The sequence below is a fragment of the Haemaphysalis longicornis genome, unplaced genomic scaffold (assembly GCF_048455015.1).
Source record: "Haemaphysalis longicornis isolate Haplotype H1 unplaced genomic scaffold, Haemaphysalis longicornis Haplotype H1 scaffold_12, whole genome shotgun sequence".
Lineage (NCBI taxonomy): Eukaryota > Metazoa > Arthropoda > Arachnida > Ixodida > Ixodidae > Haemaphysalis > Haemaphysalis longicornis.
Genome location: NW_027526225.1, coordinates 78,786,142 through 79,055,805, shown reverse-complemented (window position 1 = coordinate 79,055,805; position 269,664 = coordinate 78,786,142). Strand labels below are relative to the sequence as shown.

The 269,664-nt window shown below is 47.9% G+C and overlaps 5 protein-coding genes across 18 annotated transcripts in view; 3 read left to right on the top strand and 2 right to left on the bottom strand.

The window, feature by feature from the left end:
- LOC144162840 (WD repeat-containing protein 36) overlaps positions 1-22,701 on the top strand; it is a 31,027-nt gene extending 8,326 nt beyond the window's left edge. The window contains exons 7-20 of the mRNA XM_077693533.1: positions 586-761; positions 1,563-1,683; positions 2,463-2,612; positions 4,204-4,352; positions 4,980-5,094; positions 8,891-9,056; positions 11,165-11,273; positions 11,513-11,592; positions 13,628-13,839; positions 15,176-15,318; positions 16,367-16,480; positions 20,176-20,260; positions 21,268-21,458; positions 22,492-22,701. Coding sequence (XP_077549659.1) covers positions 586-761; positions 1,563-1,683; positions 2,463-2,612; positions 4,204-4,352; positions 4,980-5,094; positions 8,891-9,056; positions 11,165-11,273; positions 11,513-11,592; positions 13,628-13,839; positions 15,176-15,318; positions 16,367-16,480; positions 20,176-20,260; positions 21,268-21,458; positions 22,492-22,641 — 1,961 coding nt within the window. The 3' untranslated portion in view covers positions 22,642-22,701. The remainder of the gene's footprint in view (positions 1-585; positions 762-1,562; positions 1,684-2,462; positions 2,613-4,203; positions 4,353-4,979; positions 5,095-8,890; positions 9,057-11,164; positions 11,274-11,512; positions 11,593-13,627; positions 13,840-15,175; positions 15,319-16,366; positions 16,481-20,175; positions 20,261-21,267; positions 21,459-22,491) is intronic.
- Positions 22,702-26,251: 3,550 nt separating this feature from the next.
- Positions 26,252-60,380, bottom strand: LOC144162841 (mesoderm induction early response protein 1). 4 transcript variants are annotated; one of them, XM_077693534.1, is made up of 14 exons: positions 60,346-60,380; positions 59,591-59,615; positions 48,996-49,126; positions 46,295-46,739; positions 44,129-44,202; positions 43,795-43,854; positions 43,090-43,159; positions 42,540-42,596; positions 41,035-41,132; positions 38,038-38,119; positions 34,369-34,463; positions 33,151-33,278; positions 31,744-32,107; positions 26,252-30,222 (listed from the first exon to the last, which is right to left on the bottom strand). In XM_077693534.1, exons 1-14 carry the CDS (start codon positions 60,352-60,354, stop codon positions 30,112-30,114), a joined length of 1,749 nt encoding a protein of 582 aa, XP_077549660.1. In that variant the 5' UTR covers positions 60,355-60,380; the 3' UTR covers positions 26,252-30,111. The 4 variants fall into 4 exon arrangements, with proteins under 4 accessions (XP_077549660.1, XP_077549661.1, XP_077549662.1 ...); XM_077693535.1 differs by having other exon boundaries at positions 34,369-34,460; XM_077693536.1 differs by lacking the exon at positions 60,346-60,380 and adding an exon at positions 59,676-59,887.
- Positions 60,381-65,609: 5,229 nt separating this feature from the next.
- On the bottom strand, positions 65,610-89,879 carry LOC144162838 (S-phase kinase-associated protein 2-like). Its single transcript, XM_077693530.1, has 11 exons — positions 89,716-89,879; positions 87,436-87,730; positions 85,177-85,285; positions 83,423-83,531; positions 81,952-82,066; positions 80,052-80,107; positions 78,233-78,373; positions 77,305-77,403; positions 75,975-76,102; positions 71,383-71,545; positions 65,610-69,300 (listed from the first exon to the last, which is right to left on the bottom strand). The coding sequence occupies exons 1-11, from the start codon at positions 89,757-89,759 to the stop codon at positions 69,114-69,116; spliced, it is 1,446 nt and encodes a 481-aa protein (XP_077549656.1). The 5' UTR covers positions 89,760-89,879; the 3' UTR covers positions 65,610-69,113.
- Positions 89,880-90,157: 278 nt separating this feature from the next.
- Positions 90,158-107,281, top strand: LOC144162839 (holocytochrome c-type synthase-like). 2 transcript variants are annotated; one of them, XM_077693532.1, is made up of 5 exons: positions 90,158-90,326; positions 91,236-91,493; positions 93,838-94,112; positions 99,178-99,261; positions 105,481-107,281. In XM_077693532.1, exons 2-5 carry the CDS (start codon positions 91,245-91,247, stop codon positions 105,743-105,745), a joined length of 873 nt encoding a protein of 290 aa, XP_077549658.1. In that variant the 5' UTR covers positions 90,158-90,326; positions 91,236-91,244; the 3' UTR covers positions 105,746-107,281. The 2 variants fall into 2 exon arrangements, with proteins under 2 accessions (XP_077549658.1, XP_077549657.1); XM_077693531.1 differs by having other exon boundaries at positions 91,226-91,493.
- Positions 107,282-108,977: 1,696 nt separating this feature from the next.
- On the top strand, positions 108,978-266,471 carry Heph (polypyrimidine tract-binding protein 1 heph). 10 transcript variants are annotated; one of them, XM_077693522.1, is made up of 16 exons: positions 108,978-109,384; positions 121,455-121,479; positions 175,761-175,805; positions 228,794-228,895; positions 234,770-235,087; positions 235,665-235,818; positions 236,555-236,613; positions 237,645-237,813; positions 242,948-243,040; positions 245,859-245,986; positions 251,836-251,869; positions 256,569-256,661; positions 256,760-256,976; positions 257,065-257,142; positions 257,537-257,600; positions 259,026-266,471. In XM_077693522.1, exons 1-16 carry the CDS (start codon positions 109,359-109,361, stop codon positions 259,092-259,094), a joined length of 1,674 nt encoding a protein of 557 aa, XP_077549648.1. In that variant the 5' UTR covers positions 108,978-109,358; the 3' UTR covers positions 259,095-266,471. The 10 variants fall into 10 exon arrangements, with proteins under 10 accessions (XP_077549648.1, XP_077549647.1, XP_077549646.1 ...); XM_077693521.1 differs by having other exon boundaries at positions 235,656-235,818; positions 237,645-237,804; XM_077693520.1 differs by having other exon boundaries at positions 235,656-235,818.
- The last annotated feature ends 3,193 nt before the right edge of the window (positions 266,472-269,664 follow it).

Sequence of the window (269,664 nt, the reverse complement as noted above, 5' to 3'; positions counted from 1 at the left end):
ACCTACCCTGTTGGTGTCGGTGTGTCTACTCATTCTTTCATTGTTACCATCGAAGGGAATTTTGCCCGTTGAAAATTAGAACAGCGGCCCAGCCGGCAGAAAGCATTATACGGTATATATTTAGTTCTAATTTCACTGGGGTCGCATCTCATTAGTGACCTGAAATATTTGTTTCATATCGTGACCTCCTGTGAAATCCTGGTTTTCACAATCTTCAGTTTTGGGCGTTGCAAGCCATTTCACACGAGGGAAACGTCTACACTCCTTGATAGATGCAACTTGCACAGGGTCATCCTGACTGCCAAATGACTGAGTGCAGGGCTTTTTGTCAAAGTCGTAGTGATCTGGCGTTGTAACAAAATCTGGCCTCTTCTTTCAGGTGACGTCATGGGTGTTCATAAATGATGCTTTGCACATTGTAGGGAACCAGAATAGTGTTTTTGTGCTAGTATCTTTCCAATGCATTGCTTTGAAGGCCTCTCCCTACAAGGAAACAACTACAAACCTTGTGCTTGAGTGTCAACGGCCCCTCATTGCAATCGTGCCGAGCCCGTCTGCTTATGCGTGGACTTTCGTGGTTCGCAGATGGTCACTCGCACATGGCGACCGGCAGCCACGTCGGCCACGTGGCGGTCTGGGACCTGGAGAAGCGTGCCCTGCACAGCCAGCTGCTGGACGCCCACCGGTCAGCGGTCACGGGCTTGAGCTTTCTGCCGGACGAGCCCCTCCTCCTCACCTCCTCGCCCGACAACTCACTCAAGGTGCAGCACCCCTGGGGCCCGGACTAATATAAGGGGGAACATGGGTGTTTGGGACCGAAAAATTGCCAAAAAAAGCACTTCTTTAGGCATCACTTTTCTCTTTATTTGTACAGTTTTTTCCTCAGGAAATTCCGTACTTCAAACAGTACCCGGTACTTATAAAAGGTGTGGAGGCCCGATATCAACAACAAAATTACAATTTTTTGATAATTCTTCACTTCTTCGCCACAAGTGATATCGCAGTGATACGAAATTCTCGAGAGGTACGCCCCAGCATGTAGTGCATCTAGGAAGATCATTTCTTTTGCACTGTAAAGCTGAATCTTTAAACCATCCAATAAGGGAAGCAGATTTTGCATTTTGTGTTTCAGTAGTTGTTTAATTAGCGTTATTTTGAATAAGCAGGAGCACTTCAAACCTAGAAGTTAGAATTGCTGTAATCTTGCATGTGATTGCAAAAAAAAAAAAAAAAAACTGGTCCTTATATTTTTATTTCCACAACTACAGGTATTGGGAATTATCTTGGGAACTAATTGACTGACTCAAAATATAAAGGCATATTTGAAATCAGTGGGTGGTAAGCACCAACACTGACAAGTTTCACAGAGTTTACTTAAAAATTAAAAAGATTTTTTATGAGCAGTGTCCCCCGCCCCCCTTTACTGTAGACAGAAGCTGCATAGTTGCCGTAGCATTAGAGATGAATGTGTACTTGGAAGAAGAGATGTAAATTGAAGCTTGTATGCCTATATACCCATCATGGCCTTGTACAAAGACACTCGATGGTGGTTCCATTTTCAGATGTGGATCTTCGACCAATCGGATGGCGGTGGACGCCTGTTGAAGTTGCAGCAGGGACACAGCGGTGCCCCCTGTCGTGTCCGCTTCCACGGCGCCGCAGGGACCAACATTCTGAGTGCGGGTGGGTGAGAAGACAAAGTTGTCTGGCTACTTGCGTCGTGCCTGTTCGAAGCCAGTCAGACAATTTGCTACATTATGAACTGAGAAAGAACCTCTTTTTCCGTGTCATGTACATTCGGGATCAATCACTGTGTATTAATTTGCAGTCCAAACTTGTTTCTCTCCTCAGGACTAATCGCAGCGCGAAAGACGGGACAGACGGAAGAATAACCGCAGGACAAGCACTGACTCTCACCTGACTTCATTGCAACTTTGACACGTGTGATGTTGTTTGCCATCGGTATAAATGTTTGTGGCGTGCTTTCAATGAAATCAGTCGAAAGTCGGCACCTGTCCTGTGGTTATTCTTCTGTCTGTCCCGTCTTTCGCGCCCTGATTAGTCTTGAACACCTACCAACTCGCCCAACTTGCAACTGTCCTTGTTCCCTGCATCCACTTTTCTTGTTTTGTCCAGATTTTAGAGACAAGCAACTGTCAGATATTGTTGGTCGTTTCTCAGTAATAGTCCTTGTTCTGTCGTTGACGGTCATTTTGCATCATAGTGGCAAGGAGTGTTCGGAACTCCACATCTGATTCACAAACTCGCGCAATGCTGATTTAACAGACGTTAGTTGTTGTGGTATGCAACATGTGTAGTGTCTGCTTGGGCCAGTGCTTTGTTTGGACTGCGGGAAAACATTCGGGCTACAGAGGATGAGGCGGACCAGTACATGCCCTGCTTGCTTGCTTGTTTGCCACACTTTAATAAACTTCTTTGATTTGACTCGACTTGTGATGCAGGTTTAGACAGCACACTGCGCTCTTTCTCGACCCTTGGCGAGAACCTCAACAAGAGCCTGGGCCAGGCGTCCTTCGATCGCAAGAAGGCCAAGAAGCTCGGCATACTCAAGGACCCCGGCAAGATGCCGCCCATCTGCGAGTTCACCTCAGGTGGGAACTCTGCTGAGTTCGATGAACGGGAATTGTGTGCGGAAAGCTGTGTTGTTGAGCAAGTTGGGACTTGGCTAAACAAGACGTAACTGCGCGGAAAAGTTGGCGAAGGCTTACACAAAGTACACAGGGCAGTGCTTGTCCCGTGCGTTTTGTGTAGGTCTTTGCCAACTTTTTGTTGTAGTTCTGTCTTGTTGGTACACAGGAGACTAATCTTGTTAAAATAGGCTGGCTGCACTGTTGCATATTTTGGTGCACCAATGTTATTGCAATGCATGCTGGAATTTGGCCTCGCTGTCTTTGCTCATCAGCCTCTCAAAGAAAAAATTCCTGTACCCCTTACAGTAGAGGTTGATTGATTGTAGGGTTTAACGCGCCGACGCAACGCAGGCGATGAGGTGTGCCGTAGTGGAGGGCTCCGGATTAATTTTGACCACCTGGGGATCTTTAACGTGCGCTGAAATCTCGTACACACGGGCGTTTTTGCTTTTCGCCTCCATCAGAAAAGCGGCCGCCGCAGCCGGGAATCGAACCCGCGACCTCGTGCTCAGCAGCACAACGCCTTAGCCACTGAGCCACCGCGGCGGGTTTACAATAGAGGTTAAAAGCTGAAGTTGACACAGGGCAGCAATCCGCAACAGCAATTGAGTGCCTAGCAAGCGGACAACTGGAGTATGTTGGCAGTTCGTCTTTGCAGTTATGTCTAAGTGCTGCAATGGAAGTTACTAGGCATGTAAGGAAGCAAAACCCAGTATATGTGAAGTGCAAACATTGCTCAAAGTGCTCAAGGCATTTATGTGGATTCCGGCATTTCGAGGAAATGGGCACTGAACTGTGAGAAATCAGCGAGGACTGTATGAGAAAAAAATAAATTAGTGCAGCTTGCAGTGGAGGTGCAAGGCTGGAGAAACAGTGGATCTGAGGGTCGACCTGGCTTCTTTTGGTTTTGCAAAGTTTTGCTAGGTTTTGTTAGGTTTTGCGATGTTCTTAGCAGGCCAGGCGAAGTGTTAAGAGTTGCGGCCAAGTTTAGCTGGATTTTACAAGGCCGTTCCGGACGGTCCCCCTCACTGACAGTGGATCCCAGGAAGCAAGAAGCTAGGTTGACCCCCAGCTCGGCATTTTCCCCAGCCTTGCACCGCTAGTAAAAGCTGTGCCAAGTTTTTTTGTGTGTTAGTGGCCCAAGAAAGACTATCACCTTTAAAATGGTGCAGTAAGGGGTGCGCATATGCATATGCCCCTCCAAGCAGGCGCGAAAGCTGGCTTCACTGTTATAACACCCTATCTGCGGTAGTGCACTCTTTACAGGTAGCACAGTTTTTTTCTTGGTATTTTTTTTTGCTAACACCAGCAATCGCCTTACATTATGCTGCTTAAAGAGCAGTACAATTGCGCCTTGGCCAAGTGCATGATTTACTTGTAATTCCTGAGTGGTTAGGGGGATAGACGGTAACATCACCATACTGTAAGCTTCTGACATATCCCTTTTACTGCTGTTGTTTGGGACTAGTATTCGAGTGAGAACAAAAGCCAGTGCATGAGCACGTAGTAGACTCCACATCTCCTTCGTCTTCTCCCCTCCCCCTCCACCCAGAGACGACCCGAGAGAAGGAGTGGGACGGCATAGCGGCCTGCCACCGGGGGGTCAAGAGGGTCACGACCTGGTCCTACGACCGCTGCTGCATGGGGAAGCACCAGTTACTGCACAAACGCTTTGAGGGCATGCGAGGCGTCTCTGCACTGGTGAGTGTTGCCTCAGTCTGGTTAGACTGACTGAAATGTGCTGCTCAGAGCTGCGGCAAAAAGATTTTCTGAGACATCTTGCAGCGGCACCACACGTCACCATTCATCAGAACGCAGCTTTCGTTTGAGCATGTATAACGAGCGTTAACGTTTCCGAGTGAGTAAAATGCATGACAGGTTCATTCAAGGGGCCCAGTATTTAGTTGCTTGCTGGAGCCCAGCATTTCCTTGCAAACTTCAAGAAGTTTCACCCAAGAGCCCCACGAGCCCAGCCTCAAACCCTCCTCACACAACAGCTTCATGACAAGTTTTGGGACAGGTTTTATGACAGGTTTCATGAGGGGTTCAGTTATAAGTGAGTGAAATGCATGGCGCAGTTTAACACAAGAAGTTCACGCCAGTTTTTTTTTCTTTATAATGTTCTAACGACGTGATATTTGATGGTTCTGACATCACGGCATGTATGTGTTCATCTCCCGACTTGTTGCGGCCAGCTTACTGGGACAAAAGTCTTTTCTATTTGGCGCAGTGTTTTTCAGTTGTTGTGACTGTCATTGTTTAACTGCATGCGGGGGGTGCATTGATTTTCTTTTCTTATTCTTTTGCTTCTGCTTCTTCTTTTTCCAGTGTGTGTCCCTCAGTGCATGCGGGAACTTTGTGACCATCGGCTACAGCTCGGGCCACGTGGACCGCTTCAACATCCAGTCAGGAATCCACCGCATGACCTACGGCAAGGAGCTCGGTGAGAAAGTGGCAGACGGATATTTCGCCCCAGTGTCATGGTGCTTATTTGTGACTTCTGAAGAGAAAATGAAGAGAAATTGGGGATCTATCCACAGGCAATACCCCTGTTAGACTGGCATCTCAAACCCCCTAGAAGTACCATGTTCATTCGATTATAAGGCGGTCACAATTATAAGGGGAGGGTGCACTTTGGAGTTCAAAAAATCACCATATATATACACATGCCCACATACGCACGGACACGCTGAGCTTTGAATATAAGGCGGGGTATGACTTTGAGACTACGGATTTTGGAAAAAAAAAACCTCGCCTTATATTCGAATAAATACGGTATACCTTCTAAGTGGCTCAGTTTTAGTTTCAGTTTATTGTTGTGACTGAAGTGAAGAATGTATAACTGGAAATAAATGCTTGGTAGCTAACGCTTTGGGCTGCCAAGCCTGAGGACACGAGTTTGATCCCGGCTGTGCTGACTTTTTCTGGTGGGAGCAGAAAGTAGAAAACAGCCGTGTTTCGAGATTTTGGCACACGTCAAAGATCCCCAGGTGGCCTGAATTGTAGTAGAACTTCGTTACAAGAGACACTCAAGGGACCCGGGAAACATGTCTCTTGTAACCCAGGTCTCTTGTGTGCAGTGCTGCTACCATGGCAAGCATAAGAGAATCAACCAAACCGTCTTCATTTGAATGTCCCTTATGACCTGGTGTCTCTTGTAACGGTGTCTCTTGTAATGAGGTTTCACTGTAATTTGTACTACCCCCAATAACACGCCTCACAACCCGGGAATTTCCTGAGTGCACAGAACCCCGGAATTCGAATTTTTTGTAACTGAATTTCGTCTTTGTTGAGGAGAGGAAACAAACTGTGGAAGTGTTAAAGTGAAACGTTTTTGGGGGTTGAACTGTCTCACTGGTTCTGACATGTTCATTCTAATGGGCATGGTCACATAGTAAAGTTCATTGCAGTGCCCTGGTTGCAGTTGCAGTATTCGTGTGGTTAGGTAGTGAAACTGTGGGATATTTGCTCAAACTGTTTCGAGATTGAATGCTAGACTGTGAAATAGTATGTGTGGAAGGTTGATTGTGGAAGAATGGGGCAGAGGCTTACTTACCCAGTAATGCCGAATATGCAGACATTTTGAAAGGAGGTAAAGAGGAGTTCGCAGCCATCGTGTCTCTCTAGGCAATATGCGAATACTCGATTCCGGAACCACTAAGTACTGATTATGACGTGTTTTGCTGCAAAAAGCTGGGCTGTTTTTGTCGCAGGGAAATAATTCGCGGACTGATGCGTGTCTGGTTGGGGCCAAGTGTTGGTAAAGCGTTTAATGTGAGCCTACATCTTGCAGAGAGGCAGAGATTGGTAATGTTTAGTTTAACAGATACTCGTGCCGTCCTCGGGCTCGACCTCGTTAAAGCCTTCGATAATGTCAAACATTCGGCCATCCTAGAGAATCTCAACAGCCTGGGGATCAGAAGGAGGGTGTACAACTACATTCGCAACTTCCTCACCGATCGAACAGCAACTATCACTATTGGCGGACTTAAATCAGACAAAATTCACCTAGGCAGTAGGGGAACCCCTCAGGGTTCGGTTCTTTCCCCCTTCCCTTTCAACGTGGCAATGATCGGTCTGCCCAATCTCCTCAATAGCATAGAAGAGCTCCAGCATAGTCTTTACGCCGACGATGTAACACTGTGGGTGTGCGGCGGTAGTGATGGTCACATTGAGTACACTCTCCAGCAAGCCATAAACACAGTCGAAAAATACGTTATACCCCGGGGCCTCAGCTGCTCACCCGAAAAATCAGAGCTTCTTATCTACCGTCCCACCAGTAGAGGGAGGAAATCTACTTCCACTCCCCCTTCAATCCAACTTTTTGCCGCCAGTTCGCACCGCATTCCCATCGTCTCGAGTATTCGCGTTCTTGGGCTTCGAATACAAGCGAATGGACACAATTCCGAATCGTTGCTAGCGCTCGAAAAAGTTGTGCACCAAACAACCAGGCTAATATCCTGGATAGCTGGTCGCAACCACGGAATGAAAGAAGCCAACCTCCTATGCCTCGTGCAGGCCTTTGTAATAAGTCGGGTGACGTACGCCACTCCGTACCTCCGGCTACAGCGGGCAGAGTCAATTAAAATAGACGCTCTCCTGAGATTTGAGGCAATTAAAATAGACGCGATTTGAGGCCCTGGGCCTGACAAATAGTCTGGACGAACTGATCGAGGCTCAACGGCTAGGGCAACTCGTACGGCTGACCTACAGCACAACGGGGCGCCACATACTCGACTCGCTGGGTATAGCTCACCCCCGCAGTGCGCCTACTAGTGTCGCGATCCCGTCAACAATACAGGAAAATATTCAAGTCTCTCCGCTCCCGCGTAATATGCATCCTACACATAACAGGGAGCGGCGAGAGGCCAGAGCCCGTGCCCTGCAAAGACCCTTTGCGAAAGTCGAGAACGTTGCTTATGCGGACGCGGCTGATTACGCTGGTCGCGAGGCAATGGCCATAGCGGTGGTCAACAATCAGGGCAACACCATCGCCTCCTGCTCTATCCGAGCGAGAGACTCGGTGGTTGGAGAAGAGGTAGCCATTGCTTTAGCCATGGTTGCCTCCACAAAAATCAAGACAATCATCAGCGACTCTAAATCAGCAATTCTAAATTTCTCACGAGGACACATATCAAGGGAGGCGTCCGCAATCCTCATTTCTGGTCTCCACCTCGAAAACCGGATAGGCAAGATACACTTAATTTGGACCCCTGCCCACTCCGGCCTTGCAGGGAACGAGTCTGCGCACGAAGCCGCTCGAGGCTTTACCGACCGAGCGGACGGCCCTCCCGATGCGGAACTCGTCAGGAACAGGCTGTTATGGTACAGTGATATCATCGGTCATTACCGTTTAGGCCGGGCCCGCTTCCCACCCGCGCACCCATCCCTCAGTAATTGGCATTCGGTGGTCTGGCGACTGCTACAGACCCACTCGTACCCAAATCCCCTAGTGTATAGCTATTGCTACCCAGGGCGCTATTCCCCCCAGTGTCATAGATGTCAGGAACGAGCGGCCCTGGTGCACATGCTATGGCAGTGTCCGCAGGCGATCACAAATGGCCGCACAATCACTAACAGTGAGCAGTGGGAGACCGTGCTGCTCAGCTCCAGCCCGGAAGATCAACTCTGGGCCGTCCAGCTGGCTGAGGACGCTGCCAGAGCCCAAGGGCTCACGGCCGACGACTAAGCTACACAGCTGGCAAATTGAATAAAGTTTACTCTCTCTCTCTCTGGGTTAGTTGGTTTTCCATGGTATGTAGGCAAAAAACAGCGTGTTCAATGAAACAAAAAGTGGAGGACAAGCACACACACCCATTGAACCTGCCAACTGTTTTGACAAAAAGAGGGTTGTACTTGACCTCACTCCCGAGTGAGTCATACTTGTTACATAACTGGCTGTAGTGAAATCACAGAATGTTCTACTCTAGCTGCCTATTTCCCACAAGCCTAAAAAACCACTTTAGATTTTCAGGAGTGGAGTTGTGTGTTTGATAAGTGGGTCAGTAATGCTTGCGCGTCTTTTGCGCAAGTAGATATGGCAGTCGCGATTGAGTTGCTTGATAGGGCAAGTGTGACGTTTTAATGAATATGATAGCAGCTGTTTGCCAAGTGGAAGTCACGAAAAATGGCAGAGGAGTCGAGGCTCTCTTGTTCGCCTTGCACTTTACCGATTCACACTCCGAATGGAAGTTGTGGAAAGTGACAGCGAAGTGGACGCCCTCTCGCATGCTCTGCAGCGCATGACGGTGCGGTGCGGGGTGTCGCCTCGGACGCCCTCAACCAGGTGGTGGTGACCGGAGGGGCGGACAGCCACCTGCGGTTCTGGGCGTTCCGTGACGGTCGGCGGTTGGCGCAACTTGCGCTGAGCGCTCCTGTGGCCAAGGTTTGCCTTCACCGGGAAAGGTCTGCATTACGCACTTTGTTGCTTTGCTCACTCAGTGATGTGTACTGCCGCTACTTTGACAACTGACACATTTAATAATCTTTTGAAAATGGTTGGTAACTATAAAAACAGCACCAGTAGTACTATCAATCTTTTTTACAATAGTCAGTTATCGATAGAATTACCAGTACCCACCACGGTGGATCATGGCTAAGGCATGCATTGCGCTGCTGATCCCAAGGATGTTAGTTTATTTATTTGTTTATTTTCAATACTGCCAGTCTCTTCCTGAGACCATAGCAGCTGGGCTTGCAGATTTTACATACGCATAGTCTACACAAACAGCAGAAACAAGCAGCAAGAAAAAAAAAAGAAAAAAAACAGCAATCTTAAATGTGGATGGTCTTCAAAGTACACAAAAGCAAAAATATGAATTTCTTTTTCACTACAGTTATATATAAATATATAAAAAATAATAACAAACGATAAACACATTGAAAACGAAATATTTCGAAATCCACGTTTGTAGCCACAAATACATACAAACACACATTTTGGACCTTAGTAACGCTTGTAGAACCAGAGTGTTACATGAAATTGGATAAAACACTACAAATAACAGCACACCTCTAGCGACTTTTCCCACTCAAACGGTTCAACGGGAGGTTGTAATGCATCTGAGGATGAAGGCATGGTGTGCTAAGATATTGTATTTTCTATCTTTGAGTTACATCGGCGGCTGTTTTTCTGTTGAGGGCAGAAAGTGAAAACGCCTGCGTGTTGGAGATTTTGGCGCTCGTTAAAGGTTCCCAGGTGGTCAAAATCAATTCGGAGCCCTCCACTACGGCACACCTTGTAGTCCAGGGGTAGGCTTCAGCATGTAAAACATTAAAAAATTAAATATAAGTATAGTAGTTAATTAATCGCTGACTATAATAGAACTGTATTGTACGTACCAGTGAGGGATAGTCCTCCAGCATCCCAGCTGGCAAGCCACGTGTGACAGGAAGAAGGTGCACCACGCACCGCTTGCAAGAGAGCTAGCACGCACATGACTGCACTGCTGGCGAAGTTGGCCACCCCCACAAACCAGGCTAGACCATGTGTGCAAGCAAGCCACGGGGGCCGGAAAGATACCCAAAATTGATGATAGTGTATCAATTACTATTTCTTTTTCACCATCAGTAGTTCACTTCCAAGTCAGCCATCAGTGGCACTATCAGTCGCTAGGGGTGGGAGATTAATCAGTTAATCATCCGATTAAACGATTAATGCTTTAGTTGCGATTAATTTTTACCGGGTTATTCAATTGAAGTCATGTGAGCAAACAGAAACAAGAGTGCCAGATTGAAATTGTGCACAAGTGTATGGATGATTGTATTCGTGTTTGAATATCGTATTTTCGCGCGTATAACCCGCACCAAAAATGCGAAAATTGCAGTGGCAAAGTAGGGGTGCGGGTAATGCGCGGTTTTTCCTTTAGCGCAGCTTCATGGCAATGCGCGTTGTACCGTGAAGCTCCTACGCAGTAACACTGACTAAGCCTTCCTTGGCAGCGATTCCATAGCAACAGTGAGGACTGCATCTCAAGTGATAGCTCTAGCGAGAGCAGTGACACTGAGTGAATTGTGACTTTCGCCTTGCAGTCAGTATACTTGCTAAATATACACTTTTTCTCTCTACATAGTATGCGGTGCGTTCGTTGCTTGAGCAGTAGCGTTGGTGCAGCCTTTCCTATATCAAATGTGCGGGCAATACGCGAGGATTTTTTTTTTTTTCTTTTCCAGCGGGCTAAATGTGGGGGTGCGGATTATATGCAGGGGCGGGTTATATGCACGAAAATACGCTATACAGTTTGCTGAAGTTGGTGCCTTGCCATTTCTGCTGCTGTTTTTGTAAAACATTTTGGGATCTCTAAGGCTTTTAAAGCTCCGGAAACCGGCTAAAAATATGGTCAAATTCTGAAGCCTGGTAAATTCACGGAGCACTAGCTTCCAAAACTTTCTGGCCTACTGCTCCTATTGCACAAAAGTGCACCGGGAGTTCGTGTACAGCACGATCCTCTTTACTTGGCTGCCACTGTTACCCCTTCACATGCGAGACCTTGTCCTTGTTGCTATCCTTGCAGCGGGATGCTGGCGGTCGCCTCGGACGACTTTTCCATTTGTGTGGTGGACGTGGAGCTGAGGAGGGTGGTGCGAGCGTTTGCCAGCTACTACAGCCAAGTCACCGACATGGTAATGCATGGAAACCAGTCTTTTTATCAATTACCCAGTGCTAATCGAGCAGGGGAGATGGTAAAACGAAAAAAAGAAAAGTATTTGGGAAGTAGCTCAAACTAATTTACCAGTAATGCCATGCCAAGGGAGCACGATAACTTGAAGCAATAGCCATAAATGTGGCCACTGTGTCTGGAGCCCCAAGTTTGCCCAAGTTGGATGCTTCCCACTGTTCTCATGTATTCGCTTGCTTGCAGGCATTTAGCCCCGACGCTCGCTGGCTGGTGACTTCGTCGATGGACAAGCTGGTTCGAACATGGGACCTGCCGTCAGGCTGGTGAGTGTTTGTCTCACAAGAGTGCAGAAGGGGCCTGGGGGTTGTAGCTTTGGATTTCAAAAGGTTCCCTCGAGGAATATTTTCATGAAGTTGGTTTCGGACGGCTGTGTACAGTTTATAAATGAGTAATATACGTGTGCTTTTGGAGTGAATTCTTTTTCTTGTTGGGTAAGAGCCAGCTGTGCAAATCACTTGGACGGTGTTAAAAGGACAAGCAAATGATTTTTGTGAAGTGCATGTCGTCTTGCTCATATGAAAGCCAGCGTTTTATATACTGGGGTAACCACAAGGAATGTCCCAATAAACAGGCTGAAATCATTTTAATTTGGTTTTAAGCTTTCTGAAATCTGAAAGATGACACCATGTAGCATCTAAATGTGACACTAGCTTACGTGTCCAAACAACTCCGTCGATTTCGACGCGTGATTAATAAACCGCATGAAGTACGTAATAGGAAAGTTCACACATTACTGTTGTTTTAGCCGGGGAGCAGTTTTTAAACACCTCTTTTCATCTCGCATGCAGTTAAAAGTGTGTTGCCTGACGTCTCACCGTCATGGTAGCCAGCATTCCTTTTGGCGGGACATGTATGGCTGATAGATCTAAAAAATTCTGATTTCAAAAGTTCTAGGGCACCATCAGCAAAACCGTTTCGGGATAAGGCATTTTAAGTGATGCCCTTTTATCTGTGAGAGAGAAAATATACCCGCCAAAAATCGGTTGTCTGTCCCTTTAAGGTGTCGTACGTTAATCACTGCTTTGAAATTTTTTGGTTCTGGTGGGGCAGGCAGTCAGTAACATACAAGCATGGCCAAGAAGAGTGCACCGAATTGCTTTTCACAACACTGCTTTGCACTCATTTAGCTTTGCATGGGAGCACTTTGGGGTAAAATATTAAGCATGAATCAGTTTTAACCCTGAATCATGCTTTTTTTTCATTATCCCGGAGCTGTAAGCAGCAACCTGGACTTCTTGCTAAAGTAGCACCAACCCTGACCCTGTCACTGCCCGAACATGGCACGGCAGATTGACAGAAATACTTAATCTGTTTTGTGCACGTGGATGGGTTGCAGCTGCGGTATCTGCCAAACCAGAATGAATATTTATGTGTGCGTTTCTTTTCATTAAATTTCAGTTGGAAGTCAGCGCTTGTTTGTCGTCTCCGTCTCGTCCTTGGTCTTTTTTTGCGCTGTGTTGCTAAAAGAAATACTACTTCTAGAATACTACCACACAGGGAAGTGGCACTTAATTGGAGGATGTGCCTTTGCATTTTGCACTAACTAGCCCTAACTAAGAAGACTCTCCTTGCTCCATAGCCAGAGGACGTGCGAAGTAGGGTACGTGACAGGTGAACTACATGGGTGACAGGATAGGTTGCGTGGAATGGAGAAGGAAACAGATGAAGGCCATGAAAAGAACTACTTGATGGTGCGCGTTTTGGCGATGATGATGATCATGATTCTGGTGGTGATGCTACTTAGAGAAACAACGCCAAGAACAATACAACAGGAAGAAACGACAAGCACTGCACTGAGAAGCCAACTGAGTTTTATTTCGATGAACAACAAATACATACTAGAGTGGAAACTAAGAAAGAAGGAAAATTCTAACAAAAACAGACAAAAAGGAAGTTGATTGTGGAAATGAAAGTAGCGACCTGTAACGCCTCGATCATGATTTTAAGTATTTTATCTCCCTTTCAAACAACCTGGTAGAGGGTGTGCTCACGCACCTATCCTGCATTATGTGGATAACGAATGCCTCGTGTATCTCCCTCATGCGCTGCTGACGATACCGCTTCAAGACGATGGTGTTATCAAATGCTGGCGGGCAGAGCTGGCATTGTTCTTTGCAATTAGTGGTGATGATGATGGCGATGACAACAAACACGTGAGGAGGAGGGCAGACCTGGTTCCTTGCATGCGCGCTCTCTTCACGGTTTGGTGGGATGTGATGAAGTCGTGACGATGGTGCTGGTGATGACAATTACAACTTCAGAGGTGACCAAGCTCTCCCCCACCCCATGTGCACACAGCCTGGTGGACTGCTTCGAGGTTCCCTCGCCTGTGACGAGCCTGGACGTGTCTCCGACGGGTGAATTCCTGGCTACGGCCCACGCGGGTGACCTGGGCGTGTTTCTGTGGGCCAACGCTACGCTCTACTCACACGTGACGCTGCGGCCCCTGCCCGCCGACTACGTGCTCCAGCTCGCCGAGATGCCGGCCACCGTTGTCGATGACGGAGAGGGTAGGTGGTCTTTTCTTCCCCCATTCTTTTTTTACCCACCAGGCACAACACTTTATTCCTCCGACCGATCCTGTCTTGCGATGCCCTAGTCCATTCTTTGCCCCAAATTTCCTGATTTCATCCCTCTGAAGTGTCAGTGGCCTTCCTCTGCTTAGTTGGAAGAACATCGGAGCAGCCTTCGTCCTGCATTGGCTACAACCAGGCTGATCATGATGATGATCATGGAGATGGCAACCCTTTGTATATCATTTCACACTGTCATTATGATAATATCCTTGTCCCTATTGTACTGTCATTTTTGTTGAATCTTCCAGCTTACCTCCTCCTTTCCACACTCCTGTTGTCGCTGTGCCCAATTCCAGCTGTGGGCTGGTCCTCACTACCACCGTCGCGGATACGATGATGTATCCGCAGATGCCTGATAATTAAGGCTGAGGAGCACAGCTGCTGCGGATGCCTAGTGCCCGCAGAAAATCATCCAATGAGCCTAGTAACGTTATCATGTTTAAAAAAGCAAACAAACAAAAAAGAAGACAAAGGAAGCTCACACTAATGCGCAAGACTTCAAAGTAGCGAAGCTGTACTCAACCTTAACGACCATCGTGAAGATTTAAGTCTGCGATTGCAACCAATTTGCTTCTTCTTCGCTGCCGCAATGACCTTCACTTCGTAATTGTTGCTAAAGTGTAAGCTTCTTTCATTTTTTTTTAAAGGGATAATCATTGGACATCACCTTGGAGGGGCGTACGCTAGGGTGTGTCTTACTCGTTCCGAGCAAATGTCGCCACGATTATGGCAAACGCTGGAGCCTTTCTTGTTCCGAGCAAGTGTTGCCACGATTACGGCGTACTCTGGAGATATTTTTTTGGCCAATCTTGGCCAACCTTGCTAAGTGGGTGTGCCTGGCTTGACAAACGTGCGCCGGGAACAGTGAGTGGTCATCGCGAGGCACACACACACACGAGTGCTAGGCATTTTCTTGGTAATGTTAACTGCCTGGCAGTCGCCACGAGGCCCATGTTCATGTGCGCGCTCGGCAATTTCTTGGTATTTTTAACTGCGGACACGAAAAATTATGATTGCTAAACAGGTTCGCTTGTTAAAACAAACTACAAGAGCCAACACTCCAGTTTTGGCTACCTTCCTATGAGTCGGTCAGACTGAACATCCCCAAATGAATGAGATCCGTGCTGAGCATATACATTTTGGGCACTCACTCCATCGCGCATGTTGTTGTACGTATGCACCATGCTTGCACAAAGACTTCTGCCTTGGTGGATGACCTGCTGTGTGACCAGCCATTGACCTGACCTCTGACCCGGCTTTTGTCCCGCAGATGCTGAGGCCATCTTGGATGATGAGGAGATCATGGACCTTGGTGCGTACGAGTCACCCGAGCAGATCGCTCCTGACCTGATCACCCTGTCCAAGCTGCCCTATTCGCGCTGGCAGAATCTTCTCAACATTGAAGTCGTCAAGGTGAGACGAGTGTGAGCGTGTTGCCGTTGTATGATGATGCTGTGTGTGAACAGAGCTGGGTTTTATCTCACGTTTAGAGCCAGAAGGTGCATTTTGAAATCTTTTGTGTTTTTTGCTGGGAACTTTGCTACCCTTGATGCCGAAGCGAGTTTGAAAGAGCCCGAATGGTGTATTTTGAAATCTTTTGTGTTGTTTACTTTGTTAGCCTTGATGCCGAAGCAAGTTTGAAAGAACTTGCAGTGGCATCTTTAGTGTTTGCACATGCACAGTACTACTGCAGGAGCAGGTACCAACTATTAATTAATTTATTCATTCATATTTCATTAACTAAACCTGATGTGTGTGTGTGTACAAGAAATGGGTGATTTTCAACACATTGTGGTTTGTTTTGCGTGCCGCAAACTGTTGCTGACTTCTGATTGATTTGTGTCCAGTTATCTCTTCTGCTGGTAATAAATTCAGTTTAAATAAGCACAATAAATGAATAAAATAAATAAATAAACACAAATAAATTAATTGCGCGAATAGCTTCAAAGCATAGAGGTTAGTCGTTTTTATGCCAAAAAAACTGAAGGCTCTCGTAATTGCTTCAATAGAACATAAATTGAAGGCAATCTGATTCAGTAGTTGAAGCGGAAAGGCACAGGCATTGCTTTTAGGTACTTGTTCGATGCAAAATGACTTTAGCATGTCAGTGTTTTATAAAGTGGACTGTCTGTATAACTTCTTGATTCAGAAGCCGAAATGCCTGGCATTGAATAGAGGCTGCTGAACACGAAAAAAAAAAAAAAAATGCCTTGAAAGTTTTTCCCGCAAATTTTTCTTTTTGTTGTGGTTGATAACTGTTGAAGCCCAAAAAAAGGGGGCCAACTTTACGGGAGCAAAGTAACCGCAGCCCGCATGCTTTGAACAAGTGTTTCGCTGTTTGATAAATATATCACGCAAAGTGTGCTTGCCATTCTGTTTCAAGAAGGTCATAGTACGCCATTTCCAGAATTACTTTTCTCGCTTTGCCCGTATCTGACTGCGCGTGTTATTTTGTGCTCAGCAAAGGAACAAGCCGAAAGAGCCACCAAGTGCGCCCAAGGCTGCACCCTTCTTCCTGCCTACAACAGTGGGCCTGGACCCGCAGTTCGTCAAGCTTGACGATAAGGAGAATGTGGTAAGCGGGCAAAAATTATCTGTATTAATTAACGTCATTAATTATACAGTACAATATTATTAAAGATTATTAGCTAAATTATTATTTAAGACAATTGTTAATCAATTAAGTAATTAATGCTGTTGGTGTGCTACTGAGTAAAGTGATAGGAAGAGGGGGGCAGTTGGGTGTTGCTGCCTTAATGCAGCACACCAGTACTACTTTTAGTTACTGGCACTAGTTAAAGGGACACTGAAGTGATTTGTAAACAATGCGGGATTACGAGCGCAAATTGTAGTCCGGAGTCCTTAGGCCCTGTTTCGACCACTCTGAGCGCGTTTACGCGAATTTATTTAGTAGAAAAATCAATTCGAAAATGCTGTCCTCCTCTCTGCACTCTCGCCCATTTTCTTTGGCATTTTCGTGTGACGTCAGCAGGAGAGGAGCTGGAAATTGGCTGCGCTACTGCACGGCTCGCCGACCTTCCGCGACCGAGTCAGTCGGCCCACCGTTTAGTCCGCCGGCCGCCGACGGGTCATGGCAATTCGCTCGATCAGTTGAAACTAAGCCACAACACGTTTGTGAATGGAAGAATGTGCTTTTCTTTACTTCGTTAGTTTGTACTGTGTATCTAGCTCCAAGTCAAGGTCGCTTCACACAAGTGCTGCACAAGCGCACATGCGACGCTTCGCTGACTGGTATGCCAGAAGGAAAATATAAGGCCTCTTGAAAGGGTAGAAGAGTCAGCCAAGTCAATATAGGTACTAAGGAAATAAAATCAACTGATATTTTTACCGGACAGCGTAAACTAGGGTGCAGGAAGCACTTTTTTGCGCTGGGCGAACAAGCACAGCGGTCAGCAGCACGACTACGCATCTGCGAACGCTTTTCCATCTAAGAAATGCAATTGCTAGTCGTGAGCTATTGTGGAAACTCGGGGGACGCTTACTGCACGAGCGCACTACAACAAATAGTCACCTAAGCTGCTTGAAATGCCAAAACTAAATAAAAGTGTAAACTGGTTATACATAATATACATTATATTTCTACTGTTGGCAGCGCTTTCACCCGTGGCTCTGTGGTTTGGAGCGTTAGGTTTATCATCGCAAGTGTTTTTGCCCGTCACAAGTTCGAATCCCCGCGGGTACAATCTTTTTTTTTTTTTTTTTATGTAACTTTTTCGTTTTTCGCCGATGTTTTCCATACTGAGTTCACCTTTTTTTGGGCCGCAACCTTCACTGCTTCACGAACTAGTCCGCAGAACTCGCGCAGCCTGGCACTGGCGCGCTAGCGAGTTCTCGTTGGCGTGCTGTTGCCATAAGCACCGACTGCTTGCGGGCAGTGGGCACAGGCCATAATCAGCAGACCCTTGGCCTGGTGCGAACACGCTTTTTACGGTACAGGCATGAGTGAGGCAAGCTCCAAATATGGGGGAAAAGCGCATGACATTTGGGCGTCTGCGGGTACGCGGAGGGCGTTCAGGCACTGCGTAGGCCTCGGCTAGTGAATGCTACGATTCCAAGCCGTCCTGGGAGGCTTATCTTATGCATTTTACAGCCGACAACATGGCAGAAGCGCGGTACTACGATTACTGGAATATTGAGAATGCCCATCCAACGACGCCATCGGATGTCGAACATGTTGTTTTACAGAACCGAAACTGAACCGAAACTTGTTTGATTGCTAACCTTGGGCATCGTCCAATCACGGTGCCCCCTCCTCCCAACGTCACACCTTAGTTGGTGCGGCCGCCGCAAACCGCGCATGGTAGTTTTTCTTCTTCCGCGCTTTGTAAAATAATTACCGATTTGTCAGCCGTATAAACGATGAAAAGTGAGCTAATTTGAGCCAGTCTACGCAGTGCAAGCAAAAACGGGAGCTTGACAAATTCACTTCAGTGTCCAACCCGCCGCGGTGGCTCAGTGGCTAAGGCGTTGCGCTGCTGAGCACGAGGTCGCGGGTTCGATTCCCGGCCGCGGCGGCCGCTTTTCTGATGGAGGCGAAAAGCAAAAACGCCCGTGTGTACGAGATTTCGGCGCACGATAAAGATCCCCAGGTGGTCAAAATTAATCCGGAGCCCTCCACTACGGCGCGCCTCATCGCCTGCGTTGCGTCGGCGCGTTAAACCCCACAATCAATCACTTCAGTGTCCCTTTGAACGTAAGGTTGTTAGTGAATCCCATGAGCACTTTAGATTAAGCTTAAGACCACCTGACTAGCATTCAAGTTTTATTACAGTCGAACCCCGCTACAACGAACGCCGCTTCAACGAAATTTCCGCTTCAACGAAATATTTCCAATTCCCCGTCAGCTAGCCATAGAAGTCAATGCAACAAAGTCCTCGCCACAACGAACCATTTGTCAGGCTTGCTTTCGCTTCAACGAAATTTTCGATGATTTGGGCTGGGTTTGAACAATTATTTTACAACAAAATAAGCATAGCGCCAGCTATCTGTAACTTTTTATACATTCAGGACGCTTAGTTTCACCGAAAATGCGCGTTGCGACCACACCGCCACCCAAAACAAAACAAAAAATAACTCATAGGCGCACGCCATTGCTTGATGGTGATAACGATGTGGCTGGCCGTCTTTACACGAGGCCCGCTTCGCCAAGGCGGAGCCCCAGAGCTACAGCCAATCCGTATCCAGTTGAAACGGTTGAAATTGCATGAATGTGCTCCGCTGCTGGCGCGGTGCCGTCATGTATGCGTTGTGAGCAGCTGTCCTTGCCGTTTTCCTTCTACCATTCTTCATAGCCAAGAGCGAAAATCATGTTTGCGCGTTTGGTCTTGAAGCGCAGTCATCCTATCTTAGTCGCGAGCGCGCGGTCCTGTTAAATGCAAGCGCGCGCGTCTTGCCTGCCAAGGTCAGTAGCTGCCGTGCCCTGTTAGAGGATAAGATAACGGCACTGCTCCTGCCACAAGCGAGAGGGGGGCTTCCCACGGCCTAGCAGCTATCTGCAAGTAATCAGCTCGGTGGACACGCCTTGTTGTACAGCGATACGTTTTTGCGCCTGCATATCTTCAGCCCCCTCCGTAACGCGTTCTTTGGGTGGTGAAAAAACAGATAACCATTGGTATGTTTGTTATCCGAATAAACATGAGTTATTGCGCGTCACTCCTTTTTCTAAACATTGTATTATGCTGCCAATGTTGCGGAAACGCACAGGGCTATTTTTCTGGCCTTTCCGTGGTGTGTTGGGGCAGATTTCGCCTCAACGAATTTTCGCTTCAACGAAATTTTTCGCACGTCCCGTCAATTTCGTTGTAGCGGGATTCGACTGTAGTGCCATTCAGTAATTATTGGTGATCACCAGAACTTTCTTGTTGAAACTGTTTCGGCAGCACTAGTGGAGACGTCACTGACCACACGACTTGCAGTAGCACATAAATTTGTTAGTTCTATTGAGGTAACAGTGCTCTGGAGATTAAGAGGGCGATTTCCACCACATTTTTAAGGCATAAAGAATTTGAAGCATCTTTGGCACTTTTGCTGCCCACTCATTACAGCAATTTAAAAAAAACTTAAGCTTGTTGTTTATTCAACAAGCAGCATTTCAAATTGCAGGTTAGCTAATAGGTGGAAGCATTGTTTCCTAAGCACACTGCTTCTACCAATGACTTGATTTTGCATTTGCTTTGCTTCATTTTCTATTTATGTTTGTTGTGCGTTTAATGGACATGCCTTTCACGATTCTTTCTGCTTTTTTTGCAGGCGCCGTCAAAAATCACATCGTTTGAGCATTTCCAGCTGTCTGCATTTGCAAAGCTATTGAACTCATGCACCAAGACCAACAACTGTGAGTGTTTTTCCAGATTTTTTTCCCCTCTTTTTCTTTGCTTAATCTTTATTGTACATAGTGTCGCGTTTAAGCCTTGTTGCATTATCTAGCCTGTGCATTGGAGCTGCAGTGGGGTTTGTATCGTGTCATTGTATAGGCAAGTTTGCACTACTGTTCTTTTACAAGCAGAGAGCCTTTCTGTGTGTTGTGGTAGCTGTGTTGTAAAAAGAAAAAAAAAAGAAAGTTCTTTGAAGGTATACCAGCGGGAAGAAAAAACTGGCCGCGAATTTGTATTCTTAGCTTTTCAAAAATGACGAGACACCTTCCGACAAAAACTGATATTAAGTGTTGTGTAGAACTAATGTCAATAGATTTTGTAATTGCCATGGTTGAAAAGGTAAAAGAAAACCATGAACCTAGAACACAGCACCATGTACGGTTTATCTGGTTCAATAGAATAATAAGGTATGGAATAAACTGAAGCCGCTGCGTGGCCTTTTGTGTTGTAGCATGGTCTGTTGGCCTTACTCTGACCATATTAATGTTACATTTTTTTTGCCTGTTGATGCCCCTTCATAAGCATTTGAAAACCTTCAGGTTAAGTGTCTCTAAACTAAACACGTGAGTTTTTTTGGGAATTTCTGCAGCCAAGCATCTTTTCGTGTGTTCGCCATTCTTTTATTTCAATTTTCCACTCTAAAAGTAGCGTACCTTTGCGAAAGAAGCAGTGCAGTTGCATTTGTTTTCTGCTTCCAAGTCATACTGGTGTGTTTTGGTAAATGCTAGGTGATTAGCGTATTTGCGCGTGTGGACTAGTTCTTTAATATTTTTTTAATAGTGGTTACATGAAAGCACGTTTCAGCCAAACTGGTTAATGCAAGCTAGCACGTTTTAAAGATTACAGCAAATTAGAGAGCAAGCTGGTAACTTCCAGTTCCAGTCATGGACTGCGTTGTGAGCATGCATTTTGTTTCACTGCATCTTATTCTTGTATAATTGTTCCCCTCCTCGTTGCCCTTTTGAAGATGGCCCTGTCTTTGAGCGGCTCAAAGAACTGGGTCCGTCGAGTGTCGACTTCGAGATCCGTGGCCTTTCGCCTGAGGCTGGCGGTGGATCTGCAGAAGTCCTCCTCAACTTCCTCAAGGCGGTACGATGGGGCCTGCAGACACGGCGGGACTTTGAGCTCGTCCAATCTTATCTTGGGCTGTTCTTAAAGGTGAGAAGCGCTTAACTGGACTGTTCAGTTGGCGTGCCGAGATGGCCGAGTAGGATCGAAAAGTTGAGGGGTAATTTTCGGAGAGTTAAAACGTTCTTAGGAACAAGCTGCTAGCTCTTCTGTTTGAGCAGTGCTGTAAAGCAAGCTCCCTGAAGAAGAAAGTGCATGACAGCTGCATCTTACCGGTACTCACCTGTGGGGCAGAAACTTGGAGGCTCATTAAAAGAGTTCAGCTTAAATTGAGGGCGACTCAGTGAACAATGGAACGGAAGATGATGGGGGTAACATTGAGGGACAAGAAGTGAGCGGAGTGGGTCAGGGAACAAACGCGTGTTAAGGACATATTAGTAGAAATTAAGAAGAATGGACGTGGGCAGGGCATGTAATGTGAAGGCAAAATAACCGTTGGTCATTAAGGGTAACAGAGTGGATACCTACAGAAGGCAAGCGTGGCAGGGGGTGGCAGGAAGTTAGATTGGCAGATGAGATCTATAAGTTTGCAGGGATAAATTGGTCGCAGTTAACGCACCGGAATAATTGGAGATCTATGGGAGAGGCCTTTGCCCTGCAGTGGGTGTAGATAGGCTGGTGATGGATGGATCGTGATGGTAAAAGCAAGGGGACTCTGGTGAAAATCAGAGGAAGGACTTCAAATTGATTTTTTTTTTGTTGTATCCAAAATTAATGACTCTACGTGCTCCAATTAACAGTGGAGACTACATATGACTAACCCCCAAAACGTGCCATGATTGGTTCGATATATCTGACAGCTAAACCTGCATATAACGAGTGTATATGATAGTAATGATAGCTTCACTCGCTGCGTTTGAAGTTGTGCGTTGAGACGTATAAGGCACACTCCACCCTACCTTTGAATTGAGACTGGATTTAAAAAACTGCACACGGCTAACCTTTTTTCACGGGGTGCACAAAAGAAGAACCACTATAGAGATTGTTATTGTGCAACACGGTGTGTGTGTGAGCGAACTCAAAGACTGAGCTCCACAACTGACCCGTCTCTCGCCTGTTTCAGATTCACGCGGACACGCTGGCTTCGGAAGACGCGTTCCAAGAGGAGCTGGTGTCCATTGCGGACATCCAGCAGAGCTCCTGGACGGACCTGGAAGTGGCGTTCAACCAGTCCCTCTGCATTGTCAACTACCTGAGAAGTGCTGTTCTCTGAACGGCTGAAACGGGCGGGCTGGTGGGCTTTCACTGTAAATACATGCGCATCATCTTGCCAGCCTGTGAGTCACTCCTTTTAGCAAGGCATGCTTGTTTGAGGCCTACATACAGCGGGCCTTTTCATCATTTCCTGGATTCACAAATGGAAACAAATAACGGTAAAAATGTTGTCAATTGTGCTCCGAGATAGCCTCGGTTCGTTCTCATAATCACAGTTGTGGTAGGGCCAATCTGACTGGTGCGCAAAGTTTTTTGTTATTCCCAAAACATTGATTATGACTTCTGAATGGTATGCAATGTTTCTGAGCTGTTGATTACATCAGCTTGCAAGTTTCTTTGGAGCGCTTATTGAAAATTACATAGCTACAACTGCTGAAATTCTGTCTTTTTACGCCGAGGAATCAACAAAACTAAAGTAGAGAGTCCATTGCTTCTGTAACAAGGTGTATTCACAGGTGCTGCAGCGACGTTCTAGCTTAGCCAACATTCCAGTTTCCAACATTCCAGTTCCAGCGTAAAAACGGCACAGATCTTCGGGAACAAGTTGACGATCTTCATGAGACTGGCATGAGCCGTCTTTTCACTACAAAAACAAACAAAAAGTATTGCCTCCAGAGAGCCATGTTAAGGTTTAGGGACCTCATTTTGTTACCTTTGTGTCTGCGGAGGTAAGTGTTTTTTATAAATTTTATAATCAATACTGATGCACAGATGCCGTTTCCATATGCTGAAGATGTACTAGGTTGTTGCAGTGCGAACCAAATTTGTTTTCTCAGATGTGATACCTTTCATATAAAGCTCTTTGAAATGGCAGTAAGCAGTTAAAAGATATGGCAGACGTTTGAGCATAAGCGCGAAGTTTAGGTGATGCAACGCCACGTTTGGTTATTTTTAATTGATGTGTCCTCATTGGGTCCAGAACTACAAGGTGGGATTCTTTTTTTTTTTTTTAATCCTGAACGGGAAGTGCTCAAGGATGCAGCCACACTAAGAATTAAGGGGGCACATAAGTCTTTGGGACCAAAAAAATTGCCCGAAAAAGCATTTTTTAGGTATCAATTTTTTTCTTAGTTTGCACAGTTTTTCCTCCTAAAAGTTGGTACTTCACCAGTACCAGGTACTTACAAAAGGTGAAAAAAAATTATAATTTTTCTAATTTCCTCCTTTTTCACCACAAGCGATATTGCAGCGATGGGAAATTCTCGAGGTACGTCCCAGCATGTCGAGCAGCTAGAAAGATACATAATTTCTTTTACATCATAAAAGAATGTTGAAACCATCCAATAAGGGAACCATATTTTGCATTTGATGTTTCGGTATGCATTTAATTAGCAATGTTTTTAACTTGCTAGCAGCAGTACTTCAAACCTAGAAGTTAGAATTGATGTAAACTTGTATGCGATTGCAAAAAAAAAAGAAAAATGCTTCCCATATTTCATTCTCCACAACTTTTGGTATCTGTTCCTGCCTTGCTGGTAATTTTTTGTTGATTAGTTCTTCCCACTGCTCTCAAGAACAATCAAGATTTTTTTTAATTATCTAGGAAACTAAATGCCTTACATCAAAACTAATTGGACATTTGAAATCAGCTAAAAAAACTGTACAAGCCCATAAAGTTTCATCAAGATTGGCTGGAAAGCAAAAAAAAGTCCCCAAGACCAGTGTGCCGCTTTAACCGTTGATCAGTAGTAACAGCAAAACGCGGTTCGAGGTATGCGCACAAGAATGCGAGCTTATGATCTTGAGTGTACGTATGGATGCAGATAGTACTTGAAGGCTGCGCTCCATTGAAATGCATTAAAAAAAAAAAATTCCCATTACTGCCAGGAGATATAGTAGAGGCATTTTTTTTACCTGAACTGGCTGCACTGGTGGAAGCAGTGCTGCATATGTTCATTATTTTTACTAATTGATATCCTCAGTAGCACTCTGCACTGTTCTGCAAGACACTGCACTAATTTGCACCAGTTCAGGTTAAAAAAATGCCCCTATTATGAGCACCAGAAGAGAATCATTCTTGCGGGTTGTTGATGATGTACAGTGCGGTTCATTGTTAAAGAGAACAGCACAGCGTGTTTCAGAACGTCTGATAAGGCTTACGCGTAGGTGTGCACGAATTTGGTCCTCGGAACAACTGAAGGTCCTCAATACGCAGGCATATCTGCTTTCAAGTGCACTTTACGAGCGTAGAAAACGAATTATTCCGCTCCCTTTAACAGTGGATCACACTGTACCTCTTGTCTCCTTGCAAATGTGTAGTAGTAGTCAATGGGACTAATCCAATCTAAACATGCCAGGTTCGTTTTGTTTCTGAAGCTTAATGGTCAGCTCTTGGAGAAAGCACGTTTTCAGTCTTCCAAATGAGTCTTCTCGCATTCCAAATCAATCACTTAGGGGCCATGAAGACAGAATACAACTATGCTCAAATCTAAAATAATTTGACTCGCTCGGCTGCATTCCAACCATGAAAGACTTCCTTTTGACCGCAAAGACGCAAGAAATACCGAAGTTCCAAATGTTGGACTACAGTGACATAATATGGGCAAGAGTGATCTAACATCTGCCAACACCAAAAAGATGTCAGTCCGTATCAGCATTACAGTATAACAATCAAATAGAGCTAACGGCCCCACTACAATGACCAGTCATGTTTCTCGGTCCATTATTTGTTTGAAGTTTACAATAAAATTGGTATCACTGCTACCGGGACACAGCGGCCTTTTTTTTTTTTCTACCAGTCATGTTTCTCGGTCCATTATTTTTTTGAAGTTTACAATAAAATTGGTATCACTGCTACCGGGACACAGCGGCCTTTTTTTTTTTCTACCAGTCATGTTTCTCGGTCCATTATTTGTTTGAAGTTTACAATAAAATTGGTATCACTGCTACCGGGACACAGCGGCCTTTTTTTTTTTTCTACCAGTCATGTTTCTCGGTCCATTATTTGTTTGAAGTTTACAATAAAATTGGTATCACTGCTACCGGGACACAGCGGCCTTTTTTTTTTTCTACCAGTCATGTTTCTCGGTCCATTATTTGTTTGAAGTTTACAATAAAATTGGTATCACTGCTACCGGGACACAGCGGCCTTTTTTTTTTTTCTACCAGTCATGTTTCTCGGTCCATTATTTGTTTGAAGTTTACAATAAAATTGGTATCACTGCTACCGGGACACAGCGGCCTTTTTTTTTTTTTTCTAAGACCAAACTTCTATTTTGTCTTCATGGCTCCTTCAGCGTTGCCATTGACAGAAACAGCCTTCACAGGTTCGATGCGCAAAAGAAAGAGGGTGTCACAAAACAAAAGTGCGAGTGCACTTTTTTTTTTTTGTCATAAAATTACACTTCCCTTTATTACATCACATTCGTATTGCATACTCGCTACGAATAAATAGTGCTCGCTAGCTCTTTGCACGAATCAAATCACGCATAAACTTTGCTCCTTTCTTTTTCTTACTTTTTGATGGGCTTGGTTTTTGCCACCCGCGATACAAAAAAAGGAATAAAATGACTGCGTTTGGGAAACAAAATGAAAACGTGCAAAAAACTAGACTTCCCAAATCTACATGTGTGCAAGTGACACACACAAAATGTCAAGCAAAGCTGATGAATGAGATGTTTTGAACAAGATCTCGATTTTTTTTTTTTCCATGTTCAGTATTTACAATTAACAGGAAGGGAGCCATAGATTGTATACAATCAAATGTGACAGCAATCGTGCAGAAATTGCAAACAAATTGTTTCGGGAAATTCAGTCATTTTCAAATACGCGCAGAACTCATTTTTTTTTTTTTCGACGCCAGAAAACACCTAAGGAAGGACAAGTAATTATTTAACAGCCATTTCCAACATTTCATAAACCAAGCTACAACTGTTTCGTACAACAGGAGAGAGCTGCAGACTACGACGTGTGACAGCGCACGTCAAGCGGAAAACGGTCTCTGAAAATTCACAATTTTTTTGCCAAGCAGTCTTCACACACACACATGGAAAAAATTCCACACAACACAGGAATAGTGGACCCACTTAATGTTCGGCAATACTTCATTATGGGTGGTTTAAACTTGGTTATTGTTATTAACTATTACAGCGGTTTACACCAATGCAGCTTTAAGAAAAAAAAACTTTCCACAATGGATCACAAATTGAAGGCAAGAAGAATGGTTCACACAACATCGTAAAATAGGTGTTACCTAAGCTGTACTTGGCCCATACAGTGGGCTTCAAATCATTGACAAACATGACTGAAATGTTAAAAAAAAATTTCGAAAAATTGAAAATTTCTTGCTAGACAAAACAAAAACAAAACTTTTGCAGAACTTGCAGGCAATAAGAGGCTCTTCAACAAACAGATTCCAGTAATGTTCGTCAGTGTTTCAGGAAAGAGTGGTAGAGGCCCACAAATTGTGACAGTAGATCCCAGAAACATTACATGCGAAACAAGTTAGGCAAGCGGCATGATTTTTCAACAAAAATCTTAACAAAAATTTCCAACAAGAAAAAACAAATGCAACGCTGCAATGTTTGTAAAGGTTCTGGGGGATGTGGCATGTGGGTTCTAGAGCCATTAAAAACTGTTACAGAAAATTCACAATTTCATTCACGGTAAAACAAAAACAAATCTTAATGTTTGTAATTCAATGTTTGTACATCTTTGAATGTATAACAAATTCAATGTTTGTATATCTTCAGGGCTGTGCGTGCGGGTTGTAGTCATTAAAAAGTTTTAAAAAAATCCACAACTTCACTCACAATTCAACAAAACAAACCTCGAAACAAAAATTTGCTAAAGAACGCAGAAATATAAACAAGCAAGCATTCATAATGTTCAACATTTCTACAGGTGCTGCAATCCATAACTGGCCAGTAAACCAAAAACCAGGTCACTTCCACCGATTTTAGTTTTTTTGCCTTAGTGAGCGCAAACTTGTCAAAAAGTACTCCAAAAATATAAGCAGGACTCTACTGCGAAAATGCTGAAGCAAGCCACTACATGCTAGGGTGGTCAAGCTACATTTTAGAGCCTGAATGAAGCCAGCTCAAATTTGCTTCTTAACCAAATGCAATGCTAGTTGCTGTGCACACAGCAAGCAAACTCGTTCAAATCTTCGGTGTAAAACCTTGGACTGATACACTCCAGCACTGCTCCGTACCTGTGTAAACGAAGTTCTTAGCTAGCCCCACAAAGGTTTACGGATCTGAACTTTGTCACAGCTTTTCGACGCTTGACGACAGCAGTCACACAAGTTGTTTAAAAAAAGGGAACCTGCAACTAGACATTATTGGATCCATTTCACAAAATTTCATTACGGACTGCGTACACTGCGCAATTTTTCGCCTTGGGTGCAACGATTTTGCGAATCGTTCTGAAATTCAAATGCAATCTATACAGCTATGACCCAGCATTAAGACAGTCTCTCTCTTTCACTAGAGGGGATAAAATAGCTGTTAACAATAGTTTCCTGGCAAACGGCGGGAAGCACGTGACAAAACCCGGCAACAAGCAAAGTTGAGCTCGTGTTATGTGAAACGGTGTTGCGTAAAAAAGAAAAGAAGCTATCCTGTACGGTAAAGCTGCAAATAAAAAACGAAAGTGAGTGAGACCCTACAATATCTGCAGCTCTCTCCTCTCTCGCCACTTTTCTTAGTCTTCGTCAGTGATAGGGAGGCGGAACAAACCTAAGCTAGCCACATCAGTAACCACTGTTAGTAACCGCAACATGACCTCTTTGCATTAGCAGTACAAAAGCGCGCAAACCATCATCTACAATCCAAACTAAATGAAAACAGAAAAACACAAGGTGCGATAAAAAAGGGGGCGGTGAGAATCGCGACGCGAATGTGCCTTTGTTACATAGATGAAATGGAGCGCACACGGCTGACATCGTTGGTGGCGGAAGCGGACGATACAAACACAGAAAAGCGAACAAGACGATGCATTTTGTTCTTTGGGTAGAGTTCCCCTATACGCTACTCACTGTACACTGCACCTGCGATAAAAACAATACAAAAACAAAAGGAGCAAGTGAGAGAAATAAAAAAATCAAGTGGCGGCCCCAAAGCAAGGCGTTAACTTCACGATACGCTCACCACAGCCAACACGAAGGTGTTTTGTGCGCAGCCAACCAAAGTTCTGTTTTGATGACCCCTTCACAAAGCCCCCCGAAAAAACTTCCGAGGGGGCGAGTGGGTGGGTTCAAGAAAGGCACTTTCTGGTAAATAACTTCCTTTCCGCGCACGTCATAAAATCGGGAGCCGTGCGTCACCGCTACGACCAAGAGGTTGTGTCGCACACGTGCCGACGGAGTTTGTTGCGCTGCGAGAAGTCTCTGGCTTCGGTGACAGCTGCACTCAAGTCCACGTGTTGGGTCCACGCTGGTGCTGTCAAAGGATCGGTACATACGCCACAAGTCCATAATCCAAGCTTCTCGGAGATCAGCAGTAAAACACCGTTGAAGTCGTTTCAAACTCACAGCGTGTCTCAGCACTGCTTGGCCATAGTTCTTTTGTCGCACTTTGGAGGCAGATCGAGCGCTCGTGCAGTTTCCAACGCTATAGCATGGCAGAGCATCAAGCATGGCTCTCTACTATGACAAAACTTGCTTCTCCTCATGTTTAACCCCGTCAAACTCTCAACTGCTTTGCCTGGAAGCTTTTGAAGTCGTAATCGGCACCTCGACGCCATTTTTGTATAAATTTGCAAACTGAACCAACTACTGACACCACAAGCATCCACTTTCAAAAACATGTTTCAACCTTAAAGAAAACAATGGGCAAAGCAACAAACCCGCTTTTTAAACAGAGGGCCCTTGAAAGCATGTTATCCTTTTTGCCATTGCCTAGTCGAGCCACTACCGAGCACAATAATGCGCAACCAAGCCCAACTGTGGTGTTCTCAACGTCATGGGTGACAGCACCTCTCGTTAGCATTTCCCACCCTTAATTGGTTTGCGTGTGCCGCTCGGGATTGCACCTGCACCTGTCTGGAACAACCCCAGTAGCAACAGCTCGAACATGGGCACCCAACCTGCTTCCGAGGGATTGCACCTGCACCTGTCTGGAACAACCCCAGTGGCAACAGCTCGAACACGGTCACTCAATCTGCCTCCGAGGCATTTGCAGAAAGCCTGATACTCCATGTTGGCATCAAACATCTCTCCCTCTCTCTCCACACGACTTGCCACGGGAGGAGGGGACTGGCGATGGTGCGTGATGTGTGACTCGTTTAAGTAAAATGCGGTAAAAGGCGCAGGGGAGGCGTGGCCAGACGCCTGCCCGTGGCACACAGCACTCTGCAGCTCTTTCCTCTGCGCTCGGGTGGCGGCGCTTTGGTCCCAGTTTGGTTGTGACTTTCCCCCGTCCCGCTCTGCGTGGTGCAGCACGTGATGAGGAGGAATGGACGATGCGCGCTGATGAGGAGGGGGCAGAGATTCTGCACACACACACAGACGACGTGGTTGTCAGGCACGTCACTCGTCGGGCACTACTGCTGTGTGTGAAGGGCGATCAGTTGACCCCGAGACGGCTGACGAAGGTGGCACGGTCCCGACCAGGCTGGTAGCCGCCATTTTGTTGAGGACCTGCGTGAGATTCAGTCGCGTGGGGAGGCATTAGCAACATAAGGATTGCCCGTTCCTTACGCAGTTACGGGGGCACACTGGTCTTAAACCAAAACTTTCATTTTTATGGTCATGATGATGATGAAAATGCGGCGACGTGTAGTTTTTCATTCTGACTAGATATGAAATTTGTGTTTTGTGTGTAACACGACTACATTCAAATTTATAGAATTTTTATACTTGATTTTGTGACAGTTTCTGCACAAAAACTGCTGGAGGGATGCAGCTGAACAGGGTACCCTTGAACTGTACACTGATCAAGGAGCGCAATAAGACTAACATCATCACTTTATCTGGCCTGTAGCAGAAGTTGCGATCGTTTGAAGTTTGGGCCTGGAAGGCAAAACCGGTTTTTCTGGTTCCCACCTTCCAGGCTCAAACTTCAAACGGTCGCAACTTCTGCCTGCATCCTCTGCTTTGTCAGCAAAGGTATCAGCTGAAAATATTAAATCGGCAACTGTTGCAGCTAGCTTCCCCTTTTTTCCTCTCATGTGGTCAATATCCTCCTCAATAATGCACGCTTTCAACTGCCTTGCTTCTGCAAGCTGCTATTTTTCTGATTTCAAATTTCAAAGTACCTGTTTGCTTTGATGTACTAAGTAATCATTTGCAGACCCATCAAACATGACGACGTCAGAGCCGCATTTCTCTATCTCCTGTTGCACGGATGAAATAAATGGAAGAAAAAGAAAAAAAAAAAGCCCCAAAACCGCGGAATGCCACGTAGGCGCAGTCTTTCTCTCCGCAACAGAAGGCCTTCGCAAATTTACTATCTGGGAACATTTTATTAAAGAGGTCATTTGCGTGCGATTACGAATTTCAGCAGGGGCGAGATGTTACCCCACCAAACATGCAATGCGCAAGCGTCCATAAACTATGATAGAAGATGCAAGATGGAGAACAGAAGCTGGATTGCATTTGACTGTATAAGGGCACAGACTGAATTAAAAAGTTCCCGCTCCCAATGTTGCCCCGTACTAATGAATATCCACTAAAAACTAGCTGTAATTTTACACAATACACTCAAACTTGAATGTTACATTTCTTTTACATTAGTCAGAACTGAAAACCAATGACAAGCACTTTAAATTCTTCTGCAAAGATAGAGCCACTGATTATGACCGTGAAAAAGATCGAGGGTTTTCAAGGCCTTGAAAATGACACATAAATTCAAGCGTTTTCAAAACTACCAAGCAAAGCAAAAGCCACCAAAGTGAATCCAGGCAATGCCTGTTGATAAAATTTTTTCCTCCTTTTTTTTTTTCGTCCTCTGCAGCAAGGAAAAAAACAGTTTCAATAACGTCAAAAACCGTTCTCCACACCTCGCCAGACTACCGCATTTATTCGATTAATAAGGCAAGGGTGCAGTTTGGGGAATCAAAAAGATCTGAGCTTCGAATATAAGGCGGTTATGACGTCAAGACTACAGATTTTGGAAAAAAAAAACCCGCCTTCTATTAGCCGTCCCAAAAAGACACTGACCTGTACAACGCCGCTGCTCGGCTGTGCAACCACCGTTGTCGCCGCGACCTTGCCGAGGGTTGGCCGCACGGTTGTAGCGATGAGCGGGAGGTCGTCCTCGTCCGAGGAACTCCCCGGTGCCGCCCAGAGGCGGTCGCGACCGTTCTCGCGTGTCGTGAGATCAGACGCCCCGGTCGCCGCAGCCCCACCAGACGACTCGCGGCCGTTCTCGTGGTGGCTCGCGAGCTGGCTCGTGAGCTGCAGAGGCAGTGCGAGCCGCGGCCGCTTGGGCTCGCTCGGGCTTGTCGACCGGTCACGCGGCTGCAGCGGCGTCAGCTGCTGCTGGGAGTTCTCCTGCTCGTCCAGGAAGCGGTCCATGTAGTCTCTGCAAGTCGTCATCGTCCGGTCAGTAAGTCCCCATGTGCCCCTAAATTCAGCACAGCGCGAGGGTGGTAGTCTCTAGACCAAGGCCTCATTGGGCAGAGAAAGTACCCTCACAATAAAATGTGTCATCACCTCAACTTAACACTGACGTTTATTAAGGGGGAGGGACACTGCTCTAATTTTTAAGTAAACTCCGTGAAACTTGCCAGTCTTTCTGCCTTTATTCCCCTTATTTCAAATATGCCACTATTTTTTGAGTCACTCAATTAGTTCCTTAGATGATTAGCCACTTTTGGAGGAACAAGAGACAAAACAGTGCTAGTCGCAGAACTGTAATCTTTATATTTTCCAATATGGGTAATCTAAGTGAATGCGATAAGATAACCAGTTCTTTGATGCACCGCTTGGAACTAATTTTACAGCTCATTAAACTTCAGTTTGAAATGGGAATTAAAAATGGTTCCTCGCCACTGGTGCCACCAACGTTTAATGAGCTGTAAAATTAGTTCCAAGCGGTGCATCAAAGAACTGATTATCTTATTGCATTCACTTGGATTACTCATATTGGAAAATATAAAGATTACAGTTCTGCGACTAGCACTGTTTTGTCTCTCGTTCCTCCAAAAGTGGCTAATCATCTAAGAAACTAATTGAGTGACTCAAAAAATAGTGGCATATTTGAAATAAGGGGAATAAAAGCAGCAAGACTGGCAAGTTTCAAGGAGTTTACTTAAAAATTAAAAGGAGCTCTTTTAAGAGCAGTGTCCCTTAATGGTAACCAGGATAGGCACCGGCAGAGGATATTTCAAATACATCTTGGGCATGCTGTTTTTCATTAACCACTCCGAGCAAGCCTAATGGTACATCGCTTTATGCAATGGCCCCAAGCTATCTGAACCTCCTCCTCCATTCCCCATTTAGGCAGTTACTCTTCCTTTAAATGGCAGCCTTTGGAATTGCTCCTCGCGTAGGTGGGCTTCGGGACGGACACCCCAGCCTGTCCTCTCCAGTCAACAGATGCCGTGAAGTCTGTTCCGCACTCACGTGGTGCCTGGGTGCAGGGCGTACTTCTTCTTCTCGAGGCGGATCTTGCTGGCAAACATGTCGTGCCGTTCCGTCTTCTTCCACAGGTAGTAGAAGTGCACCAGCTCGCCCACCGATCGGGTGCGCACCTGGGAATGCAACAGAGCAACATTGTTTCGGCAGTGACCAAGCCTGCTTTTACCGGTCATCTGAAAAATGTGGCATGGAAAGTGCTCTGGTCAGGCGTAACAAGAGCTGCAGCACAACTCTATCCTTTGGAAATTACACTTTGCTTGGTGCCTGTGGCATGAAAGAGGATATCAGCAAGCACAGGAAAAGATTGGTCATGCCTTATCACAAGGCGTGACCGCTGCAATCCTAACTACCCGAGTTATCGTTACACAGACTCCGGTGCTGCCTTCAAACGAGCCATTTTTACGGGCACTGAGACTGCCTTGGCAACTTCCATGCGTGCCAACGTATTTCGCGGAAAAGAATACCCAAGGCACAATTGCGGCAAAATAAAAGTTCCTAACAGGGGGTAGCGATGTTTCATTATTTAAACGCTACATCTGAAAGACAACTTGCAATTCACGAAAGCCAATGCATCGGCAGCTTCTAGCCCTGCGGTCCAAACCGCACCGCCCAATTCAACATCTTGTGCCGTAGGGCACAGGGGTTCCTCAAATATTTTTCCGTGCACAGGGCCCAGTCAGCCCTCACTTTAACTATATAAAAATTGAATAGAAAAAATTTATCATCCCTTTCTAATGAAAGCCGAGAGAAATGCAAAAGCTTTCTCGCATCGAATCTGCGACAAGTGTGCCCAACCTTCGCTGAAAGTGCGTCCAATCAAGTGTCAAACTTTCAAAGACCCAAATCACAGACAAAGAACAATCCATGTGGCGATTTTTCGCACACTACATTTACGGACGATTTAAACGGAAACCGATACGTGGTTTATGAGGTAAAGGTATGCTATCGCACTCCTCCTTCGCGATCGGTGCGTGTATTGTCTTATCTAGAATCAACCATTCCTTGTTTGCGATTTTCAACCAACCGTTTTGACACAATGGAAGATCGGTTTCACACACGCATTGTGTGACCAGCGATCTTATCAGTGCTTTTCGGCCGAGCAACTGGTACGCAGGAAACTGCATTAGTTTTTTGACAGAACGTCACCAGTGCCACTAAGAAAGCTTTCGCTTGAAAAGAGAAACGGATAGAGCCATGTACTACCTTGTGAAGCTGTATGAGGTGGAAGTCCTTGCCGTACAACCGGAGGCCGCTCTCGAAGCTCCGGCACTCTTCTTCCGACCACAGACTCATCTCTGCTGGCCCCCAGGGCAGCCGATGGTGGCGAGGCGTTTCGGGCCATGGTCGACAAGAAATGCTCCCGTAAGCATCACCGACACAACAGTTCCGGGACGACCACACACAGTGCGCTCACGCCACACAAGCCGCACAGTAGTTCTTGCCGGGCAAACATCAGGTAAAGCAGGACTCTGCTACTGGCTTACATTTGCTGCCTCTACTCTGAATGCTGTTGAGCAACTTGCGATCTAGGTAAACTACACTATGCAGTCCACCAGACAAAGTAAGGAATACAGTAGCCGACCGATTTTTTTGGACCTAGAGGGGAACGAAAATTAGTCTAAATAAAAGAGAAGTCCGAAAAATCCGTGAGCATTACTCCTATGGGACAACTGGAAGTTCCTCGGGAAAGTCCGAATTTCCGAATTTTCGGAGACCGAAAAAAACTGTCGGCTACTGCAGTGCTAAGGAAATTAGCAAAATCAGAGAACAGTGGAATCCATTGGTTATGCTGACACAGCTTACAACATCATTTGCATGCAATACAATTTCATTCACGACTTTAGTCTGCAGGGATCGTGCAGTTTGGGCTTTTTAAAATTTCTGCAGATAATGAAACAACCATTCCGATGCCAACTTTAGCACCAAAATAAGTTTGCTGCTGGAGTTAAACGCATTAAGACCGCAATGATGGCGCATACTTTGAATTGTTGCTAAATTGCATAACAATAAGTGTTGATTTGAAACAATTCACTATTATAAAAATGTGGAGGGCAGCCAAATCTGATACGACAGCATCTTGAGATCCATGGCCCAATGCCAGCAGTAGCAGATTACCATAACAAAGCCCCAGGTGAACATATGAAATAATGATACGAAAAAAAAAATCATTGTACAAGGAGTACAACGCAAACCCCAACCTGCACAGGAAGATAAGAAACACTCGTAGGCAGTAGCCACATTTTTTGCATAAAACTACTTAACTTGAATTCCATCACCATCATCATTAGCCTGTCTACGCCCACTGCAGGGAAAAGGCCTCTCCCATGGATCTCCAATTATCCCCGTCTTCTGCCAACTGCGACCAATTTATCTCCGCAAACTTCATCTCATGTGCCCACCTAACCTTCTGCCGACCACTGCCACACTTGCCTTCTCCAGGGATCCACTCTGTTACTCTTAATGATCAACGGTTATCTTGCCTTCATGTTACATGCCGTGCCCACACCCATTTCTTCTTCTTAATTTCTACTAATATGTCTTTAACACGCGCTTGTTCCCTGACCCACTCCACTCTCTTCTTGTCCCTTAAAGGAGCCATGAAGAGAAAACACAAGTTTGGTTCATTCAAAAGATTGTCTCGTTAGAATCATACTGACACCACTTTTAACGTAAACTTCGCTCAAATAAGCTACATAATTAGGAAAAACGGGAATGGTCATGCGACCCACCAGCTCATTTCCCGCAACAGAACCTGTGATGTCACATGGGCTAAGCTCTGCGATTGGCGGAGGCTGGCAGAAGCAGACGCAAATTAGGTAGAGCTTACAAACTAGACGAACGAGCGATTTGCGCTTAAATTTAGGGCACATTCTTTACAAAGCAATAGGAATGATGGGACAAACAGTGGAAGTTACGAAAGCACATGTAAACATAGAAGTACTGATGCGTTCTGCTGTTCGTACTGCGCACAGCATGCTTTGGTTTAGCTGCACAGCACTATGGGGCTTGGGGTTGTCTCAGACGACACTGGCCGATTGACGCAAGCAACGGTGTCTTACGTGACCCCATTTGTCGAGCGAGCACTGTTTCAGGGAACGAATATTTTCTCCCAGAACAAAAACAAGCCAGGTTTAAATGCGGGCAAAAACAAACCAAACGCTTGCCACGGTATGGTGGCGCCATCTAGGTTACGGAACGTAAAGAAAAGCGGGAACAAACCAACACCGCTACAGGGTGGAGACAACCTTTGAACGGTCCCGTGCCACCGCAATCGGGCCAACGGGCTCAACGCGTTATTCTTTTCGTTTCCCACGAGACCTAGCAACGCGAAACAGACAATATGATTCAAACTTCTTCAGTAAACCGCGTTGCGGCGATAATTTTAGCGCGGTTTTGACACAATGACTTGCTTCGGCGGCGAGCGAGCAACCGAACATGGCGGCGCCAGCGTTACGTGTCTCTACCCTGTACGGCGGATGCGTGAATGAAGGTACTCTAGGCTGCAGAGTGGTCGGTTCCCGTGATGTCACTTGGGACCACGAAAACGCACGATTGAGCGGGAAAATCAAAATTTTAACCTAAATTGTCCAATTTCTCAGTGAATAAAGCACCGTTTGTATCCGGACAAGCGCTGGGGGCACTATAAAACACGAAATCTTTCGAATAAAACCAACTTGCATTTTCTCTTCATGGCTCCTTTAACGTTACACACCAATCATCTTCCATTCCATTGCTCGATGAGTTGTCCTCAATTTTAATTGAACCCTATAGTGAACCTCCAAGTTTCTGCCCCGTAGGTGAGTACCAGTAAGATGAATTAAGCTGTACATGGCACTGTCGACACAGTAACATACGTGCAACCACTGAAACATTTGATCAAAAGAACATTTGCATACAATTACTCATTCATGTTGTTAGAGCTGCTTCTTTGCCAACTGCCTTCCATGGATATTAAAATTTTCCGAAAATAAACAAGTAATAATAAAATGCTGCCAGACGTCGGCGATTAGACTGGCATGCATGCTAATAGAAAAATAAGCTCACACAGCCAATCAACCAGCTCAGGTGTTTGTGCCTTCTCCTAAGGCTCATGTTCTCACAAAGAAATTATTGAGTCGGTGTAACTTCATACTCATTTTATCCTTGTTAGTCAATCAACAAAGAAGTTGAGCACGAGAGCTACAAGTGTTTCTAACTGATCTCATTTGTCCACACCTCATAGTCACACAAATAAGGGTTTCTGAGTGATGGTGAGAAGTCTCACTTGAGTTTAGACATTGTTCAAGACAGGGGGCTGTAAAATGTGTCAGTCCCAGAACCGGAAAGGGACAAAAGCGTAGCAATGTTTTCCCATATCAGTCAAACTTGATAAACTTCACATTAAACAAGGAGTAATGTTTCACGCCTTGTTTTACAAGCTGTCGGCAAGGAGGTCGACATTCATCCGTATATTGGGCAGCAACAAAACATCGACTTCGCAGTTCACAAAATCAAAATCGGGCGCGGTGTGCAACTGTTGCCAATATGGGCACATGCTTTGCAACTTTCATAGGTCAAAACTATTGTGGTTTAGCGACCTCAGGCAAGCACCAGATGCTTGCTCCAGGACAGTATGCCTGGTGCAGTAGTACCACCCTATGGATAACCTATGGATCTGTATCCGCCACCTCCGTATCCGTTTTACGGACAGCACTGCTTTGTGCTTCCAGGCAGCATCGAGTGGTCTGTGATGGCATTCCGCTCCAAAAATCCCAAACACTGCATCGAAAGTGGATCGGTTTATTGTTCCGGAAGGGCTCTGGTGCAAAACAAGCGGAGCAGAGAAGCTTCCTGTGGGCAGTAGCAGCTACGGTAAGCCAATGTTGGCCTCACCCGTGGTCATGGTGGGGTTCATCCGCCGCCTTCGCAGCGCCTCCTCAATGTTGTGGCCACACTGCAGCAGAAGGTACAGCGCCTGTGCGTGCAGGTGCAGTGCAGGGGGGGGGAGAGAGAGGGAGAAAAAAAGAGAAAAGGGCACTCAGGAATTCAAGACGAGAGCTTTGGGCCAGGATGTGCCACCGATTCCTCAAGAAGACCTAGTGCGTGGCACTGAGCAAGAACACAGGCCTAACTAAGCCTAACTAGGCTTAGTGAAGTGTAAGTAGGCCTAGCTAAGCCTAATTAGGCCTAGTGAAGCCCTAACGGGTTTTAGTCCTAACACCAAAAGTGCAGAAGACTTTAAAGCAGTTATGAAAACAAAGTGCAACTTTGTTCAATTTGAAAGAACTAGCCTTCGGGAACTCGGCTCCATTCCATAATATTTGGAAAAACTTAAATTTCACGCTACACGAAGTCAGAAGAGATGCAATACAAGCCTGCACTAAAAGCATTGTTACCGGTGTGTTAACTGAGCATCACTACTAAAGTGATGTGATCAAACAGAACTAGAGGTCCTGCTACAGTTGCACAGGCATGTTTCTTGGCAGTGGTTTTGGCCTTCCAATCACAAACAAGATTCTGCGACGTCATAGAGACCTTGCCAGGGAGTGGCTGGGGGATAGCCACTCCTTCACCTGTTTTTTTGTAATATCTTGGTTACAAATGAAACTTAACTCAACTTAGCTTAACAAAATGTAAAAGCATGCGTGTATCAAGAAGTCCTTCAGCTTCTAACACCTGCACGTGTCTTAATGATATTCCTTTATCCTCAGTGCACTCGTATAAATATCTTGGGCTTAACATTACTAACAATTTTTCCTGGCAGAAACACATCGAATACGTCACTATTGCTGACCGCATGCTTGGCTATTTGCGACGAAACTTTTCTTCTGTACCCATGTCAGTGAAACTAAACCTTTACAAAACGTTAGTACGGTCTAAACTGGAATATGCATGCGCCATCTGGGACCCCGGTCAAGTAACCCTAACTCTCACTTTTGAAGCCGTTCAAAATCGCGCAGCCCATTTCATTTCGTGTAATTCTTCGCGTCATGCCTGTGTCACAACCATGAAAATAACTCTGAACCTAACGGACTTACCGTTTCGTCGAAAATGCTTTAGCCTTTCTCTTTTTCATAAAATTTACCACTAAAATCCATCTTTAAAAGAGCAGCTTCTCTCTTCCCCCTCCTACATTTCATTTCATCTTAATCACCGTTTTAAAGTAGGTGTGCCATTTTGCCGAACAAACCACTACACTGATTCCTTCATCCCAGAATAAGCAAACACTGGAACTGCCTTTATGCTGCCACCGTATCCCTCACCGACCCTACAATGTTCAAACTCTCCATTTTGCAACAACTGTAACATTCACTTACTTTTTTGTTGTATAACCCAACTCCTTTCTGTAAACCCTTTGGGTATGGAAAGTATTCAAATAAATATATCTATCTGGAGTTTGTGACCAACCAAATTGGTACCATTGTTATCGGGACAAATCATTCTATTTTAAAAACCAAACTGGTTTTTTTGTCTTCATGGCCCCTTTAAAATTGCTGCTACAACGGCTGGCAACTAAGCCTTTCTCATACTGGCGTGTGCAAGTGAAGAAATGCGAGGAACTGAGAAGAAACCTTTGCGGCCCATAACAGCAAAGGCAGAAGAACACTCAATGGCATGAGAACGAGCGCTAGATAGAATGCCCTGCCACCTGACACATCTGTCGGTTTGTGGGAAGAATGATGCATCTGCGCACAAGAGACAGGGTGCTCTGGAACTGGAAAGAGATTGGAAAGGCCATGGGAGTCTCGCAAGTAAGTTTTATGATCAAGACAGCGCAAGCCCCACACTTCGGCTAACTAAAAGCTGAAGGGATCGCAAAATGTATGAAATATGGTGCCTTCTGCTGGCTGAAATGTGTACCAATGAACGAAGAAACAAGGACATCAGACAGTGATGACACACACAGTTCTTTGAAACTATCCTCCCAAAACACACCTACCAAATGGCTCAACTACACTGAGTAGAATAATAGTAAAACTGACGACGCTGAAATTTCCCTCCAGTCCTGACATCTTTATGAAGCAAGTTTTTTTTGCGCCGATTTTGAACTCCCATCAAAGTGACAAGACTAATCCTCAATATGCAGTTTGAGAGGGAACCCTGTTTCAAGTCGACATAGCACAGCGAGGTTGATAGCAGCGCACTGATTACAATTGATCTAAAAAAAAAAACACCCCTGGGAGTTTTAAAGTTGACTTTCAGCCCAAAGGCAACACAAAGTTGTTTAGCAAGTAGCCATTTAACAAGTCCACAGCGCCATGTCGTACAGACCAGATTTAATGGACATAAATAAAGAAAATAAAGAAAAAACAATAATAAAGCCGTTCCATTGAATGTGAAAGCTGCCGGAAGTGCAGAGCAGTGATTCGCCATAATGGGTGGTAGCGCCGTTATCCGCTTCACCGCTACCACCCAATGTGATTGAAATTTCCCGCCTTCGCAGTGCTCACGCGCTCTCTGCTTGAAACTGTGCCAGTGGGAGTTCTGTTCTTTTTGTGCTCGCTTTTCCTCCCACACAAACCGGCATTGTACTGCCGCATGTTTTCGCTTGCTATTATAAAAGCCAACGCAGCGAGCATTCCTAACCAAACAAACGCAGGCGCTGCCAATTAGTTCCGTATATTCTGCCTCAAATGTACCTAGAGTTTTCTTTGCGCTAAACAACGGGGAGATGTATGACAAGCGCCAGCGGTTCACGAGTTACAACGCTGATGACTATACAAACCGCTTGGCTTTCAAAGCCTCCGTGGGATGCCGTGACGACAGCCGCTACGACAGAACGCTGTGTGGCTCCACTTGGGTCCAGCGAGCGAGCTACGACGACAAGGCGAGCCCCTAAGGTGCTCTGCACTTAAAAGAAAAGAGCCAAGTGCGTGCCTGAGTGCTCACCTGTTCGTCATCCCGTGTGTGGCTGCCCAAGGGAAACGAATTGATGCCCGTGCTGCTGTTGTTCAGCATCTCCTGGGCCGTGCAGAGGTAGTCCTCCACTGCAAAGTGGCCAAGCAGGCAAGTACAGCGACCGCTCAGAACAATGGTCACACACGCGGCCTCCCTATCTTTCCTCTCGTCCGCACTGGGCGGCTCGGCACATTTTCAAATCCCGAAAACTGTCACCCATTTTGGGGCCAGTGAAACGCTATATGACAGAGACGAGAAGAGATCGAACACCTGTCTCGCTTTTTACGACTGTTTTGCGTGATGCTACAGCCCAGAAGTACAGTATTTATTCGATTATAAGGCGAGGGTGCAGTTAGCAGAGTAAAAAAAAAGGCCATATATAGAGTACTTAGCTTCCAATATAAGGCAGGGTATGACTTTGAGACTACTGATTTTGAAAAAAAAAAAAAGACCTCGCCTTATATTCAAATAAAAACAGCATCCTCGGCTAGCCTAGGTAGCAGTTCTGCTGAAGCCAATCTGCTCAAACCAATTTTAATTTTTTTGAGGGTGTTGGTGTTAGAAAGCCTGAAATCACAAAAGACTGCCAACGTTTAAAAACAGAGGCTGCAACCTGTGGCTAATGTCAGCACACTAAATGAGCTTTGACAGCACCAGAGCAAAAGCTCGCTAGTGAACGCCAAACTGATTTGAAAGGAAGTGGCGCATTTTAGGGAAAAAGTTTCGAAACTAGAGCAATACAGCAGAACTGCGGGTCAAAATTCACATTTCGTAAACTGTGACATGCTCAAAATTCAATGCTGTATCTCATAAATGCCGACAGCCTTCCTACAAGACAGAACTGCTTCCCTCGGTTATTTTGAATGTCAAGCTGCTCGGCTTGCACGGGTCGCGTCAAGCTCCTCAATACAAAAACACAGCAGCAACGTACAACTGAAGAAACCAACGATTGCTATGATACCATATTCATGAGGAACGACTTCGGCAAAGCTTGTGTTTTAGATTCTTTAAAGGAGCTACGCATAATTTTAAAAAGAATTTCCTAGAATATAAACATTAGTCATAGATGATCTAAATATCGATTCTTTTGCTCCCCAAGATGGTTAAACTTTTTAAGCAAACACTACACAATCAGTGACAGCTGGTATCAATCACTTGAAATGCGTCTGTGTAAAAACTGGAGCCGACTTTTATGAAGACAGCGGACTTCTGTGGGAATGCCAGTAATGCTTTTGTTTAACAAAGAATAAGTAAACACTCCTAAATACGAGGTAAATCCAAAATCTGTTAAATCCATCCAGTAAACCAGGTTAATTTAAACAAGGAGCGTGAGAACTACTATGGCTCCATCGTGCATCTGATGCTTGGTGTTTCGTTTTCACCGTAAAACTTCCTACGTCTTCTTCTTCAAAAAAACAAAGCAAAAGGTAGATAGAGAGATTTTTCAGAATAACAACAGAGCAGTCAGCCTCCAACAAAAGATGCGGTACCCTTACCATCACTGTCTGACAGCTTGGCAGGATCCCAGAGCAGGCGGTCTTCATTCTCGTACGCTGCAAGCCAAAACAAAACAGCCCTTACACCAACGCCCGAAAAGTCGCCGAAAGCGCGAATAACAATGATGGCTAGGCATCGGCTAAAAACTGTTACACTGATTCACGACTTGTTCAAACAAGAGATGCAGATTCTTATTAAATCAAAACAAACCTAACATAGGCTAAGAACTGTAGTTCACGACTTGGTTAAACAAGGGACACAGATTCTTATTAAATCAAACAAATACAACCTAAAATGTGTTTTAAGACATTTCTCATATGTAAAAGAAACTTCCCCAAGGAGGGATTCCAACATTCCAAGAGCCAATTTCATTTTTTTTTTTCGAACACACCATTCGAACAAAGATAGCACAATCTTAACCAGTTCACATGGTGGCCAGCCTGACACATGGAGTGTTTCTTCATTTATTGCGGCTCTTTCCTTGTCGTACCAAAGTACAACACCCCCACAAAGACCAGTGTGCTAAAAAGAAACCACAAAGCCCCTTACCGGGAGCATCGTCGTATTTACACAGCCCCACTGGTATGGTCGCCTGGTACTCAGATCCCACCTGGATGGTCTGCAAAGTGTTGCGGGAAGCCACGTCAACCGTTAACACCATGGCACCACAATGGGATCTCAGCAATCGCAAGAATTTGTGATTCTCACGGGGAAGCAATTAATAAAACAGCGCTCGCTTAGAAATGGCACATCCCCTTCTCTTTCTTCCTTTCTCTTCTTCATTTTCAATTCCCCGATATTGACGCAATGTGTCAGCCACAGCGCGAGACTCGGTCCATCCATCTTGGAGACAGCACAATGGGCTCCTACGATGAGTGGATTAGTCATCGCCGCTTTAGCAGTGCTTCACCGCTTCTCCAACGTGCAAGTGACTCCTTGTGCAGAAAATTTTGCTAGTTTGTTTGGTAAAACACCTTTCTTTATCGTTTGTTCGTTTCCAACACTTGGCAACATCTGCTACAATCTTTAGAGATTTTTCCCGGCCCGAAGCAATGACAAGGGCGCCAGTGACAGGTCCAGTTATGAACGCACACCTTTTAATTAAGGCAATAATGCAACATTTCGAGACACCTATCCCCCTGTCAAGAGCAACTATCCAGCAGAAATTTGTCGATGCTCTTTCCATCACAACGTAAAAAAGACGCCTACAGACACAAGATGCGTCATGCACAGCGCACACACGACACAACTCACTTGATGAGGAACTCTCGCGTATGCCGGCCCCAGTATGTTGACATCGCTGAAGTTTTCATTCTAAAAAAAGAGAAAGGGGAAGTTGAACAAGTTGATGCTGCAATAAAACTGAGCGAAACAGAGAGCAAGTTGGAAAAGGATGTTTGGCAGGACTGGTGGCCAGGGAAGAACATGTATGAATCGACATAAAAATGAGAATAAGGCCACTAGAGTTGGGCTGTTGGTGACAAATTGGTTAATTATTTAATTGGTTATTAATTAATTGGTGGTAAATTAATTGGTTACATCATCCGTCTGCACCAAAGGCCGGGATCCACAACAAGACAGTACCCACCTTTTTCCAATATTCCTCCAGTGTGAAGTCCTCGTCTGAGTCCGAGTTTGACGACTCACTCGCATGGGAGACGGCTGCAAAAGTGCAAGGTGAAAAAACAATAAAATGAGCGTGCCAAAAAACTCTATAACATTTCCAATAGCACTGCCCAGAAAGAGAACTAGAGAGACAGAACAGCACTAAGAGAGCGAAACAATGTAGTTTACTATGCGTTTGTAGGTACTTTATACAGCAAAAAAGTGAGTACAGCCGAACCTCGTTATAAGAGACACTGATGTAAGAGACAAATGGGTATAAGAGACACTATTCCCCCACATGGTTGGCTGCCCTATCTTTCCCATTAAATCGACCTCTTTTATAACAGACATTGGATGTAGAAGATCGGTTATAAGGGACAAGTCATCCTTGAAGTTTAATCAATAATCTCGCTTGTAACAGACATTTTTACTTCAGATGCAGTGCCACCTGTCACTAATTGCAGTTGCTTCCATTGTGGAAACACAGGTGGACGACAGACACCTGCAGTCGCTATTTATTATAACTTCAGCAAACACAAAGTGGTTCAGTCAGCTATGAAATGACAATGAGAAGCCCTGCCAATGGAAATGCAACTGACAGAAGTGGTTGAAGCTTACTGCCATCCATTGGATGGAGCACGATCCCATATGCGGGCTCTCCCACTCGCGTAGCTCCCAGTCAAGAAGCACTGCAGACGTTGAGTCCTGCAAGCGTAATGAATAGCCTGAGCACACAGTGGAAGAAGCTGTGTGCTCTGGCTATTCAGCAGGCTTGTGAACTCAACATCTACGATTCATCTTCCATAAACAAGGAAAGGAAAAAAGCTTGTAGAATCGGTTGTAAAAAACAGTGTAAATACAGTCACGAAGCAAACAAGGTTTCATAAATTCTAGGACCAAACAATAATTAGAATGAATCTTTTGCAACATGCTGTGGCGTTCTTTTGAGCGTATTTTGGTCATACGGTGCCCACATTGAACTAGGGTCTGATTAGTAAGTGAAAACATGGTTCCCTGCTTATAAGAGACGTCTCGTATAAGAGACAGAAACTGCTCCCCGGTACATGTCTCTTATAAAGGGGTTCAACTGTAGATCAAAATGAGCGGAGCAACATGTGGGACGGTGAAGTGTTCATTTTACGTGTTTCGATATCGAACATTTCGTTGGCCTGACCGGAAAAAATAACACGCGTCTTTATCAGGCCCACGCATTTCTGGCTGCAGTAGAAGCATACAGGCTACCTGACGTACACTCTGCTACAAACTACTGCAAAATACCAAGGAAACCTGGGATTGGCCAAGCCTTGGCAAAATGGCTAATCAAATAAATAACACTAATCAATTAGTCACATTCAACTGACAATCTTAATCAGTTACTCAATTGATATCGATCAACCAAAGATTAGAATTAATAGCCAGTTGATCCTCATAATGAAATTTGCACAGCACACTTGCGTGATCAAGCTTCTGATACATTCGAAAAGTGGCACATACCCATAAAAAGGGATTTCACTCAGGTAATTTTTACTCTGTTAATATGTTTTCTTTTACTGTTGGACTGTTTAAATAGTTTGCTACATACTTTTATAAAATGTTTTTTTTTCTTGTAATAATTCACACAAAGCTGGGTAATAGTGCCAGTTGTTTAAACAAGTCCAACTAATCAATTGCAACAAATCAACACATTCAACCAAATTATCAATCAATTTGTCTCAATCAACCAACCACCTCAATCAGGAAATTTTCAGCTGCAACAGAAATTTGCTGCTCTCCTGTAATGTGCGTGAACAAATCCCATTTACACACTCCCCCGAAAATTATGCTAAATTTTCGGGCCAAGTTCCTATCATTTAGGAGTATACTGTTTGAAAGTGCACAGTATAGTCACAGACAAATTTAACGTAAACGCAAAAATATGAACCAGAACACACAAATACCGCGATTTTGTTCCATGCAAGTCAAATTGCCGCGCGGGTTCATTCCAGTAACAAAGTTTCAAAAACTGAAACCTGTCTTTCCTCATGTACCATTACTAGCATGCCATTATTTGATCTCCACGATCCACGTACAGTTTTGAGTGTTCTGGTTCACGTTTTTCACGACTACACATGCTAAAACCACCGCAGAGGTCTGACTAAAGGGGACTCACATCGCAACAGGTGAGCCGTCGATGTGGTCCGGTGTTCGCGCCTCGGCGGCGGGTGGGGAGGTGTGGGTGTCGCCCGGGTGACGGGGGATGGCGTCTTGGTCGGCGTCGCCTTGACCTCGGCCAATGGCTGCTGCACGGGGACGGGTGCGACGGGGGCAACAGGGGCTTGCCTCGGTACGGGTGTCGCCGCTGGCACCGCAGCCGTAGCCGTAGCCTCCTTCGTTGCGGATGAAGAGGACGGCTTGTCCGGCGCCGTCGCCTTTAGGGCGGAAGAACACTGGGCCGCTTCCTTGGAAACCTCGCCGCCTCCTCCCCCGCCTTCCTCCTCCTCCTCTTCCTCGTCTGACTCATCTTCCTCTTCCTCAGACTCTGGCTCGCTGCCCATCTTTTCGCCATCTTTGTAGCCGAACATGGCGAGCAGGTCCTCTAGGGGCATCTCACCTTCCTGCCAGTACCAGACAAAACATGGGCAATAAGTTATCAGCAAGGCATTTTGTAGCCTGTAAAAGCTGTGCAATGAGGTTAGGAGGGAAAATTAACATCTTGGATACAACAGTTGTCCCCTGTGAAGACAGAGCAAAGCCACAGGCTCGTAGTAAGGACTAACCTGTTTTGAAGTAAACTAGTTACCGTATTTTTGTGCGTATAACCCACCCCTGCATATAATCCGCACCCCCACTTTCAGCCTGCTGGAAAAGAAAAAAAAAAAAAAATCCTCGCGTATTGCCCGCACTTTTGATACAGGAAAGGCTGCACCAAAGCTACTGCTCAAGAAACACACCACATACTATGTAGACAGAAAAAGTGTATATTTAGCAAGTCGAATACACTGATGCAAGGCGAAAGTCCCAATTCACTAATAAAAATCAGTTGTTAGAGCGCACTCGCCCTTGTTTTTTCTTCCTTGTCCTGGTACGTTTTGCACAATCGCTGCCATGGAAGGCTTGGTCAGTGTTACTGCGTAGGAGCTTCACGGCACAACGCGCATTGCCGTGAAGCTGCGCTAAAGGAAAAACACGTATTATCTGCACCCCTACTTTGCCACTGCAAGTTTTGCATTTTTGGTGCGGGTTATACGCGCGAAAATACAGTATACAGCAGAGTATACAGCAGCACATTTAACTCGATCTTTTTGCAGTGCTACATCACTCACGCTGGTGACATGACACCAAAATAGCCGGAAACACTTGAAATAACTCCCCATAATTCAAATACTGCGTTATCGCAAATCGTTAACCTCGCCTTGAAGTTTTGAATCAGCCAGATTAACAGAAATGCTGATATATTAGGGAACAGTAGGTGCAGGATTTTGAAAAATCACAAACGTAGTTTCATGGTTCAAGAAAAGTTCAGCCACTGATTTCGTCGAAACTATGTGCAAAATTGCAAAATTTGAGTAATCTCATTGCTATTTAGCCATTCTAACCAGTGAATTACAGCAGATGTCAGCTCAATGAAAAATTTTACCTTACGCAAGAGAACAAAGCTGACAAAATAAACATTTCTTGCTTTTTTTTTATGTTTCAACTGTTACAGGGAAACTAATGGTGTGAAAAAAAGATGTCTTGTGTCGGTAGGCTGCAGCGCTGACAAAGTAACACTACCCACGGTAGCAGCAGCAGTTTATTGATGCAGAAAAAATCCCAAATTCCTAAATATCGGCACCGCCACCCAAACAAATTTTCCCACTATCCTTTATGACATAACAAACAGTGACCGGCAGACCGGATTGGTGAAGCGTGTTTAAGCATTTTTCTGAACAGAACAGTAACATAGAACTATGCATATGAAACACAAACTTAAAGCATAGTACCCGCTATTGCAATACAGCTTTACTGGCTTACACCTCAGACTTTGTTTCATTTTTGGTCAGAAGCTTCGTCTGGGTGTACATACAAGCATTGGCAGAAAACTTATGAAGGTGGATGAGAGCGCAACCGCCTGTTCTAACTGCCAACACATCAATATACAAAAAAAAAAAAAAAAAAAAAAAATCAGCAAAAGCAGAATTTTAGCAGAGCAGGTAAGCTGACCAGGCTTTACTGTAAGTTCTTTTTACACCCTAGTTTAGGCGGCAGCAGCTCACAGCTCAACCAACATATGGGCAGTTCTAGGTCTTCTCCGTTGGTGAAACGTTCTTTATGCCGCAGAAAAGATGAAAAAAAGAAAAAGTGGGATGGAAATGACAGCTTCAATTGCTTACCTACAAGCAAACAGAGGCCCGTTTCTCACTGAATAAAAGTTGAAAGCACGAAGGAAGCTGCGAATTTTAAGTTGAAACAAAAGGTTATTTTATTTAGCTTTTCGTGTTTTCATCATGCAGTATAGGTTACTACTTAGCATATCAATTCTGTCGCCTTAAAGTACAAAAACTAGGGAAGAAAAATCGCAACTGTAGGGCCTCACAAGATCAGACAGCACAGGGGATGAAGTCGCACGTTTTGGCATAGGTGGGTAATCCTGCTACGGACCTACTGTGTCGCTGCCATTTCACAGTTCTCTGGACTAAGAAAGAAAGAAGGAAGGAAGGCAAGGAAGGAAGAAAGAAAAGGGAAGGAAAGAGAGAGGGAAATAAATAAATAAATAAATTGCGAGTGAGACAGCGAGAGAGGGAACGGCACATTACGGACGTGACACACGCTCCTGGTCACACAGCCGCTCATCCGCGTGGTCTCTTCCAAGGCCAACAGCCTGCACCCACCTTCTGCAGTGTGTTGAGCTCGTCGTCGCTGGCGTCACTCTCCAGAGCCTCTTCCTCGTCTAGCGTCTTCTCATCATCGTACTCATCGACAAGCATCTCCGCCGAGGGGTCAAAGTCCTGGTCACTGTCCGCTGCAGGGAACACAAGGGGAGCCCAAGGGTGAAACAATCACCAAACCCTTTGCGACACGCATTAGGATGTAGCCGGCAGAAAAATTTGTAACTGCCTGTGTATGCTTTTGATAACCAAAATTTCACTTAAAAACCATAAACAACTCGATCTCATAAGTAGTTAATAAATTAGGTCGTGTCCTAATCGTGAACATGCTATGGTAAACGTGACCACCGTTTCTTACCCCTTACTACAATAGAAAATGTATACACATTATCGGGATCTGTAGCCCTTATATATTAACTTCAGTTTTGCTTTAATAAACGTTTTAACTAGACAGAAAAGGTAACCCTATGAACACCACTTGGTGCGCCGTAGAACACCAAGGCGTCTATCTTGTTCTCTTGTTCTGGTAAAGCATTGATGGATGGTAAAGGCCCGGCATTCACGAGATGGCCGCACCATTCCGTAGAGTGAGAAATGCGAACGCTGGCTGAGCGGCTCAAGTGGGGACGACAACGATTGTAACTCTTAAGAACGCTCTTAAAAGTCACGTGCACAATTGTACATGCCGTGTCACAAAGGGCTAAGCTGCAAGTCAAGCCAAGTCGAGCCAACTGGCAACATGGCCACTGAGTTACAAGCTTTGATTCACAAGAGTGAAACGCGAGAGGGGCTGAGTGAAACGCGAAATTTCCGATAACTGCTTTTCCTGCCCAGGCGAACTGAAGCCATTTCTTGCATACGCCGAACCAGCAGACAAAAAATTACTACCACAAGGCTTCTCATTGTTAAAACAGACACACAGCCAGACATTGAACTTTATTAAGTCCGGAAGGTCTAACCTAGCGGCCCAGAGGACCGTCCAGAGTAGACACGCCGATTCTCGTTAAAACAGGATATGACACAAAGGTCTAATTTAAAAAGAAGTTTTGCATAGACACCAATAAGGGGTACAGTAGCAAAAAGGAAGCTGAGGGAGGGCGGAACGAATAAAGGGACACTCAGGTCTAGAATGAGGACGGTTACGTACACGCCCCTTGCACGTGTACATTTACATTACTTTGTGTATTGTGCAGTGTGTCGCGTCTCACCTAGATGGTGCCACAGTGACCATCATCATCATCACTGTACAAGCTAGTTCACTCTAGTGTGCGCTAATAAAGCAAGCTCCCGGCTGGAGTGGGTTGTGGTGTTCTTGCCGAAAGCATCGTGTGAGTGTGTGTGCCTAACGGGGCTGTGGGTTTCAACACGTTGGGCTTCAACATGTGGGCTCCAACACACTGCCCAAAACAAGTTAGAGCATACTAGTGAGTATGTATTAGCACAGACTTTTCACACTGCCTGTCAAGCAGGCATCTTAGACAAACCGAATTATGTTGGAGCTAGCACTGACACAATCACTTTGCCAGTCTGCCTCACAAATCAGGTTGGCAGTCGAAGCACAGATGCCTAATGCGTTTCGACTAGCTCCGACCCACCGAGAATTAGCCAGTCCAGGTTAACTGACGCATTCGAGCTTTCGGCGCACGTTAAAGATCCCCAGGTGGTCAAAATTAATCCAGAGCCCTCCACTACGGTGCGCCTCATTACATGTGTAGCGTCGGCGCGTTAAAACCCCCAGTCAATCAATCAATCAAGTTAACCAAGGTGCCAAAATAAAGACATCAGAGAGAGAGAGAGAGAGAGAGAGAGAGAGAGAGAGAGAGAGAGAGAGAACAAATGGCAGGGTAACATGAAGAACAAGGAGCAAGAGGAAATTAATTTCATAGTTTCATTCTCAATCCATCTAAACATTTAGCCAGTCCCCTCAACTGCTACGTATCATCTACGAAAAGTGCACACACGACACCCATGTCACATCCCTATCCAGTACAATTAATTACACGGAGCTATTATACAACACTGGCACTTTTTCCAATCTACCTGGAAACTAAAAATGGGCGTAATTACAAGGACGGAATGTGGGAAACCAAAGAGCGCAAGACAGGACCGGTTGGATGGCTACAGGAGAGGCCTTTGTACAGTGGTGTACCTAAACAGGCTGCTGACAATAGGCGATGACAATAACTGCAGAAAATGGAGAATGGGCGGTTTCAACTAATGTCGGAATTAGTTGATACAAGAACAGGTATGGTCATACCAGAAGGTTAACCAGTCCGCCATAATGCACAGCAGCCATTCAGGAACTCAGATAAGAGAATAATACGGACACAGATATCAGAAAGCATGAATGGTAATTGGTGTTTTTGGCCCTTCTTTGTTTATAGTTTGCTACAGCTCGTGAGTTCAGTACCCCAGGAAATTATTGCATAACTAGTGCTCAAACTTATTCCACGAATATCGAGCATCCAAAGAAACCCCCTTTACAGCAAATAGAATTGTATAAGAAGGGAAAATTAAACAACACAGGGTTCTATATATAGCAGTTCGACTCAATAGCAGAAGCTCTTCTTTTACAAGAAAGAAAAAAAGAAAGAAGAGAGGGGGCTTGCTACTTTGAAATGGTGACCACTATTCACAAACTAAGTTAGGGGCATATGTAAGATTAAAATGACTCTGGATTTTTGAGTAACTAGCAGATTAATCCTCAATTACTCCTCAAGGGACTCAAATTTTGTTTGCTCATTTAAAATTCCAATTGATTTCAGAAATGCTCAAGGAGGGAAAGCTGACTCTATCGAATGAATTTAACCCAATTCATAATTTTATAACACCATAAGACACCTCATCATGATTAGTACCTTTAGCCAATACAGTAGTTGACTGTTTTTTTGGACTCCAAAAACTCGGACTAGCTGGATATTCTGGACTTGGACGAGGAACTGCCAGTTGTCCCATAGGAGTAATGAATCACAAATTTTCCGGACTGCTCTTTTATTCGGACTATTTTTCAATCCCCTCCAGGCCCCAAAAAATTGGTCGGCTACTGTATTTCCACAAATACTTGTGCAACCAGAGCCAATCTACTATTAGCTGCCACTACTGAACGTGCAGCCTTAAAAAATAAAGCACTGATATACAAGGCAGCTGACAACGCGTCAAGAAATTACGAAGCCTTACTTTTTTTAACCACAATTTCCAATTCCTCACCAACTCTTTGAATCCAGTTTTTTTTTAAATACATAAAATTTACAACATGAGACAAGAAAATAAAAAGGCAAGACAAAAAATCTATTTTCCACAGCTTACTGAACGCCATCCCTTACACAGAACAACCGACAGTACAAGCATTATTAATCGCATGCCTTTTTGGTAGACTCCTTTTCAGATTTTGTTAGTTACTCGCTACTCACAAGTTACCCACATGATGACAGACCAAATTTGTTGGTCAACTGCATCAACAGCACTTTTCGCATACGTGTATAAGGTGGGCTATAAGACCCTTCAAACTTTAAACAGGTGGTCGAAACACATATACTTTTGATGCTCGATCCAAACAACAAAATCTACCATGACTGCAGCTTACATGTAAAAGTTGAAGTTTATGCATATTTTGCTTGTTTGTGTGTAGTGTTGAGTGGCATGAAGGCAGCGGCGATCACGACAGCACTGGCAGTACGCTCACGCATTCATTGCGAGTTTGTTCACTGCTCTCGCAGCAACTACCACCACACATTCATTTATCAGCGAACATTGTCGCACCGGTAATCCTTTTGTTACCGTTGATAAGATGTATCAAACAGAGACAAAGAAACACGGAATCGTGACAGGTTCAAACAATAATGACCAACTACGGACTATCTCACTAGCAACCAAGGGCAGATAGGGCTGATAACACAGGGCGCGGAAGGGAGGTACACGAGCTTTATCTTCGGCATGGCCACTTTAGAGAATACCCTGGGGCACAACAGTCATATCAGCCTACTTTTTTATCGAAACAGCTGCTTGAACATGTTTCAGAAGATGGTCTTGTCCAATTTGAGCCTGACTAGTATTTCGCAACAGTGGGAAACTGTCTGCCCACTACATTCATTCATGAGAATTGCCAGGTAATTGGCCCATTCTAAGCTCTTCTTTGAATAGGCCCTTGGCGCAAATTTTATTGGCAATCCTCGTGGCGGGCTGTACCAGTGAGTCCCCATAAGAGATAAGCCCAACAATGGCAATAAGCTATTTTATAAAATCCACATTGTAAAAAATTTCGCTAACGCATATGAACACCCTTCTGAAAGACCAGGTACAGCGCAGGCCTCCCAAATTGCACTTTCTCGCACTTTTCATGTGCCCTTAATTTGGCTTTTTTTTTTATTTACAGAAACGAGGGGCCGCTCATATTTTGAATGAGCTTGTGCAAATCAGGGGTGCCACGGTTAATTTGCACCAAGAATTTGAAATAGGAGAAAGAAAGAACAAAAACAAAACACGCTCCAACTAATGCACCTGGAGTAAATGCTGTCGATCATTGCGCCAAGTAACATAACTTGCCCAACACTTTTTTTTGTTTTGAAAGCTGGCACTAACTAGTAAACTACACTGCATCTCAAAAGATTTCTTTCCGGTGTACCACCCCTTGCACAGATCTTTCGATAGCGATGAAGTTAGGCGCTGCCGAGAAAACCACCCTCTTAAATATAAATGCGCTGTCTTCCGGATGAAAGGAAAAAGAGGAGAAAAAACAAAAATGACAATGTGCATACTTCGACTTCTATCGGAGACGTGAGTACAATTCATTCATGATTCCAAACGACACTTGGCCGCTGCTTTAACTTTCATTTATGCGCATATTGTTAGGAAGTACCCACGTGGTCTTTGACGAATGGACCTCTTTCTGCTTATGTATATAGTAACCACCTTTTAACTGATTGATTCGCGCATGCATGTGTGCGTGCGACAAGTCGGCACGACTGAATGATTCATTATTATGGCACAACCTAAGCTGCTAACTCTAGACGCAAAATTTTTAGAGAACATTTCTTCTCTGATTTTAGAGGTTCACTAAGGCTGGATTTTTTTGTTAAATTTTCCTGCTACCAGAACGAAAATGGCCTTAACATGCTCTTCAAATCCCTTAAATCTCCAAGGCTCTCCCTCAAGGATATCAAACTGGTATTTACATCTAATGGTTCAAATACAAAGGTTTAAAAAACAAGGGTGCGAAACTGGGAAAGGTTATGCACTGTATTTAGTTCAAAAACAAACAATCTTTTTTTTTTTACATTTCACACGCAACAAGGTGAAGTGAGTAACATTTAGTTAAAACATGTTTTCGAAAATTCCAAAGCAACTCTAACGCCTGTGAGTTTTCAAATTACTTTTTGTGTTAAGTGTTACTCATAGCAGTCTAAAAAATCAGGATTTTAAAATAGCTTATTATTACAGAGGATAAATGCACAGTGACAGCATTTCACAACTATCAAAACATCTCTCAGCCCACAAAGTCATCAAATCGGCTTTTCCATCCCAAGTTGTGTCACGTGAACATCCAATAAAATTTCAGAATGTTTAAAAGTTTCATTGCTAATCATAATGAAGAATGGCACTTGGCTTACATGTGCATTTACAAGCCCAGCAATATCTCTTAAAGCACAGTTATCTAGTTGGTACTTGCATCTAAGGATGCTGACACAAATGTCGGTAAACAACTTTGATATTTTTAAAAATTTCAATGTTATCGAGGCTGGATAAATAGCAAATTTTTGGGATTAAATAAATACCATGCATTTTTACAAATCCCTCAATGCCTCTTTTGCACGCAGAAAAATGATTTTTTTTAATAGTGGCAACTACTCAACAAATGTCTAAAAAGAAGTTTAAGTATTTGCAGACAATTTTCCACCCAAAGGCCTAAAAGTATTTTCTCAAATCCCTCAGTAACTGGAGTGCCCACACAGTTATTGAGATGTTCTTTTTTTGTTTCTGAAGGTTTTCCGTAGAATGGCGTTATAAATCAAAATCAGTCTTTTTAGGAAATTATGCTTCAACGCAGTGTAAAGTGGAGAAGCCTGTTTTGCTATATTCCTTCCTAAAGGTAAGATTTTCCCCATTAGCTAAAATTCGCTTCACTTCAGTTTTCTGCACCACTTCTATATACTCTGTTTTGTTTTCAGAAATGTCTTCAGATTTACCTTAAAGGAGCCATGAAGACAAAATACAAGCTGGGTTTATTAGAAAGACTGCTTAGTCCCCATAACAATGACACCAATATCATCGCAATCTTCGAACAAATAACAGAGATATTAAAGAAAAGCTGTGAAGCAGTCGCGACCTCCTAGCCAACTTCCCGCAACTTTTCTATGACATCACGGAACCTTGTTTGTGCGATTGGCAGCCGCCTAACTGACCTGTCGCAACAACACATGACTGGACGTCTGTAATGGGGCCTCTAGTTCCATTTGACCGCATCACTTGAATGCTAACGTGCAGTTAACACACTGAAAACTGTTTTATTGTTGGCCCGTATGACGCCATTCTTGCTCATAACACGTCACTGTGGCGCAAAATTTGAAAGTTTTTAAATATTTCTTGCTTCTTTTTCGTTAAAAAAACATCTTTTGTGGCTGTAATGGAGCTGAGTGAGATACTGAATCCTAGTTCTTTCAAATTACACGAAGTTGTATTTTCTCTTCATGGCTCCTTTAAGAACAATAAATACGATTTAAAGGATCCCTTTTAAAAACCATCACGTTATCAAACAGATTTGTAAAGCCAAAGATTACCCATACAAACGCCTAAAAAAAGTGCTTGAATATTACAGGAACTTCAACAGCAAAAGAGTTTAACTGACTCACACCCACTCGAAGCAGGCTTCTAAATTGGGCAACGCATTCCTCCACTACAACGAAATTCGAGAAGGCGAGGTTTTCAAACTAACCATCTACTAAAGGCACTGAGAAGGACTAAACATTTTTCTAAGCTCCTTAACATCTCCCAAGCCTCTAAATTTAGTCTTCAGAATGGTTTCGTGTCCTTAAGGGTTATTTGCACAGATGCTAAAAATTTAAACTTTTTTTCCCTGACCAACCCCAAAAGAGAGGAGACTGACTTTACAGAACCTTGGCACTCAGCTCAAAAGTATATCACACCAAGAACTCTATTCCTTTGTGCCCTCTACACGATAGCAATTTTTTCAGCCATGTTTTCTGAAATTTCCCTTTCTCTCTCCCCCTCCCCCCATGTTTCACCACATAACAAAGCCCTTTTATCCGTCAGAATAAACGATATTTGAACACTTCAGGCGGGGACTGGGATATTTTAACAAAAACTTCAGGTAACAACAACTTCACAATTGGTGTGCATTTTTGATACGCATGATAAAGTTGGATCAAATTCTGTGCTGTCAATGATGGCAGGTAGCCTTTCCGAACTCAATAAAGTACCCTATAAAATAAAAAAGCTGATGCTGAATTATGGTTGAGGTAACAATATAAAAGTATTCTTATTCTTTAAAAAAAAGGAGCTTAATGAAAAGGCGGCACCAACTTAAGGCAGAGCCTTTTGTATTCACGAAATTCAAGTGCTTCGGCTCACACAACCAATGTTTTGCACCTCCAGAATTTTTCGTAAAGAAACATAGTCAAAACTCCAAGTATTGGTTTGACATTCACGAAGCGAAGAATCTCAAAGCCTAAAATGTGCGCAATCGTTGAGTGGAACTTCCTACCAGGTGTTCGGCAAGGTCATAAACAACTCATACCTGCTCCAGCACTCAATACCACATTTTGCGCACCATTTATTCATCCTTCTCACACGATAAATGAACCATCTGCTTTCCCTCTATTCTTTAAGAGTACGAACCAACCATGGGCGCCCGTAGACCTTTTTCCGGGGGGGGGGGGGGGGGGGCACTTATCCATACAGAGGCCCTCGGCAAATTTTTAGCAGCAGAGTCAAACTAAACAAAAGTTCGAAATTCCAGGGGGGGGGGAGCGGAAGCAACCGAACACCCAATTGAAATTTTCGTGCCAAACAGAAAGTTACTTTGTTCTCTCGTTGGTCAAAAGTATATTATGTAGTGTGCACATATTGCAGAGGAGGATGAGATTTCTTTTTTCTCATTAGTGTTGCAAGCTATGTACGATGCATTTAAACATTAAATATGGCCGTTCCTTTCGTTCATTAGAACCAACTTTATGTTAAGCCAGCAGTTCGTCTCTGAAAGTGCCTATTTTATGTCTTTTTTGACAATTTAGGTTTATGTTAGAGACTTGCCTGCCCATTCAGAACTTTCTTACGGCGTGAACTCCCAGGTCATAGTAATTACCGAAGGATAATAGCCACACCTAGATGAAAATACTTTCGGATTCGTGTTTACATCACACACCCCAATGCAACAATGCTAATTGTTCAATATTCTACTTCAAACACACTTTCAGTTTAGTGGTCTGGCTAGAATTACATTGAACTCTCCCACGTAACAGGAGCCTTGGAAATGGACAATGGTAGCTGCAACATTCTGGTTTCATTGTGTTTCACCTTTGGCGGCATATAATATGGCATTCCAAATAGTGACTAAGGCAGCATTGTATTCTAGTGGCAACCAAATATAATTTAATTGCACAGCCCACCAGATTCCCTTCTTCTACATTTGGAGTGCAGACATAAAAATGATATTATATCGTAAACTCTTCAGCGGGTTCTTCAAATGGACTCCTGCAATTTTCATTGTGTCAGAAACGGTTCAAACCGAGAAAAATGCCAACATATATGTCCATTATTCTCTGGCCTCGTACATTTATCTATGGCCTATTTTTAAGTGTACCTGTAGATTTATCTATGAGTTATTTTATAGATGTAGGTCAAATTTCTTCTGCCATTAGTTTGTCTTGAGAGTTCCTAGACAGCTACAATGGCTCAGGAGTCACAATGCTGTTAAAGGCCTAAATGTTTCAAATTTTGCTATTCTAAAATTATTTTTATCAACATTTTGACTGTAAACTGCATGAACGGCATTCGCTAATGAAGATTTTGAGACCGTACAGACTTTGGCTGGTTGGAACCTACAACTGGATATGGAACAGGGCATAGGAAGAACAGAAATAAGTGCCAACCTCAATTGCACCTGTTCAATTTGTGCGTTGTTTGTTTAGATGCAATAACACAGATTTTTTTTTTCTTTTCAATCCGGTTTTAACCACTTTCGCAACCAACAACCACGACATTCTTTCTCTACGAGAGCAGAGAGGCCCCAAGCTAAAACTACTCTCCACAGCTGCTGCCAGTCATAACATATGTGGCTCAGCTTGTACGACGCCAGGCGTAAGTAGCACACGCACGCGTGCGCGAAAACAGTGATCGTTTTCCCCTGCTTTAAATCGAATTAATTAGGGCTCTAGCATTGTTAAGCGTTTTTCTTTCCCTTAAAGCTAAAAATTGAATTTATTAGGCCTCTAGCATTGTTAAGCGTTTTTCTTTCCCTTAAAGCTAACTCCATGAAGTAAGGCGTCCCGACTATCACTGTAAAGCCCCATCTGTTTACAGCAGTTTACATACAGCTGGGTTTCATTGCCAAGCACTGAAACCTTGAGCGAGAAGTTTTTTTTTTGTTTTAACTATACCATCCAATGAGTTTTTGTCAGCAGGTATGAGAAATAGCTCCGTACTTAAAATTGGTGCTCTTGTAACAATGCAAAGGCCTTTATTTCAAATGTAAGCACTGCAACAACCACCATATTAGAGGATTTCATCCGTTATAGACACATTCCTTGTGGTGCGGTACTGTCTGCAACCTTACTTTTAAGTAATGACACGATTTTAGTCAAACACGAGTAAAGATGTGCAAATGTAGTTGACACTCTGTTTATCGCGTTTCTCAAGGCTAGTCAAATATGACGCAACAACGTAGATAAAATCATCTGCTTGAAAACTGCTTAACACTGCCTCCATTTGTGTTATCCTCTACGTGTTAACGATTGAGGCTGTCACGTTATTATCTATAATTTCGTGATTTCCTGCTCTACGTAGAACAACCTCAATGGCAACATTTCTATCGGCTGTACGGGGCTCCCAAAGGCTAGACAAGAGTACAACGTGTGCAAGGCGTGCCTGTGAGTTAATTTTATTCCCACTTTTGCTAAAAACTGTTTAGGAGCGCAACCTTCATTTTCTAAAAGAGGCATTATGTGCCTCACAAAAGCAGCAGCTCCAAAGCGAGACAGAAAAATCGCGTAATTCCTGTCTTGTGTGGGGTAAGAAGGAACAGGAACAGGATGAAGGCGCAGTGTGAAAATTGCACGCACGAGAGGACATCGATAAGTTGGGATTTGCTAAACATCGTAAGGCGTGGAGATCTGGGCGCTTATGACGCCGTCGGTTGCAAAGGAATTTAGAGCGAACTTTCCGCCCAATGAGCATTAATTTACAGAACTGCTGGCGTTATTTCACGTCCCCGCAGTATCACAACCCGCTAGATAAGACTAGCTGCTATTTGAAGGGGAACAAAGCACATAGCGGTAAACCTGGTTCCTCCAACGCGTGCGAAAACTCGTGACGTCCGAAACTTCGTTCAATCAAAACGGGAGAGGTAAGGCAAAAAGTCAGCTCACCAGCGGCTCCATCGCTCGAGTTGGCCTGAAACAGCAAGTTTCGCGATTACAATGCGTCATAGGCTGCGCCTTTCGACACGCTTACGTCACCGCTCTCAACGTCGGCGATATAAACATGCTAACATGCGACCTATGGGCGCTGTGATCGGACCTGCAGTACGGGGGGTCGGAAGGTCTGCTACATCGTCTGCTACGTTTAGTCGACAATTTCGGCACCGTTCGCCCCAGTGTTGAGCATTGCTGGCAGCGCCGAATTGGCTTATCACATCCCGCGACTGCCGCGACGGCGAAGGAAAAAAATCTCACAATGCTTAAGCTTATCGTAGACTGGTGCGACCGCGCGCTTTCCGCCGTACGAGCTGTGCGCCAAAGCGTCGGACGGCGCTCCGACGTTCGTCGTCTGCAAGCTGTCGAAACGGACTCCAGCGATGCGCGCGGAGTTGAAAAGTTTGCCGAGCTCTTTGCGGCAACGCGTAAGCCGCGTGCTTTTCTTTCACGAATTCCCGGTTGACGGAAATCGAATCTTGTCGCCACTGACAGCAGCCATGGACAGTGGAGGAAGCGACCACACAACAACAAAAAAGCGCGCGGATAACTCGAGTGCCAGTAAATACAGTCCGGGGAAGACGCGTTCTGCGGAGTCTGGGGAAGTTTCACAGCGCCCGAAATAAGGCTAAAATTACGCCGTTCGAGCACTAAAGAATGAAACAGCGTTTTTGGCGACAAGAACTGAAGGGTAAATAACGCTTACAAACCTCGGCCATTTTGCCCGCTGATGTTCGCGATACGATCGAGTGAGGTCGCCAGCGACGAATTACGTCCAGGCAGTAATAAGCAAATTTTATTTCAATTAAATGCAAAATCTTTGAAATGTTTACTTTTTTTGAAAACGGTATTTGATTTAAAACAATATTTTTATTTTAAAACAAATACATTTTACTTCGGTTGATGTTTAGCCGAAATTTTTCGCAAAGCTGGCAACGATAAACGGTTGCAGACGACAGACTTAGATTGACGCCCGATTATCCAATGTAAAAATTTGCCTCCATAACAAAAAAAAAAAAATATCGCAGATCCCTCGCTGTTTTCAGCTCATTCAAGCACGCAGATGATATTGTTTTGTATCGTCTGTTATGTTTAAATACCAAAGTCATGAACAGCATAGTAGAAAAATTGTTGCTTCTTTCGCTTTCGCTTGGGAAGCAACATTCCCGGAATGTTTATAAAGAGGCAGTTTTTAACCCGCGTTCACTCCGTCGATATTCGTCGCAGGTTGCTCTGGAAGAGGCGTCATGCATCTCGTGGCCGGCCCCATAAGGCTTCTTTCTGAAAGGCAAACGACGGGTTCTGCACGTACTTTGCCTTCTTTTTTTAAAGCGCAATTGGCTGACTGGTGTCGAGGTCTGTGGTGCTGTTGACATCGTGCGCCAAAACTCACTCATCGCCCGCAGCTGGCGGCCGGAAGCCCCCGCTCCCGCAAGTGGCACGCCAGATCATGGTCCCTTCCTTCGGAGAAGGGAAAGGGAGGTTAGCTCGCTCAACTGCGCCATGGGTAGGCCGCGCTTGGTCCGCTACGCCAAAGAGGAGGCAGCCCTGAAAGAACGACAACGGAAGCGGGCCCGTGAACGTGCGCGTGCTCGGAGAGCTAATCCTGACTTTCAGCAATTGGAAATTGTCAGGCGAAACGACAACGGCGGTCCTCTGAAGGGGTTCGGCAAGCAGGGGTTGGGCATTTCTTTTGAGAGGGACTTCACAATGGATTGGTTTATGGCTTCACATGGTTGGACTGGCTTCGCTTGCACCCTGTTCCTGTTTGAGGAGGGGTTGGTTTTTTACACGCACTGGTGCGCGCATTACGTACTGCAGTCTACCTAAGATGCTATTTGTACTTAAACTCTACGTTCAAAGGCCTCGTAACTGGAACTACACCCTTTCTTGAAATGAGCTCGAAATGAACATTTCTGAAACAGACGCAACTCAGAATTTCATATCTGCTTGGCTTCCAATCTAAGTCCGCCACCGCGAGTGTTCGAGGTATCTTTAGACGTTAGCAGGAGCAGGTGAAGCGGATCATAAATTTACCTATGCAGCCATAAAAAAAGGCCTAGAATACACTGGCAAAGCTCAAGAATCCAGTGGTAGTCTTGGTGAATCACTTAAAATCGTAACACTCCAACGATAGGGTGATCGCAAAATTAAATCTTTTTCACCTACGTAGAAAAACCACAACTTTACAGAAATCGACAGCTGAAAGAGTTGGCTGACCCTGACATAAAACTCATCTGACACGAGTACTATAGTAGTAGTTGTAGTAACAACTTTATTTTGCCGAAAAGTTGTGGTGATTGCACCACTGAGTAATAACTAGTAGTACAGTGGAACCCCACTGATACGTCCCCCGGACTTACGACGACTCACTTCTTACGGCGGATCCCTGCGGTCGTGGCAAACTCCCCATAGAAACAATGCATTGAAAACCCCCGTTGATATGATGCTCGGGTGCATGCGGTCCGCTTCATACGACGGATTCTGGCGCGGATAAACCAGCACTTCTCCCATATTTTATACCGCTTCGCCGCCTCATCCTGACCTTCTTTATTCTTAACCCCCGTTTGACGCTGCTTGATGTGCAAACGTCCGCAGGCGGGCCAGACCACTTACTGAGCACACGCAAGCAAACAGGCGGGTACTCGTGAGCGGGAGTTAACCTGCAACGGCCCACACGGTAGCAGTATGCCAACGTGCCAACCACGAGAACTCTAAGTTCAGGTGGCAGGTGGACCGTGAATTTGAAGCTCCCGTTGAGCCGCCGACAAACGCGAAAACACATGACGCAACCCCGCGGTGATGACCGGACACCCGCTTTCCCCGCCCGCTCGATCCAAGTTTCTTCCTTTCACGACGCTCTTTCTCCCGATATCTCTGCTCTCTGCTTATCAGTGTCGCCGCGTTGTCATTCCACTGTTTTTTTTGCCAGAGGGCCCAATTCATGCGCGTCTGCCGCAAGGGTGGAGCAAAATAGAGAAGGCGATGGATGGAGACACGTACCTGTTGGCACTCGCTGGCCGCCGCAGCAAGTCACTGTAGGAATACCGAGCTATAATTTTCGCCACAACATGGTTTACTCGCGAAGGTTCAACTGTCTTATCCGTCACATTGCTGGGTCTTATCTATCACATTGCTGGGTCTTGTGGGAAACAAAAACAGTTATGTGTTGAGCACTATGACCCAATAGCGACAGCACGGGACCGTTCAAAGGGTGCCTCCACCATGTACGGCAATGCCGTTTTCTGTTCATGCCCGCCTTGTACTATTGTTCATTTCGCTTGGCCTTGGCAGTTTCACACTCACCTTGCCCGACGAATTCGCTCGACCACATCGATCTTATATTGCGTTGCGCGTGGCACTTGGCTGGCGGGCTAGCTGGATGCTCCTACTCCTGTAAGGATGATATGTTATGAAGGATGGGATGATATCTTCTACGTGATGCCGGTATTACTGGGCATGACCAAATGGTGTGGTGAAGTGAGGCTCGTTCCACAGAACAGAAAGGGCAAGCGTCTTTGTATTCCGCCGGATATATGATGGACATGAGATGTGGAGTGGGAAATGATAGTGTCTGAAGCTGCCTAAGAAGGGGTGCATGCCGTCGACTGAGCGATGGATGCGATGGTGGGAAGAAGGCACGATCCTGGCGGAAATGGTTGAGGATATCGCCGAAAGTATGGAGGCGGTCCTTATAACCAAAAAGTTGTGGGCTGTCTTCAGGGGTCCTATGAGGCTTTCGGCGAACCATATCTCGAGCAGTCTCATTCGCTCCCTCATTTCCTATCAGGCCAGAATGTGCCGGTGACCAGATGATGCGGAAGGTTTGGCTATGAGGTGTGGGCCCTTGCGACAGGGTTGTCAAAATTCTAGATGATACCTGGCCGTTTAAAAAATTTGGTACGGCCGATTTGGAATTGGTTATGATGTTTAGATGTGGAGACCGACTGTGGGCTATGGCTAGATCGATTGCCATTTCCTCTGCCTATGTGAAGGACGTGCAGCTTACAGATGCGGTAGCGATGGAGCTCCCCTTGGAGTCAACCACCGCTAGTACCAATATGTTCCTGTTGTGATATGGGGTGGCATCAGTGCATACCAAAGGAAACCCTGGTGGGTGTTGTTTGGCAAGGGCCTTCGCTCTCGCCTCACGGTGTTCCTATTGTGCATGGGGTGCATTCGCCTAGGCGTAGGGAACACTGATGACCCCCCTCAGAGAAGTCGGAACAGCAACAAGTCGTGTGTAGTGTAGTGTTTGTGGTATGAGGCTCAAAGACCTCAGGATGCACCGACCAGCAGAGCTGCTGAGAGAGACTCTTTCTAGCAGTGCGGTTCGCTGTGCCTACATCAGTTCAGAGAGGGTATTGTGTATCCCGAGGTGCAGTAGGTTTGCAGTTGATGTGTGTTGGGGGAGGCCGAGCGCTCACTTGTGTGCCGTGCGGATGAGGCTATCAGCCTTCTCCTGCTCCGTCTTCGACAGGGTGAGAAAATGCAATGCGCATGTAACACGCGAGATGACAAAGGCTTGCACCATTTAATAAGGTTGGACTCCTTGATGCCCTTGTGCCTTGTCGCAACCCTGTAGATGACCCGGGTGGTTAGATATACCACCTTTACAATCTCCCTGAGTGCATCTGTATGTCGGTCATTAGCATTTAGGCGGAGTCCCAAGACCTTTATGGAGTGAACTATGGGAATGTTGGCTCCTGATGATGTGGTTACGTTTTATATCGGTCGTTTTTTATGACGTGTTTTGTAGATTAATAGCTCCGATTTTTGTGGGGAACACGATAAGCCCCGCACGGCTGCGTACTCCTCAACGGTTTGGGTTGCCCGTTGCAGGGCTTCCTGGATTTGGCTGTGGGAGCCTCGAGCCATCCGCAGGGTGATGTCGTCTGCGTAGATGGAATGATATAGGTAGGGTATGTCCCAGAGAAGAGCCGGAAGGTCCCTCATGGCGAGGTTAAACAGAAAAGGTGACAGTACCGAACCTTGGGGGTTCCTAGGCTACCCAGCTTAATGGAGTCCGAGTGAATGTTTCCGAAATGAAGGGCGAGTATACAAGACGAGAGGAACGATTTAATGTAGTTGTACGTGCGCTCTCCAAAGCCATTCTAGTTCACCATCTCTAGTGTGGCCGAGCGTCGCATAGTGTCGAAGACTTTGGAGATATCTAAACCGAGGATAACCTCAGTTGCATGCTTTGGCGCATATGCCAGATTCAAGGTGCGATGTTGCAGTCGCAACAGAAGGTCTGGAGTGCATAGACGAGGGCGAAATCCTAGCTTGGTGTGAGGAAACAGCAGAGTCTCTTCGGCGTGTTCCGTTAGTCGTGTCAAAACAATATGCTCAAGTAGTTTCCCTAGGCACGATGTTAGGGAGATGGGTCTGAGATGATCGATGTGTGGTGGCTTCCCAGGCTTTGGAATAACTATAATCTTGGCTGTTTGCCATTTTTCTGGAATTCAACCCTGGGTCCAACATTCATTAAAAAAGGCTATGACGGCAGTGATGAATGAGTCGTCCAACTGCCCAAGAATCTTATTAGTAATGTGGTCAGGGCCAGGTGCCGACCTGGTGTTTAGCTTATAAATGGCAGCCTTTACCTTAGCTTCTGTAAAAGGTGCATCTAAGGCGTTGTTGGCCTCTCCGGTGTATGGCCGGTGTTCTGTTGGAGGGCGGCCTTGTGGCATGTACGTGTGATGAGTGCATGTCGTGTCCCCGGGTAGTATCAAAAGGGACGTCGACTAAATCTGACATGAAGTTTAACCTCCTCTGGAAGACAACATAACTCCAAAATTGAATTTCTCAGGAAGTTTCGAATCCTGTATGGCTTGAAGTGACCACAACATAAGCCACCAGTCACTCAGTTCATCTAAAGCAGAAAGGCCATAACATCTCTAAAATATGTGGCTCATGAGATTGCAGGATTTTTCAGCGACGAATAATATTAACGCCTCATTGCACACCAAAATATTTGCAACCTTCTTTATTTACTTCCAACAATCTTTCACGCACTATAATATATCACATGCATAAAACGTTGTGGAAAAAAGATCATGCTGAAATGAAACACTTGGGAGAAAAAAAGGAAACACACACACCAAAAAGTAACACAAACACACACTGAATGTGGAATGCACAGAATTGTAGTGATGACAACAATGGCACTTTTGTGTTGACTTGGGTTTAGGCAATGGCAGTTTTGGGTTCCAGAAAAGAAAAGGAGGAGAGAGAGAGAAAATAGCTTCCTAAGGAGAAAGAAAAAAACAAAGCCCAGTTTATTTTGAACAAGTGCCGTTCTTCCTCAAGCTATGTCAGTGTTGACTATGGCTAGCAGCAGAAAAAAAAAAAAAAAAGGGTAATACCAGAATAACAGCAGAGTGCATTATTAATGTTACTAAATGAGCTCCGTCCAATGAAAGAAAATGACCTAACATGTCTCACTACTTATGAGCCTACTTCCATGTTAGTAACAATTACAGTGAAAAACTGTGAAGGCAGATACCGATTCCATCATGGCGCTGTCCTAGCTTTAAACCCAGAGCGCCTCAGTGAAACGTATGGCACGTAGAAACTGATAAAACCAAGTAAGTGACTGTTTGGCTTGGAGCAGATTCTGGCTTAACGATTGCCGACAGAAATTCCAAGCAAAATACAAAAAAAAAAAAAAAGAAATGTAGCTCTAGCCTGTGCACTTGACCACCTGTCCGACTAGACCGGTCAAGTCACGAGTGATTGAACACGTGATCCTTATTGCCTGTGCCAAATGAATCACTTTGCAACATTCCATACAATTTGTTGTACATTTCATGGCAATAAAAATAAAAAGATGGCTGCAGTCTAGCTCAGCTAACTGTGGATATTCAAAGCAAAAGCTTGCTTTGACCTGGTTAAGTCTTGGTTTCACTTTGTTAACCTTTGATTTAGCTGTAATTGTTATACACTTTTCAATAAGGCAGGTATGACGGCTGTGCCTATGTCGGTGGCTAGACATGGCTACGCTTAGGCTTGGGTAGACACATCGTTAGCCACACGTGAATAAACAGGCAACTTCACGTGCTTGGCATTACGGACCCTCTCCAGTAAAGTAGCTCGCTGCGCGATATCCGCGTTACCGTGTACTACAAGGTACAGGTGTGTCGTTAGGGGGAAAAAACAAAGCAGAGCACGGGTCCCTTTTGCGACGAAAAAATTGTATGGAAAGCAGGCGTTCCCCAGAGAACTCCTGTTGCCGCCAGCGCCACCTATAAGTTTTTAAATCAAACTAAAGAGTTATTTGACAAGCTTTATAAAACTTCACATCATGAAATAAAGAAATAATACTATTTAGGGCAATAAGTAAGGATTAATTTAACAACCAAAACTTCTGAAACCAACTAGTCAGCAGCGACCGCCAGGGGCGCTGCCTACAACAGGAGTTCCTCAGCAGAATTTTCATTGCAAAAGGGACCCACCTCATCAGCCCCGAACGACACACCTTTCTCTTCTAGTACACTGTATCCGCGGGGTGGTCAGACGCTGCTTGCCGACGACCTGGCGTCGCTCTCATCTATGGACAAGCTCGTGAGTGTGGCGCTTGTCTTAGCCAAACACGTGGCAAGTCACGTGGTCAGGCAGCGACCCAGCTGCGGACAGCACGTGCGCCAAGCCAGCGGCGGCGGATCTTGGCGCGGGAAGTCCCGTGATGCGTTGCCAAGGCTACACAGCGCAGCTGCGGTCAAAGGTCAATCGAAGGTCAAATTGCCGCCGACGGCAAAACTCGGCTCGACTAGGTCGGTGAAGTTTTGCTTTGAGAATTGTTTAAGCTTCCCCTAAACTTGTGTGCCACGGTAGAAACAGAAATACGAGAATGCACTTCCTTAAGTGGGTAAAACCATAGAACCACAATGGTGACCCCGAGGGTAATAAACAGCAAGAAAACTGTCTACACATGAAATAAGCTTAAAAATAATTAAAAATTTCGAGCAAACAATTACGCTTAACCTATCCCTCTTGAAAAATGTACTGAAAACTAACAGTTCACAGTTCTCAACTACTATCCTGCCAATGAGGACAACGAAACTAGCCCATCAGAGGCAATTTTTTTGTCTTCTATACTACCAGGTTTAGTAACATCCTTTTCCTAGGTAAAATTCCAGCACGCACTGACAAACATTCCTTTAATGTAGTACTAAAAATTGTATAACAACTTCCTATCAAACGAAATATAAACACACTGTTTACTACACTACCATTAAAATTAGAAGTGCTAAGGCTTTGCCACAATGGACATTGCTAACGATTGTATAGCATCCTACAAAATGAAATACGAACACATTGTTTACTACATTACAATGCTTATAGCAACCGTAAGACTTTTCCAGGGTAGGCTTCACCCAAGGCAATTTTAGGGCAACTCTTTTTGCACACATGATTATCTCTTACTCTCACTGCCTAGTCTACCTGTTACCAACACTTTCTGCCCAAGAACCTTTGTTCAAGGGCTTGTCAAACATTTTTCACGCAACAGTATAAAGAAAAACAAAAGATAACTCGTGAGGCCACTAGGAATGCATTTCATGGAACAGCATTGGCAGCATTAACAAATTCGTTGTACGAAAAATGCTCACTTGACTCAGTACAGTTGTCTCATAGCCAACAAATACAAGAATTTGCAAGAAGTCTGTATGAAGCCCCTTCAACAGAGTCACAAAAAAAAAAAAAGCTTACTTATGCTCACTCCTGCAAGGCTCCAGATGAGCCCAGCAGCAGTAGAGATATGTTAATACATTGACTAATGCTCTCTTTTCCAGTGGAACCTATAAATATAAAAAGGGGAAACTTTTAGTTTTACAAAAATGTAAATCATTACACTGTAAGCACCTTCGGATTTAACATTTGAACAAGCACAAGGGTATACAACAATCAACAACCGCCATTTGCACATTGCAAGTTCAAGGCAATAATGCATTACAAAATGAAGCCAACCTTAAAAACCACAAAAACTTGCATGCCATTTCGAAGTCCACGGGCATTTTGATGCGCCGCCAGATTTTACAACAAACTTTCACTTTGCGTCCGAAAATCTCGACTTTTGTAGTATTTCTCAAACAACGACGGTACAAAGGTGACTTGGCTCCGAAAAAGGTAAAATATCGGCCAAAAACAAACACTCGGTGTGAAAAAAGCTAAAAAGAAAAGGAAAAGGGAAAAATGGGGAGTGCAAAAAGGTTTTATTGAGCAAGGCATCTTAGTGAAACTTCATTTCTTTCTTTTAAAATCTACTCCCCAACTTTTCTTCACTTTCATATCCTTACTGCATACAAAAGGCGCACAGCTCGCATAGGGAAAGCTAGAAAAGTTTGAGCACATTTTTTTCCTATTTTTTTTTCTTTGTTATGGAGTGGCAGTGACTTGCGGTGAACGCGGGTGTGACGGTGGCACTGTGTACAGTGGGTCAAAGTCCAGGACTCGCATGACCGGTCCGTCCGGTCACTCAGTCGCGGACCCTGAGCCCCCAGATGCTACTGATGCGGACGCCAGTGGTCGGTCTTGCGATGGTTGAGAAGAGTTGCTTGTTGATGTCGACGTGCGGTAGCCGGCTGCGTAGGGACTGCAGCGCGGCGTCGGTCAGTAGACCGAACACTTCCAGGTGCTGCAGGCATTCCATCTGCGACAGGACGCTGAATACAGTGGAGGAAAAAGACAGGGTTCATTTTCATTATCATCATCACCATCCTATCTCACCTACTGGAGGGCAAAGGCCTCTCCCATGGATCTCCAATTATCCCGGACCTCTGTTAACTGTGACCAATTTATTCCCGCAAACTTCTCGATCTCATACCCATCTAACTTTCTGTAGCCCCCTGCCATGCTTGACTTCTCTAGGGATAAACTGTGCTACCCTTAATGAACAACAATTGTCTTGCCTTTGCATTACATCCCCTGCCCACACTCATTTCTTCTTAATTTCTACTACTATGTCCTTAACATGAGTTTGTTCCCTGACCCACTCCGCTCTTTTCTTGTCCCTTAAAGTTACACACCTATCATCTTCCGTTCCATTGCTCGCCGAGTCTTCCTCAATTTAAGTTGAACCCTCTTAGTGAGCCTCCACGTTTCTGCCCCGTAGGTGAGTACCGGCAAGACGCAGCTGTTATACACTTTCTTCTTCAGGGACAATGGTAGGCTGCCATTCATTATCTGAGAATGCCTGCCGAATGCACTCCATCCCATTCTTACCCTTCTAATTATCTCTGCCTCATGATTGGATCCAGGGTCACTATTTGGCCTAAGTAGATATATTTGCTTACCACTTCCACTGCCTCACCACCTATCTCAAATCGCTGTGCTGTCCCAAGATTATTGATCATTACTTTAGTTTTTTGCATATTAATTTTCAGGCCCATGCTGCTTTATGACAAAAATTCAAGGGTTTTCAAGGGCTTTCAAGGCTTTGTGTGTATTTCCAATGACCACATAGTCAGTTAAAAATCTAAATAATGCCAAGGTTTGGGGAAAGATGGAGTTATGACGAGAAACCATTGAAAAATGGGAACGTTGTTGGAGCCAACATTTCTACAAAAAGACTTGACTTCAGACAAGTCCCCTTGTAGAAGCAAATGCTCCTGCAACATTTCCTCCTTCGTAGAATTCTCATAATTGTTTGTTAGGGTTACACGAATAAGTATGGGTGTGCGAATGCCGAATAGTAACTTTCCAATATCGAATATCATTTTTTTTTTTACAGGCCTCGATTTTTTATAGGTTTTCGTGCACAAGCAGAAGAACCTTCGCATGTTCGGGATGACATCACTACTACACGCAAAGCAATCAATACAAAAGCTTCGATTGATCAGGATGGCGAAACATGCACTTAATTGCTACACTGAGGTTCGGTAGTTGGCTTAGCTAAACCGCTAAATCTCCCTGCAAACTTAGTTTCCTCCAATCAAAATATAGGACAGAAACTGCACATGACCACACAGAATTCTGGACTGTCTAACAACCTAAGCCTACTGAGCAAGCCAAGATTTGCTATACTTCCTAGAAAGTAACCTCATGCATACAGTTAGGTCACTTGACTGCTAATGCCTCGGAGCGATGGAATGACAAGTGTGGGGGGAGAAAAAGTTCGCGTTTTTGCGAACAGATCGCATCAAAATTCAAAAAAAAAAAAAAAAAAAGGGGGGGGGGGGGGGGGGGGTTGTTTTTTAATGCATGGGGCCTATGGGGAATTTTGCAACTCCTATACCACTAAACTCTGGGCACTAAAGGCTACTGGCCCTGCAGGTTTCCACCTTGCCTGCAGTGCTTCATGTCTGCTCAACAGAAAAAAATTCTGACTTCCTGTTACAGTACATGAGGAAACTTTACATTGCGTTTAAAAAGTTGCTTCTAAAAGTGCACAAGTACCGTATTAGCGCCCCTATAACTGGCCCCTGCAAGTAATTCACACCCCTATGCTATGCCTTACGACGAAAAACAAAAGATACCCCTGCAGAATTCATAGTGTCAACATAATAAACACAACAGTAGTCACCATCAAACTTCTAAAAAAATATGGATAGATTAGATATAGATGGATAGATAGAGCGAGACAGACAAACAGACAGAGAGAGAGAGAGAGAGAGAGAGAGAGAGAGAGAGAGAGAGAGAGAGAGAGAGAGAGAGAGAGAGAGAGAGAGAGAGTAGGGCCACTTTGGTTTCAACCAGCTCGCTGCCTTTGACAAGCTCACAGAGAGCGGACATCTCCACTGACTCACAGGTAGGTGGCGGGAACGATGTTGTAGCAGCGGCTGACGGCCAGCAGCTGCAGGTTGGGGAGCCCCTTGGCGATGGCGCGCAGCGCGTCGCAGCTGACCTCTGCGGCGTCGCTCAAGTCCAGCTCCACGAGGCGTGGGCACTGCTTGACCAGCTCTAGCACATCTGGAAGAAGGAGGAGAGCAAACGGCAGTGGATGAAGCAGATGAAGAAGCTGAATACATTCAGAAGCCACTCAAAGTTGGAGAAAACCGTGTATAGTATATGGGATATATGCCTTTGTATACATATACCGTAGCTGACCGTTTTTTTGGACTCCGAAAATTCGGACTTGCTGGATATTCCGGACTTCGACGAGGAACTGCCTGTTGTACCACAGGAGTAATGACTCATGGATTTTTCAGACTGCTTTTTTATTCGGACTATATTTCATTGCCCTCCAGGTCCGAAAAATTGGTCGACTACTGTACGTAGTAAACGCCTTATAAGAGAGAATTCCCAAATTTTCAGCGTTTATTGGCTGTCATACGGAGATATGGCAAACCATGCAGATCGTCAAACTGGTTTTCAAGCAGAACAATTATAGAAGCATAACAGGGTCTGGCAGAGGTACTGGAAAATATGTAAAGCAATCCGGATACTGAAATGCAAATGCTGAAAGCCTAAAATAGAGACAGTTCCGAAACTGAGGGAGTACCTAGGAGCACACAAGCAGCAAGCTATAGAAGCTGGACTAACAACCACAAATGAGATATCAAAAAAGAGAAGCAGAAAAAGAAAGAAAAAAAAAGTAAAAAACACGCCCTCACAGACAAAATACTGCTCTGCCAATATGAAATTAAACGTTAATTGGCACCCAAGCTTGAGCAGCCTCTCGAACGAACGGTTTACCTGGGAGCATTGGCACTGTCTTATCACGAGGATTGCGAGGGTGTTCCACCAGCATGAAAGCCTACATTTCCGCAAGCTAACAAATATACATCATCTTCACAACTGTACAGTGCTAGACAGTGGGAATACCTTCACTCAGCACATTGTTGCAAACTGTACAACAGAAGTGCAGGCTAGCACGATCAGTTATAAGGATGACTGCAATCAGAATGATCATCAACAGTTATGATGATGGGGCTCATTCCACTCAAATGTTCCATTGCCTCCCTTACATACGGGTACCGCAGTCTTTGTAGCTTGTCAAGTTATCAATAACAGCATATAATAGATCTTTATCCCCTCCATACCCGCTGTGCAACTGACTGTCAGGAGGACAGAATAAGGAAGATATCATGCAGACTCTCGTTTTGGTAAGAGTGGTACAAAAGTTTACAGAGCCTCAATTATTAAGTAGGTTCAACAAAACCTGTCACTGAGCTAGTTGGTACATATTTGAATAAAGAAGAAAACTTGGCACAATCTAGACGAGGACAAGGAAGAGAAGATACGACAGAAACAGACAGAAACCTGTTTCTGTCATATCTTTTCTTCCTTGTCCTGTCTAGTTTAAGGCACGTTTTCGTCTTCATTCTATTAAGGGGGCAGTTGGGTCTTTGGGGCCAAAAAACGGTCAAAAAAAGCGTTCTCTGAAAAATGGCATTTTCGGTCTTCACGGCCATTTTTCTATCAGTCTGTAAATTTCCTCATCAAAAGGAACCATATTTTGTTGTTATTATATTAGAATAGCATTTTAAAGTGCACTCTACAGCTCAGTTAGCGCAGAATTCGATGGTGAAACGGCACTTTTCTTGCAATGCAAAGCTAGCATTTCGTCCTCAGATATCTCGGCACCCAGTGCAGGTACAACTGTAATACTTTTTGCTTCTGATACCGAAATGTGTGGAGAATACAATGTTGGAAACAAATTTTTCAAATGGAGGCTTTGGAAAATTATTATTCTGTTCAATTGGCACCACCCGCGAGCCATTTCTGGCAGAGCGCGGGAGAAGCGAAGTTCACTGTGTTGTAAAACGACCAAAAATAGCTGAATCAAAAAAGTGCTTCCTACGTTATATTCTTTAGTCATTTTTCTGCCTAGCCACGTGGCAATTGCCATTCTGTATGGAGTGGTTATTTTGTAACTGTGACCCAAAATAATGGCAATTAATCATCAATTAACTCAAAATACCATCACCTTACAAAAACTCTAATGACAGATATGAAATCAGCACAAGAAACTCTATAATGCAGTGCAGTTTCATTAAAATTGGTTGGTAAATAAAAAAAAATAGCTCTAAGACCAGTCTGCCCCCTTAAGCAAGAACTTTGAGCACTGGGTACTGCAGAAATGCTTTAGTAGTAGCTACCTTAACTCTTTCGGGACCGCTCCATAGGCCATCGATCACATATGATCGATGGTTTCGCGAGCCTGCAGAATACAAATTTTTCCTCAATGGAACACCTAGTGACATCTAGGAGATAGTTTGAGAACTGGAGTTTTCTCTTTTGTGAAGTTTCTTTTTTTATCGCCAGGCGGCAACGCATCAGATATTTTATTCTGACGGGCAGTGGTTTCGAATGTAAACAAACATGGCATCATACTCGCGCCAGCGCGATAAGAAATCCGCCTCGTCTCGTCTCACATATCTTCGCCTTCTACAGTGGATTTTAACGATGAGAGTGGCAGTGAAGAGTCAGAATGCAGCTTTAGAGATCGGATTTCAGCTCGAGTGAGGATTCGGGTGTCGATCAGCGTGGAACATCAAATCGCACTCAAAGGTGGGTGTTGGTTTCGGTTTCAATTGGCTCTGGGGTAGGTATGTGCGCTCGAAATATGTTCTGCCTGGTTTATATTTGTTCGCTAGGGTGTTAACTACCTATGGTGGTGATCTCCTGCCACCAGCGTAGAAACGGATCAAGTTTTCGCCGAGACGAGAGCCCGGCGTGTACCTGGGCGACGACGTAGCCATGGCCCTAGTGCCAAAGAGATCACACACAAAACAAAAAACCACTTACACCTAGCCGCATCAAACTTTCGCAATGAAGAAACAAAGCATAGTGTTAGATTTTGTATATCCTGAAATAATTTTATTCTTTTTTAATATTTTTATATTTACGCTTCTTTCTATCTTTTTCTGTAGTTTTTTTACGAAGTTCTTACTTTCAGATTTTTTCATGGTTCTATGGTCAGTGTTGAAGTAAAACTTGGTATTGTATGTCAAAGAACATATAATTAGCTGCATTTTGGTATATGCTAAGGCAGGATGGTGCCTTTACTTTATGTAATAAAAAATTTGTACTGAGACCTCCCTTTTTCATCACTTTTTCCGGCGGTCCCGAAAGAGTTAAAGGGGCACTGACACAAAATTTTGAAGGCGAGATAACTTCGGAGATAGATTGGTGGGAACACATATACATCATCTGCAAAATATCATAGGCGAATACAGCCTAGAACATATTTAAAATCAATTTTAAAGTGTGTGAAACGCAACCGAGCAGCCAGCAGAGGACCACGCGCAATCGACATCCTGAGGATATGGTGTAAATAAACAACATCTAAACACGTCACGAGTTTGTGTTTGCCGCTTCCGCACTGCCGGCGTTTTTCGCCGGCTCGCCCGGCTCACCGCTCCAATCGGAGGGCCGGAGGGCGGAGCTTCTGCTCTCGAGAGCGAACAACCCGATCGTTGGCGGCGGAGGCGCCGTGATTTCGTCAGCTAATCGGGCAGCTGGCCGCGACCAAAGTTCTACAGCGATTCCAGGCACTCTGTTTCTATTACTGTTTATTACCATTGGATGCGAAAACGCGCCGGAGGCACGAAAAGCCCACTGAGCTAGCCGCACGGTCGCTGTGCAGGCGGCGGCCACAGCCGCGAAGTGGCCCAGGCTGGCGCAGGTAGCTCGAGTGATAGCTTGTTACCGCTGCACGAAATTGTCCTCAAGTTCCGACCATGGTGGCTTACATGAGAAAGGAGTTAATGATGCGATGGCGGGTTGCATTAAAAATTGTCATCTGCACCGCTTACGAGAGCGGCACTCGAATATCCGCCGCAGTGCTAAGCCGAACACATCTGTAGGCGGACCTGTAGGCAGACCGGCCGGCTGCTCCCAGCGCGCGTCTTGCCACCCATCGTCTCGAGCATCGCGCGTCGTCCTTTAGCCGCGGTAGCATTTGCACTCGCAGCGCCTGCGTCACATCCACGGTCGCTTTTTAATTAAGCGCCTCACAAGATCAGTACGTGGGGGCATTCGCAGAAACTGCCGTCGATGCGGATTCGACAGTGCTACGGCGGCTCTGCTCTGTGATATCCCTCCGACGGTCACGTGGTCAGCTTTGTTCACACAAAATCCACAAAATCCATCGTTTCGCGGCACTCGCTGAAACCGAAACTGCGACTGGCTGCATTGAAAATGCCTCTAATTAAACAACCGTCACACGCTGAAGCAAATGAGGTTTCTACAGGTTATAAGTAGGTCACTAGCTACTTATCACAAAAAAAAAAAAAAAAAAAAAAAAAAAAAAAAAAAAAAAAAAAACCAAGATGCAAAATTTTTGTGTCAGTGCCCCTTTAACTAACCCTTGGTGCATCAGTTTCCCGCACACCCTTTGGAAGAATGACCACACAAGGTTCAAGCGCGCTATAGAGGAACAAACAGCACCCACGGTCATTGCTCAGCTCCGTCCGGCAGCCCGAGATGTTGAGCTTGCGCAGCTTGGGGGTCACCGTCAGCACCAGGGTGTCCAGGGAAGCTGTGGTCATGCCCGACCAGGCCAGGTTCCAAGACGTCAGGCTGGCCAGCAAGCGAGAGAAGAATGGGGTTGGCAACTACTTGGCTTGTTCAAAAAACATGCTTAAAGGGGCACATGGGCCTTTGGAACTGAAAATTTACCACAAAATCAATTTTCTTACTAATTTTATTTGCAGTCTATAGGCCCCAAATGATGTACCTGCAGAATATTATAGTTGTACCATGAGAACTCATGAAGCTGTCGCTATTTGAAGTCACCTAAATTACCATTTTCCATATGGTTCCAAATTTCATGCCTTGTTTTCTCAGGACCAATTTTTTCCCATGGGGTCAATTGTCGGGTACAATATCTTTGGATGTACTGGTCAGATTCGTATCATATTTGCTGCATTTGAAAGCTTGTGAACTGGACAGTGCAAGGAAACCACAAAAATGTGGAATTTCTTTTTGCTGGCACAAGATATCATACAGTTAATTTTACAAAAACATTGGAAATTGATGACATGACATTTCATAAGTTTACAGCAATTGCAGATACAATGCCAAAATTACTACTGTGGTATAGTTGTACTCCGTGGTCCTTCTAGAGCAGAAAGGGATAAAAAGTGTTACCATTTTTCATTAGCAGATAATAATAAAAAATTGCCTGAAGTGAAATACACTTAATGTGTAAATCTCAAGCACATAAGTTAAGAAAAAAAAAAAGTCCACAAGACCAGTGTCCCCCCTTAAAGCCTCCACGCTTTGCTTTCCATTACCTGTGTATTGTTTAGACACTCGTAAGGGATAACCAAAAGACGTATGAACAGCCAGCGGTGCTTCGCAAAAAGCTGAAATTGTGGGCAACCATATCTCAAAAATGGCTGAATCCACTTTTCCAGGTATACATGTGACTGCCTCATGACCTCAGCAGAAGGCAAATATTTATGGTTTGCAACATATCTAACACCTGTGCTTTTTAGCCATTTCAAATTCCTTCCGAAGGTTTTCGAACCAAATGTCTATCGAACGCCCCCTTGTAAATACATAGGGCGAACACTGAAGTGAGCGTTCAACTGTCAACTGAAAGATGTCGCGAAGCACAGGCGCAACAGTGATGAGTTTTCTAAAGCAGGTTTGTCATAAACTTTTCGTCTAACAGGTGTACTTGTCCTGCATAAGCCGTAACAACAAGATCGTAGGTAGATAAGCTAAGCGCAAGACCTTGGGCTTGCCGCTAAGTAAAGAGGGCAGGGTAGTAGTACCTGGTACAGCCTCTGGTGATGTGCGTGATGCCAGCATGCGTGAAGCCCTTTGTCATGCACATGTTGAGGCTTTCCAGGTCCCGGTTGGCACCAATTAGCCTGCAAGATCAAGTCAGAGAGAGAGAGAGAGAAAGGGAAAAAGTAACTGTGAATACTGCACATCAGTCTCATGACAGAAGTCTGCTCTTCAGATGCCCGCATGTAACACGCACTGTCCTAGTAGAGGGTAGGCGAAGGTCACGTACCACGTGCTAAGCAAACCGGGGCAAAATGGCAGAATTTCCAACGGGGAGATACAGTCTAGTGAGAAGAAACAGCAATGGGCCAATGACGTCCATACCTCGAATTTCCCATGCTCGAGAAGAAAGAGCATTTGCGGCTGAAAAGGATTGTGTGTGTGTGTCTTTCATTGACCACAGGCACGGTCAGAGCTGGGTTGAAGTGTTACAAGGTACGGACGTTTCCCATGCACAACACAACAACCCCACTGTCTAGCACTTGCACCGCAACCAGGGTTTGATTCTCAGCCGCGGTGGCCCCTTTTCCGATGGAGGTGAAAAGCAAAAGTGCCCGTGTGTACGAGATTTCGGCGCACTTTAAAAATCCCCAGGTGGTCAAAATTAGTCCGGAGCCTTCCACTACGGAGCGCCTCATCGCCTGTGTTGCGTCGGCGCGTTAAACTCTACAAGCAATCAATCAATCAATGCACCGCAACCAGCCCAGCCCAGCTTATAGTCAAGCCGAGCCGAACCAAGAGTAGAGCAGAGAGAGAGAAGGAAAGGGGGTATAGATTAGATAGATATGTCGACAGTGTGTCAGCAGCCCCGAACAGCGAGTCAGAGAGAGAGAGAGAGAGAGAGAGAGAGAGGGGAGGGTGGAGGGTATAGATTAGATAGGTACGTAGATAGACAGTGCGAGCAGCCCCAACCTGCAGATGTGGTCGTCGAGTGGGCACTGCTCCAGGCTGAGCTTCTTGAGCTGGGTGCAGCTGCCCAGGAGCTCAGACAGTGCGGACACCTCGATGCTGGCCATGCTCAGGTCCAGGTACTGCACTTTGCTCACGCCCCAACTGCAAGAAACGTGAATAGTAAAGCCATTAGCAGTAGCCGGAAGCGAAAACAGGGCATCACAATAATCTGGCAGCAACCTGAAACTACGCAAGCACTGATCGCCCGCTGCGATCATATGCAACATGCTCTGGTCTTATGCACACGCACAACGACTTGATGCCAGGACCCGTTCCTGATGGCAATGAGGCACAGAAAATGTCAGCAAGCGCTGCTTGCCGCAGTTGGCAAACGCGCACAGAGCAAGTAGTTTGAATTGGCATCACTATTTTAGGTTGTAATGCAAAGCATTTGCTATTTCTCCAACTGCTTCTGTTGGTTACCGGTTTAGTGGACCGCTTCCTCGACATTCCCAGTTTTAGTATGGGGCCTATGAGCCATGTCACTATGTGTTAACTTGTAGGCTAGCAGTCACAGTACACGTGAATAAATGCACGTTATGTGGCACCACGCAGTGTAAACTAGGTTGCAACTTTCCGCTATAGCAAGCTATATAAGGTCTCGTTGTGGTGCATAAACACAATGCCTTTTTTTTTTTTTAATGTTCAACTTGCCTGTTTTTTCCAATACCGCACACTAATCTCTCCAACAAGCCACTAATTGACTTCACTCGCAAGTTCATGTTTCTGCTGCATGCTTGCATTTTGATTGAATTAAAAGTGCTGCAACAGTATCTTGACATTCCACTGGACAATGTTGCTCCTACAACCTACACCCATTTTCTATTATAAACAACAAACATGTTTTGTGCAAGTTTTAGAGCGCTGGAGGTAAGATGAAGGTTTGGGCCCACCTAAACTACTGTTGAGCAATGTATATTTTCATCTTTATACAGCAATAGATGCATGCTGTGCAGCAAAACAGAACATCATAAGGACACTCCCCCCCCCAACTTCTAATCTTCCCACAAATACCATGTTAGAGACTGCTCTAGAGCAGGTATTAGGTTACAGACAATGTAACTATCACACCTATAACTGCTATCAGATATAAAAATAACTATCGCCATCTGAACTCCTTCTCTTGCAGCCTCTTCACTGGGTTTCGCTCTTTTAGAACGCGAACGCTTCACTCCATTACAAAGTGCTGCCTGTGCAAACAAGCTAAAATTACCTAAATATTCAAACAAAACAAAAATTTGGTGACGTATCACATAGTCAATTCCCTATTAGCACTAGCAGCCGTTGCTCCTCAGTGACTCTGTTATTCTTGGTTTACAAAGGTCACAGTTGTGTTAAAGGTGTTCATGAATATACAAGTTAGTATACACTCACACAGCACACAATTTGTTGCAATGCAGGTTAAGACACGGAGCTTCAAATTTAAATCTGGATATACAGCAGTCAGCGGACAGCCAAATGAGGTGGCGCATTCTCCTTCCTGTTGGCGCAGCTATCCTTTTCACAAGAGGCTTCACAGACTAGATGAAATTTCCGCTCATGGCGCATTCGGTGCCCTCACAGTGGTGTAGTCAAAAATATATTTTGAGGGGTGTTATACGCCACCAAAGAGACAGAGGCTGCGCTGGACACCCATTCAATATCCTATGCCATTCTTCTGCATGCATAAGTGTCGAACAAGGGGTGCAAAACAAGGCAGCAAAACAACCCCACCTGGCTACACCCCTGTGCTTTTGTGCTAAACTAAAGCAAAGGAAGAGGTCACAAGCATTGCGGGTACCTTCGGTCAGCCGGGCAGCAGAGCAGTGGAGTGTCGCCAAAGACGGGCGCCTTGATCTGAAAGCGCGTCGAGACCTTAAGTCAGTTGTGCACAAAGCAGTTGCTGTCAAAGGAGTACAGACATAAAATTTCAAAGCTGAGATAACTATGTAAAAAGCTTCCTTTGATATTGAGATTTCTGCCAGGATGTTTCAACAAACATATTTTAAACCAATTTTAAATCTTTGCACGCTCGAGAAAGCTCAGAACGGATACCCTTTCAACATCGGCATCAGCATGACGCGATGAGCAGCTCATCCTCAAACTGCCAACGTCAGGGCTCTTGTGATGTAGCCAACACACTGACTGGTGTTGGCATGCACTGCTTCACCTTGTTTATCATGTTGCAGTTTTGGCACTGACATCATGCTGCCTGCGACCACAACCAGTCAGGATGGACACGCACACGTCTGGACCAGTCGTAGTGCGACCAGAACAAAGATGTTGTGAGCTCCCTCCTGTCATGGCAACCGCCTTGGTGTTTATTTTGTCAAAACCTGAACTAACACGAACAAACAAAGCTGTAAATAATTATTTACGCTACAACTGGCCATGTAATGTGCCATTCTATGATTACAGGGCTGGTAGGCACCCATTGCCGTGGTAAAAATTTAACACAATTTCGTGTCAGTACTCCTTTAAAGCACAGAACTGCCCAAGGGAAACAGTAAATTCTGTCAGTATTACGAAGTATGTGGGGAGGGGAGAGAGAATTGAATGATTGCAGGAGTTAATGCGCCGACGCAATGCAGGCTATGAGGCGCGCCGTAGTGTAGGTCTCCAGATTAACTTTGACCACCCGGGGATTTTAATGCGCGCCGAAATCTCGTACACACAGGCGTTTTTGCTTCTCACCGCCATCAGAAAAGCGGAGAGAGTTAGATGCCCTCAGTGTTTCAGGATTTCATGACATAGTAACGAATATAACCTGCACGTTAAAGTCATGCAATGTAACCCCATAAAACAGAGGTAAGGCAACCACCAGTCAAGCTTTTTTTTTAAATAACTGCATGTCTGGTCCTATATAGACGGGCACTGCACAGCGAACATGTAGCATGGTAGGCTCTTGCCCTTTTTGCATTGACTATGGATGTACGTATGTTTATTAATAACACATAACATCTGCATCTTTGTGCATTTATATTGACAACAAATTGAACTACTATGACATTCACGAAAAACTTCTCAGTTCACAATAAAAAAATAATAATAAAAAAGAATACATTTTACAATGCCGAGGGTACACATGGGCTGTGAGGCACGTCGTAGTGGAGGGCTCTGGGTTGATTTTGACCACCTGGAGACCTTTAACGTGCGCCAAAATCTCGAACACACGGGCATATTCCCTTTTAGCCTCTATCAGAAAGCAGCCATCATGGCCAGGATCAAACCCATGACCTTGGGTTTAGCAGCACAACGCCTTAGTAACTCAGCTACCACAATGCGTGCAGGACACAATCTCAAGCCACTTTCCCTGTTTTGCGTCACTTTGTTCTCTGAAAGGAGTGAATAAAAAAAAAAAAAGGGGGGGGGAGGGGCAAAAAAGGACGTGCTAACAATTGTGTAAATATGAAGTGTTATTTACAGCTTCTAAAATTTTGCAACTTCTCAACTCATCGTCACCAAAATAAATGTAATGTACTTTTCTTTCAGTTTCAGGGTCAACATCAGGTGTTAGGTGTGTACCGAGGAGTGAACTTCAATTTTAGGACACTTCAGCAACGAACTTTAAATTTAGGACACTTTCCTCCCTCAGTCAATTGCAAAGACGAATCCTCTTACCAAGTGTGACCGCAAGACTAGGCTTATTCGATTTGCAGTGCTCCAAGTAAAGCGAAAAGCGCCAACACGGCAACACTCACGGAAGCCATGGCTAGCCTGAGGACGACGACCCCGCGGTTGAGCACGTTTCCAAGAACGCCGGGGCTGATGTGCTTCTGAGTGAGGTCAATGCGGCGCCATAGGCTCTCGTCGAACCTGTGCACAACCACCAGCACACACGATATTCCAACTGGAAAAGAGCGCTGTCAACGCAACTCGCTGGTCACTCATCGAAAACCCAAAAATTTGAAGTATGATTTTAATGCGTAGCATGCTTTGCTGGGTACCCCCCCAACCCCAACCATGTCACAACCGGATTCGCACAAAAATGCAGAACTGGCAGAAGTGACATGCTTAATTGTTATAATCGCCCAAACTTGTCGAACGTAATTCTGGAAAACCAAAAGTACAAACTTTTTAAAAATGTATACATAAAAGTGAACTTGATTGTCACAGGACTCATATGTAGATAATGTTCCCCATGACTACCGTACTTATTCGATTATAAGCCAGTCACGATTACAAGGCAAGGGTGCACTTTGGAGAGTAAAAAAAATCGTCAAATATATATATATATATAACTTCGCATATAATGTGGGAATGCCTTTGAGACTGGATATAGGGAAAAAACCTTGCCTTATGTTCGAATAAATATGGTATGACCCAAGACGAACGACAATGACAAAGAAATGGCTGGCGCGTGTGTTCCTCGTGCTGGCTCACTCATGGTTGCAGTGTAAATAGATCAACCATCATTCTTCACCACGGTTCCTGTCACTTTTGTCTGGCTGCCACGTAACAATATGCATATGACACACCTCCCCCCCAAAACCAAAGCAAAGAAAAAAAAAAAAAGAATGACAAAAATACGAACAAAATAAGTGAAAATGGCACAACCGTGTAACGCTTTTCATTTTCACAAAGATGCAGAGTTGGCAGAGAGAAGCGGAGTAAAAAAGTGCTACACTTTACTAGACAATCCTCTGAATTTCTGCACATTTTTTTTTTACTCACATCTTTACATTACATGCACGATACAGATCTGTCGCTTGTGCTCAGGCCACACATTTAAGGTGACGGAAACGTTTTAGCAGAAAGTTAGGCCAGCCCTGACACGTTTTTTTTTTTCTGCCAGATGTGACACCCTTCCGGAAGAATTAAGTTAAACCTATTGCAATACTGATAACGATAATAACAATAATGAAACAAACAAATGTTCCCACCAATCTCCTGCACTAACGGGTGATATTATAGAACCACCTGTGCAATCACTAACTCAGCCTCAAAGTCCTGCGTTGCAACGGTGCACTGGATACTTGGCATTTGCAGTCAGAACAAGAATCCACGAAATTAATAGTCCTCCAGTCTACCTATAGTCTGGGTGGATTGCCCTGTCTCTACTACTACTTCTACCACTCCTGTAAAGATAGAAAATGCAGATTAATGAGGAAGGGACCACACTGAACATTACAGTTGGAACACATCCCCCATTTGAATCGTTAAACGACTTACGCTAGCCGCATCCACCGTTTGCAGACACGCCCGCAACTGGCCAGGACCGTCTTGGGCAGCCACTTGAAGACATCTAAGATCATCTCGTCTGATAGATCCATAAAGGGGTCTGTTGAGGGAAAAGCCAGGGAGGCAACGTTTTAAACACCTTGCGTAGAAGATTCACCCGGCTCAAGAGAAATTTTTCAAGAGAAATGTTTGTCGTATTTTTCACGTTATCTACTGTACGCGCGACTGCATTTTCTGTACCTTTTTACATCACTTTTCGCATTTACTAACAAGAGGTCCCACTACAGTGTTCACTTTGGGACCTCTTTCTGTATATTGTGTTGTATGACATTCACCAGGATCTAATAAATAAACCTTGTTTCAAATTCAAATTCAAATACTAAAGCACCAAACACATTTTCATCACTTTACTTAGATGGCTCTGTAAAATACACCTAGCAGAGCCAGAAGGCATCTAAAGACCTTACAGAGATTGAAAGGCACCCCACGTCTACCGTTGATATTTTCAACGTCACAAACGTCCACAACTTCAATAAGTGAGCTAACGACAAGTAAAAAAATGTACGTTTCAATTGTTGCCAATAAAACGAGGGGGAGCAGAAATCTGAATTTTGGTGCTTCGAAGCCTATAGACCAAAACTGTCAATGCCTAACAGCGATACTTTACCACTTACCGCATAGCGTATCATATATGATACGCATCAAACTTTGTTTTCTCGCGGAGTGCGAGTGAAAATAAGAACGATCTACCACGTTTTGCTTGAATTTATATCCTGTTCGGCAACTACACCCGCAGTGGCTCCATCTTCCGAAGCTATTTTGAACCCCATTCGTAGTCCACAACATGGGGAGGCATTGTCGCATTCTCAATGCTCCAACTGGTAGGTGAATGCAATTTTTTTTTAATTTTTGGACTGTACTATCGTTTCAGAAAAAATTATTAGCGAGTTAAATGGCTCCTTGTCTTCCTCTTGTGACAATTTGAGCGCCGAACACATTTGCAATGAGCCGCGATGACTACATTTAGAGCCGTATCACATATGATACACTATGCAGATAGTCGCCCCGACTCAAAAGCCCCAGCGCCACGTTGCAGAAAAAAATGAAAATGGTATTAGAACGGTGCCAAAAGTTCCTGCTAGATGTGCTTCAGCACCATGGGAGGCCACTGGGGCCCTGGACCCAGGGTTCCACCCATAAATTCCACTCCACCCTACCCCCTACCCCATTCCCCCCTTTTCCTATTCCTTAATAAAGTTTGTTCAGTCAGTCAGTCAGGATGCTGGAGCAGTGTAGTCATTTCAGAAACAGGGCATCATCATGTGTTGTCATCATCATCATCGTTATCAAGGAGCGTTGTCATGATCACCCTGAAATTGTCTTAGTGATGAGCTCTCAGGGAAGCTGCAGCACCTCGGTGCAATAAATGTAATTTCACGAACTCTCTACTCGTTTTTCAATCCTGCTTCCTTTTTCTCTTCATCTCCTACGTTGTTCTTCATGTGCAAAAAAATTACCCGTAACTGCATGGTGTATCATATGTGATACGCAAAGAAAAAAAAAACTGTAATAAATCTAAACCATGTGGTGATTTTAAAAACTAAGCTTAGTTTTGATGTTCGCGTTACAAATCAAGGCTACTTTCCCACGAGAAAAAAAATTCATGCAGTAAGTTCAACACCTGCACTGAAACGAGACATCAGTGGTGGAGAATCGGGCATGCGAGGGGCAGTGTCTTTGCATACCTTTTCCGTTGTTAAGTTCCTGTCTGGTGTTGCGCTTGCACAGCGCGAAGGCGGCGGTAATCGTCCTCTGCGGTGTGCCTCCTAGGGACGGTATTTCCCGTTTCTGTCCCTGCAAAAAGGGAGCGAGTGGTGTCAGCAGGTGGTCCCCCGAAGTGGCCTTCATGGTTTAAACCATAGTGTAAAATCAGGTAGCAAGCCTTCGAATATACTGTAGAACTATAATAGCTTGAAACCTACGTACGACCCACTTGCTTAAATGGTCTCTTTTCCTTCTACCCTCCTGATCAGCAAAAGCAGCCCTGGACACTTTTGTGCATTTAATATGCCAGCCCACTATTTGTCCCTCCTACTTATATCCATTAAAAAACACAGCTGTTTGCTAGACTTAGGGGGAGAAAGAGAGTCGGACGCATTAGCGAGACCTGTGCTTTGCACTACTTCAATAAATGCAAAAAAGAAAAGAAAGAAAAAGAAATCAGGTAACATATTGGTTTCTATTGTCCTTTATTCTATTCAGTGATATCATTTATCATATTCAGGTATAACTGGTGCTGTGTGCTATCTGAAGCTGTGTGTGGGAAAGTATCGAAATTTACAAATACATCATAGATTGTGGTGACTCCCCCCTCTTAGGGTCATTGGCACATTGTCCACGTGCAAGGCCCTGACTCCTGTGGAGTACCGAAGAGCATTTGCAGCCCACCAGAACTCCATTTTCGGCAGGGCCGTTTAAAATAACTCTCTCTCTCTCTCTCTCTCTCTCTCTCTCTCTCTCTCTCTCTCTCTCTCTCTCTCAATTTCGCTTGCTCAACGAGTCGACGACACCTGTTAGCATCATCAGCTCCTATTTCAAACAAAGCCAGCGCAAAATTGCAAGTGGAAGGGGGTTGTGCAAACAAGCACTGCTCATCTTTTGTTGTCTAAATCTCCAAACAGCGCTGTTGCATGCCTCGGGCATTGTAGTTCAAGTTGTCCCGCTCTGCACTTTGCAACGTCTGTTGGTTGCAAATGTGAGTTTAGCTGCCACCACTGGTGCTCCTTTACATGGTAGCTACAAGAGAGAGAGAGAGAGAGAGAGAGAGAGAGAGAGAGAGAGAGAGAGAGAGAGAGAGAGAGAGAGAGAGAGAGAGAGAGAGATGTCACAGCATGCACTAGTTGTGCAAGGCTGGAGAAAAAGCAGAGTCGGGCTTCGTTGGACATTTAGCTGTTGCACCTCGCATAGATTTCTGAAGTTGCTGAGAGTTCTCTATGACTGGCAGGCCTGGATCATTTTGTCCAGAGCCTTCCACATCTCTTCCAAAGTGGACCACGCTAGCACATGCTAGAACCCACGGCAACTGGCTTTGCGAACTCGGCGTCGGTGCACCCCACGTCAGGCACATGAACTGGCAAGGAAAACAGCAGGACAGAGATCACGCCACGATTGCTGGGCAGAGTGTTTTTGAAGGTTGAGCTGGCCAACGCCAGGTGCTCCTCACGTGGCGCACGCTCACGTGTGCTCACTATTTTTTGCAAGCTCCTCAGATGGAGCAAGCCCGGACGCCGCTACTGCACACCAGCCTTTACACCAAGCATTGTGCAGTGACATCATGGCTTGACGGGCGCCTATGAGGCTCGGCGAAGCCACGCTTAGGCTAACAAAGCGAGCGCAAAGCTATGCATAGCAGTGCCAGGGGTTGCTAGACAAGGCGACCTCATCGCTCCGCGAGTTATTTTGGTGCAATAGACAATGCTCGGATTAAAGAGCTTTGCTGTTAAAAACTAAACCCAGTGCCACCCAGTGCAAAACTTCCGAAACAGTGGAGCTGTGGTTCTTTTCTGCTCGCCCGAGAATGGCAGCATCGTCACCGCGTAATCCTAGGATTTGCGCAACGAAATTGGCAGCTAAACGTCCTGCCCCTGCGAGACCACTGTGTCCTTTTTATCAGTGGGTCTGGGAACGGGTTTCTGCAAGGCTGCTGGCGGTTCTCGAAACCTGCTCGTACTCATGTGTGACGCACGACCTACAGCAGACGGACGAAAAGGCTAGACTTACAACAACTCCACTGTTGAAAATATGATCCAGCTAGAAACGAAACATTTTAAGATTCTTACATTACGGTTCCTGCCTAAGCAGTCGTACGGCAGAAAACTAACACGAGAGAGATAGTGCAAAAAACCCAACATGAATGTTAGCTTTCATCGGCAGTCGCACAAAACCTTCATGCGAAATATCCTATGTGTTTGGACAAAATTTCGCATTGAGTTAGGATTACCTACCTTGCAGAACTTGCGCGATGCCCTTGGTGGTGACGGCGGGACGAGAGAAGTGAAACTGGTGTGTGGGGATTCATCGTCAAGGTAGCTGACACCCATGTCTTCGAGAATTTCACTCGGGACGCGGTCTTCAACGGCCCATCTGTCTTTCGGCACATTTTCAAAATCGTCATCTGAGATTGCCACGTTTTCGATGCCGTTTGCCGCCGTGGTTATGGGCGATCGCTTCACGTTTTGTCTTCGACGCTTGCTGGGAGGGTGGTTGGCCGAGATGTCTTGCAAGGGGCTACGGTTCTTGCTGTTCATCGAAAAGGAAAACAGAAAGTAGGTGGTGAACATCGATCTCACGCAGAGCTTGCCGCATAAATTAATGGGGTAACCACATGCAGTGATGGCGAAGAGCAACGCAGAAAGCGTAACTCGGTGTGTACAACAAACAAATAGTGTGGGTGACAGCAACAAGGGGAAAAAAAATTAATACTCTGCCGTCAATGCCCTCTATCACTGTCGCTCACTTGTGGGCTGCTTCTGGCTGGCCAAACGCGAGCGGCAGTTCGTCGCTGTTGCCTACACTACCTGTTTGCTGCACATTTTGAGTTACATTTTTCGCATCGTTCGTTATGGTCACTGCATGTGGTTACCTCATGATGCTGTGATGAGCAGTAAGCGTAATCAGTTCAACAGCTTAAAAATAGAAAAAAAAAGGAAGAGGGAGGGGAAAGGGCTCAATATTTCCAAGCAAGAAGACTATGCAACGGAGGAAGAATTATGTGGAATTGTAGTAAGGAAGGAATGACATTGTTTGGCCCGGCAGACACCGTAATTTCATCCCCAACCCCACCACCCTACTCCTCAAACTACTGCAAACATTTGTCATCGAGTCACTCGATTGATTGATTGTAGGGTTTAACGCGCCGACGCAACGCAGGAGATGAGGCGCGCCGTAGTGGAGGGCTCCGGATTAATTTTGACCCCCTGGGGATCTTTAACGTGCGCCGAAATCTCGTACACACGGGCGTTTTTGCTTTTCGCTTCCATCAGAAAAGCGGTCTCCGCGGCCGGGAATCGAACCCGCGACCTCGTCATCGAGTCGCTCATCTGACGGTCTCTATGACCTCCGCTCGAGGAGCACATAACCTTCAGCCGCCTCCACAACATAATAAACCAGAAACCCACAATTCGGACGTGAATTGTGTGTAATAAAGTCATCGCTCTTTCATTCAATTTACAAAAATCGCAGGGCACAGTCAAATGCCGTTTGATTCGGCTACCCCGTTCAGTTGTCGGTTAGTAGTTACGATCACCTTCATGCCGGCGAGGTAAAACTTTCTAAAAATAAAATAGAGTCTAAACACCCGAGATAAGGCAATAACGAGTTCTTATACAGACATGCAATTAACCGGATGAGCCACATCTGCGAGAGCTAATCCCACCGCTTCGAGTACTGGCCGCAGCAACACTGCCACGTTTGAACTTTTGAAACAAACGGAAGTTACGCGGCAAAAATAAAACCACGTCTTCTATTCCCCTTGTCGACAACATTGCTACAATTACGTTTTATTCCTGGTATTTCAAAAGCAACATGATTTTACGGCAAACTGGGCCAGCCTCGAATTCAGCCCTGCAAAGCGCCGGAGAAAACGGCGCTAACATTGCGCGGTTACTGCGAGTTATTTTTCGAGTATTGAATGTTCTGGCCTCACAATACGCACTTTGAAACCTGCCATATTATCTATATAATTCATTAATGTAAAGTATCGTACAAAGATTAACCAATATCCTGTAGAATACTCGGGGATAACGAATTGGCGCCCAACGTACTTGGCGCGCTAAGGCAGTTTTGGCGGGGTAGCAACCGTCACCTAAATCGCCCTACAAACAACGAAAAGGCATCATTTTGATAACAAAAACTACCCCATCTGTGCCTTCGGTTCTTCTTGCCAAAAAATATTAGGTTTGGTGATTAAAGCCACCAATCAGAGACACAAAGGGTGACTAACCGGCCAGTCACAGTTCCAACGGCAACTGCTTCGGTACTTTTTTGCAGCGATCGGCAAGAAACTTGGAAACACATTTCGATCACAAAAATTTATCATATATAGACGCTGGCTAACAAAACTACTCCATTTTCGCAAAAATTGTGCTAGATTATGTAACCGATCGCAGGCATCGGCGGCAATCCTTTGGAATGCAGCGTCCAGTGAAGCGACTGCTACGATTTGAGGACCCAAAACTTGAAAGCTAGGAATGTTTAGGCGGCAGGGTGCCTCGAAATCGACCTACCTTTCGCAACTGGAGTAAGTGAAGGGAACGACTTTTTGATCCATATTCAGGGTGCCCCGATCGGTACTTTTATGATTGCCGCCGTCCCCGCGTTGCACCCCAAGAATCACGTACCACCTCGGCGGCTGTTAGCGGCCAATGAACCAAATTGCTCGCACGAGCAACCCCGGTCAAAATCGAGCGACGCGATTGGCTGCTGGAGAGTTTACTACTGGACGTATGCAGCAAACCGTTATACCCCAAGTTTGTTTGGCAGAGTCCATAGCAGAGTCCTCTTGAGTTATTTTTTCTTAACTTTTTAAATTGTATATTTTATTTTAGCCAAATTTAGAAATAATAAAAATACTAATTGTTGTAATTATTTGCTATTTTTTTATTAACTGCTTGTATTTTTGCTTTTTGATGCAGTTTCTTGGTTTATAGCTCACTTGTTCCGGTTCCGCTTTTCACAGCGCACATGTTCGCGCACGGCGAAGTGGTGTTGTACAGGGGATAACATTCGTAGGGGTATGGTGCCGCTTTGTACTTTTTTCACGCTATAAACTCACGCTAATTGTAGCTGTATCCTTCAGTCATTTTTACGTGGACTGTATAATCAAGAAATCCAGCAGGTGAGTAATTTTTAATGGCGATGTGCGTGCCATGCGCAACATTGCTGAGGTGATGCCATGCTTGTCTGCGTTGCACGATCGAACGTTTGTTTTTTAACTACCGTATACTGCTGGTTTTAATTTTCTCGACCGATTCGCGTTAGGTTTTGAAGCCGCACTGATGCCTCACTAAACTTACCTCAGCGTAGATAGTTTTCCTGGCCGTCGCGATCGGCATGTCACCTTCACTTAACCGAGCTCTTCGCTTAGCCTGTTCGATCAACTAACCCATGTTCAACGCGGCATCTTTCACTACATAACAAGCGCAGCAGCGACCTACAATTCCACTTTGCATGTTCGACTCTGTGGTGACCACAGAAGCCAAGCTCACGGCTTATACGACGACTTTGCGAGTTCTTACAATCTGATCGCATTTAACATTTTATATCTCGTCGTCATTCTGTCTGTCCATCCACCTCTCGATTCTTTCGATACTTGAGAAAGTGTAGAAGAGGAAGTACAAAAGAGCCAGCTTGCACCTGTGTTGCGTAAAATATCGCTCGGCAAGTCTATTTACATTTCTTATAAAGTTACCCGACCAATTTGTCGACTCCTTGGTAAGGCTGCTTGCTGAAAAAGGTCAGACACGCAGAGGGGTGAGGATGCAGTTACTACATTCACCGAAATAAGCACATAAAAGTAAGGCATTGAGCTCTTGGATGTATGTGTGGAAAGCAGGTCTTAATTCGCACACGTATTCTTTGCCGGCAACAAAATCGCAGGAGCGTTACCGATCATGCCTAGGGGAGAAGGAAATCATGAAAAGTTGGCGTATTGTCCTCCCATGTGGTCATCCTGCACGTACAGCACCATGTTGGCTTGGAAGGTTGGGCTCCTCTCATGTAAAACCCTCCCCGTAGCGTCCCACAGGCATCCACGATGGGCCTGAGTGCATCACAGCCGAGGGAGGTGACCGGGCCACTGGGAACGGTCATGGTGCACACCCGGTCTGAGCCACCATCCGAGCAGCAGCAGCAGCCACCCTCTGAGTGCCCCATGCACGGTGCCTGCAAAGAGATCACGGGCGAGCCACCCAAGGGACACCCACCCGTGCAGAAGGCTTACGCCAGTGAGTGCCCCATGAGTGCTGCAGCAACCAACAAGGAAGAGATCAACCCAGCCAACATGGTAAGCCGTGCTCTGTCTATGGGTTCCGCTGAACACAGTGGGTGGAATAAAGTAGTTTCGAAAATTACATTGCCTGCCTCATCCCAGGGAGAGCAGACGACTAAAGGGCAACTGCACTCAAAATTTCGACCTCTTGAAGACACTATTTCTGTATAGTCTGCCTAAAAAGAAAGCAAGTTGAAAAATACAAAAGCTGAAATACGTGCGTGGACGCCGCAAGCGGTCAGCAAAAATCTGCGATTTTGAAACCGAAATCAAGGAGAGCGCGGCCATTAAAATGACGTTGCAGCCCCAGCGAGCGGCAGGATGGTCAGCACTCGGGAGCAAGCCTGCGCGCAAGCTCTATGCGTGCACGGGGCAGCAAATGGGTGAAGCGTTTGCAGCAGAGCTCAACCGGTTCTCCAGCTGTGTGGCTGGCCAGAGGAAGAAGCCCCCATCGGCCGGAGCGTCACAGGCGCATCATGGCTGTTTACGCGATCCGCTGTCAGGTGCAGCGGAGCTTTTTTTAAACACTTCTGACTTATTAACGAGGCGTTTCACACGGTTACCACCCGTGTCCCTGCTGATTTGGTGGTACGTACTGCATATTATAAATAAATTTGGTCGATGTGAAATCTGAGTGCAGTTGGCCTTTAAATGTGAAGGAGAAACATCGGGTCTCCTCGATTATCAGTTCCGGATAATCCGCGGACTGCCTCGGACATGATCCGGAGCTCGCTTTTCCCATGTGTTCGTATGAAACTTTCAGTCTGGGTGCAATCCTTGGGCTGCCCACAGACGGTCCAATATTAGTAAATCGGGGTGACCCATTGTCAGTGACCTCCTGTTGGCTGACACTTGCTGCAGCTGTGCCAATGCTGGAAGGTGATTTTGATGCGGAGTATAGTGCGTTGCGGGTATGTTGAACCCTAGTGCCCCTAGTGTCCCTAGTACTGCCTGAAAAGTTAACAATTCCTTTGATCCACGCCTCTAGGCCTGCGTTTGTTTCTTAATCCTCCTCCTCCCCCTCTTTTTTTTTTTTTTACTTTTTCCACTACACTTCTGTGTCATCCTGCTCCACGCAGCTTTGCTGTGCAGTTTAGCAATGTAGGAAGGGGGGGGTGAGAATTACATATAGCAGGACATGTCAGTGGTGTTCCCCATTCCAGTGTAAAGTAGGGAGAAGGCAGGGATGTTTTCGCATCAGTTTAGCTGTAGTCATAGGCGCAGATTACTTTTTTTTTTTTGAAGACAGCAGCCTTGCTTGGGCTGCCGAAACAAAAATTTTGGTCTCTCTGTCACCCAATCCAATCACCCGGCCAAAAAGCAGGTTTAAGAGTGCGTAAAGACGAAGTATAGATAAGGCCATTCCAAATTAATGAGGCTGATATCATGGCTCATAATGTCCAGATTTTTCAGCTCAAGGAAAACCTCAGAGATATGGAAGCAAAATGTGAGCAGATAACCGAGGGTACCAGCATGCTTTAAATCAATGCAAATTTGTTGGTTTTCATGACGCATTAAAGACAGTGTTGGAGAGGGGAGAAATAAAAGTAAACAATAGAATAAAAGCATTGGCTAGAGTTCCTCCAAGCACAGCAGAAACAAAAAAGTCACAAGCAGTACAATCACGGGAATATTTGATTGAATGGGGCAAAGCTCTGTTTCATTCATCAGGGGGAAAGCACGATGGGCATTATGGGGCAGACAAAAATCTGTTACACAGAGTTTTTTTTTTTTCACATTGAAGCTGTTTAGTAAATCGTAGTTTTTCGTGTCAGCAGTTAAAAATACCAAGAAATTGTCCAACGCGTGCATGTGAGTGCCAGCCTCGCAGCGTCTGCCCAGCAGTTAACAAAACCAAGAAAATGCCTAGCACTCGTATGTGCGTGCCTCGCAACGACCGCCCAGCGTCTTCGGCGCACACTTGTCATGCCGAGCATGCCCACTTAGGGAGATTGGCCAAAATTGGCAAAAAAAAAAAAAAAAAAAAAAATCTCCTGCATTCGCCATAATCATGGAAACACTTGCTCGGAACGCGGAAGACTCCAGCGATCGCTTCAATTGTGAAAACACTTGCTTGGAACTAGAAAGTCACGTCATAGTGTACGACCCTCCAGGGTGATGTGCAATGATTATCACTACCAAAAAAAATGAAGGAAGCTCACACTTATAGCAACAATGATGGAGTATAAAGGTCGTTTCGGCAGCGAAGAAGAAGCAAATCGCCTGCAATCGGGGAATTAAACCTTCGTGATGGTCAAGAAGGTTGAGTACAGCTTCGCTAACTTCATTGAGCTTCCTTCATTTTTTCTTTCCCTTCCCCTCTGTTACATCCTAATTTCCTTTCCCTTCCCCCACCCAGATGCCGAGCCCCAACCAGCAGCCCGCGCCGGACCAGCCGTTTCCGCTGCCGACGGAGCGACAGCGCTCGCGCATCCCCAAGGCCGGCGGGGCGGAGGGGGAGACGTGGGAGTACCCATCACAGCAGATGTTCTGGAACGCCATGCTGCGCAAGGGCTGGCGCTGGCGGGAGTCCGAGCTGCAGCCCGAGGACATGGCGCACATCATCCGCATCCACAACGCCAACAACGACCACGCCTGGGAGGAGGTGCTCAAGTGGGAGGCCCTGCACGCCAGGTGGGGAGGAGGAGGAGGGAGGGGGAGTCGCTCTTGTAGAGGTGCCAACAAAAAGGGCAATTTGATTATTTGATTACACATGACCATTGGGTAAGAAAATGTATTGTAGGTGAAACAGCCATTGAGCAGCCAAGCGACCAGCTAATGTCTTAATGAAAACTAATGTGGAATGTGAAGCTTTGAAGTTGGGATGGTGAAGGAGATGATAGGCAGCACTTGATGGACGAGGTGGTAGCGGCCATGCCATGTTTTGGCTGCGTAGCAGAATGGTGATAGCTGCGCCCACATAGTTTCTTCTCCTGCAGCAGGTGCTGCTAGCTTAGCGTGTGCCAAGTGCTTGTGATGTTGTCTAGCCACCTCAGGGAACAAAGTTTCCCCACCTGTCTTGTTTATTACTCCATGCGCACCGCTGAGGGCAGAAAATATAATCTCCCTTGCTTAATGAACGCTCTTCATGCATAACCTGTCACCTAGCAACAGGAATATACAAATGTACACATACAAATCTTTTTCCTGTGTTTGTGTGTTTGTGTGTGTGCCTGCTAGGGGAACTTCTGAAAGTTTCTTTCATGCCCTGCTAAGATGTTGTATCACAATCGTAGCATCGGTAAATGAAATAAATAACAATAGGCCTTGTCTACATAAGGCCTGCCTTACCATTCGCCGTAATTTTATTCTGAAGACGGCGAGAAATGCGGGCAATATGTCTCCATGCCACATTTGGCAGTGCAAATGATTCACACCCAAAGAACCTGACTTCAAGCCTTCATGACAGCAGGCATTCTTTAGTTGTTGCTGTTGTTACCTGCTCCTTACAGAGCTTGAATTTGGTTTTTTAAGTGCAGAGCGCTTTTGGGGCTCGCCTTGTCGTCGTAGCTCGCTGTAATGGTCGATGTCAAACGACTGCCAGAATCAGGAGGTGCCACGAGATAACAGACCCAAATTTTTTTTAGAGCGGTAGAGGAGAAAGGAGAGATGTCGATTGAACTTGACAGTCACTTATCAGGCATGCTGCAATGGCGCTACTGCTGGAGCAGTCCCAGTACATCATGCAATAGTGCATCACATTGCAGGTGCACTTTCAAAACATAGATCACCCTGGGAGGGAAGCATGTCCCCGCATGCATCACACTATCCAATGCTTGCTTGCTGTCTGCTTAAAATGATAGAGGAGCTTGTTTTTCAGTACCTTAAAGGGGCCATTAAGACAAAACACAAGTTTGGTTCATCTGAAAGATTGCCTCGTTAGAATCACACTGACACCACTTTTAACACACACTTCGCTCAAATAAGCTATATAATTTGGAAAAAAGGGAATGGCCATGCGACCCACTCGCTCATTTCCCGCAACAGAACCTATGATGTCATACCAGCCAGCTCTGGGATTGGCGGAGGCAGGCGAAAGCAAACACAAATTTGGCAGGGCTTATAAGCTTGCTGAGCGAGCTATTTGGGCTTAAATTTAGGGCTCATTCATCTTATAGCAGTAAGAATGGGGGTATAAACAGTGGAAGTTACGAAAGTGCATGTAAACAGAAGTACCGATGCGTACCGTTGTAGGTACTGCGCACACGATGCTTGTTTTAGCTGCACAGCAGTCTCCCACGTTCTAGTTATCTTGCACGCACTGGCCAATTGGCGTAAGCGACGTTGTCTTGCGTGACCCTGTTCGTCGAGGATATTTGATGTTTCACGAAATGATTGCTTTCTACAATAACAAAAACAAGCCAGGTGCAAATGCGGTCAAAAAACAAAGCAATGGCATACAACGGTCCATGCATGAGTATGGTAGCGCCATCTGGGAAGACTGACAGTGTTGCGACGTTGTCATCTCACCGCTGACAACCCATTGCTGCATACGGGAAGGCTGACCCGAGCCGAGCTCCGTCGCCTCCGACATACGTGTGGTAGCGTGGTGAAGTGAGCGGCCAGCCAATGTTGCAGCCGTGAAGAAGTCCAGAAGCCGTAGGCAAACGTAACTTGTTTACTTCATAGCGAGAGGTGAGCCGAAGCCAAAGAACAATGCCTCGACGGGCGAGGTTACAGTACAGGACTCAAGCAGAGTGACAGCATTGATTCACTGCTCAAACAGGAATGAACTACAGCACTTGGGGGTTCTTACTTATACCCAAAGCGCCAACGATCAAAACAGGCGTTCCCTCTAAATTGTGCACCCGACACGAACGGCACAGACACACACAACGCTCTTTCCAGAGTTTGTAAGCAGTCGGTAGTAGCGGCGCAGTCCAAGAAAGGGGAGAGAGGAGGTCTCCACAACAGCTTCTGCGTCCTTTGGACAGGTTGAAGCCTGCCTCGTCTGCCAACGCTGGTTTGAATTGCGCCAATTGATAGCGAGGCGCCTGAGATCCAGGCCTGTCGCAGCTTGTTTTCCGTCGGCTGCAAGTGTGAGTCACCGACAAGGGGGGCCTGCTTGAAAGGCGCACGTAGTGGAAGCTTCGCTGCACACCGAGGAGTGTTGAACGAAGCACAGCGGCGGGCTGAGTCGTAACACGACCAAGCAGTGCTGCAGCCGAGTCACGCAGTGCAAGTTTGTTTGTATACGCGCTTATGACTTCATTGCTGACATCCCGAAAAACAGGGTTCGGCGGGAGGATCAAAATTTTAACCTAAATTGATTAATTTCTCAGTGGATGCGGCATCATTTGCTGCCGTACAAGCACTAGGAGCTCTATAAAAGATGAAATCTTCTGAATAAAACAAACTTATATTTTGTCCTCATGGCCCCTTTGTGATCAAAAACTTTATTTTTGCAGTTATGATGATGAAAATTGGATGACATGTTTTTCATTCTTACTGTAGATATAAAATTTGTTTTTGTGTAAAACGACTACATTGAAATTCATTTGGAATTTTATACTTGATATTCTGACAGCTTTTGTAAAAATACTGCAAGAGTGATGCATCTGAACCAGGTACCAGTGAACTGTGCACAAATCAAAAGGAGTGCAATAAGACTAACATCGTCATTCCATCTGGTCTGTAGCAGAAGTTATGACCGTTTGAAATTTGGGCTTGGAAGGCAAAACTGGTTTCTCTGGTTCCCACCTTCCAAGCCCAAACTTTTGTAAGTTCTACCATAGAACAGATAGAATGATACTGTTAGTCTTATTGCACTTCTTGTGTCCTGCTGCATCACTCCAGCAGTTTTTTTGCAAAAGACGTAAAAAAATGAAATATCAAAATCCGAATAAATTTGAGTGTAGTCGTCTTACACATAAACAAATTTTATATCTACAATCAAAATGAAAAACTACATATGTCCTCCAATTTTTCTCATCATAACTGTAAAAATAAACATTTTTGGTTTAAGACCAGTAGGCCCCCAGTCTGGTGTGCAGGGAAATCTGCATTTCCCCACCGGTTCCATTCAACATTCCGATGAGTGACATTCCGATGAGTGGTGACATCAAATTTGCCAGTGAAGTGCCAGGGTGGTCCTTGTTTCTGCGATATTTTTCCCCTTCCCACATCTCTCAAAATGTGGACTTGCTCACATTTGCTGGGAGCCACTATACAGCTGTGCTGAAACTTGGTGGTGGTTACGTTGGGAATGCGAGGCTGCAGTTCTCAGAGAAGGCAGTTTCTCTACATTCAGGATTTGATATCTGTCGGCCATACGTGCTCAGATTAAATGCTTATCTAAACAGGAGTCGGGAGCTGTCTACGTGAAAAAAATTCTTGTAGTGATATTATCGGTCATCAGTAAAAGCAGCGCAGCTGACTAGGACAGATGCTTTTAGCACGAGTGCTTTACCGTAGTGCTCTAACTAATACCCATGTCACATGGCAGCTCTAATGACATTTAGAGCAAATGTCATTCGCATTAAATGTCATTGATTTCGGTGCTACACGAGGATACCAAATGACATTTAGCGGCTTGCGGAGGTTCAGGAGCTCACTCAGCAGGCAAATAAGTAGTCTCGACAGCAATGGCGCGTCACTAGAAAGGAAAATTCAGTAATAAACCAAAGAATACTTTTTCTAAAAACTGTTAGTAAACTTATATTTTGCCCTTCATGTTGTTTTTTAAATAAAGAAAGACAAACAAATACTAACAAAAAAGAACAGCTTGACCCCAATGCGCACACTACCCTAATACGGATTTTTTTGTGGACTTGTCTCGGTTTGTGATGTCTACTGATGTCACCTAAACAGGTGATTTTGTTACTTTTACACGAAAGTGTTGTATTCCCGGATACACCAAGGTTTTGATGACGTCATATCCGTCAAGGAAATGACGCCAGCCTAACGAACACCGGAGAAATGCCAGAAAAAGTTTCATTGACGCGGATGGTTGCTGCCATCTAGGAGAGGTGAAGCGAAGTAGTGCATCATGATGCTAACAAGCACCGAGAGTTGGCGGAAGCTGCGTCGTAGCGACGCCGACGGGCGAAGGGCGCGAACGCTGATTGATTTGATGCGAAGAGAAACGCCAGCGGGTAGTGGAACACGTTCGCGCGTGCACGGTTCAAGCTACGAATTCTACTTCTCGCGTTCCACAAGCTGAGCTTGTTGCAACGCAACCGCCTGCCGTGTACGCCACGGAGCAGGGCCGAAGTGGTTGCACCTTTCCCGAAGCGACCCGCTAGCAGGACGTCGCTCGCCAAGCACACTGACAAGACAGCTGCCATACCGCAAATCATGCTCCTTTCACTGCAGATTTTGCTGCACATTTCACTTTAGTGCTTTACCGATTCCTATGACAGAGGAATCAACCGCGGTTCTTTTTTATTAAAAAAAAATAATCCTTTGTCATGTTTTTAAAAAACATTGTGTGAAAACATTCTAGATGCGCTTAAAATATAATTCTGCGGTTTTGTGAGCTCTCTAATCGTCACCGCTGTCACAATCAAATGACATTTGTTTCGCCGTGTAGACCCGCATGGCCGAACCAAATTTCATTAACAGCTAATGTCGTTTACTTTGAATGATATTAGATTGGCCGTGCGACAGGGGTACTACTCTGTTGTGTGATAAAGTGGGACAACGCTATCTCTTTATTAACTCTGTTTTGTCCCGTTTCCTCCTCCCGCCTGGCTTGCAGGGAGTGCTGCACACCGAGCCTGAAGAAGTTTGGCGGCAAGGCCACCGACTACTCGCCCCGGGCACGGATACGTAGCTGGCTCGGGTGAGTAGTGGCGCTCTCTGGGGCCCGTTTCTCCATCTCTCTCGTGCAGCGCAAATGATGGAAGCATATGAAGAGATGCGGCCATATCGGTTCCCTCTGTCCGACATTAAAGGGCCGCGAAGATAAAATGCAAGTTTGGTTCACACGTAAGGTTACCTCATTAGAATAACATTGGCGCAACTTTTTAACACAAACTTCACTAAAATAACCTGCAGAACCTCTTATGAGCGGTTGCTGCGATTTCGCATCACACCAATTGTAAGCCGCGCAACCAGAAGAAAGAATCGGTGGCTGCAACGCTCACGCTCATATGGGATCTGCACATTGATGGCAACATATGGAACAGGTGGGATCATATACCTCACTTGCAGTAAAGTGTGGACTGCTCCCAGTCCTCCGGTTTATAGCAAGGATCACCGTTCCTCTGTGGCCGTCTATTTACACCCGCATTTACTAAAGGAATGTAAGCATTTTGATCGCAATAAAAATGCCGCCACATTAGGTACTTCGTTGAAAAACAGACAAAGTTGCAGTAAATAATTTGTTTCTGAAGAAATTTGCCATATACTGGTCTATTATGCCCTCTTGTTTTGTTTTTGTGCCATAGCTGTAACTTTCTTCCAAAAACACCGGCATGTGCAAAAGTTCTTTGGCCGCTTCCTTATGAAAGCAGACCAGCAAAAGTGATCGCAAAAATATTTTTTTCATGCCTTGCGGAAAATTCAGTCTAGAAGAGGATAATGGTGAAAACAACTAATGGGCATGTGACACCCCAGCTGCTTTTCTGCGCTGAACCCATGACATATTATGGGCAATTTATTGCCCTTCTGAACTCTTTGCGACGTGCGTGAGGACTTGAACCACATATTATGTGAATGTACGCTGTATAGAGTCCCTTTTAGTGTCCTTAGTACTTCCGCTTTCTTTAGGACTAACTCTAAGGGACATGTTAGGCCCTTGGTCTAACTCTAAATGAGCATCTCGAGCGACAAAAACTCTGTTTTCTTTCCTGCAAAGCACAGGACTTGATCAGACTCTCTAAACAGGACTCTATTAATGAGTGCATCATAGTCATCATCATCATCACTTCATTGATTTCATTTTTTTCCATACATCTGGTGTAGCAAGCTAGGCATCTTGGTCAGGCTAACCTCGTTAGTATGATTATAGGCTATTCTCTCTATCTCTCTTATTGCGATTGGCTGAGGCTGACAAAGTCCAGTGCAAATTAAACAGGGATTATAAGCTTTCAGAACGATCTATTGGTGCCTAAATTTAGTGCAGATTCTTTTCAAGGAGTAACAATTTTGGGCTAAGCAATGGAATTTACGAACAAGCATGTAAACATAAACGCACCAGTGAATACAGCGTGCACTATGCTGGCCTACGCTTCACAGCCGTTGAGTGCATTTGGCCTTTCTGACGTTACACTGTCCACCTGGTATAAGCGACAATGCCATATCCATGACCCTTCCTGCTGAGTCATGCACACTATTTCACGACACAGTTACGATCAATTGTAAAAATAAGCCAGGTACACCTTGTGTGGACAGTGGTTCTTCACTCGTATCATTATGCCGTCTACGCAGGGAGAGTGTAACCAGTGTAGCAAAAAATACCTTTTCGCCATGGACTGCAGCATTAGTGAACTTACTAACTGTGTTTTAACGGTGAAGCTGTTTAGTTAGTCGTTATTTTTCAAGTCCGCAGTTGAAAATACCAAGGAGATTGGCCAAGAATGTTGAGCATACCCACTTAGAAAGATTGGCCAAAAAACAAATCCAGCGTTCACCATAGTCGTGGCAACACTTGCTCGGAACGAGAAAGACACACTGTAGCATACGCCCCTCCAAGGTGATGTCCAGTGATTATCACTTCCAAAAGAAAAAATGAAGGAAGCTTACACTTATAGCAAGAATGATGGAGTAAAGGTCGTTGTGGCCGCGAAGAAGAAGCAAATCGGCTGCAATCGTGGACTTAAACCGTCGTGATGGTCATAAAGGTGTTGCGTACACCTTCGCTACCTTCAAGTCTTACGCGTTAGTGTGAGCTTTCTTCATTATTTTAAACCTGCTCTGGGTATGTCAATGTCGAAGTTACGAAACACAAGATGCAGTGGGAGAATTTAAATTTTGGCTTAAAAGTTTAATTTCTCAGTGAACAAAGCATCGCTTGCGTCCGGGAAAGTGGTGGGGGCACCATAAAGCACCTAACCTTCTGAATAAAGCAAACTTTTGTTTTGTCTTCACAGCTCCTTCACATGAATGTGCTTCGGACGTGTACGTTGGCAGTTGGTTTGCACTCATTTTGTGTTAACTCTTTCTGCAGTTTTATTTTTGGTTAGTTTGAGCTTCCTGGTGGTGAGTTCTGGGCAGTGACGTGTGTGCTAACACACACTGATGTTGTCTCTCCCACCTGAAATGTGTAATGTAAATGATAAAAGGCTAGCAGCATGTGTGTGGAGACACATGACCACGGCTTTCTGCCCGTGTCACGTAAAGCTTGAACTCGGGTTTGTCACTGCACATTAGTGGAGAGACCATGATGTGAGACAAAGGGCAGCCTTCTTGGAATTTTCTCCTTAGTGCGAATGTGTTCTTAATTTAAGAAAAAATTGCCACCCAGCTCATACTTTTGAACTCATTCAGGGTGATTTTGAGGTTGTGCGGCAAAATAACTTTTCCTAACAACTTTGTCAGTACTTTGTGCGAGATGATGAAAGAGTGGTAGAAGGAACATGATGTTCTGTCATCACAATTGAATGTGGCGATATCCTCCAGAATGAGCTGGTCCCCTGGCTTCGGGATCTCTCTGGCACGGCAGACTACTCGCAGCATGAGTCTACAAAGCATGGTTAACAAAATCCTGAATCCTGAAGAGGGATTAAAAAAAAAGTTCAATGAAGTCGCTACAAGTGAGCCAGCATTTCCCGAGGCCTGTCAACATACCTACCATATTGCCGTTATTAGTAGACGACTCCTCTTACCTAAATAACGGTTAAAGAGCTGTTGCATGGTGTTAGATGTTGTGCGTATCTAAAAGTAGTGCAAATCCTCCAATTGCATGCATGTTGCATTAGATCGAAGAAAATTATATTCAGCCTTCTGCTGTTCCAATGCATTTACATGTGCTGACTCAAGAGGGATTGTTATCAAAGTCTTATGTATTGTGCAGTTCCAACAGATCCTTTTTCTTTCTTTTTTTAGAGCACTAGCTCCTAGTTCTTAGTTTTAAGTCTTCGCATCCATTGCCTGTGATGAAATAATCCCCCACTGTCGTTCATAGCCGTTTTTGTTGGCATGGGATCGTCTACTGGTCTTGGTCGTCCCCCTGTCATGTGACCAAAAGATGGGGAGACTTGAGGAGAGAAAGTGGGGGGCGGGGAGGTGAGAGTTAGACATCAGCGGTAGGAAGTCAGCGCCTGGCCAATCGTGGTATGCCACATGTGTACAATTGCAACATGCCACGTGTCCACAAAGCAGTCGTTTGAACACCGGAAAAAGTGGCAGATGGGGCGGGTTCATCAGCACGAACAATTCACTTATCCGAGAGGGGTAGTCTGAGCAGTGGAACCATCGGGAATATGACGACTCCCCACTGACACCGGCGATTGTGGCACTAGAAACGGTCATACTCAGAATTCATATTCTTCTCGCAAAATTCCCCGATGAACTACATGACGCTCACTTCTACAAATCAAATGCTGTCAGGCTCAAGCTTGTTTATAATTAAGCGTAGAGAAAGCCGTTCTAATGTCAGCTCCCTTTCACTATGCTTGACGAGATGTAGCTTCAGCATGTAAGAAACCAATAAAAAAAGCAACCTTTGTAGCTTAGAAGCTACTGCAAGTTAGCCAGAACTTATATTAGGGCAGCATTTGTGCCACCTAGGTGCGTAAGCTCAGCTTTACGGGGTGCTCGGCTCAACCTGATGTCAAGAAGCTGCTGCTGTTCGTTGACTTGGACTTCGCTTGTCAACCTTTAATTTTATCTCTATAAAGAAGTGCTGATCGCAAGATGGGTCCTAGGAAAAGCCAATCCTAGACACGTCTTGAATATGCAGATTTTGTGACGCCTCTTTTGGGTGTTGATTGGTTTGAAGTCCAATTCATATTGGCACAGGTTTAAATCTGCGATTTTTTCCGTAGAATGTTCAAAAGGAATCTGGGGTAGTTAGAATTTATTCTGGCACAATTTTGCAATGACATTTATTTTTTTTTCATGCGCATGTTGCCAGGTCCACATTTTTGCCCTTTCTTGATCGGCTTTCAGGGTTCGCACAGGTCCTTGAAAACCTTGAAAACCCTTGAATTTAGAAGTGTCAATTTCAAGGCCTGGAAAGTCCTGGAATTTTTAAATTGTCCTTGAAAACCCTTGATTTTTCCGGAGAGAATCAATGGCCCTGTCTTTTCACAAGAATTGAAAGTGTTTGTCGTGGATTTTAGGTGCTAACAAATGCAAAGAAACATTGTAACAATCAAGATTAAGTGTACTGCGTGAAATGACAAGTTTGGTTAATTTTTTTTATTACTAGGCAACATTGGGAGCAGGCACTTGTCAATCCAATCCATGTCACTATACAATCCAGTGAAAGCCAGCTTTTGTTCTATCTTGCATCTTCCATCTAGTCTGTGGACGCTCGCTCCTTGCATGTTTGCTGTGCCTCATACGCTCCGTCAGCATTTGCTTTTACGTGCACATGGTGGACGTGCACATTTTTCATCCTGCCTTGCAGCAACACTTGAGGATTTATTTTCAACTGATACTTTGCTGGCAAAGCAGGAGATGCATGCAACATTAACGAACTTTTGAAATCAAACAGCCTGAGCAAAACACCAAGAAAAAAGAAAAACTTTTAACTACCAACCATGAAATAAAAACAGAGCTGGGGGAGCATTCACGAACCCGTTAGGGCCTATCTAAATGTGCACTAATGTGCTTAGGTATTGTGCAATAAAAAACGTTTGCATTGTGTCGAAAAAGTTATAAAATTTTCTAATGATAAAACAGTAGACGGGGACCTGGAAAATTTGTTTTCTGGTCCTTGAAAGTCCTTGAGAACCCTTGAATTTTTGCTTTTGAAGCCTGTACGAACCCTGGGCTTTGTACTGGTGTGGTTTCTTTTAATGGTCCGTGCAGACAAAACACAAGTTCAGTTCATTCGAAAAATTGCCTCGTTAGAATCATACTGACACCACTTTTAGTGCGCACTTCGCTCAATAAAGCTGTATGATTAGGAAGAAAGGGAACGGCCATGCGCCCCACTAGCTCATTTCCCACAACAGAACCTACGATGTCAAATGCCCAGATGTGCGATTGGCTGAGGCCGGCAAAAGCAAACGCAAATTTGGGGTGTCCTTATGAGCTTGCCGAAGGAGCTATTCGTGCTTAAATGTAATGCATATTCATCTTACAGCAGTAAGAATTGTGGGGTAAACAATGAAAGTTACGAAGATTCACGTAAACATAGAAGTACCAATGCGCACTACTGTTGTACTGAGCGCACTATGCTTGTTTCAGCTGCACAGCAGGCCGCCGTTTTAAAGTTGTCTTAAACGACACTGGCCGACTGGCGTAAGCGACGTTGTCCTACACGACCGTGTTTGTCGAGCATACCCCATGCTTCATGAAATGATTGCTTTCTACTGTGACAAAAACAAGCCAGGGGCAAATACGGTCAAAACAAAGCAACGACAGACAACGGTCCGCGACAAGGACCGCAACGGCCCTTGTGAGTTCATGGAAGATGCCACGAAAGCACATGATTTGGCGGGAGAGTTAAAAGGCTAACCAATATTGATTAACTTCTCGGTGAATATGGCATCATTTGCGGCACTATAAAGCACGAAATATTTCGAATAAAAATAACTTGTATATTGTCTGCATGGCCCCTTTAAGTAGATGCTTTGGAAACATTGTTGCGTTCGATGTGCGGTGAATCTGCGATTGCAGCAAAAGCATTGCTGTTCGTCGGGTGAAAAAAGCACCACTCATAAATGCGCAACTGTGTGGACAGTCCAGAGAAACCTAAAAAAAGCTTATGATGCAGTAAATTACAAAGTTTCTTAATTATCCAGCTACTTTAACCTATCCCAATTAAGCAATGTTTCCCCAAAAACTGCTTCTCGCGGCCCTTAAAAATCTTTTATGCTGAAGCGTTGTTGTTTTTGTGCACCGACATCTGGTGCCTCCTTGCTGACATTACGTTCCTTGTCTGCAGATACGAGCTGCCCTTTGACCGACACGACTGGATAGTTGACCGGTGCGGCAAGGAAGTCCGCTACGTAATTGACTACTACGACGGCGGAGCCGTCGACGAAACTTCGGCACGCTTTGCGCTCCTCGACGTCCGACCCGCCTTTGACTCCTTCGAGAACATCTGGGACCGAATGAAGGTTGCGTGGTGGCGCTGGACAGTGGCACGCGAGCGGGAATCCGGCTCCGAGCCGGCTTCTAGCCAACAGAGCGGTGCGTCTAGCCAGTAACGATGCTGAGTGTATAGACGTAGGTGGACTGTCCGATCCCTGGTTTGCTCCATTAGTGTTGGCACAAACTTTGAAGGGAGGCGTGTAGACGATTGTGTATACGGTGAGAATCCATGTGAACGAAATTAGTTGCGCTCAATAAACACCGCTCGCAGGGCTTTGGATCAGTGAATTGTGTAGAGTCTGTCTAATGAAATTGGCATGCACTGTGAAGGAAAGCTACATCTTAGTAATTGTGGGAGTGTGTTAGTTTGCTTTTTGAGGTTCCTGATTTTAAGTCTAGAATAGATGCACGAGCTGTAGTGAAGGTTTTCTTCCCTCTCCGGGTGGACACAATTTTTGTCTGCTTGTGTAGCTTTATTTGAGCTTGTTCTGGTAATTTTCAGTCGGAACACTCGCAGGTTTATTTATTAGCTCTCATTAAAGCATGCAATAAATTTGGTGTTGCTGTTCAGTATGGACTTCATAAAGCTGGTAATCGTTTCTTTAGAATACAGGTAGTAATCGTTTGCTTGGACTTCGTGCCATCTTGCAATGATCTCGAAAAATTCGGTTTTGTTGAGTTGGTTAAATGTTGAGTTTTCAATTAAGGATTGTGTAAGTGCGGGCTTCTGTCAAACACGGTGTCAAACATTTTTCACTAAAATTACACCCTTTGCAGGGCAACTTCACACAAGACCGCAGTTAAGGTGGAATATTTCTTGTAAAGCACAAAAAGATGAAATGTACAAAACCAAAGAGCATTGCACAAAATGATGTTAGCCTTTTGTTCGGAGCTCGCGTGCCTTAAAAATAGGTGTTTTATGCCTAAGCTCGGCTCTCCGCTCTGTTTTCATTACCTGCCAAGTCGACTTTTTTTTTTAGTGTCCTTGTAGGTGCTGAGATTGTGGTCACATTGTGGTCAGCTGATTTATGGAACCAGACCTTTAACGTTATTTTAGGCCCATAATCCTACCATTTGCTGAAATTATTCTATCATTGTTATTAGTGTACGGCTGTCACCGAATTCACAATCACTGCCTCTTTAGAGCAGAGGAAATGCACCTTCAGAATAAACGTTGAAAAAGCATTGAAATGTGTGCAACGGATTTGTAAATGTAATATTATTGCGAAAATGTTTGCCTTGCGTGAATTCCGATTTTATTGGTTTTGCGCAATTGTTATGTAGCTTTTTTTTAATGTTTTGCGTGAAACTTCCAGCCATGAAAATTAGTACTGTTTCAAAGCCGCAACATGATTTCGGCTTCAGATTAAGTCTCCTGCTTTGTAGTCAACGTACTAGTGATTGAAGGCATAATCTAAATGCGACTTATTTTTTAATGTCCCCTGCCATCTCTTCGCCTGTGTGTAGATTTTTCTTTTTTTTCACTGTAAAACATGTTGCCTTTGAGTGGAACGCTACTGATTGCGTTGCTTGATGTCGACCGATTCGCATTTTGAATTGGAACATTATTGAAAATCTGTTTCTAGTCAGTAAATAAGGCATTCTTTTTATTGGTCAATAGCGAGATAATAAAGAACAATAATATTTGCATACTTTTGGGTCCTGTGTTCATTTGGTTGAGTTTGTTACTAATTGGTGATTTTGGTTGAAAGTAATTAGCGAGTTTAATTGTGAGAAGGTGGGTTTGGCGTTGATGCAAGTTTGTATGAATCGTACCTGTGACATAATCTAGTTTGGTACAATGCAAGTCGTTAAAAGTGTACTTGTGTAATATTCTGGTTGACAAAAACTTCTTTCGCCACCCATATGAACATTACAGGTAAACACAGAGGCACGTGCCTTCCGTCATTCCTTTTTGCAGGTGGCACTGCTGGGAAACCTTTAAAGGTTACTCTGCTAGTTAGTTCTTCTCCGTAAAAAAGAAATTGCTGAAAGGCCTCTTGGTACGAACAAAAAACTGTTTTGAAAGGAGACTGCGCGATCTAAAGAATAGGCTTATCTTCGTGTGTGATGGGCACACGATTTAAAAGCATAAAGTGCTTTGCCAGGAACTTAAACAAAGGATTAAGTCAGTGGTGTAGTGTGAGGTATGGCCATTTGACTTTCCCATCACAGTAGGTACACCCTTTGCCGAAATTTTTCAAGGCCATGGCAAAAGTTGAAGGCCGCAAGAAATTGAAATTACCAGTTTACCTCTCGAGCGAGGCTGAAACGTTTTTTACCGGAAAGCCAGAGAAAACACCATTCTTTCTTACGGTCGTAAAGTATTTTGATCACAGACTTTAAGCTTATTTTGTGAATTCTCTGTGGCCCAGAAACCTTTGACGTGGCCTATAAAATTTTCACAAAAACACTACATTCGGATGCTTCAGGACTGGAGATTTTAAGAAGACTTAAAAGGTGAGTTATGTGCACTGACCATAAATTGTGCAGTGTATTTATTCCGTACAGAGGCATTACAGTATGGCATCTTCAGTAATCACTTTTTTGCTGGCTGAAATTTCAGTTCATAGTTAATTGACTACCCTTGAAGATTTTCAGACGTATTTTTGACACCTGAAGAATTTTCACTGCAACCAGTTGGGCAACATAACTCAGTTGAGATTGTTAATTTTGTGAATTTAAAAAAATAGCGCTATGTGTCCAAATCATGCGTAATGAAGCTCAGAATGCTCTTGCCTACTAGCAATAATATAACCCCGTACTACTTTTGGCGAGAGCAAGTTCAATGAAGTGGCGTGATGAAAACGATTCCATTTACTCTGCCCTGCATTATTCACTGCAGAAGTTTTTCCCCGCAGACGATTTGCCTACGAAAAAAGTTGTAAATATTATGACGCAATGAGTCCCAAAGTTTCAGTACGAAACGGAGATTTTAGCTGCTGTTTCTACTGGGGCCGAAAAAATTGACACAAACATGACGTAGCGCCTTTTTTTTTTTTGTTTTTGAACGGGGTTGTTAAGAACTGCCCAGAAAACGACAGGCAGTGCTTGCCCTTGTTTCAAAACGCATCAGAACGAATCAGCATTGGAACGTTTCTGAAATGCGCCGGAGCTGACGAAAAAGAAACGCAACCGATAAAGAGCCTAGTTAGCATGTGTGTACTAGTACTAGCGGGAGACAAGAGCAGCTTCCGCATCGTGAACCGTCCGACCACGGTCCGCACAGGGACCCGGAATCGACGACGCACTGCCCCGGATGATGATGGCTGGAGGTTGACCACCTGCCGCGCGCGCACAGCAGCTCGACCTGAACGCGAGGGGTCGCCACCGTTTGTTTAGTCCCGCATCGCTCTCCGGCTGCCGCTGGTGTCCGCCTCCTCTCTTGTTTTTACCGCAACGACTACGACGTGTCTGTTTCGCCGGCGACAACGCCAGTTTAGCGCCCCAAATCGACGTCCGTACACGCTGCGAACTGCTACGACTCTTTCAACGCCCGCTTCGCCCGTGCAGTCGCGCCGACAACGCAGGCAAATAGGCGTTTGGACGCGTACTGGTGTTCCGTGCGGTGGTGTCCGCCATTTTGTGTGACGGGTTGACCGACGTCGGCGGCGGCAAAAAAAAGGCAGCACAGAAGAAGGAACACTTCCCCCTCCTCTCCTGCGCTCCGCAGCAACCACTTGCTGCATGCCATCCAAGTGCGGCAGAAGACGTCGGCCAAAGTTTTAAATGAATTGTGTCGCTATTATGAACGGGTGAGTACTGGCTGCTTTTGCTCACAGTTCGTTCACGGGATGCATTGGGTCTGTCCGTGCGGAGACGGGCTCTCCGTAACTGACCGGCTGCCGTCACTCGGCCGATGTAGGGGAAAAGGCCTAGCTGGCTTCGGGGGTGCCCCAAGTCTTGCTTTTTTTGTGTGTGTGTGTCGCATTCGGGGAGAGTCAAGGGGCAACAACACCACGACGCAGCACACGCGGTCGGCGTCTTGAGTCGTGGGCGTTCTGTAATTTGCTGCCGCGACCGCTTATCTCGAAAAAGGTTACGGCGAATGCTGCTTTTAAAGATACGGGGTGAATAAGAGAAGCGCGTGCCGTTTTGTCAAATGCGCGAGCCGCTGCGTTGACCGTACGTCTGTCTGTCGTGCGGACGCAAAGCCCATCAAACGCCGTTCATTGTCTGGTCGGCCTACTTCTAGGTTTGTAGTTCCTTCGTCTCAAAGCGCGAAGGTTAATGCTTTCTTTTGGGCCTCGAGTGGGAAAAAAAAACTGCCTTGCGCCAGCGTGTGCAAAATCCGTGTCGCCGCTTCGCTCTGATTGAAGCGGCTTCGAGCCTGCCATGCCGACGACACAAACCTTTCGGCCCGTACAGACGTGGCTTAACCTTAATCGTTCAATGACGTGTCTCTACTAGCGTTTTGCGTAGATCGTGAACTGAACGGCGCAGGAAATGGACGGCTCTTTTGGCGGCTTCGTGTTGATTCGCCTTTTCACCATTTTCTTTTTCTTCGTTCTCGCCTGCGCGCGGTTTTTCCGGCTCAAACGGGCGTTTCTCTAGCGGGTTGAAGTGTTGTCGACTGTCGCTTCACGCAGCGAAGCGTTTAACTAATGAATTTCTCCCCAAATTTCGGAGTACGGAGGTGTGCGTCACGGCTGCGGGAGCGAGCTACGCGGCTTGACTCCCAACCAACAGGTGGTCGGGAACCCGGGATTGCGTTCGTTACAAAACCGAACACAAAAAAGTTAAGCCCTTGCTGTCCCGCTGGCAACGAATCCTTCTTTTTTTTTTAGTTTAATTCTCGGAATTGCTGCGCCCGCGTATGGTTTTAGGCAAACCTTTCTTTTTTTTCCGACTCCGTCGTCGTCGTCGAAAGTACCGAAGCACCCCCCACCGGACTAGCCGCCGCGTCTGACGGCGCCACCCCGAGTCAGTTCGGGCTTTCGTGCGTCGCAACTTGTGCAAGTGGCTGTCGTGACTCGGGTTGTGCGTGACGCTCGCACGCAGTCCTTGTTTTTATTGATCTTCGCCGGGTGCTCCGTCGATATGTCGTGCACGCCGAGTGGTTCCCGTCACCGACAGCATGCTCGACACTTGAGAGCCTAGCGCCGCGCGAACGACTTGCCTTGGTGGCGGCGAGCGAGTTTGGCCAGCCCGAATGCCATGTCATGTTCCCCGCCCACCCAACGCGCGAAACTTCGGAGTGACCGAGCTGATGGGCCGGTCTCACGGTACGTGTCCGGGACCCCCTTGTCAGGGCCGCCCTTCGGGGGCTGGTGCGCGTATCGGGCTCGGATAAGCCGTGGGGGGGAGTGGCCTTGTCCTTTTTCGAGGGGTGGTGTTTCTGTTACTGGGCTTTTGCTGGGAATGTTTGAACGTAGGCTTCGATTAACGCGGGGTTTGTTTCATCCTGCACTAGTGAAGCTAATTTGCGTGGGAGGGAAGCAGATGATGCTATCCGAAAGTGCGCAGTTGTTGCGAGCAGCGTGAAATTGGACTCTGGTTGGTTGAGCAGAAACAGCTGCTGCCTTGTGGCTGATGTTTGCTGATGGATGTCTATCTGGTACATGCTTTGATAAGCATTATAAACTGTGTGTGTCAGGCATATGGTAACCCGCAGGAAATTGGATGCTATGGCTATTTGTTGTGTTGTCATGATAGTCGTGGGACGTAGCTCCCTTGACAGCGGGTGGAAACTTTTGAAAACGAACAGCTGTGAGGGCGGTTGGTTTGGGCTATCTTGCGACGGCTGTGTTCAGCAGTGGATTTCATGCCCACGAACAGCTGCTGTGAAGTTAATGTCACATGTACACGAAAAATGACATTTGGGTGGGCCGTGCTACACGTCAAAATGAAAATGTGTTAGGCATGATGGTGATAATGACCAAAAAGAAATGAACTCATATTTCAGGTTTTTAGCGTAGAGAAAAACGTCTTGCATAGGTTAAAAATTTTTTTTTTGTGAAAGAAAACATTGAGAGATGGTGTTTCCTATAAAATGATGTGAGCCGTTTCTAAAAGTGGCCTCAGCAGCTTCCGTCGCCTGCCAGTGGTAGCCAAATACGAAAAATTTAGAACGATGGGTAACACAATGCCTTGCCTTTTGCCACTGTTTTAGTGAAGTTCGCGTTCTTGAGAACTTTGCCTCCAAGAGTGCACAAAAAAGTGTTATTTCGAAGTTGAGCTACGTTTCCGTGTCAGCACTCTGGTGCTGAGAGTTTTGTTGGTTTCATTTGGTGTTCATCCCATTCGAGAGTAGGCAGATTTAAGGTGTTTCGAAAGGCAAATGAGTTGTGTGGAACTCCTTAAACCAAAAATGACATTAGAGCGAATGATATTAGATTTTTTGCGTGTAGCAGCGGATTAATGGCATTAAAACTTCAGGCATTAAGCACTTAATGTTATTTTTCGTGTGCGTGTGGCACGGAGTAGTACTCTTTTTGTAACGGCACTTTCGAAAATCGGAGAATTAGCCAGGGCAGTAGTATCTGGGCAGAGTCCACAGTGCCGATACACATGTTTCAGTGCCATGGTGGTTGTTCACCCTTCGTAATGTTGGAGGTACCACATGATCAATTCGTGTAATTTTGTTGAATGTTTTGGGCGTCAAGTAACTCCTCCCTGCTGTCCAGCCTCTAGAAAAGTGTTAGATACCTCATAGAAGCTAAAATCAGATGCGAGTCCAAGGACACAGTTAAAAGATTTTAATTTTTTTTAAAATCTTGTTGGGCAAGTAGCCCAGTCTCAGGTTGGGGACAGCGCCAATCTTAGCGGTGAATTCACTGCTGACTGACCTAGCCATGCACACAAAACAAACTAACCAACCAAGCTGCAAATTTGTCGAGGCATCTTCCGCTCTTTGTGGCAGTGGTCGAGTAGGGGCAAAATAAAGTTCGGGGCAGGTTTTGTAGTTCACACAAAGTAGAGTTCGCATTAGTGCTTTTGTAATTGTGGGTGCAGACCACGTTGGGCCTGAACGTAGTCCAGAGCATAGAAATGGCAGTTGAACTGCGGGTACAAAAATGGTTTTATTGTAGGGACACTTTTACAAAAAAATGTGGTTGATGCCTCTGTCATAGGAATCGGTGAAACACGAAAGTGAAATGTGCCCTCACAGGAGCATTTATTGTGCATCCATGTGAACATGCACGTTGCTATTCATATTACGTCGGTACAGCACCGTTAGGCGCATGAACGTTAAAGACACTGGATTGCACGCGCAGCAACATTGCTCTAATCCGACTGAAACCACAGCCCCTTGAAAACCCTGTGAATGAAATGGAACCGAAGCCGATAGCAGGTGTAGGAGGGTGCCTCAATTCACCCGCGTCCCGCGTACACGAAGACTATGGCATCGAGGCGCCAACTTTCGGCGCTAGTTAGTGTCATGATGAACTACTTCACTTCACTTCTCCTAGACGGCATCTGAATGAAGAAAGTAGTGGGAAAGATATAAGGCATGTTCGTAGGCCTACTTGCGCTTGAATTCCTAGCGCAGTGGGCAGAGCGCTGTGTACCTCCCGTTGCGGCGAGAGAGTTCGTGGCGCGAATCCTGGAGCAGCTGTATCAAAACTTTTTCTTACGTTGTCATTTCTGTGACTGAAATGACGTTGGCCAGATCTTGGTGTACCCGGACATAAAACACTTTCGTGTTAAAAATTCATCGCTAGTTTTAGTTTGTTGAGCTAAGTACTCCAGTGTCGCGACGGCGATGGCCCTCAGGCGGCACGGTGGAGAGGCACACACATTGATGGGGGGGTCCAAGAGGTTGGTTCCAAGAGTACGTCGATCTGTTATAGCAGGCTCGCAGCCCCCTGGTGGTAGACCACCGAAATTGTGCGACCCGAAAACCCCGATATTACAGAAACTTCCTCAGACATCTGGCCTCCACCATTTCCTTTAGTTTCGTACCCCATTGGATGTATGATAGGTTTTTCTCCACTCCGATTAGCTAATCCCTTTCCCCATGCACCAAGATTCGCTAACGCATGACATGGCGTCTTTGTATCCCTTGTACATAAAATAAATGCGTGTTAGCACCACCACCACCATTAGACGCACCACACCACACTTTTCAGCGAAGTGGACCGGAATTCCAACCGTTGTAGCTGCTTTTCTGATGGATGCAATAAATGCATCTATATGAAGTTCTTGCCCATTGAAGGTCTACAGCAGGCGGTCCAAATTAGTCTAGCTCTTGGGGACAGTGGGCCTAAAGAGCCTGGGTGCAGCTTTGGCGCGTAAAATGCCTTTTTTTACTTTGACATCGCACCTCGTAATTCACGACAGAACACTGGAAGCACACGAACCTCTTTGTTGGGGAATGGGAAGCAAAGGTCCTGTGTCCACCGTGGGCTTGCACTAAATGTTGAGGAAAGGAAGCTTGCCGATAGTTACTCTGAGGAATCTTGCCGGCTGTGTGAGCATTTGGATGTGCACTTGGGGGGCACAGTTGACAGGAAAGAAAGTCTTCGAACGCGCATTTCTAGGGAAAAGCTAGGTGCTAGTAGCACAATATCAGCCGTTTAGTGTCGGGCGTGCCTTTTTCAAGCAAATGTGACCATGTGGGATATCCTCCCCAATTTACTCCGAAGATGAGACTCGTGTTTCTATCTATGGGTATGTCGTGTTTCTGTTGCAGCTGTGACTGTACTTTAAATGGATTGTACGATTTTTGTCGCGTATATATTCTCGAGCTCATATGAAGGCCAGCATTTCATATAGCCCGGTAACCACAAGCAATTGATGAACAAATTGGTCGAAATAATTTTAATTTGGCACCAAACTTTCCGAAATCGGAAGGGTGGCAGTTTGTAGTGTAAAAACTACACTACAATATGTGTCCCGGTCACGTGACCTGCAAACCTAGCAGCTACTGAAACAGCTGAAACATTTATTCACTTATTGAAAACCCTTTAACACAAGTTTTTGTTTAAGTTTAAATTGTATATGTATTTTGAAACATTATTTTGAAAATTTTTAAGACGCCGCCGCTGCTGGGTTGCTCTCAGTGTGGCTAACTGAGCCTCCGTGCCCAGAATGAATGGCAGCGTTCGGTAAACAGACCCAGTAAAGGAGCTTTGACAATTGTGCCTGGGTAGGGGACGTTTCTTCTGCCGAAATATTCGATTTCAGTTCCCAAATACGGAACGGCAGCTAAAAAAAAAGGCATGTCTGGGGAGAGAACTGCCGACCTCCACAACGTGAAGCCAGATTCTACTTATCGTCCATCCCAACAGATGGTGCTTTCGTGCAAAATACACTGGTGAATTTAAAAAAAACAAAGGAATAAGAAAGGCCGTGGTTTTAACTTTTTTGGCTGAGGACAAGTTTCTAAATAGCGCTTTTCATCTCGCATACAGACCAAAGGATGTTGCCGCGCTACTGTATGTCATGGTTGCCAGCATTATTTTTGGGAGGGACACGATATGGCTTGTAGATCTAAAGATTTTGATTTAAAAAGTTCTAGGGTGTTATCAGCAAAATTGTTTCTCGTTAAGGTGCTTTCAGTGATGCCCTTTCATTTGGGATAGAGAATATATACTCGACAAAAAGCGGTTGTCTGTCTCTTTATCATTGCTCTTACAGTTGCATTTTTGGGGCTCACAAAGGGAACGGGAAGGAAGCACTATATCTGGGTACAAGTTAATGGCAATATTCGGGTACAAGTTAATGGCAATAAGTGGTGTAGTGTATAGCTCTGCGAAAGCTACAAACCCGATGTCCGTGCATGTGTGCTCATTTTGAAAGATTGAATGCGTGACATGGTCTGCTTTTTGTCAAGTAGTTTGCTTGTTGTCGCTGCAGTAATTTACAAGCAGTTGAAGTCTGGAAAATTATAAAAACTTGTGTAACGCTCGGAATACTCGCCATAACGCTCTTTGCGCCGCACAGAGGAACAGCCAGCTGTGGTGGAGGCACAGGAGCAGCTTCCATGTTGTTCTGGAGTTTTGAATGAAACTTTTTGTGCCAACTTTGGCCTTTTTTATTGTTTCTTTTCTAGCTTAGTCAGTCTAAAACTGTTTGTATAAAGCTCCAGGTCAGTGACCCCTGTGCTTTTTTGGGCGGAACGAAACGTCATCTGCTAGCAGGTTGCAGTGGGGGCCTTAGTCAAGGTGTGAGCCGCGCATCCGTACGTGGGGGGGAGGGCTAGCAGTTGAATGCAGTAGGAATGTAAATGTGGTCTGTGAAGTGAAGGCTGTGGTCTCAAACAGATGGAAGTTCAAAGATGGCAGCCGTGCATCTTTCTCTGTTTTATTTTAGCATTTGCTTCAGAAGTCCGTGTATTGAGGTCAGGGTACATTTGAATGAAACGCCACGTGTCTTGCATTACACAAACGTTTCGTAGTGGCGGAGCGAGTTCAGCTACCAGCTGGACAAAAGAGGGCGCGCTCGTAAACATGCCCCCCCACTCCTTTTTTTTCCTCCCGCTGTGTGTACTGTTTGCATTTTTCTGGCAGACACAGGACGGTACTGCTGCATTCCATGTTTCGATTTGTCTGTTCTCGTGGCCTGCACTTGATTTTGGTGTTGTGAAAGGAAGCTCATTGTCATCGTCTCTCTTCCTGTGAGCGCGTGCTCTGTGCACCGGTCCCCTCGGTCGGTCGCTACCGCCTCCTGACACGTCCACATTTGGCAACACCTGTTGGCGGCGCGGTTGAGTGACTCCACTCATCCGGCATGTGGGCGCGTGGCTGCCTGGCTATGTGTGTCATCGCGTTTGATTCGCATCCTTGGGCGCCGGCGGTTGCAGTCGGTGGGGGCTGTCGTATCTTTTTCCGGAAGGAACTTGTTCCATTTTTTCAGCACGGCGACAGAATGAACACGCAGGAGCAAAAAAATGGGGCTTTTATATCCTTCGTGTACATTGTTCCTGTGTGTTGATTTACTTTTCCATGCTTTTGGAAGAGTGAAGTAATCCTTATTTGTCCTGGTTTCTCGTTTACCTGTCCTGGTCAGTTTTGCGGGAAATATTTTGCGACCCATTGTGCTGGCGAGGTGTTCAGGAGTTGGGCATTATGCATTTTTGTTTGCTTCAGAGGCGATATTTTATGAACAGTAAAGAGTATGGACATTGTAGGAGTGTTTTGCTAGGGGAAGTTTTGTGCGTACTATTTTGCTTATGAAGCCATGCATGTGCTCACCATGCATATGCATGGACGTATTCGTAGAAATTGAGAAGAAATGGACGTGGGCAGGGCATCTAATGCGAAGGCAAGATAACTGTTGGTCATTAAGGGTAGCGAAGTGGATCCCAAGAGAAGGCAAACGCAGCAGGGGTAGCAGAAAGTTAGATCGGCAGATGAGATCAGGAAGTTTGCGGGGATAAATTGGTCACAGTTAGCACAGGACCGGGATATCCCGATTGGCCTTTGCCATGCAGTGGGTGTAGACAGGCTGATGATGATGTGCTTACCTTAGTGAAGCGCATTATTCACTTTTACTGCCACATTAAAGCCGCACTTGGGATATCAATGGGAATAAAATATGTCAGTGAGTTTTGTGGCGATCCATGAACTGGTTTATCACTATTTTCTGAAGCTTTCAGTGTTTGCGTTTAAGGGGACGCGCTAAATGTCTATACCATTTGCCTTTGGCAAATGCATTACCATTCGCAAGGCCACAAAGCACTATATCTACAAGCCGTATGTGTCCTCCCAAAAATAATAATGCATTGGAGCTTCCTCAAAAGTGTAGTGCATTATGCGATAGAAATGTTGAGGTTCTGATTAATCGAGAGCCATGACGACGCAATACCTTGCCCCCCCCCCCTCTACGGGATGCTTTCTGTGTTCATACATTTTTTAACTTGGCCGTACCTGACCCGCCGTAGTGGCGCAGTGGCTAAGGCGTTGCGCTGCTGATCATGAGGACGCGGGTTTGATTCTCGGCCACGGTGACCGCTTTTCTGATGGAGCTGAAAAGCAAAAACCCCCAAGTGTTCGAAAATTTGGCACTCGTTAGAGATCCCCAGATGGTCAAAATTAATCCAGGGCCCTCCACGACGGCGCACCTCATCACCTGCGTTGCATCGGCGCTTTAAACTCTACAATCAATCAGTGAACTTGGCCCTTTCACCTACTGTCATCTTTCACATTGAATGCAATGTGGTGTAAAACAAACATTATTCTTGTAAATGTCGCTAATTTCAGTTAGCTAGACCACACAGTTGTCTCAACTTCGTAAAGGAGTACTGACACCAATTTTTGGGGTGGATATTATTTCACAGTTCGCTTCCTTCGCTCACCAGAATACCATGGCTGAAGCACAGAAGGCCTGCATCTTGCAGCACCTATTTAAATTTTATCGTATTTATCGTGCCGACGGAACAGCTGAGCCTAATTCTCCCCTGTGTAACGGAAAAGGGGACATAGGTTGGTGTCTCCGACATAAAGCAAGAAATTGTGACATCACGTGCAACGCGTCAAGCGGCGACATGGAACCAGTGATGTTCCGCGAGGGGAATTTTCCCTGTTTCAGGGAACTTTCGGCTGTAATTTTGGCCAAAAGGGAATCTTTAACACATGCAAGGAATTATGGGAGTCATGGAGTAGAAAGGAAAATGTCCGTAAACTGGACCTTGCATCAACCGCAAATGCGGAGCAGATTTTTTTGTGGGTTAACGATGTTAAGACACGTAATCGCAATAGGCTGGCTAGCGAGACTGAATTGCACCATGGTAGTGCGCTCCAGATCCAACTCCAAACAGATTTGCTGCAAGAGCTTCAAAGTTGCACCGAAGCACATCGCTCTTCACATACTGAGGACACACCCGAGTGGGCTAAATGCACAGTTGATTTAATACGGTACTACGTCAGAGTAGTACGGAATCTAAGTCAATAAAACACCTCAATTACCCAGTAATGTCTTGTTGGGGCAAAACATTGGTACCGAATGCCTAGTACAAAGTGTGAAATGGATAGTCAAATTTTGCTGAGCTGCAGACGTAGTGGAATTAAGTCCACGCTGAAACTGATTCTCTGAACGGCGTCTGTGTCCAAAAGGCTACGTAAAGTAGACGTGGGTGGTTCTCGCTAATGCCCAAAACCTACCAGGATTCCACGTAAAGATATCAGCTGCAAAAAGAGAATGCAGTGAAGTTTGTAGGGAATTCTTGAGAAACGCGTGGGGAAAAGTGCTAAAAATCGGGAATTTCTGAACTCAGAAAAGGGAATTTTTCTCCCCAGTACAGAACATCACTGCATGGCACTGACAGCAATTATGAACCGATAAAAGGAGCCACAGCTGCATCTGTCATTATCCACTAGAAAGACACTTGTTTTGAAAATAAGTTCCACATGCAGGAATTAGCTGGTAATATTGGTGAGATTTGCGGGAGGAGTCATCTGTACTGAATGTCCACTAAACCCCTCCAGGCAGCCTAGTAGGAATCCCTTGGCTACTCAATTCCCTGAAACCTCAGCCATAGGAATTTTCCAATGTTGGCAAATTCTCCTATATTTTCCTATGTTGACTTCCTAAATTTTCCTGTATTGGCTTCCTCTGTTGGTGCAGTAGGTGGGCCACATCCACGAATTGGAATTGTCGGTGTTCCATGATGATCTCCAGTGGCCTAGCGGTCAAAACGTGCCCTTTGTGTTATGTTGTATACTCCGAAATGGAATGTAGTGGTGTGCTTGTCTTTAATGCCCTTCGGGCTCGAAGCAGTGGAAGTGAAAAGGGGTTTCGTTGGGTTTTTATTTTTTTTATTGTGCACTCAAAAGTTTTTAACATTGTAAGCGCCCATCCAAGCAATACAAAAAGTGGATGGACATTTGGTGTCGGTATTCTTGTATGAGGAACCGTCCATGTTTTTCATGTTACGATAAGGCGGTTTGCCCTGTCTAGGCTGAGACCATTGCCTTGCTGGCTTCCAAATGATTTTTCCGAAATCCCTGTAATTTCGGTACATAATGCGCCCTATCATTTTGCGTAAGAACGTAGCTAAAGTGTGAGGTCCCTTTCATTTTAAAAAGTTGCAGTTTGAAATTGATAGCACCATTGTTTGGGCTTTTTTGAGGCACGACTATCAGTCCTGTGTCGTCGAAATTATTCCGTGGACTGGATGTTCTGTTTTCAGTCGCCAGTTTCGCACTTTTTTTTTGTCTGGCTTTTGTTCTTCTGGGAAACTCATAAATGCCGTGTGGGCTGAAATTATTTCTGGAAACAGTTCTCAGGCTTGTTTGTTTGTGCGAGGCTTATCGCCACTTGTACGATCTGAAGCTGGCTGGACTTCCAGCTAAGCCTACCTTTTCATTGCCTGCCATCGAGCACATCCACTTTGCCGCCCCGCATTGTTTTCCCTCTAGACACTCGGGGTTTATATTAGGCCACTTCAAGGGGCATTGCGAGCCTTACCTGACATCAGGGCAATATGGCTGGGACTACTGATAACTGTTCATTGAGTCTCGCTCATATCGATCACTCTATCAACACTTGCTCGTTCTCAGTACACCTCGCGAGCGAGTTGTGCTGTGTTGATAAACGGGCAACGGTGATGCTGAAACAGGTGGCTATATGAAAGGGATATAGATGTGAGGGACCACTTGTGTGTCGTAAATGACACAGTGCTCCCTAGCCTTCTCCGGGGTTCTCGCTGCGGAGCTGTTCAGTAAAATTTGGCGCCGTAACTCTGGGTGTGTGAAGTTCCCAACTCGTGTTTGCCCTGGGAAACACAGTTGAAACTTGCTGTTTGGGTGACTGGTGTGGTTTGGGCATTGTGTGTCCTATGCATCTGCTAGGGCACACATTATGAAATTCGTTTCACCAGACCGGTGTGCGCTACAGCGTTCATGCTTTTGTGCTTGGCCCTTATATGCACGGGGGGTAAATTGGGCCACCTTCACAGTTGAGATGCCAAAACTGAGGAAACAGCGGAGCAGGTGGTCTTTGCTAGAATTAACTTTTCTGTGGTCTGCCCCTTTCTCAAAAGGAAGGTGGTTAAAAAGCAAAGCTCTCTCCAATTAAGCTGAGCTAAATCAGTCCACAATCCACCCTACTGAAGGCCAAAATCCAAGCTACCGAAGTCTGCTTCAACTCTGCCGAAGTCCAAAGCCGACGCCCGCGCTATGAACCCAAAGGAAAGGTTGAGTGCCCCAAACGCGATGAGAGCGCAGTTGGATAGACACCGGTTTCATAACGCGAGGGACCCAGGTTTGATTCTGACCATGAGAAGTTTTTTTTTTTAATCTTTCTTTTTTTCTTTCAGATTGGCTGCACATGTTGTTGTTCCCCGCTGCTGTAACCCCATACCCCTCGGGCTGTTGGGGTGGCCCAGTGGTTAGGTGGCTGGTTTCGCAGCATAACAGTTCTGGGTTCGATTCCTGGGACCTCCCTAAGCACTTTTTTATATATATGCATGCTTGCAAACACTGTATGACATTTCAATGCTTCCGGGTGGGGTGAACTAGATTGGAAACTGCTTTCGGTCGAGGGACACACTGGCTGTGATGGCCGATATGTGGAGCAGTTGTTCAGCTTTCCGAGTTGTTTTTAGACAGTCTGACCTTAAAGCGTCCCTGCAAGAATAAATACCGCAGTTAGTGGCCTCTTGCTTTACTGGACACTAGGCAAGGGGTCTTCAAGGGTTGTGCAGCGGGAAAGCAGGCCTTTTGCCATGTTTTCTGCTGTAGAGTGAAACCTTTGCAGGCTTTTCTTTTCTCTTATTCTGTTCTTCATCGCACTGCTCTTGCACCTACCGATTCCTTTTTTTCGGTCCTATCTGCAGCGTCTACGTCTCTTGTCTGCTTGTGGTTGTTGGTGGAATATGCCATGTAGTGTGCTTGCCCTGCCTAATCTTTTGTCTTCTCTTTTTCTCTGTTCCTTCTACAGTGAAGTCAACAAGGACTTATTACGAGTGAGTAGCGTTTTTGTCCTCTTCTCGTGCATTCCGCACGTGCACGCTGTGTGCGGGAGGGTTTCTGTGGCACTCCGGTCACTTGCAAGAGCGGCTAAGAAAAATGGGCACGGTCCTGTGGGTTTCACCTTACAGGCCAACTGCACTCAAAGTTCTCCTCGACCAAATTTATTTTTAATTTGTGGTACGTACCACCAAATCGGCTGGGACACGAGTGGTAGCCCCGTGAAACGCCTCGTTAATCAGTCAGAAGCGTTTAAAAAAGCTCCGCGGCAGACCCCGCTGCACCTGCCGGCAGATCGCATAAACAGCCATGATGTGCCTGTTACACTCCGGCCGACGGGGGCCTCTTCCTCTGGACAGCCACGCAGCTGGAAAACCGGTTGAGCTCTGCTGCGAGCACTTCACCCATTTGCTGCCCCATGCGTGCATAGAGGTTGCGCGCAGGCTTGCTTCCGAGCTGCTGATCGTCCGGCCGCTCGCTGGCCGGCTGCAACGTCATTTTAATGGTCGCGCTCTCCTCGATTTCGGTTTCAAAAGCGCTAATTTTTGCTGACCGCTTGCGGTGTCCACGCGTGTTTTTCAGCTGCTGTATTTTTCGCCTTGCTTTCTTTTTCATGGTTTTGAAGGTACTTTGCGCTTGCTGTGAACACAGACTTGCACGGGAAAAAAACGTAGACTTTCACAAGAGGACGGAGGACACCAGCTAGCCCGACGTCAAGCTTTGCTGAACTTCATTTTTTTTTTCAGCAGGCAATACGGAAACAGTGTTTTCAAGAGGTCAAAATTTTGAGTGCAGTTGGCCTGTAACCATAGAGGTGCGAGAGAAAAGAACTATGCCTCACACACTGCCTGGCTTATTGCCCTAGTTAGCTGTCTCAAATTGTTGCACCGCATGTAAATGGGGTACAAAGCAGTATCGTGGCAGTATATTTCAAGAAATGTGAAATTTTCTGCGATTTGAACATGCCTGCTGCTTGTTCTGGTGTACAAATTGTCGGGGGAGGGTGGGAGCCTGCGTGGAGGCTGATCGTAAAGTCTGCACTGAACTAGCTTCCTAGGGAGGTACACCAAGTTTTGTTATTGCTGTTACAAACGTGGAAAAAGGTCTCCTTATCCGCACTTTACTCTAGTGCTTTGGCACTTACTTGCACAAAGAAGCCTACAGGGGTACTGCCTCTTCTTGCCTTGCTGAAGTTCATGCTAATCCTTGGCTAAGGACAATGCGGTCCTTGAACTTCGCTAAAGTGGAGTTTAATGCCGTTTTTTTTTTTTTTTTTTTCATGCTGATTACTTCGTCGTGTTGTTCCAGCCATCTGTGTTAATAGTACTAGCGTAATTGCCTGGGAAAGAGCGTGGATGCATATAATGGGTGCTAGATGTAAGAGGCATGCATGAAACAAGTTCAGGTGATCAATCTGATGATTACTGTGGGTGAGAGAGAGAGAGAGAAAAACATCTTTATTTGCCCTTCTATAAAGGCTTCTGCATTGCTGGGGGAAGGAGCTGCTGTTACCAGTCGCCCCCAAGAACTGCCTCAATGTGTTGGAGGAGGGCCTCCCAGTGCTCCTCTTCTGTCAGTCGTAATGAGGAGGCGGTCAATTGTCGGACTGAGAGTGCGTACCGGCCGGCGCTTTTCGTCCGCTTGCGGAGAGCGAGTTTGAGTTGTTTTTGGGGATCCTCTGGGGGGTCAAGCCACTCCGCCCAAGTGCCAGGAGTAGGGGAAAGGGAGTCTGTGTATATGTTTCTTGTCTGTATAATCTCTAAGCAGTCCCACATGTAGTGCTGGTTGTTAGGGTACCCGTGACCGCAGCGTGGGCAGCTAGGGTGGCCAGGCTTATTTTCTATGTAGTGCATGATATGTGGGGTGCGTAGGACACCTGCTTGAGCTCGGCGGATGCAACTTGTCTTCGATCGCGGCCAAGAGATGGGAGGAACGCAGTGTGTGTCTTGATCGGTGCGAAGGTCTACCAACTTTTGGTGCCTGGCTTGTCTTTCTTCGACGCGGCTGGTGTGGCGGTCGTATTCCTCCGGCAGCGCAATGGGAGGCTCAGACTCGCGGAAGAGAGTTTCGCGCGCGAGTTGGTGAGCCGCCACATTTCCTGGTATCCCTTGATGACCTGGGATCCAGCGGAGTTCAACCGAAAGCTCTGGTTGGGAGGTTAGATGCACTTCGAGAATGTTGCGAATGTGCGTGACTATTTTATTGTGGCAGAAGAGGCGGATCGCATCCTGGCTGTCAGTCAGTATAAGCAGTTTCCGTCGGCCGGTGAAGTTCGTGATGGCATCTGCTATGGCCAACGCTTCGGCATGGCCGGGATCACAAATTCCTAGGAAGCGACGAGTACTTTGTCCGTTCCCGTAGTACGCGGCGGTAGCAACTATACCGTCGTCTGATACGGCGGCGTCGGTGTAGACCGGAGTGTAACCCTGGTCTATCTTCTGCGCCACGAAATGGCGGGTGGCACGCGCTCTGTGGGCTCTGCGCTCGTGGTCGTTTTCCACACTCATGTGGCGGGGGATAGGGTGTACAGTCAGCCTCGGCAGGTGTTCCCAAGGAGGGCGTTCTGTAATGTAGCCTTCTGGTTCCTCAATTTGTGCCCCTAGGGAACGGAGTATAGCTCGTCCCTGTCTAGAGGCGCGCAGCCGAGACTCTTGCGCTTCTTTGTGGATGTCTATGCGGAGTGATATTGGAGTGTGAACTCCCATTCGTCGAATCTCATGGAGTGGGGTGTAGTTTGGGAGTCCCAAGGCAACACGAATAGGTTTGCGCAGTTGCGTTTCTAATTTGTCTATCTGAGTGCGTGTTAGCCGCATGTAAGGGGCTGCGTACATGATGCGCGGAATGATGAACGCCTCGAAAATTCGTAGTAGTTCATGTTCTTTTACCCCATGTCGCTTCCTTGAAATCCGTTTCATCATGTGCGTGATCTGATTGATCTGTGTCGTGATTTTTTTAACCCAAGTGTCCGCTTTGCCTTGTTGGTGAAGCCAAAAGCCGAGTACTCGAATTTCTTCTTTCCTTGCTATGGTTGTGCCGTCTAGTGTTAATTTGATTAAATTGCGGCTATGGTCAGAGCGGCCGGCTGGACCATCCTCCACGACGATGTATTCGGTCTTAGAGGGGGAGCAGCTGAGACCAACGTCTTTCATGTATGCCGTGACGACATCAATCGCCTCCTGTAGTTGGTGCTCCTGGTGCCCGGGGGAACCCTGACAGCACCACAAAGTCAGATCATCAGCATATATGTTGAAGTGAACGTCGGTGATGGGGTCTAGTTGGGAGGGCAGGTCTTTGAGGACTATGTTAAAAAGAGTTGGGGAAAGAATAGAGCCTTGCAGCACTCCTTTACATGGTTTGAAAGGGCCTACCAAGCGGCCGTCTACAAGGACCTCCGTTGTTCGGTCGCTTAAAAAGTTCCGTATGTAATTATATAATCGCTCACCGCATTGTATACTTTGGAGCTTTTCTAAGATGGCTTTATGACTTGCGTTGTCGAATGCCTTGTAGATATCGAGCGCTACAATTGTCCTTAGTTGTGCGCTGCTGGGGGAGTCGTAAATATCGTGCTTGAGGCGGAGCATGCAGTCTTGAGTCGACACGTGCCGCCTAAATCCTGTCATGTCTTGGTGCAGCACTGCCTTGATGTTTATCATCCACGTAAGGCGCTCTAGAATCATCATCTCCGCGAGTTTGCCACAGCATGACGTTAGTGATATTGGGCGGAGATGCTCAAGGCGATTGGGTGGTTTCCCCGGTTTCGGTATGGGTGTCATTATTGTCTCTTTCCATTCTTTGGGAAGAACGCCGGATATCCACGCTTCGTTTATGTACCGAAGTAGTTCATTTATAGCGTTTTCTGGCAAATTTTTGATAAGTTTGTATGAGATTCGGTCCTTTCCCGGTGCTGTGTTTTTCTTTATCTTACTTAAACAGTTGTCCAATTCTTGCCTGGAGAACGGTGCGTTGATACCTTCATCCAATGATTCCCCAGGACCAGAAATGTAATCGGCTAGAGTTTCTGGCTTGTAGTTGTCAGGGTGTATCGTTCGGTGGAACTCCTTAGCGAAGTCTTCGTCTGAAAGCCCCATGGCCATCTGGATCTTCTTCGTTGTGTGCCTAGGCCTGGCTTGTCCCAGCAAGCTACGCAGGATATGCCACGCTTGTTTCGTGTCTAGTGATCTGTTGATTTTAGTGTGGCAGATATCCATCCACTGTTTCGAGGCCAGTTCATTTGCGTAGCTCACCATATCCTCTGTAATGTTTTGCACGATCTTTTTGAGTTGTTTGTCTCTTTTATTCCTGCTCCACTTCTTCTTTAGTTTCCTTTGCTTTGCGAGAAGGTTTAACAAGTGCCGGTCTGGAACGGCCTCCTTGAATTCAGCAGGGCAAGTCGTAGTGTGCTTTTCTTGAGACTCTAGGACCAGTTGGGTCCAGTCGCACAAGGGAATGTTCACTGTCTGTGCGTTTCCTATGGCCTCTCGGAATTTATCCCAGTCAGTGTGTTTTATTTTGGCCGTATTCCTCTTTGCTGACGTTCCCAGGTCTAAATCCGCAAGAAGTACGCAGTGATCGCTGCCTAAAGTTTCTAAGGTGTTGCTCCATGAGATTTCTCCTTGTCCCTTGTGCCAGGTAAGATCGGGATTAGAGTCTCTCTGTACACTGTTCCCGTACCTGGTGGGCAGCATTAGGTCATTCGCAAGGGTCATTTGGTGCTGTTCCATGGCATGTTCCAAGAGTCGCCCGGATTTTGATGTTGAGGTGTAGCCCCATGCTACGTGCGGGCTGTTAAAATCTCCTGCAATGACTACGTCTTTGTCTGTATGCTTCTGTAGCAACCCTTGAAGCCAATTCTTGGGGCTGTGATGCGATCCTCCTGGGAGCCAATAAGCGTTAACTAGGATTACATGGCGATCTGAAAATCCCGGGTGTACTTCTACGGTGACATGTTCTTGTCTGTCGTTGTTGCAGTGCGTTGAGTCGTGCTGAATGGCTGCCAGTGATTTGTGGACCAGTGTGACACACATTGTGGGGGCGATTTTTTCTTCCCGATTGCCTTTCCTCGTCTTTTGTACGATACTCTTCTGGGAGAAGGTTTCGTAACCTGAGAGTCCAAATTCCCCCCTTGTTTCTTGCAGGAGTATAATCTGTGGTTTTTTCTTTAATGTATCCAAATATTTTGCCAGCAGATTCCTTTTACGTTTGAGGCCGCGACAGTTCCATTGCAGTATGGTCAGGGTTGGTCTAGGCAGGGGCTGTCGTGGTACTGCGAGATCATTCGGGCGGGAACCTGTGATTATGACCGGACTTGCTGTTGTCGTGGGCGTAGTTCCTTGCGCGCTTTGCTGTGTATCGGTGACACAGTCCTGGTCACTCATCATTGGGTGAGTGACTGGCTTCTGGCGCAGACGATTCAACGGCTCGTCTCTTAGGCATGATACCTATACGGGCCTCAATGTCACTTATGCGTACTTCGAAACGTTCGGAGAGCCTGGCGACTACAGTATCTATTACGCGCAGTGCAATGGTGTCTATTGTAGTCTCGATTAGGCGACGATGGGTTGCCTCTATAATTGCCTCGACTGTGCGCAACTGCTCCTCTTTTACAGCGTTCATTTCCGAGCGTAGTTCTTGGAGCATGGTGAAAACATCGCTTATGGGGGGGACGGGCGATCCGCTCGATGCATCAGTTTCCATTTGAATGGGTGGCGGCACACATTCGTCGGTTTCTTGGACTTGCTCATTCGTTAATAGGGGGTGCGAGTTTGTGTCTAGTCCTAATGCTTGCTTGTATGTTTTGGTGGCTGTTATTGGTGTGATGTGTGTGGTCCGCTTGTTTTGGTTGTTGCCCTGTAGGGGAGGGGAGTAAGGACGGAGTGGCTCGCTCACCTCAGATCCGGCACCCGACTCTCGCAACCTCTGCGGCGCCGTTGTCACAGTGATGGTCTGGTGGGGGGTACCCGTATTTTCTTTGGATGCTCCACAAGTGTTCGTCTCTCGGCTTGTTCCAGATGAGGCACCTCGGGGGGGTCTCACCGGTTGATCAACTGCAGTTCTTTGGAAGTTACCGCTGACTTCACCTCCTGGTGGCTGCTGCAGTTGGACACGTCGTGGCAGGCGAGGTTCTTGTGCGTCGGGCTTTGCGTTCCTGCGCGAAAGGCTAGGGCTTCTTCGCCGTGAGTCCGGGGGATGCTTGAGCCATTTTCCCAAAAATTCATGAGTCCGGGCTGGTTTATCTTCTATTTCGCGGGCATTATTAGCGGCGATAATGCGTTTTCGACGTGTGTTTGCCAGTCTTCTTGCATTCTCGTCCGCGGCAGTTCTCGCTTTGCAGTCGGGGTCTGTAGCAGGATGCTCACCGTTGCAGTTGTAGCAGCGTGTCTCGCAAGAGTGGGCCACCTCCAGCCCCGGGTTGGCTGCAAAGATGCCTCCGCAGTTGGGACAGGTGACAGTAATGCCTTTTTTGGGACATACTTCGGATTTGTGTCCGATAACCATGCAATTCAGGCATAGTATGCTTCTTGGGCGATGAGGATAGCAGCGCATGGCGGTACGGTGAAATAGCACGTAGTGGGGCACCCTTAGGCCTTCAAATGTCACAAGGATGGTGTTGGACCGACCCATGGGACGGGCGAACAGAATGCGGGTTTGTTCTGATTCCAGGTGTTGCCGAAGCTCTTGTTCGGTTGTTTCAGCGGAGATTCCATGTACGACACCCTTGCAAGAATTCTCGGGCGTGGCTGTGTAAGCCGAAAACGGATGTGAACCGTCCTCTAGAGACACTTGCTTGATGGCTAAAATTTTATCCTTGGCGGACTTGCGGTAGGTGTCGATCACCGTCAGGTTTTGTCTGGGGCGAGGTTTGAAGTGGTTGCTGCTTATGAAATGTTGAAATCTTAGCAAGAAAAAAAAAAATACGAAGTCTACGCAACTGCGGAAGCTACCCTCATTTTTATTTGCATTTATATGCAGCTGCTGTTCTCCTCAAGTGCTCTTAACGAGACATTGTTATTATCCGGCAGTGCACACGCCTTCAAAGTTCAGCATTTCAGTTTTTTGTATGCTGAATTCCGCTGTTGCTGAAGTCAAACGTATCTACTACACTTCTAGGGTCCACAAAAGCATTTCTTGAACGTCGTTTTACTAAATGAATTTTACACGGCCCTTTCCTGGCACTTTGTCTTGAAATCTCATGTGTCTTCTGCAGTTTCTGAAAGCATTTTTAAATAGCTTTTGGGCTTAGTCTTCCACGAGGAATGAAATGAATCGCTGTAGGTATTGTATTTGTAAAAACAAAAATTACGCAAGCAGGCAGAGGTAACAGGTCAGCTTCTATGACCAGAATTTTCAGGGGTCTGGAGCTAGTGCAGATCACCCTGGCTAGGCAGATTTTTGGTCCACATGGTTCTTGCCGTGTTTCGATATGGGATGAAGGAACTTGCAGTAGTGGTAGCATGAGAATATAAATATCTAGACATTTGTTTCCAGCAAGTTATGCAAACCACAAGTGAATTGTATGACAGAAAAGGTTTTTCCCAAGCATAAAAGTGGCCCATTTTTTTTATTACCAGTTTTGTTATAGACGGGCACGAAGCCATTTTATGGAAGCAACGACGAAAGGTGAAAAGCAGCTTGTCTTTAGCTTACCAATGTAGCAGGCTGGTAGCGGTTGCTTCAAAGAATATGTACCCATGTTTTGGAGGAGAAATGGTCGAGGTGAGTTTGTTGGCTCAGTGTCTTATGCACTGCAGCTCGTGGCATTGTGAATTTGGGAGCCTTGTTAACAAAGCTTGAGAAAAAGCTCACAAAGGAGACTCAACATGTGGCAAAGCTTATTATAACACAGCAGAAGCTGTATCTGAACTATCGTAAAAATGCAGATGGGGAAGGGGCGGGTGGGTGGGTGGTTGTTACTTCAACGGGATGTTGCTTCAACAAGAATTACCTAATTGGAATGGCACGTGTGCCAGTCTTATTGCAAGCTTTAAACGATTCATATAAAGAAAACAAGAATGAATGGCAACTTGCCAGCTACTTACTTTCACACTTCCATATTGTGATGCCGCAAATTTAATTTGTGCAATTAGCTGATTCTAACCAAACCGATTGAGCATTGGAATAGGTTTGTAGGCTTGGAGCCAGAGCAGTACTTCAAACGGAAAAGCGCTACCACATACGAAGTCTAAAAGAGTTGTGAACACTTTTACTGTTTCTGTAAAGGGCTGGTGGTTCACGTTAGCCCAAGTCATCCAATTCTAGCCACTCTCGTCGCTTAAATCAGGAACAGAACCCGCTGTTATGCCATTGCCTCATGTAGAGCCAGTTATTATACATTCAAATGCTTCTTAGGTTTTACTACTTCAGGCAGCAATTCCAAACTTCCGCCTTTATCACAATGGTGTGGAGTCAGCGTACTGACTGGGCATTATTGGCTGCTCCCTTCAAGTATGTCGTGGGGCTTGCTGCACCATATTAGGGCACAGTAAGTGGGTATTCTGAAATACACCCCAGAAATTACTGATTTCTCGGTGATAATATCGCCACAATCATTAGTATTCGTTGACACGGCGAGCGGTCAACCCCCACTATCATCTGTTCTCGAGCTCAGCCTCGCCATCATCATCAGTACAGCATCAGAATGATCATCAACTGACGGCCAGAGGAAGATGACGTTGTTTGCACTCGACAAGCACGTGGCCGCTGTTTTAGGACCCAACGAGTTCGTGGCAATAAAGCCAATTCCATCAACCTTAAACCACCAAGATCCATCGTCCTATCGGTGACAATATCGAGGTCTCGTGAGAATTGAACTTTTGTTGAGATACGGCGTATCCCTATCTTTTAAGTAAAGCAGAGTTGTGTGTTGTCGTCCACGTAACATCGTGGCTGTGCCAGGTTGGTCCCACTTACTGTGCTTGCGGAGCTGTACTTTCGCCAGGTAAAGTCCATCTATTTGCTAAGCCGCTTGCAATTAAATCTTCTGAGTTTAGCAGGTGGGGGAAGACTTTAGGGGATTCAACTTTTTCAGGAATAGAGACCTTAAAGGGGCCCTGCAACACTTTTCTCAAGTTTTTTTGTAAATCTCAAGTGCTTTCAGAACGTATTCAACAAGCATGTCCAGTACTTAAAATAGGGGGTCACGAAGCACCTCAGCTCAAAATGACTTCTCTATGTCCATCAGACAACTTATAAACGGGCTCAAAAGGTTTTTCTCTCTCTCTGAATCTTGGCACTCTCTGAGAACTTGAATTCGTCATTATAGGGATGCAGCGGCCATCGGCCAGCTTCCTCTCAGTTGCAGCAATGGACACACTCTGTAGCCGTTTTAGAAAAAAGCCACACTTTCCCTTTTCTTCCTCTGATTCCTTCTCGTTGCTTGCTGCTACGATCAGCAGAGTCGTCATCGTGGTTCCCGTCTCCTGCGCAGGCAACCTTTCATGCTGCTGTAGCTTCCACCTCCCATACTACACCAGCACTACCAAAGTTGGCGACAGACGAAAAGTTCATTTGTCTTAACTCGCGTACATTTATTTGTTCTACTGAGACGTCCGTGAGGTTCAAGTCCTGTAAACTGTGCCAGTATATATAACCAGTTTGTTATCGGCTATGAAGATTGTGTAAACTGTACCTCGAGGTAGAAGTTTGCTTCAACTTTTTTGGTTGTCCTTGCGCAGAAAAAGACAAACAAAAAACGGTCCTCCACAGTTGCCTCGCAGTTGACTTGCAGTATAATAATGCGGTCCACCCCTGTTTTTACTTTCGGAGGGCGCAACAGCTGTACCAATTTTACCAAACCCACAAAAATCGTTCAGATTGTGCCACGTTGGGCCAAAGGGTCCCACTAGGTGCAAAATTTTTCAGTTTCAGTAAGTTAAGCGGAGAATAAAGGCGCGCTTATAGCTCTTTGTAGCTTTGTGAAATAAAGCTGCGGCTCTTTGAAGTAAATGTGCCAAATGCCAGCAGGAAAGGTAGCAGCGCCATCTCTTTTCGAGGAAATGAAGCAGGCGTAGGTTTGGCTGCACCTGGGAGATATGCCAAATGGCCTGCTGGTGGGCCACTCCATACGTGAGCTTTGTCCAGTTTTTGAAGCCATTTAAAGGCGTGATTTTTGTCACCAAGCCAACTATAAAGCTGCGAACATTGCAGTCTTTGCGCGCTACGAATGTTTAATCTCGCTGTAATCTTTCAGAGACGTTGTTCGATCAAAAATTGGGCCTATTTTTTGTCGTCACGGTGTATTTTGTGTATGGAGTGCCATCGTTTTCTTTTTTTTCACGTGGCAGAATTTTTGTTGAGTTAGAGGATTGCCCTTGTATCATGTCGGAGGAAACAAGAAATCTGCGTGGAAGAAAAATTTTGTCATTTCATAGAGGTCGAATTAACTACAAATTACATTGCAGGAAAGGCCTGAATGAGGCGACCAGTGGTTTGTGTAGTTAGGGTGCTCTGGATTCCCGATTTTGAACTTTTATTTGCCCTTGTCGGATTATGCTTGCAGGTGTATATAGTTAGTGTTCGGATCCCTTCTTGCGTGGCTGATGAAAGAAAAGAAGCCTGCTCGGTGCATTTGTGCGTAGGCCACGTATCAACTTCGTTATTACAAGGGCATAAAAGCAAGTGGGCCTTTGTTGATATATTACAGCAGTGAAACTGAATTTTACCCCTAGCAACTGCCGGTTCTAATAACCTAGAAAAAACCGAGAGCATGAACAATGGGCCTCACTACTCCATGCTATTTCTCTGCACTAAGACGTTTATTAATGCAAACGAAAGCTGCAAGGATATTCGATGGAGTTTCAAAGCATTTAGAAAAGCAGTTGCAAATGTTAAATAAAAAAATGGGTCGGACCAAGTTTACTAACTTGTCCTCCAAAAATGCGCAGAATGCAGCTAGCCGTGTGGTCATGAAAGACTTGCCTCATGTATGTGCCTGCGATCACCGTTGTTTCGATTTTGTTAGCGGCATTTCTTGTCTTGTGCGGAAGACTTGCATACTACAGCAAACCTTATTTAGCGCAAGTGACAATAGCCGATCAGGTCAGCCTTATCGTTCACAGCGATGGCCGATTTATTAGCTTTCTGTGCCATTCGGCAAGTGGCAGCAGTGCACGGCTTCCTCCCTCACAACTTGTGACGTCACGGAAACGTTTAAAGGAAACGAGAGGGAGGCAAGGCTGGCTGCTGATTTGTTTTTAAACGAACGACGCTTTGTTGTCTGGCAGGAATTAGTTCGGACTCGTTAGTTATTCCATGCAAGATAGGCCTTCGAAGACAAGCGAGCAGAGTCAAGTTGTAAATAGTCACAAACAAGTTGGCGCCTTCCGAGTGTGCTATCAGGACGCACTTCCCCCAGGCAACGACCAGCCAGCCTTGCGGAAAGCGCGCATGCGCAGTGGTTCGCCGGAGAGGTCATACTTTTGACAGCGGAACCGTTAAAGCTTTTAGTTCCGTCGGCCAGCGTTTCCAGAAAAAAAATGGCAAGAAAAAAAGGCCGTGCGCCTCGTGAGGAGCGCGGTGCGTCGCCCAGTTCGCCCTTCAAGAACGCCCTGTCCAGTGTTGGTGGCGTTACCCCTCGCGTGCTCTCTTTTCCGCGCCAGTTCACGTGCGTTCGCGCCTGAAGTGGGGAGCACGGACGCCGAGTTCGCGAAGCCCGTTGCCAGAACGATCGTGGCTACTTTCCCCCATCCCACTAAATGCCATATCTTGCACCCCACCGTATATTCCCCGCTATGCCGCTTCTGCGGAGTCCCCGGGACGCTCTTTCATATGGTAGGGGGGCCGCGCGCACGCCCCACTACATTCGCGAAATCCCTCCATTCCGTCTCGCGAGCTTTGGGAGAGAGCTCTGACCAGCTCCGACCTCAATGACCAGCGCCTGCTGGTGTTGAGGGCTGTTGAGGCGGGGAAAGCTCAAGGCGTCTTGGACAGAGGACTCCTCCCCATTGCTTTTCGCAATAAACACGTTTACTCTCTCTCTGCCAGTCATGGAGAAACTTTTAGCGGAAAGTTCGGTAACGCAATAGAGGTGAACAGCCGAGTCTCCGACGACGGGAGAGGGGCCCGCCAGCCCTTCTGCTTCTCCATCCGTGCTGCTAGTGCAAGCTGCGCCAATTTTTTTTTTTCCTTTCTCCAGCTTTGCAACACTAGTGCAAGCTGCGCCAATTTTTTTTTCCTTTCTCCAGCCTTGCACCACTAGTGCAAGCTGGGCCAATTTTTTTTCCTTTCTCCAGCCTTGCACCACTAGTGCAAGCTGGGCCCATTTTTTTCCCCTTTCTCCAGCCTTGCACCACTAGTGCAAGCTGGGCCCATTTTTTTTCCCCTTTCTCCAGCCTTGCACCACTAGTGCAAGCTGGGCCAATTTTTTTTCCTTTCTCCAGCCTTGCACCACTAGTGCAAGCTGGGCCCATTTTTTTCCCTTTCTCCAGCCTTGCACCACTAGTGCAAGCTGGGCCCATTTTTTTCCCCTTTCTCCAGCCTTGCTGCGCCATTATTTTCCTTTCTCCAGCCTTGCACCACTAGTGCAAGCTGCGCCAATTTTTTTCCCTTTTTTTTTAGCCTTGCACGACTAGTGTAAGCTGTCCAATTTTTTTTCCATGACTCCAGCCTTGCACCACTAGTGCAAGCTGGTCAAATTTTTTTTCCCTTTCTCCAGCCTTGCACCACTATCCAGCCTTGCAACACTAGTGCAAGCTGCGCCGATTTTTTCTTTTCTCCAGTCTTGCACCACTAGTTAGTGCAAGGTGCGCCATTTGCGCCCCCCCTCCCTCCCTCCTCCCGTTCTAGTACAGGGGATCGGCGTTGAACTGATTTCCACCTTCGTGCTGCCGAGGCGCGCATTCAGCCTCGAATCAAATTACGCCGCGTGTAAAGTTTCTCTTCTACGTGAATTCATCCCTCGAAGCTGGCTTTTGTGAGCCGAGGCGCTGTGAAAACACAAAACGGAGGAAGCGCCTGCCAGCCGTCGCTCGATTGTGCGCGATGGAAAGGAGGCCGGGGGCGCTTTATGACGGCCGGCCGAAGAAAGGCTCATTTTGCATCTCTCCCCCCTACGTTGGCCGTGAATAGCAGCGGCAGTTCGCCGCCGAAAGGCATCGTATTCGGAGCGGCGGCCTTGAGCGCGAAGGTCCGTCCAATGGAGCAGAAGACGGCCGTTGAGGACAGGGACGATGCCGTTGAGGACAGGGACGATTTGTCTCGGTCGGATGGGGAAGAGGACAAGGAGGTTTGTATGCACGCGATTTACCTGGACACTGGCCGTTGTGGCTGTTTGGTTTGAGGATAACGCGCACACCTTTCTTTATTCGGCACGATAGTGTTGAAGACGTGGCACTTCGGTACTTCGGTATCTGTGGTGTCGACCCTACCTGGACTTCTGTGTCGATCGTCCGTGTTTATTTGGCATTCTGTGAAGGGTACGGATACCCTTCGGGGTCTTTTCTCCGTTTTTCATGCGCATTCATGATCCGGCGGATTCTCCTATTCTCGGACTCAGTCTCGGACGCGGACTGGCTAATGCAGAGGCATATAAAGGTTATACGGAGGTTTAATTGAGCTGGTGAACGAACTAAATTAGCGAAGGCAAATATTTCTTTAGGCGCAGAGCACTTTATTTGCTCGCCTTGTCTTCATAGCTCGCTAACGGTCGACGCGACTGCCGGAATCAAGCGACGCAGCGAAATAACGGACCCAAGTAGAGTGATGTACCGTCGTCGCGGGGTCACGCTGTAGCTTCGAAAACCGGGCGGTTCGTAACCGTTCGAAGCTCGTGAACCGCTGGCGATTGTCATACATCTCCGTTGTTTAACGAAAAAAAAAAAAAAAAACGTACATTTTCAGGCAAAATCTCTGTGTATAACCGGCAGCCCCTACGTTCATTTAGTTAGGAACACTTGTTGGCTTGGTTTTTACGACAGTAAGCGAAAAATGCGGCGGCGGAAGAATGGCGCATTCGAAATGACGCAGAAAGGCTCCCGCCGCGCAAGAAATGGCGCGTTCGAAATGCCGCAAAATGGCTCAAGTCGCGCAAGAACAACAAAATGGCGCGTTCGAAATGCCGCAGAAAGGCTACAGCATACGAAATTAAAGCTATCACAAAAGGATTACCGAGAGTGAAGGACTATAAATATTTTGGAGCGTGGATAAACGAAGGGGATAACTACTTAAGAAATCACGAGGAGCAACTTAAGGGTAAGGGAAAGCTAGACGAAGCTATAACGAAGATAGAGCTCTGTGGGTATACCAATTACGAAGTAGTGAGAGGAATGTGGAAAGGAGTAATGGTTCCTGGTCTCACATTTTCGAATGCAATGCAGTGCTCTGCTTTGCCTTGAAGTGAAGGTAGACCGAAGATAGACCGTTGAAGTGAAGCAGGCCTTGAAGTGAAGGTAGACCGTTTGGCCTTAGGAGCACATGGAAAAACAACTAACGAAGCAGTGCAGGGAGATATGGGCTGGGCGTCGTTTGAAGTTAGAGAAGCGCAGAGTAAAATGTGCTTTGAGATGAGGTTGAGGGCAATGGATCAACGAAGGTGGGCAGCTAAGGTTTTTAGGTACCTATACTTGAAAAGCGTGGACACGCAGTGGTTAAGGAAGACTAGAAGGCTAACGATGAAATACGGAAAGAACAGTGGAGAATCCAAAACAACCGAGGTATCCAAAAAGAGGCAAGGCAGATAGAAACGGATAAATGGAGGGCAAAATGGAAGCTAAAACGTCGTTAGGGGATGTACAGGGCTTAGAAATTGGGCATCAAAAAGGAAAATTTCTACGATAATTGCCAGGGCAGTGCTTTGCTTTTTTAGGCTAAAGAGGTTGCGTACGAACTAAGAGCTCTGTGGGGAAGTATTCACAAAATGATCGAGTATGCGTGGTCTGCGGAATAGAAACATGGTGTTAGAACTCGAGGGTATCCATCCAAATCTACATGAGGTAAATATTCGGCTTCCAGAAGCCCTAGGATCTGAGGGTAGCACAGAGGGAGTTAACTTCAAGGTTGTCAAAACCACGAAAAGATTTGAATGCTGGTGGACGAGAAGCAGAGAGGGGAATATTGCCTAAGACAGCTGCCACCTGGAACAGAAAAATGAGTATTTTGTGCGTAATAAGTTTTTTGTGCCTGCCCTAAGAGCAGCGCTAGTATTAAGCGAAAAGTATAAAGCACAGGTATATATATTTTTTTTTCTGGTACGATGACACGTCATCACCCCGTTACAAAGGGGATACCAACAGCAATCATCATTGGGTGGCAGCATTGAGCGGATAACGGCGCTTCGGCCCGTTATGGCGATTCACTGCTGTGCACTTCTGACAGCTTTCACATTGAGTGAAACAGCTTTAATTTTCCTTTATAAATGTTTTCACAGATTTACTGCTTTCGTTCCAGCATGGACCACAGTTGCATCTCATGTAACAGACGCGGTTACAGGCTTCGTTATTTTTTAGGCATTTACTGGGGAGCGAAATAGCTGACGAACTGATTAGACCTCGCTGGCTTGGCTTAAAGGCCAACTGAACTCAAATTTTTCTTTGTTTAAATTTGATAGCCTTTGCTCTGGAAATCACCATGGCGAAATCCTAAGCTTCGTAAGCACAGAGCACACTAGCTACCGTCGTTCTAAGTAGCTCCATGCAGACGACGTTTGCACCTGGCGGAGAGTCGCCGAAACAAGTTCCGAGCGGCCTGTGACGGAGGTTGGGGAACCTGTCCCGTGAAGCTCGCGCTTCTCCGGCGACTTGCACGGCGCTCCGCCGGGTGAAGGGACGCGTTTGCCCAACACCGCGCTGTATCGCCGTCGCCATCATATGCTTAAAACTAACCACATATGTAGCAAAATCCTCCTTTTTTTTCAGTGCAATAAAAGAGATTAGAAGTCTACACACTATTCACGCGCTCGCGAACGTTCTGGAGTGACCAAAAATTTTTTTTACTTGAAAAGGATATTTCTGCTTAAAAAATAGCGCGACACGCACACTTGGCTTACATTTGTCATTACTGTTGCATCTATCACAGGAAAGAAGGATTTTTTATAACTTCTTGACCTCGTGCACTCCCGCGTTCAACATTTGCAATATTTGGGCTGGGCCAACGCGACCTCCATCCCTTACACTTGTCCAAAATTTTGCCACCTAACTATAGTTGTTGTACACGCGGGTATAGGCATTTCTGCGAGTTTTGCCTCACTCACTAAGTGAACCAAAATCACCCTTGCTCATGGTCACAAACACATCCGCATAAATATCGGCCATCGTCTTCGCGAAGTGCGAAAACTAACGAAACTGCTTCTCTCCTAAACAAACTTGATTTTTTTTTATTCCCAAAATGAAGTATTTACTTTTGTAGAGCGCTAGATTTAGTTTACTTGAAAGTAAAATGTTTTCAACAGCACATGTCTGTGGTGAAAGTAGAAAACAGCGGCAGATAGGTAACTTTTTCGTGTTTTAGGGCATCATTCAGCTGTGGAAGCTGGCTTATGCACTCTAAGAAAAAAGGGTGTGGTAGTTTCTCCCTTAAGGAAGAAACAATAATGTATCATATATTGCTCCCTAAAAGGTAGAAAGATTCTCCCTTTAACAGGGAGGAGCGCGTTTCTCCCCCTAGGAATGGTGGAAGATTTCCCCCTTTCGTGAGCTAATGGAGGAGCGTTCCTCCCTTGGCGGCGCTACCCGAGCAATGCTTGTTATGCGAGAAAGGCCAAGCGAGCTGATCGGTTTGAGGATCGAGCAAGTACAAATAGGTAGGTACTGTGGTTGTGTGCGCTTAAAATGCGCCTAAAATACCCAAAACATTACCTACCGCGCACCAGAACTGCGGTTAGCAAGCCATGACGTCAATCGTATATGCGCGACTTGCATCCGTCCCGCTAAGTGCTCCGTCTACGCGTTCAGCGCGAACGCGCCGCTGTAAACAGTGCAGAAGTCATAACGATTGCATCCAAAATACTGCCTTTATTTCCCAACCGCTTGTAATCCTGCCGTTCACCGACTCACGAGATCCCAAACATCCAATGCGGCCGTTAGAGAACGACTATAGTTGTTGTTAGTCGCCTTACCTTGCTACAACCGATGCATCACAACGCAGATCGTCTGCAATCATGCACCTCAGCGCAAAGGCGGTGCAGGCGGGTCAAAAAACGGATCCGCCGCATCCGTCCGAGCAAAGAGATGACACTGCTCGCCATCTAGAAAGCTCGAATCGTAAACGTGTAAAAATGACCGATAGATGACGCAAAAAAAACAGCTGGGAGAAGGAGGGGCAGCTACTAAGCATCACTATCAGTGGGCGCTTACATCAAGGCGTTTCTTCTATGGCTAACGTTAGCAACATCACAGAGGCCGCAGGCTGGCGGGCACAAATTGGGAAGGAGCATAGCAGGAACACGCCAACGTAAACTTCGTTGAAGGCATTGTCAACGCACACTGCATGCAATAGACACCAGCGCAAGAATAATACACGTATACATACACATTGCACAACACATAGTACACTTTTCACGTGGCCGCAAAGCACAAAGCACAACTACACCTTAAACGGCCACAAAGTATTTATACCACTGATTGCAGAGCGTGCAAATAGGAACAATGAGCTTGTTGTTTGTTTCGAATAACCCACAGCAATGCGTGAGCCTCAGCTGTGTTTTGTTGTTTCGTCAAATGTAACTCGTGCAATTGCAACCTTTTATTAGTTTCAGGTTTTGTAAGAAGTAGTAGAATAGCTCAAAGAAGACAAAACCGTGTAACGAAACGGTACGGCGGGTATGTTTGAGTGATGACCTTCGCTCTTTTAGCGAAGAGCACACCACTGGTCTGACAACCATTCAAAGACGCCAGCCGAATTGCTACCAATGCTACTGCAGGGGTATTTTTGTTGTTGGTCACTGATACATCAATATGCTGCTGTCCGTCCTCGTTGATGAAGAAATGAGCAGTTTGGTATAATCGCTGCCCTCTTCTACCCTTGTGAGTGAGTAGAAAGCATCCACAAATGCGGTGGTAACGTTGAACTGGGCGAGTCGTACCCAGCAAGCATGCAGCGGCTACCACGGAATGTGCGCAAAACACACGGCTGGAGAAGCGCGCGTTTGCGTGGCGAGCACATGGGGATAAAAAAAATTACGCCCATCTTCCTACGAGGGAACCCTGGTGTGATGCGACGCATCAGGGGGGGGGTTCAATTTATTCACAGCGCCTGAAGGAGAGGAGACAGTGGAGGAGAGTCGCGGGAGCGGAGCGAAGCGAGCGAAGCGCGCGCACGCAGCTGTTTATGATAATGAGACGGAGTGAGAGTGTTGCACACAGCTGTCGGAGAGAAGAGCGGAGGAGAGTCGCGCATGCGCAGATGGCGTGCGGACGCCGCCGACGCCGACGCAGGAGGGACATGCCTCAGAGCAAGAGATGCGTCGCATCTAAAAACAGTGAGAGGACAAGGAAGCACCACATTGCAGGGGCGATGTTGCACAGAATAATCGCGTACGCCCGATCGGCGAAAGCCGTTGTGCAACGAAGAACGGTTTCGTTGTCGGCGTCGGCGCCAACGGCAGATCGCAGACGACAGGGGAGAATGTATGCTGCCCGTGTCCGTGTTTCGCAGAGGCCGTACAGAGGGCGCTACGTGTGATGAGCTAAAGGGATAAACTCGCTGGGCTGGGGAAGAAAATCCGCATATTTCTCCCCTTTTCTACCTTTTTTTTCTAAGAGTGTAGTTTCAGATCCCTTCTATATTTCGATTCTCGATGTGCAGCAAGGCGAAAATCTTGGGCTGATATTCACGAAGCTGTTTGCAAGTAATGTATAGTAGAAATAGTGATTGATCTCCGCCCGCATGCGGTTTGTTCCCTTCGAAGAGAGCGATGTGATAGCCGAGGCGCCGGCTAACCAAAGCTGCTTTTCGATATCGTACGAGCAAGTAGCTTTGTAAATAACGGCCCGCTTTTTTACTCACAATGCCAAGGATTGTTACAACGGCAGTTATTCTGATGTAAAAATAACTTTTGTGCGCTCTATTTCATTTCGATTGATAGCAACGCGATGTCGCATAACTCCATTATCCTGGGCAAACATAAGTGGGAGTTTGTCTGTGTAAATAACAGTGCTAAACGCGACGCTACCACGCGCATTTGAAGGCGGCCCTGAGCGGCCGCCGGTTCTATCACGACCGCTTCCGTTCCATCACGTACGTCACGTCCGGTCGCCGGTAATGGCCGCCTTTTCTATTCAGTTTCGGTTCCGAAAAAGCCAATGTCGTGAGCTGTTTGCGTCACTCGCGTTCATGTTTGAAACGTGGTATTTTGCATTTCGCACTCTTTTTGTGCGTACTATTAGGTGACATTATTTCCACGTTGTCGAAAATTTGAGTGCAGTTGGCCTTTAAGGAGCGAGGCACGGGACCGTTTACCGGCTAAATGTGAGCCAGGCAAACAAAAAATTCCCCCGCATTTCCCCGAGGGGGAGAATGTGAAAGTGCGAATGCGCGGTTGTCGGCCCGCTTGCGGCGCTTGCGCTCGGCCCCCGCAGCCCACCGCCTCGCCGCCTTCTCTTCCATCTCTTCCATCGGGTTTGTAGTATCACGTGTACACCACGCAGTTATCAAGCCGCTATAACGCCGCTGAGTCGCCAACGCACGCCGCTGACGACGTAGTTTGAATGCGTTAAAGATATAAGGCGCGTTACTCACGCTGATATCAGCGTCGCGTCCGTGGCTTGGTCGGTAGAGCGTCGCGCTGCGGCCGCGAAGTCCGCGGATCGAAACCTGGCGCCGGATGCTGTTTCTTTATAGAGGAGCACTGCGGACGCCGACGCCGCCGCCGGCGGTGGATGGTTTGGGGTCGCTTATAAAGTGCACGCGTCTGGGGGTCATTCTTACCGTAAATCATCCGTGGCATTGCCCGCTCGCGCATGTAAATGAATGACAACGCGTGTGTACAGTACTAGTATATACAATGTCAATCCAATCCGATACAATCCAATTTAAACCAATGCAATCCAATCCATTTCAATCCAATCCGATCCACTGCTCCTGCTCCCATCCACTCCTGCTCCAATCCAATCCCCAGACAGAGCGAGGTCCTAAGGAGCTTCGCCCCTAAAAGAAGGGATAATTGATTTCACGAACACCGTAGCGAGTGGCGCTGGCAGACAAGTCAGTGCCGTCTTCTCCGCTGTTCTCCCCTGCTACGTTGAGCAGGGCTGGCAGAAGCGACCGAAATTAACTGCGATATGAAGCCTAAGCTCTATTGGATTATTCGTTCGCTTTCTTTTAACGCAAAGAGCATTTCAAGAGCATTGGGATTTCGCAGAAACCGCCCGCTTTTTTTTTTTTTTAGATATTATCTCTAGATAATCTCCGCAGTTGCCGGTTGGCGGGCGCCCTTGTCTTCAACCACACAACGCCTTGCCCTCGCTCACTTTCTGAAAGCTGTGCGGGAATTCCCGTTGTACGTTCGTTCCTTCGCAAATAGGCTGCGCGCCGCAACGGCGGGCGCCGATTCTTACTGTTCCAATGACAGCTGGAGAAATGACTGCCCGTGACAATTAACTGGCCTCGCATACCGCTGGAAATCAGGCAAGGCCGCTACCATGGAGCTGCCCCGACCCCGTGAGCCGATTTTGCCCTCGAAGAGAGAGCGAAAGGGGTTTACGTCTGCGCATATCCCTTGGGACGTTTTGCAGCGAAAAGGAACTTGAGACTCCTTGCAATAATCCGGGGGACGATCAATATGAAGGAATCGCGGCGACAGAGGCATTAATCCGGAGCCGGTCGGGGAAGCGCGTCGGTCGTGGACAACCCTCGCGGAACTGCAGAAATCGCGCGCAGGCAAATACTGCGCTGAGGCGAAAAGCTTGTTCGCTTTGCAGGCTCTGGCCTTCCCCCAGGAGTGGGCTGTGCTCGTGGAGGGAGGAATTAGAGCACTACGCCGCGCCAGTTTTATTATGTCATGCCGTTATGCGCGCGTGCACCGGTTTACGCCGTCCGCGCTGTCTGCCGGTGGTAGGAGCTCGTTTTTACCTGGCTGAGGTTCATTTTTTCTGCGTACGTGTGCGCATTATTTCAGCTTTGATTCGCGTTTCTGATTCCTCCGTCGTTTCGCTTCGCGGACGTTTTGCGGGCCACGTTCAGTTTTATATCTCCCAGCGGGCCTGGTTCCGATATCGACGGTGTTGTACGGAGCCCGTTTCCAGCTGTTGTCCCAGTTGGCTGCGGAGGGGAACATTTCCTCCCGGCGTGTTTTTATTTTGCCCGTTCTCTCTCAACTGCGCCACATCCTGCGCCGCTGCTCTCGCTGCGTCGTGCACAGGGTCGTCGACGTTGCCTCTGCTCCTCCGTGCGGCCTGTCGGAGCGAGATTAAAGCGAGCGATAATGCGCCGGGTTTGTTTTTCCCAACCGGGGCGTGGCGGCGCGTCCTCACCCCTTCTTTGGTTTCTGTGCGTCGGTCAAGTGGAGAGCTTCGGTGTCAAGACTGATGGATTCTTTCCGCCTGCTTGCTGACTGTGCCGGCTTTCTACGGTCGGTGGTGTCGCGTCGGACGAAGATATTTCACACTCCGTTTGCAAGCAGCGCTTGCAAGGGTGCGATTGAAATCAATCAGTGGCGGTCGCAGAGTCCCTTCCGCGTCGAAGGAAAAAGTACTGTAGAACCTCGCTCTTGCGTTCCTCAGTGCTGCGTTTTCCTGGCTTCTACGCTGCTTTTGTCTAGTCCCGGCGGCGCTCACATAGAGTCCCAAGTATTAAAATCTTCACTGTTACGTCGTGGCTCAGAGTACGTTCCCGGACCATTCGTCGCAATCTACACTCCGAACCCTTCGGGGCCATAGAGTTTCATACTAATATATACTAGTGGGAAATCTGGCGCCACTGTCTAGGGGAACCGCGCTTCAGCGAGCGCTCCGCCACGTATAGTATAGGGCAAGCACGCTCCACTTGTCCTTGGCAATGTGGCTCATGAACAGGCTGAAAAGTTGGCTCTGGCTGCACAGAAGCACAAATATTACTGCGGAAGGTTCATGAAATTTATTTTGTTATAAAATTGAACCTCCAAAATAATTAATTTGTCAGTAATTATTTAGAAGCTTCATGTACGACTAACAAGAAAAAGTGTTACCCTTTTTTGTTGATTTTGGCTTCGCCCGCAGGGGCGCCTTGTCTATTCAAGGTGACGGTAGTGGCGACACCGCGGACCCCGAGCCCATGTGGGTTGGACCCACCCACGCCCTTGGCTGTGCGTGGCTTAGCCGTGTCCGGGGAAAAGGGCATCCTGGTGGTTGAGCCAAAGCCAGGGTTGTTTTGGACCTTTATGGCCCCCTGGCAGAGGCAACACACCACTTCGGCCCCCGCTTCCCGTAGACGGTGCCCCCAGTCTGACCCGACCTGGGGGAAATCAGCCAGTCGCCTTTTCCTGTCCTCCTCTCCATTCTTTTGCTTTCCTATTGTCCTTCCTAAACCTGTCCTGTCATCTTCTCTTTTCTTCATTTCTCCGTTTTCCCCAGGCGGCGAGGGTTAACCCTGTGCGAAGGCTTCAACCTAGATCCCGAGCATAGGGTTATAGTGGCAACGTACAGTTAGCGTGCGCTGCAAAGCCACGTTCCCTTGTTGGGCTCCGTGGTGGGTGACTGGCCTTGCCACCGAATTCATTCCATAGTTTATGGCTTCCTTCCCCATTCCATCCAAACGAACTGATCGGCCTCCGAAACGAGGCCGCACCGAAGAAATTTTCAAACCGATTTCTAACCTCGCCTTCAACAACCCTGACAACTTCCCACGCTTCCTAGTGATGCAGTCAGCTGATAAAGAAACTCCCGTTACCAGCAAATCTGTATTTTTGGTTGCAAAATTTATTGAAGGTTTGATAGGAAAAAACTATGAAGCGAAAAAGCTCAGTTCTGGAGACCTGATGATCGAAGTCAAGAGTAGAGAGCAGTCCAACACTCTTTTGAAGCAAACCAAGCTAGCCGACCTTGAGATCACAGTAACTCCCCACCGTACCCTTAACAGCTGCCAGGGTGTCATCTCCGAATCAGAACTGATCAACGAAACAGACTTTGACCTGCTCGAAGGTTTGCGCGAGCAGGGGGTAACCGCTGTGCGACGCATCACCATTAGACGGGACGGAAACGAAATTAAGACGAAGCACATAATACTGACCTTTGATCGATGCACTTTGCCAGAGTACGTAAACGCAGGGTTTCTGCGCTGTAAGACCAGAGTATACATACCAAACCCGCGACGTTGTTTCATCTGCCAGAGGTATGGGCACGGCAGCAATTCGTGCCGAGGAAAACAAACGTGTGCAAAGTGCTCTGAGCAGGACCATTATGCTGACGACTGCAAAAGCACACAACTAAAGTGCAGCAACTGTGGAGGACCCCATGGAGCATACTCTCGCTCTTGCCAGGAGTTTAAGAAAGAAAAAGAAATCATCAACCTAAAAGTGACGCAAAATCTTTCATTTCCAGAAGCCCGTAAGCGTTATGCTCTGCTTCCTTCAGGGAGCTACGCCAGCGCTGCCCGCCGGGGGGTGGGGCGGCGTCTGGTTTCTGCGGCCACTCAGTATAGTGAAACTGACGTAGTGGCGCACACACCCCTCGAGGTGCTGCCCCTGGCAGGCCAAACAACTCGTGCATCGCCAGCAGTGCCCGCAGGCGTTGCACCTGACCAGAATTGCTCTGGGAGTGGCGTTGCTGTCGCTCCTCGACAGACCCCGACCGCCGAAACTGCGGTGGCAATGGATGTGGGTACAGGAGGCGCCTCTTCTGCAGCCATGTCCAACACATCAAAAAAGGTGGTGGCTGAATCTTCTGCCATCCCATCAAACGCGTTGCGGGATGGGCGCCGTAAAACCTCCCTCCCGTCAATGCCCCAAAACCCGGACGAGGACATGGATGTCACGCCATCCCGGCCTGCATCGCAGTCATCTAAAGACCAGCGCGGTAGTTTTGGCCGCGGCAAAAAATCACAAGCTCCCCGAGTCATTGGCCCTGATTCGGGCTCAGTGACATAGGGATCTCCATCTAAACAAAACGTATGCTCAGCACCTTTCTTCTAACCTTTTATGGCAGTTCAAAGCATTATCCAATGGAACTGTAGGGGATTAATTAGAAACCTCGATGATGTCTACGAAATCCTTAATAAGTACCATCCAAATATCCTATGCCTACAAGAAACACACTTAAAACCTACACAAACCAACTTTCTCAAACAATACTCGGTATTCAGGAGAGACAGGGACTGCTACACTCACTCCTCTGGTGGTGTAGCGATTGTCTTGCAAAAGTCTGTCCCCTGCTCACCTCTTCAGTTGCTCACTGCCCTCGAAGCTGTGGCAGTCCGAGCAATCCTCTTTAATAGGTTAATAACAGTCTGCTCTCTATACGTTCCCCCGGATTACCGTCTATCGAGCTCAGAATTCGAGTCCCTCATAGATGAGCTCCCGGAACCCTTCTTATTGGTAGGCGACTTTAATGCTCACAGTGAACTCTGGGGGTCTCAACGGACAGATGCCCGGGGCCGCTTGCTAGAAAAGTTTTTATTTTCTTCCGGAGCTTGTCTACTCAATAAAAAACAGCCGACATACTACAACACTACACACAACACATACTCACACATAGACCTGGCAATCGGCTCTTCTGTCCTCTTTCCATCTGTTGAATGGGGAGTTGACAATAATCCTTATGGGAGCGACCACTTCCCAGTCATCCTGAAAAGCATTGACAAAATCCCTAACAGCTTCAACTCCTATAAAAGGTTTAGGGAATCTGCTGCAGATTGGCTGAAATTTAAACAACTATCTCAGCTTTCATACACATCTTTAAGCCATTTGGGCATTGATGAAGCCTGTGAACTGATTACGGCCCATATACTTCATGCCGCTGAGTGCTCAATTCCACAAACATCTGGTGCCACACCTAACGCTAGGAGGCCGTGGTGGAATGACGAGTGTCGGCATGCACGGAAGGCGCAAAATAAGGCATGGGGTGTCCTCCGCAGGTATCCCACTTCTGAAAATCTAATTTCCTTCAAACGCGCGAAAGCACAAGGAAGGCGCATTCGCCAGCAAGCCAAAAGGGAGAGCTGGCGCTCTTTTGTGACTTCTATCAATTCATACACAGATACAGGCAAGGTATGGAATAGAATTAAAAAGCTTAATGGACATAAAACACACAGCCTACCCTTGGTTAGCAGTGCGGGCGACACCCTGGAGGACCAGGCCAACGCACTTGCAAAACACTTTCAATATATTTCGAGTTCTACTCACTACACGAATACTTTTTTACGACACAAATCATCCATGGAGAAAAAACCGATTAGAGATAACAGAACATCCGATGAACCATACAACTCGGATTTTTCTTCAACAGAGCTTTTGGTTGCCCTAGGAACATGTAAGGCTTCAGCACCGGGGGCAGATAGGATATCCTATGCAATGATACAACATCTGCACACAGAAACTCTCCAAACACTTTTGCACTTTTTCAATAAAATTTGGGCGGCAGGATACTTTCCGAGAGCTTGGAGAGAAGCTGTTGTAGTTGCCGTACTGAAAGAAGGGAAAGATGCCTCACTACCTGCCAGTTACCGACCAATAGCTTTAACAAGTTGCTTGGGAAAGCTTTTTGAAAAAATGGTAAATAAGAGGCTAATGTATTTTCTTGAATATAACGGCATCCTGGACAGTTGTCAGGCGGGTTTTCGATCAGGTCGAAGCACAACTGACCAGCTGGTAGCCTTCGAGTCATATGTCAAAGATGCTTTCATCCACAAACAGCACTGTCTTTCTGTTTTCTTTGACATAGAAAAAGCATATGACACAACTTGGCGCCACGGCATACTGCTTGATCTCAAGGCTTTCGGTGTGTCTGGGCGTATGTTAAACACTATTGAAAGTTATTTGTCACAGCGAATGTTTAGGGTAAGAATAGGGACAGTTGTATCTAGAACGTACATACAAGAAAATGGTGTTCCCCAAGGTGGAGTATTAAGCTGTACTCTATTTGTAGTTAAAATGAATTCGCTTGGAAAATCCTTGCCACCCACAATCTCCTACTCACTGTATGTTGATGATGTTCATATTAGCTTTAGGTCTTCCAACCTGTCCATCTGTGAAAGGCAAATACAGTTAGGTGTAAACAGGCTCCGGAAATGGACAGAGGAAAATGGTTTTAAACTGAATCCTCAGAAAAGTACATGTGTTTTATTCACAAGACAGCGTGGAATCCATCCGGAACCTGACATTACGCTGAACGGAGAACGGATTCCCGTCAAAAAAGAACACAAGTTTTTAGGTGTTATACTTGACGAAAAGCTAACATTCATACGGCACATAAAAACACTCAAACAGAAATGCCTAAACACCATAAACATTTTAAAAGTTTTGTCGCATCAGTCTTACGGTGCTGATAAAGATTGCCTTTTACGCCTCTTTATCAGTCTAGTTAGGTCCCGTATAGACTACGGAAGCGTAACATACGGGTCTGCATCTAAAACTGCCCTAAAAATGTTGGACCCAGTGCTACATTTGGGCCTTCGCCTTGCCTCGGGAGCCTTCAGGACAAGTCCAATTCAAAGTCTCTATGTAGAATGTGACCACTGGTGCCTAGAGCACCAGCGTGCTTATACAGCACTGCTCTATGCTACTAGGACAATGTCTGTGAAGAATCACCCGTGCAGTTCATTTCTGAATGACGTCTCATCTGCCCATTTGTATTTAGCGCGCCCTTCGATCCTTGCCCCTTTATCCTTACGTGTCAAAGGCCTTGCAGAGGAAATAGGGGTGTCTTTCGATGAGGGCATGAAGACTTCCATCGCCGACGAAGTCCCGCCTTGGGAAATGTCAACGATTCGTTGTGACACATCCTTTAAACGCATTGATAAGCGCCGTGCACCTCGTGAGCTGATCTCCCAGCATTTTTTACAACTACAACACACATATCCATACACCTCATTTTACACGGATGCCTCGAAGTGTGCTTCCGCTGTGTCGTGTGCTGCACATGGCCCAGATTTCGCCAGCACGAGGACCTTGAACAAAAATACCAGTATCTTTACAGCAGAAGCTTATGGTATTTTAATCACAGTGGAGCACATTACACAGAACAAAATACAAGAATCAGTTATCTACACAGACTCCTTAAGTGTCGTTACGGCACTAGGTTCCTTTAAACCTACAAAAAATGTTGTCCTCAATCACCTTTTTAAAGCTCTCGTGACTGCTCATAAATTACAACTAAAAATACTTGTTTGCTGGATCCCTGGACACAGTGGCATTCTAGGCAATGAAATTGCCGACCAGAACGCCACTTTGGCAGCCCTCCATAGTGGTGTTGACGTCGCGGAAATCCCTTACCTCGATCTGAAGCCAGTGATCCGAAGGGGAATCCGTAAACGCTGGCAGGACACGTGGGACATACACACAGAAAACAAGCTCCACTCAATAAAACCCCACCTAGGAAGATACACAACAGAAAAACAAAACAGATTCATTGAAGTATCGATTTGCAGACTACGCATCGGCCACACTTGCACTACGCACGCATATCTTTTAAATGGCACACCCCCACCGGTTTGTGATAAGTGTGGGGACCGGCTCTCCGTCCTCCATGTGTTAATTGAGTGCGCATCCTGCAATGAGGCCAGAAAACGGCATTTCCCTAAAATCTATACTTTCAACATTCCGCTACACCCGTCACTGTTCTTAGATGAACCTATGTTCACAAACAAGTCCCTTTTAAGTTATCTTGCAGATGTCAAGTTTTTAAAGCTCATTTCGTACAGTGCGTGACCTCAGAGCCTACAAGCATTGAGCAAAGCCTTCATGTTTTCATTGTTCGCACGAGGGGCCCGCTGCCGTAGCGTGCTCTTCGGCTCGAGCTACAGTCGCGTTCCATTCACAATCCCTTTCATCCGCCATTATGAACATCTCCATTTTTTAGTCTACGGGCCCTCTACACCCATATATACAGTATTTTAGGATATATCATACTCATTTCATACATATTTTAAGCTCAAACCTGACTATTGACGGACCACTTAACATAGTTTTGGCGCTCTTTGGTCCTAGTTACCCTTGCGCCAATAAACACAAACATACATACATTGATTTTGGCTTCGAGACAAAAAAGAAGCCGTATGGCTATAGCTAAGCCAAGTAGGCGAGGAACGTCGCTAGCGGCAATGGCGCCGCCGACAGATTTCCCTCTAGTATATATTAGTATGAAACTCTATGGTCTCGGCAACATGCGCGGACCGCTATTTTTACGTTTGGCGAGCCGTGGCTTGGCTTCGCTACGGAACTGACTACATGAAGCCGCACGCGGATGCTATTTGTCGCCACTAGATGGCCCTGTTACTCTATGCTACCACCATCATCACTGCGCTTACAATGGAAGTTTCACTTCAGAATCCCGGAAGTGCGTGTTTGCCATAAAAGCACCACCGCAAGAATAGCGCGCGTTCTCGTCGTCATCGTGCGCTTCAAGCTTTGGGAACACACCGTTGAATTTGCTACCGCGAACTTTGCCGTGGTTTGATGGCGTCGCGAAAAAACGGGAAGTGCTTTTCCCTTCAGGAAAAACTTGACGTGCTAAACTCAGTAGACACGCAGCCAGCGCGGGAGACAGTCGGCATCGCTAGGGACCTTGCATTGCCACGCGTGGTGTTTGTTTTCCAGGGATCGCAAAAAGGAGCAATAGTACACTCTCGAAGTTTTTTTAAAGTGCGAAAGCCAAAGCTGCAGGTATACATGGTTGCAAGTCAAAGCTACACTGTTTTTGTTTATTTTCGAAGGTTTCCTCACTGCTGCGTTTTCCTGGTTTTCCCGGTCCGGTGAAAAACGTATTTTGGATTATTGTGGCGCAGCGATTTGACCAACCTCGCAGGACGCGCCGTTGGTTCTTCGAAGATTGTTTCGGAGCGCCAGCGTCTCTCTGATTGGCGTCACTGGAGGATCTATCCGCTCCCCACACAGGCGCGCTTATTATCAAAGGAAAAGTAACGGCGTTTTTACAAGCCACGGTGGGTGCCTGGTTTCGACGGGCTCTAGCAAACAGCGCCTGTATGGGGCTGCATATTCGGTGCTCTGCCGAGCTCGTTCCACGTGGCCTGGCCAGGCGGCAGAGCAGTGCCTTCGCTGCGTTGTTTCGTAATGCGTCGTCGCGCGTGTCGAAGCGGCGCAGCAGCGGCAGCGAAGTGTGATTGGAGCGTGTCCCCGCCATCTGTTCCACCTGACCTGTCGATCGGTGTCCTCTGCGACGGCGGCGTCATTGTCTCCCGCGGCCTTTCTCTGTCGTCGCCCTCGTCTGCCTTTCATTTCTCGCCTGCATTGTCGCCTGCGGGGATAGTTCCACGCAGCACCGGCCGTCCAAGATGGGACGCTTTTGGAGCATCGTTGTTGTGTTCGTCGGCCTGCGGGTAGCAGCGCAAGCAGTGTGGTGTATACCCTTGGGTGGTCTCATCTGGTATTAGTGATGCCGCGGACGAAAAATCGCGAGCGAGTTAAGCCCGTTCTACATGGAGCGAATTTCGCCTGCGAATCCGCTGGAACGAACATTCGCTCTTGCGAAGTTCGCAATGCCTGGAATTGTCGTCTACATGGGGCCTGCGAACGCCGCGATTTTCGCATTTCAGATGCGCATTGTTTGCAGACTGAATTAAGTTTGCCACCAGCAAAGGTTGTTGTGATTTTAACAAGGGTGGTTTTATTTTACTTTCTTGGCAAGTTGTTTCTGCCTGGTTTACGGTAAATATAAGTTTATTTGCGGTTTTATATAAGAATCGCCAATTCTTTATCAATATACGCACACACAGCAGAAAAGACAAACGTTTTGGTGTGCCCGCGCTTTTGTCGCGCTCATACAAGCAACGCCATCTGGTTTCCAAGCGTGCAAGTGGTGCCGAGCTGTGCTCCTATTGGCCGCAGGTCCGGCCCCTCTACGCCGCACGAGCGGCGTTTGCTCGACCGCTTCAGATGTTTCGCACTTTGCCGCAGCAACGAAAAAAGGTGGTTTTGCCGCACGAGCGGCGCCGCATCAGCGAATTCGCAGGCGAAATCGCTCCATGTAGTACGGGCTTTACTCCACTCTGACGGCGCATGGCGAGCGAAGCTTTTTAGCACTCGACAAGCAGGGTATAAATTTTCCGTGGTTGAACGCGGTTAAACCAGGTTTGTACAGCGAAAGCTAGGTTTTTTCGCGCCGATGGTGCGCACTGAGCGTGCACAGAATGGGCCTTTGTTCCATTAGCGCTCTGCGCATGCGCTACTCTCGCCCCCAGCGACCGATCTGCCATTATTGGGAGAGGTTCTTTGCAGTGCGTTCCACATGGGTCTCCTTTGCGCATGCGTGACCACGCCTGGCACCATGGGCAGCGCGCGCCTCGCCCGCCTCAGAGCGCGCGCCTCGCCCGCTTCACAATATTTCAGCGAGAGCAGTCGGTCTTGATTTTTACCTAACCGGCCAAACCGCTTCCGCTCACTGACTAGCCAGAGTCACTGTTAATTATTAATCACTGGTAATAATTAGAGGAGATCGGGCGTAACTGGCGATGGCTACGTCGGCCTTGGATCCAGCGAGCGGGAGCGGTTCGGCCGCTTGAGTAAAAAACCAAGACCGACTGCTCTCATCGCGTGAGTTGTAAAGCGGGCGCGAAGTTTTGCTATTACAAAACGCTAACACGGCCACGCACACGCACGAAAAAAAAAAAAAAAAACAGTGCGAGAATCGAACCAGGGACTACAACGTCCATAGTCAGCGCCGGAACCACTACACCAAATCCCAGAACGAGGAATGGCGGCTAATCGGCTGATTTAAAAAAAATCACTGCAGTGGTCACGCATGCGCAAAGGAGACCCATGTGGAACGTACTGCAAAGAACCTATCCCGCCATTATTGGGGGGGGTGGGGGGGGGGGGGGGGGGGGGGGCAAAATGTAAACACGACGCCATATTGGATTAGCCAGTTGCGAACGCTGAGCCAGTGAAGTACCGCTCCGTTTCCTAACCTCTGATAGCGGCCGACAGGTAGGCGCTGAGGCTGCCACCGAAAAATTTCCCTGCCACCAAAACCATGCATGACGCTTAGGGCGGCTTTCTCAATTGGGCAGCGCAGGCGGAAAAAAAGGGGGGCGCCCCGTATTCTTCTATAATCCCCCAAGTGTGGTTCGGGCGGCTCCCGATAGAGGGCTACGCTACTGGAAAAGGGTATCTGCATACCAATAGCAATGATCATCATCAGGTCCATTGCACCTCAACACAGAACGGACGTCGCTCGGCGCAGCCGCTGGTCTAGGCGGGACCGCGCAGTAGACTTCTATGCAGCCAGCGCCTCCGTGTGTCATTTTCTGGCGGGACTCGCTCCCTTACCCATGTTTTAGTTCACGCTACTCGTCTCCCCTCTCCGCGCCCCCTCCCCCCTCCCCCTCACTGGAAGGAACGAGCGATTAGGCGCTTTCACTGCGCAGCCGCACGAGGCGCTGGCTTGACCTTGGCTGGGCTGGAAAGTCAGATCGACGCTACGAGGACCGAGCCGTTTTCTGGGTTTTCCCCGGAGTAATAAGCGTCGCTAAGTGTATACTTTTGCCGTCTTGCCGATACGTTCTGGTCGTACAGACAAATCTACTTTTGCAGTACGCGCCGCGCTCAAACCGATGGTTCGGCGACTTCGCAGTCTCTGTCGTATGTCCATTTTGTGCCAGGTTGACGCCCAGAAAAGAACTTCGTGTTCATACATCGGCACGCGTTTAAAGACTGCTGCTACAGCAGCTCACAACCTGGGGGACAGACACGAACCTTGGAACCGAAAGCCAACGTGTCTCCCGAGTCGTGTGGGCTGGTCAGCACGGACGAACGGACGGGCAGGCAACGTCTGCACGCTTGCCCGTCGCGAGCTGCAAGGTGTTTTTGGCGTTTGCACCAATCTATTTTTCAGACGTTGATGAACTACTCGCGCGCCTTCAGTGTTGCTCTATTGTGCCTTTGAGCTGTTATAGTCGGCTGTAATTCGACGTCACTTCTCCCGAAAAAAAAAGCGTTCGTCTATTGCCTGGCTATACTACATCCACGCAGAAAATGTTCATAATGAGTACCGAAGTCGACAAACGCCACTTATTCACTGGGTGGTGGCATATATATCTCATGGCGTGCCTAAGCTAATGGTACAGTAAATCCTAGCTATAACGAAATCCTCGTTATAGAAAAACTGGTTTTGTTATAAGCAGCAATTAGTAAGAAAGCCTCGTGATTTGCTCTGCGTTTCAGCGAAGACCAATGAACACTTCGGGTGCATGATTTCGCTATGACGAGGCTATGCACTCTTCTTCTAGCCCAGAAGACAGCCGGCGTTGCACCTACGACGGCAGTGCACGCAACTGGAACGACGGTTTGTTTGGCCACGTGCTTCTCCCAGCGCGGTCTCATTGTGCGACGAGCGACCCTTTGTCAGGCAGCGACCGGGCGGCTCTTGTCTCGTCAGCGGAGCGCGCCATCGCCGGCAGCTCTGGCCCCCCTGGGAGCTCGGCGAAGCAGTTGCATGTAGGCGCGTGGCCTTGATTTGTCGACTGTCCACCGAATCCGGCGCGTGCGAATTCCCCGGAGTCCCGCCAGCGCGACGCCTCTCGTGGCAGCATCTGTCTCGCTCGGTTCTGCTTCCGAGAGGCGTGAACGCGTGCTGTGTGTAAAACGCTGAGGGCTTATTCAACGGCGGTAGTGGCGCCAGGGGCTGACCTGTTCCGTTTGCGTCTCCCAATGTCGCTTGTGGGCAACGTTGCGCCGTGTTCCGTCGTCTTAACCGTAGCGTCTACGAGCATCGCCTAAACTCGTTATAACGAAAGTGCTTAATTCGATTTATGGCTTTATTCGAAATGTTTTGTGGTCCCCACTGCAGTGCAGAGAGAGCAGTCGTCTTCGCTTTGAACAAATTATCGCTTATAGCGAATCCAGTTTGTGTACCCGAGAATTTTCTTCATAGCACCTGTGAACATCGCCCGCTGTCGCATTTAAAACACTTGTTATAGTGAGGTCGCATCATTCAAAGTGTTTCGTAGTCCCACTGCAGTTACAGATGGCTATATACCCGCTTTAACGAAGTATCGCTTATAACGAAGTCAGTTTTGTGTCGTGGGCAGGGGCGGATCCAGGTTTTTTCTGAGGGGGGGGGGTCAGCTTATATCAATGATGGTGGCGGTGATAAGGAGATTAGTAACCTTTTTTATTCACTGAAATTTTGGAAAACCAAAAATACAAGACAAAAAATCAACTAGACTTTTTCAGCGACATGAGGGGTCATCTTCTTGTGGGTATTATTTCCAAAATTAAACAAATGATCAAAACATCCGGACCCCGCTCTGGATCCGCCAATGGTCCCCCCGGGTAGAAGTTATAGCGGCGCTTTGCTGTCGTGCGTCAGGGTTCGCGAATATTGCTGCCCATGTTTCACAGCGGCAAGCTCAGCCCATTAGAGATGGTGCTCGTATAAATGGTGAACCATATTATCCGTTGGATGGTTTCCCCTTGTTGCCTTTCTGTGCTCTGGTCTTCGTCGCGTTCGCACTGTCGCCTCTGATTGCGCAGCCGCGTGATTTGGCGTGCCCCTTCTGAAGGCGTTCCGCAGGGTTCCGTTCTCTCTCCTGCCTCCTTCATCTCAGCTCATAACGCCGGTTTATTAACGGGCCCGACGATCCAGCTGCCACCGGCCAGGGCTCCCGCTCTGCGTGTCATGCCGGTTCGTTCCGGTCTCTCCTAGACGGCAGTTATATTATAAACTCGGCCAGTGTGCGGAGGAGACACTCTGGGCGTTCCTCGTAGGCGCCGGAGGCATATTTCACGCCGCGGGCGTATAAGCTGGACGGCCGCTCCACTTAATTACGGCGGTGACAGCTCGCTCTCTCGTGGAATGGCCTGTTGCTGGGCTGCGGAAGACGCGCTGGTCTAGTGCTGCATCAATTTCCCGGTTCTTTATTTCCATGAAGACGGACTCCGTGATACCATTACGCCTGTGGTGCCTATTTCGGCCTCTTGGATACACGTTGTGCGCTTTGAGCGTCAGCGGTATTTAGTATTTCAGTAAAGTTGGCCACAATTCAGAGCAGAACTAGAGGAAGATCCTCCTCCCCCCCCCCCCCCCCCTTTCCTCTTCCGGGCAAGCGAAGACGTACGCAACAGTTGGTAGCAGCGGGTGGGGGTCGCGCGGGGGGAGCTTGTCGGAAAATGCAATCTCTGAGGGAGGGAGGGGGTAAGTAAGCCTGTAGGAAGGAGGACGAGTCTTTTTCATAATCAGTGAGCGGGTAATAATGCGAGGCTTAATTCTGTCGCCCTCGCTTGGACCGCAGCCGTATACTTTTGCTTCTGTCACTGATCTGTCATTCCTGCGGCTCATGGCGTTCTGGGAAGCCAAGTTCGCGGGTGAGACCGGCGCCCTTAAAGGGACCCAGAAAAGCTTTGTGAAGGTGGCAATCAAATGCATTCAGGTGGTAGAACACATAACGGGGAATTTTTTAGCCTATTGTAAGCCCCATACGTTGTACTGATAATTTGTAAACAATTTTTGAAGATCGCCTTTCTCAGCCGATGAGCGCGCCGCCGCGGCGAGCCGACCGCGGCTGACGCAACGGCGAGGCGCCCCCCTGATTCGGCCGATCGTCAGTCGCCGGCAACGCCACTGCCATTGGCTTCCAGCTGCTCTTCCTCCTTCCTGCGCGATCCCGAGGCAAAGGCGGGTCTGCAGCGATTGACGCGTGCCTAGGCGCAGGAATGTAGCTAGCGGAGAACGGAAGTCGAGCGTCGCGATGTCACATGGCTATTCCGAGTGTTTCCAGCTGCTTTGAAAGAAGCAGAGAGGAAGGAGGAATCGATCGTCAAGGGGGGAGAGGTGCACTTAATTGCTTCTGGCGCAGCTAATACTGAATGTAGATCAATAATTCCAACTGCATTGCATCCCCTTATTGGTACTACGCGACAATAAAGGCCTTTTGTAACTTTCACAAAAGGCTTTTCTGGGTCCTTAACTACAAGGCTCGGAAAGCCGCAGTTTAAAATTTCTAAAATGAAAAATTGGGCAGACTGCCGCCGGGTAATGGCGCATGATACGTGCAACCTGCGGAACACGGGCCGATCACGATAGCGCATTTTGCAGAAACCGTTGTAACTTCAACGTTGTCCGGGACCTCATACCACCTGCCACATTTAAATCGAATCAAATCACGCGCCCATACACCGGCATCCAGTGCGTTTCAGCAACCATGGCGCCTGCAGCACGTAAAGCAAACTCGGCACGTAAGAAACATCCCGCTTCTGTGGCAAAGCGATTAGCGTGCTCGTTTGAAGTCTCAAAAGGTCCGTAGTTCGAAACTGGCCGGGGAAAACCAACTTTTTTTTTTCGTAGAACCACCCAGTTTGCGCAAGACATTGTCTTGCGCAAACTGGGTGGTTCGCCTATGTCACTAGGCACGTCAATGCACCCGTTATAATTAGCGAATACATCATTAATACTTCGTCAGTTTTTTTCTTATAGGACACCTCGTGAGCGAGCAGCTTCTTCCGCTCGTTCATAGGTGGCGCTGGTCCGCTTTTATGTGCACCACGCTCTGGGGTGCTCCTGAGTGCTAGATCAGCACGTAGCGTTTCCGAACACTTGCATAGCTGTCGATCGGCAGCCCTTGTGTAACGGTCGCCCTCTCCCTCCCCCCCCCCTCTCCCCCCCGACCGCTTTTCTGCCCGTTCCTAACACACCGTGCTATAACGTCGGAGGCAGTTTTGCGAATATGTACAAATTCACTGAAAGGGGAAGTAAAGGCGGTTGTGGTTCGTTTCCCCGAAGTGATCAGGAACCCAATCGCCCGGGCTCCGGTTGATTTGGCAGGAGGCTGGCAGGGCGATGGTGTTGAAGTTCTTGGAGACGGCGGTCGAATTAACGAACTCGAGGCGTTGGGGTTGATTAAGGGAAACGACGAGTTTATATACAGCTATTTACAGTAGGAAAACTAGGTACATGAATAATGAAAAGAAAAACTTCAAACTTCAGCTAGACGCTAGCTCCGAGTGCGCACAAATCACCCGAGCTCCTCAACTTCGTCTAACTCTCCTATTCTCGGAGCGTACACAAACCGCTCGAGAAGGCCGAGACCCTGTCTCGCCGCAGGATCCGTCTAGTTGCCCGGTACGGCGCTGCACCCTAAACTTCCGACGCGATCCTAACCTTTATCCTAGGGGGCTCACAAATCCCAACCTAGCTTCAACGGTCGAGACTCCTTGTCCCGCCGGGAACTGCCCGGCTCGGCGCTCAGACAAGAACGATTTCCAACGACCAAGTTCGGCCTTATGAAACCTCGAGATCACCCTCTCTCAGGAACACCCCTGTAGCGTTCGTACACGCGTAAGGGAGTGCCCAAATTCACGTAGACAGCTGTCACTCAGCACGCCACGGAATATTTAACGAGGCGCCGCCATCTTTGGGTCAACGGCACGCTCGCAGACGAGCAGGTGCGCACGACCCCGCGGGGTGAGAGCGAAAGGCGGCGACAGTGCACTGTGCCGGCCGGGGCGCGTTAACAATGGTGTCTTGCGCGGCGCGCGCCTCGACGCCGGTAATCCCACCACCTCCGCGCGTCACGCAGGCGGTTCCCGGAATCCGGCGGCTCCGTCTGCTTTCTAAATGGGGGATTAGCCCTGTGGTATACGGTGGGCCAGACAATCCGTCTCCCGTGCGCGCCGTGACGAATTGGCGACGGCTGCAGCGTAGTCTACAGTGCTGGGCCACCAGACAGTGGCGGGTTCTCACGCGCAGCCCGGGCGCGTGGCCGTTAATCTCATAAGCGGACCTTACAGCGGAGTTTCTGCAGCCACTGCGCAGCGTAGGTCCGTGTATTCGACCGCGTACAAGTTGACCTGGTCGACAGTACCTCTGGAATGCAGCCTACCCCGGTACGACAGTGACCCCTCATCGGGCTTGGTGACGCGGTAGCCAGCTGCAGCGGAAAGGAGTCGGAAATTTGGCTCGCAAGACGCGTGCCTTCGGCTTCAAAAGCATCCGGAGTAATTTCCACGGTCTGCACTGTCACCCCGCTTCCCGCCGGGCATAATTAAAGATTAGTACCGGCGGATTTTGCCCACGGATGAAGTGGGGGGTAGGTTAAAAGGGGGCAAACGACGCCATAAGCCTGATAAGCCAAGAGGTTGACTGTGTCTTTCTTGTCTTGTCCGGGCTTGTCGCTTCCGTTCCCGAAATATTGCATGCGGCTGAGAGGAAAAGGAACACGTCGACTTCGACCGGGGCTGGTAGCAAACGCCTCTGGGCGGGTGTGACGTCACAGAGCGTACGAGCCGCCGCTTCCCGGCTTCTCGAAACCGCGGCGATGACACGGATGTATACTTGGTTCCAAACGGAGCTTGACGCCTATAATCGCAGGAAGGCACCTTGCTCGGACTGGGTGCGTCGTTGGTTGGGAGCCTGCCACGTAGCCGTGTGATTCTGGCCTGGCCTGCGCCGCAGCGATCGTGTGTCGAGCGCGCGCCAGCCGGCCCCGCCGCTGTTTGGGCGTCGGCGTGCCGTTGAATGCCGTCGCCTCTTTATTTATGATGCGCGGCGTTTATTGCCCGCGACGGCTACGCCAGTCGCCACGAACGCTCGCGCGCCTGGCAGCCGGCGGCGTCGAAAAAGGCGTCCGTGCCGTAGTAGTGGCACCGTGTCGCCGCCGCTATACTATGGCGGCGGCCGGATGCACCCGTTGAATTCTGCCGATATCCTCCTTTTGTGTGAGACGAGAAGGCTGCTGCTCCGTTTGCGGGCTTCCGTTCACGCGGACGGAGACACCTCGTCTTTTTTTTCTCCCCTCCCTCCGCTCTTGTCCGCGCCACGACGGTCTCGAATTGCTCCCGCCGTCGGTTTCGTCGTCCTCATAGTCAGTCTCTGTGCAGGGCGCGGGCGAGAACCTTTGAGTAGTCTGTGCTCTTCCAGGATCGTCGGCGAGTGGGCCGTTCCCGCGCGACATGTTTCTGCCGGTCAAGTTCGCCCTGCCGGACATGCCTCTGGTCAGTCTTCTACTGCTACTGGTCTTCCTCCCGCGTTTCTGTGGGCTTCTACTGCTCTCGAAGGGAGCCTTTGCAATCTGTTCACGCGCTGAAGCCAGTGTGAGCGCTTTTTAGGCGATGGAGTCGCACCCCTCCTCCCCCCTCTTCTATGAAGGGCCGCATTGGCTCAGTATTTAACTGCTATATGCTAGCTTCATCGTCGAGTAACAGCAATACGAGTTGGAATTCTTCTACCAACCGGCCACCCAGTTCTTCGGATCATTCGGCGTTTAGCCCGAGCTCTAATAGGCTGCTCTATCGTAGCGCAAAAGCGGTCGCAGTTTGGTGATACTTGGTAAGCGCTACTACGAATTCAACATCCACCACTCGGGCGTATTGGTTCGCTGCGTCTGTTTTTATTCTTACTTTGTCTATAGGAGAAGGCCGCATATGTCCTATGACAAAATAAGGCGTCGGTGGCCTGACCGAAAGGGGGTCACACAAATTCTCCATCAATATTGCGGGTGATGATAGTGAAAAACGTTTATTTACCGATGTATTACAGAGAGGCAACTTAGGGAAGAGAGCCGAACAGAAAACAAATGCTAATATGAAGGGGACACGTGATTTGCCGCGCCTGCGCCGTAGGGGAGCGCACCGTCACCACCGCCGGCCGCGGCGGGGGCTCCTCCGGCTGAGCTTTGCTGCTACTACCCGATGCCTCACCCAGTGGCGCAGCAGTTACCAGCGATCCAGTGCGCCTTGCGCGGTGCCGCTGCTGCTTCTGCTCTCTGCGCCGTGTAAGATGGCGGCGGGGCCCACATTACCGGCAGAAACGACCTTAATACGTGTACAGCTGTATTTTTTTAAAGAAATCATTTCACCCTTAGGACTATGTAGCCTTCTGTTTTCTTCAGGCCAGGTTTGTTTCATGGGGGCGGAATTCTACACCCAATTCGTGACAGCAATGTGCATTCCGCGTCTGCTTTAGACGTGGCTCAGTTCCGGTTGCGAGCCCGTTGACCGCCATCACTGCGGTCAGGAACCGACGCCCCGCCTTGCATGACTTGTGTAGCATCCGGGTCGTCTGCCCTGAGCCAATCGGAGATTGCTTGGAGTAGGCGCCGTGAAGCGGACACAGAACCTACAAAACTGGAATCTCCGGCTCTGGACAACTTTACTGTAATGAAAACGTCCTCATTCGTTGGTCATTGGCGGGACAACCGCAATGCAATGCCCAGCTAGAGCGGGCTTTCCCGCCGTTTTTTTTTTTTTTTAACTTTCGTGCGGATGAAAATGGTCAATGACTCGGTTCCGTGGATTCTGCCCGCTGTGAAAATTCCCATTCTTTTTCCCGGTTTGTGCCACTAGAACACGGCTGTGGGTGAAGTGACGTGGAATTTAATGAGATCACAGGACCCCAGATGAAGTCGGAGGGACGTTACCTGGCTATGCTCACATTCTTTCAGGGGGGCGACGCAGGGCCTTCGCGGAAAACCTCGACTTCACGAAACTTGGGACAGCTAGCTTGAAAAGTTTTGGGTTAAAAACATCCGTTTACGTCGGACGCGCGACTCCCTTCTGATCTGTCTTTTTCTGCGAAATAGATCCGAGGCGATCGACGGTATCTAGTACGTGATGCATTAAATTCTCCTTCGATTCGCGCCCAACCCGTGCCTCCTCGGGAAACTCCGTCCGTGCGTGTGGTGGCGTCACTTCCTGCAGGCGCCCGTAGTTTCCCCCGGGAACGAACGGCGCTGAGTCGTCGTCGGCTGTCGGCTCGTGTGTGAGCGCCACGTATATATCTTGCCGCTCGCCGGCCTCTACGTACGTTCGGGGAGGTTAACCAACGCGCCCGTGGGACGCGGCGAGACGCCGCAGCGCCTGTACGCACGCTCGTAACGCGATCTACCCCCGCTCGTTCCGGAATTACCATTCGAAGCGGATATGATTTCGCGGGTTCCGACTCGTTTCGCGGAATCCCCGCTCTGCAGCGCGTCTGATTCCGGGAATCGGCCTTGTGCGCTTTCCAAACTCGGAGAAGATCACCACTCCCTCGAGAATTCGGTGACCGCGATGCTCTTTTTTGGCGTATCCTGTCGTCGTCGTAATCGTCTTGTGTAGTCACGCTACTAAAACACCGGGAAACTCGCGCTAGGACGTAACGCGTACTAAAAGAAAGCACCGGGGAACTCGTTTACGCCTCGTGCTAGGGAGCTGCGCGCTTCAGTGACAAGTCTTCTACAGTTCGCCCCTCCCCAGATTTCACGTTAGCGGAGATGGCCTCGGATTTGTGTGTGTGTGTGTGTGTGTGTGTGTGTGTGTGTGTGTGTGTGTGTGTGTGTGTGTGTGTGTGTGTGTGTGTGTGTGTGTGTAAATAGGGTAAACACCACTCTTGCGCCGCAGTGTTTTGTAGTGGTCGAAGTGTACCCAAGAACGACCTCGATCGTTCAATGAACTCCCAAAACCTTCTGCGCATGCGCGCACTCGTTGGGTACTCTACCGTTTCCGCCACTGCAGCGCATTTCAAGAACCAAGGCCATCATACGTCGCAATTAGGCCGTGTGTTCTTTTAATTTCTAATGGCCCTCTGAGAACAGAAAGGCCTAGCGCTGCAGCCATTTCTGGAACCTACTCGAAATGCCGAATCGATTGACGCCAGGCAAATCTCAGCAGAGGGCAAATTGAGCCGCGCCTTCAAGCGGCTGTGTTTTCTGGCCAAAGTCTGGTCGGTTTTTCCTCCTTCGTTCGGCATCGGCTGCGTGAAAGGTATCTCGGCTTTCGATGAACGCCAGCGATCGAACGCTAGTCGTCGTCCAGCTGGAATCTAGAGCGGCGCACTGCGTGGCAGTTTAATAAGCGACGCCTTCGAGTGGTGGAAAACTGAACAATGGACTGATTGATGCACTCATCCAATTAGAGGAGCGTAGCAGCCGTTCGGGTGCCGTCAACCCGTTTGTTTGTTGGCGGTGGCCTTGCGCCCCTCCAGTCGGTGGCGCGACGGGACGTCGTTGCAGCCTTCATTCGTCAGACGTGTCCCATTATTCTAAGCAGTCCCGTTGCGCTCCGCAGAACAGACGAGATCTCCAAGCCCCCCGAGGGTGTTTGTTCTTCTGCCTGCAGGATTGGAAAAGAGTAATCGTCAGGGGGACGTAGGAAAAATGGCTTGTATTTAGGCCGACGTTCGACTGGGAAGTTCTCGGCTTGTGCCGAAATGTCCATGGACAGCCGCCGCTGACAGTATTGGCGAGACGGCCGTCGGTCGTGTCGTTACTTTCGCCGCGCGACACCCGACCGTCTTGCGCTCGCACCAGCCTCCACCGCGCCCTGCTCGTTTGCGTTTTGGGGCGGCGTCTGCGAATTGCAGCTTGTCTAAAACGCCAGGGACATATCAACGCGCGGCCCATTAAGAGGCTGCCTTGCGTGGAAGCTGTACTATCCGACGCCGTTGGCGTTCTTTGGTGTCATTGTGCAAGGCACGGTTGCTTCCTCCGCCTCCTTCACTTACTGAACGCGCAGAGATGGCCCTGTCGGCTATACCGAGAGCTCTGGACGAGGGGATCCTTGTGAAAATAAAGTTATTGTAGCTTAAGCTACACTGGCCGAGGTTGAGCAGTTTCGCGTGGGCCGTGAAGGGCCGTACTGCGCAAGCGCGAAGAGCATGAGATAGGATTGGCTTGGCTTGGATTGGATTAGATAAAATTGTATTGTATTGAGAATCCAATCCAGTTGTAGTACGGGTGTGTAGAGAATTGGGTCTCCACATTTGCCAGTCTACAGTTCGAGAGGAGTGACGTCATAGCCGCGGCCGATGCACTGGCGCCGGCGCGTGCCCAGCTGTTGGCTCTGTTGCGCAGTAGCCAAGTCTGTCACGGCGCCGGAGCTGCTTGATAGCCGTTTCGTGTAGCTCCTGGAGAGCCGTGCTGCTCACGCGCGAGGAGCAGGGACTGGACTGGACTGGATTGGAAATCGTTTTAGCAGCAGTAAGCATGATAATGAGCTACTCATAGACAACCAGGAAACCTAAGAATAACCAGCTGAACCTTAGCTGACGCTACGTATATCATGGCATATCCGAGCTAAGAATTTTTTTTCTTATTCTTCAAACCCTGTTCATACCTCGTTTTTTTTTTTCGTTTTTTTTTTCGTGCTGAAAACGTTAGGCCGCTCTAGGTTAACGTTGGACCGATATTTAGTTGTTTTTTTTTTGGCAACGCTACGTTTGATATGTCAACGTGAACTTATTATTGACCTTCTTATTCAGCCGGGGCGCTGTCTTTTGTGGAGTTTATTTTATTTCCCTTTATGAGCGCAGCAACGTGGTTGGATGAAATGGCGGTTTTTTCTATTAACCACACGCCCTTCGGTGGTCGGACGCTTGTGTTAGGCAATGCCGCCGATGATGCGATGTTTCTCCAAACCCGATCATTCTCTCCCCCCACCCCCGGATATCGCAATGCGTTCCACCGATAACACTGCGCGCTTTGCGGCTGAAGGCAATCAAATTAGGGTCGAGGGCGCGCTTTTCAGAAGGCTTGCGAAACCGGCAGGCGCTGTTTCGGAGCGCCTGCGTGGCACTGGGCGCCGGGCGGTCTGCTCTGGTCCTTTTATGTTTCTGTCGTTTAGGCTAGGCTGATGGCACCGCAGGCGTGTGACCGTGCAGTCTGCGGCTGCACCGAAGCTTCGGCATCCTTCCCCCGCGATTGTCCCGTCTGCGCACGTCTGCGGGGTTGTACAGGTCGATGCGAGTACCCGTATCGCCTATTAAGAGTTTACCGCCACTGCAGCAGCAGCAGCAGCGTCGTTGGTCGGCCGGACCTTTCTGCTTTTTCGTTTCGTTGTCTTCTGGTTTCGGTGTGTGGTGTGTCCATTATCTCCCCGCCATTTTCTGAGCACCTGGCGTTCGGGAGGGCGGCGGTCACCGTTGGACCGGGACGACGACGGGCGCGTGCATTGTGTTCCCAATTGATTTTGCCCACGTACCGTGGGTTCCTTTTTTTTTTTTTTTTTTCTGTGGGCCTCTGTTACTCCCCTTGTTTCCCACGGCTTCTTTCTTTCCACCTTTTTGTTCTGTTCCATACATCTCCCCTCGCGTGATGCTTATAACGCTCTGAAGGCTGGGGATAGCCTATAGGGACGGGGCCTATTCATAGCCTTATTAGCGTAAACCGTCGCTTTTGTTTGTGCACTTGCGTCTGCAGCCGGCCGGCGTGTTTCATTTTGTTTCTGCTTCCGCTGTGTATTACGGCTGCATCTGGTGACGATATCACTGATGCCTTCCTGTTTGTGCTGCTCTTTATCTTATTATCTTGTTTGTAACAGCCTTAGTCTCTTTATTTTCCCCCAGCACGACATCTGCATATACGACGGGTCGTTACTATGCTATCGATAAGCGTCCCGGCAGTGCGCGCATTATCTTTTGCGTTGCTTCTTTCCCACCGCGAACGCCGGGCGCACCTGCGTCTCTCGCGGAATGCTAAAAGAGGGAATCCTTATTTGTGAGCGTGTGGGAGTGGGCGTTTTTGTTGTGTTCCCAGCGAAGCAGTGCTGCCCGGAGGCCCCGAGATAGCAGTGGGATAGACAGAGACCGGCGTCTGCGTATACGATGCTTCTCTTAGCGGTCAAGCGGAGAGGACCCTTACTTCGGCTTCTGGGCCGGACCTTGGCATGGTCCGCCGCGCGTTTACCCGCCGTAAAATATCTCGCGGAAGCCCCTCTGATACTTCGTGCGCCCGCCTTGAAGGCGAAATCGGTGGTTTTCTGTTTCGTGGAAAGCGTTGCAAGGTACCGGAAACCAGTGGTACGAACAATCGGAGCTTGCGCCCGGCAAACGGAAACAGCGGGGCGGGAAGGGAGGTGAAGGTACCCACGGGAGATTCCGAGTCACTAGATCCAACGCGTTAGTAGATCCAACGAGTCATTACATCCATTCGTGGATCTACTGACTCGGTGGATCTAGTGACGCGTTGGATCTCTTGACTCGGATGGATCTCTTGACTCGGATGGATCTATTGACGCGTTGGATCTAGTGACTCGGTTGGATCTGACTCTTTGGATCTTCTGAATCGGGCATCACGTGACGTAGTGGATCTCCTGACTCGTTGGATCTAATGACCCGTTGGATCTAGTGACCATAAGCGCTCACGGGAGGCTCCTGGCGATGGCCAGCTCATCGAACGAGCTTCCGATTGTGATGGACAGGTGGTGAGGGGGGCGGCCACAAAAGTTCACGAGCAGGTCGACGGGAGGTCCAACTCGGCTTGTGCCTTAACATTCTTAGAAACTTGCAGTCATCCTCCGTGATTTTAAGGGCCGAAGCACCTTAAGGCCGAGGCTTACCCGGCATCCGTGTTCACGGCACAGCACCGTGTAAATCGAAACGTCTTTGAACGAAAGGTTCACAAAAGGTTAACAAGAACAAAATAAAAGGTTCACGAAAGGTTAGAGAGAGGGAGAGCTCCTGGAGAGCCGTGCTGCGCATGCGCGAGGAGCATTGGATTGGATTGGATTTGATTGAAATGGAGTGGATTAAATTGGATTGGATTTGAAATCGTTTTAGCAGCAGTAAGCACTCTCACGGGTGATTTACGGTAAGAACGATCCGCAGTGCTTCGCCCACTCGTCGTGATTCACTTCGTGGAGATGCGTGAATTTTTTTTTACTCTTTTTACTCACGGCCAAGGCTCGGGCCAGTTGCCCCGTCTCCATTTTTAATTATTTCTCTACGTTATTTGCCGGTCCCGAACAGTTTTGAGCATTTCGGGAGCAGCGCGGAACTGCTCGGCAATAGAAAGTGTGTGGTCAAAGAATTAATTGGCGCCGTATCCGCTCAAACGCTGCAAACGTCGTTGAAAGACGATACAGTAGTCATCTGCCGCCGCTGCCACGTTCATGCCTCTCCTCTTTTTTCCCCGCCCGCTTCTGACGCTCTTACCCTTCCGTCTCGCTCCCTCCCACGACGAACACGGTGGTGGCTGGTGGTTTTCCCGCGATTTTCCAATTTTCGATTTTCCCGCGTTCCACTGCTCGCGCGCAATCTGTTGGAACCTTTCGTTACTGTTGGACTTCTTGGAATACCGCCACGAGGTCTAGGCTTAGGCGTGGGTTGTTTTATTTTTGGTTCAAAATGTTGTGGTGTATTTGCTATTTAAAATGTCAAGCAGCCGCGTGTTTTTGATTAAAAGGACACTGCGTGGTGCCATCTATGTATCGATGTTTTGCCTCTAATGTTTTCTTGTTGCTCAACAATCTTGACAGGCATGAGGTATGGTACCACATTTAGTGGTTTGGAAAGGTGTTGCCTCTACAAACTTTTGGCCGGGTTGCTGAATCGAGGGACACAGACCAATCATTTCTTTGTTTTAAGTAGTCCAAGAAAGACTACCGCTGTGACACAGTTCTGGTTGCCAGCGAAAAAGGACACATCGATGAGACTATCTTTTGGAGCTATGTTGGTTATTTAGCGACGCATATTGCGGGAACTTGATTATAACGCCGTTGCGTATTTTTTTCCGTTCGCCAGGTGTTCGTTGGGGCTATATTTCTCCAAATTTTTCTTTTTTTTTGGGGGGGAGGGGGGTGGGGGGAGTACGTTTGAATCAGCAGCGGATCATTTACTGCTCGTCGTGTAATATTTATTTCCGTTGGGTTGCATTTAGCAGTCCTTACCTGGAAAGCCTCTTCGCCTTACTAAATGTGCCATGTGCCAAATCTGGGCCCGTTGATGACGTCTAGCTGATCGCATGTGGGCCTTTAGTCATTAACATTTTGCATTGCGTATACGCATGGGAATGCCGCGCAGACGGCCACCACGGCGAGGTGTGGTTAGGTGACCTATGACGCCCTCCTGCTTTCGCAAAAGCCGCTTGCTGGCTCGTACACCAGAGATAGATACATACAAAAATAGACGAAGCCAAACTGCGGGGCAAGAAGCTGTCGCGCACGGCTGCTTCTGCTAATAAGGGAACGAGCTCCAATCTCTGGCAGTTCCGGAGAGCCCTCTTGGGCCTGCTGTACAAACGGGTGACCTCTCTTTCCTTTCCTCCTCTGCTCTCTGGGTTTTTCTGCGAAGTTATCGCGTCGCGTTTGTCTTCTTTTTTTTTGCTTTGCCGCGCTGTCGCACCAGAGTCCTGCTGTTTTTTTCTTGTCGTGTCGCCTAATGTTTTTTGAGTTTGCGCTAAAATTGGCCACGATTGTTTTAGCGCGCCATCTTTCGGATGAAGCAAACTTGTGTTTGACATTCGCGGTCCCTTTAAACGTGCGGTGTGCGTGTGTGTCGCGACGCTAACAGCTGTACCCCTCCGCTCCCCAGCCAAAGAGATTCCGCCAGACGGAGCGAAGAGGGGACAGCGGAATCTGTCTGGTAAAACTGTTCCTGCGCTCTGGTTGGGGGCATTTCTGCATCGCCGGACGCTGCTTTACTCCGCGGCGGGGAAAAAGGTGGCCGGGTTAAGTGCAGATCACTTTAAGGGCTCGCCTTGTCGTCGTAGCTCGCTCGTTGGACCCAAGTAGAGCCACACGGCGTTCCGTCGTAGCGGCTGTCGTCGCGGCGTCCCACAGAGGCTTCGAAAGACAAGCGGTTTATATAGCCATAAGCGTTCGAAACTCGTGAACTGCTGGCGCTTGTCATACATCTCCCCGTTGTTTGGTGCAAAGAAAACTGCAGGCACATCTGAGGCAGAATACAGTCGATCCCGGATATATCGAGCCCAGATATATCGAATTATTGCATATATAGGACAGTCCAAAATCTCCTTGAAAATCCTATTGGGAAGAAAATATTTTATATATCGAATTATCGATGTATCGAACTTATTTGCAATCCCCTTGGAGTTCGATATACCCGGGATCGACTGTATACGTAATTAACCGGGAGCGCCCGCGTTCATTTAGCTAGGAACGTTCGTTGGGTTTGTTTTCAACTGGACAGGACCTTCTCGCCCAATTGTACGGCCACCAACATTCTTTACAAAATTCGAGACCTCACTCACGAACGGTTCAAGATACGTCTGGTCTGGACTCCTGCCCACACACACGGAGCGGACGGAAACCATTCGGCGCACAATGCTGCCCTGGAGTGTTTACACAATCCTCCCATGGTTCCCGCTCCCATCCAGACGACCTGACCCCCAACAGGCATGCGAATCGGACTGGCAGCAAAAATACCGTCGAATTAAGAACCTCCGCCGGCAACGGCTTGCCGATGCCTCACCACCTGGTTTTCTTGCTACTCGGCAGTCCCTGCCAAGAACAAATTTTTGCCAATAAAGTTTACGCTGGCTCGGCCTTCACTCCGGACGTCACCTGCAAATGGAAAACGCATAGGCACCTTGCTAGTCCTCGGTGCCCCTACTGCGGCAGCAAGAATACACCGAACCTTCTCCACCTCATCTGGGCTTGTTCAGCTTACTCAACTGACCGCGACCAGCTCCTTACAACGCAAGCGCGCCCGACGACTTCTAAAGAACATGTCCAACATGTCAGAAACCACCCCAAAATTTTACAGAAAATTAAAGAATTCGGTCTCAGAACAGGTCTCAATAAAATAGTATGATGGCGGATCGTTCACCCACTCTCTAGATGCCCCCCCCCCCCTCACACACACACAAAAAAAAAAAAAAAAAGAAAACACCCTTTGTGGCTCCCGAACGGCACCTATTGGATACCCCGATGATAGTGTCCTCGCCACAACTTTAAGTTTGCATACCGTGCTAAGTGAACGCTCACAGTGCAGTGAAGACTTTATATGAACCATCTTCCCCTACCCTTTTTCCTATGTCCCACAACAGGGCCTATTGGCCTCCTCCTATAATAGTCATCCATTCCATTCCAGTACGGTAGTAAGCGAAAAATAGTGGCGGTGCAACGCCGGCACGTGCGGGAGGAAAAGCAAGCACAAAAAATTCCCCCGCATTTCCCCGAGGGGGAGAATGTGAAAGTGCGAATGCACGGTTGTCGGCCCGCTTGCGGCGCTTGCGCTCGGCCCCCGCAGCCCACCGCCTCGCCGCCTTCTCTTCCATCTCTTCCATCGGGTTTGTAGTATCACGTGTACACCACGCAGTTATCAAGCCGCTATAACGCCGCTGAGTCGCCAACGCACGCCGCTGACGACGTAGTTTGAGTGCGTTAAAGATATAAGGCGCGTTCTGACACCGATATCAGCGTCGCTGAAATGCGATGTGTACGTGTGCGTGGGTTCTTGCGGGAAGTTGTGGATGCTTTTAGGATTTTAAGGGTTAGGTTTTCCTCGGGAGTATTTGAGTAGTGTACCGCGAAAACGTTTGTACAAAGATATGATTGATGTGTGTCTGCCTGTTCCGGTTTATCGTCAGTTATATGCAGTGGGTTCAGGAAAAGATGTTCTAAAAAGAGTGAAACGAATGCCAGTACGTTCATCTGTTAAATCTTTCTTCTTTAAACTTCATAGCGGCACGCTTCCGGTAAAACCCTGGCTGCAGGAAAAAGGACTATATGTACACCCATGGACACTTAACTGTAGACTATGCCAAAAGCTGGAAACAATTGAGCACATCTTTCTGGACTGTTGGGATGCGGTGTTTCACTGGGACATCCTCCAACGAACCCTGAAAAAAGACTTACCATTAACGCCTTATGGCATTCGCTTTTTGCCCGTAAACAACGATGGAGGCGTGCCCTATGATATGTTCATGGCACTTAGTCTGCATTCTATGTGGAAAACTCGCATGGCGGTTCAAAATGCCGAAGAGGATGCTCGCACAGTGCGAGAGTACTTCATTGAAAGCGTTGCTTATATAAGAGAAGTTTATCGAGTGATGCCGGAAGAGCCTGAGTGGTTACCCATTCTGGATGTACTAGCGCAATTTAAGATGTTTTAAGCCACTCCCTTCAGCCGATTGGTGGCTGGAGCTAGTAATTTGTGTACTGAACAGTGCGTGTTGTGTTGTCGCCAAGCAGGCAATAAAGAAAAAAAGCGTCCGTGGCGTATTCGGTAGAGCGTCGGGCTGCGGCCCGCAAAGTCCTCGGATCGAAACCTGGCGCCGGATGCTGTTTCTTTCTTAAATATAGAGGAGCACTGCGGACGCCGCCGCCGGCGGTGGATGGTTTGGGGTCGCTTATAAAGAGCATTCGCTCTTAAAAGAACGCACAACTCCCGCAGCGCAGTTTCAGGCAGGGGGCGCGCGAGCACTGCGAAGGCGGGAAATTTGAAATACATTGTGTGGTATCAGTGAGCGGATAGCGGCGCTACAGCCCATTATGGCGAATCCCTTCTCTGCACTTCCGACAGCTTTCACAATAAGTAGAACGGCTGTTTTTGTTTCTGAGTACTAACTACGCGCAGCGTCTTTCCGCGGTCGCGTCCGTTCACCCGCGGAGCCATCGGTGTTGTCGTCCGTCTTGCGCAACGTGTTTTTCTTCGCCGCCGTTTCCACGTCCTGCCATTGTACTTGGGTCGTACGCGTGCCGACACGTGTCCCGTGAACCGTGGCGGGGTGCAACACCGGTCCCCCCCCCCTCTCCCGCGAGGGACCTGTTTGCATCAGCGATGCCGACTTCGGCGGCAATGATAAAGCAATGACAAACCATTAAACGTAAAGCACACGTTTAATGGGGACCGCAGTCCACAACCCCGACGCATGAATCAGGCGAGAGAGGCTTCGAATCTGTCAGTTGTGAATTTGGGATGGGATTACGCACGTGCCTTGTAAAGATTAGAGAGCTTTAGCATCGCGGCTAGCGTGCGCTACGCTAGGGTCGCCGCGGCAGGTACCGGGACCCAACTACGTGCGCGCGGCACGCCGAGGCCTGCCGGCCGTCCCTGCGGAACAAATGCCCACGTATTTATGAACCAACCGGTAATGCATGTACAGCCTCCCAAATTTTTAATAATATAAACCTTTTCATCTGTTAATCTTTCACAAGATCAGAGCATGGTCTGGGTGGGCTGTGTTGCACTTGCGCAGTTACATCTTATTGTTGACTGCGCCAATTGCAGGGTCGCTAGCACAACCCACTGATAAAATGGACGCTCCCAAGACAAAGAAAAAAAAAGGTGCATAGCGGGAGCGAGGACCGATCGTGTCAGCGCCTTATCACTGTGTTCACCGGCAAAATAGGCGACGGTACGCGCACGCGCATAGAACTATGTTGTGGGAGCGTCGTCTGCTCCCCTGTTCTTCTCAGGGCAACAAATTCACTGTTTTTCTCTTATCTTTCAAGGCCGTTTCGCTACCGCCAAAGGTAGCTAAGCAGCGTGGGGCACAGTCATTCAGATGCAGTGGCAGGGGGTGTACCACTCGCAAGAAGGCAGAGTAGCAGACGATACTCGTACAGCAGATAGCCCTATGTGCGTGCGTGTACTCTGGCCTATTTCGCTGCTGAGCACCGTGATAAGGCGCTGATATGTCGGTCGGTCCTCGCTCCCGCTATATTAGAGAGTTTTAGCAGTCCGTCTGTTCATTCGTGTACGTAGTTACCGTGTTCACCACGTCCAGACTGCGCGTGCGCGCGCGCGGAAGGGCGAGGAGGCGCCTCTCACCGTGACGAATGCGCGGACATGGGAAAGGCCGGCCCGCAGAACTAATCCCCCTTCCGCGACGAATGCACAAGTGCCCAGACGGGTCCCGATCAACACGGTAACTATTCTCTATTGTTAAAAATTGGGGAGGCTGGTGCAACGCCGAGCGTGTCACTTGCGGGCGTGATCACGTGCTTTTAGGGGCGAAGCACCTTAGCACCTCGCTTTGTCCGTGGCTTGGCGTCCGTGTACACAGCAGAGAGTTTTAGCATAGCGTGCTCCGTCCGCTAACGCTACGGCGGCGGGTAGCGGGGCGCGACTGGGGAGAGCTAATTCGTCACGGTGGGGTAGATTAGTTCCGCGCGGCCTGCCTTCGCCATACCCGCTCTTTCCCTCCGCTGAGGGGCAACCTCCTCGCACTCCCCGCGCGCGCATGCGCAGCCCGGTCCCGCTACCCGCTAACCTTAGCGTAGCGTACGGGAGCCGCTATGCTAAAACTCTCTAGTGTAGTATTGCGCATGCGCGTGGAGTATTGGAATGGTGTATACTGTACACACGCGTTGTCATTCATTTACATGCGCGAGTGGGCAGTGCCACGGGTGATTTACAGTAGGAACGATCGCCAGTGCTTCGCCCACTCGTCGTGGTTTTCACTTCATGGAGATTTTTTTGGTCACAGGGGTCTCAGTTGGGTGAGTTAATTTGTACGCTGCGTAGCTCGCTGAATGAAGCTCTTATTTACGAAGGCTCGTTTTTACCAATTTCTCGGTTCCAGGATCAGATTCGAATCCCCCCCCCCCCCCCCGCAGTTTCCCATTAACGTTAATAAGGCTTTCTCGATTTCACGAATTCCCCGTTTTAGCGACGTGATTAGTTGGTCCTTGCTTTGCGGATGTTGCGCGGGGCTGCTACATCCAGACACCGGAGGGAAGGGCGTTCTTGCAACATTTCTTCTTCTGTGTGGCTTCTAGGGAGGCAATTATTTGTTTCGGGGGTGAAAGGAGCTCTCCTTTCAATCTCACAGTACCTTCGTCCCCTTGGTACGCGGAACTAGGCAGAACTGTTCTGTCCAGTTCAACCTAGCCCCTACCCCTTCTTTTGTCTCTGTCGCGCCTGCCTTCCGTCTCCCTTTCCCTCAGACATCCTTTGTGTGTGTGTGCTCGCGAGGCGACGGCATTCCATTGCCCGGTGGGGCCACGCTTGGCCAGCCGAACCCAGCCGATCGACCTTGGCCCCGCATTCGGGGTGTTCTGTGTCGCTAATGCCTGGTCGCTTCCTTCCGCCGCGTTGCCCGCCGGCCCACTTCTTTTTGTTCCTTCCTGAGCGCGCGGGGCCGGCGGTGGTGGTGTCCACAATCGTGTTCCGGCCCGAGCCTTTTAGCATTTCCCCCCGCGTGCGTGTAGTAGCCGCGGTAGTGGGGCAGCTCGATTCCGCGTTGTCCCTTCCTTCCGCTTCCCCTTTTTCTCTACGTATCCTGAAAACACTCCGGGCGCTGAATGGTACGTCCCCGGATGCTTTGTGCGCCGATGATGTGCCTCCCCCCCCTTTCTCTGACCACTACCCCTTTTCGGAGTGAGCCCACGTGCAGGTTTTTCTCCTTAATTTTTGCTTTCCCCCCATTTTTCGTCGTACGCGAGCGGTGTCGGCCGGTGCCGTGCTTGGTAGTGCAGGTGTTTTGCGCCGACTGTTTCGTCGCTGCTTCCGAGTGCTGTTGACGACTGTTGTGCGCGCGCGTTGCTTCCGTTCGCGCACGTGATCGACGCTGGTCGACCGACGTCGTCGTGGTGTGGTGTGTTGTGGCGGGACGTTTTTGTTTCCCCCCTCCGAACGGCGCTCTCACGGTTCTGACGCGACGCTGCTGGTGACGGTGGGACGTCGTGGTACTTCAGTCGAGAGCCGTAAGGGGATCTCGGTCGGACGGAAGCCGCGTTTCGATCGGGCCTTTTCACGCGGCGTGGTTGTGGTGGTGGTGGTGGTGATGGCGACGTCGCCTGCTGTCTTCCTGGTGGTTCGTAGCAGCTTTTGCTTTTCGCTTGCCTTTTTTGTGTGCCTGTTATTTTGTTTTGTGGCAGTGTCATTGGTGGTAATTTGCGGCGGCGAAATAAAATCTCCCGCGGCGACCTTATTATCCGCCGATGGCGCGTGTAGATTCCAGCAGAAAGGAACTGGCAGGAAGTGTATAGATGCGCAGATTTTACGCCTTACGAGTTCACCCCCCTTTGAAGCAGTTTTGTTTCGTTCGCTATGTCGTGTCTCTCTCCCCGTGTTCCAATACCCCACTGGACGGGTGATTGGGTGCGGGGAGTCATCGATATGACTCGTCATCTATATCACTCGATGACGGAGGGTGTCTTCACGCCGTCATCTATATTCTTGCCACGGTCGAGTGACCAGGGGAAGATTTTTATGTCCGCGCTTTGCTTTTGGAATATCTAAAATCTAAATTTGGCATAAAAAAAAAAACCGCGTGAGGAAGGTAAGGGTCAACGTTGGCGTACGACAGCTCGTGTTGTATCGGCCTGTCGCTTTTTCACTACCCAAGTGCGCCATCCACCCTTGCCGATAACGCCTTGTCGCCCGTCGGCACGGCCGCCGCAGTTGACCTGTTCGAAACAAAACGTTGCGCGCCGCATTGTCTGAGCGTATTATCTTTCTCTCCCTCTGTCGATGTCCGATACGAAGCTCCGGCGTTACTGCTCGAACGCTCGTGACGTGGCGACTCGAACCTTCGCGGTTGTAACCTAAGCCTTCGCGAAGGACCCAACTTCCACGAAAAGAAATTGGGTAATTCGTGAGTGCTGTTTTGTGTGTGTGTGTGTGTGTGTGTGTGTGTGTTCGCGCATGTTCTTCTGTGATGGTACGGGAAAGTAGCATGGCATATGCGTTGATTCGACGTAAAAACGAAGACGGGGGCATCACGTCGGGTTCCTGGTTCTAGTAAAGCATCCGGCGTCTCCGCGCCCTGCACTTTTTGAGGGAGGGGTAGGGATCAGTGAATGCGTTGAAGACGTACGCATTGCTGTTCCCCCCCCCCCCCCCCCCCCCACACACACACACACACACGCACCCTTCATTTTATTTCAATGTACATCTTCCTGGGAACCCCGAAGTCGGCGGTACAAACGCCCTTTTTTTTTTCGTGAGTGATAGGCGCCGAGCGCTGTACTGTCGGCTTTGTAGCACGACACCCAAGCTGTGCGGGAAAGCCGGATGCCCAGAGGGCAGGGGCACATACTACTGCGAGGGGAGGGAGTGCAGCTGCGACTGCAGGCAGTAAATTTCTCCCTTCACGTCCCGTGGGGTTTATATCCCCAAAAAAGCGGTACTGCCCTGGGAATTCCCTACTTGCCTTATAATTTTTTGTATGACGAAGTATTTTCTGCACTTTTTTTTTTCCTCTCTAAACTGCGGCATCTAATAGCGGAAGCCGTAGGAGTATAAGAGCTTGCGGCAAAGGCTTCGACCCTCATGCTCTAATTAAGCGTAATCTTTTTTGCAATTCCTAGACGTAGTGCTTATCCTCTGGGGGGTGAGATACCTAAACGGCACGCTGAAAATTTCGTTTTTCCCCCGTTACTTTGCTCGCACCGACACAATGATCTTTCGCGCACGAAACTCGTCTTTTCTCGAGGAAGCGCGCGAAATTCAAAAAAAAAAAAAAAAAAGTGGGTCTTAAAACGTTTTGTTACCTTGTTTGTTGTCTCTCTTTGTTGCATTTTATTATTACCAACCCCGTTGAAGAAGCCTTGGTTCCGTTCTCCTTCGTTTCATTATGGTTTTCCCCTTTTTCTTCTCTTTTCCAGAACGAGTACAACCACGCGTTAGCACTGAAGAGAAAGCTGGACGACGTGAGTGGATCTGGGACTGAACTGAACCGTTGCTTTCTTTCTTTTTTGCTCGCTTGCTTGCCTCTTTTGTTCTGCATGCGGTTACTTTTTATTTTTGCTTGCTCGGCGTATGCCTTCCGGCTTTGTATCCGCCAGCTGTGCTGTGCGGCTGAGAGAAAAAAAAAAAGCAAGCGAGGGTGACGTATAGTACTGTGCTCCAAAGGTTGTTGCCCGCGCTTTTTAAAATACTGTAAATGTCGTATAAAAGAGAGAAAAAAAAAGTGAACGGGCACTGCTCCGTTCTACGCCAAAACGAGGGCATCAGGAGAAAATGTGCGCGTACGAGGAAAGTGTGCCGCGAGCACGCTGTACGCGCTGCGCATGCGTCGCAGCTGGTTCGCTACCTGCGCTTCCCCGTGCTGCAAAAAAAAAAAAAAAAAAAAAAAATCTGGTATCCCGTCTTTTCAAAAGGCGGTTAGGCTATGCCTTAATAGGGGCGGTCGTGTTCGGACTCTTTACGGAACCGTTACGGTTCACGAAGGAAGCCAAAGTAGGCTTCACTGATTTAGGCAGAGTGCGGTAGAAAATTCTGCTACGTATGTCTCCGTGAGGGATTGCGCGCTGCGCAGTTTTTAGCGACTTGTTTGAATGTCTAGTTTGGTCCTTTAACCGGCCCTTTAACCTACACGGAGCAGTTATTGAGGCGGAGTCGCTTTCTTTTTTTTTTTTTCTAGAGCGCAACTTTGTTAGCGTGCCCGTTGTAACGCAGCAAAGCGAAAGGACGGCGCTGTCGCACTTACAACTTTCCTAAGAAGGTACAAGGTACTATCCGTCTTTGTTGACCAATGGACGGTACTCTCCTATGGGGCAGAAACTTGGAGGCTGTGTAAAAGGGTTCAACTTAAATTGAGCACGACTCAGCCAACAATGGAACGGCAAATGATGGGTGTAACATTAAGGGACAAGAAGAGAGTGGAGTGGGTCAGGGAACAAACGCGTGTCAAGGACATATTAGTAGGGATTAAGAAGAAGAAATGGGCAGGGCATGCAATGTGAAGGCAAGATAACCGTTGGTGATTAAGGGTTACGGAGCGGGTCCCTAAGAAGACAAGCATGGCAGGGGGCGGCAGAAAGTTAGATGGGCAGATGAGATTAGGAAGTTTGCGGGGCTAAATTGGGTCGCAGTTAGCACAGGACCGGGGTAATTTGATGTATATGGTAGAGGTTTAGCCCTGCAGTGGGCGTAGATAGGCTGGCGATGAAAACAGCTTGCACTGACGTCACTGTAGCTGCCAATGTGGTGCACGGAAGGTTGCGAACATATCTGCCGCTCTTATTTTGAATATCGCCTAGAAAGCTGAGGGCAGTCGGCCAGAAGGTAGATTCCAGCATGTATATTTACCGGGTTAAAACGAAATGGTCCCGGGCTATTCAAATTACAATTAGGCAGTTAGCGTCACTCTACGGTGTTGTCAAGAGGTCCGATTGTACTTAAAAACAGGATTCTGTGTCGTGACCAAATCCGAGTGGAAAAGTCGCGTACGGTGTTTCAGGAGCCCCATCGATGCAAGGTAGCAGGCCTACGCATCCCCGTCGAGTTGATCCCCAATCGCGCTTCTTATCTCAAAGCGCATGCACCGAATTTTTTTCGGGTATCTCTAGGATGCTTGGTAAAGGTGGAATGCTACGTACTCCCCAGTGTTTACGCTCGCAGATAAGATAGCGGCGTTCGTAAAGGTAAAAGGTGTGCTTACGTTACGAGGTTGGGGAAGTGGCCGGCGTACGCTTGATAAGCCCTTATCAACGCCAAGTGATTGGTGGGATACGCCCTATACTGGCCGCAGCTCGTGTGGACGAGTTCGGAGTTAAAAGGGTCAGGCTTTTAAGGAGTTCAATGCGGGACCCGAAGAATGCTTCCTGTGAATCGCTACGCCAAACGCACGCCAACCGTGAACGCTGGAGCGGAAGGGAAATGTTGGTTTCGTGCTAGAATGAATTCGTTTTCATCGGTTAATTTGTTGGCTAACGAGTGGTTACGAAAAAAAATTGCGTATTTTTTGCGTTTTAGCAGCACTTTACATATCTACCAAAGGAAAGTAGAAAGCATTCGGGTGTGCAAAGCAGCCCAGTTTCAAACTTTCGCGCTTTTTTTCGTAGCGGCGCCCGCTCGTGGTGAACGCGGGCATCTTCCGTGATACGTCTCTCCCTGCCTCCGCCAGATGGAGGCACCGGCCAGCAGCCGGTCTTGTTCCGGTCGCCGGCGGCCGTGGCGCGCGTTGCGTATCGCCGCTTTCGGAGGGCGCTGGAATGCGCCGGCGTTTACCAGCGTTGGGAACGCGCTCGGGGTACTGGGACTTGTTGAGATTATGATCACGGGCGGAAACCGGATGCGTTGCCAGTGGATGCTTCGGTAATTTGTTGTACTAATGGTCGTGAAAAGGTTGAGACAATCGCGCCTGCGTATCACACTCGGCGGTCGGTGGCGGCGAATGTGTACGCCTCTCGGCCGCTCTGAATGGCTAGTGGAAGATTTTTTTAACTTTCCGTCTCTTTAAATGTCATCAGCGTGGACTTTAACACTTGTGTATTTGGTTCACAGGTTGCTGGCGCTTTAAAACTTTGTCCTTGTAGACCTATAGTGCGACCTGCTGGGGTGCGTCTGTCCCCACTGGCTAGTGCAAGGTGACCGGTCCCTTACTCCCGCCTCTTTCGTCTTGGGTAATCGTGGGCGGTCCAGTTCGTAGCAGTGCGGTTCCCTGGAATAACTCCCGTGCAGGTTACTCTTGCATGCGGCCAGTTATAGATTATGTGCTGTAACGGGTCGCAGTTCACGAGTAACGGAGGATAGTAATCGTAGCGGTGAGATGACATTTTGTCAAGTCTCCACTTCAAGCCAGTTGGGATTGGCTGAAAGCATACCTCGATTTGACGCGGAACGGGCAAGTTTCTATACATGGGAAAGGCCGCCGCAGCGCAGGAGGAACTAAGTTGCGATTCCGCCCCTGGAGTACAGCGTTCCTTTGTTCGCTCGTTCGGGATGGTTCGGTCGCGTGGCGTCATTACAGGAAAAGACGGCCGACAAACGGCGGGGTTTGTTTGGTTCGCGCAAATAACTATTGTTGGGTCCGTTTTGGCAGCTTGCCAGAAGGAGCCGCGTAAATGTTCCCGGACATTGTTCGTTTGCCCGCCGAGAGGAGAAACTTTGCAAAGAAGCGAGCAGGAATGCGTGTTGGTTTGTGATTCACCAGGACTCGCACCCCGCCGCGGGGGTTCTCTGCTCCCGTCGGTTTACTTACGAGATTCCGGAGCCGCTTTCGGAAGGGACGTCTGTCTTTCGTCTTCTCCCGGCTAGATGACGTCAGAGCAGTGGTTCTGTTAGGGAGCCGGGCCGGGGGTCTTTTCAAGAGCCGGGACGGAAGCGCGTATGGCCGTCGCACTTTTGCTGCTTCCGCCGAGCCAGTACAGTCGAACTTCGTCATAACGAAGTAGCATGGCTGCAGTTCATTAATTCGTTATATCCGGTATTCGTTGTAACAGTAGACGTGAGAATCTGCTCTAACAAATCGACAAATTCGTCTCACGCAAAATCTTAGATAATAAACGCATTATTGTGGCCTTCGAACCCGCTGTACACGAAGTAATTGTCTCCTTTTGGCATTTCACACTAAATGGACCGGAACATGGGAACGTGAAATCACAACAGAAAAAAGAAAGTACGTTTGACAAAACAGGCCTGCGTTCTAATTTATTTGAAGAAGGATGTTATCTTCGCCAGGCGGCTATTCAGAGCACTGCCGGATGAAGTTTTTTCGTTTGCACGCACGAGGGGTCCTTTTCTGCTTCTGTAGTTTCGCAAACTGTTATGTTCGATGTTTTATATTTTGCTTTTTAAACGAGCCATCGAGTTGAAGCCTCGCGTTAACAAAATGTTTCTTCGTTATATAGCTGATATCGCGCGCGGCTCTGGCTGTTCTGGTGTCGTTATAAAGCTGAAATAAAGCATGGCCAACCAAATTTCGTATTCAGTTCGCTATAGCCGATAATTCGCTGCCAGGTTTTCGTTATAACGAGGTTCGACTACGTTCTTTCAGTACGTTCTCACAGTGGCTCTTCCATCGCTTCGGGCTTAAACTAAGCAAAGCTGGCGCGCGTATTCGGCGCAATGTACGTGTTTCTCTCCTCCGAATCAGTGGTTGGGACCTAAGACGGAATTCCTAGCTTGTTTCTTTTCAAAAATATCTGTTTCGCGCCCGTAGAGGTCTCTGACCAATGACATGCTTGTGCTTTGTCGCGCCTGATCGTCTGCTTTCTGCCAATCAGGGCTGGCTTCGAACTGGACCACTTTAGACAGACATGAAATGTACGAAACCGTGAATTCCGCACCCAGGTGAGACACGTAGCGGGCACCTTGAAGATCTTTTTTGTTTTCTCGCGTGCTTAGGCTTGTGTACATTGTGGCGGATACCGAAGACAACACATCGTAATGGAATGTCGCAGTATCCAGCAAACTCCAAAATTCGGGAAGTGTCCACCACCATTTGAAGCGCTTGCTTTTTACCGCTGTTGGACGCCTGAACGGTGGAAAAAACAAAACGTGGGACCGTACTGGGGTGGGCGTCTGTCATGCGTATTGGCAAGTTGGAATTGAGAGAAATACAATCGATAGTTCGATATAACAGCATTTAGAGTACGCAAATGAGGGACATGTTCCTGTCACTGTTTTGTGCCTTCAAGCCCCACTTGTGCTACTGTTCTTCGCAGAGGAACACTGCGACCCATTTACTTCAGGTGTATTTCAGAGACCAGGTGTGCATCAATGTAAATTCACCGTGTGTGCGAGATTTCGGCGCACGTTATAGGTCCCCAGGTGTTCAAAATCAATCTGGAGCCCTCCACTACGGCGCGCCTCATCGCCTGCGCTACCCCTACAATCAGACTTGTACACATCAGTACATCAGGTGTACTTCGACGCATCTGACGCAAAAACAGAAAGCACTACGGCACGCCCAAACGTTTCGGCAAGCTCGGTGCCTTCTTGCATCGTCAGGGCCCATCAGCAGTGAGCGAGGTACTGAAATTTCTCGTGGGAGCCTGTAAGGCTCGGTGCCGCTTTTACGCTAATAATCTATTCACCTTCGTGTTCAGGTAAACGGCTCCATCGCTAGTTTACGGATAAAGACTTCAGCGAATGCTGGCGTGTTTCTCTAACCATGGGGTGGCAATGTTTTGTTCTCCAAAGGCAGATTTCTCTTTTTATAATCTGCGGTCTTCTCGCTTGGCCTTTCGTGACCCTTTCTCAACGTCGTCGGTCAATCTCTGCCGGGCTACGACGACCGCGGGTGTTGTCATTTGTGACCCGTGCGAGGGTTTACCATCCGTACCATGAAGGGGCTGTGAAGGCGAAATAAAGATTTGTTCAGTTCGAAAGAACTAGCCTTGGATGACTCACTAGGCTTCATTATAGCCACAAAGCACGTTTCTTTAACAGAAAAAAAAACGCACACAAGAAATAGTGACACACTTGCACTAAAAACGTGGCGTGGTAAGTGCACGCTAGCATTCAAGTGGTACGGAAAGTCCCGTTTCTCTACGAAGCCTTTTGTCGGGGGCCGCTAATTGCACTAGCAATAATCTGTAACGCCATAGGAACTTCGCCGGAAGGGGGCGGAGTAGTCGCCACTTCTTCATCGGCATTATTTGCTTGAAGCTTTCGATAAAGTTGGTGTCGCCGTTGGAACCAAGCAGTCTTTCTCACGAATTACGCTTGTGTTTTCTCTTCACAGCCCTGTTAAAAGGAATGGGAACGCTTTTTGGAGCGCTGAGTAGTCTCGCTCGGATCGGATTAGCAGCGGCCCTTGGTTATCTTGCCTGTTCTTCGTTCGGGCAGCCGCAATCAGCCGCATTGCGTACCGATGCCATCCACGGCTGTCTGCTTTATTAGCGATGGCAGATGAAGGGCGATGCGAATCACTTTCACAGACATTTTGAGGCATGTGTTGATTATACACGAGCTGCGAAAACGACGCGCGACACGCCCTATCATGGCGCGCCGAGTTTAAGAGGCGAGGAAGGATGCGGGTTGTTTGCGGATTTTTTTTTAATTTTTTGCCGCGACTTCCCATATCGGACTTGTCACCTTTTCTTATCGGCACCACTCGCGCTCCGTGTCAAATGGGCGGTGTACGTTGCAGGCGAATGTCTTCACGATACGGGGACGACTTGTCTAGCGCTGACTGCTCGGGTCGAATCAGGTCGAACTTGATAACCACGAAGCGAGAAATAGCAGGTGCGGTGAAGACGTGTCTTCATCCCGGCGCTTACAACACTAGCGCTGTTCTTCGCCAACATGAATACAATTGGACCTCGTTATAACGAACACTGGTACAGCGAATTATCGGCTATAGCGAACTAAATACTAACTTTGTTTGGTCACCCTTTTCAATGAAACTCATTCTTTTATAACGAAACTGAAATGGTGGGCCGCGTGCGATATCTGATGTAACGCAGAAATATTCGACCAGGAGGCTGAGAAGCTACTTGAAAAAACCCTCCGGCATCTGAGACTGCAGAAGTATATACAAGCCCTTTTGTTCGTCGACATTGTGGGAAACTTCATCCTGCTCAGTGCTGTGAGTAGCCATTAGATAAAGGTCACATCCGTAATCAAATAAAGACGCAGGCCTGTTTTGTCAAGTAAGCTTGTTGTAATTTTACTTACTCACGCTTGAGCTTGAGCTTGAAATGCAGCGAGGCAAAAAATAAGGGTTACCTTGTTTATAGTTGGTTGGAAGCCTTTAAAAAATGCATTTTCGTGTCAAATATTCTTGCGCGAGCCAGGTTGTCGATTTGTTAGAGCCGATTTTTACCCTTACTATTATAACGAATATCTGGTATAGCGAATGAATTTGCTGTCCATGTACTACTTCGCTATAACGAGGTTCGACTGTATGCGATGACTCGGCCAGCGTCTCTCGATTTTTCTTTCTCGCGGCGTTTTTGTTTTTCGCCCCGCTCTGCGTATCTGCGGTCGTCGACGTCGTTTTTGCGTTTTCAATAAAACCTCGCTCGCGTGGAATGCGACGCCTCGGTCATCTCAGCCTGGCCTCCTCGGTGGCCCTCGAGCCTCGGAGTAGGACCGCTCTCTTCTAGTTCCTGTTACCGCGTCTTTTGGCCGTCATCTTCGCTTCGCGGCACGTATCTCCTCGGCTTTCTGGCGCTCTTTCTTCGCCGCTCCCGCGCTGGCGTGATGGACTCCCACGGGACCCCGTCGCTCTGGTCGTCACGACGAAGGTCAGTGTCAGGGGAGGCCATTGTTCTCCAAGGGCCGCCGCTCTCCCCACCTCCTTTCCCCTTCCCTCTTTTGGACGGCGGCTTTCGTCGTCTTCTCGTTTCCTTTTAAATCGCTCCGTCCGAGACGAATACCTTTCCTCAGTTTTTGATGGCGTCGCGCACGAGGTCCCGTCTCCGCTTCGTGCCCTTCGCTCTCCCGTCCATTAGCCTCGCTTCTTTGTTTCCTTGCTCACGTGCCTGGTATCGTTTCCAGCGATTTTCTTGTGTTCCCTTTATTCGTTGCAACCTGTCTCGCGCTGGGCGTCTGCGTCGCATTGAGGTGTGGAAAAACGTGCGCGTATGCCATCATTATGCCAGTTTGTTTGTTTGTTGCCTTCCAAATTGTCGTCTCTCTGGTTTCGTTTCTGCGCCGCCGTCCTCGAGTTGTGTGCGCCCCGCATTGTTGAGCTTCTCTGCCATTCTCTCTGTGATCGTCTTCGCTTTGGTTGCCGGTGGTATAGTGAGAAACGTGGACGCCTTCGCGTCGATAGCGTCGACTCTGCGGTCTCTTTCGTCGTCCTCTTTCCAACCTCGTATCGTTGTGCAGGCTTAGTTATCGTCAACGCTAGCCAGGGTTCACAGGTAGGGCCAGGCGAGCTTGTAGACCTCGTCGAATGATCTTCGCATAACGGAGGGGCTTTTTAATGCGTATTCGAACGCGTCGCTTGCAGCCGTGCTGGGTGCGTCTGGATTGACGTGCTGTTCTGTTTCGTTCGCTGTACCGGTTTTCCATCGGTCGATGGGGACAACATCGCGGGCCTTGTCGCCTTGGGGTGGTGTTGACCACGCCGGAACCCACCTCCCTCTCTCTTTTTTTTGCTTTTGGCGGAGGAACCGAGACTCGTTCCATGGCGGTCCTGCGAACCCTAGCTGGATGGCCCTTCTTCTAGCTGGCCTTGGCTACTTTCTCTCGGCAATTCTATTGTTCTCTTCCGTTGGCGGGTGATGAGACGAAGATGTGCCGACCTCTGGCCCCCCTTGTGTGCGTTTGGGCTCCCGCGTCCAGTCGCCGGGGCCGGTATACGGCGCCTTGTTCCATACCTCCGCCTCCCGGCGGGAGTATTGGTGCTGCCGTTTTGCGAGGAGCGTTTGTTTCCCATTTCGATAAGTACCTGGCGTGGTCATTGCAGCCACGGTTACAGGGGAGCAGAGGCGGAAAGAAGACTCGTGGGAAAACACTGACCGCGGCCTGCTATTAGGCATTGTGGCTGGAATGTGCAAGGGACTCGGTGGCTCAGGTAGCACGTGGGTGGCGCTACAAAATTTAGTGTCCTCACCACTGGTGGGAAAAAAAAAAAAAAAGACGGAATAATAGGATTTCGGCACGCCCCATCCACTGTTAGTGGCTAAAGCATTGCTGAAGTGGCTGAAACCTTGTGCGAACATGTCGTTGCCCAATTGTCTGACCCAGGAGGTGTTGATGAGAGATCGGCGGCGCTTTTCAAAATCCGGGTGGGCGTAGTGTTTTCGTGTCGATGCTTTTTCACATTGTGGGTGGCTGCCACTCGGGGAACTCTCACTAGGCGTCGCGTGCCGTTCAGAAGTCGATTAGTACTAATCCCTGAGCCCTCGAATGATCCACCTTCTTGGACAAAGCACACGATGGCGGCAGTGCAGGGCTAGTTGGTACGGCTGCAGACGCGAACCAACGGCAGAGGCGTAGAAAGACACGGGACAAGCGCTAAGTGGAAAGTTTAACGAAGAACGTACACGTATATCCAACAGCGCGTGCGCATCAGCGTCGCCACTAACATGACGCCACACAGGCTTGCTTGTTCCCTTGTTCCCGTCAAGATGAACAAGTTCGGGCCTTGGAATAGTTTTAGCATAGCGGGTGGCACTGGCAGCGGTAGTGGGCTCCGGGACCCGACTGCGCATGCCCGCGCGGGCTTGACGAGGCGGGCCACCCTTCACCGGAACGAATGTGCGCGTGCCCATTCGGGACCCTGTAGCCGCCGAGGCTAGCGTACCATACGCTACCTTCCATGCTAAAACTGTCCAATAGCAAACGGATTACGATAACTACGTCTCGGGTGTTTTCCCGCGTGTTCAGTGCCCTTCCCGTAAAATTGCGGCGATCAACTAGCTTCGCGAACTGCAGTGCGCAGCAAAGTGCGTACACGAAGTTACCTTTTGAAGAACTGCTGTGCTCACGAGGCGTAATATTGGCACGTCTCCCGGCTTGGCTGGTGTTGAACCTCTCTGCGAGAATCGGGATCCTACATATGAGACGGTGGTGCAAACTGCTCCCTATCAATGCCCGAGCAACAACGGGGCCGATTTCTTAGGTGCGGAAGAACCACCAGCACACAGCTGGCCACTCTTATACCTGTGACACACGGCAGCGCTAGATCTCCTTTAAACTAAACCCCTTTCGCCACGTCAAAAGACATTTTGTGGAAAGGAGTGGCGCTCCTGACACACAGCAACCCCCGATCTTCTTTATGTAGTTCCCGTACTGACACACCATTAAAGTGGCGCTAGCAGTTCTGTGGGAAAAGCATGCACAATAACAAAAATAAAGTGCGGCTAATAGGTCTTCTTCATTATTTTAGAGAGGAACCGTGGGTTTTATGTTGTTTAGAAAAATAAATGGGTAACTTCACATATTTGTATTAAACAGCAACGATGGAGTGCTTTTTTAGCCTATGTTCTGTGCCTAATCTGGCAACAGTATGCAGATGTTTACAAAAATACATTACGATTGGGCTTGTTTAGTGCAATTTAATTTCGTTGCAGTTTAAAAAATTATGAAAGTATTATGAAATCGCATGTTTGCACTAAGTTCTGAGAAGCTTATGATTTGCAAGTGCCGGCTTACGAGGCTGCGCCGCTAGCTGCTCCTTTTCGTTCGGGAAAGGAGATAGGCGAACACCCCTTACGGGAAATGCCCGCTGCGGTGAAGGAGATTCTCCTTTGTCGTGTGTCATCGAGGCAAACGCCGTTTCGGTAGCAGTCCTTCTCTGCAAAGGCCTTTTAGGCGCCCGTGTGTCAGGGGTATTAGCCTACGAAGCAAAAACGCGGAAGCACCGCAACCTTTTCAAAATTGTCGTCGTCCCTTTTTTTTTACGGTTGCCAACTCTTATACCCCTGCTACACTAGCGTCCGAATGTCATTTGACTCAAATGCGAAGTTATACTGCTCCACTGGGTTTTGAAATGACATTCGGGCGAAAGGGGCACCCAGAGTGACATTTGGGCTCTCGAATGCCATTTCTAGTACACTCGCGCATAGCGTTCCAAGTCAGTTTGAACAAATACATTACTGGCGTACTTTAAACAAACAAAATATTCTTGATTGCGGGACTTTGTTTACTTCTCGTTCACTTCAGTCATGAGATCAAGACGTAATTATTCCATACTCTCAGCACCAGTGCGAGCAAGCGACAAACCAGTGTGGCCAGACAGCACGCACGCACACGCACACACACACAAAACTCGATTGCGATTCAAACTTAAGCAAAAACCGTGTCAAAGCGTACATTATTTATAATTTGACATCATTCTACTGCCAAACACTGCTGCTAAGTTTGATTGTGGCATTGTCGAAAAACAGAACTCGACGGCAGCGGCGCCACGCAGCACGGCGAGCGGTCGTTAAAGCTTTCAAATGCCATCGAAATTATAGTGGAGCACGGCGGATTCTGAATGGAATTCGAAGCCTCCCCCCTCCAATTTGAGTCGTTGACATTCGGACGCTAGTGTTCGGGGTATTCGTTGGCTCAAGAACCGCTCAGAACGTGAGTCATTGTGGATCTGTCTGCCTGTCTGTCTATCTCTGTCGTGTTACTGGGAGGACTGTACAGCTTCCGCGACGAATTTCTTTCAAAACTTGAGGGTTGCGGCCCAGGGTTGACCAAGGCTCCGGAATATCGTGCATCCTTTGCCCTGGGAGCGAGGCATTTCTTCGAGTTGAAAGCTGCATCCACGTTCAGATGTTACCGCGCTGTAGATGCCCGTTGTTTCTTGTCGCGGTGTAACAACCCTTTGGAGTTCATGCAAACCAGTCCGCATTCTAGTCACTCTCGACTATTTTCTTCCGCTGCTGCCGTTCTCTCTCCCTCTTCGGGGCTCTACTGGATTCCCTGCGAGGAGCGTATGCTGCTGCGTCTTCCCTCTCAGCCCTTCGTTCTTTCACCGGAGGTTACGCACCGACGACTTCGGCTACTCTGCCGTCTCTGCAGAACCGGTTTCCCTCCGTTTTCGTCCGGTGGTGTGGGCGGCCCCCCTTCTTCTCCGTCTGCTGCTCTTTCTGACCGGGCGGGCGACTGGATGGAGGAGTCCGTGCTCCGAGCCGCCGGGCCCTGCGAAAGCGGCGTGGCCGGCTGGTGGGTTTGCGGGGGCAGAGAGGGGTTGCCGAAAACTGCCCATTGTCTCGTCCTTTATAGCGAGTTTGGCGGGGGGCCCAGTTCGCGAGGCACGGAGAAGAAGAACGCGGGCGGCGGAGCTTTTCTCGTACGTACCGCATTTGCTGGGCTATAACGCCGATCCACGGGTGTGTCCACTGCTACCGCCCGGCTGAAAAGAAAGGGCGATCCCTTGCTGAGCCCGAAGTGGTGCTGGCGAGGAGATTCCTTACTGCGTGGAGCAACGGAATGTTGCTTTGTTGTACACCCCCCCCCCCCCCCCCCTTCCCCCCTCCTTCCAGAATATATCAGCGCGTTTCTACCTTCTTTACTCCCACTTTCCACGTCCCAGGCGCGGAAATGCATGCAGGGGGGTACGACGTGTTGGCTTACTCGAGCAGCCAAGTTAGGCCTAGCTGTTTTCAAGCTCTTCTTGTGCATTCCGCACCTCTCCCTTACACCGCTTGGGCAGAAGCGTATCTGCGGGCGGGCGGGCGGGCAGTGTGGTTTTCCGCGGCGACCGCCCGTCGTAGTCCAGGCTTGCGCGTGGGCTTACGCCTTCGTCGTCGTCGTCGTGTAGCACCGAAGAAGACTACGAATCTGTCAACCCATCCCTTCACAATCCACACGTAGAGACGACCTCCGGACCAGCTGACGAAGTGGAAAGGAATGGCGACGAATCCTACTTACTTAGGCACTGTACATTCTTTAATGGTCTTTGCTTTACAAGTGCCGTCCAGAACGGCTTTTCAATGCCGGGGTCCGGTTTCCCCCCTCTCTCCTGGGATCAGCTGTCAGTGTGGGGAGTAGCTAGGCGACCCCCACCCAGCTCTGCGGGTTCTACAGCCTTGCACCACCCATGCAAGCTGCGGCAATTTTTCCGATGCCCAGTAGTGCGTTAAAGATCTTTACCGCCCGTAGCATGCGAGGGCAGTGCACATTTCACCTCAGTAGTCTTTTCTTTCTATCTCTCTCTCCCATTGAGTGAACTCTCTCGGGCTTCTTCGTGTCGGCGTATGCGCGGTGACCGGAGCGCTGTTAGTTCTTTGGCACTTTAACCCTTCCTCCGCTAGCGCTAGTGACTTTTTGATGGTCGTCACAGACGTAGCCGCACCGTGCCCCTATAGATGAGCCTTCACAAAAAAAAAAGGGGGGGGGGGGGAGGAGTCTGTCGTCGTCTCGGTCGTCGTGCTCGGGCGGGATGGCCCACTCACGCTTCGGCCGTTACCCAGGAATGTCTCGAACCCAAGGGGGCGGGAGGAATACCATTACGGCCATCATGCACCGTAAAGCACGGAACGAGTGCCCATTGCTGGGGAAAAAAAAAAAAGAGAGAGAGAGAGAGAGAGAGAGAGAGAGAGAGAGAGAGAGAGAGAGAGAGAGAGAGAGAGAGAGAGAGAGAGAGAGAGAGAGAGAGAGAGAGAGAGAGAGAGAGATGGACCGGGAACGTGCTGTGGGGGAGAGCTAATAACTGATATTGCAGTTTTACATCATATGGCTGCTGCGTTGGAGGAAGCTCCCATAAACCTCGGCCTTTTTGCATGTCCGGGTGGCTGCGTGCGCGCTTGTTTTCGTGGTTGTGCAGGGGGTGTTTCGCTTGAGTATCTGCCATTCGCCAGAGCCGGTTAAACGGGCCGTGAAGGCTTAAAAAAACACAGCTTTGTTTAGTTTGACGGAACTGGCCTTTGGCAACTTCCTTAGCTCTATTGCAGCCATGGAAGGCGTTTTTAACAAAAAAAAAAAAATACGCAAGAAATATTGAAAAAACAATTAATTTTTTTTAGACGTGGTTACGTTAGCATTCAAGTGACACGATCGAGCGGAACTACAGAGTCCGCCACAATCGCCCACTCACGTTTATTGGTTATGGCTTAGGTAGGTAGGTAGAAATCATAAATACCCACAAAGAAGTGGCGGGGTTTCGTCACTGCCTCATCTGTTTACCTTAATATCTTCGTTATTTGACATTTGGGAAAAAAATTCAATATTGTCGGATGGAAGTTTTTTTTTTTTTTAATGAAACAAATTTGTCTTTTGTGTTCATGGGGCCCTTTAAAACCGCAACGAGTCCACTTAACAGATAGCGCGATATTCAGGCTGGCGAACCGAGTGCGTGCGTTGTTGCCTTTACCTCCTTCCCATCGTCGTACAGCGAGGCTTGCAAAAAAACGCGTCTTTACTGAAGCGTGCCTACTTGAAAAATACCTTCCATGTCTCGCTGCAGTTGCCCTGTGCGCGCGCGCGAGTGTGTAATGCGCCGTTTTACTGCACTTTTACGACCCCTGAATCGTCTAGTCCCTGGAACTCTGGTACGGTCCACCACCGGCCGGGCTTTAATACACTCCGCCTCTTCGGTCAACGGCGCTCGCCTTGGCCGTTCGGCCTCGTTTCCCTACCGAGTTCGAACCTGTGTCGCGTAACTTGGACCTCTTCTGTTGGTCGACGCGGGCGAGTAGTAGGGTTGTGGAGATAGCGGAGATATCGCGCGATGTCTTTTTCGACGCCGCGAAGTCAAATACAGGCTGTTGTTCATCCCACGACCCTCAAGACGGCGGCCACAGCGGAGAAGTAGCAGCAGCAAAAGTCTGGCCGCATGTATCGTGTGGTGTTTTATCGGGCCGCTTGTAACAGGCACGGGAGAGCTGAATGCGAAAACTGCCCGGCTGCGTCGGTAGCGGCTTTGAGTCCGCAGGATGACCATAACGAGTAGCCGGGTCGCTAACAATGAACTGCACCGTAGGCGTGAACGCAGTCCCCGTAAACGTCCTCTGCACGACCTTGCGGGTTCCGGACGGTAGCTCGGGTCGTATACATCGTGGGTAGCCACTGGACGCCAACGGTGATTATGAGACAACGTAAAAGGGAGGCCTATGTATATGAACGAGCTTAAATTGCGCGCGGGTAAGTTTTAGGATCCTTTGTTACAACGAAATCTCTGTGTTCGAAGTTTTGGACGCTCCAAACTGCAGTGCAAAGGAGGCAAATAAGCTCCTCTTTTAATGAATTACCGCTTATAGCTAAGGCGGTGTCATCTCCCGAGGACTTTATTATCGCGGTACCGCGTGGGTGTAGGCGGCGTTTGGTCGAACGCGTGACCTGCACGCGGACGTCGCCTGTCGGCCTTGACGAGCCGGACGGCGTGTAATACCCGACCAGGCGGCCGCCATAAGTCACGATTCGTCAGGTTGTCGCCGGTGCGAGCAGGCGTTGTCGGCTGTTGCCGCTTTCAGCGCGTATGCGAAGGCCCGTCACGGCGCTCGTGCTCCTCCGCGCACGCCTCACTAGGCGCTTTACGGTATGCAGCAGCATCAGCAGTTTGCACAGAGCCGTCGCTGCCTCGTTGCTTGCGCGAGAGCCGGTCCGCTGCGTGCTTTGTCTCCGTGCACGTTTCTCGCCGTTGCTTAACTAAAAAGCCCGAGGAGCCACGATGTGGCCCTGGCTTCTTTAACTTACTGGTGCGGCGGGTGCTCTCCCTGGGCTCGTAGTAACAGCGACTGTCCGTCCCCCTTGCATTCGTTCCCCCAGTGTAACGAGTCGTGATGTGAGCCTGACACTGCGCCTGTCGGGCCGCCCAGGGTGAAGCCGTGCGTAGAGCTCCGAGTGACGGCGCGAAAAGCCGGCCCGTCACGCTCCGTGCGACCCCCCTCCCTGCCCTGACGTCGTTCTTCTGCCGGTCCTGATGCAACCGGCGCTGCATTGCACGATGCCGCCGCTCTTCCAACGCCCGTCGTGGCAGTACTCAGTATGCAAACGGCACTCCGCTGCGGAGTCGTCAAGACCAGCGGCGGTCTTCGTGATTGCGCGCCTTCTGAGATGATCCCCGGCGCTTCTCGGGGGGGCCTCGGCGGGATTTTTGTCGGGACCAGCCTGTCCGGTCGCACATTCGTCGCGCTCGTGTCGGGAAAGTTTGAAAAGCGTTGCTACCCGTGAGGGTGGGTAATTGTTTAGCGTCCGCTGGTGTAGCCCTCTTACCGCCTGGTCGATCTGGCGGTTTCGTGACGTGTCCGTGGATAAAATCGAAAGAAAAAAAAAAAAAAACCTTTTCTTCATTCATGTTCGGAACAGCTGATTTTAAAGATCAGCGCGGAATTGATTTGCAGTAGTAGTTGGGGCAACGCTGGAGGTAAGTTGTTACCCGAATTACTGGACGGAATCAGTATTGCAGTTTTCGGGCAAAGGGAAGGGATAGCATCGCGTCAGGCGTTTGCACATCAGCAGCCCCTGAGTTGTGTGCTCCATTTGTAAAGCGAACAGGGGGTGTACTTTTTTTTATTATTGAAAGCACCTCTACCCCACATCCTTAGATGTCGGGCATGTCCGAAGAAGACTTGGCGGAGGCCTCAACGTTGCCAAAGTGTCCAGTCGAACTGCCAGCGGAGCAGCCGGAGGGGGTGACGCGGGTGCGTGCCGTCATTTGGACGTTAGGCCTAATGTTATGCACTTGGACATCTGGCGTCGACAGACAGTATCCGCAGCTTGTGGGGCAGCGAGTTTGAAGTTGCTCGGCAGGTCGTTTAGCTTGACGTCCGGGCAGCCAAACGTTAAGCCTAAAAGTAGGCCTAACAAAAGCGATTCGCCAATTCTCTTAGCCGTCGGACTGTGCCAGGTTCCCGAACGAAGCTACCTCCAGGGCATACCCGCCCGAACTTCAAAGGGCAGGGCAGTCTGCAGACAACGACACTAAACTATGGGCCGTCCAGCAGGCCCGGGGAGCGCTCGAGAAGCACGAGCCTCACGGCCCACCACAAACGGGCCGAACTGGGGTATTGCAGAGTAGGGCGTAACCCCGGGTCGACGCATGGCGAACGTCGCGACGCGTTAAACCGTCGGTTACCGGCATTTATTAAGTTATTCCTATCCTATTCATAACTAATTAAAAGGAAAAAACGCAGCGGAAGGAGGGTGGGGACGCTTTCACGCCCTCGTCTTAAGCCATACACGCGTAGATGACGACCGCAGTCTCCAGTTGCCCATACCCGGAGAGGTGTACTGGACAACCGTTTATAAAACGGCTAATCAACTCAATCATTTCAGTCATTCAAGAAGTTCGGTTAGTGCTCCAGGCACTTGAAAGCCTGTCACAAGAAATCTGTGCGCGCACCTTAAAGCGTAGCAGTGTTACACGCACGCACGAGTAGCACGCACCCGCAACACCGGCTATTGGACAACAAACACTCCGTAAGCAGGAATGTGTGTGCTGCTCTCGCACGATGTTCTTGCTGCTCGGGTGATCTGCCTCGAAGCCCCTAGAATAGGTTCCCCGGCCGGCCCCAGCGTCGTCGCCTTGTTGTTTTCCGAAGAAGTCGCCGACGCTCTTTCCTGCGCTGCTGCCGCTGCTTGACCGGACTTAACGAGCCGCGACCGCTTGTTGGAGCGTGTCGCCCATCGTCCCGCTCCCGTCGTCGTGCCCTGCTGCTGCTGCCGCCGAACCTCCTCTTTTTCTCACTGTGAGCGTGCCGCCATGCGAGGAGACCGGCAGAAGAAGCCTGCTTGGCGGCGCATCTTGACGCCAGCCGGCCGCCCAGCCAGCGCTGCTGCTGCTGCTTCTTCCTTCCTTCGTGCGCAGCGAACTGACCGACAGCCTCTCGCTTGTATGCTTTTTTTTTTTTCTTCCGCTGGACGGAAACAGCCGTGTCGCGGGAAGGGTTGTTTTTAAAGCTGTTCGGTTGAGGACACTGGCCGTCTGAAACTGCGAGAACGAGGCACGTATACGCGCACAGGCCCTGATGTTGCGGAATAATTGTGCCCTCAAGTAGCAGAAGCTGACGCCGAGTAGAGGACCCCACCAGGATGAGGTAGAGGCCCGCGTCGCGGCGCTTTAGGGCGTCGATCTGCAGGGTATCAATAAAGTTGCCTCCATCCATCCGACCCGTTTATGCTGACCGAGCGCGCGAAACGGTACATCAGAACATTCCTTGACGGCCATAGGCGCCAGATGCCGCCTACGAAGACACCTGCACTTCTGCAGCCAATAGAACCGTCTAAAGTACAGTTTCAACTACCCTTGCGTCTGGGTTACAGCAACTGCAGTTACCCGGTGCTTGGTAGCCTGATGCCTGTGCTACACGGCAACTCTTTCAATTGACAATTCAAGCTTCGCCTACGAGTCTCTCGTATGTATTTACAGTGGGGTATTCGATAGATAATAGTTCAAAGGCCGTCGGAAGTCCTTTGAAACGGCCGTGTAGCACAGGTGTAATTCGTCTGAGCTGGATGTGTTGCATGGCGTCGGGACGAACGCGACAGGCGATGAGGTTTTCTTGGAATGGCCGAGAAATGTGCGCCCCTCCCCCGCACCCCGTACTTGTGCTAAGCCTCGTTTGCCCCAGCAGATGAGTTGGCTGAATCTGAGCCAGTTTGCTGAGCTCGCGCGGCCTTATTGCGCCTCTTAAGTCGTATTTCACAATGTGTTGTAGGTTCTTGTTCGATAAAAAACTTTTTCTCTCGTTTAGGTGGAAGCATTTCGAGTGGACGTGCTATTTGGTGCGAACGGCGCACGCTATATTGGGGCCTTAGAAACGCTCTTTTAAAAGCTATACTACGGAGGTGTGCTCAACACACTGAACATCCTGTGAAGTTCCTGTGCGAAAGTGGCAGTATTTCCAAACGGTGTTATTTTCAAACGAACCTGAATCAACGGCGCTTTGTCGCGCTTGCTTCGCTACATGTCGCCACCAGTATGACGTGGACCAGAAGAACGCTTAGGCTGGTTGCGGCCTCTAAGTTGAAACGTTATCCGTTGACGTTAGCATGGGAACGCTATGCTAGATCTGTCTTGCCAGAACGCATGTGGGACCTCAATAATTGTCAGTCTTTTTGGGGAAGAAATTTCCCGTGCGGTACCGCAGTTAGCCCCGTGCTTCCATAGAGAGTGAACACAATGACGGCAACACGTGCGAGCATTGACCACTCCAAGCGCATTGAGCCACTGCTGTAATTGTAGAAGTTTTTATTTATTTATTTATTTTCACTTATTTCGGTTTTTTTTTTTGACAAACCAGCCAATCGCTCTGTCACAAAAAGTCCTCAGTGTCTTCGACCCAGTGCTGAGCAGTTTCTTTTTTCTTTTTTTTTTTCACGAGTGGCAAAACTGCACCACTCCGTGGGGTGTCCATTTTGGCGCTGACACGACGCCCGTCTTGCGACCCACGGTGGCTCAAGACCGTTCACGAATCGATGCTGCGCTAATTCGCTCGCTCCACTCTTGAGCTCACGGGCCGAAGAATGTTGTGGACCCCCGAGTGGTCGTGGAAGGCGTACTTCACGAAGGTGACGCGTGAGGAGGCAACCCCGGCGAGTCACTAGCGCGTCGTCGTCGTCTCGTGGCCCGCTGGACGACGACGACCGACTCCGCGCGATGCGTGGAAGAAAGCGAGAGGGCGACGGGGAGACCTTGGCCTCGACCGTTCACCCGATGCGCCCTCTTCCCTCCCTCTCTCTCGGCGGCAGCAGCAGCCACCCGGCGGTTGTTGCACGCTGTCGGCTTCAAAACGCGTCACGGTAATGTCCCCGCCGCGTGCTGCTACTGCTGCTTTGTTGTTGCTGTGGCTGTGCTTTCGTTTGATTTCTTCTCCGTTCCTGGGTTTATTTTTAACTCGCGGCACTCCGCTGTGGGGGCTTGACGTTGGCCGAGCGACCCTGCTGCCTTCGACTGACCGCGACGGTCCGCGTTCCCCTTTGGTGTCGTTGTTTGGTGGTGCCCTTTCTCAGTACGGCGAACACCCTTTATAGCGAAGTCCTCGGTACAGCTTCGTTAAAAGTGATACCTCGTTCAGAGAGGTGATGTCGATGTAACTAGAATTTGCTGTATCGTGTCGTTGAATTACAAGCATTACATAGTGCGACAGCCGACGTTACTTATGCTCCAGAAGCTCGGTGATACGTTTCAACTGGTCCGTCCCAACGGGCGCGGTTGTACCTTTCCTTGGCGTTTGGTGTCGCCACGTTGAAACGCCTCTCAGTCCATCTTCAGGTGCATCGTTCGTAGGGCGCCTGGCGTATCCTCCAGTAGTTAGTCGCTTGCCTCAGATGGGACTCCTGTCTGCCGCAAGGCACGTTGTTACTAAATGCGCATTCTCTGACATGCGTTACAAAGTTGTGTGGCTTGAAGCTCCGCAGCTCCACCCGGGCGATGAGGCGCGCCGTAGTGGAGGGCTCCGGAATAATTTTCACCACCTGGGGATCCTTACTATGCCACAATCTCAAACACACACGTACGTTTTCGGTTTTCGCCTCCCTCTAAAAGCAGCCACCGCGGCCGGGATCGAACCGGCATCCTCAATTCAAGCCCACCAGCATAAAGGCTTAACCAGTGAGTCACCGAGGCGCGTCTGTTACATGCATGCATGTTAGCTGTCCTGCTCCGTGTTTGTCTTCTTTCTATGCTGCGTCCTTAGCGCTAGTGCAATGTACCCAACCTTCCGTCCCCAACTCTCCCCGCCACATGCGTACCAAAGCACGCGATACATGGCCCACACTGCTTTGTGTTCAGCGCATTTCAAGATATCTGGCTGGTAGGGGTAAAACTGGGCTTAATAAGAATTTTGGAAGAGGTCGCACTGACATCGGGAAGCCTGCTTCGTGTGCCACTCGTGTGAACCGTGCCAACTGTCCGTGGGTGTTGTCGAATGTTTAGCCTCGTTCGCGCCGCTTTTTATCTATGTTGCAGCAATTCCAGTGCGGACTGCCGTGGTAGCAGTCGCTGTCTGCCAAGTGCTTCCAGCTATTGCGTTCTTCGCAACCACCTGTGCCCACAGCTCGCTCCCGACAGGCGCCATCATCGTCCCCGCACCACCACCCTGATCCTTTGAGTTCTCTCGAAAGAGCGCCCCCGTAAGCCCTATGTGGGTTCCCATCAAGTTGCACTCCCCCTGGGAAGTTTGCTTCGAGATGGCTTTCTGATGACGCTATGCGCCGCTGCATACTTGTCCGAAGTCCCAGCGCGGGGACGGTCGTCCGTGGTCTCGATGTGCCAGGAGGGCGTGCTCGCTTCTGCCGACGACACCTACCTGCTTGAAATGCCTTCGCCTCGACGCTGATGGCTGTGCGATGTTCGCTACTACTGCTTTCGCTAACTTGACCATCGAAAAAGAGAGCTTCGGGCCTATGAACGCGCAGCTACGCTATTCTTCTATCCGGCCTCGTTTATCGGGTCGCCGCTGGCTCTCTCTGCTGGACTTCTCGGCGAATATACCTGACAAAAAAAGGGGGGGGGGGGGGGGGGTCGACAGAGAAAAAGCCATTAGCGTCAGGTAAGGGTACTGAGTCAGCGTGTGGGGGTTATGATGGCGCGTCCTTCTGTAGGCTGTATCTCCACGGCTCCGCATGATTATCGCAGGCTACCCCAAACTCGCACACAGTCTGGTGGTAGTGGTTTCAACTGAACCACTCTCTCTCTCTCTCTCTCTCTCTCTCTCTCTCTCTCTCTCTCTCTCTCTCTTTGTTTTTGTCCCACGCACGCAGATTGTGCCCGAATGGCACTGCGGGAGATATCCTTGGCTGCGTTCCGCAGCAGTCTCCCGGGGTGTCTTGTGGTTCTGACACCGGGGCCCTCATTAACTCCTGCGATAGTTCCCCGATTGGCCGGGAGCGAAGCTCTTAGCATTCGCTAGGCCTAGCCGAAAATGAGATTAGGCCGCTACGTAATAACTGGGCTGTGTTTCTTTGGCGCCGAGCTGGGGCGCGATTGGCAGGTTTTTTTTTTTCGGCGCTCGCCGCGAGGATCGAGGGATCGTTGCGTGGGCCGTAATGAACACTTGCGTCATCTGTTCCCGCCATTTGGGAGAGGGGGGGGGGGGGGGGGGACGACTGGTGCAGTGCGGGAAAAGTTTTCGCAGCACTTTCGCGACTCCGGAGGTCACGGGAGGCAGGCGACGACCACAGCCCGCGTTTGGTCTCTTTCGGTTATGCGGTTTGTTCTTCACGAGCTCGCGGCGGAAGTTTCGCACTGAAAGAAGCGAGCCTTCGGGATGGCCAACTTATTCCGCAGTCCTCTTCGTCCGGTAGAGCGCGTGCTCTCTCTCGGGCCGCCGTCTGGGCACATCCGCGTGCAAGACATCGCAGTGAAAGATAAAAGAACGGGGCGTGATGTACTCGTAGTACGCACTGCCTGTTTCCTTCTGGGGCTGCTGTTCGCTGTCGAGATGCTGCCGTCTGGGGGCGAAGCAAATCGGGTGGGGTACGGCCGCTATCCGGCTTTCTCCGCTTTCTTTTTTTTTTTTTTTTTCGTAGTCTTCGTCGTTAGGGTGTTGCTGCTCCGTTATTTCGCCTCATCCTGCGTTTGTTTATGCGTTTTCCGCGCCCCCGCTTGCTTCCCGCAAATACTCCGCGGCCGACGATGAAGCGAGCACGTGCCTGCCGCAGCAGCAGCGAGCGAAGCCGTGCGTCCGTCGGTCCGATCGGGGTATTTTGGGCGCGCTGGCCAGAAGCGCCGCCCAGCCTTTCCCCCGAGTCTTCATTTTCAAAGAGGTCGTTTCTTTTTTTTTTTTTTTTTAATGCTTCTCGGATTAGTCCGGCGGTGCTGGAGCCCTGACCTCCAGATGTCCTACACCGCTCGACCCAAGTGCTGAGGACGAAGGGAGAAGGCGTGGTTCTCTTCTGGTTGCCCGGGTCGTGTCTGGACTTCGTCTTGTTCGCGGCTTCGCTGTCTCTCGCCTGTTGTGGGAGAGGCAATGGCTGGTGGGGTTCAAGCAGCGTGTCGTTTTCGACCCTGGAAGGAGGACAATGCAGCTCTTTGGTGCGGCCTGTTGTTTGGCTTCGGTCGTGTTCTCGCCGCTAGTGCGTGGAGCCGGTTCAGCTTCTGCGGGGGCAGTGTCCTCCTGTAGGGCCACGGAGGTGTGGGCTGGCGGAAATGGCGGGAAAAGATTGAGTGAGCTGGCGGAAATGACCGATGTCCTTGTGGTCTTCCAGGCTACGAACTCGGGACGCCGGTGTTGGTCGAATGATTGGTCCGCTAAAAAAAGCGCTCGCCTCGGGGTCAAATTATTGCTAATTTTGCCTGCGTCGTGTGCGTGTACCGTATATATGTGCCGTTACACAGAAACTGTTTCGCGCTACGGTCTGGATCCGTCCGCCGGCATGGTTAAAAACTATGGCAGTACACCGGCAACACAACGCAGGTGAATCGTTCGGGGCGCACTAGCGAGCTTCGAACTGAGCCCGGCTGTTTAGTTTACGAGTCTATAGTTGCGATTTTTGGCTTGCCTGTTCAAGTGCTCAAGACGTGTGCGTTAGGCCGGTTCAACTTTCTTCTCCCATCTGTGGGTGCGGCTTCTTCATTACCGTAAGTGTTCTGGCTTCTGTTTATCGTTAACTTTCAGCCACGGAAGCGTCCCGTAGCCCGAAGCGTTGCACAGCGCATGATTTAGCTCGACAGTATGGAGAGGGCGTCGTCCGTGCCAGTGGAGAGAACGACGCTTTCCCACCAGACGGCGACAGGAGCGAGCAGCGGCGCAACGTGTGGGAGATAGATCGAAGCCATTCGAAAGCGTTAAAGGGGCCATAAAGACAAACCAGAAGTTTGGTCAGATCGAACGATTGCTTTGTCCCGATAACGGTGGTGCCAATTTTATCGCAATCTTCGAAGAAAAAACGGAGATATTAAAGAAAACACGTCAACCTGTGGCGACTCCCAGCCGCTTTCCGGCAACTTTTCTATGACGTCACAGAATCTCGTTTGTGCGACTGGCGGCCGCCGAACTTAACCCATCGCTAAGACGTATGAGTGGACGGTTGTATGCTCGGGAACAAGTTAAGAACGGCAATAGCTCACGTACCATATCACTCCGCCTAAACGACGGACCCAGATGTCAACGAGCGCGCGCGTTTTGAAAGGAGATTGCTATGAGTGCGTGATATCATCTGCCTTTTCTCACGTACTAGTTATCGTCTATCGTCGCTGGAGTAGTTTATAAGCATCTTAAGTCCAAAAAATCACGAAAACGGCTCGTGTCCAGTTCAAAATATTCCCAGTAGGGCACAACGTGCGCCGCGCGGAGTATAACATCAGGCTGCGGTGATGAGGCACAGCGGCAACTTCAGTACGACGCAAAGGTCTTACTCTGACAGAAATAGTCTCTCTCTCTCTCTCTCTCTCTCTCTCTCTCTCTCTCTCTCTCTCTCTCTCTCTCTCTCTCTCTCTCTCTCTCTCTCTCTCTCTCTCTCTCTCTCTCTCTCCGTTGTCGTGCTTAAGTTGTACCTAACTATAGATGGGACTCTACTTCCGGTGGATCGCATCAATCGGAGTCTAACGTGCAGCTGACACGCTGAACATTATGCTTTTAGCGCTTCCAACATGACGTCACTCCTGCCTATTACACGTCACTGTAGCGCGAAATTTGAAAGTTTCTTTCGTGACTGGAATGGAGTTGACTGAGTTACTGCAGCTTAGTTCTTTCAAATCAAATCAGAGCTGTATTTTGTCTTCATGGTGGATAGGATTGCAAAGCAGTGTCCCAAGCGGTGCGATTACACAAGTCCGTCGACATCTCGAGGCGAAAAAGCAAGGCGTTATCGGGCCTTGAGCTGGGCATCCATGCTTTCGCATTTTTAAAGCCCATTTGAAGTGCTTAGGGGAGTGAGTTATCGGATTTTTTAAAAGGAGATTTCGCAGAACCGCTGGCTTTCCGCGACATCGACTCTTACCAGCCCTTCTGCTGCTGCTATCGGCCCGCGTGTAGGGCGTGCTTCCTTGCTCACTAAGCTGGGGGACACACTGTTTGTTTTGACGACGGCGGGGCGCTGCGTGCAATTCACCGCTGCTCGTCCATCTTCTGCGTGCGCGTTCATCGCTTTCATTTTTTTTGTTTTTGTTTTTTTTTCCCTCCTTCGGGAGCTCTTCGCCGCGTCATCTGGGACGGCCGGCTGGCATTGCGTGTTTATGTACGGAGGGACGACGGATTGTGTGCTTTTGCGGCGACGTTCGCTCATTGGCTGCCGCCACCGGCTAAACATGGCCCTGGGGAAGTCGTTTGTTTTCTCTCCGGCCGGCCCGTAGGAAAGAATGGCTTGCTCGGGCCGCGGGGAGCTCGTATAGAGGGGCAAAGAAAAAGTTTCTTTCAACTTCGCTCGGCTCTTGCTCTTGGAGGGGGCCGGTGAAGACGTGTTCAGATGGCGAGCCACTGTTGAATTGTAGATTTTTTTTTTTTCTGGGTTAGAGACAGGAGCCGTGGTTACTCCGGCCCTGAGCTCTTTTTCGTCCTCTGCACGTGGTATTTACAGCGATATCTTATGCGTTGTCAAAAGGATTCGCGGGCGTGCAGTTAGAGGCTGAACTATGAGGGGCGCGCAGCTCTCCTTGACAAGGAGTTTCATGAAAGAACGCAGTCGTAACCGCAGGATTCTACGGGTGCGTTTGGAGTGCACACACACGAGGGTCATAAACAACAAGCCTACTCCGTCCCTGCGATCAGTGCGTGCACGCCATGCTTTCGAGAGGGATTGAGATGATAGGGTTGCCTTCAAGAGCCCCTCAAAGAGCAGTGTCACACTCCGGGAGCTGGCGCGTCATGGATGGAGGAACGAACTCGCCGATCTACAAGACGTCTATAATTCGAAGTCACGAAGGAAGGAATGGAGTCCGACTATGCGTCAAGTGAGGGTTGAGAGAGGAAAGTGAGTTTGGCTGACAAGATGAATGGTTCCGGCTGACGTCGGAGGGTTATATGAAAGGGAATGGGTGAGGTTAACTGAAGGAAACCGTTGCCTTGTGGTGGCCGAAGATGGGAAGGATTACGGGATGATTACAGAGGCTGCCGGGTGCAACGAACATGATAGCAGCGTAGTCCTTTCAAGAAATAGCGCTCCCTCCCCTTCTTGGCGAATACCGCGTATTCGCCGGTAAACAAGAAGACCTATCAGTGTTTCTACGTTTGTGTATGAGTGTTTACTATATCAAAGCCAACGCGTATTGCTTCGGTGTGAACATCGTTTTGTACAACTTGGTGAAAGTTCCGAAAATTTGGCTCCGGAAATGAAACTTGTTCGACTGTTCTTGTCGAAGAAAACGTCCCCTCCGAGTGCGTGTCGTATGGTCGTCCAACTTGTGCACGGACGTCGCGCGTAATGTCATCTCTCTCTGAGTTGGGGACCTGACTGTTAGTGGTACTAATTTTTTTTTTTTTCCAACCCGGATATTCTAATGGTTATACCGGGGAACTTCCCTGATAGGACTCTGACCGGATGATGTTCAGTTTCATTTCAAAATCCCCACCCCCTTCCTTTTTTTTTTTTTTTTTTAAAGAACGAAACGAACTGACAGGGTTTGAATGCGCTTAGGATTAGCCTGGGGCGGTAAGGAATTCCCTGGTTGCATTACTCAGAGCAGTGTATACGGCCGCAGTTCTCTAAGCGGGTCGTTGGCTTGCCGCTGTGTTACAACGTTGGCGGTCAATTTCTCTCGGCGTTTTTCCTGCTTTTTTTTCTTCTCTTCGTATCACCGCGGGAGGTCTTTAAATACGCTTCCGGCAAAGAGACGCGAAATGGAAATGCTGCCGTTGTAGAGGCTTGACATGTACACGTCTAGCCAGCGCAAAAGAAGAAATACGCGGCCTGCTGCTAAAGCCTCCGACGACGACGACTTTGCGGCATTTCCCGGACGGAAGAAGAGTGGGACGCGTGTCTCGTTAAGTTTTCGTTGAGGAACTCGTTCGCTCAACCACGTCGGAAGCTGCCGCGCTCTGTTCGCCGGTCGCGTCAGCGTCCTTCTGGAAACGTGATGTAATGACGTTTGCGGGCTGATTGTTCGGTCTTGCGAAACAGCTCGTGGAAGACAGACGGCGTTTCTTGAGGGCTGACACGCGCTGAGCGGAAGTAGCTTCGACACTTATGCTCATTGCGTACCATGTGTGGAGGTTGTACGTTGCTTGGTCCACCACACCCGTAAAGGCAGGCCTGTAAAAAAAAAAAACGGTTAAAACCAAAAAGACAAGCAAGCGAGATGGCCTCTGGCGTCTCGCTTGTTTCCACCCCATAATTATCGAACTGCTTTTTTTTTTTTTTTTGACGAGTGCTTAGTGGCTTGGCGGTGCTTCGAAGTCGTGTCGACTTGGATGCTATCGCATTCGTAAGCCATCTGCGATTTGACTCATCATCTTTGGTCGTGGCGGCAATGGTAGGAAGTTTCTTCCATTCCTTTTGGTTTGTGCTCGCTCAATAAAGTGGCATCTGCTCTGGAAGTGCCGGAGGAACGTAGCCGGATTTTAATGACACCAACGTCTCACCGTGAGACCGCGTGAATTCAAACACGTCCTGCACTTGCAAGTTTCGTCTTCTACGTTCTCCTACATTCCCCTCCTTTGCCTCTCGCTCTTCCCGTGGTTATGCAGTGCCGATTTTCTCAATTACATATCCCGCGCAATTTTCCTTTTGTTATTTAACGCGTTTTCTTTTCGTCATTTGCCGTCGCAAGAACCAATTTGATGCGTATTTTTAAGCAAGGGATCGGCGAGTTTGTCGATTAATTACGGACATTTTGCTTCAAACATGCCTGAGGCTTCTTCGGCGCTGCAAGAGGTAAACATGTATGGCCCATTGTATGCTGGTGTTGTAGTTTGGAACGGTCGTGACTATCAACTTGTAGGATTGTTTCAACTTTCGACAGGACGGGGGGGTGTCGATTTTAGTGACAGTCACAGGCGTGTTTGGGTAACTCAGGACTACCATCCTTAATATGCATTTTTTTCCCCGAGCGCATCCGGTAGGAGGATGTCAGTCGGTGACGTCGTCATTCGTGACGTTCGATGTTTGGAATGCCACGGATACCAGCTGTAGCTGTCGGTCGGTAAAGGATATCTGAAGCTCGTGGCGTAGCGACCGCACAGGCTTAGCCTACGGAGTTTTTCGGAGCTTAAGCAGTACGGCGACTTCAGTAGAGTGGATTTGAAGACACGACGCGTGAGACACTTGTCTCAAACAGCGCGTGGGCCGCACTTAAGTGTCTCACGTCCGTAAGATGTACACGCCTTCCAAGAATTGAAGGCCGTGACATTTTCTTTTTTATCTATTCATTGTCGGTTTGTGCGCGAGTAACGTTTCTCGTTTCTGCCACACTTAAAATAGCGCCTGGCGGAATTTTGAAGTGTCGGATAACACGCCTCCTTCCTTATCTTGCCTGCCGGTCGGAAGGCTCCAGCGGTCGGTCGGGCACTGTCCCGAGAGATATTTTACAATCGTGCGATAAGAAGAAAAAGACGTTGGGGAAGAAGGGGCTTCTGAAAATTACTCCGGTAAACGGGGATCTTAAACAACACAAAAGAATTTCATCTTAACATCGACAGGTGAAACAAAGTTAAACCTCCTGGGCTCGGCCATCGTAGATCTTCATCGCTTGGAGGTTTGGCCGTAGGGACGAAGATGACTCCGAGCACTGTGGTCTCTAGGTTGTGTGCCGTCACACAATGCCAGGGTTTCTGCGTGCTGTGCGCATCATCGCGTCGGCGAAATGGCGGCTTCTACTGTTCTTCGTCGTCCCTGATGGAAGAATAGCCGCCGCTGCTCGCTTCGGTCGGCCGCTCCGCGCCTGCAGATGAGGCTTGCCGTCACGGGACGTGGGGAGGGGGAGTTCAGCGGCTGCAACAAGTGCCATTGAAGAAGCGCGTTTTCTCCTCGAGCCTCACGAAACAGGCTTCGCCGCGGTCCCCCTTTCATGCGGCGGCCGCTCTCTTGGCATTCCAGGGCGTTTATTTGCTTTCTGCTTGGTCTTCTCGCGAAAGCGAGCCGCCGCCGCGCAACATGGTGGAGCGGAACGGCAGAAAAAAGAAAAAGGGTGATTGCCGAGAAGGAAAGGCCGCCTGTGCAGCCGACGAGAAGGGGGGCAGAGCCGTCATTTCGCGCGGGCTTCAAGGTTGCGCGCCTCCGCTGGCAACCTTTGAATGGCGGCGGCGGCCGCCTTGGAGCGCTCTGCTGCGGCCGTCGTCCGCCTTTCGCGCAACGATAACGACGGTAGGAGAAAGAATAGGTCCTCCTCTTGCCGTCACGAAATAATCGAGACCGGCGCGCGGGCCTGCGCCGGACGCCGCTACATCGTGCCGCGCGCTTGTTGCAGCGGCGGCGGCGGCGGCGCTCCGCCATTTTGTTTTGCTTTCTTTCCGGCGCGCCGGGTCACGTGGCGCTGCGATGTGCCGGTCGTTCGTCCAATGGCGCGGCTCGCTGGAGCGTGTTCCCGGGTGCGCTGCTCAGGCGGGTAAAGCTGGCTCAAAAATGTGTCTAAACACGGATGCCGCCATGATGCCACGCTGTAGTTGCCAGATCAGTAGTTGAAGATATGGCTAACAATTTTTCTTGAAAATGAGGCACAAATTTAGGGCCCTAAGCTAAAATTAGGCTACTTTTATGGCAATAACTGAGTTTCTTTACGATTTTGTATGCTTTTTATTAGTTTTCTTGAAGTATTTATGCTTGACGAACAAAAATAAATGAAATTATAAACAAAAAGAAGACGTCGGGCTGAGGCGCCAAATTCAGTTTCGGTATATTCTGAGGAGCGTCAGTCGTGTGGGTCTAATTTACAAAAGGTTCACTCTAACACGCGTTAGTGTCTGCTGTGTCACTTTATTGCTTGCGAAGACAAGCTTGTGAAGACTGCCGACGACACGGAATAAAGCCGCCGCCGCCTATCTTCAAGGACACCTTCTCTACGTGTCCATAGTGGTTGCTGCCGATTTGAACTCGCCGTCAGCCGGTCATATCATGTTACGCCAAACATGACTGGGCAGATCGGCACCTTTTAATCGTATATGATTCGTAAATTAAAAACAAACAAATGTACGAACCATTTTACCATGCCTAGCGTATAAGTAGGCTCTTGTTTACGGGTGCTGTTATACTTTCACTGAACGGTGTTTTACTTGAGTCAGAGATAAAACAACCGCCAACTAATAATAATAATGGTAACTTTATTTGCACGATAAGGTGGTTTTCTAGAGGAGGACAAGGCGAAGCCGAAAGGTAATCCCGAATGTAGGTGCAGAAATCTCCTATATGGGTGTGTGCGATTGGTGCATGCTCCTTCGATCGCTGAAACACGCAATCTGAAATTTTCGAGAATATATTTGATGCTTTGCATGACACATTTCGTAAATTCGGCGGATCAGCGACGTTGTTTAATTACGTATACTTGCACCTCTGCTCTCATACGGCCCATGTATATACCTGTACAGAGGAGGTGGGGGAGGAGTAAACTTCGTTCATGTGAGATGGGCACCCGTGTGGTGGGGCGTTAAAAATATTATTCTGTCCTTCCCTGGGTGCCTTCGCTAATGAACAGAAACGGCCACTTCTGTTCACGCCCAATTATCAGGACCACCCCGCCTGCAGGCGGTTTTGCCTGAAATGCCTGCGGGTTCGGCCGGAAATCTGTCTGTCAACAGAAACCGCCTAGGAAGCATGTTGAGGGAACACACATATGCGCTTTCTTGGGTCGCGATGGGACCGTCATGTATTTTGTGCAAGGCGAAGTCGACGATGGATATACGTCTCCCTTGAAAAGTAAATTAATTTGAGTGCACCTATAAATTGTTATTGCCGCTCATTAGTTCAATCATAGTGGTTAATTTTGAAACAGCTGCCAAACATAACTATAGCAGGTGAATCAGACTGCCTAGCATGAGACTATCAATCGCTAATATAGAGTATTCAGACACTTAATGTGCATTGCATATGGCAGCCATTAAGAAAGCCGACAATAAATTGAACTCTCAATTTTATTATTTGCGACAGTTACATCTGCACGTATCGGTTCAGCCAGAGCCATCTGGAGACGTTCTGCAGCGTTATACACTAGATAAAGGAAGGAATGCGATATGCGAATGCGATACGCGATAGAACGAAGGAATTCGATATGTGCAGCACAGCCTTCTCATTTATGCCAATATCAAACCGGTGGCCACAAAGGTGCCACACCAGACCTTGTAGAAGTTCCACGCTTCCATTCCAGCGTGCTCACAGCAACAAAGATGATGACGAAGTTGCACTAGCGAAGCTGGGTTCCAGTAATGCTGTAGCTGATTATGAAAGTTCTGGGTAATGTTCATTCAGATTATGGTCATCAGCATTCTTATTTTCATCAAAAATAATGGGCCATCGCAATGCCATCAGTCCGTGTATCAGAAGCAAAAATAAACACAGAAAAACCAAGAGGGTCATATTACAAGCAATTCTTATCCAACAAATTTTATTTCACCACCAGTAATACCACAAGACCTCTATGGAAGTTTGTGATGGTAAGAGCAAGGCTAAGATGACCTAATGTGCGACTTCAAAGAAAGGAAGAAACTGTAGAAGAAAGCTAGGGAGGTTAACCAAGGAAAGACGAAGAAGAACTGTCCAGCTGGCTGTGCTACATGTGGAAATGGGCACAAGAAACTTGAAAGAAATGGAAAGGACTGGCATAAAATAAAGGATAAAAAATTCGGGAGAAAAAAAAAACATGGCATGGAAATGGCCAGTACAAAGACAGCACCATGGGCGAAAAAAAGATAGGCATAAAAGAAGCAGGCAAAATGACAAAATGGGCAAACGAAGGATGCTGCATGCTGGTAACACCCCTACAGCACCTGTGACTGTTTTTCTCTCTTAATCACTGCAATCTGCTTCTTCAAGGCAAGAACTGATTTTGCTACTTCAGCTCCATCTTGTCTAAAACCACTGAAATATGTCTGATTTTCTGTGTACATAATGTAAATAGGGTACATAATTTCTAATTTTTTAAAATTTCTCCGGAAGTGTCTGCTCCTTCGTGGAAGCTTTCGTGACTAACGGCCTCGTAGAATTGCATTTGCTTTGTTCATTTGTTGCTCTTTTATGCTGCCTCTGATTGTATTTGTTTATTTCGTTCTTCTTCTCTTCTCCAGTGCTTAGGTTTTTTATCACGAAATTGTTTTTTCTTCAAAAAGGTTTTTTGGCTTTTAACCCTGTCTGTTTATTGGCTTTAAACCTGCCATAGCTTTGCTGGAAATAGTTCCTCACACAATTTTCCTCTTTCTTTATTCTGGGAGAGGGGGAATGAAATTTTAAAAGGTAAAGAGCCCTGCAGCGACTAATGAACACTTGCACTACTTTCTTTGTAGTTGGAAGTACTGAAAGCTATAGTTCCACAAACCCAGAATGGAAATGCGCGTTCTACATGATATCTTCTAGTCTCTGGTTTGCTTTTGTCGAGATTTTGTTTAAGCTGCTATTAAATAGAATTATTGCGACCTAATGTAACCTGACAACATTAATCATGTACCTTGTGTGACGTCCCCAAGCATACAATCAATGACAAATCTTCTAAGCGTACCTAGAAAAACGGAAAATCTCTTGAGAGAGTTTCTTGATGCACATAACTTAGTAATATTAGGCTTGGGTATTTCGCGGTATTTCACCTAAAAGCATTTCAACTGGAGAAAAAAGTTGAGACACGTGCTGCAGGGGCCTCGTAGACAGGCACAGGAACAGGCACAGAAAGCATGTTTGTTTAGCATAAAGTGCAGTCACAAATACGATTTCCATTTACATGCATTTCTTGGAAGCGTTGTCCAGTTTGAACTTCCATTCGCTAGAACAGCAAGTAGTTGTAAAGAGCACCTCAACAGATTGCGAAAACAATCAGCTGACGCATACAGAGGGGGGGGGGGGGGGGGAGGCGTGTGAAACATGTTAAAATAGCGCTGTACAGACGGGACAACATAGAAAAGAATACACAGGACTAGCGCTGCATATCAACTGAACTCTTTTAGCACACACAAAATGATATATACGGAAACAGCGCATGCGCGAATGCAGGGGAAGCCACCAGGAAAAAAATCAGAAGAAAAAAGCAATCAGGGGGAAGTGATTTCTTTTTAAAGGAAGCAGGAAAATAAATGGACTGGGGATATTATTACTAAGCTCTCATGGGAGCTCACCTGCATTTAACACAGTCCGGAAGCGGGAATACTTTGGGAAATAGGATAGGAGAAAGAAAAGTAAAGATTAGAAAGGTGAGGAAAGACGAGAGTAGTTCCACTGTGGTCGATTCCGTCGCACACAACACACCACGAACACTGTTGGCTGGCGTAATGCTCCGTCCGGGAGACGAGAAACCTCGAAGGGAACAGTGAAGCGCGGAGGCGAGCAAGGTGCGACGAAGAGCGAAGTCTGCGGCGGTCCCGACCGCTTTGGAGACGGGTACTAGGGGGGGGGGGGGGGGGGGGGGGGGGGGGGGGGGGAGCTGGCACTCGACCGCCCACACCATCAGAGCGAAAGCCGGGCGACGTCCAACGGCCCGCGCTAGCAACAGGCCGCCGAAATGAAGCCCCTCCGAAGCACAGGAGCACGAAAAAACACGTCCGCTCAACTCCGAAGCGACGACCGAACTCCCCTGACGTACCCGCAAAAGCTAGCTCTCCGAGCGTACGAAGTACCCGCTAATCTACGCGCTACCCTTCTCAGTTGCGGATAATGCAAAACTGCATCTAACGCGGCAGCATGGCACAAAAGTTCGCTACCTACCACAGGAAAAACTTCACACAACGTTTCTGCACAGCAAAGTTTCCACGGCGCACTCACAGCAATGGTGGCTGCCATGATGGAATGCGTTGGTTACTAGGTGAATACCGACTACTGCCGCCAACTCTAGTAGGCAAAAAGGCAGCGGGCAACGCTGTGAGGGTGGCATCATGTCAGCGCCCGGGTGTAGCACGGTTTCAATGCACGGGCTGGCCGGGCAGCTTTTGCTCTAGAGTCAGTAGTATTAACTCTATGGCGCTGCTCTCTTGTGATGGAGAAAGCGTGACTCTTGGAAACGCGAGGGAAGGAGATGTGGGTGTGCAAGGGGGGAGGGCGGCACCTGTCGTCGAGGGTAGTGGCGGACTGCTCGAATTTTTTTTGCGCGACCTCTTCTTTTTTTTTCTTTTGCGGCTGCTCCGCCGCCGCTGTGCGGCGCCGGCTTTGCCACTACCCTCGAGACCGGACGCGCGCGGCGCGCACACGCACTTTCGTCTGCTCGGCTCCGTTCCTCCTAGCCGCGCGCGCCAGCCAAGCACTTAGCTGCTCTGGCCGCTCTTTTTTTCCACACCCCCTTTCTGTCGCTGTCACACTCGTTTCTTTAGGTTCTTCTTCCCCCCCAAGCAACTACGTCTGTCGGTCACAAACTCTCCGTCACCCCGGAGTGCAGAACTCTTTTCCTTCTCTGTCAGCCGGCCCTTTTCTTTCCCGCGTTTCGAGGTGCTGGCAGCATAGCGCCTTCTTCCTCAAATCCTCGCTGTCTTTTTCGAACTTGTTGGGGGAAGAAGCCCTAGAGGTGTCTGCTCAAGCACAAAGTGGTGTCTGTGGCCTCCGTCAACAGCAACGTCGCTATTTCTCGTCTGCTACTAAGGCTCGCCACCTCACTTCGCTGTCAACGCCGTTTCAAGACCTGGATTATCGACTCGACGACTCGCCTGTCACCCACCGACGTACCTCCCAGGAAAACACCACGTTTCGACTCAGACGCCGTCCCATTCCGAGTCGACCGTGCGTAATCGACGTGTAATAAGTGATCCCGGTGTTTTGTGCGTGTGCTGCGTGTCTTAATCGTCGTCGGAGTTTATTTATTGACATCTTGAGTGAGAATTGTTACAAAGTGCGTTTCTACTTACACAGTTCTTGCGGACAAACTCCCCGTAAGATCGTTCAGACTACTCGAACGCAGTTCTATTCCTTCGAGTCGACAGTAACGCCGAGAGAGGTTTGAGTGACCTTGGAACCTGCAGGTGTGGGGAGACGCTTTTTTTTATTCAAACGTACCTCGTCCCACCAAACCCCTACTGACTGTTAGTAAAGCGGCGGCGAAGACGACTTGCAGGACACGTGAGCGTTCCGAACGCGGCGTGGGTGGTTTTTATTTTGGCCCGTTCTTTCTTCTCCGAACGCCGGCGTTCCGAGACGACTACGGCAGATAGCCATCGCGGCGTGCGAGTTTGGTGTGTGCGTGAGTGTACGGTCGGCGTCGCGTTTCTGCTGAAACGAAGGAACGTACTGGGGATTAGGTTTCTGTAGCGAACTGTTCTACGAAGGAGGGTCACACAGCGGCCGCAACAAAATGGTGAGTTTTGTGCTTGCATCCCTGTGTGGGGTTGTGCTCGCCTATCTCTCTCTCCCTCTCTCTGTAGTCTCGTCCGTTTTCTTTTGCTTTTATATGGCCGCATTTGTGTGGGGCTGCGCTCTCTCTCTCTCTCTCTCTCTCTCTCTCTCTCTCTCTCTCTCTCTCTCTCTCTCTCTCTCTCTCTCGTCTTGAAAGGCGGTCATTGTGCCCTTAGAGGCCGGTGCCGGTCTTTTGAGTCGGTCTCGGACTTCCCAATGATTAGTCATGGACACTTTTGGAGGGGGGAACGTCGTTTCACGTTCTTCCAGTATTGCTCATAGCGAAAGGTACGCGTTTGGCTCAGCTGTAATTGGGAAGTTGGGGTTGCTTAACTACTCGCCGTGACGCTGTAGCCTTTTTTTTAACGGTTCTAGACACGTGCAGGAGGGGGAAATTGGGGCTCTAAACCGATTGTTTTGAACACCACTTTGGCCTCACGGAGGCTTTTTTCTTTTTTCCCCGACTGTAACTTGTTTTAAGACCTCTGGTGAGCAAATTCGACCCTTAGCTGCAGAGAGCACCTAATTTCACGTATGCATACTTTAGTTTGTTTTCGCGTCATGAGACCTTGCGGTACAGTGGGAGTTTACGGAAACGCGCTTACTCCGACAACGTCGCGGTTGTCCGTAACAACCGTAGCGTGGCAGTTGACAGCGCGCTAGTTTCCCGAGTCCTTGTTAGCTGGCGTTAATCAATCTTGTCAGTCGGAGCGGAAAGCCACCTGTCGAGTTCTCTTATTTTCGGCCGAAACGAGTGCTGCTGTTGCCAGGGTCTCTGGGGGAGTTTGCGTTCATTAGGCGCCGTTTGTGGCGCGTGGGATTATTGCGCGCTGCCGACAACTCCGTGGGAGAGAGAGAGACTGACCGGTCGGTATTTGACCTGCTGGCCTTGGGATTATTTTTGCGCGCCAGTCCGTTTGAGGCCGAATCGGCGCGGACGGGGCAACTCGTTACCGGCTGTGGTCCGTGTAGGCCTGCAACGCACCCGGAAGTGTGGTCTCGAGAATGCGCAATACTTAACTGCACGAGACGCCCGCGAGGTTTGAAAGGTGGTGTAGCCCCTTCCTTGTAGTAGCCTCTCGTCGGCGCGTAGGGTGGGTGTGAACGAAGACAGCGACTTTGCTGTAGCTAACATATACTAGGGTCAGCGAATGGCAGTTTGTTTGCCATCAGAGCGCCTCTCGATACTTGTGTGAGCTTTAATCCTTGTGCGCAGAGGCTTCCACGTAAGTTGGTGGGCGTCGCACGTTTTTAATCAGAGCCCCTTTCTGAATTGCAAGATCGGTACAACGGGAACCTTTGTGCCATGCAACTTGAGTCAAAGCCAGAGTCCGAAACCCGCTCTCCCAAAGTCCAAAACGGAAGTCCACTTCAACTCAGCCAATGTCCAACCCCGCACCAGCAGCGTCCAAGCCCAAGTGCAGCCCTGTTCAGAGAGCGCATTTCATCATCACCGCGAACTGCGTGTATGCTAAACTATATTGTGTATTACAAGCGGTGCGTTAGGTGTGCAAGGACATCGTATTATGTGGAGTATGATGTAGTGCTGTACCCATTATGTGAAGTTGGCTTCCCTGCAGTGTGTTTTACTCGGACGTCAGCGACATCACTGAGGAATAGAAAGCTTCGCTTTAAAACTTCCTGCCTTCGAACACATGTCTAAAGCATGAATGTGGTCAGTATTATGTAGTTGCCAAGAATGGTCAGTTTTCTTACCGCATGGAACCGTGCATCGTAGAATCTAAACCTGTGCCCAGCATAGGCAGCGAAACCGATGCTAACCTTAGCGGCAAAACGTAAGTAGTGTTTTGGCGGGATTCCGTTGCGGAAAGGTTGTCGTTGTCTGGCGACTGCCAGGTTATTTAGGATAGATAAAATGACGAATAAAAAAATTGAAAATAAGAGGCCCAAGTACGGAGCCTTGCGGTGCACTGGAAACTCCACATGGGCTCAACCAAGGGTTGGTTACGTCTGTGTAGGTCGCGTTCATGTGTGAACAGTGGGCGCACCGAATGCGAATGGGTACGCAACTTTCTCGGCTTATTTGATCGGCAATCCATGCGCCCTGACATTGAACGCGAGCGCCGTTGTTTCGGAAAACATGGTGGACGCCCGTTAATGTCTCCTTTTATTGTGCGGGCGCGTGTTTTGTTCGTAACCGTACGACGTCGGTTAGTAGGGGAAGTGGCGGTTGTTTGCCTCCTAACGCCGTCGGCCGGGGCGATCAGGCATGGTCGCTCACGCGTGCCCTGGCCGTCGCCTCGCCACGCTGCCTGGATGCCGCCATCTTGAGCCGACGCCAGAACGCGTTCTTTCTCTCTCTCTGCCCGATTCGGAGAATCCCGCCAGGCCGTGGTGGAGAAGGGAGGCCGTGTGGCTGCTAGGCGGCGGCGGTTTTTTGTGAAGTGCGCTCTGGCGGGCGAGGAGGGCAGTGCAGAGGGAGGGTTCGGAGGGGGTGACGTTGAGTGGCCTTGGCCGAGGTTAAAGTGCTTTCCTGTCTGCTGTTTCGACGGCGCGCGCGCCCAGCGAACGAGCGCGGGAAGAGGCAGGCGCGCTGTCCCGTCTTCGTCTGCTGCCGCCCCGCGTCCTCTGTTGTTGTTGCCCCCAGCGGTCCTCAGACCGCGTTTCTTTCTCCATCGTTCCCTCACCCATTTCTTTTTTCGGGTATGGAAGCGGCGAGCAACCTGCCGCCGATTCCAGCATACCACGTGCGCGCCACCGACCCCGTCGGCTGCTCCTCTTCTCCTATTTTGCCTCTGCAATTCCTAATTTGTTTTTCTCTCGCCCCGACCCTCCTTCCCCGGACCTTTCCCCGCTGCGTGGAAGGACTGCCGGGGCGGGAGCAGCTGGCACGACACTTCCCCCCATGCTGGTAGCGAGCGCCCGTGTTGTCTGGAAATCCGTTCTTCGGGCGTCGGCGATGTGTGGGTACGGCGGCGCCAACATGAGTCCTCTGTAGCGCGTACACGTGTCTTGGGTAAACAGACACCTGGTGACCCGTCAAATCACTGAGAAGCGTGATGGACGCATCGTTTCGCACCGTTCGTAAGCGGCTGATGTCAGTGCGCGGTCATGTTCAGGAATTCCGTTCTGTTGCATGTATGTCCAGTCGTAGTGTCGTTTGTGATGAAACTTGGTCGATAGCCGGTGTCTCGCATTACGATCGCAGTGAACGCCGCCTGTGAGCTCGAACTCGGCCACCTAACTTTGCCTGTATGACGAAGTGCAAATTGCGGGCTTAAGCACTCGGGAGGAATTGTCGATTGCTAGTGATGGTGCGCACAGCCAAAGACATGCCTGCCAAAGCTACGCCGATTTCGTCACAGCGGGTGGCTAGATTTGTGCAGACCTGTGGAGACGACCTCGCGCATTTAGTAGTAGCAGCAGCAGCAGCGGTGGGTGCTCAAGAGAGGGCTTTCCGGATTCCGGGGACGTGCGTCATGGGATCCTTCATTGCAGCCGAGCATCGTTCGCGTTCTGCCGGGTCTTTGCGTCGCCTCGGGAGAAGGAATCGGCCACTTCTGATAGTGCGAAAGTAATGTAGGATCTATCACTAGGGAAGACAACTTGTTTTACATCACGTTTCTCGAGAATCTCGCTTTGTGGGTATAATCAAATAAGTACCCTCTGGGGAAAGATGACTTTGCCTTGGTCGTGGCCGCGCTCTCGGGCCAGTTCCTCAGTACCGTTTGGCCGCGTCGCGTTCGGATGCTGTCCGGCTGTAGCCGTCACCGCGAGCTTACCGGCATCATCGTCGGGTCGCCGACGATCATGCTAATGGTGCGTGTGCGTGTTTTCCCGTGTGCGAGCAGCGCTTCGTCTCCCGTCTCGTCCCGCGGTATCTGTGCACGTGACGGCGTCATTTTACTGAAGGAACCACTGGCAGTAGTGGTAGCTAGCTGTCTGTGGCGGTATCTCTCCCTCCCTCGTCCTGCCGCGGTTGCCGTCCGGTCGGGCGCGCGCGAATGACCACCGAACGACTCCGGTGACACCGATTCCGGCGCCTCGCTTACGCACCTCTCCTCTCTATCGCTTTCCTCCACAACTGTTGTATGTGGCAGCCGAAGCGTGCGTTTTTTCCTCCCCTTTCTTCCTTCGCCCTTTCACTTCCCGAGCTCTGTATCTGGGGCTGTTGCCGCCTGTGCTCTGAGGAATTTGGCCTCTCTCTTTTTGCGTGCATTTTTGTTTTTGTGATCTCGCTGTCGCGGCATTTCCCCTGCGCCAAAGTGCCTGTTGCGCACGCAGTGACAACGCTGCTCGCGTAACGCGAAACGACCCGGTCCTTCCGTGCTTGCCTGTTCTCTCTCTCTCTCTCTCTCTCTCTCTCTCTCTCTCTCTCTCTCTCTCTCTCTCTCTCTCTGTGTGTGGTGCGCTGTTTGATTTGGCACACTGAGCAGCTTTTACCTCTGCTGTTAAGAAATACCCTTATCGCCACAAGTCATCACTCATGCATAGTATCATATTTGCGGGGTCTTCATCTCATTCTCTAAATTGTCAAATAATGTGGATTTCTTTCAGTGTTCATTTTGCCTGCAAGCCTCGCGTCGAGCCACCTTTTTTCTCGGCTGAAAGTTTCACTCTCGGCGCTTCTGTTCTCGGCTGTTGGGAGGAAGGGCAAGAGACAAAAAAAAAAAAAAAAAAAAAACTAACCTCTGGTTCGTTCCGATCGAATGCGGAATCCGGATTAAGTTACTCGGCTTAGCCGTCCGCATGTCGTTGGTTCGGCGAACTTGGCGTGCAAGCCCTAAATTCGTCAATTAGCGCCCACTTGGCGCTTCTCAACCACGCTGGTCACCACGACGACGAGTTGGCGTCGGTATATCCCGCACGTTCAATTGCCGACAGAAGCAGGTTTTGCGGCGCGCAGCTTCGGTATCCTGTTGCGGCTGCGTTAGGGAACCTCCGTTGACATGGCACAGCCCCGTGGTCTGGTTACTTCGGTAGATAAGTTTGCTTTAAGCGCTGTACTGCCGAGGTCGGGGACCAGAATGCCTGTCTCGGAATGCAATCGCTCGCGGCTCTGTGTCATTGCTGTTTGGCAGTGGCGCGCAAGCTAGCCAACTCGAGATATTGGATTGCAGCACCGCGTATTTGGAACGCTCGTGCCCTCCTTTATCTCAAGGACAAGGCGGGTTCGATTCCCGGCCGCTTTCTTTTCAGATGGAGGCGAAAAGGTCGGGGTGTTCGAGATTTCGGCGCACGTTAGAAGATCCCCAGGTGGTGGAGCCCTCCGAAGCCCTCCACTATGGCGCGTTAACACCGTAATCGACCATCAAGCCTTCCTGTGCCCGGTGCTTAATGCAGTCGTATTCGAAGACAGTCCTTGAAAAAGTTCGACAAATAGGCAACGCAGAACTTTCCCGTACAATTTGGCATAGGTTGGCATAATTGCCTCAGAATGGGCGTTTAATGTATTATTCGGCGCGTAGTGGATTGTGCGGTGCGGACATTGAGTGAGTGATTTGAATAAAAAGCGCAAAAGAAGTGGAGCGGGTATATTTTGAACTCATCTCGAAGTTCACCAGCGTACAATCCAGTCCGGGGGGAGGGCAGAGGGGGTGCTGAAAGGGTATGGGCGAGCGCAGGCGCTGTTTAGCGCGTCGAACTGCACGCGGGCCGCTTGCCTCATCGGCTTCGCTTCTTGGGAGTGGTGGCGCGGGCCGGCTGCAGGGGCGCGGCTCGCACATGCGATGATCTGACGACGACAGGGAGAAGAAGAAAGGGCGTTTCTCTCTGGTCGGAAGATGCACCCGGATGCTCCCCCGCTCTTTCTCCTTCTCATCTGGGAGTGGCGACTGAACCGCGGGGCTGAAAACAAAGGGAGAAAAAAAACAAGGCTTGGAACTTTGAACGGGCACCTGTGGTGCCTATTCTTCCTTCGCACTTCACGATTGAGAAGGCAGTAAAAGGGCGGTAAAAAGCACGCTGGCCGCTATTTGGCGCAGTTCCAGCTGTACTACGGCGCACCCTTGTCCACCTACTCTGACGGGGTTGCCGACTCGGATGACGAACCCGGTCTAGCGTTGCAGGGAAGCCAGACACGACGGCAGTGGTTTCATTCCAGTCGTTTGTGCCGTATCTCAACTAACGCTCTCGTCCCCGACTGGCCTGGCTTTGGAAACTCCCGCGAGGAATCCTCCTGTGAAAGCGGTCGCAGTTACGCGGAGCCTACCTGTGCCTGCTTTGGTGGCTCATTTACTGTCGTGAGGTGCCCGCCGCGGTGGCTCAGTGGCTAAGGCGTTGTGCTGCTGAGCAAGAAAGAGGACGCGGGTTCGATTCCCGGCCGCGGCAGCCGCGTTTCTGATGGAGGCGGAAAGCAAAAACGCCCGTGCGCACGGGATTTCGGCGCACGTTACAGATCTCCAGGTTGTCAAATCCGGAGCCCTCCACTACGACGCGCCTCGTCGCCTGCGTTGCGTCGGCGCGTTAAACCCTACAGTCAATACTGTCGTGAGGTTAGTCCACTTTTACGGGTCTTTGACGCCGTGTTTACGAATGCAGCGTCGTGTTCTTCGAGTATACTTCACAGCAATACCCGGAAGCTATGGAAGAAAGCCAACTTTACGAAGAGCAAGTCGCTGTACAGTGGGATTGGCTGCTACAGAGAAAGCCAATTTAAATTATGCCGAACACAGGTGAATTGCCGAGATGGCAATATTCCATGGGGAATATAAACAGTCTTATGTTGACATACACACGTTCTAAGGCCTTGTATATACAACCCCGTGTGGCGCCATGCCTTACGTTAACTCAAAACCTTTCGCCCCCGTTCGTAGGAATCGCCCATTTCGCGGGTGGCCATTCCGTTTGATCTCCTGGCTGCACAACTGCCGTGGCGCTCGTCTTGCGCGCCGTCACCTTGGCCTTTAATCTCGTCCGCTCCGCGCACCCGATCCCCTCTCGCACCAGCGCGGCGGCGTCTCTTGGCTGAACCTCCTGACCTCCACCCGGTCCTCCCTGGAGGCTATCCCTTGACCCGACCTGGATCGTGGACACGCTCCCGTGTGACGACCCAGCGGCGAGCGAGGATCGGCCCCGTTTCCCTCCTCACCCCTCGCTAGACGGGCATTCCTTTCGCCGGGGCAGCCGCGTTTTTTGGAGAAGCTCTCGGAGCGAGATTAATGGGGGCCCGGTCGTCGTCTTCTGGGTCGACGACGCCGCCGCGCGTGCCCGCAGGGCGCTTAGCGCGATCAGTCGCCATGCTCGGCTCCAGGTGACGTCGTCGTCGCCGCCTTCCCCGGCCCTGTTTGCGTAGGGGCGGTTGGCGATCAGCCGTCTTCCCCCTATTTAGTCGCAGTCTCGCCTGGTGTGTATTAGGGCGGCTCTTTCGACTGGGCTTGGGAGTTCTAATAACCCCGCGCCGAACAGCAGCCGTCGTGGGTTGGCCGCGCTTGCTGTCAGGTAACTAAGCGCAGGATACATTGTCTCCGCTGTGTGGGAGACAAAAAGAAAAAAAAAAACACCAGATTCCCTGGAATCGTCGATTAACGCGGAAGCGTTGTTCGACAGCGAGACCCATTTGATGTGTCTGATTAGAATGCACAAATGTGTTGCGCAACAGATGGGGCGTTTTATCATGTGCAGTATGAGTTGTCCCATTAACGGTATGAAGGCATTTTCTTTATTAATGGTTTTTACATGCGCGGCGAAAGTGTGACGCATCATGCGGTACAGACGGGCAGTGAAATATCTAAATGTTTTGACTCGGTAAGGATGCGTGAAAAACCAGGTAATAATTCATCGTGGACATTTGTTGGTTTATTTATTTATTCCAAAGTTTTACAGCGCCCGGCGGGAATATTTGTATGGGTGTTAATTAGTAATCGTACAAGAGCAAGCTAGAGAAGGGGAATACAGGTTTTTCTTTATACAGTTCAGAACAGAGCAACAAATATGGCCAACCGCAACAAAATCAAACGTTAGCACTCGGGAAACACTTTCAATAGCAGTCAAAACATTCGGTGAGCGTACTATTTCATGTGGGAGCACGTTTCAATCGTTAATTGTGTTGGGAAAGAAGGAATACACATTGGTGCGGCACTGCTACAGTGATTTTTCCTGAATTGTCTTCGCGCCGACACGTAATTCGGCGTTTGTAAACGTGGATTGTGGCTAAGCGAACAAAAATTGTTTCGTTGGGATGCGATATTGATAGGGGGACGGGGGGGGGGGGGGGGGTGATCCGATCGATTTGTGTATCTTGTCTGTAGGATGGGAGCATTCGCGGACTCGTTGAATCAGCCTAGTGGGAGACCGACTGTTCGAGTGGTTTCTTTAATGCGTTAGCACTTTAACGGGCCACTCAACGCGGAACCGTCCTCGTCTGTAACGCCTTATGCGTCGCACTTTCGCCACACTGGGAAAGTCTGTCGATAGAGGACGCTAGGGCCTTCGTGTTTTCATGTAAGACCTCTTATATCGCCGCTGAAAAAAAAAAAAAAAAAAAAAAAAAACTCTTCCCAGTAATCCATTTGTGCATAGCCCTCCATAATTGTTCCAAGACGACAGGGCCTTCATTCTTTGGTATACGGATACTGTTATTGCCACTGGAAAAGCGTCTTTCCGCCATTCAATGCGCGTGCGTAGCAGTGGATCCGCCTTTAAATAGGTTCGGTATAAAACAGTGGCCTAAGCATTTTCCCACAAAACCCCACTTTCGAGTTCGTGCCATTTCTTTCTTTCCCTGCTTTAATTACGTTTTTTCTTCCCCTTTTAATCTCGACGAGTTCCGTGCGGCTCTACGGGAGTTCTTTTGCCCTTGCCGTGTTGGTTGTGATGTGGCCTTTTTTTTGTTTGTTTTTCCCGCCTTGTCGCCTCGGAAGACGGACGGGTTCGCGTCACCGCGGTGGTCGCGCGTATTACGGTGCGGCCAGCAGCGAGGGAGTTTATTGTCGCTTTGGCCCGTTGCCATGGCAACCCTTTCCCGTCGTCGTCGTCTACCTTCGTCCGTCGCCGTCTCGGCCGTAATAATTATTTTTCTTGGCCCTCCCCCCGTGCGCGACATCGATTTTCCTGCCTCCAGAATGTGCTTCCGTGCGAGACTCCCCGAGCGAGTCCCTTCCTTTTCTTTTTGCTTTTTTCTCGTTTTGGGCTTGTTTTCGTCCGAGTTGGTCTAACCAGAGGAAGTCTCTCTCTCTCTCTCTCTCTCTCTCTCTCTCTCTCTCTCTCTCTCTCTCTCTCTCTCTCTCTCTCTCTCTCTCTCTCTCTCTCTCTCTCTCTCTCTCTCTCTCTCTCTCATACAATACCATACTTCGTTACGCATCGCGTTATGTGATGCAGAACAGCTTGAAGTGACGCTGTCATCGAATGTGGAAAGAAAGGAAGAAAATACATTACGTAATTGTGACGACGTGTGCACGACCGGCGATTTGCGCGAAGGTAGAAACGTGTGAGGCTCGAATTTCCACGCGCAGGTGCGGTCAAACGTTTAAAGGGGCCATGAAGTAGGGTTCATTAGAAAGACTGCTTTGTCCTGGTAACAGGGGTGTGTTTTATAGCGAACTGGGCGCAAATAATGGAGAGATTACGGAAAGCACGTGAAGCAGTGGGGGCTCCCGAGTCACTTTCCGGCGGCGTAGGGAGTGTTGAGATTTGCGTCGTGGCCTCCGCGGTCGGCTACCGGCGGCGCGCCGCCGCCAGCAAATCGCGGAGGCCGCGTTTGCGTACTATAGTTTCGCACCAATGTACCCTAGGTGTAAATGTGGCGCTGCAGTCGCGGGCCGTCGTGGGCGACGCCATTGCAGCTGGCGACGTTCCTCGCTTACTTGGCTTGGCTAGCCACGTGGCTTCTTTTCCGTCTCGAAGTCAAAATAAACAAAAAAGGGCAACAATTTTCTTCATCTTGCACGAAGCTTCTCAATAATTCCTGAGAACTAAACCTTTCTGCAGCTGCAACTTTATAATGACAAAACAAATTTGAGATCTTTTTCGGTAATACTGTCGCTTTTTGGCAACCGGATGCAACTTTCTAGCCTGTTGATGAGCCAATCCCAAGGACAAGTGGAACGTGCCTGCCCGGTACATGACGGAAGGCTCGCTGACAGTGGCGGTGATTTCTCTGCCAGGAAGCATGACTTCACGATTGTAGCGTTGGCTCTCTAGCTCCGTCTGAGCGCATCACTTGAATGAACTTATCGTGCGGTTGACACGCTGATTGATAACTGTGTTCTCGGTGTTCCCCTCTGTTGCGCCGTTGCTGTCGTCGCGTAGCGGGAAACTCGAGAGGTTTTTAATGTTTCCTGTGCACTTCCAGTCAGCAAACTTATTTCGTGGCTGGAATGGAAGAGTGTTACGAAACGTTACTTCAGATTGAGCAAAGATCCGTTTGACGGCGCAAAATGAGCTGGCGCATTTCAAAACTCGCGACGGTAACACATGGCATACTTCTTTTTTTTTTCCGGGTTGCAGCGCGTTTTAATAATTCCGGCGGCTGGGTGTGCAAACCGCCGTCGTGTTTTCTGTGGGCCGTGACGAACGCTTGTGCGGCGTCCTTTAGTATTAAGCTAAGGGTTAGGCAACAGAGAACGCGGGCGCATTGTGCGCGGTGACAGCCGTGAATACTTCATGCGTGGAGAAAACTTCACTCGACGGGGTGCAGCGCCGTAATTCAATCATGCCGACAGCCGTCCGCTCTGCTTTAACTACCGCCGCAAGCAGGTTTATGTTCAAAGTTGTCGCTGTAAACAGCAGTGTAAACTCGCGATTCGCGAGAAACGTTTTGTACCGTGAACTGTATGGACAGCTGATTACCGTAATGTGTGCGAAAGAACCCTTTTGAGGCGGAAGCCTCCGATCTCCGTATTTCAAACATGCGCGTCGCGAGGTACAGAAAACCGGTGGTTAAATGGTTCCAAGGATTCCCCGTATTTTTCTTCTTCACCAGAAGGACTGCGTATTCGCAACGCTAGCTTGATACATTCTCGTGCAATGGCAGATATGTGCGATCATGAACAAATGAAACACGATGAAAAAAACGAGCCGGAACACACAAATAGCCCGATTTCTTTCCAGGGAGGGTACGTTGACGCGTCGCTTGATGACAGTAATAAAGTTGGGAAATGTACAGATATGGGCGCTGTGTTTTTGCCGCCATGAACACTTTTTTTTTCGATTTCAGGTGTTTGATTCATATTTTCGTGTTCGCATTTCATTTGACCGTAGCTGTACGCGTACGACGTAGCTTGTACGGGTTTCAAAAAGCCTTGAGAGTTGATAAAAGCAAGCCTCTTGGCGCTAACTGCGCGCATTTGAAAGAAGTGGTCCGTTCTGCCGAGAGAGATGTCGCGAGCCCGCCGTGTATGTCCCGTGTTTGCGCCGACCATGCCCGTCGAAGTTCGATCGGCGGTGATCGATTCCCGCGCGTGAAACGCCCCTCGCCTGCGCTGTTCCTATCCGCGACATTTAAAGCGCAGTTGCACGTGTGCCCCTCCCTATCTATGGCGCGCTAAAACGCGTTTGAGTGTCGGAACCGAGAATTTGGGGGGGGGGGGGGGGGGGGGGTGTCGGGATTCTATGCTGGATAACGTTTCCTGGGTGAACGAATGCGTTTGCATTGGAAAAACCGCGCCTTTTAGATCGAAGTTGTGTCGTTTCGAAAATGTCCGTTTCGCGTTCGTTTCAGTTAGAGACGCATTAGCGCTTGAGAAGACTGACCAATGGATGTGCTGCGTCGCATGTGGTCGTATGCTTTCAACCAGTCAGGACTCGCTCGAAAACTGAGAATTACGCCGATGATGATGATGATGCTTAGCGGCTTCCCCTTTGTACCGGGGTGGCGTTGCACAGCGACCTTAGTCGTAACACCATTGCACAATCACCTCGCCCCCCCCCCCCCCCCCCCCCCCAAAAAAAAAAAAAATACACTGCGTTCACTTTGTCCGCGCTGCAATCGCGTGGCTCGTTTCCTCCGGCTCCCCAAGGTGGCGGCAGTTGTCCACACAGGGGCACAGTTCTGAGGTTCGCGCAGGGGTTTATGGGAATTTCGATTTTGGGGGGTGTTGTATAAATCCGTAGGCAGAGTGCTTGTGGTTGTGGAATCTTTTTTTTTTTTTTGGGGGGGGGGGGGGGTTCGATGTCCTAATGGGGGGGCGTTAGGGGGGTGTGTATAAATCCCTGGTTTCGCGGCGTTGCATATAGCCCAAGGCGCCTGTGTGTGAGCGTGTTTTTGTGTGCTTGCTTGTTCATGGTTCGGCTGCTGCCGAATGTGGCGTCTGCCGGGGCATAAATTAACCCCGCCGTCCCAGAGCGTGACGTGGACGCCGCATCAACATCGGTGTCGCTGTCGTCGCCGCTAACAGTACAGCCCGCTTGCTACGGTCTACCGTCGCCTCGAGTTCGTACCTGCATCCATCTTCACAGAATGGAGTGTCTCGCGATCTTTCTAACAGCAGAGTTGTTTTAAGCTTTTGGTTCCGCCGTATAGCTTTACCGGGAACAAATACCAACACCAAGCGCACGTGAGCATGTGCCTCGTGAGGAGCGCCCGGCCAGCTCGACCTTCGAGAACACGCTGCCCAGCGTTCGTGGCGTGACCTCTCGCGTGCTGTTCTTCTCGCCAGTTCACGTGCGTGCGCGCCTGAAGTAGGGAGCACAGACGTCGAGTTAGCGCTACGGACGCCGAGTTCGGGAAGCCGGTTGCAGCGGGTTCGTGCTAACGCGGTCCACTTTGGGAGAGCTGTGAAAGGCTGCAAACAGAACGATCCGGGCCTGCAGCCAGTCGTGGAGAATTCAGCGGCAAGTTCGCAAATCCGTGTGAGGTCGCAACAGCCGGGTTTCTTACCCTGCACCACTGGTGCAAGCTGCGTTTTTTTTTTTTTTTTTTTTTTTTGCTTGCAGTATTTTGGGGGAATGGGTTAAAGGTGGCAGCGGAAGATCTGCCCGACTGGTGCACAGAGGGCGGCAATTCAAATCGCACGGCTGTCTTAGTGAGCGCCGATGTAGGCGCTTGGCTTTCGCAACCAGCGGCCGACCCTTCGACGAGAAACTAGCAGCCTAGCAACGGCAGATGAAGAGACGACGAAAGAGGGAGAGGGAGCGTAGAACAGGAAGTGTGGCAGGGAGGGAACGGCGACAAGGAGTGTGTGACGGATTCCCCTGTGACATGTCCGCGACGGTTGTTTTTCCACCGTGGCAATGTGAAAAAAAAAAGGGGGCCCGTTTCCTCCAGAAAGTGATGCGCCTGCCTGAGTTGCCGCGTTGGCAGGTGATGGAGGGCTGTCAAAAAAAGGGAAAAGGGCTCTCTTGTACCGGCGCATTCCTTGACGTCCCAGCAGCCGCCGCCGCTGCTTCGCTTCGAGAGCGCCGTAGGAACCTTTGCCCCCGCTGCGCTGCTGCCTTTCGAGTTGGCACGAACGCGCTCACGAGCAGTGACGGACGACGTGTTTCGCGGTACAGGTGTCTCGCTCGCCCGTGGTCGTGTTCGAGCGGGCAGGTACCGCGGCAGGTTTTGTAGCGTAAGCTACACTGGCCGAGGTTGAGCAGTATCGCGAGGACCTTGAAGGGCCGTGCTGCGAAGCGCGAGGAGCATAGCATAGGATTTGGATTGGATTGGAAATCCAGTCCAGTTGGAGTACGGGTGTGTAGAGAATTGGGTCTGCACATTCGCCGGTCTGCGCATTCCAGAGGAGTGACGTCATAGCCGCGGCAGACGCACTGGCGCCGGCGCGTGCCCAGCTGTGCGCCTCCGTTGCGCAGTATCCAAGTCTGACGCTGCGCCGGAGCCGCTTGATAGTCGTTTCGTGTGGCTCCTGGAGAGTCGTGCTGCGCATGCGTGAGGAGCAGTGACTGGATTGGATTGCTGAACCTTAGCTCACGCTACGCATGTCCTGGCATAGCCGAGCTAAGCCACTAATTTTTTTGCCCTCGGCCGGCATGGTGGACCCTTCTCTCAACTGCAAGCGCGGTCTTCTTTGCTCCTCGATTAGAGAGTGGACGTGGATAGATACGATATCGCTCGATTTGAACAAAGGAAACCAGCTTTCGGTTATTCACTCTTCCGCATTCCAACCACGAAATACGTTTTTTACTCTCATCTACATACACCAAAACAATGCAGACATTATATTCAAAAGCTTTCAAGTCTTGCCATACATTGACGTAATACGGGCAGGGGGATGTGGTACGGTCCATCACTAAAATATCGTTATCATTCAAGTTAACATCATACCGTTAGCATTCAAGTGACGCAATCAAAGGGAACTGCAGTACCACCGCCCAATCATGTTTCTAGGCGATTTCCATGTTTCGCGGCCACCAATCGCATCAACAAGGTTCTATAACGTAGAGAAGTCGCCCGCAAGGGGCGGGACTGTCGCCTCTGCTTTTTTTTTTTTTTTCAGATATCTTTATTATTTGTTTTCAAGTTTGCGATGAAATTAGTGTCACTGTTACCGGGACAGAGTAGTCTTTTCGATGATTTGAACTTGTATTTTGTCTTCATGGCTCCTTTAAATACGGTGGCCTTAATGCCCCAACTTGCAGGCGCCAATAAAATTCACCGGTTGTCTTAAGTTAACCCTAAGAGTACTCGGAGGGGAAAGCCTGGCGGGCGGTGCAGTACAAACATATTATTTAGCCCAACGTCGACGTGCCTTTCTTCCTGAAACCTTTGTATTGATAACCACGCGAATTCGCTTGGTCGTCGGCATTCTTTCGCCTTTAATTGTTTCGTTTCTTTAACGCTGGTATGCCCCAACAAACTGATGCCGGTTTCATCGCGAATTAGTCTAGATCAGTGTTGACTCGCTGACCACTTTTTGGCCGGGTCTTTATGACGTCGCGGGATTTTGTTGTTGCGATTGGCGGCTGCCGAGTGCTGTTTCAGTGGGGCCTCCAGTTTTGTTCGATCGTGTCACTCCGATTCTGATCAATGTTTGTAGTGTTCCTTTTATCGCATCAATGATGACGTCGTTGACCGCGACATTTGAGCTCTACCATGTCTTGCGCATTCTTTTTTCTGTAAAAACAGTCTTTCGTGGCTGGAATTGAGCTAAGTGAGCTAGAAAAGGCTAGTTCTCTCAAATTAAGACGAAGTTATACTAATAATTATGCTCTCCCCAACATATCTTTTCGTTTTTTTTAGTATGATGCGAACTAAGCTGGTCCAATGAGCCAAGCCTTGAGGGAACATTAATTTTGTATCGTGCACCTAAATGCTACAATTTTCTCTCAAATGGAGCTCGATGGTCGAAATGCGGCATTCGATCGAACGAAGCTCGCGAAGCTATTATGGGCCGACTGTACTATTACCCGTTACCAATTTAGCTGGCTGCGTAACTTTGGCGCGGTTGTTTTTCACAAATGTCCCCACCGGTTTCCTCTTTCTTCTGCGCTTTTCTTCCGCAAATCGATTTGCGCGGCGTTGCAACAGCGTCTCGGTGGACAGTTTGCGAGCCATTATCTGGCGAAGGGCAATGGCGGCTCGCGTGCTCCGTGTCCTGTTCGCCGCGTCTCATTCATCACGCCGTCCGAATTCTTTCCTTCCCTTGAGGCCCCCTCCGACGCTTTGCTTGACGGAGCGGAGCGCCTGCCTTTCGCTATCGTCGTGGGCAACGTTGGTCGTGGGTGCCGCCAACGGTGGCGCAATCCAATTACGCAATCCTCGATGCGCGCACGGAGGGCGCTTGGCCCGAGTTGTCGCAAGGGGCGTTGGTCGGTGTTTCGGCAACGTCAAACGTCGCCTCTTCGGTCCGCTTGGCCTTTCTGTGAGAGTTCGTAGCGCCGTGTGGGCGCATTGGGTGGGGACAACTGCGTAATGATCGCACGCGTTGAGGGTTCGGTGCGCCTACAGCGTGTTTCGGTGTGACGGGGCCGCTGCACTCGTGTAGCCGGTGCTGGGGGGAAGGTATCCTCTTTCGTCTGAACATTTTCTACGTCATAAATGGTGGCGCGGGAAGCTCTTTGATCGTGGTGAAAGATGGAAATTCCCTTGATGAGTCAACGTATCAAAACACATCTGCCGATTGACCCGGGTGTGAAGGGTTTCTCTACGCACAAAACGAAGACCCGTGCCTCGAAGGGTTAACAGAGCCGTTGGCGATTTTTGTCGTTGGCGTCATCGCGGTGCGCGAGTTTTGACACTTCGTTCGTCGTCGAGGGCCACTTGTTGCGGGCTCTCTCCCAGAGGCAGAGCAGAAATCGTTGAAGAGGGATAGCAGATCCACACCGATCACTTCCAGCTGGCTCTGACTGTGCGCTTTTAATCCGAGTATTAAGGCTTACACGGCAGGAGCGGACCTCGCGCGGATTACGTCACCGATCGCCGCTGCTCTCTCCTTGTCCCTCCGATGGCGTAGTGGCCGCCACACTCCGCTGTCATTAACGCTTTCTTTTTTTCCTTTTAGCGTTCATCGTCGCCTCCGCCGAAGCGGCTATTTCGGGCTCCGCCGACGCGGGGAGCGCGCGCGAGCGATTAAACCTTTTCGTGGCCGCCGCGTGGCGGTCCCCCCCTCCCTCCTCGCTCTTTCCTGCGGCTTCGGAAAGCAACTGCAAGGTCGCTATCCGCTGGCAACAGCGTGCCGCGTTCTCTCTCTCTTATCCGTCTTAATGTTTCGCTCCTGTTTTTAGCGTCCGAGCTTCCAGGCGGCCGCGGACTCGTGGTGCCTGAGTGACAGCTCTTCCCCGTGTAGCGGGTTTGACGTCTTCGACGCGGTCGCCGGCGTTCGAGGGAACCGAATGGGGCGAACCGCGGGGGAATGTCTTCTAAGCTCCACCCGCCGCGGTGGCTCAGTGGCCAAGGCGCTGCTGAGCCCAAGGACGTGGGTTCGATCCCCGCCGTGGGTGCCGGGATTTCGGTGCACTGCAAAGATCCCCAGGTGGTCGGTATGCCGTGAAGGCGGCCGTGCGGACTTAGTAGTTATTGTGAAGGGGGAACTGGCCTCTTGAAGGGTTCTACTAGGCTTGTGATCCTTCTTTTTATACTTGAATGCATGACCAAGGTCTGGCACGGGCAATCTATTCTTTTGCCAACATTGGGTTATTGAGTTTAAGTGTACTGCTATACGTTGTTACCACCAGGCGTGCCTGCCAGGTGACGAGGTCTCGAGTTGTTCTCAGAGTGCCACTTGAGAGATAAGCTTGGACAGGATGTGGCCCCTTAACGGAGAGAAACCCGCGGCGGTTTGGTTCGGCTCGGCTCGATAGCAGCACTCTTTACTTGTATACTCTTCTCCATTCAGCATTTTTTGCTTATTATAAGCTTTTGGGAAGTTTGCATGTCGATGTGATTTGGACTCATCCTTGCTCTCAGATAACATGTTTCGTTGATTCTTCAATGCTGCATTCTCGCACCATTGTATTTTTGGCATAGTTGTGGAGTTGTCGGGGATGTGATGGTAGTGTCGGACTTCTTGTCGGAGTTCATCGCACTTGGATACGGTAGATAATGGTTCAGTGGGAAAAAGGCATCAACGTGACTCATTTTATCAGCTCGCTTTTAATGGCTTGTTCACGGCTGGCGAGACCTTCAAATTTACGGCTGCCTTTACGTATTCACATTGTGTGCACTGGAGGGGGAGGCGTCACGGTTCCTGATGAGAAATGTTAACGAAGCACGGGAGTCGTTTGTTTCCTTTGGAAAGCAGCTGCCTGTACTTTTGACTAAAGCGCTAAAACATGTAGACTGTTCTGTGAGCTTTGAGGGATGCCACATTTTAGTTCTGTTGGCTTTAGAGTCGCCTGCAACATGACTTTCGCCAGGAAAACGTGCTCTGTGGCACATACACCCGAGTGTTTATCTTCTATTGGTGGGGGGAATGCAGCAGATATTTGTTACACATTTGCAAGTGCGTGGCAACAACCTTTGCATGCGTTGGGTTCCACAGCCCTATTTTACTGGTTATCACTGGCAAGCTTTAAAAGGCACAGGCGTCTGCACACCCAGAAAAGATTGTAAGGGCTTGCAAATGAAAAAAAAAAAAAATTGATGTGAAATGAGAATCAATCAACCCAAATCAAAATATGATTGGGAAACACTTTCTTGAAAAAAAAAAAATTGCAGGTGCAGCAGAACACTGCTTGTTGGTGTCTCGCTTGTTGTGATATATGGTATCAGCTAGCCCAGACGTAGCTGCAATTTGCCTCTGAATTGATGAACTCAAGCCCGATGCATATACCCTTCATGTCTTTACACAAATTCCTTTTGGCTTCCTTGTTCAGTGTTCGCAGCTTGAGATGTGTCATTTTCTGTGCTGATGTGTGTAGATGTTCAGGTGTATGTTCATGTATCTACATGCACGTGTCTCTCCCTCTCTCTCTGCAGCGTGGCTCAGACGAACTGCTGACGCAGACCAACGCTGTGAGTAATGGCACCATCATGAGCCCCCAGAACAACCACAGCGACAACAACAATGATGCCAAAAAGGTGAGTGAGGCTGCTCTGCTCTGCTCCCGGGACTCTGAGGTTGTGGGGGCACTCCCAAGATCCTCCCCGTCCCTTTATTTTTGCATGTCTTCATCTGCCTTTCTACCTGTGCATCTCTGTCTGTCTTCAGATGAAACCCGTTCTATTTCAACTCGAGCAGTGTCGGAAGTGGAGTTTTAATCGGTGCAGGGGAGGTGCATAGAGAGTAGATACCTAAATGCCTCAACAAGACCTGTAAGGATCGAAGATAAACGTTCTAACTAGGAGCTGTTTGCTCGGGATGAGTCTATCTCAAACTTTAAGCGCATATCAGTATGATACTCTTTGGTACACTCACTGCCTAACGTGTGGTGAGTTTTCCACACCCTTTGGGTGAATCTGAAAAGGGGAAGGGGGGTGGGGAATGGCCTCGCATCTTAGTACACCACATGTGACTTCGTACGTGCACTTGCGTAACTACCGGAAAGTTCCTAAAGAACATTCGCCCACCCAAAGTACAGAGGTATCAAGTGAAAAATATGGGGTGGGCGATCTTTTGAGGTTATGCAATATTAAGGGGGGGTTATGCACTGCTTAGCATATCTTTTGAAGCATTCCAGTGTGGCTTTATGAATTAGTGGCTCCCAGTCTCCCTTATTTGCGAGTTGTCAGCAGTTCAAGAATAGCCTGGGAACTGCTCTGGTGCAGTTCTACAATTGAGTGTGTCGGTGTAACTGCTGCGGGTGCCCTGAACAAATTCGACTGCCTTCGTTTGGATATGTGGCTGCATAACTTTAGTGGCCGTTTTGGGTGCGTTGATAAACGGCCGCTGCCAGAACGATCTCACTGGCCCTTCTCATTTGTCGGTGGAGTAACTTTCCACTCGCTCCACTTCCGATGCAGGCAAAAAGCAAAAACACCCATGTGTACGAGATTTCGGCGCATGTTTAACTCTTTTGCTACCGCCGGAAATTTGACCAATTTTAGGGGTCCAATAAAAGTTTTTTTTTTCTGCTAAAAAATTAATTAGGTTAGGCACTAATTACAGGGACACAAAATGCAGATTATTTAACAGCCTTTCCAATAACACCAGTATTTAAAATGCTTTTATATATCATAGTTGTGAAAAAAATATCAAACCAAAATTTTGGTGAAGTCAAAAAATGATAAAAAGGAGTTGTGTATATAAAACCACCGGTAGTAAAAAATTAGAATATACATTTTGTTGGGAAACATCAAAAACACGCCCTAGAAAAAATGACGACTTGCGCGGAACAGTTTGTCAGATATAAAAAAAAATGTTAGCACACACGGTGCTCGTGTCATGCGGTGAAGCCCAACCTCCAATTCAAACTGTGCAATTTCGGGTGGTTCCCTGGAATAAATCTGGCGGTTTGACATTATCAGAGGCACCAGTTTGCCCCCACTTAACGTAAAAACATCTTGTCAATCACTGACTTTGCATCTACGGCGAGCACAATATTTGGGACAAGGCCGCGATGCGGAAAAAAACATGCATGAAGTTGAAAACGGAACGCCGTGGTTGATGCTTGTTGACGTTCACGGTCAGTTATCTCTCAAAACATAAAGCTGAGCTTTATTGTCATCTTCTTACTCGCAATTGTAGCCTTGCTTGCAAAAATGAGGCACGATGCGCTAGAATCGTGCCCTGCAATCTTTGGCCGAGTAGCAGTTGCGCGATGAAAAAGATCAGCACAATGAGCCTCCTCTATTGCAGCGCTACCTAACAGTTTTCAAATGAAACAGTACAAAAACTTATCGGGGACTCCGTCCGAATGAACAGTTCAACTAAGCAGGAACATTAGACACCCGGATATACCCTCGCATGGACACGAAACTGGAAGCCGAACACCTGGTAGTGTAAGGCCGGTTTCTGTTCGGCAGAACAGATATCTGGCGACTGGGTGGGATCTTTTGACTTGCATCTGAAGTTCTTATCGCAGAAATCGGGTTAGGGTGGGGGAAATCAGGAGCGGCGTGCTTTGTTCGAGGATCAGTCTTGGACGCTCCAGGCGCCATGGCAGGTAGCCTTGAAGTTGGGTAACTGCGTAGTAGCACTAAATATAAATTTCGCGATGCAGAAACGAAACCAAATCTGTTGTAAACTGTTCGTGAATGGTCCTGGGCTAAGTAGAACTACCACACCACTTAGAACGTGCGCAAAGGCAATAAAACTGCCTAAAATCATAAAGTAGCCTTGCAACCAGGCACTGCTTGACATTTTCAGTCGATTTCGGGGATTATTACTGTCAGAGCGCGAACCTGACGATTGAAAATTGTTTGCTGGTTCACCATTCCCGCCCTGATAGCACAAAACAAACGCTGGGGCAGAGTAATTACGGGTGGCACGCATTCTTCGTTGGTAGCAGTGACGCGGCATGACCACACCCATTTTCAAAAAAAAATCATGTTTCCGTTGGAAAAATGAAGACAAAACTGATATTGAAAGACCATTTTCTGATCTCACTCCGAACAGCTTTACTTGTTCGAGCAACGCCTGGAACTCTATGAAAAGGCGCTCCCAAAGTATCGATCAAATCAGTCAATCAATCAATCAACTTTCCACTTCCTGTATTCCGAGCATGTGTGCCAACGGGGTAACTTCGCGAAGTTCTGTAAACATCAGCTTTCTTCCTGGGTGTGTGTCAAGTGCGATGAAGTTCCTAAACTTTAGCCTTGTTGGGAGTACACAGGGGCTGTGGAGAATTGAAGCCATCTGTGCGTGCGTTGCCTGCGGCTTGCTCTGTCATTTGGCACAAGGCCAGGCGGCCGTGTTGCGGCTTGTTGGCTGGGGGAGGACGTTGCGGATGTGTTGCGCTGCCTCGGAATGGGTCGTGTGTGTGCGGCACTTCCTGCTTTCCGGTCTCCTCGCCGTTGTCTCGGCGTGACCCGATTCTTTTAAAGCCTCTCTTAACAAGGGTGCCTTGCTTGTCCGCTGCGGGCTGTCTCTGTGCATGCTTGAATGCACTTGAGGAAACTGTCAGTTAAAACAACTGCTTCTTGGCGTTTAGAGCGTGTGCGAGGCAAGGGGGAAGTTGCAGAAATGCGTCTTGTTAGGCTTTCGCTGTTGTTGTTAGGCAGGCAGCGGAAAAACTTGTGTAAAACTTGCCAAGAACTTGCTGAGTTAGTAGTTGGTACAGGAGGAGGCTGGAATGCACGTACCGTATTTTCCGGTGTATAAGTCGCGGTTTTTTTCTGAAATTTTCGTTGGTGCGTCTTATCCACCGGTGCGACTTATGTATGAAATAAATCCGGTTCGCGGCGGCCGCACGTGGCCAGTGCACGTTAAGAGACACAGCTCTGTGGTCTAAATGAATCCGAAGCCCACCGCTACGGCGTTTCTCATAGCCCATTAGTCACTTCGGGAAGTTAAACCAAAGAATTTGGAGCTTTTTCTAGTCAAAAACAATCATAATGGCCTGCGATAACCGCGCGCCACTTTCTGCCATGCGCAGTAACTACAGTTCAGAATAAATTCAAAGTAATTATAATACTGGGTTGCAAAAATAAAATGCAGTTTATTTATAAATTATTACAGAGAATTACTCTGAAGGAGGTAAACGTGCTGCTAATTTTTAAAATGACAGCTTGGTGATAAGTTTCGATTTTCGGGCCGCTTCTGGGCGCGTCACCAGCGTCACTTCCGTCCGCCATGACACCTTTTATTGTGCCGATTTATGACAGCACGCAAGAGATGCACGACGTTTGGAGAGGTGGCTTAATGGGTCTCAGACTCTTGGGACTCCATTTCTACAAAAACCCTTGTAGCCGGGTTCATAAAGGACGGAATGATCCGTTCCGCGAGTGGTGACTATGTTGGCGAAGAAGACAGTGAGTCGGAGGACGACAGCGATGTGCCGGCGGAACTCCCACTTGAAGTTGCTGAATTGTTTGTTAGCGAGTCAGAGGAAGAAGACTTCAATGGTTTTGCCTAAACGCCGTCTGTAAGTACATGCCATCCGTGTGTATCAATAAACCATTTTTTAGAAATTAGTGCTGTCTAGTCTTTGCACGTGTCTAGCCCTCCTTACCGGGCGGTGCGTTGATAGGCGGTCGCCGCCGCAACCATGTACTTTCGCCGCTCTTTTTAACGGCCTGATTCACTATAGGTTTACCTACTTAACAAGTGCGTCTTGTACACCGGTGCGTCTTATACACCGGTGCGACTTATATACGTTTTTTTTTTTTTTTCGGAAAAACTGGCATTTTGAGGGGGCTGCGACTTGTACAAAGGTGCGACCTATAGACCGGAAAATACGGTATGTATTTTCTAAAAGTGCTTAAGTTTGCAATGAACTGGTGAATACCAAATTGAGGCATAGTCGGAACACTGGTTTCTTGGCATCTTTGTTGATAGGCAGTTTTAGCCTTGCTATAACGCCCTATTACTAAATATTTTTCTCTGCATTACTTCTTTCCATGCACAGTGTAAAATATAAGAAGCACAGAGTTGTAAAAAGTTAAAATTCTTGATCATTTCCCTGGGAATTGATAATATGTGAGAAGGGTCTTCACCACGTTCTCTTCTGCCCACCGCCAACATTCTAAATATGCTACAAGGGCATATTACTGCAGTAGACTGTATGTATTGGCAAACTTAACATCAAAATGGGTGCAAACCAAGAACTTCAAGCCATTTGCCCTGGTTTCCGAACAGAATAAAAGCTGTCAGCGGAATTTTACACAGCTTTGATATCCCTGGTAATGTCTAAAAGTGAAGACAAACTGCTGTTTGTTATCCCTTCTTGCTGGCGGACAAGCATTGCAATCTGAAAGATGTAGCTTCACTCATTGGGCACCCGATGTCCTTCCCAGGGCTTGGCTTCCCCCAGCAAAATTGGGCAGTGTTGATCTTCACAGTCGATCCTGTATTGCATTTTTTCTTCAACCGTTCTCTTTTTGCTAGCCTACCGAAATGTGTTCCGGTGCAAGCCCGCTAGCCCTACTTTCAGCCTTAAAAGGACCCTGCAGCACTTCCCATCGACTACTCAAAATGCATTTTGCGTTAGTCTGTTGCCCTAGAAATTTATCCCCACAAGCATAATGAAGATCCATGTACTATCACCGAAACTACGCGTGATGAGAAGTCTCTCATTATCACTTTCTCTCAAATTGACAGCAGACAATGCAACAAAAGCTGTGCGCTCTCTCCCGGAAAGGGGGGCGATTCATGGTGTTCTCTTCGGCGGCCTTCGATATATCACAGGCCGCGTAGTTTTCCCCTTTTCTCTGCAACGCAGTCTGTTGCTAACAAAAAGCAGGCCTTCTGGTCTGTTGCTAACAAAAAAGCAGGCATGGCTGCCTGCTCGCAAGCGCGCGCTCAGGCGGGTAGGGCATTTTTGAAGCAAGAAATGTTTGTTGTTGAGTGGTCTCGTTGTAAGGGGAGTATTAAGTTCATCACTCACACTCCATGCACACTCAAAACGCAAAATAAACGCCAAAACTGTGTGTACAGGTCCAGGCAAGGAAGAGTTTGCTACACAGTGCCGACGACGGCGGATCGTTACAGGAAATGCAAGAAATACGCCGTGACGTTAACCAGTGACAGCCAATAGGACAGCCATAGTGGAAACGGCATCATTTCGGCTGTGCCATTGTGCATAATAAGAAAAATTGAAGAGAATGTGGTTGGTTTTTCTGTGTCTTTCACAGTGATTTGCGTGCTCACCGCTTCACGTGCACGTGTAATATTTGGCTCGGGTATTCGTGGCAGTGTGATCTAAACGTCGCGCAGGTTCATTTGTACTGCTCAGAGTGTTGCAGGGTCCCTTTAATTGATTGCGGCAGGTGTGTGAAAGGGGCTTTGTTTTGGCCACTGTTGTTTGCCTTTGGAGCGAGTTTCCGCTGACCCGTCCCTCCTGGGCGTTGACGCAGGTGAAACTGGACACGGGCGGGGGCAAGGTGGTGGTCGGGGGTGCGGGCAAGCCCTCGCGGGTGGTGCACATCCGCAACATCCCCAACGACGCGACGGACACGGACATTGTGCACCTGGGCGTGCCCTTTGGCAAGGTGACCAACGTGCTGCAGCTCAAGGGCAAGAACCAGGCCTTCCTGGAGATGGCCGACGAGGGCTCGGCCGTCGCCATGGTCGACTACTTCGCCAAGGCCTCGCCCACCGTGCGCGGCCGCGTCGTCTACGTCCAGTTCTCCAACCACCGCGAGCTCAAGACCGACGGCGTCCACGGATCCCTGGTCAGTGTGCGGGGCTTTTCCTCAAATTCTTTTTTTTTTTTTTTTTTTGCATCTGCATTGGCATAGTTTAAACCACGTGTTGCCTGTAGTGGGCAGTGGAGGAGGAAACGTGCGCCAGCTGCCGTAATGTCATTGCATTGCTTGCTGTATATTGTTTGGCAATCTGATGCTTCAGAATCTGGATTTCTGGATTTGAACCAATGTGTTTCTAGCTTCATACCCAGTTGTGTGTTCGAGCTGCTAAATTTAACCCCTATGGGCTTACTGGTGTGTCAAGTTCGATAGATTGTCAGGGAGGTTGGTGTGAGGGAAACGGCAGTTTAGAATTTTTTTTTCTTGTAAAACACTGCATGTTAATGGTGAAAAAACAAAATGAAAGCTGGGCACATGGGGGCCCACACATTTGTCTGACTCACTTCACTCCATTCGGTCTCCCTCAAAGAGGAGTTTTATCGTAGTGGAGGAAAGCTAGCTTTTGGGCTTTGCTAGCACGTAGGGGGGTCAGGATTTCAGCCCCAGTGTCGCCCTTGGAGAGAGGGTGCAATGCTTCGCCTGCCCTTGTCGGCAGGTGGCCCAGGCCAACCAGGGCGGTGGTGGGGACGGTGGTGGGAGCAACACGGTGCTGCGGGTGGTGGTAGACAACCAAATCTACCCCGTCACCCTGGACCTGCTGCACAGCATCTTCAGCCGCGCGGGGAAGGTCCTCAAGATCGTCACCTTCACCAAGAGCAGTTAGTGGCTTCCCCCCTTTTCCTCATTCTTCATGTTCTCTCTCTCTCTCTCTCTCTCTCTCTCTCTCTCTTTCTTTGCAAGAAGCAGGAAGTGGACGTCTTTGGTAGAGTGTGTTTTTGTATAAAATAATGAAGCCATAATGGGGTGGGGAATTGGATCTTGGTTGCGGTTGTTTGGAAGGGGATTTAGAATGTACACTTTAATTATCGTCGATATAGTTTTGGAGCACATTGAAATGAAATAATGAAGGGGCTAGCTTCAGGCGTGTAATTCTTGTTATACTCTTGTTGCAGTGAAGTCTCGTCATTCGAGATGTCGCTTTATTCGAGGCATTTCATGGTTCCTACTGCAACGCACAGAGTGCAAATCATACCTGCTTTTAACGAGGTATCCCCTATGATGAAGCCAGCATACTGTAGTTGGAATTCACTGCATGCTTTATGAATTAGCTCATACCACGGCAATGAGGTATAAGGGGGCAAGACAGCTTGACACCGGTGAACAGGAAAACAGGCCTTGCTCAGTGTGGGCATGGAGGCAATGTGCTCTACCAAGCCTGAGCTTTTGTGTGGGTCCAGGCCAAGTGCAGGGTTTAAAGAGCACACATAAAATTGCAAGCGGGGCCATTGTAATCGTATTCCTGCTTTGCGCTTATTGTTTCTAAGTGTCTTTGTGTCCTTACTTAGTGCTAAGCTGAATCATTGATTTGCTTTTCTTCTGCCTTCCCCCTCCCAGATTCATTCCAGGCTCTCATCCAGTTCAGTGATGTCATGGGCGCCCAGGCTGCAAAGCTGGTGAGTCTTCTTTGCTTGGCTTGTCAGAACGGTGTAGAAGCTTTCTCAAATCAAGTCGGTGCACCTAAATTGTTTTTCTTTGTTAACAAGATGCCTACATCGCCACGAGGGCATTTCTGTAGGGAGGACGTGGAACATGTGTAGCACAGAGAAGAAAAATCCATTCATGCATACATTTACACTTTTTTTCAAGAGCACTGATTCGTGTTGGTTAAAAAAAAAACTGTTACCACATTAATCATAAACGAGAGAAAAGGAGATTGTTGTTTCATATGCTAACCAATTTCTCTGGAAACAAATTCTAATTTATGTATTTCAGTGGGGTTTCCATTTGACAAGCCTTTAAAAACACACTGCCACCCAGATTGCAGGGACGCCTCAATTTCTAACCCATTCCAGTGGAGCGAACTCCCACTTCCATCAATGCTGTGGCCGATGCTTGTGTTTCCCAGATTACCGTTACTGTTTTCTTCAATGGTGTGCATGTCATTTGGTCCTTTCATTGTTCTGCATTGCCCACATAAGCCGTGTATGTTGCGAGTCAGAGGGAAAAAATGATGTACATTTAGCACTGCTTGCAGTCCAAGTGCTGTCTTATGCTGAATGGCATCCGTAAATGCATCCGTAAAACGGATTCATTGAGAAAGCTGCGATGCTTCTCAGCGAACAATGCAACCGTGGAAACGCTCTGGGATCCCGAAAGCCTGTGCTGAACATTGCGCTGCACCCTAGTGCAAAATGAAGAAAATTTCAACCAACAATTCCAGTAAACACAGTTCACTTATCCGTCAAGAGATGGTGCGTCATGTTTACAAAGAATGCGCGCGCGGAGCGGTGGAAAAACAACACGAAATTCAACCTTCAACGCACACGACGGGCTTGTCCCGACAACAGACCTCGGAGGGTTAAGGGAAGGATGCCTTAGCTGGGCTATCAACGGCAATGTTCAGTGCCTCGATATCCCAACTTACTGGAGAGAAAGTTGTGGCATGATGCTCAAGCGATGTGCCCCCCTTCATCATCGATTGCAGGCCCTGGACGGCCAGAGCATCTACAATGCGTGCTGCACACTGCGCATCGAGTACTCCAAGCTGACCAACCTCAACGTCAAGTACAACAACGACAAGAGCCGCGACTTCACCAACCCCACCCTGCCCACGGGGGACCCGGCCCTGGACATTGGCCTCGCCGGTGAGTGGGGTCCGTCCATTTTCCTTGGCCTCCTCTTCTCCCTCCTTTGCCTTCTTACCAGAAGGCGCTCTTTAGGACTTTATGTCGTGTCTAGTAGGCTCAGTCGCCTGCACATAGGCCGTGAAGCCACTCGCACGCTGGCTGATGGAAAGGGCAAATAGGGCTGGACCAAACGTTGCCTCACTTGCTGTATTTACTTGATTCTATGCCGATACATCTCTTTAAACAAAGAAAACAGGTTACAGAAGTGATAAGACACCTTGCATTCGAGGATTTATGATTAAGTGCGGTGGTGTAAACTATAAAACGTGGATTTAGATTATGCCCAGTCAGTGTTTCGTATCGGCTTGGAAGGACAACTGTGCTTGCTTGTGATGTGATTGCATTGGTAGTAGTGTCTTTATACTGCACAGAAGGTTGTGCTGGTGGCCAACTAGTCGTTGAACCTCCAGGTAGGATGGAAACTCGACATTGATGAAAGAAGCATCCGTGTTGGCGGTAGGGAATTGCGAAACAAGCCCGAGGTAATGTCTGCAAAAGCTTGATCTGAGGCTCGTTCGAAAAGTGCAGTGTTGCAAATGCACTAGACATCATCGACGGTTAACGTTAGGGAGCAGGTTGGTAGCTTTCGTGCATGTGCGTTACACAAACAAGCATATAAACGGCTGATGCTCACTTGATTTTTCGTATTGGAGCTTAGTGTTATGGCTGGCTGTTTGTTTAGGTGTCGGGGGAGTGTGTACTATGAAACAGTCTGGGCACTACTGCTCACTAACCGGTTAATGTTCTGCAGTGTTGAAGCACAGGGGGATGCTGTTCAAGATAACAGCGTCCCTGCCGCTTTACTTGTGGGTGCTTAAAGGAGGTCGTTCCAACTTTTACAGCTTTGAGAACCATGTGTGTATTATCTCTAGGACGAACTCTGCTAAGCCAAATATGCCAAACAACATGGGTGCATTTGTTTGGTTTTCCACAGACTCAAAAAAAAAAAATAACCCAACGTCGCACGTACTCTTTAGTTAAGGCTAACTTTCGTAGTGACCGTCACCGCTGATGCTTGGTGGGGCATTCATGCGACCAAAGGGAAACCAAAAGAAAAGAGAAAAAGAGAAAATGCGGCAGCGGTCTGAAGTGAATCTGCATTTCTGCACTACAGAAGATAGCGAGAAAGAAAGGTTGGCGGATAAAGCCACCACCTTAGCTGCACTCCACCTGTGGAGCCAACGGTAAAGAAAACAAAACAAAAAAGCGAGGAGTACTGCAGCCGGTCACACGCACATTGTCCCCACAAACAAAAGGAGAGGTGAGGAGGAGGGAAAGTAAACATGACGACGGAGGGAAACTCCTGACGAATGACGTACATGGGAGCTCACATCACCGCCACCACAGCCATCAGTCGCGCAGTCACCGAATCAACTCTTTGCGTTTGCCTCGCTAGGAGGGCTACCTGCCATGTCTAGCAAGCCAGGCATTCAGCGAAAGCCTATCACACTTTCACAGAAAGCCGATATTCTAGCAGAAGTGAGAGTTGGCAAGCTATTGAAGACTAAGATAGCTCACAAGGTCGTAATAGCAAAAAAGTACACTACCAGGCATTGTGACAGATGGGGCACGGGTTATGGCCACTTTGGCAAGCTTGTGCCAAAATGGAAAAGGATGCAAACAGTAGAGCATAATGGCATGGAAGGTGTTCCTTTCGCGTGGATAGAGCGAGCTCGGCGGCCCTGACATGGGCCACTTCAAAAAGTTTTGCCTCTCTTTTTCTCTCGGAGTGCCATTCCGCTTAAACGAACTTCTGATAAGACAAACAAGTTCGCATGGTTTCCTCGAGTTCATCTTAAATGGAGTCTACTGTGTATTCACGTTCTATGCTCATTCTGAAAGTGTAGTGTTGTTCATACTTTCCAACATTTGTAAAGCACCCTAGGAGTGATGTGTGCACGGTTGTAGGGCCTAAGCTTTAGTGCTGCCTTATAAGCATTCTCTATCTAGTTAATTAAGTTAAATGAAAGTTCCGATGGTTGGTCGATAGTACTGTTTTCTCATTGCTACACTGCTCTCTTCAAAATGGTAGTACAGTAAAACCTCGTTACAAGAGACACTGTTACAAGAGACACTTGGTTATAAGAGACATTTGGATGAAAGCAGTTTGGTTCATTTTCCTATGTTCGCCATGTTAGCAACATTGCATACAAGAGACCTTGGTTACAAGAGACACAATTTTTGGTTCCCTTGAGTGTCTCTTGTAACGAGGTTTTACTGTAGCGCAGGGATGTGTTGGAAAATATTCTGATATGAGGAGAGGGCAATGAAAGGCCTTCAGATTACAAATTGCTACTTTTAAGTAGCGAGGCTCGTAATCTTTTTATAGAATGTGAGGGGAGGGGAGAACTGAAAACAAAAACAGTAAAGCAAGCAGCACCCCCGTTAAAAATTTTTTATCGCATTTGGTTTATTGTATTGAAGGCCTTCTTTAATTGGTTGCAAGGAGTCACCGGTATGCAATCCACTTTTTTCATTTGTCACTTTGCATAGTTCTGGCATTTCATTTTTTACTAAAATAATTGCATATTTCACTTCTCACAGCTACATTCTATTGACACAAGTAGAGTTGTACTGTTATTGGTTAACCTGCTACCTTTTCGCGATTTTGGGGGGTTTACTAAAATGTGTGATGTAGGGGGTTAGGCTCGAAAAGAAAAATTGTGTTTGCCGTGCGCTCTTAGAAATAACGAAGGCTGAGCTTGCGCTAACGATGAAAGTGCTCTGGATTTTTTTTCCTTTCTCCTTTTTTTGATTGTTGCGAATCTCTGGCTTGATTTGTTCTGTTGTTAACCACCTTTCTCAGTCTGCTCTGTGCGCACTTTGCCTGCGTTAATTGTTGGCACCTTTCTTTTCTGTTGGCGCTTGCACCTGTTGTTTTTTAAAGTCACGTGAGTTTTTGTCTCGCCGTTTATTTTTTGCACTAGTCTCTGTGCCTCCCTTTGTTCTCTGATTTGAGTTTTTGTGGTGGTCGAGGGGGCCCGGGGTTGTGGGAGAGGAGGGCACTGGCTGCACGAGGCGTGTGCCTGTCATGTCGGGTATGCACCAACTTTACTGAGCAAGCCCTGACACTGCTAGGTGTTTCTCGACACCACTGGACACCGCTAGGCGTTCTGTGTCACCACTCGGCATTGCTAGGTGTTTTCGAGGCTGCTAGGCATCGCTGCGCGTTTTCTGACATCACTAGACGTTTTCCGACATTATTAGACATTGGTAGGTGTTTCCTGACACCACTACACATTTTTCGACACCACTAAGCACGCCTGGTGTTTCCTGACACCACTAGGCAGGCATCTTGCAACACCATTTTGGTGCATCTCTACAGCACCCAGCACCGGGTGCCTATCGTAACAATCAACTTCACTAGAAGCATACCTATCAGACAATTCCTACTAGATTTATACCAACAGTAGGTATGCACCAGGTATACACCGGGTGCACCAGACTTGTTCTGGGTGGAGCACACGGGCACAGAATGTTTACTGGCAGCATAAACAGTCACGGGGTTTGGGTTGCTTGCCCAGGCAATCCTTTTATTTGGCCCTATTCAGCCCCTGACTGTCAGCCCCGCCCTGGCTTTTCCTTGAGAGAGTTTTTAGCTGAAGGGCACTTTGTATACAGTTTTCGTCCGGGCCTCCAGTCGGGCCCCGTTTTTGCTGGCATCGAGCATTTACAGGGCTCTGAACTTGTTCAAAATAAGGAGGATAAGGATAAGAATAGGGTAAGTGAGGGATAAGAATGGGGTGGGGTGCATTCGGCAGGCATTCTTAGATAATGAATGGCAGCCTGCCATTGTCCTTGGAGAAGAAAGTGTAACGGCTGCGTCTTACCGGTACTTCCCTACGGGGCAGAAACTTGTAGGCTCAATAATGGGGTTCAAAAATTCAGGACAACTCAGCGAGCAATGGAACGGAAGATGATAGGTGTAACATTAAGGGACAAGAAGAGAGTGGAGTGGGTGAGGGAACAAAGGCGCGTTGAGGGCATATTCATAGAAATTAAGAAGAAATGGGCGTGGGCAGGGCATGTGATGCGAAGGCAAGATAACTGTCGGTCATTACGGGTAACAGAGTCGATCCCTAGAGACGGCAAGCATTGCAGGGGGCGGCAGAAGTTAGATGGGCAGATGAGACCAATAAGTTTGCGGGGATAAATTGTTCGCAGCTAGCACAGGACCAGGGTAATTGGAGATTAATGGGAGAGGCCTTTGCCCTGCAGTGGGCGTAGATAATGATGAAGGCCTTGTTCAGAAGCTACACCAGTGGATGATACTTTGTTGTTAGCCTTCACATTTGGGTAATCACCGACATTAAAACTCAAGAACGAGAACATGCTTTTATCGGTTTTCAATGGAAAGGGTCAGGCTAGGTATCTTGGCTAGGTGGCGCTCCTTTTGTAACGGACTGCTAAGTAGTACGCATGTTTCTTCCGGTGCATAGAAGCAATCGCGTCACAGGAAAATCGTGTACTAGTCCTGGTAACTGGATTTCACCAGGGGCATTGTGCTGCAGAGCCCGACGACACGGGTTTGATTCCCGGCTGCGGCGGCCGCTTTTCTGATGGAGGTGAGAAGCGAAAACGCCCGTGTGTTTGAGATTGTGGCGCACGTTAAAGATCCCCAGGTTGACGGTCAAAATTAATCCGGAGCCCCTCCCCTATTACGCGCCTCCTAATCAGTCAATTGTTTTCATCAGGGGACAGTAACAGTGCACCGCCATTGAAGGTCATAAGGCCCCCTCCCTACTTCTGCGAGAACTTGGCGTGGCTGTCGGGGTGTTCTGGCATTTGGCGATGCTAGGCGCAGGGAGGGCCAGATTGGGGTGCTGCAGTTAGGGGTCGGAGGCCTTGAGTTGGTTTTGTTTTGTTCTCCTCCTCCCCCCTTGGCCGACCCCTCCCCCCACAATCCCACCACACCACCCACCCCTTGCCGCATCGAAAGAGTGCGGCAGAGGGCGAGAGAGAGAGAGGCTCCCTTCCTCCCCCGCTCGCAGTGCGCGCGTGTGTGTGTGCCCCGCGCCTCATTCCCTGCCTCCTCCTCCTCCCCCTTCCCGTGTTCCCATATCTCTCTGGCGATGATGATGATTGGCCACGGGATTGAAAGGTTCGTTGGGTATTCTGGCCTCCCCGTTTGCTGCCGCCGGCCCGGGCCTGACCTCCCCACTAACCGCTGCCTATGCCGCCAGCGCCACAGCAGGTAGGAGCTCCCTCCCCCCACCCTCGCCTCTTCCACGCTTCCTCCTCCTCCTCCTCCTCTGGGCACAGCTCTCTTCTGTCTCGCTCTGCTGCTGTCTTGGCCTCTCCTGTCTGTGGAGCTCTGGAGGTTGTTCGTTTTATTCAGGGCCCTGTTTCATGTTCACGTGCTACTTTTTGTTTGTTTTTCCCCCGTTTGTGTTTGGTTTTTTGCCTTCACCTGGACAAAAATTATGGCGAAGCATTTACTGTAAAGCCTTCCGTCTTGCCTTGGAATCAACGTTGGGGGCGACTAACATTAGTCGAAGCACTTGCCGGTCACATCGCATGTGCTCGAGGTGTGTTGGGCACTGATGATGGCTGCTGGTGTATCAACATACAAGGTATTGCTGTCTTGTGTTTTGTGCGGCGGTGGTTTATGGACCTTTCGAGGGTATGTGCCGCTTAAAGGAGCTTAGTAGGCAATGCCCACTCTTCCGGTCCTTGTCGTCTGGCTTGGAGGAGTTCGCGTGATTGTCGAAGCACGTGAATATCTAAACGCGAAGAAATAACATCTTGATGACGCATTTTCAGGCAATGTGTATACTCAAGCCATGAGTAAGTTCTCTAATTCATCTCTGAGAGAAGTAAAATCGGGAAAAAAAAAAGAAAGATTATTTTAAATTGCAGCTTTCCACCCGCAAGAATGGGCGTGAATTTACGGCAAAGTTCCGTTTTTCCCCCGCATTGCACACTGCATTACACTGGCCTTCAGGCAGTGTTGGGATGCGACCCACTAGTTACGTGCCATGCACTTTTGCTGACAACAGGCCAGGCTGCGGACGTGATGCATTGTATATTCCTTTGCACACATTGCACAGCTGCAGTCAAGTGCACGTTGTTTCTCGTAATCTGAACTCTTGGCAGATAGGCAGAATGGAATTGGCGAAGGGGGAAACAGATCAAGTGGAATTCTGTTGTCAAGTCTGCAACCTTGCAAGATGTGTACCTTGGCAGTGCAGACATGCGGTGCAGTATGAGCAGTCAAACGTGGTGCTTCAGTGCGGAGTAGCTGGTCATCTGCGGTGGAACACACCAGTGGACTTTGATAGACACGCCAACTTTACTGGGTTCCGCAGATGTAGCATACTTCGTTTCATCGTACATAGCATGCAACACAGTAGAAGTAGCGGAAGCAGTTTGCAGCCAAAAATCCGACTCGCGCTTTGGCTCAGTGGTTCGAGGCATGCAGGGGTGGGGGGTGTAGAACATATTTGAACGATCAAGGTCCAAACGCAGCCTGGGATTTCTTTTTAGAGCAGTGCTAACAGGTAATAAAATAAAAGTGCAGGAAAGAGAATGCTGCCTGCATGGTTGAAGGGAACTGGTGACACCAGATGTGTCGCCTCAAAGCTCAGCAGTGCTAGTCTCCGCACTGGTTCGATGGGGGGGAAAAAAGACTCATTGGAGAATAAAAGAGGGAAGGGAAATAGAAGCAAAAAAGACTTCATTGGTGGAACACTGCGTGGTGCCATCTCTGAATTGCTGCTTTAACAGGTGCTGCAAGTAGAATACTAAAGGATATTCCAGGAGTGAGCGTACATAAACTTGTTTGACTCAAATAACACTAATAAAATCCTGAGTATTATAATTTAGTTCACACTATTGGCGATTCTATTGTTGCGAGCTGCCTTGTGTGCTTCTTTTCTCGTCACAAGCGCCCTGTTACGCCCTCCACCCTTGGCAGTGTTGCATGCTATGTATGAAACAGAGTATAGTAAGGTTGCAGCTTGAAGGCAAACACCTGCCACGTCGTCTGACTTGGACCGCAGCCACCATGGGCTATGGGCTGATATTAGGCTCAATGGAGCAGATCTCTGTACCTCATCAACTGTTCTTCTTGTTCTCCTTCTTCTTCTGCTCACTACTCCCACTCCCCCTTTTCTGTGCTGCTTCTAAACCGTGGGATAAAAGGGGATCAGTTTGACAAGAAGCAGGGTAGGTGGTGCCCGTTCTTTTGCTGTCCTTCTTCACTTTCCCTCTTTGAAGTGTTTCATCGCATGTTGTGCTCGTGCGATGTATTTGTGTCGTCTTGTTGGGCTGGGCACGATGTGAGGAGCTGTTGTCACTTGAAAACGGAACCTTTTCAGGTTTTACCTCTGTTTGCTTTTTTTTTTTTTTTTTTTTTGTAGTATGCTTTGCTTTCTATTCCTTCCGTTTGTTCCATGTCCTTTGTTCAGAAAACCTTTACAGTAATCTCTGTTGGTGTTCCTTTCCTGCAATTGTGCCATTGCATAAGCTAGGCAGTGCATATGAGAAGGTTAAGCTCTAGGAGCTCATGTTAGTTTGTAATGTGTGTTTATTTTTGCATAGCCACTATTGTTTGATAAAAACATGCTTGTAGGGCAGTAAGAGTGTGTATGTAGGTAGCCCTTGTCATTTATGTACTTGCCAGCAGAGTTTATTGCTTTGTACTATTAAATAAGAGCCCAGCTTGTAATAATTGCACAGGCTCTTTAACGGTCTTGGCTTTTCAAGTGGTCTTTCTTTCTTACGTTTTTTTTTTGTAGCTGAAGTTTCCTTTAACCAAAAAGAAGAGTGTGTGTACTGTGTTGGTTGCATATAATGTCAGTAATAGTGATTTAACATGTTTCTGTTCTGTTTTTAAATGTAGTAGTATTTATGTGGCTGCAGTGCGCATTCGTGCAGGGAGTTCCCAGAGGGAACGCCTGTGTGCCCCGTGCTGTTCGCTTGCCATTTGTTTAGGCACACGGCGCACTTAAGCCTGCATTTCCAATCGGAGGGGCCCCAGTTGCTAACGTAGCACCCCCGTGGCCTTGCAGGGCTGCCCCTGGGCGGCTTTGCCCTGTCGCCGTCGTCTCAGGCTACGGCTCTGGGCATGGCTGGAATCCGGCTGCCCGGACAAGCCACCACCAGCTGTGTACTGCTGGTGTCCAACCTCAACGAGCAGGTACGGCCCTTATTCTCGTTTGGGCGTGTCTTTTGCCCTTTTCTTTCGCCTTTGGCCCGTTTTTCGTTTGGTGGTGGCGGCGGCGGGCTTATGCTATTGCGCTTTGGCCTGCGCCTCTTTTTTGTCTTGAGCATGCGGCTTCGCTTTCTTCCTTCCTTCCCTGCTTCCTCTCTCGGTGTGCTTTGCTCTTCCCTGCTGATAGTCATGGGGGGGTGCGAGTTTCTCTTCTGCCTGTCGCAGCAGCTGCTTCATTGATCGGAGCCGACGGGAGGACTTGAGAAATGTTTTTTGTGTGTGTTAACTACTGCGCAGTCATGACTGCCCTGTTGAATTGGGCTGTACTAGCTGCGGGTTTTGTGTTTTAGAATGGAGCCATCAGAAGAGGGCGAGAGGAGTGGCGTAATTGTTGTTGTTTGTAGGGTAACTTTTTTCTTCTTCGGTAGCTTTCAATGCATAAAATGAGAGCCTTGTTTATCCTAATGCTTTTGAAATCGTGGTGTGTGGCATAGTTGGGACACGGTGCCCGCTCTTGCCTTGGTGTGCGTAGTAGACAGGCCATAACCGAAGTTGGCCTCCCGAAAAGGGAGAGCGTGAGCTCTTGTTTGTCGAGAGTGGGATATAAGGAAAGTGGGTAAATGTGGCTATGGAATTAGTATAAATGCAGCTTAGCAAAGCACTACTGGGCTTTCCATGTTTTGAAGGCACCGTTACTGTACTGTGTTGTTACAAAGCATTGTGCCGTGTGGCTGGCCACCGCCATTCCTGTGAAGAGCTATTGGCACATATTAAAATTTGAGCATTCTGCTGGCAAGTGGTTACTAGTTAAATTTATAGATGTCATAATGGCTGAATAACCCATTTGCGTTCTCAGTTTTTAAAAAAATCTGTCATCTTCCCTTAGAGCATGTGTGTTTGAACACAGCAGCAACAGATAAAACCAGCTCTTTCCAGCTTGGTTTTTCTGTGGGTTTTTTTTTTCCCAACATTGCTGAGAGTCAAAGTTGCAGCAGGGTCTGAGTAAATTTTGCATTCCTACTTATGGTGCACTCACGGTTCTAAAGATATGCAGTGCTATTGGGATGGGCCTTGTGCCTCATTAGGGCAGCAGTTATGGTTTTCATTGCCGAGACGTTTAGCGGGCAAGAGTTTTTGGCGCAGAACAGATGGAAAGAACTCTCACCATTTTCTGGAGTGCTGTGGCCAGACATTGCACATAAATGTTAATCTTTGAAGTCGGATTACATTAGCGGTACTTGCAGCTTGACGTTGTTTGGCACGTCGTAAAGTGCACTGCTAGAGCTACCAAATGTTAGGCCTAACAAAAGGTTTTTGCACATTGTGTCAAGCTCAACGTTCCAACGTTAGGCTTAACAATAGGTTTTTGCACATTGTGTTAACCTCAACGTTGGGCTACCTAACGTTAACCCAACCAACGGCGAACACGAAAATATGAATCAGAACACGCAAATAGCGCGATTTCTTTCTGTGCAAGTGAAATTCTGGCCTGGCTTTATTACAGTTTGTTTAACAAAGATTGAAAACGCGGCTTTCCAAATGTACCACTGGGGAGCCTTTATTTTATCTCTCTTGTCCATTATCCCTGATTTTGCGTGTTCTGGCTCATATTTTCGTGTTCTTATTTCATTTGTTCATGACTGTACCCACAGAGCAGCACATGCTCGCAGAGTTCCGTTGGGCAACGCTCTGTCAAGTATTTCCCATTTTCTGCGAGTTCCAAAACTTGCACAATGTTGCCAATGCAGCACTTGAAGCATACGTGGCACTAACTTGGCTCAACGTTTCTTCATAACGTGAATTGGCCCCACATTTTTTTTTTTACTTCTGACGTTACATTGGGGCGTTACTGTGTTTTCTTATCTTTAACTCGCTGTTCTGTTTGTGCTATTATCTTCTGCTCTTAATTTTCAGCGACGTATGCTGTCCATTTTCTCTGGCCTCCCCAATCAATCTTTAATTCCCACCCATTAATCTAAGCTTTCTTTTCATTTGTAGAATACTGCTGATCTCCTTCGTCATACTTTCCCTGTATTTTTTTTTAATTTTTGTACTGTTCATGGCTTTGTTTGTGCCCCAAGCTTCTCCACAACAGGATAGGTCTTTCAACATTGGCACATTTCTTGACAGAGCTTGCACCATCTACCCGTCTGCCTTTTTTAAGTGTAGAACACTTTAGGGGCTGGCTTGTCATTGTAGCTCAGTTGCTGGACCCAAGTAGAGCCACACTGCATTCTGTCGTAGCGGCATCCCACAGGGGCTTCGGAAGCCAAGCGGTTTATATAGTTGTAAGTGTTCGAAACTTGTAAACGGCTGGCGCTTGCCGCACATCTCCCTGTTCTTTAGCGCAAAGAAAGCTGCAGGTACATACGTAATTAACCAGCCGCGCCCATGTTCATTTAGTTAGGAGCGCGGGTTGAGTAGGTTTTCACGATAGTGAGCAAAAAAAAAAAAAAAAAGGCAGGGCAACGCCGGCACGTGCGAGAGGAAAAACAAGCACAAAAAGAACAGAACTCCCGCTGGCGCAGTTTCAGGTAGGGGGCACGCGAGCACTGCGAAGGCGGGAAATTTCAATTGCGTTGGGTGGCAGCAGTGAGCGGATAATGGGGCTACAGCCCATTGTGGCGAATCGCGGCTCTACACTTCCGACAGCTTTCACATTGAGTGGAACTGCTTTGATTTTTTTCTTTGATTTCCTTTTGCATTGCTGAGGAGAAACCTTCCTAGCCGGTTAGCTTGTTGCTGAAGCAGGCTGAAAAATGCGTTGCCCCAGCACAACAATGCTGCTGCTTTTTTTTCCCCCGGCCAGCTTCTGTTGAGCGCATGTGGGGGATTTTGTGCACTGCTTTTCGCTGCCTTCTCTCTGCTCGTCGCAACAAGTGGCGTACCATCTTAATTGCACTTTATGGGAATGCGGGATTACGTCGCTCTGCTCTCAACGAAAGTTCTGTGGCATCTTCGTGCGAAAGTGGGGTTGAAATTGTCAAAAACTGCGTTTTGCAGGACGCAGATACCGTTGGTTTATCGCTGCACACCATCGGTGCGTACTGTTGGTTCAGTGCCACGTTCTCCCCGTGTTCCCATTAACCGAGGTTACAATGGTACCTGTGTTTTGTTAGGACCCCTTGCGGAGCAGATCGTTGCCTTACTTGGGGCACTGTTTGCTCATTTGTCTAGTGTGGTATTAGCTGCGTATCTGAGCTTCGAAACGACAAGAGTCTAGTGTTTGTTGGGACTGCGTTGTGAAAATCAGCAGCCCTCGCTTATTCCTTATTTATAAGCTTATTTCTAAACCAGCCGTCCCTTGGTGACTGCTATGGGATCATGTGAATTTGCAATGGAAGTTCGCTAACATGTACCTGCGTTGCTGTTCTTGCGACGCCTCGTGTAAGAATACGTACGGTTAACACAAGTAGTGCACACCATCCATTAGATGTCACCTAGTCAGTTTAGCGAAACAGCGGGCATTGCCAAGTTTTACAAAGGAGGTGGAGTTAGGAGTTAGTCTGCATTTATAGTTGATAAATGGGCCTGAAGTGGCTGAAAACCTTGGGGAAACTAGGCATGCGACTAAATACCGAGCGCTGAATGAGTGTGTACGAGTTATTCTTGCAACTTTCTCCAGTGTCCTGTGAACTGGTGTAGTTCAGAAGGCAAGTGACCTGTTTGCGCAGTCTGCCTGCCAGAGTACTGTAACTGTCCCGTTATAGGCCTCAGTGGCAATAAAGGGTACGCCTAAAAAACAGGGGTGGCTGGGGGAGGTATAGTAGGGGATGCCTTGTTTTCTTTTCTTTTGGAAGTTTTTTGCAAGTTTGCCTGTTTGGTAAGATGGGCATCATCAGAAGGGGAGAAGGGGACCACTCTTCCTTTGACTCTCTGCCGTTTGCCAGGGTTACGTTACTTTGAAGGATGCTGAATGGGCCAGATGTATCGACACCTCTTGTTTGAGCGTAGCCTTTGGGCGGCTCTTAGTGGAGCTGCGGGAGGGTTGAAAAGGTGGCACTTGGCGCTACAGAACAAAACGTGCCCGTTAAACAAAGCCTGATGCATCATTACCGATTCCTATTGCTTCCTATGTTCTTGACCACGCATTCTTTTCAGTAGGTTCAAGACATTTCTCACATTGCGCTAATTGTGGCAGTGTTTCGTCACTCACAGTATGAGGCTCATCAGCATGCATGTGTGTTTGAACTTGTGCGTGGTGTGACTTTTGGTGAGAAGTGAATGCACCGCGATTGATTACCTGTGACGTGCCTGGTGGCCTTGTGCTGCGGGCATTTCTGTGAGGCCGGTAGGTGCCTCTGTGAGGGCTGGTTGCCATTGACCTGTGCTCAAGGTACTGGTTGTCGCAGCCGCGGCAAGGTGTGTGTCCTTGGAAGAGTAAGTGTGTAACTTTGTAGAGGGTTTTTTTTTTGTTTGTTTGTTTGTTTGTTTTTGGTACAATTACCAGTGTTTAGCCTGATTGTATTCTAGTGTGCCCTCGCTAGTTGACACACAGCATAACCGACAACATATTCTAGGCTTTACTGTGCTCTTGGAGCTGCGAGGTTTACTTGTAGCAATCTCTGTCTGGAGGACATCTTGTCTGTTCTCGCTGTGCCGGCCGGGCTTTCGGCCTTGATCTCAATCTGCACGCTGCACCATCTACTGCATGCTCCTCAGTTCACTGCTGCTGCCACTGGCTGTCGCTTTGCTGCTGCTGCTGCTGCTGCTGCTGATGCTGATGCCGCCACCGTTTTGCCATGACTGTTTTACCTCTTATTATTCATTAGGGCCTTTCTTTGTTTCATTTTTATTCTCTCTACTTTCTTTTGTGCTCAGCGTTTGTTTGGTTTTTATGCTTTTTCCAGTATTTGACCTGTTGTTTTGTTTCTTTTTTTTCTTTCCGATCTCTCTGCTGTCTCTTTCTCACTGTTTCTCTCTCTCTCTCTCTCTCTCTCTCTCTCTCTCTCTCTCTCTCTCTCTCTCTCTGTTCCCGTCCCCTCCCTGCCATTTCCCAAACTCCGTCTGACCACACTGCAACCCTTTGCCTCCCTACTGAACGTGCTGCTTGTCACCCTCTCCCCGCTACCGCTTTTCCCCTACCTGTGTTCCCTACGGCCGTCACCTCTTGTGTGCTCCACGCATTCCCTATGTCTCTCCCCCATCCCCCGCAACCCATTCCTTCCATCTTCCTTTTGTGGCTCTTTCCTGTCTCGTGCATTTCCCCATACCTATTGCGGCCCTTTCTCTTGTAATGTTTAACCACTCCCTTTTTGCTATTCTTCCCCCATCCCCCGCAACCCATTCCTTCCATCTTCCTTTTGTGGCTCTTTCCTGTCTCGTGCATTTCCCCATACCTATTGCGGCCTTTTCTCTTGTAATGTTTAACCACTCCCTTTTTGCTATCCCCATCTTCTGGTCCCTCCCTGAATTTTCAACATTCCCTATTTTTTGCCATATTTCCCTACGTTTTCCCTTTTCCTGCACCCCTACCTACCCTCTTGTCCTGCGTGCCGCAACTTCCTATTGTTCTCCGTCGCCCTCCCCGCCTCTCTCACCCTCATCTTCATCTTCCTTTTTCTCTCTGCTTCCTCTTTCTCTCTCTCTCTCCTCTTCTCTCTTCTACCTGTATACTACATAAAAAAAAAACACCCCGCCCACTGCCTCCTGTGGCTGTCGTGTGGACGAAATCTGCCTTCTCTCTTGTGGTGGGGACGACCACCCACCCTCCGGCCACCACCACCACCGACCACCACCACCACCCACCATTCCCCCTCCGTCCGTGTGGGTGCCTCCACACCCTCTTCTGCTGCTGTGGCCGGACACTCTTCTCCTCCTCCTCCGTTTTATAGATGGTCACGCCAGACGCTCTCTTTACCCTTTTTGGTACGTTCTACCCCTTTTTTTTCTCTCACCTCCGCTCTCTGGTCTCGACTTTTTTGTGTTTCGCTCGCGGTTTTCTTTTTTTTCCTACCCTCGCCTTTGTTTTTTCCCTTGCGCAGCTTTAGCCAGTTATGTTTTTCTTTTTTTTTTCTCCCGTTTTTTTTTTTCTTTCGCTGCTGCGGGGGCGTGTGCGTCATCTTGTCACGACTACACGCGCACGCACACACACGTACACACTTGCACACGTCTGCCAGCCTGTGGCGACCTTTGTTGGGCTGCTCTGGGTTGCTCGCCACCCTTGCCCCCCCTTTTTTTGCTTCGTTTTATTTTGGCTGGATTCATTTCGTTGCGTAAACTTCTGTTGTCGCCCCCTTTTTTCTTTTTGTTGGGATTCGTGGGCTTGTGCTGTGTGTGTGTGCGTGCGTGTATGTTGTCTCTTCTTTCAGTACTCCGTGACGCTAGTAAGCACGGGAGACGAATTTTCTTTTGCCTATCTGTTGTGCACACACAACAATTCTTCAAAGCCCAGGCAGGCTTGCCTTTCCTTTCAAAAGTTCTTAGCAAGGGACTTGCCTCACCAAGTTTAAAAGCAGCCACATTTAGGCCTGGCATTTCTGATTACAGTAGCAGGGTTGTAAGTAACTGCAGTGTGGAGATAAAAAGCTAATGTTAGTGAGTTCGCTGGTGCAAGCTACACCCACTACAAAATGAGGTTGAGAACGGGTTGTTAGCTATTGTAAGAGGGGCAAGGCTAAAAACTGGTATGGAAACAAGCATGTTGTTATTTGTTCTAATAACTAATTGGTTCTAATTTCAGAGCCAGTGAACATACCATGCATGTCCATGGAAATTCCGGATTTAACACTTGTGTTCATGTATTGGGACATCCGAAATTGGATGTATTTCGAATTTTCAGTACAAATGTATAGAATCACAGATGTTTTATTAACTAGAAACAGCATATGTTCCTACATCAAATACTACACCTTGCAACACCAGCGCATTGCCAAGCAGACAAGTATGCACAAACATGGTAAACTTGCTTCACACGTTTAGTTGGCGGTTCTCAATTCTTATATACCTTTCCTCAAAGAAATCATCATTGGAGTCGGTGAGGGTCTTCAAAAAAGTCACAAAAATTAGGCTTACAGAAGAAACATAAGCGCAAAAGATGGGACGAAGGAACACAGTGTGACAGACGAGCACCAACTTCGAACTGAATTTTTATTTGAAGAAATAAAGGTTTATATACATGGGAAAAGGAATTACACCACATGCAATTGGGTAGTGATGATTTTCCTTTTGCATCAAAAAGGCTACGGAGAGCTAATGCACTACTCGCCAGCCCTTTGGATATCAAAATCTTCATTCATCTACCCGTCAGGGTTGTCACTGGAATGTGCAAGAAGCTGTATCATTCAGAATCTGCTTGCACTTGTAGCGCTTGCAATGGTGCGCCAAATGTCCGCCAGCATTGTTATTAACAGCCTTGTTGTGTTCTCGTGCCCTTTCCATCAAAGCTCCTGTTGCTTTAGTAACGTACAGATGATACTTTCAATATACATCTTTTCTATTTTCACTTTTATATTCAATTTGCGCAGTTGTTTTGATGCATCACGGTAACTACGTTCATGGGTGGTTTGCAAGGACTGAGGCTTGGGCATGTTGGTTCATGACTAAAAGAAGGGGAACAGCGCAAATTTGACAGACACGAGAAGGAGGAGACGACACGCACAGCGCTGTGCGTGTCGTCTCCTCCTTCTCGTGTCTGTCAAATTTGCGCTGTTCCCCTTCTTTTAGTCATGGGTGGTTGTTTTTTGGACATCCGGAAATGTTCAAAGGACATCCACTGTACATCCGCAAATGTACATCTAAACATGGATGGACAGTGGATGCAGAGTGGCCATTCAAACTTGGCAATAGATGTCCGGCTGTCTTTCGGATGTTCCACGGTTGTCCGTCGTTGCTTGGGCTAGATAATCTAAACCAAGGCGTTTGTTCCGTAAAAGTCCATCAAAATTTTCAGTGCTCAAATGCTTTTAATCGGAAACTATGGGCACTTGGTGCATGATTTGCAATACACATCTTGGGAACTCTTTGATCGAGTGTTTGTGTCAACGTGAGCCACTGTCGTCAACATGGAGCCGCACATGCTCATTATGTTAAGTGCTGTGCATCTGCAGATAAGCACATTGGTCGCACTTTTACAAGTGACAGATTGTTGAACCAATATTAACATTATAATATGGATAATAGGATGAAATCTGCCATCTGACGCAGCGCGCACCCCTTGCTCTCAAAATAGAGGCACCCTTTAGTTCGCGCGTACGTGATAAACACAACTGTAGTATATATAGCAGTAGTTGATATACAATATAATAAATATTTTCTGTCCCTTAGTAATATTCAGAGTCCTTGCTGCTTTGACTGTATATCATGAGCACATTTATAGTGAACCCTGACAGGGACTGGAAAATAGTTCGTTGTAATTGATCGTCCAATTGGGAAATTCCCACTGTGTGCAAAAACACAATTGCATAAATTTGTTTTGTTCAGCATAACCAGTACCAAAAGTGTGTGCTTGCTACGTCTGGGTTCGGCTAGGTAGCACTGCTCAAGAAAGTTTATTGGGGCGAACTTGAGCTCCGAAGAAAAAAAAACTAGCGAAGCGTGCACTAAGTCGCGCAAGGCTTCCGAGGAAAGGGTCAGACAGGCTGAGTTGAATGGCAGAGTCCTTGTTGAATGGCACGTTGTTTGGTCTGTGTGTATTTATCTCGGGGCATAGTCCTTTCTAGGAATATCCAACCAGCTGAGGAGTATTTTAAATGAAATCAGAACTAATGTAAGGGAAAGACATGTTAGTCCCCCTGTCAAGGACAGTATCCGGGCAGGGCATAGATGGGTAAGACAGCACCGAATGAGGCAACAAATAGAAGCCATTAAGAAAATCCAAATCAAGCCAAGGTAACAGCGCCCATCGGCTGGATTTGGCAAACGTGTGTTTATACTGTAATGGCATCTATAGGCAACTTACCCTGGGCAGTGGGCCACTTTTGGCAGCCAGTGGGTTAACGTAGCAGTAGTAGTAGTAGTGCGTAGCATGAATGTGGCTGCTTTGTTAGAATGCAGGTATTTCTTTATTTGTTAGATCAAAATTGGGTACTGTAAATGCAGCTTGTGTATTGCTGCTTTTTAAGTTGCATTGCCTGCAAGGTCTGCCTGGGGCTTTATTTTCACCTGCCTTTCTGGCTTTTTTTTTCTTCGATGCTCGAGCTTTTGTTAACAAGCTGTAGCAAGGTGCGCTAACCCAAAATGCATTTACAGAGAAGTCCATTAGTGTAATGCTTTGCTGAGTTTGATTTTTATCTCTTTGCATTCAGCAGCGCCGTGCTTTCTAGTCAGGCTAGAACTGTGCCCATGCCATGGCATACCACAAAGGGTGCCTAGTTACAAGAGAGGTGTGAGAGCCATACAGGTATTAAACTCTTCCTGTGCACCAGTTGTTAAACCAGGGGGCTGTGCTCCAGTGTTCTGAAATTGCTGTGGAAGTGTAGTTGAGCAAGACAGCTTGTGAGTAGTGTTGATGTTTTTGTAGTATTGTGTGAAGCGATCTAGTGTGGCTGCCTTAAAGTGCAAACAAACTGTATACACGCCTAGCAGCTCCCATTAAGGGGTCATTTAGCTCTATGTGCTGGCACGCGTATTAGTTTGCTCAAGACTTTGGCTTGCAGCAACACTGGACCATTCACTAATGGGACCTCCCTTGCCAGGCAGCATAAGGCTCTGAACATGGCTCTCGGCAGCGGTAGCCTTGTGGAGGCAATGTGCTAAAGCATCTGTATAGTCTTCATCAAAAGTACCAAGGCTAAACACTATATATGGGAAGGTACACATAACTATGCAATCCTAGTGCCAAGGTTGCAAATTTCGAATCATTCGTTGTATTCAGCAGTTTCGTTAAATTTCTGAAAGGGAAGGTACACATAGCTATGCAATCCTAGTGCCAAGGTTGCAAATTTCGAATCATTCGTTGTATTCAGCAGTTTCGTTAAATTTCTGAAAGGTTCATTTGCACGTGCCTTCTTTTTAGCCGCTTCTGGTGGAAGAAACGTCATTGGTTCATTTTTCCGCTGGTGTTTGACTTAAAGTTGGGTGAGAGGGCCAATACCTGGAAACTTTTGATGAAGGCTCAGCAGTATGTTCAGTGTGTTAAGGGCCCCCAGTTTCTGGAATGCTTCAAGCTGCTGTTTCTCTAATCCCTGTTAGAGTGGGAAACAATTGGGGAGTTAGTGTCCTGAGCAAACTTTGAGGCCATCACTAAGAAATAAAATGCTGACACAATGTATGGCCACATGGGCAGCCCTGCATGTATTTTTAAATTGAAGTCCCCTGTGGTTTGTGTTCAGCTTAGCTGCACCTGGCAGCATTGGTTGTACAACGTGCAACGATTTGAGATGCAGTCTTGTTCGTGCCTGTAAGAGGAGAGTGTTTATAGCAGAATAGTGGCTGTTATAAGAGAAGCAACGGCAGTTTCTTCACGTTCTTTATTCGCTGTGTGTGCAGTCCGAATACAGTGGGTGTTGGCGTGCCCAGCAAGAGAGGAAGGTTTGAATTGGCGAGCTTCTTGTCATTAGGGGAGATGTGGAGCTGGGCCCGGCAGGGTAGCAGTGGCAGTCAGTGTTATGCTCCTCCTGCCCCTTAGGTGTGTACGGCGACGTGATCAGGGTCAAGATCCTCTTTAACAAGAAGGACAGCGCCCTCATCCAGATGGCCGAGCCCCAGCAGGCGCAACTGGGTAAGTAAGTGGGAGTGGTAGACTCTTTGGCAGCACAACTGTGTTGCAAAGTGGGCACCCCTCAAGGACCCCCCCTCTCTCCCCTACTTTTCACACAGCCCTGAGCCACCTGGACAAGATCAAGGTGTATGGGAAGCCCGTGCGGGTGACGCCCTCCAAGCACCACATAGTGCAGCTGCCCAAGGACGGACAGCCCGACGCGGGCCTCACCAAGGACTACATCAACTCGCCCCTGCACCGCTTCAAGAAGCCCGGCTCCAAGAACTACCAGAACATCTACCCGCCCTCGGCCACTCTCCACCTCTCCAACATCCCGTGAGTAGGAGGAGGCTTTCCCCCTCATTTTCTCCGTTTCCTCCTCTGGCTATTCGCCCCCTGACACCCTTTTTTCTTCCCCGTGCAGGCCCACAGTGTCTGAAGAACAGATCCGGGAGGCATTTGCGGCAACGGGCGGAGCAGTCATGGCATTCAAGTTCTTCCCGTGAGTTCGGGCCTTGTTTCGCAAGGGGTGAAAGAAAACAGGGACCGCACGACCTTGTCTCCCTTGTCATTTGGCCAGTGCCTTTTGCATTTAAGTCACTCACTGCAGAAAGTGTTGGCGCGTGTAAAACTCCTTGGCTTTTCTGCCGACATGGAAAGGGCTGTGCCACCTTACGCTGGCCTTGTAGTTGCCTATGTGCCACTACTCGCTCAAGTCTGCTATTGGTGACAGAAGTAGCATTGAGGGGTTCACCGCATGGGTCATTGAGGGAAATAGGTTATTTGCGTAAAGATACTGGGGTGGTTATCTTTCTGTCATTGTGGGTAGCAGGGTTCCTGTGGCGAGGGATATCTTGCACTAAACCACCTGCGTTGACTCCTTTTCCCACCCCTAGGAAAGACAGGAAGATGGCACTCATCCAGATGGGCACGGTTGAAGAAGCAGTCACTGCCCTCATCGTAAGTCTCTTCCTTCTTCATTGAGCACCCTTTCAGCGGCACTTCTTTTTCCCAGCGTATAGTGGCTTTCTATCACCTTGCATTCACCTTTCTTCTTTCCTAAATAATCGACTGTGATGTGAAGCTGGTGTGTGCATATGTGTCACACTTATCTTAACGAGCTGCGACGCCTATACAGCCTATACCTGGTTATAGCCTATACCTGGTTATATCGAACTCACAAAAAAAAAATAGATCTGTTGTTTGATATAGGGGATTATTCGATACAAGCAAGCTAACGAATTAGACGTCATAACACTTCTTTTGGTGAAACTGCCTTAGTTTCGCATGAAATAGTCCTGTATCTTCTGCTTGAACAACCCCGCTGCCTGAGACAGTACGCACTTCTCAACACTGTTAAGAGTCGGAGCAACTAGGTCTGCAACCGATCACACTGGAGAAGCAGCGCTGGGCTGGTGTGAGTGTACCAACCACTTTGGAGGTTGTGGGCAAAGCATCGTCATTGAATTCCTTGTTGCGCCCACTTTCACTTGCGCTCGATACAATGTCGACGATAGTCTTGCAAACTCTCCCGTGGTGGTGGCACCATCATCCACTCTAACAAACTCGCCGGCCGTTTTTATCCGGCATTGGCTTCCGGAAATTCCGACAGCTCGCTTCACACTCCGGCAACACTGAAGCAATTAAGGGTGGTTTCTTTGGCATAACATCTGCCCAAAACCTACTTCAACAAGGTGTTCGCGGAAATCTCGTGTGACGGGAACGTCCGACTTCTCACAAAATTCGACTCTATTTACAATTGCCAGCTTCACTGCAAAAGGCAAATTCGGCTGCTTTGCGCTAGCTAGAAGCACTAAATAAGCCTTTATTTGGTGACACTAGCGCTAGCCACCAAAGCTACACTTTAGAAGAAAGCCCTCAAAGTGCAAAAACCACGCAAACTCAAAAAAAAAAAAAAAAAAAAAAAACACAAGCATGGTGAGTGGGCAGGATCATTTTTTGCATGGGGGTTGTCGACGGCACGTCCTACACAGCGCTGCAGTGGCGCGCGCAGTCACAATATGGAGATCGGGGAGGAGGGTGAAAAGCCGCAGCGTGCCCGTGAGTGGCCGGGCTAAACCACTTTTAGGGTTGTGCCGGTGGACTTTCTCCTCTGCCCCGAAGAGGAAGCCAATTTGGTGGGCACTGGGAGTTCTGTTCAATATACGCGTGATTTTGCTATATATTCTTACTGTAAATGTACCATGTACAGAAATAGTTCGACATGAAGGATAATTTGATGTAAACAGGTTTGATATAGTTGAGTTGATATAGCACGCACTTTAAGGAATGGACACTTTGTGCATGAGCCTGTTGCTGTATTTCATGCCTTTGTCGATTCGCCAAGGGGAGGAACTAACCCCCAACTTCTCTTCTTCTGCCCAGAAAATGCACAACTACCAGCTGAGCGATTCCAATCACCTGCGGGTCTCCTTCTCCAAGTCGACAATCTGAGCCTGCGTGCGAGCCACCGCCCCCTGCCGGCCCCTCTTGGTGATGCGGAAGAGGGGAGGGGGGGATCATCACCTCGCACGCACTGAGCCTGGCCAGGACGGGGAGGAAGAAGAGGAGGGAGACCGACGGGAGAAAGAGGAGGCAAGAGCGGCAGCAGCAGCACTACGCTGGGTCCCAAGACTGAGCATCCGAGGACAAGGGGACGTTGCAAGGGGCACCCTCCCCCTTTTGGGGGGACATTGTGATGTTTTCGCGCTTGCGCATTGTGGTCGTGATGGCATCGAATGACGGGGCATCATCATATGCGGCAGGGTAATCCGCACGAAAAGATAAACTCTCAGCACCATTAATTCTGTCAGCGTTTCGTGATTTTTTTTTTTTTTTTTTTCCCACTTTTTTTTTCTGCTGTTGCTTTCCAAATTTGGAGCAGGGAGAGTTGTTAGGAACGGCTGGGCCTAACAAACAGTGAAGCAGAGGCAGTTTTGCGCTTTGCGAGAGACGGAACTGCACCTTCCTCTTGTGGCACCACCAGCCCCCTTCGAATGCTCCGCAAGGGACCCCTCTGTTTCCTCTCATTTTCATCATCCGCCCATTGTTGGCAACAGGAATGGTGTCTGCTGCAGGTCTGCGGGCTACCTTTCCTCTGCCTGTGCTCTCTCTCCCCCCCACTTTTTTTTTTTTAACTGCATTGAGGATTTTAAAATTAGAATCGTGAGTTGTTCCTACCCCATTCATTGTCAGTGCTTGCTGTTACCCCTCTATCCAGCACTCCTCTTGATTCCTTGGTCTCTCGCTCCTCTCCTCCTCCCCCTCTTCACTCAAAAGTTGTGCACTTCACAATCAGCCATGCTTTACAGACTAGGAAAAAAAAAAAAAAGACTGCCTGCCCTGCTTGGAAGTTTTATATCGCGAGGTTCTGGATTTTGGCACAACTCATGAGCTGCCGAGTTCATGCATCTCGCCATTCAGGGGACAGTTAAGAACTGCGTCCAAAAATGTGCAGCATTGCAGGCACTGCTTCGTCAGAGATGCTCGTTCCAAAATGCACATGCCAAACTTGAGCTTGATCGAACCTTGACCATCTGTGACGTTATTCTCTGCCAACTAGCCTAGCTAGCTGTACGCATTCTAACCTGAATGCGTGTGATTTTTTTCTTTTTTCCGGGTGCATGTAGGCTAATGCACTTTTTCTTTCTTCCAAGCCATTTTCCCCGCCAATGTGGCTGGTCTGTTTCCCTTTGGTCGCAACCTTCGCGATTTCTTTGTTTTTACGAAACCTGCTTGGCTCGGGCAGTGGATTTGTTGGCGGCTTGGCATGGCTTGCCTCTGGATCCTCGGTGCACAGGATGTGTTCCGTGTTGTTGTGGTACCCAATTGAGAAAGTGCGGGAGCTAAACTTCTGCTCGCACCCTATCTTTCTACTTTTGTTATCTGCGAGATTTGGTTCGAGTGCGAATAGTGCAAAACTGCCTCACCAAAACTCTTGTGGGACCCTGATTTTCGATTTCTTTGCTGGTGTTTTTTTTTTTTTCGTATTTTAAAAACCTTCAAGACTCGCTGCTGCTAAGGTATTAGAGTTGGTGTCATTTTCCTTTTCTCTAATGTTTTTATTTACTTACCTTTTCTCCGCCCTTGTAGCAGTTGCTACAGCGTTTTTATCCTAAGTTTTCTTCATATAGGCCAATAAAAAGAGCTATTGCTGTTTAGTTTTGTGCCCAACCTTAAACCTTTTTGCTACAGAACCTTGATTTCAGTGCCTTGTATTTTTTTCTTATCCTTATTGCTTTCTTGTGTATCCCTAATAACTTAGCCAAGAGTCTGAACCCACCTTGCCTGGGTGCTTTTTTTCTCCTCTGCTTTGGCTGTCCATAGGTTCTGCACACTTTTTTTTTTTTTTTTTTTCGTTTTGCGCTTTTAGTTTGTTTTGGGGGGGACGCACTATTAACAGTCCCAAAATGTAGCCCCCCTCCCCCCAATTAAATAGGTTGTGGCTGGTTGTTCAACCTTGGGGAAGTTGTGCAGTTCCTTACTCTTTCTGGCATCTTTGTTCTGTCTTCTTGCCTTTTCATCTGCGCAGTCCTAGCATTCTTTTTTCTGCTTTTCTTACTAGTCTTGTAACTTGTTTTCTCCCACTCAAACTCCTCCTCATTCTCTTGCCGTGCCTTATTAACTCCTGTGCTCCCAGGGACCAATTCTATTCGAAAGTAGTTTGCTCTTTTCTTTAGATTTATGTTCTTCCCATTTCTTGAATATTCCTTACTTTTTTTGTGTGCTTCTTGCTATGACATGTTTGGGGTATACGTGTGCTGTTCAGTTCAAAAATCAGCCGCAAAAATTTTGCTGTTCTCTGAATCATCCTTTGCTATGTTCATTTGTTGGTAGCCCTTACTTGCGTTTAATTCGGCTTCTTGGCCCACGAGTAGCTCTCATTTGGCACACCACCTCAACTCTGGTGCAGAGTATGCTTTGTAAAGATACTTTGACGGACAGAAAGCTCGTTGTGTTAAAAAGAAAAGCATCGAAGACAGTAAACAACCTTGCAGTGTACCGCAAATCTTCCAGCATTCCAAGCTCAAGTTTTTCCCCACAGTGCTGTTCTTTTAAAATGGCTGCAGTATGCTTTTTTTTTTTTTAATGGGGGTGTGGGGAGGGAAGCTTGCCTCCTCGCAAAGTGCATTGTCTTGTGACCACCTGTTTTTTCCCCCTATGTAGTCCCATTCCCAAAGTGGTTATACTTTTTTCTCCCTCCCTGTTTTTCACTACCCTAGTAACTTTGGTGGTTGTGTTTATGTAACCTTTTTATTCATACTTGCCCCTTCCCATGCCACTGTGCCTAGGCAGATCTGACTTGGAACAAAACATCCTTGCGTCATAGGTTTTTTTTATTTGCCCCCGCCCTCTGACATCATTTTGTTTTTGGCCGTTTGGCATCATTGCCTCATGTTTTTGCAAATCCTGGGAGGATTTTTTTTTTTTTACGGAGATGAAGTGGAGCATTGTGGTGAATAAACATGTTTGATCCCCTCTTTTTAAAAAGCTGCGGCTAAGGTCATGTTTTTGTTTCGTTTGTGCACTTTTGTTCAGTTGTCCTTTTTTTTTTTTTTTTTTTTTCACAGCACAGGGTTGGGTGCACTGTTTGGTGAATGATGCAGAGCTTGTTGAAGCGCGAGATTTTTACAAATTTGGATAGTTCCTCCCGAAAGAAAAAAAAAGTCTACCGAGCACTAGTTACAACTCCACACTGCTGGCATTGTATATTGAACCTTCGCAATTGGGGTCACTTGCTGTAATGCATTGATATTGAATCAACATGCAACATTCACGGGCAACAAATTCATTTCAAGTTTAGGTGCGGCAACTTTATATCTGTTGATGGACAGACCAGTGGGCTGTTGCTGCACTGAGGGACCTACATTGCTTTAAGTTTGAGTCTTCGTTGGCTGAAGGGAATGAAGGGAGAAGGTAATTGGGCCCTGTTGTCTGTTAAGGGAGGCATCGGCAGAGCTGAAATGACAGCAGTAGCTGTGATGATGATTCAAGGAACCTGTTCACACCATTCTGAACACCTGTCGATTGTGCCGGTTAAAACTTTCTGAATTTGACTGCTGTGACAATGTAACACTAAGAGTGCTGCATGCACCCATCTATAACTGCTGTGTAAAAGGGAAGTTTGCTCAGACCTGAGGGAGGGCTGGGGTTATACTCAGCAGTTGCATTGTGGGGAAAGTTTGTCCCCAGAACGTCTCTCTTGGTCCCTGCTCTGGCTAGTCTCGGTTTGGGGACGTTACTGCTGCTTTCGACCAAGGTTCAGTGAGGGGCTCTTTGCTAATCGGCCGCGTGTTGGTGTTTTGTGGCGCTCGTGTCGATTGTGCATTTTAATGGTGGGAAGGAAACTAGACGTTGCTGCTTGACCTTCATGAAGCACTTTGACCTGTGTTTTGACACATCTATGGGCAGTTTTTCAGAGGAGGCAGTGGCCCTCGTTTGGTACAGGGATTGTGACAAGTACAGTTCAGTTCTTTTGAACTTGACGATGTGGCCACTGGTCTATGGCTCTCGCTGTGTTGGCGCTCATGTAGGGCCCTTTAGCTCAATGATGATGTTTGGAGAGGAAATAGGTCTTAACTCGCAGTTTTAAATTTGACACACTACCTTTTTCTTCCAAATTGTATTCACTTGGTGTTGCCGTTTGCAGAATTGCATCAAAAGAGTAAAAAGGACCGGTGAAAGTGGAGGTCCTTGAGGAACACCCTGTTATTTCAATGATTGCTCACCGATTTGCAGGCCGAGCTGCTCGGTAACACAGTGCAGTCATAGGGCAAGAACTGAAGAGCAAAAGGAAATACACAGCAAATATAAGTTGCTTGCAGCCAAAGCTCTTTGGGGAGACTTGTTCTATTATTCAGGCTTGTCTTTTCAATTAGCTTGGTTGTGATTGGCTCAGTATTTCTGCAGCCTTGTTATTCTCGTGCTGTTTGTGTATTGTGCTGCAATCTTGTACGCCCTTTGTTTTTCATCATGCAGCAACGGGTTCAACGCAAGTGGTTCGTTCTTCTTGCTGCTGTTAAAAATGTAATCGTTCATCAGAGCTCGTAAGGTGGAGGCTAGTTTGTACTGAGCGGCACTTCATGTGTGCCGTTCGCCTGTGGAGACCAGTTCGCGCATGCGCGAAGGAGCTTGGCTAGAAGCGCACACAATTCCGAGAGGTGTGATACATCACGTAGTGTAGACAACCAGAAGCCACGAACAAGACCACTCGCTTGCTATGCCCGGCTGTTTAGTCTTATAAGCGCCGTTACCTCGTCTGTGGTCACTCTGACACCGTGGGTTTTGCTTCCATCAGTCGGTATTCTTTGCGGTGCATCGTCTGTAGCCTGCCTTTTACAATATCTCTTGATGCACAAAAGGTCATTACACAGGGTGTCTATTAAACATTCATTTCTGTTATGCTAAGCAACTCTAGAATGAAGCAACTGCACAGACATCACCAGCTAAGAAACACATGGTCTGCTTAAGTAAGAATTGCAATGTGAAAGTGGCGACTTGGGTTGCCTGCGGTATGGACAACTTGTTATGGAAACGTAAAACGAGACACTGGACTACGAATGGTTTATGTGCAGACTGCCTGCTGACTTGTTAGTATATCGACCTGGAAGAGTGTTTGAATTCGTTCGACGACGTACGATTGAGGTGATGTCGCGCGCTCTGGAACTGTCTTCAATTGCAACTTTGCCGTGCCTTGTTAACAAGTTGGCCTGTTCCAAAGCGCTAATTTCTTTGAGGTGACATGCTCCTTTTTTCCCCCTCTAATTACCATTAAGGCACACCGTTACAGCAGCAGTAGCACTAGCTTTTGCATCCTCTTGTTTTTACTCAACCAGCCAAGTCGGAGTTTTTGCACCACATATCACTGCACGCGACGAGCGAACAACTCAAAAATCCCTTGCCCTACTTCCCAAGTCAGTAAACCCTGTTATATACATACGCCCATATTATCACTATACCATGTACACCTGCGTGCAAGACGCGTGTCTATATTTTCTATGGAGATTCCCTAGCGTCTGTACGCAACGCTGGAAAAAGTAAAAAAAAAATGTTTGCCAGCTTTGGTGGTGGTCTGTATAGCTTTCTGACTTCATAGCCTGTCACTTTCTCTCTCCTCTTCTGAAAAATCTTTCATAATGGCTGCGTTCTTGTGAAGCTTTGCTCTACATCTGCAACTTGAGGCTGCTTGGCAAGCCTTTCCTGACCTTTGACCCTAAAGCTGGTGTTTGCTGTAAAGGAAGGCCGTAACCGAATTACATTTGTGTCTCAAAGGCACAGGCGGTGTCTTTTGTAAGCGGAATGTCGTGAACGGTGCACCTCTTGCTTCTGGGGACAGTTGTGTTTTGTTAGTGTTCTAAATCTAGACCATGGGCATTTTAAATACGAGATATTGAATAGCTTGCTGATTGCACGTGTTTCGGCACCTATGGCTGCACAGGCCTGGTAAAAATCCACTGGTCAGCAGCAGTGTCTTCAGTACCAAAACTATGAAAAGGTACCCTTTCAAGGTATAAGAAGGAATACTTTAGTGGTGCCATAAATGTTAGAGACTCAATCCATGCACCTTGGGCACTATTAGCACATGAAAATTCAGTGTAGGCACAGCAACAGCTACTTGTCTACATTTGGTGGCAGCTTGCATTTCAACTAGCACCACTTGTGCTGCCTAATTGATTGTGAAGAGATTGCAGGGGCTTGTTTTAAATGCCGGATCATTATCGTTTCTTTTCAAGCATATTTGTGGTATGGCAGCATAGGGAAGCACATAGGAACGTCTGTTGCACTAGAATACCATCCCAATCGTTTTGAACTGTCAGTGTTTTTTGGTTGCAAAAACCTTATAGACTACACTTGGGAGGTGGGAGTGTGTTGGGTGAGATGGGGACATCAAGCACTTTTTCAGTTTTCAGCAGTATCGGTCTTTTGAACACTTTCTTATTCACGGTGAAATCAAAGTACACATCAGTGAAGTCTGGGCTACATTGCCTTCTGTCAGAAGTCTGTCTAGCACCTGCCTATTCTACTGTGCCCCTACTCTTTCCTGTTCGTTTATCTCAAAAGAACTTTCGCTGTCAAATGCTGTTTCTTTGGGTTCTCGCTGTATTGTGTGCTTCTATTTTTTCCCCTTTTTTCGAACTGTGGTCCTTTTTTGGGGATCTAATATTGCTTTCAACACAATCTGACCTTTTTTCTGAGCAGCACAAAACTGTTTCGCATTCCCGTAATTTTGGTTATTCCAATTTTTGGTACGCCCAAGCTAGCCAATTAAAGATGACTTAGAGATTAGTGTGTGCGAGAAATTGTTCATTTGAGTGCACAATTTTGCGGTAGCTTGTAATATTGCTATACGATAGAAGTGGTGTGTTCACTTAAAATATTTACATTTCATTTCTTTGGTTGCGCAGATTATTATTGGCCTCCACATGGAAACTGTAAAGACCTAACATTGTGAAGCTGTGAATGGCTTGATCTGTTGCCAGTATTCTTTTACCATTTGGTTTTGTGCTGCTCAGAGTGCGGTATACTTTTTATTTTTCATTCTATTTTGTTTGTTGCTTATTTCTTGAAACTCTTTTCTGTTTCGTTTTTTCTGATCTTTTTCGCTGCAATTTCCTCCTGTGCTGTTCTTTCGCATACTATATGCGTCCTGTGTATTTCACTACTAGCATCACTATGGCTATTGTGGGGAAGGGTGTTTAATGGAACCTGTATGTGTACATATATATTACTTCTTACATCATATCTCCTTTTTTCTTGGCTCTGTACCTCTTCTCTTTTATTACTTCTGTGGTGGGTTATATTAAACGAGAAAAAAAGTCTTGTATTCTCAAAGCTGTCTCTTTCTCTGCCTGTTTTCTCCCACATTCTGCTTATTCTGACTGGCACTACTCTTGGTCATTCTTAGCTAAACTAGTTGGCTGCTGCATATTAATACCTGCAAAGGTGACTTGTTGGGGTGACTTACTTGCCCATGAGCAAGTTCAGGTACTTGCAGCGTGAGTGTAGGGGCCGTCAAAAGAAAATGGACCATGACTTCGTTGATTTGCGTGTATTCGTCCTCTGTTGGGAATTGTCTGCTTTGTACTTAGCAGCAGCCCTTCCTAATTGACGATGCCCCTCTAAACGTAAGACTGCTTGTTATTTGGACTTGCCGATCTGAAGGCGTCTTAGAGAGCTTAAAGTCGGTCAGCTAGAAAAAATGAAGGCAACTCACACTAATGCGCAAGACTGGGTAGCAAAGCTGTATGCAACCTTCACGACCATCACGAAGGATTAAGTCCACGATTGCAGTTGATTTGCTTCGTCCTTCACGACCATCGCGAAGGCTTTTTACTTCATCATCGTTGCTATAACTGTGAGCTTCTTTCATTTTTTTTAATCGATTATCATTTGACGTCACCTTGAGGGGGGGGGGGGGGTGTACGCAATGACGTGTCATGTTCCGAACAAGTGTTGCCATGATTACAGCGAATGCTGGAGTTTTTCTTGTTCCAAGCAAGTGTTCCTCGACTACGGCAAACCCTGGAGCTTTTTGGCCAATCTGTTTGGCTTGAGAAACGTGCGCCGGGGACGCTGGGCGGTCGCCGCGAGGCACGCACACACGAGCGCTCAGCATTTGATTTGGTTAGCTTCCGGGTAGTCGCCGCGAGGCCCGCGCTCACGTGCTAGCGCTCGGCAATTTCTTTGTATTTTTAACTGCAAACCCGAAAAATTACGATTTGCGGAACAGCTTCGCCGTTAAAAAACATTTTGTGTATGTTTGGCTGCAGATTTATAGCTATTGTCGCTGAGATGACTCACCAATATTTCACCAACCAATTTTGCTTTGGCCAAATTTGATCCAAATAAGTAGTCTATGCTAAGCTTCATCAACACAGATCACACAAGATACTGGCGTTCGAAGTATCTACGTGCAGAGGACGTTTGCACCAGGCGCAGAGTCGCTCTAACTCTAGCTGAAGCAAGTTCTGAGCGGCCTGTGACGGAGGTTTTGGGAACCTGTCCCATGGAGTCCGCGCTTCTCCGGCGACTTGCACAGCGCTCCGCCGGACACAAGGACGTGTTCGCCCGGGGTTGCTCTGTTACACCAACACGCTGTACCGCCGTCGCCATCACGTTTCAAACTAGCCGTATATGTAACAATATTAGAAGCCCACAAACTTCACGCGCTTGCGAACGTTGGGTAGTTAGCAAAACTGTTATTACTTGAAATAAAAAAATAGCGCTACAAGCACATTGCTTTACATTTGTCATTCCTATTGCATCTATCACAGAAAAAAAGGAACTTTAATAATTATTGACGACTTTCACTACCGCGCCAAATATTTGCAATATTTGGGCTGGGCAAACGCCACCTCCATACCTTAGACCTGCCCAAAGATTTGCGACCTCGAATACAGTTGTTGTACACGCAGGTATAAACGTTCGTGCGACTTTTGCCTCACTCGCAGTGTTGCACCCGCTGGGCGTCAGATATCCACTAAAAAGCCATAAGAAATCCGCCAGATTCCGCTAGATTCTAAAACATATCCGCTAAATTTTCCGCTAGGGGCTATTTTATTAGAAAAACAGTGCAATGTCGTATGATAAATACTTTTATCATTCTTAGAATCTCCCCGAAACTGCGAGAGCTGAAATAACATATAAAAGAGTCTTCCAAGGAGTCTAACTAGAACACTTGAAGCTTCAGTGCGGTGGTGGTCGTCATTTGTCAACCTGATCACAGATGAGGCTAAAAGTTATAAATGTTCACACTGATGAAAAAAAGAACTCACAGGTCAACAAAAAACACATCGAGGTCTTCGTCGCCGCTGTCATCGTCTGATATCATCTCTACAGGAACTTGTTCAGGTACGTGTTCAGGGACCAGAAAGGAGGCTTGGTTGCACATACGTTGCAGATGTCCCGGTGGCACTAAGAACTGCCGCGGGAAGTTCGAATCAAAACAAGTTTCTGGTGTCGCTTCAGCCCATCTCGTACGACGAAGATGGCGTTTCTAGCTTCAGGCTTCATCTTGTTCCGCAGCTTGGATTTTAGTATTTTAAGCTGACTAAACGTCCTCTCTACTTCGGCATTTGAATACGGCAGCACGAGCATCGACATGGCGAATCTGGCCAGCTGGGCGAACAGGTTTCCGCCGCAGGCATCCTTACAGGAGTGAACTTCACACCAGAACGACTGCGTGGATGATATTTGCCTCCAGTTCAGGAGGGTGATTTTGCTCCACTGGTTTTAAATTTTTTTCTATTGTCTCAGGGGGCACTGCCATTGCTTCCAGCATCACTGGCTCCTTCACGGCGCACAAAGCGTTTTCGATCGATAAGAGGGATGTTTCCTGGAGAACTGTGATCTTGTAGGGAAGTCGCTGTCTGATTTGATGTACTAGCGTGGTAATAAACCTTATGCAGCTTTCTCGCATCACAGCTTCATCTGCGAGAGAGAACCCGTCGGTCTTCTGAGCTTTCACGTTGTTAACGCACGTCTCAAACACGTAGCCCAGATATGGCTTGGGGTTCAAGTGGTCCTCAAGTCTGCACGTAAGAACGTTAATCTGCTCTGTCGGAATTACGACTTTTTTAAACAAGCTTGAAAGCAAAGTCATAAGGTCTTTCTTGCAGGGCGATTTTGAATCGGTGCACTGCGTGAGGTATCCGCCAGAAATCCGCTATGTATGAAAATGGCCCGCCAAAGAATCCACTAGCCGCTAGACTAATTTTTAGGGGCGAAGCTCCTAAAGCCGTGGGTCTGTCCATCCCTTGTGTCTCGTGGTACGTGACCGCCTAGTTCGATGATTCACTCGCAGGTGGCGCTACGTGACCGCCTAGTTCGATGACTCACTCGCAGGTGGCGCTATGTGACCGCCTAGTTCGATGACTCACTCGCAGGTGGCGCTGGTGTGAGTGACGTCATGATGACGTCACTCGCACGTGACTGACACTATAAAAGGCAATCGCTGTTGACGTGCTTCGTCTTTCGCAACGAGTCACCGGATGGAGGTGGTGGTTGTTGACAAGGCTGCGGAGCG

Bases quoted from the DNA above. Each gene is read 5' to 3' on its own strand.
- Heph (XM_077693520.1), top strand. From the start codon at position 109,359: ATGAATTGTGTCGCTATTATGAACGG. The intron at 175,806-228,793 runs GTGAGTGGATCT...CTCTCTCTGCAG, and splicing joins TGAAGAGAAAGCTGGACGAC to CGTGGCTCAGACGAACTGCT. The intron at 228,896-234,769 runs GTGAGTGAGGCT...GCGTTGACGCAG, and splicing joins ACAACAATGATGCCAAAAAG to GTGAAACTGGACACGGGCGG.
- LOC144162838 (XM_077693530.1), bottom strand. From the start codon at position 89,759: ATGGATCAAAAAGTCGTTCCCTTCACTTACTCCAGTTGCGAAAG. The intron at 85,286-87,435 runs GTAGGTAATCCT...CCCTTTTTGCAG, and splicing joins CATCGCGCAAGTTCTGCAAG to GGACAGAAACGGGAAATACC. The intron at 78,374-80,051 runs GTACCCGCAATG...CGTTTCTTGCAG, and splicing joins TGCTGCCCGGCTGACCGAAG to TTGGGGCGTGAGCAAAGTGC.
- LOC144162841 (XM_077693534.1), bottom strand. The intron at 43,160-43,794 runs GTGAGTTGTGTC...AACACTTTGCAG, and splicing joins ACGCGAGAGTTCCTCATCAA to ACCATCCAGGTGGGATCTGA. The intron at 33,279-34,368 runs GTAGTACATGGC...TTGCATTCCCAG, and splicing joins ACCTCATACAGCTTCACAAG to GTGCGCACCCGATCGGTGGG.
- LOC144162839 (XM_077693532.1), top strand. From the start codon at position 91,245: ATGGGCCTGAGTGCATCACAGCCGAGGGAGGTGACCGGGCCACTGGGA. The intron at 91,494-93,837 runs GTAAGCCGTGCT...TCCCCCACCCAG, and splicing joins AGATCAACCCAGCCAACATG to ATGCCGAGCCCCAACCAGCA. The intron at 94,113-99,177 runs GTGGGGAGGAGG...CCTGGCTTGCAG, and splicing joins TGGGAGGCCCTGCACGCCAG to GGAGTGCTGCACACCGAGCC.